Source organism: Mixophyes fleayi, chromosome 7 (genome assembly GCF_038048845.1).
Source record: "Mixophyes fleayi isolate aMixFle1 chromosome 7, aMixFle1.hap1, whole genome shotgun sequence".
NCBI classification, from domain to species: domain Eukaryota; kingdom Metazoa; phylum Chordata; class Amphibia; order Anura; family Limnodynastidae; genus Mixophyes; species Mixophyes fleayi.
The window spans coordinates 113,536,363-113,824,720 of record NC_134408.1 but is presented as its reverse complement, the minus strand read 5'-3'; the positions used below and the strand labels follow the sequence as shown (position 1 = coordinate 113,824,720).

The 288,358-nt window shown below is 41.3% G+C and overlaps 3 protein-coding genes across 6 annotated transcripts; all 3 read right to left on the bottom strand.

Moving 5' to 3' along the window:
- Positions 1 to 57,601: 57,601 nt before the first annotated feature.
- On the bottom strand, positions 57,602 to 61,604 carry GBX2 (gastrulation brain homeobox 2). Its single transcript, XM_075180396.1, has 2 exons — positions 60,341 to 61,604; positions 57,602 to 58,712 (listed from the first exon to the last, which is right to left on the bottom strand). The coding sequence occupies exons 1-2, from the start codon at positions 60,843 to 60,845 to the stop codon at positions 58,201 to 58,203; spliced, it is 1,017 nt and encodes a 338-aa protein (XP_075036497.1). The 5' UTR covers positions 60,846 to 61,604; the 3' UTR covers positions 57,602 to 58,200.
- Positions 61,605 to 108,571: 46,967 nt separating this feature from the next.
- ASB18 (ankyrin repeat and SOCS box containing 18) lies at positions 108,572 to 134,578 on the bottom strand. 3 transcript variants are annotated; one of them, XM_075180393.1, is made up of 5 exons: positions 134,173 to 134,578; positions 116,911 to 117,178; positions 114,184 to 114,688; positions 112,939 to 113,052; positions 108,572 to 110,387 (listed from the first exon to the last, which is right to left on the bottom strand). In XM_075180393.1, exons 1-5 carry the CDS (start codon positions 134,402 to 134,404, stop codon positions 110,196 to 110,198), a joined length of 1,311 nt encoding a protein of 436 aa, XP_075036494.1. In that variant the 5' UTR covers positions 134,405 to 134,578; the 3' UTR covers positions 108,572 to 110,195. The 3 variants fall into 3 exon arrangements, with proteins under 3 accessions (XP_075036494.1, XP_075036496.1, XP_075036495.1); XM_075180395.1 differs by lacking the exon at positions 134,173 to 134,578 and adding an exon at positions 121,924 to 122,095; XM_075180394.1 differs by lacking the exon at positions 134,173 to 134,578 and adding an exon at positions 119,691 to 119,977.
- Positions 134,579 to 142,145: 7,567 nt separating this feature from the next.
- On the bottom strand, positions 142,146 to 268,337 carry DRC11 (dynein regulatory complex subunit 11). 2 transcript variants are annotated; one of them, XM_075180392.1, is made up of 19 exons: positions 268,286 to 268,337; positions 249,341 to 249,668; positions 246,784 to 246,903; positions 240,920 to 241,111; positions 240,209 to 240,280; positions 208,122 to 208,327; positions 182,884 to 182,968; positions 179,390 to 179,521; positions 166,473 to 166,548; positions 166,248 to 166,354; positions 164,861 to 164,953; positions 161,811 to 161,878; positions 157,707 to 157,789; positions 157,378 to 157,485; positions 153,025 to 153,224; positions 148,916 to 149,002; positions 147,885 to 148,062; positions 147,487 to 147,722; positions 142,146 to 144,606 (listed from the first exon to the last, which is right to left on the bottom strand). In XM_075180392.1, the coding sequence occupies exons 2-19, from the start codon at positions 249,653 to 249,655 to the stop codon at positions 144,487 to 144,489; spliced, it is 2,478 nt and encodes an 825-aa protein (XP_075036493.1). In that variant the 5' UTR covers positions 249,656 to 249,668; positions 268,286 to 268,337; the 3' UTR covers positions 142,146 to 144,486. The 2 variants fall into 2 exon arrangements, with proteins under 2 accessions (XP_075036493.1, XP_075036492.1); XM_075180391.1 differs by lacking the exon at positions 268,286 to 268,337 and adding an exon at positions 264,507 to 265,416 and having other exon boundaries at positions 142,147 to 144,606.
- Between the last annotated feature and the right edge of the window lie 20,021 nt (positions 268,338 to 288,358).

Below are 288,358 nucleotides of genomic sequence, written 5' to 3'. Positions count from 1 at the left end.
GGAAAAACAAGAGGGATAAGAGAAAAGAAAGGACAGGTATGAGGGATAGGTCAAGTGACATGGGCAGATCAGGGAGGAAATGTTTTGAAGCACACAGAGCAAGCATGACTAAAATGTTTGTGGATGAGTCCAAGCTCGATTTAAGACTCCTGTGAGTCCCTAGGCAAGATACTGGATTGGGCCTTCTCCATCTAAAAAAAAAAAAAAAAAAAAAAAGTAAGTAATCTCTGCCCCTAGGTACCTCGGAGAAATAGGCAGGACCCTTGGCTGCCTAATGGATGATCAGGCTCTGGGATGAGTTCGTTGTGGTGTCTCTATGTGTAGTAGGTGTTATTAATATTGTGTTAATGCCAGGGGAACTGGATACAGATTTGCACTAGGTCCATGGGACCCAATACTCACGGCACTTGAGTCCAATGCTTGGGACCCCCACACTTTTGGAGATACTCACTACCGCTGGGAACTGTAGTGGATAATTTTCCGAGCATAATAGCCTGAAACAATTTGGATACAAACTGCACCCTGCCATATAAACAGAGGTTCTGACAACCCTGCAGTTCTGGATTCATAGTTTGTTTGAGCGAAATATAAGGAATGATATGTATTTCTCCACCCACAATACCTAAAGTGAGGATTAAAGGTTTTGTTTCTTGTTTTGAGCAGGAACCATGCAAATACTTTATATCTGTTTAGGACAGCTTTAAAGGCTATAAACTCACACTGGCAGGAGTCCTTAGATTTGTGTTCATATTATTTTCCAGGCCTGCTCTGCTGCTTATCCAAACATACACATCACTCGGAAAGAGAGCAAGTACACGCCGTGCTCTGAAAAAGCAGTCGTTCCCGACCAAGGCTGGGGATCACTGATCCTAGCAGCTTGCTCTCTAATCTTCTAGAAAAACCGGGGGCTGGCAGAACAATGCTCAGATAAAAGTGGAAAATGGAAATATTAGAGGACAAAATATAAAAGAGAAGAGCAAGGGAACAAGATGAAGATGTTGCGAGCGAAAGGGTTGGAAGGAGACAGCAGGACCATGAGGAAGGTGAAGGGAGAGATTATTTTAGGATGAATATACAGTGAGAAAAAAGAGAAGAGAGTATCAGCATTCTAGAAGATAGAGAGGAATCAAGAGTGATGTTAGAGAAATAATTTAAATCCTCTGACTTCACAAATGTTACTTTGCAAAATGAGAGCAAAAGACAAGTCCATTTATCTCCACTATTCCTCATTTAGGAAAGCCTTTTATCAATCCCAAATTAACAATTTTCTCTTTAAAATCTGCGGTGATTCTTCTTCCCCTGCGACTGCTCAACTGCAGCGTTATGAGTTATCGGAGGAATTGCAGCTGCTCGTCCTGTCCATTAAATGCACTATTGACGAGTGCATTAAAAACTAACAGCGGCTTAATAGTGGAAATGACGGATTCTCTCCAGACATCGATTCTACGGGTAAAATACAGAGCTCGGGGAAGGTGGGAACTGAGTCACTGCTCCCACATTCATCTGCTTGTCTTTGGGGCTGGGATAGTGAGCCTGTTACGTGGCGCAGGGCCCTGTGTTAAGTCAGCTTCACTCACTGAGTGTGTCTCTTACAGGAGTGAGGTCAGCATCAATAGATTTGTCTTGGATCCCTCCTATCTGAGTGCAGGTGACCGTAAGCCAGACTATAGTAAAGCAGAGTCGTATATAGGGTTCTATGTATTTAAAACATGCAGTGACAATTATCGTCCCCATTCCGGGGCTACTCTGCGGGCCACAGCGAAGTCCCCGCTATAGCACACACTTTTTTACTATTTACCGTCAGCCTAGCACGGTCAGAGAATGGAGTAAGTGCTCTGCGCATGCACGGGTGAGGGATCCAGCAAAGCCAGAGAGGCTTTAACTGTATCTCATAGGAAATGACAGGTAATACCATCCTGAGATATCATTACCCCGCCGAAAAAAGCAGCATTGCAGAACTTTGCAGTCCCTGTATTGATCTATAGAGACTGCGTTAAGAAATGTTTCACACTGTGCCCCTTATAACACTGTCCACCTCATTACACTGTGCCCCTTATTACACTGTCCACCTCATTACACTGTGCTCCTTATCACACTGTCCACCTCATTACACTGTGCCCCTTATCACACTGTCCACCTCATTACACTGTGCCCCTTATCACACCGTCCACCTCATTACAATGTGCCCCTTATCACACTGTGCCCATCATTACACTGTGCCCCTTATCACACAGTCCACCTCACGACACTGTGCCCCTTATCGCACTGTTCACCTCATTACACTGTGCCCCTTATCACACTGTCCACCTCATCACACTTTGCCCCTTATCACACTGTCCACCTCATCACACTCTGCCTCTCATTACACTGTGACCCTTATCACACTGTCCACCTCATTACACTATGCCCCTTAACACACTGTGCCCCTTATCACACTGTCCAGCTCATTACACTATGCCCCTTATCACACTATCCACCTCATCACACTGTGCCCCTCATTACACTGTGCCCCTTATCCCACTGTGCCCCTCATTACACAGTGCCCCCTATCACACTGTCCACTTCATTACACTGTGCCCCTTATCACACTGTCCACCTCATCACACTATGCCCCTCATTACATAGTGCCCCTTATCATACTGTCCACCTCATCACACTGTGCCCCTCATTACACAGTGTCTCTTATCATACTGTCCACCTCATTACACTTTGCCCCTTATCACACTGTGCCCCTTCATCACACCAGTCTATTCTACTTACCTTCCTATGAATGCCTGTTTTGAATGAAATGCATTTATGGTGATCATGCTGCTATATCATGTTTTATATGGGCAGATGGGTGCAAAAGCCATAGAGGACTGGCTAAAGCCCTCTTTTAGTATAGTGTGTTGGTGCCACAAATTGTATCTCTGTGTATTGCAGGAGAACAATTACACTGACAGTGATACATTATACAATTTGCTTTTAACGGCTGAATTGTAGCCAATTTTAGGAACAATTACATTGTTTAGTTTTGAATTCACATTTATTATTTTTTAAAAATAAGGCAGTGACAAATAATATGTAAATACAAACATGAACAGCAACAGCAATAAATAATAGGAAACCGCAGTATACAAAAACTAGAACGTATTGAGGGGAAAAATTCTCCATAGACAAAATAGAGTACCTGCAGCCAAGACACAGTCAGGGGCGGATCTAGACTTTACTTTTAGGGATGGGGGTAATCGATTTATCCTGACCCCTTCCCCCTCTCCACTTGTGACTCCTGTAGGCCCTGTGCCCTGCAACATTATGTGAACAACACAAATTAATATATTTTAGGATACAAGTCGGTCACGTTTGTTCTTTGCTTTTTTTTTTAATTAAATATTTTTATTTAAAGTTCTCATAACATACAATAAAAGGGAAAACATTGTACTAACTAAACTACAGCAATAGCTCTAGAGTAATGAAAAACTAATTTCTGTTAATATAAACCTAAAACCTAAGTACCAGATAGTGAGAGGTGATGCTTTATGACAATGCATAAACATCTGTAGTGCGCTGTAGGGAGTCTGCAGGTGGTATATCATCGGTGTCCCAGGAAGGATCACATAGCTAAATAGCAAGAGTCAATACAGGGCCGGCGGAATGCGGTAAGCAAGGCGGGGGCGCCAAGCATGAGGGGTGCTCACCACCGCTTGCCGTCCCAGCTTACCCGCCGGCACATAAAAAAAAAAAAAAAAATTAGAACCTCCCCCTCCCCTCCGCTCCCTTCACACTGACAGTGTCGGGCGTGATGTCATCAGACAACCCATTTGCTGGTTTTAAGAGGAGACGAGGACATAAAGTGGGGCCGACACCCAGTCAGTCAGGCATAACCCCATCCTTCAGGAGGCATACAGTCCTAGTCAGAGTCAATCTCCATTGCCGGTGATTGGATAGCATATTGAGCCAGAGCTCATCTGGACCAGACCTTGAAATTCCTGGCTCCCATCTGGCAAAGCCTCTGTGGCGAGTAGTATACTCTATGTAAAGCTGAACCTGCCTGTATCTAGTACAAAGAGTTGCCCCCCAGGCTACCCAACAGAGATGTCCAGTCCTCATTGTCCAAAGGTCCCAGGTCCACCTCCCACCCAGCCTCAATAATCCTAGGTCATCAATAGTGAGAAGGGGGAGGACATTAGCATAGAGCAGCATAATGGCCTTGAAGGAACCCACTTGCCTTAGAAGTAGATTAAGAGGTGCTGAGCTGAACTCGATAGTAAGAGCCCCTAAATTGGGAAACTAGTGCATAGCGCAACTGCAACTGGCTATAGACAGGTTGATGTGGAAAAGGGAAATCCAGCTGTAGCTGCACAACAGATTTGAGGGTGCCATTGAGATACAATTGGCTCAGGGAGCCAATCCCCAAGTCTCGACATAAAGGGATACATGCAGGGCCGGATTAACGGAATGGAGGCCCCTGGGCTAATGGGGCCCCCATGAGGCCCCCCTGCCCCATTAGCAGCCTGGCCCCCCTGTTTGGAGTATGGGTGGAAACCGGAGCACCCGGAGGAAACTCACGCAAACACAGGGAATAATACAAACTCCACACAGATAAGGCCATGGTTGGGAATTGAACTCATTACCTCAGTGCTGTGAGGCAGAAGTGCTAACCACTAAGCCACCGTGCTGCCCATATATATTATCATTATAATTTATAAGACTTGAGGGTTCTGCCCTGCTTTGCCCCATTGGTCAGGAAGTTGACAGGTATCTCCAGAGATCATCAATACTCTGCATAACATTACACTGCGGCCACACACCCATCACGCAGTGACCACACCCACAATGCTCCAAATTTGAGATGTTTGTATTATAAATGTATGTGAAATATATATGACACAAGTATCAAATCTCTTATATAATTGGTTTTGTTTGGTAATATTGTCACTCATACCGAAATTATCACTGAGCCTATGTTTCTATAGTGTGAAGAGAATTTCTAAAAATGTAGGGATTCATTTAGGATGAAATCTTGCTAAAGGGTTCAAAGTCGCAAACCATGTTGTGAAGCAAGGGGTGTAAATGATTTTTTTTGCATGCAGAGAAAACACTGCCTGCTTTTGTAGGTCACATATAAATATTGGTTAACTTTATTTTGGCACTGCAATTTCGAGTTGAATTAGACCCCTTCCCAAACTCTAACTCTGTCCACCTGCAGCTCAACATGGTTTGCCAGAGATCAAATTGAAATCAGATTTAGTCCTAAATTTAAAGTGTGCAGTTAATGAGGAAATGTCAAAAGCAGTTCGGGAAAAGACGGGGTAATTTGTAAATTCAATATAGTGTATTTTAGGAATGGTCCAAATCTCGGAAAAATCCTGAAGAAGGGGGTATGGTCACGTCCTGTTGGGGCTTCCCCAGCTTTTCAGAAATACTGCACCCCCCTACAACCTCTTCCCCTAGCACACACTTTATATCCCACTCGCTCCAGCTGCAGATGTGCAAGGCGCACCTCAACCAACTGTTGTGAAATTGTGCCAAAAGTCCTGGACAGCAAGACAGTCCTCTAAAATCAGGACTGTCCTGCTTAAATTGGGGCTGTTAGAGTCATAATATCCCTCATCAGTTTAATACCCCCTCTCCCTTCCCTAAAAACACCCTTTCAATATCATGTGTAGCAGTGGAAGATGTGCACAGCACCCATTAGCAGCATACATTTCCCAAATGTCTTGAATCACAATAAAATTCCACATCGGTGGGGCAGCAGTACAGTTCCCTCATATTGGGAGATTGTCGCGCCTAAACACTTGGGACATATGACATTGTCCTACTTAATGCTGTTTTTAGGATGTCACACCCAGAAGTTCCTACAGGATGAAATAGTAATTTCATTCACCAATGCGCAACAGTGTTGGAGAAAGAACTAAATGCTGGTTACCAGCAGGTCCATTGTGGCGTAGTAGGAATGAGGAAATGAGTACTCTGCGGAGTCTTTGGCTGCTGTGTAAACTTTATCGGGGTATAAAAGAAAATTTGCTAGCTGCTAACTTTTGGCTATGGGTTAAATAAAGTAACCTTTTTATGTTCACAATTATATAGTAAATAACTGCAGCTGATGTAAAATGTGAAGACAGTTGAGTAGAGTCGGACTAGCCCGCCGGGGAGCCAGGGTATTCCCCTGTAGGTCCTGACGCCTGAAGGCTCCCCTCTTCATTGGTGGGGGGGAGCAAGTACTTTAAAAAACAAAACAAAAAAAACAACTGATGTGATCACGGTGCCGGCGCCCCTCCTCCCTCCTCACTGCTCCATTCGCTCTGAATGTCGGGTGTGGCGTCATCACGTCATGCCCGACATTCAGTGAGGAGCGGCACAGGGAGGAGAAAGCAAGAAAGAAGACAAGAGGAGAAGAAAGAAGCTGATAGAAAAGGTAAGTGAGGGAACGGAAGCAAGGGGGAGCAAAGGCAGCATAGCAGAGTGTAAAACGGGCCAATAGTTGAATGTCAGAGTGTGAAGGGGGCAAAAGCAGCATGGCAGAGGGTGAAGAGGGGCAAAAGCAGCATGGCACAGAATAATGAAGAGGGGCCTGGAGAAGGAGGGAGCAAAAGCAGCATGAAGGGCGCAGTATGATTATAAGGAGGCACAGCATGGTGATAAAGGGGCACAGTAATGTGTGTGTGATGGCACAGCAGGCTTGTGGCAATGTAATGTGTGTGGTAGGTGGTGGCTTACTAATGGGTGTTATTTTGTTTGTGGGGTGATGGTCGGGCAATTTTATTTTATAGTGGGGACTATTAATTTAAGATGGGGTGGTTTGGGGGTATTATGCACGTTTTGTCGCTATCCAATAACGATTGTCGAATCTCGATTTGTGTTTCCAACGCAAAATATTTATTCTCAAAAAATAGCAGAATAATTCAAGAGAAATAATAAGTACAGCAGTTACTTATCGCAGTCGCTCTGGATCCAGTGAACAGTCATTCAGATCTGAAGTCTGTGGTCAAGATGACTGAACACTAGATGAAAAGCTCCTGCTTATATGCAAACAGAAATACAGTAAAACAATGCAGATGGTGTGGCTTGCTTCTATTGGTCCAGGCTTAAGGAAGGTCCAGGGGGTTGCAGATCCTAGGCTAGTTCAAACTAAAGAATCCAAAGGTGGGGGTCATCTCTCCAGGGGATGTGCTCCGTTCTTCCCGCCAAGACTCCAGTTTCAACTAGTCCATTAGCATTTTATAGTCAGCATCATATTAAAGGTTTATTCCCTAACATCAATAACTAGAGTATGCAATGTGCGATCTCTTCGCCGAATGAACCGGACAGCTGCTGATATAAAGGGGATTAATATGATACCAGACATGACACATTTCCTTTAACCTGTACCATATGTATTACTAATATGTATTTAACTTATAATATTACACATAAACACTACTATATTTTGACATAAATTACTGTGTTGCAACTACAATTAATGTGTACTATTTACAAATGTGTGTGTTTGTGCGAATGTATACAAAAGTGTAAAAACTTATTGCCACGTGTTGCGGCTGGACACGCCCTTCCACGCCGTAGCGTGCTCTACGCATATTTTCAGACAAAGACAACCAAGTTTGCTCGATATTAATTGAAATGACTTTATCCAATTTGCTGACTTCAACAGGGGCTATTAATTGAATGTGGAACTGAGTTTGAGGCGCATTAGATCTATTTATTAAATGTGAATATGAATTATTTATTGGCAGTGACGGTTGCGGGAAATAGGTATATTTATTATACGTAAATGCTATTAATCTATTGCTGGGGCTGTTTGGAGGGAGGCAAATAGGTTTATTTATTAAATGGGAACACTATTACTTTAATGTTGGGCTGGAGGAAGGCCTAATTATTAATCGTGGGTCCTATTGATTTAACGCCTGGGTTGGTTGGAACTTTCTAAATGTACCCATTTATTTTTCTAAATAGGGCCCACAACAATCCAGGATCAGACAAGCCGCAACTAAAGAAACCAGCAGCCACAAGTGGTGAAAGTGACAAGAACAGGTAGGACAGTCTGTCAAATGTTGAGATTCTAGTGGGACAATCCCGATTTTTGGTGACTGTTCTGCCCAATCTAAGGCGTAGGCCAAGTCTGTGTACTCTTTATATACACACTGCATGCCTTAGATACTACACTATGGTGCTAGATGTGCTTCATGGGCTTACCACACCCCCTCTAGTGGTTTGGTTGTGCCTCTCTAGTGACTGGCCACACCCCCTCTGGTGGGCCCCTACCATTGTATTCCCCCCTGTGGGCCCTTCATGTCCCAGTCTGACACTGGCTGCAGTCCAACAAGTTTTCATTGTTTGGAGTATGACAATAAGGATGGCCAGGTCTAAGTCATCTATACCAAGCCTACCAATCATATTACTACGGCCATTAGAGACTCCTCAGTAATGTCACTAGAGCCACCATCACTGTGTGCTGTGTGAGCAGTTAGGACAGTCACTGGGAGTATATTAATGGCTATATATGATGAGGACTCAAGAAAGGAGCAGCTGCATTTATTCACATATTTATTTTGTTTAACTTAAGTTTGTATTTACATTGTGGCTTATATTTTAGCACATTTAATTGGTTTGAATCGCTGGTATTTAGGTGGTTGGTGCTCTCAACAAGGACTCAGCATCTCTCTCTATATATTAATTAGCTGAATAATATACATGAATAACTGGAGTGTTTATACCTAACTAAACATGTCTACCATTCTCTGTTGCAGTTGGTTCTTCTATAACTAAATAAGCAGACAATGACTGACTGACAGGCAGACATGCCTGACAGACGTGCACACTGTAGATTGGCTGATTCATACACAGGGGCAGGGCCAGTGATGTCACAGAAGCTTAGCTTCAGTTTGTTTTACCTACATCAGAGTTTACATTTTAACAGAGCTGGGGTTGAATGTTAGGATAACACTGAACAATGTATTTTATCTTTCCAGTTCTTATCTGAAAATGCCAATTTTGGGGTTTATTTGTCCATTACGAGGTTTTCCAACTTTACTGTAGATTTAATTTTTTATAATTTTTTATTTTCGATGGTCAATCAAGAAAATACAAATGTAAAAACAATAATACCAGGTAACGAACATGGTAAAGCCAAAACAGTAAGTACAAAATATCGAATTCGAGGACAACATTGGGCAAAACATTAAAAATAAACAAAGAAAGAAAGTGACCAGTTTTTATATTTTTAGAGAGCGATATTAAATGTAGGATACAATAACAAAAGGGATTGTAAGGGATGGGTGGGGGTGGAGGGGCAGGGGGGGGACCACGAAGTTAAACATTACGAGTTTTCAGAGGGTAGTTAGGGTCTAACGAGCCAAGAGCTGAGAGGGAGGCATCCATTGAGCGGACTGCAGTCATCGCACATGGGTCAGGTCAGAGGAAGATCAAGTTAGGGGGTTTACTGTAGATTTTATACCCATTGACTTCCTATTTACTTGAATACCACTTTGGAACACAGTAATTTACCTGATGCACAGAGAATGCTGCAGGAGAGCGTTCTCCCATACACATCAGATCAGGAACCTCTTCTTATTACGATAGTTGTGTTAGAGCAAATTTGGTGCTGGTGCATCAGTGTTAATGGTAGTCGTCCTAAGTCACAAACATCTTCTGTGTACTAGTCTGAGGAAAGGATGGGGATGTGTAGAGCCTCCTCCCCAAAATGGAAAACCCCTTAAATTTGACAAACGTTATGACTATGACACGTGAAATCAAAACAGCACTGTTGTCTCCTTGCTTTCCAGATAATACCTCAATGTCGATCATATGAACAATTTAGAAGAAGCAGTCGGCAAAAGTGCAACTTAACTATCAAATTCCATTCACTCACTTTTTCCAATACCGTCATTTCTATATTTACACTTTGACCACTGGTGTAAAGCATACGGAGCTATCAGGACACATGTAAACACACTGGGCCCATGAACCAAGATTTACATTGTGCATTAAGTGTAATACCGCTACAAAGGATGCTTCACTTGGTCCAAAATGTAACTGTCTCTCCCTACTGCTATGTATGAACAGACACATAGGGGGTCAGTCTATTAATCTGCAAAACTTGCCTTTAAAACAAATTGCCGTTTTAAATTTGCCCTGCGAAGTCGCAGAATATCAGAGATTAGCTAGAATCACAGATTAATACATTTAGCCCATAGTGTGTATAATTACACACACACTGCTAGCTATCACAGAGATTGTGCTGATCTGCCCTACACTAATACTGCTCAGGCTATTTTACATACTCTTGTCTCACCTCTTGGATTTTATGAACATCCATTTAGTTTCCCGCAGCAGTTCAGCATCCTTATCCCATAGGTGGGAACTGTCCATAAATTCAGGGGACAACCCCAGGTTTTAAAGATTTATGTCTGGAAATGTCCCTATTTTTCTGGCCCCTTTACAGTCCAATTTGTCGTCTTCTGTATACTGGAAGCCACTATATATGCATATTATACTAACTTTTTAAGTTAATATTTATTAAAGTAGAGTACACATAGCATGCTAAGGATCAGCTGGAAATTGTTTTAAAATATTGCCTTTTCAATGTAATTTCCATGTCCTGGGAGCAAAAGGGTTAAGAGAAGCTAGCAGTGAAAATGACTATTGTACTATGTAAAGTGTTATTTATTTTGTCTTTCCCTCTTTACATGCACATGTTCAGTGGTCTCTGGAGATAAAGGGTGCACTGCTCACTGCTCCATCTCCGGGAGGAGGAGGTGTATCCTGGAAGTCTCACTGAAAAGAAAGAGAGAAGTCTAAGTGAGTTTGCAGATTGCTCAGTAGGGAGGGCAGTGTGTGAGGATTGGGTGAGTTTAATAGGATCAGCTCAGTGTAATCCTGTTTTATCCATTGTAATTCAGGCAGCCAAGGAGACGGAAAACCAGAGGAAAGAGACTTTTATCTGCTCAGGGGGCAGCAACAACAAAAGGCATCAAGTGGCAGAAAATCAATTAGAAAGAATTCTCTTCTGGGCCAAAATCCAGCAGGAAAAAGAGCATCTAGATAACATGAATTGGTCTCCCCCTCCTCCCAACTATGCCCCATCTAAGATCTTCTTCTTTCCTCCCTAGTTCCAGCCTCGTCCCAAATACTCTGTCAAACTAACACAAAAATTTTTAAAAAATATTTTTTTTTAAACATTTTAGAAATTCTTGATTACTGTTAACAACTTTCAGATTCAAAAAACCTGCAAAGTCCTGGAGTATTTTAGAATGAGGACTAAAGCCCACATTTGACATTATTCTTTTATACCAGATTCAAAGGCAAAACAGCCCATCAACTATAAATACTCCTAAATCAGAGTCATCATTCCCTTTACGACATAAAGTGTTTTATTGCCTAACAGAATATAATTTAAAACTTAACATATTTAATTTGCAGCTAACAAATAACATGTAAAAGGAAATATAGAATTACTTTTAAACTCAACAATCGGAAAGATTCCTGGACCTAACCTTGTTCCTGGCCAAAATGGTTGCAAATCCCTGATCTAAACTATAATGTACAAATGTGTATAAATATTTCTATATCCTATTTGGTATCTTTGGATGCTGAATGGACATAGAAAAATATGTCCCATGTAAGCTTGTGAGCAGGACCCTCTTGCCTCTCTGTCTGTCTGTATTACCCAGTATTGTTTTATTAATGTTTGTTCCCAATTGTAAAGCGCTATGGAATTTGCTGGCGCTATATAAATAAATGATGATGATGATGACAATAGGGCAGCATGCATTGAGGAAATGTGTGATTTTGTGATTAAACATTGATATTTTTAAACACAAGGACATTATAATACAGTTTATCCTCCACTATAACATATGCAACATTATTTTTTTTAATGTTTAGACTGATTCGTTTGCACTAATGCAGGCAAGTGGAGTTGCAGATTGGAAGGGACAGTGTAGTGAACGATAGGAACTGGTCCTTCTGGCAAATAAATTCATGAGCTGTTTTAGGGAATGTAACATACAATTGCTTAGTGCAGCTCTCCATGTGTACTATTTTACTATAATAAAGAACTTTATTTTCAATCTTATTTATGGGTTAAGTTGTGCAATTCTCGGAAATAGTAATACCAGTGGCTTGCTATATTACTTTCCCTTTGTGGTGTTGGAAGTGTGGCATCGAATACATCCGTCAAATATGTAACCCCTCCAGGGGCGCACAGAGGATTGTCGGGGGGGGGGTTCCCCCCCGACCCAAAAAAACCCAAAAAGCAAACAACCCGAGAGAGAGCGCTGCTCCATTTCGTCAGCTCTGTCCTATACAGCAGCCGCGGCGCTGTCTAAGAAGCGTCCGCGGCGGTGCTGTATACACTACAGCACCGCCGCGGACGCTTCTTTGACAGCGCCGCAGCTGCTGTATAGGACAGTGGCCACTTAGTTAGCGCAAGGGGGGTTTCTAGAGACTCAGAAACCCCCCCTGCGTGCGCCACTGCCCTCAGAACAAGAACTTGTACCAGCTTCAGACTATTATTATTATCTTTGACTTATAAGGCGCCACAAAGGGTCCGCAGCGCCGTACATTACATTTACAGAAAACAGAGAACCAAGACACAACATGATACAAAAATATATACAAACACAGGGTAAAGCAAATCAGATTATTTCTGGGACAGATAGTGAAAGGGATGGTAGAAATCAGCGAGAAGTAGTCCAAAGCTTAAGAAAACAGGGAAAACAGGGCTAGGGAAGCAGGCCAAGAGGTACAGAGGGTGAAGGAACAGTAGAAGGAGCACACAAGGAAAGAGGGCCCAGTTTACAAGAGCATACTTGCCAACTCTCCCGGAACGTCCGGGAGGCTCCCGCATTTTGCGAGAGTCTCCCGGACTCCCGAGAGAGTGTGGCAATCTCCCTGATCTGCCCAGAAGTGGGCAGAATACGGTTCAAACGCCGCGATTCACCGGGAATCGCGGCATTTGGTCCCGCCCCCACTGTAAAATGATGCGATTTGCATCATTACGTAACTGGGGCGGGGCTAAAATGACGCAATTTTCGGGGCCCCGCCCCCTACACGCTTACCTCCTACTAGCAGCTCCCGGGAAAAAAAAATGAAATGTTGGCAAGTATGCATAAGAGCTTACAGACTACTGTTCGTTAATGAGACATGTTATTATTGACTTAATACAAAACACAGATGCAAATGTTCTGATGTTTCATTGCAAAATGTGAAACTTCTGCAAAATCCTTTTAAATCATAAACTTTTGGTTTATCATGTGTTCTTCTTGTGGGTGACATTATACATGTACCTCAAAAGTTCAGTGGTGTGATCATCTCTCCCACTATGATGGGTCTTTTTCACACATACAGGAGTGCTGTAGATGCCCGTCTTTCATGACTTTTATTTGCATGAATGAAACATACACCAAGGAGGGCATCTACAACATTGCTGTCTATTTGATCTAGGTAGCGGTAGTAGTGGTGGGGAGCATAGACCTGCACTTGTATATCCATTAGTGGATGTGCTGGATAAGATTAATATCTGACCACAGCTAAGTCTAACAATTTCTTAATATTTTAATGAACTCCACTCAAAAAGGAAAATTTGATAATGAGTTTGAGGTAGTACCTCACGTTGACCCACTGCAAACGTTTATCTCTAATGGAACCCATGTTATGGGTCCTGACCTAAACGTTAAGAACCTCTGCCTTAAGTAATACATATGAGCTGGTTGCCAGAACTCATGTCCTAGCTTCAATAATTAGTCCTACATTTTTTTAGGCCAAACCATTTCCATCCTTTTATCCCGAGCCTTCTATCCTCCATTTGACCCCACAGCACTATTGTCCCCTCTGCCTTGTCATAATCCTGCCCAAATTCTGAGCTGCCACCTCTGCAGGGCAAATAGACAGCAAAAGGATTTGCACAATAAATTAGATTAAGATGGCCCTAACTCAGGACCTGTAGTTTTCTTTGCAATTAGGAATCAAAGTGACAATCGGAGAGATTTCAAAAGAAGATGTCAATTTGCATGTCCCCTGGAAAGCCTACAGAGGATCAGTTACTGCCCCTGGGGCATTCGATTTCTCTTTCTGCTGCCAGAGAAGGAGGGAAGTACAGACAACAGAATAACAGCCGTGAAATTCCATGAAGCCTAATAATAAGAGCAGCATTAACATTAATAGTTGTCTAAAACAACTATAGTTTTATTATAAAGAGGAAGATAAGGGGTTAATCTTCTAAAATGTCACTTGTAGATCAGTATTAACCTTGTGCAGCCAGAGTCAACTACACAGTAGCGTGTTTTTTTTTTTGCCCCTCTGGCAGTAAAAGAATTCAAATAAATTGCTTCCCACAGTCCTAATCCTTTCTGTCTGTCTGACAGATCCCATTGAAGCTCTGGGAATTAATATGAAGATGTTGGAACCAATCCCAGCTGTTTATTGACACTGTCTTCAGAGTGAAGACACCACTGTGTTCACCCTTCATACTTCCTGCCCCAGGATACACCATTGGAGAATAGTCATTTCAGGTACCCCGTTCAAAAGCCCCACACTCCCTTTGTGGCCACCCCAAAAAAAAAATCCCAAATCCCGTGGAGATGGAGGATGAGCTGGGGAACATGTACCAGTTGTTATGGAAACGGGAAAAATCTGCAATTCCTCCAGTGTGCACATTTCTACCACACACCCAAGAACTACATCCTCATTTCACTAATTACAAACAACCATAATAGCATTGCTTCTCTCAATTAAACTGATTTGCATCTGTCCCTGCAGTCTGATGAGGACTCCTCTGCAGCTGTCATTTGGCTGGAATGCCTGCAATTCAGGGGCACACACACAGCGCCTATCATATCAACCCGGGGTTCTCAAATTCCTAAGTATGATACATCTTTAGCTGGTATTAATAAAAAAGAAATCTATACAGTACATGATCAGATTATTTAAATTAACATACAGTTATTAATCTAGAGTCCCACTCATAGATGACTTTAATGATTTTAGAGGCTGAATATTGCGCAAGTCAGCGCTAGCTGTACATTGAAAAAGAAACATAGGGGACAGAATTAAGATAGTACATGTGGTGTTACATTTTTGTAGCTGCAATCTTTTGCAACAGTTTACAAGTAAAGATATGCGTGACTTGGAGTAGTACACAAAATGCGTACAATTATCAGTGGAGATCTTACACTATGGAGATGTGTAAGATGTACATGACCCCCGAAATCTCTTAACTAAAAGCTGCATTCTATTGAAATGACTGTATACTAAGCAGCATTTATGGTGGTAACTATTTTTCAAGAAATTGGTCTACCCTAAATTAATATGACGATCTCACATAAACCTTATATTGCAGTCAAAGGAACAATAATAGAGTTAGCGGGGAAAACAAAAAGCAAAACTATTTGGAGATGTATAGACTTTGTTTCATATATATGTGCAATTCATAGCTTTAGTTTGTTCCTGTTTCTATTGCAGATATATTTTTGTGCTCTTAATGCTTACACAGGTCACAGCTGGTCCAGCCTTATGAAAGTTATTATGAATTTTTACTTTTTTTTTTATTTTATTTTAAAGGTTCAGATTGGAAACTGACAAGTAAGTAGCCCTATCCCAATATCTATTTGTATAAATCAGTATATAGAGGTTCATCATAAAGACCAGCTATAATATAAAGGAAATGTACCTTAGCAAAGCTGTATTACATAGTAAAGGAGAAGGCTGGTATTTACTGTCTCACATCTATCTCTATAAAGTTCAGCAAATCGGTTTCAGTACAATGCCAAGTGATGGAAATATCATCAATGATGACTACTGTATACTACTATATACTGCAAACAGTATATAGTAGTAAAGCTGGGTACAAACTAATGCAATTTACTGCAGATGTGAGTTCTGTAATGATTTTGCCAACAACTGAAAGTCCCAATGAGCATGTTGATTAATGTGTACACATCTACACGATTTACCTTCACATCTCTGCTCTTCATCTCTCATATCCATCTGCTGAATAGATTGTGCCTCCATACACACTGTACAGAGATCTGCCTACACTGCTGTTGGTGAGTGCGTATACACTTCCACATTTGCCCGACATCGTTCCATCGTTGATCGTTATTTTTTTAGTAACTTTATAAAACAAATCAACAGATGTGATGTGTTTTGGTACGATAAAACATGATCGTAGGCGCGTACACAGTAATGTAATATCTGACCAAACGGTTGTTTATTGTGTGATCAGCACAATAATTGCATTAGTGCGTACCCAGCTTTAGAGAGAGACTTACTATGCAGCTGAACATCTCTACTCTGAACTTATGGAAAATGGAGTATGCTACATCCTATGTCTTATAAATCATAAGCTTTAATGAAAGTTTGAGATTGGTGACATGTAACTAAAGGTTACAGCAAGCAATATATTCTAGAAGCTGTTGATAGAGCTAGTACACTGGAGAAATCAACCTTAATGAGATACAAATCCAAAGTGGTTGGTTCAAGAATACCTGTTACAACTTATTCTCTAAATCCAAATAGGCTCAGCATATTATACAAACATTGGTCTATTTAGGTGGTCATGAGAGTGGTTACATTTTGCACAAATCCTCCCATAATTGTGTTTACAATATGCTAGAGCATCAGTAACCAATTATTACATAAGGGGAATCAGTTTTAATGGTACTTGACTTCAGCAAACACAGGTGCGGTGGTGGAGAAAGAGAGCAGTCAGTTAGACATCTGCCAGGCAAACCAGGATGCCCCAGCATTTACCATGGGACATCCACAAACGGGGGACAACCAACACACCCCGGGTGCACATATATGCCTTAAATGGGGCAGCCGCCTTAGGCACTACAGAACCCGCCACCCTTCTAGACTAACGGAAGCAACCACAAGCCAACCCGCCTGGGCTGTACTTGGACCGAGACTTTAGCCAATTCCATCGAAAAGAGGTGGGTTAAGTGCCCTTACCACTGGCCGTCAACTGTACTGCGATTTCCGACAACGCCCGAGTCCATCAGACACGAGGTCCGCCACCACACCTACAACACCTCTACTACACCCTTATAAACATCTCCTATGGACAACAACATGCCTTTGTCTCTTAAATGAACAGCATCTGGCCTGTAAAGACGTGGATTCTGAAAACGAATAAGCGTGTGTTCAATCCGCACACCACCTAACGATCGAGTGAACCGGGCTATCACTGAATCACTTCTTCCGTACCTCATCAGCCACCCGACCATCACAGAAAAAACGCCAATTCAGCCTAGGCACTATATCAGACCAGCATATAATAAGGTCAGACCAGGAGGCACGGACCCAAGCCAACTCAGACCGGATCGAGATAATAAGATCAACATATTTTCCTAAGCCCAAATCATTCCCCCCCAGATGAACTACCAATACATGGGGCAACCCTCGTTTTGCTACCTTATCTACCAGGGGTTTCTTAAAATCAGGCCACCGTAAACCCTTCTGACCTATCCACTGGACCACTACCGACCCTGGAAGAAAAGATGTGTCCCCTGCTGCCCTATGCAACGCAGCCCAATGAACATACAAGTGTCCAAACACCCAGATCAGCCGCGGGGTCTTGTGGTCTGTAAGTGGCAGCGAAAAACAATATAAATATTAGCATACATCACAAACAAGCACATTTCAAAGAAATGTGAATGGAAAAGAAAAAAGAAACAAAAGGGTCCCGCATGGCTTAGAGACTTAAGCATGCACATCCATATTCATCGTAAGCCACAGCCCACCGCACAAGAAGTGTACATTCCCACAAAGTGAAAGAAGGAAACAAAAGAGGGGAGCAGAAGCACAAGCGAAGGTAAAACCATAATTCCTTGTGGTGCCAAGTGCCAATCAGGCCCACTTTTTAGAGGAAAAAATGGAGAAATCCCTTCGCTCCCTGCCTTCGAAAGCACGAGCAACCAAAACCTTGTGCAGCAGAGAGAGCAAGTTTAGAAGAAAAGTCAAGGAAAAAGAGAGGGTCATATATAACATTTATACACATTAGTTTTCCACCTGCCTAACTCTTTTAAAGCGGGCCCTGAAGCCCCAGCAACCGCAGCCGATGTGGCGGCCCTGATACGGAAAGAATGCGTGCCAAACTGAGAACCGTCCATACCCGCGGCCGCCAAGGTACGTTTAAACACCACTGAAAATTGGTACCTAGTGAGGAAGGAACCATCGCCATGCACCAGCCACGGGAGAGCACCACTCGGCCGCAGAGCAGCAAATTCACTGATTATTCCAACCTGGCAAACAGAGCAACTTTCGGGACCATTGTAACCCAGCGGCCTTGCCCCAGCTGGTCCGATTTAGATTACCTCATTTTGCAGCACTCAGAATTGCCAGATTAAACCCTGTGTTGCCCACACATATATGAAAGGGGGCAGACCTGGAGGAAGCAATTAGCTCGCTCACCTGGAGAGCGCCAAAGTATAACATGACATAGGCCGCACAAAATAAAACCACCTCAAAGCTGTCTAGTGCCACCCTTAAATTCACGTCCAATAAGCTACATAACAGGGAGTCGCTAATGGGCCTCCTCTGATCCGGAGGTACCGGGCGTTCTCTCACTCAACCCCTGAGCGCCTTGGAAATCAAGAAGCTTCTGGTGAAATCTGTCTCCACCGCAGCCTAGCGAAGAATGATATAACTGCCAGTGACCCTGCCATAGCAGCTCTAGACCTGCAAGCTTGGAAACCTGCCCAGGCAAATGCAAGCATGCGCTTGTCCACACCTTCCTCACCGCCATGGCCCTAGCTCCGGAAAGTGCACCACTCGTTCCAAGCGACACAATACTTCTTCCGAGTTGTACCAGCCACATTATGACTATGAACATGATGCACAACATGAAACATCCCAAGCAATAAAAGAATAGAAAAATGATTTTATACCCAAGCTTATTACTGGAGACGTTATTGCTTCTCAAACTAGTTTTGTGTCTCCAAAGAGAGCACTGTAGGTGTATGGAGATTAGTAAGATGTACAGAGAGCACTGTAGGTGTATGGAGAGTGGTAAGATGTACAGAGAGCACTGTAGGTGTATGGAGAGTGGTAAGATGTACAGAGAGCACTGTAGGTGTATGGAGAGTGGTAAGATGTACAGAGAGCACTGTAGGTGTATGGAGAGTGGTAAGATGTACAGAGAGCACTGTAGGTGTATGGAGAGTTGCAAGATGTACAGAGAGCACTATAGGTGTATGGAGAGTGGTAAGATGTAAAGAGAGCACTGTAGGTGTATGGAGAGTGGTAAGATGTAAAGAGAGCACTGTAGGTGTATGGAGAGTGGTAAGATGTACAGAGAGCACTGTAGGTGTATGGAGATTGGTAAGATGTACAGAGAGCACTGTAGGTGTATGGAGAGTGGTAAGATGTACAGAGAGCACTGTAGGTGTATGGAGAGTTGTAAGATGTACAGAGAGCACTGTAGGTGTATGGAGAGTGGTAAGATGTAAAGAGAGCACTGTAGGTGTATGGAGAGTGGTAAGATGTAAAGAGAGCACTGTAGGTGTATGGAGAGTGGTAAGATGTAAAGAGAGCACTGTAGGTGTATGGAGAGTAGTAAGATGTACAGAGAGCACTGTAGGTGGATGGAGAGTGGTAAGATGTAAAGAGAGCACTGTAGGTGTATGGAGAGTGGTAAGATGTAAAGAGAGCACTGTAGGTGTATGGAGAGTGGTAAGATGTAAAGAGAGCACTGTAGGTGGATGGAGAGTTGTAAGATGTACAGAGAGCACTATAGGTGTATGGAGAGTGGTAAGATGTACAGAGAGCACTGTAGGTGGATGGAGAGTGGTAAGATGTACAGAGAGCACTATAGGTGTATGGAGAGTGGTAAGATGTACAGAGAGCACTGTATGGAGAGTGGTAAGATGTACAGAGAGCACTGTAGGTGGATGGAGAGTGGTAAGATGTACAGAGAGCACTGTAGGTGTATGGAGAGTGGTAAGATGTAAAGAGAGCACTGTAGGTGTATGAAGAGTAGTAAGATGTAAAGAGAGCACTGTAGGTGTATGGAGAGTGGTAAGATGTAAAGAGAGCACTGTAGGTGTATGGAGAGTGGTAAGATGTAAAGAGAGCACTGTAGGTGTATGGAGAGTGGTAAGATGTAAAGAGAGCACTGTAGGTGTATGGAGAGTTGTAAGATGTACAGAGAGCACTGTAGGTGTATGGAGAGTGGTAAGATGTACAGAGAGCACTGTAGGCGGAGGGAGAGTGGTAAGATGTAAAGAGAGCACTGTAGGTGTATGGAGAGTGGTAAGATGTAAAGAGAGCACTGTAGGTGTATGGAGAGTGGTAAGATGTACAGAGAGCACTGTAGGTGTATGGAGAGTGGTAAGATGTAAAGAGAGTACTGTAGGTGTATGGAGAGTGGTAAGATGTACAGAGAGCACTGTAGGTGGATGGAGAGTAGTAAGATGTAAAGAGAGCACTGTAGGTGTATGGAGAGTGGTAAGATGTAAAGAGAGCACTGTAGGTGTATGGAGAGTGGTAAGATGTAAAGAGAGCACTGTAGGTGGATGGAGAGTGGTAATATGTAAAGAGAGCACTGTAGGTGTATGGAGAGTGGTAAGATGTACAGAGAGCACTGTAGGTGTATGGAGAGTGGTAAGATGTACAGAGAGCACTGTAGGTGTATGGAGAGTGGTAAGATGTACAGAGAGCACTGTAGGTGTATGGAGAGTAGTAAGATGTACAGAGAGCACTGTAGGTGTATGGAGATTGGTAAGATGTAAAGAGAGCACTGTAGGTGGATGGAGAGTGGTAATATGTAAAGAGAGCACTGTAGGTGTATGGAGAGTGGTAAGATGTACAGAGAGCACTGTAGGTGTATGGAGAGTGGTAAGATGTACAGAGAGCACTGTAGGTGGATGGAGAGTGGTAATATGTAAAGAGAGCACTGTAGGTGTATGGAGAGTGGTAAGATGTACAGAGAGCACTGTAGGTGTATGGAGAGTGGTAAGATGTACAGAGAGCACTGTAGGTGTATGGAGAGTGGTAAGATGTACAGAGAGCACTGTAGGTGTATGGAGAGTGGTAAGATGTACAGAGAGCACTGTAGGTGTATGGAGATTGGTAAGATGTAAAGAGAGCACTGTAGGTGGATGGAGAGTGGTAATATGTAAAGAGAGCACTGTAGGTGTATGGAGAGTAGTAAGATGTACAGAGAGCACTGTAGGTGTATGGAGATTGGTAAGATGTAAAGAGAGCACTGTAGGTGGATGGAGAGTGGTAATATGTAAAGAGAGCACTGTAGGTGTATGGAGAGTGGTAAGATGTACAGAGAGCACTGTAGGTGTATGGAGAGTGGTAAGATGTACAGAGAGCACTGTAGGTGTATGGAGAGTGGTAAGATGTACAGAGAGCACTGTAGGTGTATGGAGAGTGGTAAGATGTACAGAGAGCACTGTAGGTGTATGGAGAGTGGTAAGATGTACAGAGAGCACTGTAGGTGTATGGAGAGTGGTAAGATGTAAAGAGAGCACTGTAGGTGTATGGAGAGTGGTAAGATGTACAGAGAGCACTGTAGGCGGAGGGAGAGTGGTAAGATGTACAGAGAGCACTGTAGGTGTATGGAGAGTGGTAAGATGTACAGAGAGCACTGTAGGTGTATGGAGAGTGGTAAGATGTACAGAGAGCACTGTAGGTGTATGGAGAGTGGTAAGATGTAAAGAGAGCACTGTAGGTGGATGGAGAGTGGTAAGATGTACAGAGAGCACTGTAGGTGTATGGAGAGTGGTAAGATGTACAGAGAGCACTGTAGGTGGATGGAGAGTGGTAAGATGTACAGAGAGCACTGTAGGTGTATGGAGAGTGGTAAGATGTACAGAGAGCACTGTAGGTGTATGGAGATTGGTAAGATGTAAAGAGAGCACTGTAGGTGTATGGAGAGTGGTAAGATGTACAGAGAGCACTGTAGGTGTATGGAGAGTGGTAAGATGTACAGAGAGCACTGTAGGTGTATGGAGAGTGGTAAGATGTACAGAGAGCACTATGGGTGTATGGAGAGTGGTAAGATGTACAGAGAGCACTGTAGGCGGAGGGAGAGTGGTAAGATGTACAGAGAGCACTGTAGGTGTATGGAGAGTGGTAAGATGTACAGAGAGCACTGTGGGTGTATGGAGAGTGGTAAGATGTACAGAGAGCACTATGGGTGTATGGAGAGTGGTAAGATGTACAGAGAGCACTGTAGGTGTATGGAGAGTGGTAAGATGTACAGAGAGCACTGTAGGTGTATGGAGAGTGGTAAGATGTAAAGAGAGCACTGTAGGTGTATGGAGATTGGTAAGATGTAAAGAGAGCACTGTAGGTGTATGGAGAGTGGTAAGATGTACAGAGAGCACTGTAGGTGTATGGAGAGTGGTAAGATGTACAGAGAGCACTGTAGGTGTATGGAGAGTGGTAAGATGTAAAGAGAGCACTAAAGGTGGATGGAGACTGGTAAGATGTACAGAGAGCACTGTAGGTGGATGGAGAGTGGTAAGATGTACAGAGAGCACTGTAGGTGTATGGAGAGTGGTAAGATGTACAGAGAGCACTGTAGGTCTATGGAGAGTGGTAAGATGTACAGAGAGCACTGTAGGTGTATGGAAAGTGGTAAGATGTACAGAGAGCACTGTAGGTGTATGGAGAGTGGTAAGATGTACAGAGAGCACTATGGGTGTATGGAGAGTGGTAAGATGTACAGAGAGCACTGTAGGTGTATGGAGAGTGGTAAGATGTACAGAGAGCACTGTAGGCGGAGGGAGAGTGGTAAGATGTACAGAGAGCACTGTAGGTGTATGGAGAGTGGTAAGATGTACAGAGAGCACTGTAGGTGTATGGAGAGTGGTAAGATGTACAGAGAGCACTGTAGGCGGAGGGAGAGTGGTAAGATGTACAGACAGCACTGTAGGTGTATGGAGAGTGGTAAGATGTACAGAGAGCACTGTAGGTGTATGGAGAGTGGTAAGATGTACAGAGAGCACTGTAGGTGTATGGAGAGTGGTAAGATGTAAAGAGAGCTATGTAGGTGGATGGAGAGTGGTAAGATGTACAGAGAGCACTGTAGGTGTATGGAGAGTGGTAAGATGTACAGAGAGCACTGTAGGTGTATGGAGAGTGGTAAGATGTACAGAGAGCACTGTAGGTGGATGGAGAGTGGTAAGATGTACAGAGAGCACTGTAGGCGGAGGGAGAGTGGTAAGATGTACAGAGAGCACTGTAGGTGTATGGAGAGTGGTAAGATGTACAGAGAGCACTGTGGGTGTATGGAGAGTGGTAAGATGTACAGAGAGCACTGTAGGTGTATGGAGAGTGGTAAGATGTACAGAGAGCACTGTAGGTGTATGGAGAGTGGTAAGATGTACAGAGAGCACTGTAGGCGGAGGGAGAGTGGTAAGATGTACAGAGAGCACTGTAGGTGTATGGAGAGTGGTAAGATGTACAGAGAGCACTGTGGGTGTATGGAGAGTGGTAAGATGTACAGAGAGCACTATGGGTGTATGGAGAGTGGTAAGATGTACAGAGAGCACTGTGGGTGTATGGAGAGTGGTAAGATGTACAGAGAGCACTGTAGGTGTATGGAGAGTGGTAAGATGTAAAGAGAGCACTGTAGGTGTATGGAGATTGGTAAGATGTAAAGAGAGCACTGTAGGTGTATGGAGAGTGGTAATATGTAAAGAGAGCACTGTAGGTGTATGGAGAGTGGTAAGATGTACAGAGAGCACTGTAGGTGTATGGAGAGTGGTAAGATGTACAGAGAGCACTGTAGGTGTATGGAGAGTGGTAAGATGTACAGAGAGCACTGTAGGTGTATGGAGAGTGGTAAGATGTAAAGAGAGCACTAAAGGTGGATGGAGACTGGTAAGATGTACAGAGAGCACTGTAGGTGGATGGAGAGTGGTAAGATGTACAGAGAGCACTGTAGGTGTATGGAGAGTGGTAAGATGTACAGAGAGCACTGTAGGTCTATGGAGAGTGGTAAGATGTACAGAGAGCACTGTAGGTGTATGGAAAGTGGTAAGATGTACAGAGAGCACTGTAGGTGTATGGAGAGTGGTAAGATGTACAGAGAGCACTAAGGGTGTATGGAGAGTGGTAAGATGTACAGAGAGCACTGTAGGTGTATGGAGAGTGGTAATATGTACAGAGAGCACTGTAGGTGTATGGAGAGTGGTAAGATGTACAGAGAGCACTGTAGGCGGAGGGAGAGTGGTAAGATGTACAGAGAGCACTGTAGGTGTATGGAGAGTGGTAAGATGTACAGAGAGCACTGTAGGTGTATGGAGAGTGGTAAGATGTACAGAGAGCACTGTAGGTGTATGGAGAGTGGTAAGATGTACAGAGAGCACTATGGGTGTATGGAGAGTGGTAAGATGTACAGAGAGCACTGTAGGTGTATGGAGAGTGGTAATATGTAAAGAGAGCACTGTAGGTGTATGGAGAGTGGTAAGATGTACAGAGAGCACTGTAGGTGTATGGAGAGTGGTAAGATGTACAGAGAGCACTGTAGGTGTATGGAGAGTGGTAAGATGTACAGAGAGCACTGTAGGTGTATGGAGAGTGGTAAGATGTACAGAGAGCACTATAGGTGTATGGAGAGTGGTAAGATGTACAGAGAGCACTATGGGTGTATGGAGAGTGGTAAGATGTACAGAGAGCACTGTAGGTGTATGGAGAGTGGTAATATGTAAAGAGAGTACTGTAGGTGGATGGAGAGTGGTAAGATGTACAGAGAGCACTGTAGGCGGAGGGAGAGTGGTAAGATGTACAGAGAGCACTGTAGGTGTATGGAGAGTGGTAAGATGTACAGAGAGCACTGTAGGTGTATGGAGACTGGTAAGATGTACAGAGAGCACTGTAGGTGGATGGAGAGTGGTAAGATGTACAGAGAGCACTGTAGGTGTATGGAGAGTGGTAAGATGTACAGAGAGCACTGTAGGTCTATGGAGAGTGGTAAGATGTACAGAGAGCACTGTAGGTGTATGGAAAGTGGTAAGATGTACAGAGAGCACTGTAGGTGTATGGAGAGTGGTAAGATGTACAGAGAGCACTATGGGTGTATGGAGAGTGGTAAGATGTACAGAGAGCACTGTAGGTGTATGGAGAGTGGTAATATGTACAGAGAGCACTGTAGGTGTATGGAGAGTGGTAAGATGTACAGAGAGCACTGTAGGCGGAGGGAGAGTGGTAAGATGTACAGAGAGCACTGTAGGTGTATGGAGAGTGGTAAGATGTACAGAGAGCACTGTAGGTGTATGGAGAGTGGTAAGATGTACAGAGAGCACTATGGGTGTATGGAGAGTGGTAAGATGTACAGAGAGCACTGTAGGTGTATGGAGAGTGGTAATATGTAAAGAGAGCACTGTAGGTGTATGGAGAGTGGTAAGATGTACAGAGAGCACTGTAGGTGTATGGAGAGTGGTAAGATGTACAGAGAGCACTGTAGGTGTATGGAGAGTGGTAAGATGTACAGAGAGCACTGTAGGTGTATGGAGAGTGGTAAGATGTAAAGAGAGCACTGTAGGTGGATGGAGAGTGGTAAGATGTACAGAGAGCACTATAGGTGTATGGAGAGTGGTAAGATGTACAGAGAGCACTATGGGTGTATGGAGAGTGGTAAGATGTACAGAGAGCACTGTAGGTGTATGGAGAGTGGTAATATGTAAAGAGAGTACTGTAGGTGGATGGAGAGTGGTAAGATGTACAGAGAGCACTGTAGGCGGAGGGAGAGTGGTAAGATGTACAGAGAGCACTGTAGGTGTATGGAGAGTGGTAAGATGTACAGAGAGCACTGTAGGTGTATGGAGAGTGGTAAGATGTAAAGAGAGCACTGTAGGTGGATGGAGAGTGGTAATATGTAAAGAGAGCACTGTAGGTGTATGGAGAGTGGTAAGATGTACAGAGAGCACTGTAGGTGTATGGAGAGTGGTAAGATGTACAGAGAGCACTGTAGGTGGATGGAGAGTGGTAAGATGTACAGAGAGCACTGTAGGCGGAGGGAGAGTGGTAAGATGTACAGAGAGCACTGTAGGTGTATGGAGAGTGGTAAGATGTAAAGAGAGCACTGTAGGTGTATGGAGAGTGGTAAGATGTAAAGAGAGCACTGTAGGTGTATGGCGAGTGGTAAGATGTACAGAGAGCACTATGGGTGTATGGAGAGTGGTAAGATGTACAGAGAGCACTGTAGGCAGATGGAGAGTGGTAAGATGTACAGAGAGCACTGTAGGTGTATGGAGAGTGGTAAGATGTACAGAGAGCACTATGGGTGTATGGAGAGTGGTAAGATGTACAGAGAGCACTGTAGGTGTATGGAGAGTGGTAATATGTACAGAGAGCACTGTAGGTGTATGGAGAGTGGTAAGATGTACAGAGAGCACTGTAGGTGTATGGAGAGTGGTAAGATGTACAGAGAGCACTGTAGGTGTATGGAGAGTAGTAAGATGTACAGAGAGCACTGTAGGTGTATGGAGAGTGGTAAGATGTACAGAGAGCACTGTAGGTGTATGGAGAGTGGTAAGATGTACAGAGAGCACTGTAGGTGTATGGAGAGTGGTAAGATGTACAGAGAGCACTGTAGGTGTATGGAGAGTGGTAAGATGTACAGAGAGCACTGTAGGTGTATGGAGAGTGGTAAGATGTAAAGAGAGCACTGTAGGTGTATGGAGAGTGGTAAGATGTAAAGAGAGCACTGTAGGTGTATGGAGAGTGGTAAGATGTACAGAGAGCACTGTAGGTGTATGGAGAGTGGTAAGATGTACAGAGAGCACTGTAGGTGTATGGAGAGTGGTAAGATGTACAGAGAGCACTGTAGGTGTATGGAGAGTGGTAAGATGTACAGAGAGCACTGTAGGTGTATGGAGAGTGGTAAGATGTACAGAGAGCACTGTAGGTGTATGGAGAGTGGTAAGATGTACAGAGAGCACTGTAGGTGTATGGAGAGTGTTAAGATGTAAAGAGGCGCACTGTGCAGAAGTCTTACCCCCTCCCATGTAGGACAACCCTTTTCATTACATGAAACATTCCAGTTTTTCTCCTAAAGCAATGCTTGGTTTAGTCTTATTTACAGCTTAAAATAACCACAAGAGTGAAGAGACATGAGGACCAGGGGCAAAATATATAATTGATGTCCCCTTGTCCTTAAATTTAACTAAATTAACCTAAAATATTAACTCCCTTGCCCCTTTTGCACCATCCTAGCTATGGCCTGATTACATGTCACATTTGTGTGTTTATAGCTTATTTTTTTAATGTTTTTTTTAACATTAGTCAACATGCGTCTAGAAATGACCTTCTCCGCTAAAGTGTCCCCCACAAATGTACAGGATGAGAGCCAACCTCCACCAGCTCAGAGCTAGTGTAAAAATCAAGTCCTTTTGCACAATGGAGATGACTGTGGGCACACCGCAATGAATGGGTGAACATGCTGCCTTATCCACCCTTTCTTAAAATTTTAATAAAATTGGTCTGCAAACAAAATCTTGTTGTTACACTTCATCCACACAACTAGGTGCAACGGTCTGCACACCCTTAGCAACATCCTCACTCCTCTCATCAGGTCATCAACCTATGCAAACATCAGCTTCTCTGCGGAGATCTATGAGAACCCACCATGCCATCATCAACGGGGACTTAGATGCTGTGCCGCGGCTGTTATGTTCATCCTAAGCCGACCTCATTGTATCTCCTGACTCCAGGGCCACAGAAGACTGGGAGAGTTGTTTGAATCTCAGGGTAGAATTAGAGTTGTACACATATGAGACCAAGTAAGTAACAGCATGTAATAATATAATATAATATATGTATTGCAAATGAACACATATAACGCTTGTGTTAGTATTATCATTGGATAATGCTGACTTTCTCATTGATGACAAAGAGAGAGCCATAAACTGAGTAGTATAGATTGTATCTGTGAGAGTACAAAAGCACTAGAATTATAAGTTTATTATAATTATTAAATAATTATAAGTAAAAACCCACCTTTTTCTTAAAGCCTTCCAGTCTCCCACTTAACTTCCTACCTTTTCTTCTGACTCTTCCCCTCCATTCCCCTTCCCCTATCCCTATCCTCCGTCTCTCCCCTGTGTTCTCTGTCAGTCCACCCCTCCCCTTAGATTGTACGCTCCTTTGAGCAGGGCTTTCTCTCCTCCTGTCTTCACCACTTTTAACTCTGCTCGCCAGCTACCCTGCCTTCCTCCTCGAGGACCCTCCTCCCGCGTCCCCTCTCGCTCCCTTCTCTTCCCCCTGAGGGTCTCCCTCTCATCTGTGCCCTCCCTCCTAAGTGCCGTTGCTGGCTGACCTTCCCCTCTCCCCTCCCCTCTAGCTGTGCCTTGAGCTCACTGAGTTACTGTGATTATTGTTTACTATTCTGTGCTGTCTCACCTCGTATTGTAATCTTGTCTGTCCCTGTACGGCGCCGCGGACACCTAGTGGCGCCCTATAAATAAAAATTAATAATAATAATAATATAATTATTAAATAGTTACTGTCATTAGTAACTATTATTCATACAGTGTAATCATATTATACAGAAAATGCCCCTGCCCCAATGGAGCTTACAGTCTAAATTCTATACCGCGCACACACTAGGATTAATTCCATTAAAGCTAATTAACCTGCCACAATTAAAACAGGGAAAAAATTCAAATGCCACACAGACAGTGCCTTGGTCAAAATAGAAATCATGGCCCCAGCTGTGTAGGGCAGCAATGCTAATCACTTTGCTTTGTGCCACCCAATACTGTCAACAGTAGCATAAAAGAACACATTTTCTGACCGGGAACTTTGTGGACTTTAAATATTTATATTTGAGACAATCTGCACTATTATTTCTCCATTTGTTTTTATTCCCATGAGTCTGATTCTCAGACTATAGGAACTCCATTTGAGGAGAGAAATAAGGGGCATCTATCCAGTGAAGGGAATACAGAAATCCCCTTGTTCCTGGGGTATGTGAGAAGGTGCGCGCTTAGTGTATGTTAACTGTATTTTATGTTTGTACTCAACTTGTGGAGAATAGTGGACACTCCTTTACATACATTAGGCTGCACACTGAGTGGAGCGCCACATCAGATCAATTACGTTTTAGTGGTAGTAGCATAAAAAGCAGCATAAATGACTGCTAACAAGGTAGTTTATGGTATAAATGTACAGTAGTCAAACTGTCATTTCTTAGTTATAATGTAACATTGAATCACTATGTGCAAAAACAAAAATCCCTATAGTCTGAGAAATCTGGAAATCAGAGTGTTAAAAACTTAATTTAATAAATCCCGAAATGAAAGTATGCTGTTCAGGGCAACCTTGCACACTGGATAGAGTTTATAAGTTTATAAACGTTTTGTTTAATTGAGCCTAGAGCGGATAGTACCCAGGAACTGTGGCGTGTCTTTATCAAGTAGCTCAAGTAAGCGCTACCACTTGAAGGCTGTATGACAGATATAGCACCATGATTGGTTTAAACCAGGCAATCAGTTTTTATGTATATCAATGTATAATTCATGTGGTTGTCTCCCTGCATATATTGTTGCTATTATGTGTCACAGTCTGCTGCTTTATCACTCTGACAATATGATTTGCATTCAGTTTTAGTTAAGATACTCATATGTCATTAATTTACAGCATTAGGCCAAGCTCTCTTGGACAAGATATTTCTGCTTGATCTTTCCTGTCTCTAGATGCTGGGCAGAGTGCTATTGTAGGCCAGGCCTATTACTGACGCTGCAACATTTCTGTGGCTACTTCCACTTGTAAGTGGCCTCTATACAAGGGCAGGCTGGGCTGGGGGGCATCTGCTCCCCGGGCCGGTCCCGTAGTGGGCTACCTTGGGCTGGGTCACTGGGCCACCTGCATTTTTTTTTTTTTATTTTAAATAGACTGCTGAGTCGAGTCTTGCACCATGTGCTAAAGTTTGCCAGCCCTCAACTGCCCCTATAGATAGGCTATAGGTGAGTATAGATGTTCAACTCTCTGTGCCAGTTCGAAATTTGATTCCCCAGTCTCAAATCTCAAAAACATTTTTTTGCACAAACTTTAGAACTGGTAATCTGTTAACTCAAATTTAAAAATTTGGGGCTAGATTTACTAAGCTGCGGGTTTCAAAAAGTGGGGATGTTGCCTATAGCAACCAGTCAGATTCTAGCTTTCATTTATTTAGTACATTCTACATAATGACAGCTAGAATCTGATTGGTTGCTATAGGCAACATCACCACTTTTTCAAACCCGCAGCTTAGTAAATCTAGCCCTTGAACTTTGCAGTTATAAAACTGTATCGTAAAGTTGAATATGTTGTTTAAGCATAAATAGCTACAAAATATAGATTTATTTATTTTTATTTGACATGCTAACAATACTGTCTTCAAGTTTGAAATTGTCCTTCGAAAAACATTAAAAGTACTATATAGTGTAGATCTTTAAGCTCAAACATGGTGGAACTTCTTTGCCTTGCTTGGATCTAGCACATTTTATTAGTCAAAAAAATTAAAATTAGAGAATGTAAAATGTAAGATGTAAAATGATAGAATTAATCATACATTTTCAAATTTTAGAACCAGTTCAAGAATCACTTTGAAGCAATTTTGAGCATCTACACCGGATATCAGACCAACGGGGCAACGTGAGCTGCTGTGCAGGATAGAAATCCATAAGTTTTTTAACAGGAAAACTAATTTGTCTTCAAACTTGTTGGTAGAATAGGATTACCCCTTCATTGCTTTTAATCAGCCTGGGCAGGTTCTATGGATGCCTTTTCAACTATTTAAACCATTTTTTGACGAGTTGATGGCAGACGATGAGCACAAAAATAGAAAATTAAGCGTTCATGGCCCATACGCATCAATAATCCCTATTACATTTCCATTAGTCCACAATGCTGTGAACATAGCATAGATGAAATAGATTGTACATATTCCATTACCTTTTAAATGAAAAGTTTAAGGGTACTTAATTGTGAATGTTTGGAACAGCTATTTATATATTGCAACACCCTTTTTATGTTTAACAGTACACTAAAGAGTCATTTATTCTAAAATTCAATGTGAGAAGGTTTTGTGTACCTGTTTTGGGGCAATTATTTGTTTTTACAATATGAAGAGAGCATGTAGGGCTGACATTCATAGTCATCACAAGGGGTGAATGTCACTCCAGCAACTGCTGCACTTATCACAATGTCCCTTTATTAGAGACATGTTCAACTGATGGACAAATTGCACTAACAACAAGATCTGTGCGATTTGTTCCTTTACGTGTTGCCAAATAGTCCTTCATCAGCTATTTATATAGTGCCACTTATTCTGCAGCGCTGTATAGAGAACTCATATCGGTCCTTGCCCCATTGGAGCTTACAGTCTAAATTTCCTGACAGACATACACATAGGCAGACCAAGGTCAATTTAATAGCAGCCAATTAACCTACTAGTATGTTTTTTGGAGTGTGGGAGGAAACCGGAGCATCCGGAGGAAACCCTCGCAAACACGGGGAGAACATACAAACTCCACACAGATAAGGCCATGGTCAGGAATTGAACTCATGACCCCAGCGCTGTGAGGCAGAAGTGCTAACCACTAAGCCCCCATGCTGTTACCTAATAAACTGGCGACTCTGTGTATATTGGATTTCATTGTTAAGCGATTGTACTGAAATTCCACATTATTTTTATTACAAAGGCCATTTTGGTAATTTTAGACCATAGTACCCAAAAATCATTGTAGGTGTGAGATCAAAACCATCCTATGGCCCAATAAATATGAAACAACCCGTGACCAAACCAACATACATGTAATGCTGACATTACACTGTGAACATTTTAATGTGATCCACCAGTCAGCAGATCCATTGGCTGATAGGTGATTTGACTATGTGTACCTACCTAGCTGTTATGTCTAATGTTATAAAATGTGATAGAATGTCAGCTCTCTATATAGAGTCCATTACAGCATCAGATGAAGCACTGTCCTCTGCACTGTAACTGACCCCTTGCTGATAACACACTCTTTGATCCTTAAAGGATTTAAATGGTAATCCAATGAAGGGAATCATTTACAAAATCCCTAATTTCATCTAATTACCTCTGGGACTGACTCTGAGATTTTATCATTGACCATTTTGGGATTTGGCTGTGGCAAAAAATAGTTGAAGCTTATCTCACTGAAAAGAGCGGATATATAGGGACAAACATTTAAACTATTCTACAACTTGTTCTCAGCTGCATTAAGTGGAACGCAAAAGGTTTTCTTTCTTAAAAAAATATCATCTTTTTTTATTTTTGCTTATACCATTATGGCAAGTAGATCATATAGGTCATGTTAGTAACAGCTTGTTATGTAAATTTTTTCTAAGCTATAGACTGTGCTTCACAAACAGTCCAAGGGTCGAGCAATAGGATCATCATTCAATTTAGCTGCACACAAGGGAGGCCAAAGCGGATAATGGTTGGCCGTGATGCATCTCCAGCCGACCAATCATATGTGTTTCAGCTCTATAGTGGTCAGAATCAGAAGATGACGACACACAGAGGCTGAAAGGGCTTTTGGAGTCCATCTTCCCACTGCATTTACTGCCAGACCTAATAATGATTCTCTTGATTTCAAGAGGCCCATTATTGATCACTAAGGTCGTTTTCATCGCCCCCCCCCCCCCACACACACACACATATATATAGTCAAATCTATCCATTTGTCTGATATTGACTGCTGAGTCGTGTATGGCACCTTAATTATGTCAAGGTCACCATTAAAGGAGCAGAGGATGTGACAAGCAAATGTAATGAAACTTGTCACAATTTTATAGATCTTGATTGAATTGTACAGAAATGTGTGTGTAGAAAATATGCAACCAAATGCCTATCAATATTGCACTATACATGTTCTGCCAAGAAGATGAGAACAATCTTTGTATGTGTAGTGTAATCATTTCTTTATTTGTTAATACAATTCATTTCTGATCATAGATAATAAAAACTCATGTATCATGTTTGGGTAAATTGCTCGGCAATTAATACAATCTGCGATCAATAACTGTAATAGTTTTATAAGAGACTGTAACTGATCACACACTATGTCACCTGTAGTTGCAGCTTCATCAAATCTATAGACAATTTGCCCTAGACATAAATTGGACAGATCTGATTTTCTGTTGGAGCATATTGTGATTGTTCAGAAAGATTGATTGGTTGGTTGGCCACACTGTCCAATGTTAGGAAAGTTAAGCAATGTAATGTTGGGCAGCACGGTGGCTCAGTGGTTAGCACTTCTGCCTCACAGCGCTGGGGTCATGAGTTCAATTCCCGACCATGGCCTTATCTGTGTGAAGTTTGTATCTTCTTCCCGTGTTTTTGTGGGTTTCCTCCTGGTGCTCCGGTTTCCTCCCACACTACAAAAACATACTAGTAGGTTAATTGGCTGCTATCAAAATTGACCCTAGTCTGTGTGTGTGTGTGTCTTAGGGAATTTAGACTGTAAGCTCCAATGGGGCAGGGACTGATGTGAATGAGTTCTCTGTACAGCGCTGCAGAATCAGTGGCGCTATATAAATAAATGGTGATGATGATGAATGTACAATAGTTGCACACATGTAGCATCCAAGGGCAGACAGTGCCTGGACTGTTTGAGAATAACAAAACCTTGCGGTCAGCCCTAAAACCTCATGTTACCCATTAGATATTTCTTAACACAAGAAGATATTCTACCTTTGTGTCACACGTCAGTATACTGGACCTTAATGATATGGGATCTGTGTGAGTGCAATCAAAATGCTAATTACCTTGTATATAAGGACCCTTCTCAATACATGTTCTGCAAGGACACATGACAGAATTTATTTCTCCAGCAGGCTGCACACCACTTACTCTGTTCCCTTCACCATAGATAGCAGACAAGATCTTGTTAAAAAGGAGAATACAAAAAAGATCTGGGGGTAAATGTATCAAGCTGAGAGTTTTCCAGTAGGTTTGAAAAGTGGAGATGTTGCCTATAGCAACCAATCAGATTCTAGCTGTCATTTTGTAGAATGTACTAAATAAATGATAGCTAGAATCTGATTGGTTTTCCATACCCGCCAGAAAACTCTCAGCTTGATGCATTTACCCCCTGAAGTCTGTTATGGTGCTAGGTTGGCAGAGACTGTGGTCTTGATTCAGAGTGTAACGTAAGCATAAACGTAACTTGCAACTAAAAAAGTTGCCCGCAAGTGTATGAATATGTACGACATAATCAGAGTTGAAGATGCGTTCGGTCTGGATGAGTAGCAGATGCATCCTCTTGACAACAGACACTGCCCTCAAACACTTACGACCAACTTTCGGACAAAAACCTTTTATTTTATATGTTGCGAATGCAATTGCCACGAAGCATCATTTAAAATTGAATAACATATCTAACACTGCAGGAACCACTCCCGCCACACGTACAAAAAGACAATATCATTTTTTATTTTTGCAACAACATGCTTGGCAAATCCTAATTTGCGGCCAAGCAACTACTAAAGTCTCAGTAAGACTCTGTGAATCATTCGCAAAATCTTTAATTACAAGTGGTTCACTAGATCAACATGTAATCAGACAGACAGAAATGTTATGGCCCTTTGTGACACTTTACTTCTAAACAGTGTCCTATAAACGTGTTTAGCAATCTGCAGTATATTTTAGCACGCAGGATTAAAAATGAATTTACCACTAGGGCAGAAATCTTTCACATCCACTAAGACAATAATTGGAATATGAATCCAAACAGCTCCCCTGGAAATCTCTCCCTCCCAACCTCCCACAATAAAACACTGCCCTTCATGACTGTAGAAAGTGACCAGTTTGTCTTTTGTCCCAGTTTTCCTGCACATAAGAATTGTTGTAATTGGAGGGAGAGAGACCATCAGCATATCCCTGACCGAGATCTGTGCAGCCTCCCTGAGGGCAGGTGGGGGGAGGCGGGGCCAGCGGTGGACACAGTCAGGTCCCCAACTAATTAAACTAATTTAGTCAACAAACACAAAACATAAAAAATGATAAGGTTGTTATCACAAGATTTCCAGTTCTGGGCAGTACAGGGACATTGGTGATCGTGCAAGAAAGCCCATATTCTAAGAGGTTAGCTTGGCTGCCATTAACAGTTATCATAATGGCGGAGGTCTGATGGGAATGCTACATTACTGCACTTGCTCCATTGTTCACAATTCTCATTCCATAAATACCATAAGTACATAGTGGGCAAGTTAGGACCAAATCATCTTTCAAGTAATGATAATGCACATAGATAGATTGCAAGCTCTTTGGGACCACTTTTATATCAATCACTTGTATTACTGTGAGTAAAGCTGCTCTGGAACGAAAAGTCCAAGCGGGATCTTCGTCATCGGCCCTCCCTCATCACCCCATGGGCTGGTCCGGTAATAGTTCTGCCTGAAGTAACAGCAGGTTATATGTCCTGTTACTGTCATGACGTATATAAGACATAACTGAGAGACAAACAAGCACAATTTTATGCAAGAAAAGGAAAATCTTACATTAATTAACCGGGAGGTTGAAAATGTGTTAGAAGACGGTACTTTGAGTTACAGTTTTTACTTTTCATTTTTTCATGAACCACAAATATTGTCCTGAACTTTTGTGCAGAGGAACAAGAAAGGGGGAGGCCATACTGTAGTGTAATTTCCTCGATACTATTCAAATACCCATCGGGTCTGATTCATCAAGGCACGCATACTGAGCACTTAGACTAGCCCTGTAGCTGGAACAAGAGACACGGTAGAAAAACAATTAACTTTGAAATGCCTGAAGTTTGAATTGAACGAGGCTGTGTGTGCCCCTAGTTTGGCATCCCCATTACTATACACTGACTACGGCAAAATGCCCCTTCCTTGCCCTATTCACTCCCCGAAGTTGTAGGCTGTAGTAAGTGTCACTTGCGGTGAATGTCCTGGGCAGGCGCATAGTGATATTACATACGATATGCTCAAAATCGGCAGATTAATACCTCGGTGGATCAGGTCCATAGTCTCTGTCCCAGGCAAGGTCTGGCAACATTCCACTTTCTAAACAATAAAATGCCCCAATCAGTTTTAATTGGCAATTACTTGTGAAATAACTCATTAATACTAGAAAGTCACCTCTGGTCTTATTTATGTTGTTATTAGCCTGTATCTGTACATCCGCTGAGATACATGCAGGTTTTTCCTGGGAAACAAGAATTGCAAATATATTTATATGTTTGTAGTTGAAGCACAAATCATTTGTCTTTGACCGTTTGACTGGTGTAATTTATACCATCACTTGTACACCGTACTTAGCACCTCAGCCACAAATGAACAATAACACTGGTCCTATATACTTATAAACAGAATGCAGTGGCAGTGAATGTGTTTCCCATTCGTGTCAGACATTATCTACAGGAAGATAGTGTCAGGGGCTGAGCAGAGAATCGCTCAGGAATCGCTCCTGCTTACACAACAATAAATTAATTATGGCACCCAATTATATGCTGCTGATTACTCAATTATGCACGTTTGTGTTGTAACATGCCTCTGTGTGACAGGACATCATGCGTGCTGGCACCTCCTTCTGTACAACCAGTTTTCCCTAGACAGAGCCGACACAGATCCTCCGAAAGTGGAGCGCAGACCAAAGACAGACACTTTATGATGTGCAAATGAGTGTGTTATAATACACTGTGCATGGTTTGTGTTTAAAGTATAACAGAGCAATTAATGGATGGTTATAAAAGACAAGGGGGGGTGTATTTTCCAGATCAGGCTGCAACCTCTGACCGCAGTTCCGCTAGACCCAGGCCTGGATTTGGGAAAAGGCCACATAGGACTAGTGCAGAAATACTGCAGAGGTGGAAGAGTACCCTTATTGCATCACTTTACCACATATTTATTCTTATATATGCTTACCACAATACAAAATCACTGATCATTGTAATGACTGATAGACTATGGTTTTCTATTATATTTGTGATAGACCTAGAAAGCTGCATCAAATACATCAGTCATGTGTTTCGCAAGACGCCGTTTACTGTAATGAAGGGCTGATAAACTGAACAACTAGTGTAAGGACGCATGCACACGCGTGTTCAGTCCATGTTGCCCATCTGTTCGAGCTGGATTCCATTCAACTGAACGTAAAAGAATGCACCTCACATTGAAGCTTGATCACTCACCCTGCCTTGCCCCAATCTTTCTGCATCAGACCTACAAAGGCCTCCCAAGCCATTACGTGCTGTTGATGGATCCTGCTCCTTCTATTATTAAACTCTCAGGGCTAGATTTACTAAACTGCAGGTTTGAAAAAGTGGAGATGTTGCCTATAGCAACCAATCAGATTCTAGCTTTCATTTATTTAGTGCACTCTACAAAATGACAGCTAGAATCTGATTGGTTGCTATAGGCAACATCTCCACTATTTCAAACCCGCAGTTTAGTAAATATACCTCTCAGTCTGTGGCTTCCTGCTACCCTTCTTGTCCCCAGGGCCGCCTAGAGGGGGAGGGGGGGGGTGGGTACTAATTACCCGGGCCCTGGCATGTCAGGGGGCCCAGCCCGGGCCCTAGCGCCGGCAATTTTTTTTTTATTTTTTTTTAATAAAACGAAAAAAAAAAATCCTTTTTTTTTGGGTGGGGGGGGGGGGGCTCGGTCGTTGGTGGGGGGAGCAGGATAGTTAAAATAAAAAAAAAACATACTCACGTGATCGCGGCGCCGGCATCCCTCCTCTCTGCTCCTCTGTGCTCCATTGCTCCAGACTGACTGAATGTCAGTCAGTCTGGAGCAATGGAGCACAGAGCAGCAGAGAAGACCAAGAAAGAAGAGAGAACAAAAGGTAAGTGCAGGGAGGAAAATGGGGAAGGGGGGCGGAGGGGTTAAAAAACGAGGGGGGGCTCAGAGGGGTTAAAAAACGAGGGGGGGCTCAGATGGGTTAAAAAACGAGGGGGGGCTCAGATGGGTTAAAAAACGAGGGGGGGCTCAGATGGGTTAAAAAATGAGAGGGGGCTCAGATGGGTTAAAAAAACGAGGGGGGCTCAGATGGGTTAAAAAACAAGGGGGGGGCTCAGATGGGTTAAAAAATGAGGGGGGCTCAGATGGGTTAAAAACGAGGGGGGGCTCAGAGGGGTTAAAAAACGAGAGGGGGCTCTGAGGGGTTAAAAAACGAGGGGGCTCTGATGGGTTAAAAAATGAGGGGGGCTCTGATGGGTTAAAAAACGAGGGGGGCTCTAATGGGTTAAAAAATGAGGGGGGCACAGAGGGGTTAAAAAATGAGGGGGGCTCAGATGGGTTAAAAAATGAGGGGGGCACAGAGGGGTTAAAAAACGAGCGACAAGCAGCATGGCACAGGGGGTTAAAGAAAAGAGGGACAAGCAGCATGGCACAGGGGGTTAAAGAAAAGAGGAACAAGCAGCATGGCACAGGGGGTTAAAGAGAGGAGGGACAAGCAGCATGGCACAGGGGGTTAAAGAAAGGAGGGACAAGCAGCATGGAGGGCACAGTGTGATCATAAGGGGGCATAGCGTGGTGATGATAAAGGGGCACAGTAATGTGTGTGTGATGGCACGCAGCTTTTGGCAATGTAGTGTGTGTGAGGTAGATGGTGGCTAATTAATGACTGCTATTTTGTTTGCGGGGTAATGGGAATACTATTTTAATGTTGGGGCTGAAGGAAGGCCTAATTATTAATCATGGATGCTATTGATTTAACGGTGGGACTGGCTGTAATTTTCTAAATGTAGCCATTTTTTTTTCCAAATAGGTCCTCCGACATTCCAGGATCCAGACAAGCCGCAACTAAAGAAACCAGCAGCCACATGTGGCAAAAGTGAGAAGAACAGGTAGGACAGAGCAGCATAGTGTGTGAAATGTTGTGATTCTAGCAGGGACAATGCCAATGTTTGGTGAGTGTTTGGTGAGCCCAGTGGGCGCAGGCCAAGACTAAACTCTTTCTGTACACACTGCATTCTTCCTATACTACACAAGGGTGCTAGATGTCCTGAAAGTCAGGAGTGCTTGGACAAATGTCACGCTCCGGGGGAATTCAGGACCTAGTGATTTTGTTGTGCTAGCTACGCCCCAATGGCGCATTGCCACGCGCCCAATTGTGTGACCACACCCCTGAATTTTTTTTTTTGCTTACTCAGCTATAAGGGGGGGGCCCCATCAATTTGTTGTACCGGGGCCCTGAATTCCTCTTGGCAGCCCTGCTTGTCCCTCCCCACATCATGACACTGCCCCATCCTCACTTACACAATTACATGAGTCGACAGGTCACTGGTCTTAATTATACTAAAAAATAAAAAATTCTGAGTTCTACATTTACGTTGGTAAATCAGACCCTCCTGAGAAGGAAATCCTTGTTAATTAGGTAGATTCAGCAAACAGAAGGCTTCAATACCATTTGTGCAATATTTGTACTTGATTGAAACGCATATGAATTAGCAATAAATGAATGTAATCTGTATAATAGGCTATAACAGATTTAAGGCGTATAGGAAAGTGCACAAAATTAGAGTTACCACATGGGCAATATAAGTCCAGTCACATGGGGGGTCATGTAGAGTTTTTTGCGTTTATAAAAGCGTTTACAGAAGTGGCCCTTATGGCTGTTTGTGGCCCCTTCTGATTGAAGAGACGGAATGGGGGAATGAGGGGCATGTAAGGGTGTGACGGAGCTAATGCGACTTATGTAGACTGAGTCTCTGGTGTAAGTTACAAACTGATAGTGATAACGATCAGCTCAGATGTGTCCGGCCAACATACCCACGAGATGTGTCTATTGTTTAATGCAAATTCCGTCTGCGTTTTAGAAGGAAATTGCGTCCAACTCTAGATGAGGCCCATGATGTACACATGTCACATAGCTATATTGTATTGCATTTATTTCACCCACATGATAAAAAAAACTGCAGGTATGTACCAGAAAATAGGCAGGAAAAAGACAGACGTAATAAAAAGCGTGTTTACGTGCATATGTTGAGTTGATTGTATCTCAAATTGTGTCCAGCTCAAAGACCATAGCATTTGTACGAGGTGTATGTCAGGTGTAACAAGTGTGTACTTAGCCCTACGATAGCCTAAGGAGAGCATAAAGAGAGCTCACAGATGGGGTACACGTGTGTCTTGACAGTCTTAGAAGTATGTATGTGTGAGCATTGTTTGTGTGCATGCAGCATGGAAGTGCTCATCTTATGTAACTAATAACAGATGTATGTCCAACACTCTAAATCAGAGGTGTCCAAACTCAGTCCTCTAGGGCTACCAACGGGTCATGTTTTCAGGATTTCTGTCTGTAGAAACAGGTGGGATAATTACTGACCTAGCCGAATAGATTAACACATCTGTTAAAGAAATCCTGAAAACATGAACTGTTGGTAGCCCTTGTAGACTGAGCTTGGACACCTCTGCTCTAAGCGATCACCTAAGTGAGGAGCACCTATGAAGCATGTATATTTCGCCTGTGTCTGCATTGGTATGACTGATCTGGTAACTTTATATATACTCATAGTTGCCAACATTGGCAGGTTAAGTTCCGGGAGGTCCGGGGGTCAGGTGGGTGTGTGGGGGCGGGGCTCGAAGAATCGTGCCATTAGCCCCGCCCCCAAAGCTGGCACAACCTGTTTCGTCCAATAAAACAAGGGGGCGGGCCACAATGACGCGACCGTGACACCGCTAAGCCCCGCCTCCTCCATTCACTTACCACCGCTGCCTGGGAATCGGGAGAATTGCCCTCTCTCCCAGGAGCCCGGGAGACTGACCCGGGAGACTGATACAATTTACAAACATACATAATTCATCAATGCAAATTCAGGGTTATGAATTTTCTTATGCTTAAATAACTCATTTAACTAGTGTATTTTTTATATAACATGCAATATAAATGATTGTATAGAGTTACAGGAATAATACAATATAAAACCCATAGTGAAAATAAAGTGCTCCTTTTAACACCTATAAATTTGTTTGATATTTTTATACAAGTCTATGTCTAGGTGCATTTTAAGATATCTGGGTAATTTTGGCTGGATTCATATTGTTTTTATGCCTAAACATTTTAAGTTTTTTATGCAAATCTTCGATAAAATGTTAAGACTCCATTTGTGTCATTCTGTGATCTTTGCTACCCCCTAAGCCTGCATCGCATGTCGTTTGCTAAATAGACACAATTACACTATATAGAGCCATTTATTCTCAAGTCTCTTTAAAAGAGCACCTGTCAGCTACAGTGGAGACTGGCATTTTGTTAGCTGCACGGATATTCATGAAACTGCAGCCTATCAATTCACTAGGAATTAGTGCCTCATGAATATTGCTCATGATTCATGTCTGTCGGTGATGATGTGTCACAGTGATGTCACTGGTTCTTAGCGATTTGATAGGCTAAATAATGAGGCAAATGGCTTTCACTATTGTGTATAGTCAACAGGTGTCCTTAATATATTAAAGAAGAACTCTATCCTATCCAAGTCAATGAGGGGCAACTGGCTTCCTTGTCAGATTTGTTTGTTATAGCTTGTAACACTTATTTAAAATGGCTGCTGATATGTTATTACAGACAGAAGCCGTGGTCGAAGTTTAGAAGTGCTGGTATAGAAATTCAAAGTGAATGGCTGGGGCTTGAGGGATACTGATAGTGTGAAATTAATTTTATATGCTTTTAAACACCATATAGTAAAATATAAAACATAGTAAATTATGCAAGGCTATCCTTACATTTTTTTTTGTACCATTCTTAAAAAATTGAAAATGCTTCAGGTTGCCAATCACTGGTTTACGTATTGACCATCTAGATTCAATGCTTTTTCAGATATTATTTGGACAAACCAAGAACGACACAAATAGTACCTACAAATTTTTGACATCTTGAAGTTATATTAAGTATTTGGAGTAATTTACTAACATAGGTTGAAAAACACACAGGTGAAGTAATAAATAGCAACCAGTCATTAATTAAATAATAACTCAACATTAAAAATGTAGTTTTAGGTGAAGATGAAGGAGTTTAAATGAAAAAACGAAAACATACTCACCTAGCAGCCATCGTTCAATGGATCTGCATGGGAGGCCCAATGGTTGTAAACTTCCCACAATGCACTTCTTTGATTACCGCTCAGCAAGTTTCAAACAGGTGGAATAGATGGTGATAAATTGAAAGTATATGGCGAAGGGCCACTCTATAGTTTATTGCACAAATTCACTTTGCTCATATGTAAGTAAGTAATCCACAGCTGGTATTATGTCATTGAGAAATAAGATTGTTTCTAATGTTATTATCAAAAGAATATATTCTTGCTGCATTTACTGAGCAAATGTGTAACAATTAAACTAACTGTACATATATTTAATGACAAACAAACGTAGCAAAGACATATAGCCTTGAACATAAATAATAGAGGAATTGATTTACATTGTTGACTAAAAGATAAACAAGAGAGCTATTTAGAAGCCAAGATAGTGATTTATGATTATGAATAAGGTTTCCTCTCAGCTTGGACCACAAAGCTCACGTTCCAGGTTCCTGAGCAGGATAGGGTTAACGAATCGGCCTGCCTCCCTGGTCCGGCAGAAAAATCCATAAAAACAAAAAAAAGTTCCCCTCCTTTCACCCTCCTTTCCTTCACCCCTAGCTCCTAACAATGAAGCTTCCCTCCTCTCACCCCCTTTCTCTTGGCCCATTATCATGTCTATTTGGGTAAAGTTCAGTCACTTCTCTCAGTTATAAACATGCATAATCTGGGTTAACTTGTCCTGGCATTAAAATGGTTAGTTCTTGAGTCATGGAATAGAGGAAGGACCCATTCAGATGAATGTTTAGTCACAATGTGCTCATGACGTGTCCCAGATGGAATGCGATGTGAGGAAGCTGCTCTAAGGAAGCATGTAGGTATCAATGGGGATCACTGATCCCGATTCCTGATGCAGCACAGAAGCACCGTTGTGTTTCCTGCAACATTTGTTCTTAGGTCTGCATGAGTCAGTGTTTATGGTTAAAAGACAGCTAAATCCAAAATTCAAATTCAAATTTCAACATTTTTATTTACAAAAAAGTGCTGATTAGTTACATCCTGACTTCCCAATGCAGCTTCTTAAAAGTGAAATTCAAATAAGTGTTCAATTTAACTCCATTAAAAGCAGATGTAGCTACTTCCACAGCATTAAGACAGAGGGGTGCTGCTGATTTTGGACAAAGCGCACAACTTATAAAGCAGAGTTTGTCAGTTCTGCTTGTTGCAATATCACTGGCATATGAAGAAATTGCCTCCCACCAGGCTCCACCCACTTTACACGCACCCTCCCCCTCTACTCAACCCAGCATTTGTTCTCCTGTCTCTTGGGACAAGAACTATGTTATTCTGTCCTATTCTCCACTTCCTCTCTCCCAACGCCTACCTGCATCTAGTCCACCGCTTCAACTTGTCTCTCTCCACTGCTCTCTTCCCCTCATTCTCTAAATATGTTCCTTTCTCACACATCTTCAAAAAACCTTTTCTAGGACCTGCCTCCCTCTAACTACCGCCCAAATTCTCTACTCTTATTCAATTTCAAATGACTGTAGCGTCTTGTCTATACCTGCCTCAGAAGGTTCCTCTCCTCTCACTCCCTCCTCAACCCGCTCCAATCTGGCTTCTGTCCCCTTCATAGGGCAAACGCAGGATTTCTAGAGGGTGGTTTCTGAATGCTTGTGTGTGTGTGTGTGTGGGGGGGGGGGGGGGGGGAATTCTGTTTAATAGGTAACAAAGTGGTACTTGTACCGCCACAATATCTGGTTTGTTGTCGCCATCTCAGGATGGTGAGAACCAAGACTAAGATAGCAATTTATATACACTAATCAGTTTGATAAATGAAAAAGTAACAAAACTTGAATCAACAATTAATGTGTCAATGATGTAACAGCTCAAGACCGCAAATCGGCATAAGACACTCACAGCTGCTAGAATAGACTGAGCTATAGTGGTTAGACTATGGGCCTGATTCATTGAGGAACTTAGGCAAGAAATTTCTTATTTAAGTCTCCTGGACAAAACCATGTTACAATGCAAGGGGTGAAAATTAGTTTTCTATTTTGCACATAAGTTAAATACTGGCAGTTTTTTCACTTAGCACACAAATATCAACTTTATATTTCAGTGTACAAATAAGCTATCAAGTATTTGTGTGCTACATGAAAAACCAGCACGAATGGTAACCAATATGATAAGTGATTACAACTTACAGTATTTTTAGGATACATACATGGGGGTGGAGTTGGGGGAAGAAGAATGAAGAAAGCAGGAAAGGAGGAAAATTGCTCAAGTGCCACTCTAAAGAAACAGGTAGCACGTGGCTCCCACTGCATGATGCTGCAGGTTAGAAGGGTCGTGCTCTATAATAATAGGCTGTACAGTCCCTGTCATTCAGTGAATGAAGGGGAGGATTAAAGGGGCCATACACCTCCTGATGGCATCAGCATACTGTGAAGTTGCCATTAGGACATGATAAATCCCACACAGAGGGGTTTCTGGGCAACTGGAAACTCCACCTAAGTGTGCTCCTGCTCCAATCCACAGAGACTGCCCTTACTAAAGTCATCGGTGATCTTCTCTCTGCCAAACCCAAGGTCACATCTCCTTGGTTATCCTACTGGACCTCTTTGCCACTTTCCACACTGTGGTCCAACATCTCCTCCTGCAGACCATTCAATCCATTGACCTTCATGACACTGTTTTCTACCTGTGCAACTGCTCCTTCTCTGTTTCTACCTCCAGCTCCTCCTCGTGTACATGTCATTCCTTGATAAACTAACCAACTTCTTCTGTCTCCTTTATTACCTCTATGCTAATGACATACAAATATACAACTCCAGAGGCAAACACAGGATTCATAGTGGGGTTTCTATTTATGTGCTCGCTAAGGAAACCTAACATTTCACTATAAAAAATAATATATATATATATATATATCACTGCCCTCTCTCATGCCTATGATTTCCACACTCTTTGCCCTCTCTCTCTGCCCCTCACTTTGATCCCTCTCTCATGCCTCTTATTGTGCCTCACACTGATCCCTCTCTAAGCATGTTTCATTAATGTACTAGAATGCCATTCCATGTGCACAAAATTCTGGGGCATCAATCTGATTCTCACTGTGGCAATCATAAGCAGCTTTCTGCTGCTGATCACACTGACACTGTGTGATGTCTCATAGGAGTACTCAGATATATAACTCAGGAAACTAAGCTACATTCAGATCAGTCTCATGCATGAGGCTAATGAGTGAAAGTGAGGTCTAGTGGAGAGGATTTCTGGGCAAAAAGAAGCCTGTCCTTCACCTCCAACTTCTCCTCCATTCTCATTTGTACAGTTGTCTCTCTGCTATTTGATATCTCCACGTTATCTAAAACTCAACATGTTTAAAACATATCTCACCATCTTCCCTCTTTCCCTCCAAACCTCCCCACATCTTTCTCTCTCTCTCTCTCTCTGGACAACACTATGCTCTCCTCTGCTCCTCATGTCCCCTGCATGGGTGTCATCCTTGGCTCCACCCTCTCCTTTACTCCCCACATCCAGTCCCTCTCCCAAGCATGTCACTTATTCCTTCTAAACTTTCCAGGATGAGATCGTTCCTCATCCATTATGCTATCAAAGCTCTTATACCTCTCTCTCATCTACATGTACTATTGCAACCTCCTTCTCTGTGACTTCCCTTTCACCTATCTCTCCCCACTTCAATTCATCCTCAACAGTGGGCAAGATTAATTTTCCTCTCCTGCCACTCTGTTATTACTGTGAAGCAGTACATATGTTCCTACTAAATGTGAAAAGTAAGCAAAAGTAGAAGAATATTTTTACCAGATTAAACCTGGCCATTACATCTATTCTACTGGTCCCCAAACCTTGCCATTACATCTATTCTACTGGTCCCCAAACCTTGCCATTACACCTATTCATTCTACTGGCCCCAAACCTGGCCATTACATCTATTCTACTGGTCCCCAAACCTGGCTATTACTCCTATTCTACTAGTCCCCAAATTTGGCAATTACATATATTCTACTTACTCCAAACCTGGCCATTACATCTAATCTACTGGTCCTCAAACCTGGCCATTACATCTATTCTACTGGCCCCAAACCTGGCCATTACATCTATTCTACTGGTCCCCAAACCTGGCAATTACACCTATTCTACTGGTCCCCAAACCAGGCCATTACATCTATTCTACTGGTCCCCAAACCTGGCAATTACATCTATTCTACTGGTCCCCAAATCTGGCTATTACATCTATTCTACTGGTCCCCAAACTTGGTCATTACATCTATTCTACTGACTCCAAATCTGGTCATTACATTTATTCTACTGGTCCCCAAACCTGGCCATTACATCTATTCTACTGGTCCCCAAAGCTGGCCATTACATCTATTCTACTGGTCCCCAAACCTGGCTATTACTCCTATTCTACTAGTCCCCAAATTTGGCAATTACATATATTCTACTTACTCCAAACCTGGCCATTACATCTAATCTACTGGTCCTCAAACCTGGCCATTACATCTATTCTACTGGCCCCAAACCTGGCCATTACATCTATTCTACTGGTCCCCAAACCTGGCAATTACATCTATTCTACTGGTCCCCAAACCTGGCCATTACATCTATTCTACTGGTCCCCAAACTTGGTCATTAAATCTATTCTACTGACTCCAAACCTGGCCATTACATCTAGTCTACTGGTCCCCAAACCTGACAATTACATCTATTCTACTGGTCCCCAAACCTGGCCATTACATCTATTCTACTGGTCCCCAAACTTGGTCATTACATCTATTCTACTGACTCCAAACCTGGCCATTACATCTAGTCTACTGGTCCCCAAACCTGACAATTACATCTATTCTACTGGTCCCCAAACCTGGCTATTACACCTATTCTACTAGTCCCCAAATTTGGCAATTACATATATTCTACTTACAACAAACCTGACCATTACATCTAATCTACTGGTCCTCAAACCTGGCCATTACATCTATTCTACTGGCCCCAAACCTGGCCATTACATCTATTCTACTGGTCCCCAAACCTGGCAATTACATATATTCTACTGGTCCCCAAACCTGGCAATTACATCTATTCTACTGGTCCCCAAACCTGGCCATTACATCTATTCTACTGGTCCCCAAACTTGGTCATTACATCTATTCTACTGACTCCAAACCTGGCCATTACATCTAGTCTACTGGTCCCCAAACTTGGCCATTACACCTATTAGACTAGTCCTCAAATTTGGCAATTACATATATTCTACTGGTCCCCAAACCTGGCCATTACATCTATTCTACTGGTCCCCAAACTTGGTCATTACATCTATTCTACTGACTCCAAACCTGGCCATTACATCTAGTCTACTGGTCCCCAAACCTGACAATTACATCTATTCTACTGGTCCCCAAACCTGGCTATTACACCTATTAGACTAGTCCCCAAATTTGGCAATTACATATATTCTACTTACTCCAAACCTGGCCATTACATCTATTCTACTGGTCCCCAAACCTGGCCATTACACCTATTCTACTGGTCCCCAAACTTGTCATTACATCTATTCTACTGACTCCAAACCTGGCCATTACATCTATTCTACTAGTCCCCAAACTTGGTCGTTACCTCTATTCTGCTTACTACAAACCTGGCCATCTACATGTACTATTGCAACCTCCTTCTCCGTGACTTCCCTTTCACCTATCTCTCCCCACTTCAATTCATCTTTAACAGTGGGCAAGATTAATTTTCCTCTCCTGCCACTCTGTTATTACTGTGAAGCAGTACATATGTTCCTACTAAATGTGAAAAGTAAGCAAAAGTAGAAGAATATTTTTACCAGATTAAACCTGGCCATTACATCTATTCTACTGGTCCCCAAACCTTGCCATTACATCTATTCTACTGGTCCCCAAACCTTGCCATTACACCTATTCATTCTACTGGCCCCAAACCTGGCCATTACACCTATTCTACTGGTCCCCAAACCAGGCCATTACACCTATTCTACTGGTCCCCAAACCAGGCCATTACATCTATTCTACTGGTCCCCAAACCAGGCCATTACATCTATTCTTCTGGTCCCCCAAACCTGGCCATTACACCTATTCTACTGGTCCCCAAACCTGACTATTACATCTATTCTACTGGTCCCCAAACCTGGCCATTACATCTATTCTACTGGTCTCCAAACTTGGCCATTACACCTATTCATTCTACTGGTCCCCAAACTTTGTCATTACATCTATTCTACTGACTCCAAGCCTGGCCATTACATCTATTCTACTAGTCCCCAAACTTGGTCATTACATCTATTCTACTGACTCCAAACTTGGCCATTACACCTATTCTACTGGTCCCCAAACTTGGTCATTACCTCTATTCTTCTGACTACAAACCTGGCCATTACATCTTTTCTACTGGTCCCCAAACCTGGCCATTACATCTATTCTACTGGCCCCAAACCTGGCCATTACACCTATTCATTCTACTGGTCCCCAAACCTGGCCATTACATCTATTCTACTGGTCCCCAAACCTGTCTATTACACCTATTCTACTAGTCCTCAAATTTGGCAATTACATCTATTCTACTTACTCCAAACCTGGCCAATATATCTATTCTACTGGCCCCAAACCTGGCCATTACATTTTCCAAAGGATCTATTCTACTGGTCCCCAAACCTAAAGATCAGGGGAGGGCTGGCAAATTTTAGCCTGAAGAGCAAGACTCCAGCAGCCTATTTTAAAGTAAAAAAATGCAGGTGGCCCAGTGACCTAGCCCAATATAGCCCACTATGGGACGTGCTCGGGTGGCAGATTCCCCCCCAGCCCAGCCTGCCCTTGCTAAAGGTACACGTGTAACTTCTGCTGTCATCATCTTCTTACTATAATTTCTGCAATACCCAACAAAGACTCTTAGGATCATTAGTCATTTTGGGGGCCACAGAAGCTGCAATATCATTCCATTTGCCCAATATTGTCCGCCATATTACAACATTTGTGACCAGGTATAGTTGGCATGCTTCCATAGCATGCATAAGGAAAATATGTAAAAGAGGGAATATAATGTTTGCATAAATCATTACATCACCATTACTTTACAGAATGATATGCAGCACTTTTCAGTATAAAACATTCCACATGTAATGTCAAAATCATAAATGACTACAACCCTAACCCTCTAGCTGTATTTCATGGGGGTGGGGGGGCTTACCTTTGTTCAGACAATGACAGTGGCTCACTATTTTTCATTGATAGGCCCTTTTAAAAACTTGTGGCTCTATTACTGAAGTAAGTAGCATCAGAATTGTAGTAGGAGGTGTTGGATGTTTAATATTTTCAATTCTATAGCAAAAACTTTTCTGTGTATAGAAATATATGTGGAATAAAATATATGAAACATATATAGCTGCAGTGAATACTCTATTCTTAATCTCATAGGGCCTGATTCGTTAAGGAGTACTCATTTTTTTAACTTAAGTTTTCTCCTGGACAAAACCATGTTATAATGCAAGGGGTGCATATTAGTTTATTATTTTGCACATAAGGTTAAATACTGGATGTTTTTCATGTAGCACACAAATATCAACTTTAAATGTCAGAGTACAAATAATGCTATCAAGTATTTGTGTGCTACATGAAAAAACAGCCAGTATTTAACTTATGTGTAAAATAATAAACTTATTTACACCCCTTGTAGTGTAACATGGTTCTGTCCAGAAAACTTACTCAAATTATTACCTAAGTTCCTTAATGAATCAGGCCCATAGTGATTAGAGTATTTATGAGATTGGACTACAAGGTAAAACTATGCAACTTCTACTGTAGACTTTCAAAACAGGTCATATTTTCAGGATTTCATAAAACAGGTGAATTCATCTAACAAGTTCAGTAATTATCTTTTCCCCACAGATATAAATTCCTAGAACATGACTTGCTAGGGGTAGATCAGAAGCAGATTTGAGAAGTTTGCGACATAAGCCACCATGGGTCCCAGCACCATAGTTACAGTAAGAGAAACATCTTATAGTCACAGGCAGCCCCCATCCACCCAACCCCAATGCATTTCCCTCCAGTGCCCCATTGCTTGTAAATATAGACATTAATAGTTACCGATAATTATCACTTTAACAATAAAAGAGTAGATAGACCTAATACAAAGCAGGCTGCATTTGTGGTCTATCTGATCTTTGCTACAAATACCATGAGTATTATTAAGCAGTTTATGATATGAATTGATTACAATTGTTATAAGCGGCCAAGTGGAACACACCATAGGTGGATGTACAATTCTGCATGATAATGTACCCAAAGAGTCTCAATTCTGTCAACCTCTCTATTTGTGACATGTCTAGCACAAGTTGTTGTTCTGCAGCTAGTAGCATTTTTCTTGTTCAATTTTCAATTCATTATGAAGTCAGAGATGGTTAAAAAACAAATTGTTACATGTCATCACTGTTTTCTTATTTGAACAACAAGACTAAGAGGTATATATACTAAGCGGTGGTTCCCGCCAAACAGCACTTTTCTGTAATTTTTAAAAATTATTAAAGACAAAGCCCACCAACGGGTAAATGTATCAAAGTCCGTTTTTTTCATCTCGCAGGAGATCGGCGTCTCTGCAGCTAAAATTTAAAGAGGCGATGGCTTGTAAAGGCAAGTTTGCCTTTACAAGGCAAAAACGGACTTTGATACATTTACCCCCAGGTTTTGTCTTTAATAAAATTGGAGCTTTTAAAAAAATATAGCAAAGCGCTGAGAAGCGGTAGTTTGTTAGAACCACCACATAGAAAAAATAAAGCGGATAAAAGTGGATGGAGGGCCACAGAGCCTAGCTTTTCTCTAGACTGATAGGTCAGGGCCCATAGCCAAAGGTGTGTAGTCAATATAACGCCAAGAACCAGAATAAAATCACAAGTACACGGACTATAATGACATTAATACATGACAAGGGATGACTCACACAGGGAGCTACACTTAAGACTGCGGGCCTGATTCATGAAGGATCTTAACTTGAGAAACTTCTTATTTCAGTCTTCTGGACAAAACCATGTTACAATGCAAGGGGTGCAAATTAGATTTTGTTTTGCACATAAGTTAAATACTGACTGTTTTTCATGTAGTGCACAAATATCAACTTTAAATTTCAGTGTACAAATAAGCTATCAAGTATTTGTGTGCTACATGAAAAAACAGTGAGTATTTAACTTATGTGCAAAACAAAATCTAATTTGCACCCCTTGCATTGTAACATGGTTTTGTCCAGGAGACTGAAATAAGAAGTTTCTCAAGTTAAGATCCTTAATGAATCAGGCCATGCATGTTTATGGTATGATTGCACCAATTTTTATTGATGTGTGGATCGTTATGGGATCCAGGGTGGCAAATCATGGCGTTTTTTGTGTGGATTGGAAGTGTTGGCAGGTATGTGTGTATATAAGTGTGGCCATCAAATACAATATGCCCAAACAAACAAAAAATGCAAAAATAAAGCAAAATGCAGCCGTGACAAGTGTTTGTGCTAGTGTTGGGCCTTTGAGCTGGGCTTCTTTATTTCCATAGAGCTTAACTTCAAAATTCAATTTGAATGTTTAATAACTTTTAGATATTTAAAAACATTAAACTGTTTACACCTGTGCAATGATCACATTGGCAGATCCCGTTATTTTGCAGTCATGTCAAAACATCAGATGGGGCCCATACAGTCGGCCGGCTGATGACTGCGCACAATCCTTGTCCAAAAGGACATACCCAACTTAATCTAATAGATTCTCAGCTGATTGTTTGCTAACTGAATTGCTTTTGCCTAAGGGTTCAAACATGGAATTTATCTGCCAAATTGGCCAACATAATCCCTACTGGACAGCTGCGTCAAACGCCTGTTCTAGCCACTCCTTAAACTCAGCAAAATGTAAACTTTTTCTTGTCTTTTCCAATTGGATTTCTGTATATCCACAGAAAAGTTTTGTAGTTTGTTGGTTTTTTTTTAAATCAGGGCAGAAAGAGCTGAATTTCGAAAACCTAAACCATACTCGTCTACTTTTTCAAGTGCCCCTCCGGGAGTTCCTGGAATAATCGCGTCATTGCGGCTCTAATTCTGTCCACTTCTAGGAAGTAGGCAGATGCGGGAGGTTGACCTAATCTCCCGGGATACCAGGAGACCTACCCAGAATTCAGGAGTCTCCCAGACATTCCGGGAGAGTATGACTTAAAATACCGTCAGTCACAACTGTACATTTTGAATTAAGTAAAGATCATACTGAAAATGCTTTCAGTTGTTGCATCTGGCTCCACCCAAGTTTAGATAAAATAGATGGATACGTCTGTCATTATTATTATTATTATTATTACCATTTATTTATATAGCGCCATTAATTCCGCAGCGCTGTACAGAGAACTCACTCACATCAGTCCCTGCCCCATTGGGGCTTACAGTCTAAATTCCCTAACACACACACAGACACACACACACAGACAGACACGGGTCAATTTGTTAGCAGCCAATTAACCTACCAGTATGTTTTTGGAGTGTGGGAGGAAACCGGAGCACCCAAAGGAACCCCACGCAAACACGAGGAGAACATACAAACTCCACACAGATAAGGCCATGGTCGGAAATTTAACTCATGACATGTTGCAATGCAAAGGGTGTAAATTAGTTTATTATCTTGCACTTAAGGAAAACACAGGCTGCTTTTTCATGTAGCACACACATACTTGATAACTTTGGGCCTGATTCATTAAGGATCTTAACTTGAGAAACTTCTAATTTCAGTCTCCTGGACAAAACCATGTTACAATGCAAGGGGTGCAAATTAGTATTCTGTTTTGCACACAAGTTAAATACTGACTGTTTTTTCATGTAGCACACAAATATCAACTTTAAATTTCAGTGTACAAATAAGCTATCAAGTATTTGTGTGCTACATGAAAAAACAGGCAGTATTTAATGTATGTGCAAAACAGAATACTAATTTGCACCCCTTGCATTGTAACATGGTTTTGTCCAGGAGACTGAAATAAGAAGTTTCTTAAGTTAAGATCCTTAATGAATCAGGCCCTTTATTTTTATGCTGACATTTAAAGTTGATCTAGGTTATGCCCTACCCCCAACTATAAACCTGTCCTCACATTTTAAATGTACTTCCCCCTCCAATGCAACATGGTTTTGCCAAGGTGCAAAATTACTCCTTTTTTTCCTTCCCTGTCCTGAATGAATCAGGCCCATCATGTTTTAGAATTCTAGAACATGCGCAAAGATAAATTTGACCATTTTAGACAAGCTCCACGTTCTAGCATGTGAGTCTGGCCTTGTTCTACATATATTTATATATTTTACATATATGTGAATGAACCTGTTTCATACCGCACATTCACATATATAATGTTTGCCTGTATGAACAAGGAAATTCATTACGTACGTGTACAAATATGAATTACTCAACTAATACAGTATGGGCATTTTTGTGGGTCATATAATGACACATAAAAGACCAAAATACATTTAAGAAGAAATGTGTGACCTTTTGATTGAAATTAGGTGTTGGTCATAAAAACCCTTGGGCTCTTGCGGGGGATCGGCAGCTGCCCCTGGCCCCCCCTCTATGATTTGATCTGCAGATGTAAATAATAATTTATGGGAGCAACAAATATGGTGCAGAGCAGCCCTGGCCCCGGGCTGGAGCAGCTAAAGGGATGGGAATTAATAGAAAGCAGCACCAGGGGCCAGGAGCTATTAGCAGGCGCTATTCTTCACAGCTCCCATCAGGATTAATCATTGAGAGTTAATTTGAAGCTCAGACAAGTTGCTGTTAATTTAGTGCGGGGAGGACGGGATGGGGAGAGCCCAAACCCCCCGAGTCCCATTAATCAGCAGCCTCAGACGGCCCTGCCTTGATTACAATTTGCAAAAAAATTCATTAGCGCCTGGGCCAGTGACAATTTTTCTCTTTGCCTGTGATGTGACTCATTAGGCAGCCAAATGAAAGCTGTGATGATGGCTGCAATCAAACCCCTCCACTTGTTTATCTTCTCTCTGCCTCTCCAGTGCAGGATCAAGGCCCTCTCCAGCACCCACTCCCCTCTCCCTGCCCCCTCTCCAGGCTGGCTCTCCCCTAACACCTCTCTCTGTAGACTGGATCTCCCCTATGTCTGGCTGTAACCCCTTAGGCGGCCTGACCACAGCTCACCATAGCACTCTCCCACATGTCACTCAGATAAATACTAGCTCTTTGCACATCTTGCTATCTCTCTGCAGGATGCTTTACTATTTTACCCTCTATAGACTGGCTGCTTATTCCCTACCTCTCCCAACATCACTATGCAGACTGGTTTGTCACTGCCCCTTATAACATGTCTTGAAATGTTTCACCTTTATTCATAGTTAACACTTTACCCACCGCCTTCCCCCAGATTTCTTTACCTCTTTTCGCTGCTCTTCTCTCTTGGTCAACAATCACCTCTGATATCATTGCCCAATTAACCCTTACTTCTTCCACTTATTGCGGGGCCTACTTCGTGGTGGCTGTCAAACTTTGGTTCCCTTGTCCACTCAATGTTCTGTGATTTCCGGCCTCTTCTGCTTGTTGCCTAACTCCGCACCAACAATGAGTGGAATTATTTCCTTTACAGTACCGTATCAAACCCTTTGATCACACTGTCACATGTGAGGGCTGCACTGTGTATGCTATGTACAAGTGGGTTGTGTTCTGTAACTCCGTGTGTTAGTTTGTGTGTATTTTGCCTGGATTGGTGAATGTTTCACACCACACAGTGAATCAGACGGGAGTTTTCTGTATTTAATTTTTTATCAATAGTTCGGTGTAATAGCGTTAACTACAGAATTTGACATTATAAAATAACCATTAGGCCTGTCTAATCAGTCCATTTGCATGTTTACTTTAGACCAAAGCATGGCCTCATTTCTCTCCCGTTTTATTCTATCATTATACTGTATTATTCTATACCACAGCCAGTGGAAGGTTTCATGGACTTATCGCTCTTTATGTACATTTGTAATAGCTCTGTTGCTTCTTCCTAGCTGGACATCAGATATAGTGGCGCTATATAAATAAATGATGATGATGAAGATGAGGGGAAGTTATTCCAAATTAATACATAAGAGATTAAAACATACACTAATTTGCACCTACTGATGTGTTTGATGCTTAGTAACAGAATGTATGGATTATATATATATATAGCGACTGTGATTTGTAATTATAAATGTGTAACCAGAAGTTTTCTTAACCTTTTCTTTGGTTGCTGATGTATCCGTAGTATTACATTTTGTGTGAATTGTGAGTCTTATATGTCTATGTGTTTGTATGTTTAGGACTGTTTTACTGCATGAATAACAAAATGTATATATGAGATAACAGTAACGTCTCCATAAATATAACAGTACAGGTACTTTTTTGTCATTTGACTGCAAAGGGACAATTTTAGTCTAGATTGTTCTGACTTTATAATTTCCTTTTCATAATGCCAAATAGTCAGGCTAACCTACAAGGTTGAAAGTTGCTGCCTAGCTCGATTTTCCCTACAATTTTAAACTAAATGTACCATATTTGTTCATTAAGGTGAGGGATAGGCAGACTACTCAATACTACTTTGCCACGGACAGAACTAGTCAGGGCACACATTATAGAATCATGCCCAAGCTGCCAGCAGCTAGTGGAAGCCTTTCTTAATAAATGTTAGAATTACATTTGCTACATTTAATAGCCCAAGCTGCAGTTTTTGCATAGAGTAGATTGCTATTTCAGATATTTGTTCACAAACAAACCCCCACCATTCCCGATTGCACCTGTTTACAAAACCATTGTAGCAATAAAATGATACTTTAACTGTAGTTTAACAGGGGATGTGAGAAACTTCTAAATGGATGTGTGAGCTAATTGTGTCAGGAGAACAAAGCTAACGGGAATGTAGTATGGATATTATTATTATTATTATTATCATTTATTTATATAGCACCAGCATAGTCTGTATCGCTTCACCATTGGCTACGTACATGTCTATAATGTGTGACATTATAAGTGTGCATATGTTTTTAATGGTCAAGTGTGCGTCTTAAGCGTGTTTTTCATTTCCACACTCTGCATGTGCTCCAAGCATACATTATGAAAGATAAATAAATATTTTCTGTGAAGCATTTGAGTTCTATTTCCATTATTTGATAATACAAAAATGCAAGTTCTAAAGTAACACAATGCTATTATCTATTTTTCTTGTGGTTATGTGTCCCTGACAAGTATATATTATTCTTTTATGTATTTGATTGTGGATAATGATAAAAAATAGATTATTTTTACATTATTCAAGTACACTTGGAAGAATGTGCAATAAGTCTAATTCAAATAGTTCAGTGCTGGTGATTTGTATCTCCAGTAAACTACTGCGGGTAAGAGTGTTTTAGTTGTGGCTAAACAGGGATTTTTTTATTTGGACCTCTTTGATTTGGAAAACAATGCTGGACAAAAAAATGAATGGGATAATAATGGTTTAAATTCTAACCCCTGCCCACATCCCCCAACATTAACACTCTTTTTTTTTACAGAAATGGGCAGGTTATTATTGCTTGGAAAAATGTCATGTGGATGTATTTATTTGACATTATCTACATGTACCAGGATAATCTACACATATGTGGATAATGTTGACATTGTCTAAATTTCAGACATTTGATGTACCACATGCTTTATAGATTCTCTTCATTTACATTGTAAATTGGATGTTCTAGACCCTCAGTAAATGCAGCAGAAGACTGCTTCTACAGAAATGAATAAATTCACATGTTTTAATAAAGCAATTTCAGTACTATCATTACATTTCCTGTATAAATCATTTGCTGTCCCATGTACATGCTTACTCACACATGTACTTATCTAGTATCTAATTATACAGTATTGTGTGTATGATTTCCCATGTGAATAATTTATATTAAGTGGGTGTTAACTGCCTTGATCCTCTCCATCTTTCTCACCTCCTCTCACCAACATATGTATGTGTATATAATATGTATCTGGACATCTATCTATCTACTGATCTACACAGGTATGTGTGTGCTTCTATAGATATATAATAGATATATGCCTAACTGGATTTCTTAGCTACAATAGATACAGCCCATTCACTCCTATGTTTTTGCTTTCATTCTGGTTATTTAATTACTATAATCAAACACGGTGGAGTGAGAAATCCCTGCAGAAACCACGTCTGGTGAGAAAAAAGCCCCCTTAGAACATGGTAATAAAACGGACTCCACACCAGAGCTGATTCCGTCCTCCCTTTATCTGCTATTCAGCTGGTTAGCAGCACATCCAAGCAATGGCATGAAGTGACATGGATAGAGATGACCCTGCCTGCTTCTTGCTGGGATCCCGACTCACTTTGTACAATTGCCACAAATAACCTGACAGATCCCAGGCCTCAACATCCAAACCACTGTTCTTGGTCTGATCTGCCGGTTACTTTGTAACAATTATGAATCTGCTCCTACCCGTGATAAAAAGCCTCATCCCCCCAGCCCACAAACCTGCGCCCTGGAAACATGCCCTAATTGTGGATTTAGCACCTCTCCCCTGGGCGACAGACACGTTTACTGCACAGATGACACTTCCAACCTTCCGCAATTAAATAATCTCTCAGAAAGAAAATGTACATTCATTTATTTCTTGTCCAACAGACCCCACATGTCCTGCGCTATTAAATCCCACACAGCCCTTCTCTCGCCAACCCCCCCTACACATCACACAGATCACATTTGACAAAATGAGTCTCAGAGGGGATGAAGGGAGATTAGCCAGGACCTGTCCACACACCCTCTCAAATGACCCCACATCTCCCAAACTGGCCGAGTGGGATTATTTATTAGTGACATTTTAGATTTCACAAGACTGGGATTTTTTTTGTCGAAATGTATAATTTAAGAGAAATATGCTACACTGAATAAATTAATCACAACATAACGGAAGCTCAAGTGAGCTAAACGAGGACATCAGTTCATCCAAAGTGGACTCTTGTCCCGCACAAAAAAATGCAGGGGCCGGAAAAGTTTTGTCCCAAATGGGCTGAACGTGTCCCGGAGAAGGAGACACGAGCCTGTGATAAGGTCCAGAGCAGCCACCGGGTCCTTCTGTCCAGGCAGCTCTCCTGCCGTAATAAATAGTTACCGGCTCCCATTTCAGTCTACATTGGAGATGGGAACCACAAACTTGCAGTCTGTTGCCAGTGGTCAGTCTGACATCAGTTCAGGGTCTAGCCTGCTCCAGCTGCTGGTGTTGGCTCCTGATGGCGAACCTGCTGACATGGACTGGGATGGGCACCACGATTTTGGGGTTTCTGGAGGGCTCCCCGGTTTTGGAGTTCGCATTGCCAGCCTTGACCCTCTTCCACTTGGCTCTGCGGTTCTGGAACCAGATTTTCACCTGGACCTCGCTGAGTTTGAGGGCGTGTGCGATCTGGGAGCGCTCGGTGAGCGACAGGTACTTCTTGCAGTGGAACTCTTTCTCCAGCTCCAGGAGCTGCTCACTGGTGAAGGCCGTCCTCCGCCGCCGGTTCTTGCCGGTAGAGGTGCTGTTACTGGAAGGGTTGGGGTTCTGGGGGCTCTCCTCCGGGGTGTCCTCTTCTTTGTGGGTTGTCTGGCAGGAAATGTTATCATCTGAGCTGTAGTCCAGGTCACTGTCCATCAGGTAGGAGTCCTCCTTCCCCTTCACATCCTCCTCTTTCCCTGGATCTTCCTTCCCCTGGCCCCGGACAGCACCTGAACAACATGCACAAGAGGATAAACATCATATATACAAACCATACACATCTATAGAACAATCACCCACATATCAAAGTGAATCAATATATAATATATTAGCAATAATATTCCACATTAACGATACACATTAAAAAAACGGTTTGATACTTTTCTGTATAATTCAGATTATACTTTCGCCATAAACTATTAAGTAAATAATGCGAACAGATCTTTTCATTCCACTCGTGACCAGAAACTCCTGAAAAATTATTGTGATGAAGGACTGACCTGACTCCGATATATATATATATATATATATATATATATATATATAGATAGATAGATAGATATGATATGATATATAGATATATATATATATATATATATATATATATATATATATATATATATATATATGGAATATACACTATGTATAAAATATATTCCTTTATTCCTTTGTGTAGATAGACTAGGTATTACTTATGTATTACTATATATATGGGAAATGAAAAATGCAGATTAATAACATGAATTTATGAACAAAACGTTGATTGCGCCAAATGTGTTTAAAATGTCAATCATATCTTAAATAAATGTATATTACTAAGAAATTCATTGTAAATATTTTATTACGATGATCTCGCCTTCATAAGGTCGCAGATACGATTACATACAAGTATTTCCATATATATATATATGTGTACATATATCCCCACAGGTTTTTAAATCCCGTAAGACGTGTACTACAAGCATATAGCCTTTGCCGCTTACGTTTGAATTAACAGGAATAAATTCAGAAGTGTGTTTAGCTGGCTTAATAAACAATTACATGAGTTAAAAACAAACATATTTTGATTCCTATTTTATCACATTCACATTTTTTATTGCGCGTGATGGCAAATTAGGATCGCTGTTGTGCATACAGACATATGCCACAAAAAGTGTTTATTGTTACATCTAGATCGCCAAAATCCTCCAAAAGAAAACTGAATAATAAAATCGAATACCTGACGCATTATTTGGTCCGGTAACCGATGAAAATAAGTGGATTGTAATTCATTTTGCATCTGGTTCGTTACAATTTCTTCGCTTAAATATTTGTAGCGAACATTAATATTAATTAACTAAATATAACTACAATTCTAGGACTGATACTAACATTAAAAAATGTCCTTTCTCCAGATATAATTAGCATAATCAAAACGAAAATACTTTGTTCATGACTTGTGGTCTTGTTGCTAAATTAGTAACAAGCTGAGCCTTCTGTACTAACCTATATGGCTACATTGTTTCTTTATTAAAATCATGGTTAATACTTTTGTCCCCATATTCTCTAATTTAACATGAACTAACACTGTGTATTTTCGAAATTTGCGATGCAATGTGTACAGTCTCTAGTTGAAATATTGTGTGTTTTACTGTGTATGACAGCGGGATAAATGAATCTAATTACCCTTTATATGGTTACTAATTAATTCACAGCCACATAAATCGTGCAACATGTGATTAGATATTCCATACAACATGCATACAACATTTAAATATATATATAAAATGCCTCATTATATTAGCACACGGGTGTTGTTGTGACATGCTATGTAAACAGAGAATTTCGTGGTTACAAATTGAAAAGTTTGGTCACTTACCTAAAGAAGCTTCTGAGGCAGCAAAAGGCAATAAGGTTCCCTCTTTGGTGACATAAGATTTGCCTGTGTCCTCTCCATCCGACTGACCTCCATCACTCTTCTCGAATCCACCTTGCAGACTTTGGGCTCCAAACTTCCTGGCCGCTTCTTGGTGCTGAGATGAAGCTGAGAAGCTGCCCGGTAGGGTGGCCATGAGTGTGGAAGTGAGTGCCATGCCCTGTGCCAGGCTGGAGCAGAATCCGCTGGGCAGACTAGGGATCTGGTGATGGGGATGTGTGGATTGAAGGGTTGGCTGCAGGGTGGCCTGGGACAGTGCCGGTGGTGGAGGGGGAGGAGGTGGCAAAACCACAGGCCTGTATGGCATGAACATAGGGTATCCTGTATACACGAAGTGTCCAGGACTGGGCTGAGGTGGGCTCCCTATCAGTGAGTCTATACTGAAAGCTGTACTGCTGCCCAAGGGACGCTGCATCATCATGAGAGGAGGCTGGAAAGCTGCACTCATATAAGCTACTTGATGGCAATAGGAGGCTAGAAAAGAATAGGTATATACCCTGAGAAGGGCACGGAGAATTGTGTGGTTTCTTGGCAGAAAAAGACCCTTAGCTGGTCATAGCGTCCATTGAATGAGTCCCAGTGATCTAGTATGAGCAGATGTCTATGTGAGTCCAGGGACCTGTGCACACTAACTGGAGTCTTCCAGACTACAGGGGAAACTGAAATTAGTCTGTGTTCATTAGATCAGGCGGGGTCACACACTGGTTCTCCTCTGGTGACACTAATTGATACTTAGTGTCTGTGGGTGGACGAGACGCTTTGTTATGTTGTGTACTAATGCCACTTGTCTGTATGGCTCTGACTATAGGGGTCCGGTGCTGTATGTATATCTTCGGGTCTTCCTGTCTCCTATGCTGGGTGCCCTCGTTGAATAACTTTACAATGTTCGTTCCTCTCTTTCTCCTGTATCTTCACCCCCTTCCCCTTCTGTATAGCGGCCCCCTGTCTGGGTGTGGAGTTCTCTCTTTGTATTCTGCTGCTGCTCGTTGTCTGTATGTCCGATGTCCACCTTTCCTGAGTGTCAGGTGTATAGCTGAGTCCTCACTTGTTCCCTGAGTGACTTGGTAGTGCAGATCCCTCTAGGTCCTGCTGTCTTCACAGTCAGTGTACAATGTCTGGTGACACCGTAGGTAGATATCTTCCTGTATCTTCTTCAAAGTGTCAGATCTCTGGGTGACCTAAATGTGCAGCCTCCTCTCTCCCGGGTTTCAGCAGCTACAAACTGTGCTCCTATTTCCCATTCACATTTTGGCAGGTTTTAGAACCTTCCCTCGGTCACGTGGGCCGAATCCTTGATCGTGATTGGCTGGTTGACCGAAGGAGGCGTGTGTCCACAGACCTAACCCATCTCACACCTCTCAGAGAGTGTCAGAATAAAGTGCTGATGGGGGGACTGTGATCAGATATGTCCCTCACTAATAAGTGGGAATATTCTGTCACCCTAACCCATGTCCATAGCTCCAACTCTCCTTACACATATATGTCCTATGTCTTCACCCCCAATGGTAGCAATAATGCCGCCAACAAAACCCTTTCCATAAACTACAGCTACGAGTTGTTTGTTTGTTTGTATTTGCTGATGAAGAAGTGACATAAGAAAAGTATATACTGTGTGCGGACTGTTCCGCGTATTCCGTATATACTACTCATATTCAAGATGCATGGGGTTCGCGTTTAATATGTCCTTATCTAAAACAAATAGACTAATTAGAGATTATGTAGATACTATAATTTGGCATTAATGCTAAAATAAAAGATATATCGTGTGCATATCACTAAATGTATAAAATTCGCTTTGTGTTCATGTATCCCACTTGATTTGCGTATCATCTATCTATCTATCTATCTATCTATCTATCTATCTATCTATCGCTTATAATGATGTATTCTGTACATGCTTTATATAAACACGATATATGTATGTGTATTAATTAATTTTAATGGGGCATATGTACCACAATTATATTCTGAGCTTTATATAATACTGGTCTGTCTAATCTGTCACGTCTCTGTTCTCCTAACAACATTTAAGACTGTCAGAATCAGCTAAATTAAATTACATAAAAATAAATTCGACTTGACCTGTATACATTACATTTTGGGGGAATTTATTCTTAATATTTGGAGCATAAACACAAGATCTTGGCTATGTTTTACATAAAAGACAATAGTTAATGGAGAGCTATTACAGATGAATTATACCTTATGGTCGTATAATGTAATTAAATATTTGTCTATATTGGTTCCACACATTATAGAATGTACCTGACTAGGGCGGATCATCAGTGATGTGATAAAAGGTAGATGTTAGCAGCTGCCGGCAGAACCACAACCATACATCAATACAATGCATTTTGTGTGTGTGTGTATATATATATATATATATATATATATATATATATAAAAAAAATTTGCGCATGATTGGGGTTATTCGTTCCGTATGTTCTTCGGTATCTAACTAATACCTATTTATTTCTTCTTTTCCTGTTTGTTACTTTTAAAACTTTTGTCTCTCCTTCCTTAAGTCTATTACAACACCACAAACTTTTCATTACCATGCTACTATACTTGTATATACTACTATATTTGTATCACTATATCTATAATTGTATCATATACTTATTTATGTAAACACAACTTTGTTACTATATTATTTGCGCTAGTGTATTTTCCCGTTTTTCATGATAGGTGTGTGTATAATATGTGCGTGCGGGCGTATATATATATATATATATATATATATATATATATATATATATATATATATATATATATATTATTTATGTTTGTGTTAAATTATATTACATTTCTCGCGCTTAGTAGAGCGTTAACATTTTATAAAGCCGTCGCTCAACATGAAATAAAATGATTTCTCCCTCTGACCGATCTATTGTAGAATGAAATGATGATATCAATAGATTTTCAGGCGTTAGCTCTGCCTGTCTGTAGCGCTGGCAGGTGATGCATCCACACAGCTCCACTCTGTTACAGTGAATTGTAAACTAGATCGCATTGCTTTTAAAACAAAAATATATATAGATATATTAGGTGGGGAGAGAGGTTTGGAATTTCACCGCAGTGAATAAAATGAAATAATTCAGCATCAGTGTATATTGTTTTGCATGCAACATACTATATATTTGTGCACATGTGAGTTGGGTTATTGTCCTGTCTACTAAACAGGTTACAGGCGACACTGACTGAAGTGTTGTTGCGGGATTCATGGCAGATGGATTGTGCACTGGAGACCATAGGACGTTATCACACGTTAGTGATCTGTGTCATTCTGTCAGGGGCTGATTCCTGCCTGTCTCTTCCTGTATGCCCATCTGATGGGGAAGGCTTCTGTGTGGGGGTTATGCTGTAGGTTTTTTTTGTATGGGGGTTTCCCAAGGGTAGTTGAATCTCCATTTAGATAATACAGTCCATTCCCAACTCATTACAAGCTGTCCCATTCCCCCAGCCCAGACCCTACAGATCAACCCGGACACTCAGTGCTTTTGTCCCCACTCCTTGTAGGGAGGTTCAGGGCTCCAAGTCCCCTCCTTCTTGTATTTATTTATGGCCACTTATTTTGTTTGCTCGCTCAGTCCTTCCAGTGCCAAACGTTGGGGAAGTGTCCTGAGTGGGGTGGGGTGAGAGCACTCCCCTCGGGGACAACAAAGGGGGTTTGTGTCCTCTCCCCCATCTGGACACAGCAATCTGCAACTTGCAAAACATGAAAGCTCCATCTTTCTGCCTGAGTGTATTCATCCCCCTTTATATGTGGCTGAAAGCCCCAATAGACTTCTGGATGAGAGGGGGGTCCTTGTGATTGTGGCTTTGAAACTCTCTCCTGCAATTATGTAAAGTAACTATTGACTCTCCCGCAGGAATCAAAAGACCCCAGCCCTCTCCTCTTTCATAGCCTGCCTCTCATGTTTGGCTTTTCAAAGCTTCCCCAACACGGATTCTTTCTGCGGGACAAAGGACAGGACAAAACAGACCCCAAACTTGTAAATTGGATGTCAAAGGACTAGGAACAATTTGAAGGCTAATAAATAATGAGGAGAATTGAGCAAGGGGGATAGATCAAGTGCTTGTAAATGATTCTCCACGGGATCAGTTACATAGAGACACCCCGAAACACGCGGGGATGGGTGACACTCAGAGACACCCAGGTTCCACACATTGCTGCAGGCCAGGGGACCTTTCATTAATGCAAAAACACAATTAGAAACTTTAGCATGTAAACGTGAAACACTAACACGCGTGGGCATTAGGTGGAACAGGTGACTGGTACAGAGTGAGGCAGGAGGCAATGAAACAGACATAGGAGAATTAAATGACATGGATTTAAATATACACTTGCAGCGTATTGGGTAAAGAACAGGAACACATCATAGATATCTGAAAGGTGTACACTGGTACTCCATAGCACACAGTCATACTACATAACAGTCAGTTATTTCAGTGGTGTACAGTGACACTACATAACAGTTATTTCAGTGGTGTACAGTGATACTACATAACAGTTATTTCAGTGGTGTACAGTTACACTACATAACAGTCAGTTATTTCAGTGGTGTACAGTGACACTACATAACAGTTATTTCAGTGGTGTACGGTGACACTACATAACAGTCAGTTATTTCAGTGGTGTACAGTGATACTACATAACAGTCAGTTATTTCAGTGGTGTACAGTGACACTACATAACAGTCAGTTATTTCAGTGGTGTACAGTGATACTACATAACAGTCAGTTATTTCAGTGGTGTACAGTGACACTACATAACAGTCAGTTATTTCAGTGATGTACAGTGATACTACATAACAGTCAGTTATTTCAGTGGTGTACAGTGACACTACATAACAGTCAGTTATTTCAGTGATGTACAGTCATACTACATAACAGTTATTTCAGTGATGTACAGTGATACTACATAACAGTTATTTCAGTGGTGTACAGTCATACTACATAACAGTTATTTCAGTGGTGTACGGTGACACTACATAACAGTTATTTCAGTGATGTACAGTGATACTACATAACAGTTATTTCAGTGATGTACAGTCATACTACATAACAGTTATTTCAGTGATGTACAGTCATACTACATAACAGTTATTTCAGTGATGTACAGTGATACTACATAACAGTTATTTCAGTGATGTACAGTCATACTACATAACAGTTATTTCAGTGGTATACAGTGATACTACATAACAGTTATTTCAGTGGTATACAGTGATACTACATAACAGTTATTTCAGTGGTATACAGTGATACTACATAACAGTTATTTCAGTGGTATACAGTGATACTACATAACAGTTATTTCAGTGATGTACAGTGATAGTCATTGAAATCAGTCTTGAGCTGTATACAGGTTTACTCAATGGCGCTGAATTATTTGACGGCACTGAGATAACAGGTGTCCAGTGGTTCTACATTATTGTATTTTGGTGTACTTAATTACACTTATTTACTGCGGCACAATCGCAATTCTATGAGTGGAGAATAGTTCTGCTCCAAGTTAAGTTTTTTTAGTTGAGGTATGTTTGGATCATATGTAGTCTCAATGAAAACACGTCTACATGGAAAAATAGTGATAATCGCCGCATGTACCTAGTTTATTAATCTCCAACTATTGGCATAGGTCTTTTCACACCTTGTGCCCCCTGCAGCCGTGCGATATCCGGCTGGTTGATGAATAGACCGGTGATAAACCGCTTCTGTGACACAGCCTTAGGTTAATCGATACGTTCCGGGCTCAGCTTCCCATGTCACTTGTCCCAGTGCTAATAGCAGGGGTGGGGACCTGGTGAATAATTGAGCTAGAGATGCCCACCTTACTGTCTATCTAAATACATGGAGTGAGATTCAGTCCACCCCGGTCCATTCATTTGAAAAAAAACACCATTAGTGTACAAATATTATTCCCAGGTTGGGAATCCATGCACAACTAAATATCACGTTCGATAAGATATGTGTAATAAATAATCGTAAATGAATTGTACATGGAGTATAAAAGCGACGCTATCTCTGTTGCGTAGTGTTTATGTGATGCAGAAGTAACACATCCAAACTGTCCTATACATTTATATTGCATTCTCTGTATGTTTAGATACATCAGCGCCTTATTATAATGGTTACACGGGATATTCTGGACTGCTATCCTAACACAAATACCCTAGACTGAAAATAAGGAGGGAACACAACACGAGCTAGTATATGCTAGTCTATTAGATCTATTATAACGATCGATTGTTAACACATTTTAATGAATGCACGAGTTACAGGTAGATTCTTTATAGTTTGTACACAGTTAAAATAAATTATGCAATATACATATTTTTATTATATGCACTATTTAGATATTGCATTATTAATGTATTCTAGTAAGAATGGTTCAATGTAAGTATTTAGGCATATAAAGTAAATATAACTTGCGATGGTTTAACATAACATGAGCTAGCGTTAAGTCACTTTAAAGGTTTTTGTCCAGTCCACTATGTTTATATTCAGGTACATAACTCTCTATATACTTGTACATGGGTAATGGCAATAGAACATGAATTATTTTATAGTGATGCACAGAGTGTATACACAGTTTATGTTGCATGTTTATGTTTTTATGTTTATAACCTGTAAAACTACTCACATAAACCACAAATACTTTTCATGTCATTTTAGTCATAGAACTGTAATCAGAGGAGCTATCCAAATATTTACATAGTTTTATACTGTGTGTGTCACTATGTGTTTGTAATTACAGACAGAAACACCGACCAGGGTGTAAGCCCCTAAAATCACCATTCCTGCTCTGCCAGTGGCAGTGTGGTCCCAGGCAGATTATCCAATACAGTAGGAGGTCTGAGGTGAGAAGGTGAATATTTGATCCCTATCATTTGATCTGCTCCTAATTAGGCCTTCAAAGGCCAGAGAAAATAAACTGTCTTTATTTTGGGCCAGGGAGGGGGTTGGATTGTTAGGGAGATTGGAGATATGGAAATCCCAGCTACCTGTAGGGATACAGGGTGAAAGGGTGAACACTGGCAACCTAATAGGGGGAAACATCCCCTCTTTTTAACTATTTGCTCCAGGCAACAATTAGGCAAACTGGAAAACTCTTTTACTTCTTCCGTGACTCATCAAAGTAACAACCAAGGCTCAGATCAGTAAATTAGAGTAGTTATCCGGGTGCTTAGAGCAATATCTTCTACAAATAACGGGCCTCATATAGAACTGGATGCAATTTCTGTCTAAAACGAGGATGGAAATTGCATATAAAAAAAAAGACACATCTTATACAGGTATCTAAGTTGATGGTCATCACTATTAGTTTGTAACTTCCACCAGTGATTGAGCACCCGCAAGTTTCAGGTCTCCTGACTGACGTGTCTAAAGCTAGGTACACACTACACTGTTTTCGTCCAATAATCGGCTCAAACAGCCGACATACGGCCGCTCGTTCAAAAGTCGGCTCAGTGTGTGCAGTGACACGATGGTCGAAAGTCTGCCCAAATGGAAGATTGTTGCCTCATTTGGTTGGTCATACCATTTAATATTTTCGTTCCAATCTCGTTTCCGCTGTGTAGTGTGTATAAACTTCCGACCGATCCACAACAGTGAGTACGAAATTACAGTCATTGCTCACGACAACATGGCTGTAAAAAGTTGCTAAAGGGACGTCCGCTCTTCCCTTTATTGTCCTAAACAAGGCTGGTGTGTATGCAGTCCATGGACCGAGCGATCGGACCATCAGTCACATGTAAAATCGCTCGGCATAATAAGTTGGGCGAAATTTCTGTAGTGTGTACCCAGCTTAAGACTCAGTCTATGTGAGTCACGTTTGCTCCAACATGCCCTTACATGACCCCTCCTTCCTCTGCCACCTCTTCAATTGTAAGGGGACACTCAGTCTACATATGGCCGCAACAGTAACTTGTGCTTTGTGGGCATGTGCAGAAGTAAAACAGCGTTTTATTGCTGAAAAAGCTGTTTGTGTCCAACTCTACATGAGCCTCAAAATGTGTAGCTATCAAGTACACGTGTTTATAATATACTCCTTGAAAATGTCCATGTTATTGAAATATACTCTTCTGTGAGTGTTGGCATTGGCAGGACTAAAAGGCTTATTCCAATTGTGGGCAACATGACAAGCTTTAGTAGCTTCACGTCTGGTGTTCTTTCACCTCCTGAAGCTGTAACACTCACTACATCTGGTGAAAACCAATGTGTTGTATTACGTTGCCCACGTATGGAATCAGATCACCAGCAAAGTACAGCCCTGTCCACTGCAAGCTCTTCTCAACATGATTTCTATCTTTATGCCGTACAAGGCCCACACTACCACTGACATATTGTCACTCGTTCTCTGTCATTATTTTCTCACTGGGTGTCAGCTGTCCGGGGACTTGAATTAAACACACATCCCTTCCTCATTGGCTGAAAATAGTGAAAATTGGGTGTGTTTAATAACGTAAAAACGTTTTGTCAGATCCTCCCCTCCTCTGCCATTTATTACCTTGCAGTGCAGGCGGGCAGAGCAGAGCCGTAACTTAAAATTCTTGCGCCTGGGGCGAGAAAGTCAAACGCTGCCCCCATAGCCCTCAATTTTAACCAAATGAACCTAAAATATTCCTAAACTGCGCCCCCCTTCAGCGTTGTGCCCTGGGCGGTCGCACCTATCGCACAGCCCTAGTTACGGCCCTGGGGCAGAGGATCGGGTTGTCAGGTTGTCTGGACATGTGATTATACACTATACACTGCTTATCATCTGTCACAGCGATAGGCTGGGATCATGGCACTATGTGGTGACGTTACAATTCAGAGCCACACTCCCGGTCTGACACAGAGGATCAAATCCCGGGAGCTCCACGGTACTGATGCCTCCCTACCCTGGCTACAAGGCAAAGCTGGGTACACACTACAGAAATGTTCTCCCAATGACTGATTAAAAAAAAAAAAAAAAAAAAAGTCCCGATCAGCATGTCGATTCATGTGTACACACTATACATGTTTTACACGATTTACCCTCAGATCTGTGCTCTACATCTGTCTTAACCCTCGGCTGAAAAGATCATGACTCTGTAAACTGTATGGAGAGCCTGATCATCAGTGCATACACACTGCAGGATTGGAAGGATGTCGTTCCATTGCTGAACAAGATTTTCAGTTCAGCTTAAAAATCTCGATCAACGATTTCATGCGCTTTGGAACAATAATCGTTCATCATTCCAGGGCACACACTAACGTGATATGAGGCCAATCAGTTTTTTATCAACTTATCTTCCTGATAATCAGCTGAAAACACTGTAGTGTGTACCTAGCCTAAGAAGTGGGGGGGGGGGGGGGAGAGAGGCACAGCCCTTGAAGGGGATGGGGAACATGTGATTATTAGGACATGTTACTCATACATTTGACTTTTCTTTTTTTTTATAGAAGCTGTTTATTGAGGTTTTTCAACAAGTGTGTTTGTGTGTGTGGGTGCTGGGAACAGAAAACAAAAATTGTGGAGGAGGTAGCTGAGTAAACACCTGCACAGCAATAGATTACAAAGCTTCAGGCTAGAGTCAACTCCAGTACACACCCATGATAGGCAGTAAGTAAAGCATTATTTTGCCATGTTAGGAGGGAGGTGCTTCTCTACCTAAACAAGCAGACAGTGACTGGCAGCCAGAGTTGCTTTGCAGAAACGTGCAGTGTGGAATGGTTGATACACACACAGGGCCTGGGTCATTAAGGCATACTGAGCGCATTGTGTGTTTGTTTTAAACCGGAGCATAAATCGTCTCTCCATACTCACGGAGTCAACAAGAAACGGATCTAAACATACGTGGGGAATTGACTATGGGTGTAGTTTTACTAGACCAGAAACTGCAGGATACGTACAATACCTATGTGGAATATAAAATCTCAAAAGAACGCACAGAAAGAGAAAATGAAGCAATTAATGTTACCTGTCAATAATAGTCATTTATGATTATAAATGGAGATTTAATAATAAAAAAAAAAATAAATTGCAATTTTTTTCCCCTTGAAAAACCATCTATTAGGCTGTCCTTAATGTCTACTGTACATACAAACATTTTTACACTCGCTCCAGACTGCAGACACATTATAGCATGCATACAATACTAACATTACTAGGACTCAGGACTTATACTAGCCCTATAGCTGGTGCACGAGATATGGCAGAAAAACAAGCTACTTTGACATTTCCAGCACTTGATTAGGACGTGGCTGCCCTTACTGTAAATTAACTATGGCCAAAGGCCCTTTCCCAGCCCTTTTCACTCCCCGAAATCGTAGACTGTAGTCAGTTTCCTTTTCATCCGCATACACTTGGCTTCGTTGACGGACGTATGTCCCAGTTCTGCCATGCGCAGAGGGATTTTACGTAAGTCACATTTCAAACAGCCAGATATGCCCCTAATGACTCAGGTCCCCAATGTCACACCTTTCTGACCTGTATCAGATCCCATCTGGTCAATGTCCTAAGATTTGGGAGGAGATGCAGCCATCTGCAATGGCGTAATATTTAACTTTTTAATAAGCTGCAGAGAAACTTTTTTAACAATGAACAATGTGCTTTACCTTCATGAATCATATTTGAACATTTTGTGCGGTTTAGTTTTCCTGTCTGCAGTCCTGTGTGATTGTGATTGAGAAAATTGGTTACTTCAACCAATCAACCAACCTAAGGGTATTGTGAGGACCCAAGTAATTTGTAAAGGCCCCTGTTCTCCCTGCATCCAATTCCTCTCCCCAAGTCATGAACCCCCCCCCGAGCCCCAATGTATCGCCTTCCCTTCCCCCCACCCCAATACATAAAAAAACAGCACTTACCTGGTCCTCTCGTCTTCGCTGCAGCCTCCAGGCAGCTCCTTTTCTTTCTTCTTGCCCCGCTGTCAGTGTGGGTGCGGTGGGCAGTGCGCTGCTTAGTGAGGTGTTTCACGAGACCTCCTCACCATGCTGCAGGCTACGCACAGTGCCCTCACTGACAGCAGGGCAGCTAATAGCATCAGATTTGCTCTTAGCTGCACCTGCCTAACTTGAATGAATGGGAGGCAATGGCAGTGAGTTGGGGGCTCTGGCATTATTAAGTAAAAATCTTTGTTAGGGCCCCTCAGCTCCCCGAGGCCCCTGGGCTCTAGCCCAGGAAGCCCATTACGTTAATGCAGCTCTGAGCAACCCTCAAGGATACATATGTAAGAATATCACTTAACCTGGAAGTGTGTCAGCCTTTAACGGCAATACAATCCAACTTAGTGGGATGGCTGTATATAAAGATTGGTGCTATGTTGGCAGCACTTGCTCAATTATATCATTATTCAGCTGTTACGCCAAACACCCAGATTGCAATGCAGTGTGTATACAGAGTTAGACTTCTAGTTCAAACTCTTGATTGTATGAGACCTTCAACCCACTTCTTGCCTAACAGTGACTTACACCATCATCACTGTCAATGAATTTGCTTCTAGCTTAGGATGGTTAAGGAAGACAAGACATACCATATTTCTATTTTGATTTGTTTTCTATAAATGTTCCTTTACATGCTCAGCAAAGCAGATTGAAAACAAACCAACCTGCGCAACATAAAAGTTGCTTCTCTGCATATTTGCATTTCTCATGGTGAGTAGGAGCTGGTGCTGCTTCGCTGTCTGAGTTACAGGCAGCACGGTGACATAGTGGTTAGCACTTATGCCTTACAGCACTGGGGTCATGAGTTCAATTCCCGACCATGGCCTTATCAGTGAGGAGTTTGTATGTCCTGTGTTTGCGTGGGGGTCTTCCGGTTTCCTCCCACACTCCAAAAACATACTAGTAGGTTAATTGGCTGCTAACAAAATTGACCCTAGTCGATCTGTGTTAGTCTGTCTGTGTCTGTGTCTGTGTGTGTATGTTAGGGAATTTAGACTGTAAGCCCATATGTGGCAGGGACTGATGTGAGTTCTCTGTACAGCGCTGCGTAATTAGTGGCGCTATATAAATAAATGATGATGATGGGTTAGACTGAGATAAGACATGAAATCCACTGCTACAGCGCCCCTAGAGGCCATATGGTCAAGAAAAAATACAAGAATGTATTTTACTGAAGAAAGTAATGGAAGCATGTGTTACTAAGCTAATCTGTATATCCTACACTTGTTGGAGGTGATCGGGGGTGTGCTGGCGAGTTCGCTCTTATAGTTCTCAGAGAGACATATCAATATATACTTATCTGGAGAGATTCTTTCTTAAAGCACATCCATGTGTATTCTTTTCCTCTACAGAGATAAATTATGATTTTTGGAATCAAGAATTACTGGGCATAAAATGGGCTTTCAGGGAATGGAAACATTGGCTAGAAGGTGATCCCATTTTTGCCTAAGATTAAAGTGCCTCCCTGAGTCATTAAGGAGAGCAAGGCAAAAAACAAAAAAGGGTGTAAATGTGGTCCTGGACAAACCATGTTACAATGCAAGAGGTGCAAATTAGATTGTTATTTTGTATGTAAAAAACTGGCTGTTTTTTCATGTACCACACAAATACATGATAGCTTTATTTGTACATTGAATTTAAAGTTGATCTAGGACATGCCCTAACCCAGTTATAAATCTGTCCCCACATTTTAAATTTACCTCCCCCGCCAATATAACATGGGTTTACACCGGTGCAAAGTTACTCCTTTTTTTTTTGCTTTGCGCTCCTTAATGACTGAGCCCCCTAGAGTTTAATCTTTAAGCAAAAATGGCACTTTTTTTACTCCAAGATTGGATTTTGTCATCATGTACAGACCAGCGTTTACGAATACTAAGGCTGATGTCTTGTCTTGGAAGTTTTTTCGAGGAACATGTCGAGGTTTATGAAAAAATACCCATTTTTCCTTTCCACAGATTGAGGCGGCCTTGTCTTAGGATCTTTCTGGTCAGATCCTACAAACTCAGGGCAGGATCTCAAGGAGACTCCATCCATTCTTATTTCTGTTCCTGTTATTTTAATGTCAAGCTGTCTCCGTGGGGCTCTAACACTAGCTATCTGGTCGTAGATCAATTCAATAAAATAGGTCATTTTGCCTCCCTTACTGGATCACCTTCTGCTAAAGTTGCGGCCTCACTTTTCGCTCAGCACATCGTCAAGTTACATCGTCAAGTTAAATGGCATCCCTATACATTTTTTTTCTGAGGGAGGATACCAATTTATTTTCCCACTTTGGAGAGCCTTTTGTTCTAGTTTAGGGATTCATTTCTTTTTCTAACCTGCATGTATATTATATATGTGTATGTGCAGCACAGTGACTTTCATAACATCTGTTAAATATGTGTAGACCAACAAGCCTTTGTCCCCAAGAAGTCTGCTCAAGACGAAACGCGTTGAGCTCTAACAGGTGTTCCCGTGTTTCTTCTGGATATAATCATGGACCTTTGGCTGACTTTCCTGGTGTCCCCAGAGGCATGTGGAACTCAATGATTTCTATTTTATTCAAGACTCAAACTATCCAGATAAGCTCAGATATTAATGCTTTATTGTACAGAATGTACAATATATTTTGTGATCTAAAAAATATTTTTGATAGTATTACACTATTTAATTGCATATGCTTTATTGGAGGAAATCTATGATGTATGATACGTACACACAAATATATAGTTGTGCCTAAAAATAGTGGCACCTTTGCATTTTCTTAAAATAACTAACAATATTCTCTAAACATAAGGTGACATTAACAACAGTACTAGCCCTCCACAATTATTTTGCTTTTAATGAACAGTAGCTTTGTTTTTTATTCTGAATTTAATACTGTATATATTTTTAAATCAATTTGGGTACTGCGATAGATATAGTACTTTCAAGTAACCGGAAATCAGGTTGTGGCCATAATAATGTCTTTATGTGGGAATAGGGCTTATTTAGATTACCAGAAATTTGACTTGCTCAGGAGTGTTTTGCCAAACTGCCAAATTTCTTAGGATTCTCTCTCAGCAGTTGGACCCTCTTACCATAAAACCCCCTTTCATTGATTTGGTGACGGATGGTACCTTGTTAGTGAATGTCTGCTTGAATCTGTTTGGCAGGTGATCAAAGTGCTTTCTCCACCCATCACACCATCCTCTGCTGCAATCTTCAATTAACTTTTTTCTTTCCAGGAAGGTGGACAACAGTGCCACGGATTCTGAAGTCTCTTGTTTCCCCATTTGCCAATTTGGAGGATTTTAAGTATTTGGAGGAGGAAATTATTAATAGATTGGATAAACAGGAGAGGCAGAATAAGGAAGATTTTGCCACAGGCAAGGTATGTGGTAAAACAGGATCTGTGGAAGAACGCAATATAGAGAACAATATTAATAGGAAAAGACCTACACAGGTAGAAGATAGAGGAAAGGGATATGATAACAGAAACAAAGATTATGACATGAATGGAATGGGAAACAGCAGGAGAAGGGAATGGTTTATTGATAAGCGTAGGGACATAGGAGAGAGGTATCCTGATAGAAAAGAAGATGTCAATCATTATAATAAATTTGACAACACCATAAGGTCCCTTTATCAGAAAAAAAGATATAGAAGGGACACTCATCATCATGCGGAGGAATCTAGATTTAGGAATGAATGGCATAGATTGTAAGCTTGTGAGCAGGGTTCTCTTACCTCTCTGTCTGTATGTATTACCCAGTATTGTCTTATCAATGTTTGTTCCCAATTGTAAAGCGCTACGGAATTTGCTGGCGCTATATAAATAAATGTTGATGATGATGATGAAGAGGTGGGAAAAGACAGATGCCCTGATCAGCAGAAATGGAAAGAAAGACAACGCACTCATCAATCTGTGTTGTGCTACCTGGTTACAACTAGGAATAGGTATGAGGCACTGGATCAACATTTTTTTTAGGAAAATAAGATATATCATTAAAAAAACCTAAGAGGAATAGGGGAAAGAGATGGGGAGAATTTTAAAAAGAAATTGTTACCATAGATTAAAGATAAGGAAATTCACTCTCCATCACATAAATATGAAGGAGTAAAGATTTATAATCTTGGTAAATATACATTATCTAGGACTGAAGAAAGTCTATTAGCTAAAGGGCTGAAATTTGCCCCAACAATTTCAACATCTATGTTGACCTTCAAAACTTTATTAGAAATGTTAGTTTGAAAAAGTTTTTTAACAAACAAAATGAGGAAAAGGATAGTGGAATTATAGGACACTCTTTTGGCAAAAAAAATCCACATTTTTCCAGCAACACTGCAAGGGGGCTATTGTGAAAATGTTTGAAACGTTAGTGAAAGATGATTTACGTAAACTAAGAGTTAAGAAGAAAAAGTTTATTCTCAATAGAGCAGAAAGATTGGCGTTGAAGTCACTTAAACAGAACAAACAAATAGTGATTAAGCCTGCAGACAAGGGTGGAAGTGTGGTCGTGCAGGATACAGACAAATATAATGAGGAGATTCTGAGACAGTTAAGTGATGGGGATATGTATACAAAATTGAGACCTGATCCGTCGAATTGTACCATAGAAAATTTGGACTATTGGATAAATATGAGAAGAAAGTGGCCATCTCTTTAAAAGAGATGGAGTATATGAAAATTCCGAATCCATCAATTACAGTTTTATACACCATCCCGAAGGTCCATAAAATTCTAACTACACCCCCAGGTAGACCCATAGTGGCTGGAATAGAAGAGATAACTTCCAAATTATCCCATTTATTAGATTACCATTTACAGCCCCTTGAAATATATTAGGTCTCATTTGAGGAAATACAATGGATGTGTTAAAGAGATGAGAATGTATACAGTGTCAGGAAGGGTATACCCTCATCACTTCAGATGTGAGTTCATTATATACCATTATTAACCATGATAAAGGGATGGAATCAGTAAGATACTTCTTAAAGATAGCAGGTATAGAAAATAATTTAAGCAAATTCATAATAGAGGGGATAAAATTTCTTCTGAAGAACAATTTCTTCTGTTATGGGGGACATTTTTACCTACAGAGTCAAGGGACAGCCATGGGGACCAGATTTGCCCCCAGCTATGCGAACATGTTTATGGGGTGGTGGGAGGACATCCACGTATGGAACGATCATGAAGCGGGGGCGAATCATGTCTCCTGGTTTAGATATATTGACGACGTCCTATTTATTTGGTGAGGAGACGATGCATCTTTAAGGGAATTTTGTGATAAGCTAAATTGCAATACTCTCAATATTAATTTGACTTTTGATATTAGCAAGGTAGACGTACATTTTTTAGATCTGTGTATTTATATCAAGGATAAACATTTATTTACCAGCAATTATAGCATGCCAACAGATTCTAACTCCTTTATTGCTACGAATAGTAATAATTTTCATAAATCGTTGGATAGTATTCCAATTAGTCAATTCCAACGCATTAAGTGTAATTGCACTGAGCCTGAAATGTTTCAGGAACAATCGTTCAACTTAAACAATTCTTGCAGCGAGGCTTTAAGGATGGACAGCTAAATCTGTTAAAAAGAGTAGAAGATATGGAGAGAAGCACACTTTTAGTCCCAAAAAATAGGGAGGAAGATCACAATAATTTCAAGTAGAATGTAGGGATTACATTTATTACGCAATATAATACACATTACAAAGAGGTGGGAAAAATTATTAGATAACATTGGTCAGTTTTAAGAAAGGATCCACTCCTACAAAGCACCCTTAGTCACCTAAGGAATTCTAAATGTCATATTAACACTAAGGGTTTCTATAGTGTGTGGTTCATGTGTTGTGTAGGAACAAAAAAGATCAGAAATTGGATGGAGATACAATCTTCATCCACAGGTCAAATGTACAATAGTAAGAATTTTATGACATGTAATTCTGTCAATTGCGTTTATATAGTTTAATGTACATGCAAAAAACAGTTCATTGGTAGAACCTCCAGGAAATTAAGAGAGAAGTGAGGTGAATATCTAAGGAATATTAAAAAGGGCTATTAATTACATTCCTTGTCAGCCCATTTTTAAAAATTTCAGAATTGTGACACAAAATATATTTCATTTTTTTGTGGTTTACAGAAGATAGAGGAGGATTGGAGAAGAAGAGCTTCAAACATTGAGTTGAAAAACGGAATTTTAAGTTCTCTGAATCTTATGGATTTACCCAGAGTGAATAATTAGTAGTTTGAAACGGAGAATATCCACTGTATCCTCTTGTTGATTTGATAAGATACATAGAGATGCCAATTTAACAACTAGAAAATGATTAGCCCATTCTGGTTAAAAAAAGAGGAAGTAATGATAGCCCCGTTAGCGTTGACAAAGATCATAGGATTAAAACGCGTTGGTGGGGGGTACACAACTGTTTGAGATTTCCCCTACCCGGAGGTACATGCAAGTGGAGGTGACGGCTATCCACAACATATGTACATGCTGTATACCATCTTTCTCGGGGTAAGAGGCCATCTATACTAGGATGTGTTATTGAAAGCATCGTGGCCAATTTACGATTTTTGTGATCATGTTTTTATATGGATGTTTTTATACTGATATTTTTGGGTGGAATAAAATTGTTTTATTAAGAGTTAATGTACTATCAGTGCTTTATTGTTTCACCTATACCCATATGAATACTGCCCGGCGGGTTCAGCAAATTGAGGTTAAACAAAGTGAAATACTCCAGAAAGTAGAAAATATACCACACTGAATGCTTCATATTACAAAGACTTCTTGTAAGTGTACACCCAATAGGGGACATCTGTGAGGACCTCACTGGAGAAGGTCTGGTGTTGCATGTTAAAGTCACAGAGATTCTATATATGTGTCTATACCAGTCTGCACTATTATTCCGAGAATGGGAGAAGATCCACTACAACCTAAGTAAGACGGACTAATAAAAAATCCCACATTCATTGTAAGAAGGAATCTGCACACTATGGACACTTTCTGAAATAAGGACATTATTTATTTACGAACATTTCATCTGACATATATATATTTGTACTGGATACCAGTCAACAGCGCCGTCTGGATCATAATATTTTTTGGGTTGTATTTAGCTTTTTTACTCTGGGTCAGAGTGTGATTATAGGTGACTGCTGCATGACTGTGGCTTGTGCTGGTGCACCACCAAACACTATTTTATGTGTTTTCCTAATAATATTACATAGGGTGGAAATGGGAATATCAAGATCTCTGTAGATTGAAGCCTTAAGATTGTCCATGCTTGGCTACAATCTTCTGTCTGACCTCCACAGACAATTCTCTGGCTTTCTTTCTTTTTATCCATGTTCATAGCTGTAAACACAGTGACACAAAACAGAAGATTGAGTCCTTTCCTCTATTCAAGCTCGTTTAATGAGTGATTTTTTATATTGCAGACATCTGCTGTTCACCACAGATGAACAGCAGAAAAAGAGAATCACCTGTTTGATATCTAATTATTTCGAATCAGTGGTAGAAGTGGAATGTAAAAGTGGCACTATGGAAATTCAGAGCAGCGGTAAGGAAAATACGAGTGAATAGAATTTGATAGTTTTACAATTAAATCAGTAGTAGTGGCGGTATGGCATAACTCCAGGGCCTTCTTTTCCATTGGGCACAATGGGCAGGTGCCCGGGGGCCCCACGGACAAGGGGGCTCCATAGACAGGGCTCTTAATTAGAATAAATAATCCTGAAAAAAAAAACCTGCAAAAAAAACCGTCACTGAGCAAGTACATCTATCTATCTCTATATATCTAGATCTGTATCTCTATACATCTATATATATATATATATATATATATATATATATGTAAGGGCCCCGGTGCACTGCTTTGCTTGGGGGCCCATAATGTTGTTAAGATGGCCCTGCATAACTCTGTATACCAGCCCACTTTGACCTGTTTCTAACTACTTCTAAAAGGTGAAAATAATTCTGTCCAGCGCATCTAAGGATTTCTGTGTGAAATAAGTTACGACCTAGTACATTTTTCTGCTTTTTGTTCCACTGCAAACCAATGAAATATATATATGTGGATGCCAAAATACTTTGCATGTTAATTCCTCTTAGTTATGTATCAGACCAATGAAATCAATGTCTATTTGTACATCTGGACTCCCTTCATTAATTTGAACTTTAGCCATTTGTTTCCATGTTACTGCTGGTTCAACCTACACAAAGGTATTAAATAACTTCTGATTATTATTTTGCGGTTTAACTTATGTTGGTTTCATTGAGTACAGCTACACCCTTTCTGTATTTTCTACGTCTAGAACAAACAAAACATATCACACTGCAAGTATTGAATACCTTCACCCTCACCATTAATTAACAACATTTTGGAAAGGAGATGAGTGTTGTTATTAAACTAATTAACTGTTGCAATCTAATTGTTTGTTTGGTATATCGTTATATTCTGTTAGGGGGGTCCATGCTTCTATATTCTGGTCTTGAGGATCAGATATTGGAATCTCTCTCTGTCACTGATTAACACATAAACCTGTTCTCACAGTTAAATGCCCAGTTCATATTGTAAGTGTACATCTGTTTATATTTTGCATTCATAAATGTTAAGGGCAGCACGGTGGCCTAGTGGTTAGCACTTCTGCCTCACAGCACTGGGTCATGAGTTTGATTCCCGACCATGGCCTTACCTGTGTGGAGTTTGTATGTTCTCCCTGTGTTTGCGTGGGTTTCCTACGGGGGCTCCGGTTTCCTCACACAATCCAAAAAACATGCTAATAGGTTAATTGGCTGCTATTAAATTGACCCTAGTCTTTTTGTGTGTGTTAGGGAATTTAGACTGTAAGCTCCAATGGGACAGGGACTGATGTGAGTGAGTTCTCTGTACAGCGCTATATAAATGATGATGATGATGATGATGTAGTAACTCCATAGATGTATACCTCTTCTAAAGAAATTCTCAAAATAAGACTAGTTAGGTATACTCGAGAAGAGGGTTGAAAAACTGAGACCTAGCCAGATAAAAACTGTCAGTTTACACATCTTCTTTTGCCCGGGGATCTGAAATAACCGGCAGAGCTATATATTTTAGGTCATCTAACTAATTAAAGGTTCACAGGCTCTTATCAGAAGTCTTTGCATAACAGGCTAATGATGGACTCTTTGATGGACAAACAAAACAATGTTACTTGTAATTTTCGAAAAACTGCCAGCAAATTTGGTCACTAGCAGACATCAAGTAAAGAATTAAAATCCATCCTTTCCCTAACGATTAGCTTGCTAATGAGATATGCAGATTTCAAGGTCATAACAGAGTCATAATGGTTTAACTCTGTAGCGATACCCAAAAATAAATACAGGCTGGGTCACCACTTCATTTCTATAATAAGACTTTTTTTTCTTTGCTATAGTTTGGAGATGTAGTATTGTCAAATTAGCGCACGATCCGGGAACTGGGATAGACTCCTACCATTCCTATGTTGACCACAGCAAGATAACATGCGCTGCTCACAGAAAGTTAAGACGTGAGCATGTATGAGAGAACAAGGACATGAGCATCAGTTGCATCATTAGGACAGTGATGGCCTCTATTGGCTCGAGGAGGAGGGGACGGAATTCTAATAGGTAGGTTAGAATTTGCACTAAGTTTCCCATGTCTTCCGATTATCTAAGGACAGTCATCTTTTATCTGCTAGAAATCTTTATCTTGCAATATTTATTTTTTCCTAATCCAGGCAACGAATGCAACAAAATTAGCAGGATAAGCTAAGATAGGTTCCTGCAATAGTGTTACCCTATTTGGTACACTTGGAGGTTCATGTTTTGTATTTAAAAATCTTAGGAATCCTAGTGAGAATAGATAAAATAATAGTTTGATAGGGGGAGCAATAGTTTATAAACTGGTATATAAAACTGATAGATACATTTTATATTTTATTATTATTGTATTGTATGTTTGTTACTTTTATTAAGTCATTTAAACAATTATTTATTTTACGTTTACACACTTATTCTACCTCTGATAGGAAAACTCTGGCAATCCCTATTTTGGGACAATCTAGATTCTATTGAATCTATTTCCCAAGCTCTGCTTCTCAGAGACTTCTGCAGAAAGTGCAATATGTGGCATTTATAAGATGAGGCCAATATGGAGCAGATAGTGATGCCGTGTGTTATTACATGTAGCCATCTAGCTGAAGAGTGTAGCCTAATGTCACACTTCAAGTGTCATCTAGCTCAGAGAATGCATTATAGACAGGGGGCGTCCTCTTAGGAATTGAGATATTTTCATATATTCCCTGAATTTTTTGGATGGAGGGTTTGTATACATATTTTGAGTGCTTGTTCACACTATCTGTTGATAATGCTCTTTTCAGCCGCTAAATATTGGCTGAATAGAATGTGTCACAACCTATTGCGTTACTGCACCCTACAAGTAGACTTTGGGCCTTATGTAGAGTCGGACGCAATTTTCACCGTAATTTACACTGTAAGTGTAAATTGCATCCCATAATTTACACAGTATTCCAAGTCAAACGGATTTTTAGAACCCTGCATCTCAGAATACTATGCAAATTGCCAGAACATAACTCTTTATCTGCCTTATGGGCCGGTGTGCATGATACACTTAAGTGTATCAGTCACTGCATCCCTGTAAAGCAGATTACTGAACTAATAAATGTAAAGGCAAAAAAAAATGTGCTTCTTTCCCCCAAACAGCACAAGGGTTGGTTAAGCTGTTTGGGAGGGGCGCACCTTATTTTTAAAAAATGTAATAATTTTTATAATTCTTTATTTAACACAGCAAGGTCTGTAGAACTAGCAGAAAGCACCCGCAAAAGATACATCTCCTAGAGACCTATCTGTGGCCAGGGCCCTCTTAAGAACCTCTTGGGCCCCGGGCACAGCAGTGCACCGGGGCCCTTATATATACAAAAATAAAAAATAATGATTATATATATGGGCCCTGCAGCAGGGGGGCCCGTCGGAGGCAGGAAAAAGAAAACCCTGAAAAAAAGAAGAAAATACTTACCGTGCTGTCAGCTGGCGATCCGGCTCCCTCCCTGGTCTCCTCCTCCGTCGCGTTCCGCAATGGATGTCGGGCGGGCGTGATGACGTCACGCCCGACATGCACTGCCAGCGCGACGGAGGAGGAGACCAGGGAGGGAGCCGGATTGCCAGCTGACAGCACGGTAAGTATTTTCTTCTTTTTTTCAGGGTTTTCTTTTTTTCCCTGCCTCCGGAGGGCCCCTCTGGGCTGAAGGGCCCCCGGGCAGCTGCCCAGTGTGCCCAATGGGAAAGACGGCCCTGTCTGTGGCTACTTGCAACTCAGCATGGTATGTAAAGTACGTGAACACACCTTTTCATTGCTAGGCTCACGCACTACCTTTCCCGTTCCGCCTCTCTAAGCGCAGAGCGGTTCAAGAGGGAGTCTCAGTTTGCATTCAGACTGATCCTTGGCAAAAAAGAGCTTTTTGCACTGTTCAGTTGGACTTGTGTCCGGCTCCACATCAGGTCCTGTACTGATAAAAGTGCAATTCATGGAACATTCATTTAAAAACACATTATATTCGTTCTATGAGTTTTTACCCATTTCTTTCTAACAAACACGTGTGAACCAGCCTTGAACCAAACGTGAATTTACGTGACATTCCTCCAAATGCCCAGTATACTGGTAGTGCAGAAAGATTGTATACGGTTATAACAATAACAGTCAATCAAATTGTGTAACCCCCATTGTTAATAGCCCCACTCTCTGTATTTATCTTTTTCTTTTGTACTATATGGTTTAATTTTAAACAGGAAACACAACAATAACAACCAAACAGAAAGAAACAGCTGGTGCACAGCAATTAGCACAACAGTAAGGTGGAACAATAATAAAATAAATAGGATTTTACAGTAAACCAGGAAACCTCCTTTCAGTACAACAGTATACCTCCTTTCACACAAGCTCTTATATCCTATTTACTGTTTACCCCAGTTACTAAGCCCAACATACTAATCCCTATTAGAGGGTTGGATAAGTTGACAGAGGTCAAACGGTCACAGATAACTGCCTGCAATTACACAGGGCCCTCTTCACCTAATGTCTCCGTGTGGTTTGTCTTGTTTGTCCGCCATCAGTGGATCATTACATCCAAGTGTGTGATGACTGATTATAGGGAGAAAAAGAACGGCAACAGTTTAGGTACTTAATTGTAATAAGAATGTATTATACGCATTTGTGTATGAATTGGATTCATCCTAGTACAATTTAAACTCAGTGAAAAATATATGTAACTATATATTTGAAAGTGATAGATAGGTAAAGCCCTCTATACAGGTAGCAATTCTCATGGGCAATTAGGGCATTATAAACTAAAAGGGCCACAAATCACTTAGGGCCTCATTTAGAGTCGGACGCAAGTCCTTCTGTTGAGCGCAAAAAGCACTTTTGGCCAAAGATCCATCTCAGTGTGCACTCAGACTGAGACGGATCTCCCTGATGCACCTCTCTGCGCTTAGAGAGGTGGAACAGGGAGGTAGTGGGTGAGCTTAGCAATGTAAAGGCGAGTTCAGGCACTTTACAAGCTATTTTGAGTTGAAAGCGTAGATGGGTCTCTAGAAGATGATGCTGAAAGCTGGTGCAAGAGACCATAATGTATTAAAAAACAAAGTAAAAAATAATTAAATAAAAAAAAAAAAGGTTTGCACCTCCTCCCAAACAGCATAACCAACTCTTGTGCTGTTTGAGGGTAAAATAACAATTTTTATATATTTTTTAAATTTTATTATCTGCTTAAGAGGGCGCTGTGAATGATTATCATCATTTTTATTTAGCGCCACTAATTCCGCAACGCTGTATAGAGAAGTCATTTATATCAGTCCCTGCCCCATTGGAGCTTACAGTCTAAATTCCCTAATATAGACACACACTCACACACACAGACAGACTGAGAGGGAGACAGACAGAGAGGGAGAGACTAGGGTCAATTTTGAAAGCAGCCAGGTAACCTACTAGTATGGTTTTTTTGGAGTGTGGGAGGAAACAGGAGCACACGGAGGAAACCCATGCAGACACAGGGAGAACATACAAACTCCACACAGATAAGGCCATGGTCGGAATCAAACTCATGACCCCAGTGCTGTGAGGCAGAAGTGCTAGATAGTGCAGTGATATAAGTCAGTATAAATTTAGCATGGCCCCAGCATCTGCTCCGTGTGTGGGCAAATTAGACACATCCAACTATCCGGTGTTCCGGCCACCAAAATGGATTCTATGGGCTCAATTAGTGGAAATCTGCTGATGGCCATATTCAGAAATCTACCCGTCCTGATCTATATTTCATCGACACCAATCAGATGTTAAATGGGATTGCTGGTCATTTTGGGCCAAGACATTAAGAGCCTCATTTAGAGTCGGACGCAATTTACACTGAATTCGTAAGTGTAAATTGCATCCCGTAATTTACACATTTAGAGTGGCGATTAGAATACTATGCAAATTGCACAAACACAACTCTTTATCTGCATTATTGGCGGGTGTGCAAGTTTATTGGGGCAGCACAGTGGCCTAGTGGCTTAGTGAATGCAATGTGCCAAGCTGTGTACAGAGAGGCAGCACCTCACTGCGCTTGCTTCCACTCAACAAACGTTAGTAAGGAAACAGGTGTCGGAAGGGAGGAGAGGTGCAGATGTTCAAAGGACCATAAGGGAGACAGCAAATAATTAATATTTAGTTTTAAGCGGACAGACCCTCTGCATGTCAATGTGGCAAGCTTAAATATCATTATAGCACCCACCTTATATTATTAGTAGAAATGGAAACAACAATAACTCTGAATACAGTATAAGTTTACAAAAAACGAAAACAAATCCAGCGTTCAAAGGGCGTTACATTTGGTACTGTGTAAAGAAAGACTAAACTCTAAACGTTGTCGTCAATTTGGCTTTCAAATGGTTTCACAATTTTCACAGGCCTGCAATTCAGAAGACATTAACTACTCATACATGGGCAGCACAGTTGGCATCATGGGGTCAATTCCAACCAGGACCCTATTTGTGCTGAGTTTGTATGGTTTTTCCGGTGTTTGCCGCAGATGTCTCCGGGTGTTTCGGTTTCCTCTCCCACTCAAAAAACAATTAGCATATTGGTAGTTTAATTAGACTCTAATGAAATTGACCCAAGTTCGTGTATCCATGTGGTAGGAATTGTAAGATCCTCTGGGGCGGGGTCTGAATGATTAACTATTCTCTGTAAGGTTCTGTGCTACATGTAGGCGCTATATAAGTAATGGTTAACAACATAATAAATATGATAATAAAACACCCCAATATTGCAGAAACATTTAGGTGTTGTATTTTCTGACAAAACTGATTATTGTGTGCGACCAAAACCCATGAAAGTACTTTGTAAAGTCACATTCAATAGTAATTCAGACCTTGTCCCTCCATTTGCCACAAACCCTGCACATTTTCACATAAGAAAGGTTGCTATCGCTATTTTGGACAGTTTGCTACTCAATAAAACATTTTTTTTTTATTTGCCCTGATACTTCAGTTGGGATTTGAGGAATTCCGTAGAAACGTATAGATTATATGGGGCATATTCAATTGTTGGTGAAAACGCCAAAAATCTTTGCGGCGCGTGCACTATTACCGTTATTACGGTAATAGTGCGCGTAATTACCATTATTACGGTAGTTTTCTCACTGGATTTCAGCTCGCAGCTCCCTGAGCCGCGAGCTGAAATCCAGCTCACTATTACCGTAATAACGGTAATAGTTTTAACGCCGCAGGGAAATGAAACAATTGAATACCCCCCTATGAGTGTTATATATGTTAAGGTGCACATTTTGCCTAGACTTTGTGAAGGTAACCATTTTGTGGGTTGAAGAGTGATCAAAGTAGACATTTATTGTTAGCGGTAACGCTAACAAACGAGCGCTCAAAAAATCTTACCGTTAATACGGTAATTACTCGCGGAATTTCAGCTCGCCGCTCGGCGAGCTGAAATTCCGCGAGTAAACTACCGTATTAACGCTTTTCGCGCGCAATATTACCGTATAAACGGTAAGATTTTTTGAGCGCTCGTTTTTCAGCGTTACCGCTAACAATTGAATACCCCCCTTAGAAGTGTCGATAATAAAAATGCAAGGGAATGGAATTTGACAGATTTACAATGATGACAGTGGGAGACGTGGCGGTATGGCGTACCACCGTATACCAGACCACTTTGACCACTGGCGCTGAACTAATAGGCATGAAAATGCTACCTATCACTAAAAGCCAGTGACACCACTGAGGCACAAACACTATTCTCAGGAAGATTGGTTCAGCGCTCAGAATGTCTGCTGCCTCCACTGTGCAGAATTGTTTTGGGGCACTTTAATGAGCTCTATCATGATCTTGACAGAATTGTTTTGTTTATTTACAGGTTTTCTCAAATTATGGAACAAAATGTCTGAAGCAAAACCTAGGCCTTGTCATTCATGCTTAAGTCACTTTGGCCTGATTTATGGATGAATGTAAAGCTGCATTGTTTGCATAGGAGCGAACATGTGCACGTCAGTTTTTACATTTGTATTTTTAGTTACACACCTTTCAATATATGTGAAACCATAAGTCTAGTATATAGATGCATTAGGAGCAAAGATGTGACAATAATAATCATCCTCTCCAAACTTAGTCCTGGGGGTATATTTACTAAACTGCAGTTTTGATAAAGTGGCGATGTTGTCATTTTTTAGACTGTACTAAATAAATGATAACTAGAATCTGATTGGTTGCTATAGGCAACATCTCCACTTTTTCAAACCTGCAGTTTAGTAAATATACCCCCTGCTTTATAAAGGTGCAAAAGTTTGTATGTTCTCCCTGTGTTTGCATGGGTTTCGTGCTATGGTTTCCTCCCACACTCCAGAAACAAACACTAGTAGGTTATGTGGCTACTATTTAATTGACCTTAGTCTATCTTGGTCTGTGTGTATGTATGTTAGGGAATTCAGACTGTAAGCTCCAATAGGGCAGAGACTGATGTGAGCGAGTGGCCTGTACAGCGCTGCGGAATTAGTGGCGCTATATAAATATCTGATTACGGTTATGGTGAAATGTCTCATAGCTAAGGTATTTTAAAATCAAATTGACCCTAGTCTGTCTGTGTGTGTATGTTAGGGAATTTAGACTGTAAGCTCTATTGGGGCAGGGACTGATGTGAGTGCGTTCTCTGTAGAGCGCTGCAGAATTAGTGGCGCTACATAAATAAATAAATGATGATGATCTGTGTCATAGACAGTACAGCACTTAAGTACACACGTTAAGGGACGTACTCAATGTGTGTACTAAAGTGCTCGTGCATCAATATTGCACCAATACGCATCTTTACATTGTACAAATGCACTTAGGTGCAACAGTAAATCAGGCCCTTTATGATTAAATCACTTTACAATTTTTTTTACAAGGAAATGTTTACAGTACTTCACATTTTAGAACATTGCTAAAAAACATATTCTCCTTGTTCAACATTCCAAGATAGAAACATTCCAGATTATTTATTACCAGTCACAATTCAGTATTTCACTGAGATTATGACAGAAATTATTACTGAATCTTCAATAAAACAAGTCTGAGCGATGGAGGAATCTGTTCTGAGTTTAATCATTTCATTCGTAAGAGAACAGAAATATGTTTTAAACCATAAAGAAATGTGAATAAAAAATGGCACTGGACGTTTATGTGTGACAGATTACAAGCAGGCACACTGGGGTACCTGCACTACAGGCTAATGCTATTTTAAACTTTTTTTTGACTACTTACCTACATAAAGTTGTATTAATGCAACTCTGGAATAGATCTCTTATGGTGACCTGTTATACCAGGGAGAGGCGGCTTCACAACTTGTAGAAAATGATCTTAAAAATGAGACAGTTAAGGTTAAAGCTATTATAAACTCAGAAATTTATATTACTTAACTGTACCTAACATAGAGAATGTATGGCCTGTGCTAGACATAGTTTTATCCTATCCATCTGTACAGGCTATGAGCTGTATTTGCCTCATCTTTGTTATATTTTCGGACCCTGCAGACCTCTCCATGTCCCAAATGATGTTATCCTCTGCCTTCAATGATGAGACACACATCTGCTGCCAAATATCCACCCCTCCAAGTGATTGCACTGTGAGGCAAATAATATGAATGATAGTAGACTCTGGGAAGAGATAAAGGAATTATGGGGCACAGAAGACATATGGGGAGCGGCAGTCCTGATTTAAAGGGATTGTTCTTCGTGATCATGCGTATTTTGTGACTTTATTCGAACACCTAATGTGATGTAGCATGCCCTCTTATCAGAGGATGTGTGGCTATATCCTGATCTTAACAAATGTAAATGTTGGGCGGTATACAGAATGCAGACAATGGCCACTCTTGAAAAATAATCTGCAATCAGACTAACGAGAAGAGGTAAGGCTAGGTACACACTGGCCCGATGATTGCATGAAAAACCTCCAATCAGCCAAATCCGACCATTTGGTCAGATACCGTGTGAGTGTGTATAGTGACACGATGATCTAAAGTCGTCCCACAGTGGCGATCATCATTTCATTTGGTTGGTCGTACTGCTTAATATTTTCCCATCAATCACTGACCAATCATGTAGTATGTATGCACTCATGCTCACCATCTCCATAGAGTTTACAGAGTCGGGCTCTTTTCAGACGATGCTAGTGATGAATTTCCCGATGAATAAATGTAGAGAGTGCTGTAGAAGGAATAATTAATTTGTTCATTCGCAGATAGAATATTTTGTTTCAGAGTCACAGAAGCTAACGAAATTCGTTAAGACATGTGGATACCTATAACAAGGCGGATTTAATCAATGTGACAATAATGAATGAATGAATTAATACTGTGCTGTCATTCTCTGAAGACTAGAGGACCAGATGAAGAGCACAGATCTGAAGGTAAATCGTGTCAGTGTGTATGCATGAAATCGCCAGACTGATCGGATCTTCAGTCGTAGGTACAATCGTTTTAGATAACACGTTGGTCGGAAAATTCTTCAGTCCGTACCTAGCCTAAAAACCCACTATTTTTCGGTACTATGTCGGCCCTGAGGCAGATCCATGTACCTGGGACCTGACAAGACATTTATGGATTGGTTGCTAAGAAAACATTTACTCATCCAATCAGCTCTGATGCCGCAAGGGCTGCTGGAAGATGGGATAAAAAGTCCATGCGGAGCCGCCATTCACCTCTTCTAAAAAGACCAGAGAAGTGAGAGGACAGCTGGGAAGCGTGCACTGCAGGTATAGTCATAGCAGGAAATACTGGGCAGTAATAGGCAATGCCAAACAGACATTGATGGCTTTTGAGTGTTCCAACTTTCTGAGACCCTATAGCTGATTACTGGTCCAATCGCAAGGGGACTGAAGTGTCAGAGAGAGCTCAAAGTCTACAACAACAGGAGAGGCCCCATGTGACACCCACAGGGCCCACCCACAGCTGAATGATGGTGCACAAAGAATCAATGTGAATATAGTAGAGGCCTGCAGTGATGCATATTGGTTGGCAGAGTATAATCTAATAGCATCACCCTGATGCGCCCACCCTGGCTGTGAAGATGTGCCCTTCTCATCTCCTGGGGACAAGTCTACAAGTTTGGCAATTATACTATTGTCTAATCTATTATCTATATTTCTCCTTTGGGGTCATTTACTGCCTCCTTGGTGGCAGTAGCGGCTGTGAAACATGGAGAACAAGTGTCCTGACTCTACGATTTAAGATTTCTGCAATAACTAGTTTTGCTTCATGTCTCCACCTTGCTTGTCTCTATTCGTTCCAACCAGACCACACCAAAGGTAGCTGCAAAGAACTGCCAGTCACCAATGGCTGCTGTATTAATGGTGGCTAAAAATCCTGCTGCCTTACAGTTGCCAAATGCACATTCCCCGCCAGCTGCTACAATTGTTATCTGCTACCTTATGTATCAACTGTTCCCCACATTGGGATGTATGCCCTTCTTGGCCAGCACCCTAAGGAGACATGTTACTAATTTTATGTGCACCTCCACAACCTTATTGACTGTGGGTTGATAGAAGCAGAGCTTGTAAGCACTTGATGGCTTGTTTGAAGTCATAATAATATTACTATTTACATTGTGTTTAGCGATGGTCTACAGTCAATTAGGTTGAAGTTCAGAAATGGAACCCCCCCGCCCCCCCCCCCCCCCCCCCTTCTGCTTTCTATCTGGATAACTAGGAAAACATCTCCCACACTAGGCCTCCACTATCCTTCCCATAGAGCCAAAACCATTCTTAAAATCCAGTTTTTTAGTTATAACATATAACAGTATCCACTTACATATAAGTAAACCCAACCAGATATGAAGGGTTTACAGCATTCAATAACTGAACCATATTTGTATTAACAAATTAACAAAAATGAAGCCTCTAAAGCACATATACAATAATATTAATAAAAATGTTTAATCAAATACATACATTTGATTTGTGGTATACAGACTTTGTTTTTTACATTATTTACATATTACTATTATATTTCAATAACTAAAAACCGGTTTTAAGACAGTTTATATTAGAACTATAGTCAATTAGGGCCTAGCAGTCTACATGGGTCAGATAGTCTTCACCCGGCAATCAGTATTTATCTGCTGTCACTATATTGATTGTACAAGGGTTTCATCAGTACTGTGACACAGGGACAGATTTATCCAAGGTTACAATGTAAGTAAGGGGTGACCATCGGTGTATCCTTTGTATAAAGAAGATTACTAACCAAGTAGTGGTACTTATACTGCCGCAATACCTGTTCTGTTAATGGAGGATAGTATTACCATAAAGAGAAAAATGAAAAATAATGTATTGATGAAATTGCTTTTAGTCTCAATCATTTGGAGCTATTGTCTCCCCCATAGAAAATTTTTTTGCGGGGGGGGGGGGGGGGGAAATAAACAAAACATTATATATAATCTCTGCTGTATATCTTACATAGCTCATATTTTACCAATTCACTTTCCAGAACATATGGTGCAGTCGCTGCAAAAAGCTATCAAGACCATTACCTGGACTGAATATGACCCCAGCATGAAACTATCATTTACGTCCAGACCAAATCAGATCTGGGAGGCTGAACATAATACAGCTACTATTTAACAAGTTCATTGGGGTCTATGGTATGAACCCACCCTCAGTGAGGCCCTGGCTGGGCGCTGATACCACCAGCTCTCCCTGCTTCCACTTAAATCATTTGGAACCTCCATTCCTCAAGGAAACCACCGCTGGATTCCCTACTTCTATACAGACCTTGTGCTTATGGGACTCCCAACAGGCATAAACTGAAACCATCTTCTTCACCAGAGACTCTGATGCTGACACTTTATCCATTACAGATCACCCTCTTCCAAAGACAAACAAAAAACCACCAAATGTCCTGGTGACATACGCTTCATCACAGGCAAACATATTATACTGTAACGTAGCGCTCCATTTATTTTATAGATTGTAAGCACTTGCAGTAAGGGACATCAACACTATTATATCTGTTAAAATGCACAGTGTGGAAGTACTTAGTGTTTACCATAATACCTTGATAAACCAATAAAAACACGGACACCAGAATAACGTTGGAATAAAATATATTTATTAAATGGCTAATATTAAACTAAAGGGGCTGAAAGGCGGACGAGAGCAGGGCAGTCAGCAAACACAAAACCAATAACGGTGGAAAGGTCAGACCATTGTACCACCAACCCAGGATCATAACTTATCTATTGGCCGGTGCGAAATATCTGTCCAACGGCAAGACTACACCCCCCTTATAACCGCCAGTAAAATATTTAACATACTGGCCCAGAGTCCCATTCACTGGACCCAACACACGTAATGACAACACAATCCAAAAGGGGGAGTAGTGACCTATGACGAGATAACCCAAGCCCCATATGCAAACTTACCGACTGCACTGCTCTCCCACCCAGAAAAACCATAATAAACAACCCAATAACTGCCGGGTGGGCGGGAGGAAATCCGGAAGCAGAGAGGGGCAAATGGAGGAGAGCATTCACCTATATAAAACTAAACCACTCCCCTCCTCTGCCTCATTGGTTACCAATTGAAGAAGCCCATAGGCTAAACACCTAATCACTCACCCACGTGATTTTAACTTCGTTTAGGCTGATGGCCACACTTCCCTTATGTAAGTCTCCTGCACAAAGCTCCTTAGGTCAGTATGTACAGTGCTAGAGATTATGCTAGAATATTTTGTACCCTACAGTGCATGTGAATAAGAACACAGGATAAAGTGGAGGGGAAACCACTGTAGCTGGTGTTCTGTCTAGACAAGCAACACTTTAAATAGTGGTACTGTCAGTGTATGTTTACCTTTACAAGTACAGGGACAGCATGCCCAGGTGTACACCCCAATCCTAGTACCATATTCCTACACAATGTCATGACATATTGTCTTGTTCTGACATATTCACAGGCTTGTCATGTGTCTTTTCATACTCTTACAGCTGAGGTAGCACCACTATGATCATCTAATCCTGTGTCACATCACAACATACCATTGTATCTATATTTGTTTTATACAGTCACCGGATATTCCCATAACATACCATGCCACTCTATATATGACAATGTCACTGAGTAACAATGAGTTACTGAGTGTGTCAGTGTCCCTGTTTATCTGTATGACAGTGTCTGCTTGTGTCAGTGTGTTCTTGTATAGATCTGCCAGTGTAAATGTGTCACATGTAGATCTGTGTTAGAGCAGACTGTCAGTATCTGCCTGCATGGGGACAGCTCTATATATGACAGCGGGTTGTCTGTATCTGCGGGTGAGTGACAGTAAGTCACTGTGTATCTCTGTATATGTAGCTGGGAGAGGTTTGTGTCTGTCTTCCAGCATTATTACACAAGTCGTGTCTTGTGACTATGCCGCAGTATGTGTCTGCAAGGAGCATGTATGTGATTTAAAAGTGATTTAGGTATATATATATATATATATATATATATATATATATATATATATATATATATATATATATATATGTATATATATATATATTACATCCTTCTGGTTATAGCAATATATTAAATAATATTTTTGAATGCATATTGTATGTGAGATTTAATCACAAGTAGAGATACTGCATGCTGTATATAATGTCACCTACAGTAAGATCTGCCACCGTAGCTAAGCTGACACACAATTTACAGGGAGAATTCAGACCAAGTAACAGGGACAAGAAAGTCACAAAATGTCCTTCTCTCAGGCGGGGAGGTGCAGCTCAGTCAGGTCACAGGGACAGAGTCTTATTACAGTCAGCAGGGCTCGTCCTGCAATTCAGACATTAAAGTGCAGTATTTTTCAATTAGAGCTGACGAATTCAATCAAAATTCCATAGATTAGGATGAAATGAGGCATGGGTCATTTACACAAGATTTAATTGCAGGGCTATTAGACAAATAGTATATCTGCCACTCTCACATGATCTATCATTTCAAACATCAATATCTGAGGCGCATCTTGCCTAATATCACCTCCCTCTGATCACCCCAGACCTCCCCCCTCCCTGCTCAGCTGAGCTGCTGCTCTTTTGATGAGGACCGAATTCATTTAAACCAGTGGGTGTCAAAGATTAATGCGAGTGTGTGAGGTGGGGTGTGCCACAGTGTGTAGCACTCTGTGTGTGTTGTGTCGGGGATGTGTGTGCGCATTGTGTTATCGACACTTTCCTAGCAGAGTTTTTGTTTCACAGTTAAAATTCCAAGACAAGAAATGACAGACCCCATCAGGAACCTTGCAGAAATCTCCAAAACCAAAATCGTTCTCACAATATGCTTACAAAGGGTTACCGAGGAGAACGGCAAAATTGTAAGTCAAAGGTGGGTTGTTTCCCAATAAAATGATAATGACTGTTCTACCTGAGAAGGGCTCCAAGGAGCGTTTCATAAGCGTTTCAGGACTGGTGTTAGGGGTACATTGTCTCATGTGGTCTTTTTAACAAGGAGATGAACTCTCTTAATAAGGGATTGTAGAGATTGTATTCTCATGTGTGTTGAGGGGGAGTCCTATACTTTGCATTGAGGATCTACTGATGTTGTGCTAGCATGATTGCTATACAATCTAATTGTATGAAGGGATAAGAGGCTAATGCATCTACTGATCGTACATGAGGGTCCACAATGTGAAATGAAGAATTGAGGGGTCTAATATCTGTTCTTATAATGAGGGGAGGGGGGTTAGCTTTAATGTTCTGATAAAACAAACCACACATCATTTCCCCATACCAGGGTCTCTCTATTCTGTGTACAAAACGTGAGTTTGAGACATTTCAGGGAGATTCATTATGGTGGAGGGGGGGGCTCTCTCCTCCCCAGTAACGTACTGGACGTGTTTTCATTGCTGCCTGTGCTGCCTCAGTAATTTAATTGGAAGTAAATGTGCAAGATAGTGGATGTCATTGAGGAGAGTCCATGCCTCACTTGCCAGGAATCTCATTGTGTTAACCAGGAACCCACTGTGCTCCTTTTAGAAGCTCTAATCACATTTTTATGTGGTTCTGTATTACCGGTTAATGGGTCTGCCCCCACCCCCCCTCACCGCTCGCTGATACACAGTAATTGTTTCAAGACAATCACAAAAGGCAGATTGCATTGGGGGGGAAAAAAAACAAGAAAAGAGCAATTATTCTTTTTAAATGTTGTTGGAACTCTAAAACTTCATCAGTGAAAGTAAGAAATATATTTTTCTCTAAGCACAGATATATATATTGTGTGTATACAGCGGTAATTTAGTGTAAGTGGTGGTATAGCAGGGGCGCACGCAGGATTTTTTTTTTTTAAAAAAAAACAGAAAACCGAGAGAGCTGCTGCGTATGCGCGGGCTCCGTTTTGGCAGCATTGTACTATATAGCAGCCGTGACGCTGTCAAAGAAGCGTCCCCGGTGGTACTGTATACAATACAGCACCGCTGCAGATGCTTATTTGACAGCGCTGCGGCTGCTATATAGTACAGTGCCGCTATGTAGGGGCACTTCTTTAGCGGAGGGGAGGGGTTTCTGGAGACACAGAAACCCCCCCTGCGTGCGCCCCTGTATAGCAAATGTAAGTGAATGTAATTTAAGAGTTTTACAACAAAAGCAGGTGAAGTGGCGGCATAGCATACCACTGTATAACGGCGGCCCGGTTCCACGGCCATATGTTCGCGCTACATATCTGTCGAATTGGGCCAGTATACAGTGGTACGCCACTTCACCTAATGCTTTGATTGTAAAACTATTATATATATATATATATATATATATATATATATATATATATATATATATATATTTTTATTTATTTTTTTTTATCTGGAATGTTTGGGGCGGAAATTTGGATTACGACACGTAGGATACAGAGAATTCAGGAACTCCGTTTAAAAATGATCCTTGCGTATCCTCACACTGCCCCGCACATTCACTTCCTCATTACAGTGTGTAGCAGAGCTCCTCACAGTGACTGCAGGGTAGAAGTATTTGATGATCATGTCTGTGTGAATTACATTTTCATTGAACAGGAGCAAATATTTCCTTTTTTTCCTATTCTGTTTTTTTCAAAACTTTCTGCCTAAAGAAATTCAGGATAGGAGAGCCTATACGTACATGTATGTGTATACTATATTTTACCAGCATGTCAGCACCAGGAATGTTAGTGTTTTATTTGTTTAAAGAAAATTACAATATATACAAATATGGTAACAGGGAATATATAATTGCACTGCTTAATGCCCATGCAGCACGGCTGGAGTGATAGTGGAGGGAGCTGAAAGTTTCAATCAATATCAAAAACTGATTTTTTTTTTTATGATTTAATCAAGTACAGGAGCCTGTGCAGAATATAACAGCTATTTAATTTCAGATAATTACAGTACACAGATTGTACACCAGTACTGGATAAATCACAGTGATCAGATCAATACAGATCATCAGCCTATCAATACACTGACTGATCAGTGCTGATGCTGAAAGGGCAAAGAGAGTGTATATTCATTAAGTAAGACACATATATACATACATACATATAAATATACACAACATACATATTTCTTATCCAGAAACCCATTATCCAGAATGGTCCAAAAAACAAAAAGGAAAACCGGAAACTTTGCAGCTGCTTGGTGACGATGAAGTGTAGGGGGCATATGTAAATGGCAGAACAAACCTCATCAAGAAAGCCAAAGTAAAAGACTCTCAAATAATCTGCACAATAGAGTGTGTGTGTGTGTGTGTGTACTGGCATTCATATACACTGAGGTCCCCACAAAGCTTCTCAAGGCTAATCAATGCAGGGGACCTTGCTGATATGCTCAGCATAAAAATCTGGTATGTCCCCACGAGCAGGGCCGGATTAAGGGAATGGAGGCCCCTGGGCTAAGGGCGCCTCCATTCCCCTGTGAGGCCCCCAATGTAAGCCACCCGCCCAAGCGCTTACCTGTCAGTTCAGTCCTCCGTCCCCGGCGCGCTGTAAGCTCCTTACTGAGGACTGAACTGACTGTGCTCAGCAGCATTCATCGGGCTGGGAGCGCCCCCGCCCCCGGACCGATCAATAATGCTGCTGAAAACTTTGAAGGGCCCCCTGGATGCCCGAGGCCCCTGGGCTATAGCCCAGTTAGACCTCAGGTTAATCCGGCCCTGCCCACGAGTCACCTTTGTCGGAACAAAAGTGTGCCTGTGTCCGATGGGGAGAAAGTGTGTGGGCATCCCACCACTACAGGCCAGTATTCCGTCCGAATGTATAGTAGGAGCAGGAAAAGTAAGTGACTGCATCCTGCCAGTGCTTTGTACACCAAGTGGGTAAAGACACAGTCGAATCCGTCTGTTGCTGAAGGTAAAGCGGGGACGCTGAAGCATGACAGAGCCCACCAGTAGCTCCGACTATAGCCCAGAGAGCAGTGGAGAATATACCCCTGACACTTCGGAGGAGAGTGGTTCAGACACAAGCGGTGATGCCCCGTTGCCCACCAGCGCAGTAGAGTGCAGGTACCCAGAGATGAGTTCTATGTACGACCATTCTCGACTTTCTGCTAGCCTTGTTTTAAACACAGAGGGTCGGAGAGACGACGCGATGTCTGTCCAAACGCTATCCAGAAACTGTGATGGCTTCAGGGCGTATAACAAAAAGCAGTACTGCCTGTACTGTGAGAAGCCCCTCTTAAAAATTGCCTGGCACATGGAACATGGAGCATGTTCACCACAATGAGACTGAAGTAGCCTTGGCCCTGATATTCCCTAAGCACTCAAAAGAAAGGTAAATGCAATTGGCACATGTTCGCAATAGGGGCAACTTTGCACACAATGCTGCGGCAATGATGGCAGACCATGGCGTTCTGGTCCCGTGCAAACTTCCAAAGAGATGGATGCTGAAGGCTTCATGCACTGTGTAGCCTGCCAGGGCTTGTTTGCAAGGAAATACCTGTGGCGACACATGACTAAACCGAAGGGTCAAGAAGCTCACACCTGGCAAGAACAGAGTCCAGTCACTGTGCGCCTTTCCTCAGCCTGTTCCACCTGACATCAGTGATGGCTTTTGTAAGCTCTTGAGTGACATGACCCAGGATGAAGTCTTACTCGCAGTCAAAAATGATCGATGCATCATGCAGATGGGACAGCATCTGTTCAATCGGGTCGGATCAGGTGTTGGCAGGCACGAGTACATCCGTCAGAAGCTTAGAGAAATGGGCAGGCTACTGGTACAGGCCAGAAGTGTTACCCCTTTGGAGAGAATGGAAGACTTTACCGCCCCATTGAACTTTCTGCACGTAGTAGATGCTGTGAAGCTGGTAGCTGGCTATGACAAGGAGACAGGTACATTTAAGATGCCCTCGCTGGCACTCAAGATTGGGCACGGCCTGCAAAAGATAGCAAGCATTGTGGAGTGCCGAGCTATGAAGGAGGGCAGCACTGCTACGGTTGAAAACACACAAAATTTGAGGGAGCTATATGAGGCGAAATGGAACGAGTTGATCTCATCGGCTGCCTTGAAAACTCTTAAGAAGTCCAAGTGGAACATGCCTTAGCCCTTACCTTTCACGGAAGATGTGAAAAAGATGCACTTGTACCTCAATGAGAAGCAGCAAGACCACCGAAGTGGGCAATCCATCGAGCATACGGTTAACCACTGGGCACTACTTGCAAAAGTCACATTGGCACAGGTCATCTTGTTCAATCAAAGAAAGGAAGGGGAATTTTCAAAAATGTTGCCGACTACCTTCTCCTCAAGAGATACCTCGGATCTCCACGAAGATGTGTCCCCAACGCTTTTAGAGGTTGAGAGGAAGCTCTGCTGGCCCTTCACTCACATGGAAATCCGAGGAAAACGAGGGAGAAAAGTCTCCATCCTGCTGACACCAGCCATGGAAGCTGCAATGGTACGTCTCACAGAAAAGCGTGACAAATATGGAGTGGATAGCCAAAATGTCTACATGTTGGCCAGACCAGCTGCCTTGTCACACTTCAGAGGATCCGATTGCATACGACTGTTTGCCCGAGAGTGTGGGGCCAAGCATCCGGACACGCTGTCTTCCACAAAACTTCAAAAGCACATTGCCACTCTCTCGAAGGGTCTCAACCTAAACGACACAGAACTGGATTAGCTGGCAGACTTCCTTGGGCATGACATCAGGGTGCATCTGCAGTATTACCACCTCCCAGAAGGTAGCCTCCAACTCTGGTGTCCGATGTATGTCTTTTACCTCGGTCATTTACATATCTGTTTCTTTTCAGAACCGGTCCAGCTACAAAGCGACAAGTCAGATGATTAGCAATCCCCCGTGACAGAGGGACAAGTGGCCAAGCCTTTAGTCGACACTTCCACGTTTGGCAACAAGGGACCAGTGCCCAGCCATGGCTTCTACAGGTAGGTGTAGAACACAGTTTTGCTAGGTAGAATGTGGATGTCCTCAGACAGTCAAAATACATGACACTTTTCCCATCTTGCAGTCCGTGTCAGTACCTTATGCAAAGTCAAAGTGCAAATCTCATGTGGTAACTTTGGTGACAAACCGCTCCTATACATACCCCTATGATTGTTCTGTTCACAGGGTATTAGGAAAGGGGTGTCCCCTATACGCCATATTCCAGACATGGGTCCTCATGATGCAATAAAAACAAGTGTGTGTGTCACAATAAATATTGTATGTTTTTAGGTCTTGCAAGCAATAATGCTATGTCCTGCACATTAAAGGGGCCATTAGTAAGCGTTAAACACTTTTCATGCTTTGCAACAATAAAATGCATATCCCTGCATCTATATATCAAGATTTTTGTATATCCCTGACTTGAGCCTCCTTGTGTCTGGAGAGAGAAGGGCTGTGTAAAGTGCAGTAGAGGCGTGTTCACGGAATAGCGATCTACTTAGAAGTCAAGACAGCCGCAGATACACCTGTTAGGAGGCGTATCTGTTATAGGAGCACAAGCCTGGGGCAAAATTATTATTATTGTCAGCATGGACCATGCCAGTTAAAAAACAAAAAAATAGAAGTGCGCCTTACAATATACAATTAAATGCCCTTTCTCTATGCAGCGTATTTTACACCTGCGCTTTGGTGCAAATGCGTCAAACGCTAAATAAGCCTTTGAAAGAGTATATTATGTTAGACGTTTACTATGCCCCACCCTCAGTACTTTGGTGGGAGTTCTCCTAGGACCCCCAGCACTCACTGGGGCATATTCAATTAGCTTTTGGATTCGCGGTAACGCGCCGGAACAGCCGCAAAACGTAATACACAGTACCGCAATAACATGGATTTTCGTTCGCAGCCCATAGGGTTGCGAACGAAAATCCGCGTTAATGCGGTACCGTAATACCCGCAAGAACGCGCACTTTTCGCGGCAACGCGCGTTACCGCGAATCCAAAAGCTAATTGAATATGCCCCACTGTGTTTAGCAGGGTTCTGGTCTTTGTACTGCACAGGAATCTATGTAAATGGGAGATTGGACACATTGGGCCTGATTTTAATTTAAGTGCAAAGCAAAGAAAAGGAGCAAGATTGCACTTTAGCAAAAGCATGTTGCATTAGAGGGGAGGTAAATTTAAAAAGTGGGGATAGATTTATAGTTGGGGTAGGGTATGTCCTAGACCAGTGTTGGCTAACCTGTGACACTCCAGGTGTGGGTGAAACTACAAGTCCCAGCATACCCTTCCAGCAATAAGCTGCTATATATTGGCAAAGTAAGCTGGGACTTGTAGTTTTACAACACCTGGAGTGTCACAGGTTAGTCAACACTGTCCTAGATCAACTTAATTTCAGTGTAAAAATAAAGCTATCAAGTATATGTGTGCTACATGAAAACAGCCAGTAGTTTCTTTGAGTGCAAAAAAATAACTCAATTTGTACCCCTCGCATTGCAATATGGTTTGTCCAGGTGCATAGTTGCTCTTTATCTTTGCTCCTAACTCAAAATCAGGCCCACTGACTCTAAATATTTACTAAACTGCGGCTTTGATAAAGTACAGATGCTGACTCTAGCAACCAGATTCTAGCTGTCATTTTGTAAAATGCACCGAATAAATGATAACTAGAATCTGATTGGTTGCTATAGGCAACATCTCCACTTTTTCAAACCCGCAATTTAGTAAATATACCCCAAGGACTTTTATTTAGCGCTGTCAAATCGGACCTCTCCTGCTATGAGAAAGAGCTGGGATGCGCTAAATGTGATCAACAGAAGTCTTGGCTACATGTGAGTGTCAGAACCTTGTTAAACACAACAAATGGCGGTGATCCCGAAAGTGGGTCCCCCACCAAAGTACTATTATTATGAACGGATAGGAATCAGTACAAGATTTATTTTTAGTACAAACCCCCTTCAAATGACAGGGAAATGACAATTAGGCATTCAACAAAATCCAAATCTTGCCAAGTATGGGGCCCAACAGCAGAGTGGGGCCCCACCAGCCCTGGGCCCAAACTAATTTATTAAGGGAAGGGGCCTCTGCAGTGAATTAAGGGAGGTAGCAGGATGCCATTTCTAGGCAGCAGCTGCTCCTGAGATGTGAGAGGTGGTGTGGAGACCTCTGTGCGTAATTAAGGATGCGGCAGCGGTCCCCCTTGTAGGCAGCATGTCTGTCTCTGCTCCCTAGATGTTGGGGCCCCACAGCTACCGCCATTTGCACCAGTCCCAGTCCCCCAGGTGCCCGGCTCCCGGACAGAGAGCGCAACAAGGCAGAGAGGCTCCCTGCAACATCACTGACGTCATGTAATTAATAACATCACATAGGTGTCAATAAAGAGGAGACAGCAAGAAGATGCAGAAAGCTAAGTAAACTACTGCAGGGGTTAGATGAAACCTGGGATGGGGGGGGACTGTAGAGAATGGTTGGGACGCAAATGCTGGGTAGAGAATTATTAAAAAATGAGGGTGGGGTGAAGTAAGGTGGGGGGGCCCTGCCTGTTACATCTGCACTGGGCCCCACAATTTCTGGTGGCAGCCCTGTATATAGACATTGTACTGCATGCTCACTGGGGGCTAATTCAGACTGAGTACTACATCAGCTTGTGTAGTGTATCTTGCTCAGAAAAGCTCTGCACATGCTCAGAGAAGTGGCTGCATACATATGTGCTATGCAGATGTGTGTGACTGACACTCACACTCTCTTGTAAAGTCGGGACAGGAGGTACAGAAAGAGCGTGTTCACATAATTGCGAACAGATGCAGACCAGGATGCTTATAACCTGTCCAATCAATATTATTTGAGGGTGTTCAGGTCAGGTGCAAATAGCCGATGGTGACAACAATAGGGAACAGATTGTGTGTTTTTAGCAAGTTCCGCTGACTACGCTTGGAGAAGTCTTCGTTGCATGTTAGGACCACCATAGCGGCTTTATTTAGTGAACGCAGTTTGCACCTGCGATATGGGGCCACCTCTGCACCCGGCAGGTATGTTCTTTGCAGGACACGGCTTACACTAGCAAAATGTATTTAAGCAATTTTAATGTACTTTCAACACATCTGTTAACTTTGGAAAAATACATAGCAATAGACCATGTTAATTTCCAATCGCATAGCACTGAGTTCAGGAGGTGAGTGAAGTAGTGACAATTTTTTTTAGCTTGTGCTGCGGTTGGTGTATAATAGGCGAGCAATACCCTTCATTTAGTAACCTGCATTACAATTGAAAAAACAAAAGAAAGAGTTGCTTGCATAGTCTTGTAGCCAATATATTTTAGATCTGGGCCTTTGTGCAAGAGTAATTTTCATCATCATCATCATCATTTATTTATATAGCGCCACTGAATCCACAGCGCTGTACAGAGAACTCATTAATTTTTGCCAACACCCGCCAAATAAGAAACCAAGAAAGTGACAAGTGGACCACAACAATGGTGATGTCATCCTGCTCTATCAATGATTGAGTGAGAGGAAGGAGGCAGAGACAGCACAGTGCGGTGGCCACATACACACATATATCTACTATTAGCTAGTGGGTTTAGGAAGGGGACGGGGTCAGATAAAAGACATGCTGGCATGATTAAAGTAATTTGGGGATTTCTTGGTGCAGCGGCCCACAAGTCACCTGAATGATGCAGGCCCCCCTTGGCTCATGGGCCGTGTGCACAGCCACCCTTACCAATTAATCTTACATATCTCTCCCTCGCCTTTCCTAGGGCAGGTCTGATGTGTTGTACAAAAGTGCAATGCAAAATCCTGGTATCATACCCCCCTTCCCCCTTTGTACTGGGGTGCAGAGAGGGAAATCTCACTACATAGTCTGCTCTGAAAAATAGTCCAAGGGTAAAAACGCAAGAACTGCAAATCATGTGCTGGCCAACTCCATAAATGTCCCTACAATGGTCATGCAAAGCAGTCAGGTCTCATCTCCTGCTCCATTCACTCAGTTTGCTGGGCTCAGGCCACCAAGGCAAAAATGTTCCACTGACTATTCATGATACAACAATTCATTCTTTGCAGCAGTGAAAAATACAGGATACTGGAAACAGAGAAGTTACAATATAAATAAAGAGTGATACAATGATACTGTCCCTTTAACGTCAAATTTACCCTGACAGACGTGGTTTAGGGCTCCTACTCGCAGACTCTCTGAATTCATGTACAGTGTGATGCTCTCCGATCATCGGATGAAGGCAGACTAAGCGGACTTCAAACTGGTCATCTATTGATCATTGTTATCTATACTCACAACACATCCTCCAAACGCTAGACGTATCCTGAATGTTGCTATTTTTGGTCTATCTAGGTCTGGTAAAAGGTAACGGATTGTTCATGGTGATCACTGTTTTGAGGTACAATGAATGCAGCACAACTACACCAGATATAAAACTAGCTGCCATAATATCCCCTTACTGCATTTGCTCATAACACATGAAGGTTTGTCCATGTTACCATACTTATCACCATTTCTGCATTTGAAGTGGAATAAGGTTAGTATGATTACTGCAAAGCAGGCACTATTTATAGACTATATAACATAAATATGTGCAAAGTTGCTGAACTTCATTGATGCTATGTAAACTTTTAAACCAATCTGTAATAAAATGCAAGAAAGATCCCAGATGTTATTGGAGGTGGTTTATCAGAACTGAGACCGTTAATGTGTCTGGTAGAGTTTAAGTTGCATGTAAAGAATTCAACCTGTGCAGAGCCAAAACATTTGCTATATATAGCAGAAAGGTGAGCGGCCTCTAAGCTCAGCCTAATCAATATTTTAATTAGTGCAATTCCTGTGTGTGATTAGAACAGTTCTCAGTGGAATTTCTACTGTGCATGCACTGCCACCTACTGGACACATTGGGAAATGCATAGACTACAGTGACACTAGAGATCCGTTTAGAAGTTGCAGTAAAATTTCTCACAAATTGAATTTGGTGGCAGAAAAAGGTTATCTCACAGAGGTGTGAAGTTCTGGTGATACAGGGCCTGATTCATTGAGGAAAGTTAAGCAAAAAATTGAGTAAGTTTTCTTACTCAAGTTTTATGGATAAAACCATGTTGCAATGCAAGGGGTGCAAATTAGTTTATTATTTTGCACATAAGGAAAATACTGTCTGTTTTTTCATGTAACACACAAATACTTGATAGTTTATTTGTACACTGAAATTTAAAGTTGATCTAACACATGCCCTACCCCAAATATAAATCTGCCATCACATTTTAAATTTACCTCCCCCACCAATGCAACATGGTTTTGCCTTACTTACTTACTTTTGCATTATCTTTCCTTAATGAATCAGGCCTACAATCTTTCACTTCCACTTTTAATGAATACCATTTATAGAACTGGAAAGGCAGCAGATAATTTATTCAGCTGTGTTGGATTGGCGACACCTATCGCCAAATTCTGCTGGTGCTACAAAACACGTCTCCTATAAAATTTGTCCATAAGTGCAGAATTAACCATAATATTTTTGTTCTGTCTAAAAGTCCAACCTCACCCCAGGACAAAGCAGACATCACTACCCCAATGCGAAATATGGAAATAAAGATACAATTCTGCCAAACTTTGCTCATCTTTAGTTGGCACATGTATCACATGACCGGATCAGAGAGCACCTGTCACCGATACACAGTTCATGCCTCGCTGATATTACTGGTTCCTAGTGAATCGATAGGTTGCATTCTTATGTATATTGGTTCAGCTCCACTGTGTAGGCAACAGGTGCATGAAGAGAGTACGGAATAAACTTTGACTGTCTGTCTGGGCAAATTAGGTAACGGATATCAGACAGGAAGTCTTGTGTTTAATTACAACCTGCACACACAGGGTTCTTGACAGTCAACTCTGTAAAGATCCTTTGAGAGGACTTATTGACTTTTCCCCAAATAAATGAAGTTTGTTTGAACCATGCTTAAATGACACCGAAAGCTAGAAATCAGATGGTCTTATGTAAAATCTCCACAGAAATTAATATAATCAGAACAAAATGTAATGAGATAAAGATGCGACCATCATGTCTTTTGTGTTCCCATCCCGGCAAGACGTGCACCCTTGTACATGCTTCTTGTATGTGACGTATTATGCTTTTTGTTTGACTGGTACTATTGTTATTCTGCTTGCTGCTCAGCTACATTTATGTATAATGCACAATTCCTCACTGTAAGGTGCTGCCGTATATTGGGACACCCTTTTTAAAACCAGTAATTAAAAAACAATAACAATTATAACTATTCCTTCCTGCGTATGTTTCTATTGGAGAACTCAGGCAATAGTCTATTCAGCATGAAAAGCTGTGAGAACTTGGAGAATAGCAGCTGGACTGCAAATATAAATCTAGTTAGGGGCAGCACGGTGGCGTAGAGGTTAACACTTCTGCCTCACAGCACTGGGGTCATGAGTTCAATTCCCGACCATAGCCTTATCTGTGTGCAGTTTGTGGGTGTCCTCCGGGTGCTCCGCTTTCCTCCCACACTGCAAAAACATACTAGTAGGTTAATTGGCTGCTAACAAATTGACCCTAGTCTGTGTGTATGTTAGGGAATTTAGACTGTAAGCTCCAAAGGGGCAGGGACTGATGTGAGTGAGTTCTCTGTACAGCGCTGTGGAATTAGTGGTGCTATATAAATTAATGGTGATGACGATGATGATGATAGTTATATCCAGGGATGAGAACTTTTCCATATCGAGTACGGCCTGCTTACACTTCTCTGCTTTTTAATATGCTTTCTATGTGTTAATGCATGAAAAGTGCATTAAAATTAATACAAATATGATTCACTCCACTTAATTTTAAAATGTAAATACTGTTTAATAATTCAGAATACAGCTTGCCCTATTTCACATGAGGTTTATGTGCGCTACCAATACAATCATTACCTTATAACAGTGGTTCCCAAACTTTTGCAGTTCGCGGCACCCTTAGAGTCTCCAAATTTTTTCAAGGCACCCCTCCAAAATAATTATTGAGCAGTCCTGTTTTAGACGTAGGTGGGTTAAAAAATTGTAATAAGTATTTAGGTCAGGACAGAAATACTTATTTAGTTATATGCAAAAATGTCCCCTCTACATCCAGACACTCTGCCCTCAGGCCCTCTGCATCCAGACACACTGCCCCCTCTGCATCCAGACACACTGCCCCCAGACACACTGCCCCCTCTGCATCCAGACACGCTGCCCTCTCTCACACTGCCCCCTCTGCCCTCTGTCATGATGTCCCCCCTCCTCTGCCCTCTCTCACGATGTCCCACTTCCTCTGCTCTCTCTCACGCTGTCCCCCTCCTCTGCCCTCTTTCACGCTGTCCCCCTCCTTTGCCCTCTCTCACGCTGTCCCCCTCCTCTGCCCTCTCTCACGCTGTCCTCCTCTTTTGCCCCTCTCACGCTGTGTCCCCCTCCACTGCCCCTCTCACGCTGTGTCCCCCTCCACTGTCCCTCTCACGCTGTGTCCTCCTCCACTGCCCCTCTCACGCTGTGTCCCCCTCCACTGCCCCTCTCACGCTGTGTCCCCCTCCTCTGCCCCTCTCACCTTGTGGCCCCCTCCTCTGCCCCTCTCACGCTGTGTCCCCCTCCTCTGCCTCTCTCACGCTGTGTCCCTCCTCTGCACCGCTGTCACCCTCCTCTGCCCCTCTGTCACACTCCTCTGTCCCTGTCTCCCTCCTCTGCCCCGCTGTTACCCTCCTCTGCCCCGCTGTCACACTCCTCTGTCCCTGTCACCCTCCTCTGCCCCGCTGTCACCCTCCTCTGCCCCGCTGTCACACTCCTCTGTCCCTGTCTCCCTCCTCTGCCCCGCTGTTACCCTCCTCTGTCCCTGTCACACTCCTCTGTCCCTGTCACCCTCCTCTGCCCCGCTGTCACACTCCTCTGTCCCTGTCACCCTCCTCTGCCCCGCTGTCACCCTCCTCTGCCCCGCTGTCACACTCCTCTGTCCCTGTCTCCCTCCTCTGCCCCGCTGTTACCCTCCTCTGCCCCGCTGTCACACTCCTCTGTCCCTGTCACCCTCCTCTGCCCCGCTGTCACCCTCCTCTGCCCCGCTGTCACACTCCTCTGTCCCTGTCTCCCTCCTCTGCCCCGCTGTCACACTCCTCTGTCCCTGTCTCCCTCCTCTGCCCCGCTGTCACCCTCCTCTGCCCCGCTGTCACCCTCCTCTGTCCCTGTCTCCCTCCTCTGCCCCGCTGTCACACTCCTCTGTCCCTGTCTCCCTCCTCTGCCCCGCTGTTACCCTCCTCTGCCCCGCTGTCACACTCCTCTGTCCCTGTCACCCTCCTCTGTCCCTGTCACCCTCCTCTGCCCCGCTGTCACACTCCTCTGTCCCTGTCTCCCTCCTCTGCCCCGCTGTTACCCTCCTCTGCCCCGCTGTCACACTCCTCTGTCCCTGTCACCCTCCTCTGCCCCGCTGTCACCCTCCTCTGCCCCGCTGTCACACTCCTCTGCCCCGCTGTCACACTCCTCTGTCCCTGTCTCCCTCCTCTGCCCCGCTGTTACCCTCCTCTGCCCCGCTGTCAAGCTCCTCTGCCCCGCTGTCACCCTCCTCTGCCCCGCTGTCAAGCTCCTCTGCCCCTGCTGTCACCCTCCTCTGCCCCGCTGTGCCTCTCCTCTGCCCCGCTGTGCCCCTCCTCTGCCCCGCTGTGCCTCTCCTCTGCCCCGCTGTGCCCCTCCTCTGCCCCGCTGTGCCTCTCCTCTGCCCCGCTGTGCCCCTCCTCTGCCCCGCTGTGCCCCTCCTCTGCCCCTGCTGTCTCCCTTCTCTGCCCTGCTGTGCCTCTCCTCTGCCCCTGCTGTCACCCTCCTCTGCCCCGCTGTGCCTCTCCTCTGCCCCGCTGTGCCTCTCCTCTGCCCCTGCTGTCTCCCTTCTCTGCCCTGCTGTGCCTCTCCTCTGCCCCGCTGTCGCGATCCCTCACACTCCTCTGCCGCGCACCAGCCATAGAAAAAAAGAGAGCACACAAACTTACAAATCCGCCGGGCGCCGGGACCCAGCAGCCTCCTCTTTCCTGCAGCTGTCACTGACGTCGATATTCAGTGACAGCTGCGGGAGAGAGGAGGCTGCTGGGTCCTGGCGCCCGGCGGATTGATAAGTTTCTGTGTTCTCTCTTTTTTTTTCTATGGCTGGCCCGCGACACCCCAGTGACAGCGCCGTGGCACCCCTGGGAGCCTCGGCGCACACTTTGGGAACCGCCGCCTTATATTTATACAGTACTGACATACTATGTAATGTACACTGACCTAAGTAAAGTACATACAATGACATAAAACAAAAGGTAAATATGCTTAAATGAGGTTACAATCTAAGAAAATTGTAGATCGTCTTTGCATTGTTATAAATTCTCCAAACACAAATGTGTGAATGAGCGGTTTTTTTTATTTTGGGGCAATTTATAATTTGGGGTTAAGAGTGTAGTCTTGGTATATAAAAGTGTGCCACTAAATTGGATAAAACGTTTGCTCGAACACATATTTTGTTACACCTACTTTCTGAAACATATCCATATATACAATATCCAGCATCATGTTACACTTAGTGAAAAACATGGAATTGGGCGAGTACACATCATCATTTATTTATATAGCACCAACATATTCCGTAGCGCTTTACACATTAGGGCCTCATGTGGAGATGGGCACATGTCTACAACAGGAGTGCGAAATGCGTTTTACGCATTGCTCTGTCCACACCCCTGGTGCGGTGGGTTAGATGTAATAAAGTAAATAAAGAGTTAATAATCCATTTTGTCTGTGGTGCACTACAGGTCCTAGCATGCCCAGGTCGCCTTTATGTGTTTGGGCATGCTGGTGTTTGTAGTACTACAAGCTCCAGCATACCCATGTCTGACAGGGCATGCTGGTACTCCAGGAACCACTGGCACCTGTTGTGCACATACGCTGGTAACACCCGCACAGGCTCACTCACCCTCTTTATTTTCTCACCTAATCATGTTGGCACTGGGATTTCATATGTAAATAATCCGTGTACTGTTTGGCTTTTTGAAAATGTATATTTATTCTATTACACATTTAATGTATGATATGCTTTGTATCTCACTGAAATATACACATTTTTTGCTTACTATGCAGTGCCGGACGTATTTTAAGAAACGTGGCTCTGAATAGCAAATATACTGCGTCTTTTAAACAGATGCAATTTACACTTACGTTTTTAACATAAAAAATGTCCAATTCTACATAAGAGTGTTTAAAGGTCCTCTAATTTCCACATTTCTATTTGCTCATTAAATTGTGCCTAGTACAGGGGATGTATGTGCTATGTTTAGGTTAGGCTGGGTACAAAAAAATTCTCCCGTTGCGATATCACTAAGATTTTACCAACGAATGAAAATCCTGATCAGCATGTCGATTCATTTTACAAGATTTACCTTCAGATCTGTGCTCTTCATCTGTCATAACCATCTGCTGAATAGATCATGACTCTGTAAACTCTATGGACACTGCCGGTGCTGAGTGCATACACACTGCAGAATTGGACCAAAATTGTTCCATCACTGAACGAGATTTTTGTTGCGTTTATGAAATCAGATGATACGAGGGGCTTTTGAACGATAACCGTTCATCGTTGGAGCATACACACTAATGCAATATAGGGCTAAATGGTCGTTTATCGTGTGATTGGCCTGATAATTGGGTGAATAACCTGTAGTGTGTACCAGGTCTTACATTTCTGTGCCAACTATGAGAGGATTATCACATGAGTAAGAATAACAGGAGGGTTATGGGAAAATATAAGGGAATGATATAAAAAAAAACAAAAAGCAATGATAGGCAAGATAAACACTGTAAGCATACTTATTAACACCATTATAGAAGCTAGAAAGAATCCTGCAACAGCAAAATTATTAAACAGTACACATTTCACAAAACAAAGTAAGCTATAGGAAAAACAATTAGAAGCCAGTATATGTAGAAATAGTCCTCAAGTTCTGTAAATTCACCCTAAATGCTACAATGATGACAGTGCGGAAATTCAGAGCAGGCCGACACTCTGTTCAGTGGTGAGCAGCAAATAGTCTTTTATGGCTGTAGGGACTGGCAGTAAAGGGATGAGATGGCAACACTGACTGTTAAAATGTTTACGGAGAGTAAATCTGCACAAGTGCTGAAGGGACCGGACAGTTCCAGACAGACTGAAGAATGTTGTGTAAAAGGATTGGTGAGCCTAGAAAAAGTGAAAAGAGAGTGTAAGAAAATGTGTGCTATGGAAATAGTAAGAAATCGGAAGACAGAACAAGTAACAAACAGAGAGACTGAGAGGCCTATTTATCAACCCTTAAATCGTGCGGAAATGTCTGCGGTTTAAGCAAAAGTTAATAGGCTATTTAAAAAAGTCTAATGCAATAGTTATCTCTTCCCCTCCCTCTTATCACGAATTGTATTCTGAGCATGCACGGCCTAATGGCACATTTACTATTGATTATAAGGTCCTATCTGATGTCACTGCTGAGACCAAGTCAGAACCTGGAACTAAAGTGATTGAGATCACTTTACTATAGATTATTCACAAGCATAAGGTCCTATCTGATCCGCTGTCCTGGCTGAACAATTTTAATAAATAGGCACGTTAAATGATTTCTAATTATTGCAATAAGATGATATTTAATGAGCAGAAAACGCAAAGGGTCAAAAATTCCTGAGAGATGAGCAGAAGAGCCTCATACTTATAGCAAGCTTGTCTTCTACATAGATTCTGGGAGATGTGAAGGAGAGGTGGGAAGTGAAGAGGATGCAATTAGTATTCACATCATATCCCCGTCTACCTTGTGTCAGGTAAGTGCTCTCTCAGTGTTCCAGGAGGTCTCCCAGAAATTCCGGGAGAACTATGGTGTATGGGCACCAGCAATACAAGTCCCCATCACAGTGGCCTAGTGGTTAGCACTTCTGCCTCACAGCACTGGGGTCATGAGTTCGATTCCCGACCATGGCCTTCTCTGTGTGGAGTTTGTATGTTCTCCCTGTGCTCTGGTTTCCTCCCACACTCCAAAAACATACTAGTAGGTTAATTGACCCTAGTTTGTGTGTGTGTGTGTGTGTGTGTGTGTGTGTGTGTGTGTGTGTGTATATTAGGGAATTTAGACTGTAAGCTCCAATGGGACAGGAAATGATGTGAGTTCTCTGTACAGCGCTGCGGAATTAGTGGCGCTATATAAATAACTGATGATGATAATGATCACTTTACAGCATTGCTCTTTACAGCTTTATCTGAAATTTTGTTCACTGAAAGATTTGTCACCTTCACCCATTGGAGGCAGCTATTTTATGGGATGAACCAATATTCATTATATTGTAGCGAGAGATAACCAAACTTTCCAAAACTCTACCTTGAAATATTTGCTATGTTCTGCATTTATCTGACGTACAGTTCAAAATCCTCCTGTAACTTTTTTTGCCACGTTGAATTTCACCATTTTTGTTCCATCTGATCTTCTTCCTTGTTACACCTCAATCACACCACAGAGCAGAGTGAACTGACTTTGTTGTTGCACCAGCTCTAATTATAGTGTGTAAATCTTGCGAAGCGGTGGGTGAACATTATATTACCGGAACTGCGCACTTTTGCAAAATTACCTGTGTTAGTGATGTCCCTGGTTCCAAGTCAATGGATATTCTGCACTCAAATGAACACTGGCTTAGTCTACAAAATGGTTGCCTCTTATATGACTTTGCTAAGAGAAAAGTCTGCCCCTCATAAAATATACAGGCATGAGAAACCACACATTTCTTTTTTTTAATTACCCCTTTAGCAGAACAACATATATGATGATGAAAATAAAAGTAAACAAAGTCTGGTTTCTGCAGTGTGTCGCCTGCAGGGGACACTGTGGGCCTGAGTCATTAAGGAGAGCAAAGCATAAAAAAAGAGTAACATTGGGCAAAACCATGTTGCACTCAAGGGGGAGGTAAATCTAAAATGTGGGGACAGATTTATAGTTAGGGTAGGACATGTCCTAGATCAATCGGGAATGTCTGGGAGGCTCATGAATTTTGGGGAGTCCTACTAGACTCCCAGAAGAGCAGACACTCTCCTGCATCCTGAGCAGAATTACACCTGTTGTGCAATTGAAAGGCAGGGTACGGGCTATGGTGACATCACCACGCTTCCTCTCCACTTGTCTTCCCATCTCGATCTCTGGATTTTCAATGGGAGATGCGGAAATATTTTTTTCGGTGGACTTTGAATGTTGTGTAATCTTATTGGGTGGGTGCACAGTTTGGTTTGTAATAGGCTGGTGCTTAATTTTGCCGGGGACACAGGTCTGTATAATCAGGCTAGTGCAGTGGTTCCCAAACTGTGCGCCTAGGCTCCCTGGGGTGCCTCGGAGATCTCACAGGGGTGCCTCGGCCAGGGCCAGTGGTAAGCAAGGCGGGGGACTACTTGGTAATTATTTTGGCTTAGGGGTGTCTTGAAGAAATTTTGGAGACCCTAAGGATGCCTTGAACTGAAAAAGTTTGGAATCCACTGGGTTAGTATAATCAATTTGTGGGGGAACAGGTAGGTAAATTAATGTTTTGGGGCCATCCATTGTGTAGTATAAGTTGTTTGGCACAGGATGTATAATATGCTGGTCCATTGGGCAGCACTTCTGAGCTACAGCGAACAATATGATTGTAAACAGATATAGGAGAGAGAGAGACACAGAGACTGACACATAGATAAGGGATATTCTGTAGGTCACAGCATGATCAGCACAGATGACCCAAATGATCCTGACCTGGAACACATTTTCTGGGATATCCTGTTTCCATTTGCTGTAGACTTGAAGGCTTAAGTATGAATTGTACAGCAAAGCGATGACATCAGGGAGTTCGGAACAGCAACGCAGCACCTGCACAGCACAAAGCAATATCATTGCATAAGTACAGCTAACAATCACCCAAACTATAAGATAGTGTACAAAGTGAGGGAATACATACAGAACAACTAACAGGATATACAATAAGAAAAAAGACAAACTAGGTCTAGACCCAAGCAATAGGGATGATCATTAAGAACACATTGATACATACAATACATTGATGTACTTTCTGTACGCTATTTCTGTAAACAGTTTAAGCTATAAAATCACATTGTCACTGTTTAAAGTAACCAACTGCTCTAGTAAGTCAACAAATCTATTCTCCCCCAAAACTGTTCTTACGCCTCCTGAATTTATTTTTCCGCTGCTGCACAGGGCTTTGTGCGGCGAGATGGCGTCTTTTACAAAGGAGCAACTTTCTTTGTCCAGGATAATGGGGGGGGGGGGGGGGGGGTTAGGATGGGGAGAACACATCATTTGATGCATACAAAGTAATGTATCAACCTCATTAGGACAGCCTCAATGTGTATGTTCTTAATTTGTATACTAGCTAAACAAATCAGAACACTGGGAAAGAGAAGAACATTTCAAAAGTTCCAAATGTGATAGAATAAGGTGCATTGACCTGCATTGGTCACTTTATAAATGGATGTATGTTTGACTCTAAGCAATGGCCGTGCAAGGCAGCTGAGCATATGGACCTAGGAACTTCTGTTCGGGGTGTAAAACTATTTATACTCAATTGATGAGTGCAGGCCCTACAGCACTATGTAGTTATACTATTTTGTGATGCACTGTCTGTTGCTAAATGACCCTAATGTCTGCAAAGAAAAACGAGTTCAGCATTCCTAGACATCAAGCCTTATAGATGTGAGCCTACCTAGAATTCCGATGTTTCTCTAGTTTTCATGGTTCAATATATATATAATATATATATATATATATATATATATATATATATATATATATATATATATATATATATAAAATATTCTTAGAAAAACTCATGTGTGAAGTCAGTAAATCAGTATCACATTAGGGCTGTTCTGCTCAAGCTTGTCAAACCTCATTTGTTCTTGTTGAAAGTTGCAGGCTACAAAGACGACCATTGGAAGAAGTATATATAAAAAAGTAAAATAAATTATGACTAGTATAAATTACCTTCCCAAAAGCCTCTGGATATACACAGCGGGCTCCATGGTTAAGTAAAGCACATACAGTGAGATAAGGTCTCTTTTCTTGGTACAGCTCAGCACTCTGCAGAACACAGCTAAGGGGTGATCCTCCATTATAATCGGCAGCATTCACATCCACTCCAGCAGCCAGCAGGAACTCCACCAGACGGTGTTCAGCTCTGCGGCAGGCATGGTGTAGCGGCCTCCTGTCTTGCTGATCTTGAACCTCTGGGTCAGCACCTTTCTCTAAGAGAAGATGGCAGAGCTGCAGGCGAATATCCTCATCACATCCATTCCCTCCACAGGCTGCAATCAAGGGGGTCTCACCCTCTAAATTCTTGCAGTTGATGAAACTGATGGCACCATGGCGAAGGTACAAGTCTACATGACCCAGAAGTCCTAACCGCGCTGCAATGTGGAGTGAGGTGTCCTGCATGACCTCTGTGGTCTGGTTCACAAGAGCCCCATGTTGTAAGAGCAACTCTGCACATCTAGAGCAAAATAGAGATAACAACACTTAGGGCTAGATTTACTAAACTGCGGGTTTGAAAAAGTGGAGATGTTGCCTATAGCAACCAACCAGATTTTAGCTGTCATTTATTTAGTGCATTCTACAAAATGATAGCTAGAATCTGATTGGTTGCCATAGGCAACATCTCCACTTTTTCAAACCCACAGCTTAGTAAATATACCCCTTAAAGTCATCTGTAACCCTATGTGCATCTTGTCCTTTAGGACTTGTCATTTTATACCCGACACAGGCAAATGTACGTATTAAAAAAACTGCCACAGGACTAAAACGCTGGTAAACCAACTGATGCACGCTCGTGCAGACTATTCACAGAGGAATTTCCAACAGTCTTTTCAGGTTTGTGACTAAATCACCACTTTTCAGAGGACACAGAGCTTAGAATTTGGAACGGTGGCAACATTGTGAGTTTCTTAATGGTCACATCCACTTTTGTATAGTTACCCCCAAATAGATTCCCTCTGACTGTGCTAGAAAGAAGAATGTATTCCTCCTCACATAGCTCGGTAAGTGTTACTTGCAGCACCTGTGTGAGTGTGTGTGAGTGCTGGTAAAATGTAATAACAGGGGAGTTACAGGATAGTGGACCTGCTGTTAGAAATTGCCTCAGTAAATTCACTACTATATTATTGGTTGACGCTAATATGAAGTTACTCTAATAATATAAATTACAATTTGTCCTCCAAATTGCAATCTTTTCTAGTGGGACAAAGTGGATCCCTGAACATGGATACCAGACTAGAAGTGGTGGATAAAAAAATGTTTGGTTTATTAATTTTTCAAAAGGAACAGGCAAAACAAGAGCTGCTCAATCACAAGGGTCTGGAAGACAGTTTTACTGTGATTCTCTTTATTCTTCAGACATGATCATTTCCTATTTATTTATTTTTTAAAGGCAAAAAAATTTAAATATCCAATTCCGTCTTTTATACAATATGCCTTTAGTTATATGACTTTATAGTATATAGATATAGCATAGTTAGTTACTAGTTTAAAGCACAGGATGGATGCCATAAGCCAGGGTCACTGGATCGTTCTCTCAAATCCAGTGTGCGCTATTTACTAGACCATTCACAGGTAACAAAGGGGTATCAAAATTGCAATGTTTAAAGCCACGGAGTCAGTGAGCCTCTGACACAATATAGGCTGAAGGCTATATTTGAGATGACTTTTACATTAAAAAGCTTAGATTGTCAGCTCTTGACACTAGACTGTTCAATTTTGGTTGGCATAGTTACTGTCAGGGACTGGCTGGACTGGCGACATAGGGCATCTGCCTCCTCAGGTGCCATATTGGGCTACCTTGCGTTGGGTCAGTGGAACACCTACATTTTTTTTCTAGAAAATGTTCCTAATAGGCTGCTGGGATGAGTTTTGCCCACCTCCCTGGCTAAAATTTGCCAACCAGCCCCTGGTAACTGTGTGCGCTCCTCCTTGACATCCGAGAGTGAACATCATTTAGTTAAAATGCATTGAACGCCATCTTGATTGTACTTCTCTTGTAAAGGCAGCAAAGCAGACATTTTATTTACATTCACACATTTCTGCCAGATACACATTTTTAACAATCCAGGTTGTAACTCAAGAGTGGTTAGAATTCAGACAGTTTGTAATCCATATTTCAGCTATTTCATATTATCCCATTTTATATTTACTGGGACAATTCCAAACAATATTTCCAAAGACTACAAGTAAAGAGAGCATAGCATAAAAGGTCCAAATAGATTTAAAGATAGGAATGCAACTAATTTTGTACAGAAAGCACAACAGTCTTTTAAATTTGTCACACAGGTGGAATTCCTTCTGTCTGCACTACACACACACACACATATATATATATATATATATATATATATATATATACACAGTGGACTAAGTTCGCTACTGCACTCATTATTTATATATATATATATATATATATATATATATATATATATATATATATATATATATAGATATAGATAAGAGAGAGAGAGATGGTTTTGAACAGATCAGAGTGGTAGAGCACTATATACCACTATATAGCACATATGTGAAGAACACATTGCCTATAGCTGGTTTCCAAGTGCACATACGTACTTGCAGGTCACCTGGTTTATTATTAATCTACTTCGTAGGCCTGTCCATTGCATAGGTATAAAACGACCTTTGCCATCAGGAGAACATGAACAGCTCCGCACCTACCTTACAGAGTCACTCCTCTCACATAGGTGCAGCGGGGAGAGGCCGTCTTCGCTGCGCCGGTTGGGATTGGCTCCATATTCCAGCAGTAGTTGAACGCAGCCCTCATGCCCCATAGAGCAGGCTTCGTGCAAGGGAGAGCGCCCTCCAGGGGCAGCATTGGGATCTGCGCGGCGATGCAGTAAGTAACGCACACATTCTGTATAACCGCGGGATGAAGTGATGCACAGGGGTGTTGTTAGCTCCTGGGTATACTCCAGCGTCCACAACCCTGGGATACACAATCACACGAAATATAATGTAGGAGTAGAGAATGGGACAAAAGAAATGAGCAGACAAAGTAAAACTACCACTGTGTATATATGATGAGTAAAACATAGTTTGATCCCACCATTTGAGCCATGATAAACACACATACATTATATGAAGTTGTCTTAAGTAAGTTAATTATATGTCTTTTTCCTATAAGAAACAGTTACACCCATTTGGATCAGTATTACAATTCCTTGGTGTTTGTCATCCTGAAAACACACACAGGGCCGCCAAGAGGAATTTCGGGCACAGGTACAGTAATTTTATGGGGCCACCTTCCATAGATGCTGAAAGGGGGTGTGGCTCCTTCCATAGATGCTGAAAGGGGGTGTGGCTCCTTCCATAGATGCTGAAAGGGGGTGTGGCTCCTTCCATAGATGCTGAAAGGGGGTGTGGCTCCTTCCATAGATGCTGAAAGGGGGTGTGGCTCCTTCCATAGATGCTGAAAGGGGGTGTGGCTCCTTCCATAGATGCTGAAAGGGGGTGTGGCCACACCAGGCTGGTGGCTTCTCGCATTACACAGGCATGGGGGGAATTTAATTCCCCCCGAATTTCCGCGGCGTTAAAACTATTACCGTTATTACGGTAGTTTTAACCCGGCTCTCTGCTTTGAGCAAAAAGCCAGTGTTGAAACTACCGTAATAACGGTAATAAAGCGTATTATTACCGTAATAATGCGCAGGTCGCGTTACTTTTACTCGTAATGTGGCCAATTGAATTCCCTCCCCATAGAGTCTGTAGCTAGGGCTGTGCGAAAGGGGTGACCGCCCAAGGTGCAAAGCTTAATGGGTGTACAGTTTATGAATATTTTAGGATTATGTAATTAACATTGAGGGGTGGCAATTTTATTTCTCGACCCGTGCACTAAAATTTTAATTTACAACTTTGCACAGGCAGGCTAGGGCCCCCAGGCAGGCCTGGGCCCCAGTATTTTGTACCTGCTCCATCCCACCCCCTCTCAGCGCCTTTGAACACACACAATTCACCACCACAAAATGTCTGCGCTCTTATGTTGCATATAGCACACACTTGCATGCAGAACTGGAGTACCCATAGGTTTGTTGTTATTGGAATTGAATTTACCAATGTAAATACCTCAAGAGCAATTGCAGGATTTCAGCAAAATGTTATGAAGCAGAAACTTTTTGGTAGCTAGTTATACCTCACAAAATAGGTATTTTTGTTTAGGGGCGTGTGGTTAGCATACAATACAGAGGCCTGCTGACCAGAGCTAGTTTACTTACTCTCTGTGCTTTTGTAAGTTCTGATCTCCAAGCTGCTATCAGACTGTTATATTGGCATATAATACATCTGGGACATTTATTAAAGGGCGAAAAGCCCTATGGTCCTCAAAAACAGTTTTTTTGGCATCAAGGTATTACCGTTGAGGAACAAGGGTTTATTGCCTGCAATAAGATTGTTTGCATGGGAAACCCTATTTAACAAGTCTGGGCTTTCAGTTCAACTCTGCATGTGCGTGCCGGCATTTCGGCAGAGACTGGCCCGGCAAATTAGTAAGTTAACCCTTACTGTGTCAGTATCGCTGAGGCAGCTAAGTGTTGGAAGAGTTTGGTTATAAATTACGATAAGATAGAAAAATAATATTTATCGTTGCTTGTTCATAAATGGGCCGCTCTGTCTCCATTCCTTTACGGAACTCTGTCAGCCAATTGGAGTTCAGGCAAGTCAGTAACCTGAACGCTATCAGCAAATAATAGAACAAGCTCATAGCATCACACTTCCTATCCTTTACTTCATTCTGCTGTCAGAGGGTAGGAGAGGTCTGTGACACAATGCTAGCACTTACAGTCACTGGGCGCTTCTTCTGGGTTGGCAATATCTGTGATGTCTAAAATGTCAAGGGATGGATTGTCTGTATTTCCTGTATATAACATATACAAATCTTGCATTAATACAGATGTGCGAGGAAATACCAATGCCAGAAATGATAGTGCAGATGTTTCCCTTCATATTTAAACAGTGTTTCTGGCCCATTGGGGGATTTCTGAAGCCTGCAGTCCTTCACTCTGTTTGCCTTTGAAATTCAGATCTCTGATCTACTTTTTGGAGATTATTATTTTACTAACCTTTATAAAAATGTGAAGTATGCTTGGCCCTGTCAGCTATTGTTAAAAAGAAAGAAAACATATGGAGTACTTTACCTAAACTTCCTGCCTATACCTCTGAAGAGCTCGGACACAGGTGCTTACAGCCTAGCCAGATCTACTGAATGCATACTGACAGTTCATGCACACACATATAATGCAGTACATGGATGAAAAATGAATGTTGTATGTATGAACTGTCATCTATTTTATTACAATGCAAACTACATGGTCTATTGGTTTTAGTGTAGGGAATTAGTGATCCCTATGTTAAGTACAATAAGCCAGTCAAGGCTAAAACTGCTTGTTTGCTCAAGGCCAAATTTCTACCACTTGGATAAATGGGAAGAGCTAGAACATCATTACCTGCCAGGCCGAACCTCGCAGGGGTCTGCGCCTGATACCCCATTTCCTCCCCTCTGATATTCAGCACGTGGTTTGCGTGCCTGGCTCCCAAATGCTGGACTAGACTCAGATTTCCTGTCTCTAGTGCCGCAAGGAAAATATTCTCTGGACTCAGATGCTGCTGATGACCCATCTCGGTTATAACCTGCAGCTTGTGCAGGACTCTGCTCCTCACACTGTCCATCCCTGTCCTACAAACAGCCTGCTGAGTATTTATAGGACTCCGTCTGTGTGTGTGTGTGTGTGTGTGTGTGACATGGGGGTGATAACCGTGACAAAGGAACACAGGTCACATGCAGACTACAAAGGCTGTTAGTGATTATATTATCGGCCTTATGCCCGGCCCTGCATTCTTTAGCTGCTTCATTATAAATATACATACAAATATACTGCATGCAAACAGTGTGAACAGAGGCATAACAACAACATGATGTAGTCTAGGACACATGCCTTCCTATCTAAGCTGCTGGGTCAGGTGCTGCTTGGCATCAGTGCAGAAAAACAACATAGTTCCATTGTTTAATTGAGATATCACATATTATTTGAGAACGGTTTTTACTATTACATACTGTCAGAGGCGTAACATAACATTTTAGCGCCTGGGGCGAGAAGGAAAACTGGCGCCCCCTTTGCCCTCAATTTTAACCAAATTGACCTAGAATATTCATAAACTGCGCCCACCTTCAGCATTGCGCCCTGGGCGGTCACCCCTCTCACACAGCCCTAGTTGCGGTCCTGCATGCTGTATAGGCCCTCTGAAGGGCTAGCATTTCCACTTGACTATACTGCAACCTGGTTTACGATCGGTAGATGGAGTAAATATCTCCCAACTCGGCAACTCCGTTCTGCACAAGATCTGCGTCTCTCATCCACACTCATTACATCCTCCCATTCCCGGTTACAGGACTTTTTTTGGGCTGCACCCACTCTATGGAATTCTCTCCTTCGCACATTAAGACTCTCCTCTGGTCTACAAGCTTTCAAGAGTTCTCTGAAAACCTACCTCTTCAGACAAGCTTATAATATTCCTCAGCCACCCTCTTAACCTCACTACATTACCCTATTACCAACCATTATACCTCTTGACCAACATTGCTGTGTGATGGGATCATTTAGCTTATGAGTCACTTTTACCTTTGCAGTCTGGCTGGGCTGACTGCAAATGTAGACTTAACCTTATGTGTCAAACTCCTATTGTCCCATAGATTGTAAACTTGCGAGCAGGGCCTTTTCATCTCTTTGTCTGTTTTACCCAGTTTGTTTATTAGTTTACTATGTTTGTCCCCAATTGTAAAGCGCTACGGAATAGGTTGGTGCTATATAAATAAATGATGATGGAGTAGAAATGCCTTGTGTGATGCTGGTGCACTACCGATCAGTGATTCGTTGGAGAAGGATTGCTTCCTGTGCACACAGGTGTCTTCACATAACACTCGTGTGTGTGGAAATAAGTAATTTTGTTCCTTTCCGCATCCATGTTCACCTCTGTTCTCAGCGTGTATGCAGGTTGCTGCAGTAGCCGCAGCGCACTGCACCACTATTATAACACTATTGTGTTATTCTCTGAAACATTTAAGGTATCACAAACTTAGTAATCAAACTACTTTTTATGATTGTAAGTAAAAAGCACCTTCAGATCTAAAGTTACTTTCACTTTACCATTATTATTTAGCAGCAACTAATTTCATTTTATAGTAACCTAGATCTATAGTCACTTGTGGAGGTGAAATAAACAATCTATGGGAAGTATTCCATTAGCCGAGGAGTGTTTCCAGAACAGTCGCGAAGGCACTCTGCTGCAATGTAATATCGCAGATTTCTGGGGTGCAAGGAGAAATCCGCGATGTTAAGTTACCGTACTAACTGAAAATGTGCACAGCTGAGATGGTTGGCGGAACATCAGGGCTAATTGAATATATTCCAAAAAGTAGCAACAGAGTAATGCCATCTAGTGACTTATTATGAAGAAATATAAAGGAATTCGTAGTTTGCATTAATGTAGTTAACCAAAATGAGTATTGAATTTTTTGTTGACTTACCCCCATTCTTTGACAAGCTTAGTCTGTGCAATTTGGTAATATTAGTATGAAATCTCTACCAGTACAAATTTGTTAGTTGTCTACTAGCAATCATATAAAACAAGTCTTGTTTTTTTTTTTAAGTAATGAAATAGACAGTCAGACATAGTACATACCACGGTTTCTGCAGCTCCATCTCATCTCTTCACCTCCAATCACCAATGTGCGGTTTACAATCTCCAGACTCTCTCTGAACAGCATGATGATCCCATTCATATCGCCTTCACAGAAGAAGCGCAGAACATACCCATCATCCCAAGAGTAGTCCCCCCACATTCTGTATTGTGCTTGTCCTCTGCCCTATACCAAGGCAGCTACTAGTGAGCATAGAGTAATGCCGGAGGTCAGAGTATGGCTGGATAGAACAACTCTGCTTTGTGTCCCAGGGGTATTCCGCCCAGCTCGACATCTTTTGAATTCTAATCCATACAGGTTTTAATTTTCTTTTTGTATGATTAAAGGACATGCATGATACAATAAGGGAGGCATGGCGCATTAGGATGAAGATTAGTCTAATAGCTAGCAGCTTGAAATAGCGACAGAAAGAATGGTATACCACAGGGATTTAACTAAAATAGTGCTGGAAAGCACTGAGTAATATGGTTTCACTTTATAAAACAAAGGATAATAATATTAGGGCACCAGGGCAACAATTTACAGGCTCTCCGATTCCTCAAGCTGTATCCTAAAATCACTATTGATCCAAGTAATTCTGCTCCATCCCAATAAAATATCTAATTTTCTCATTTAAATAATCCTGTCCTGTAAAACGAAAACGTGTTCTGCACTTTGCAAGTGATGCCCTTCACATTCTGAGCTCCTCCTATTAGCCTGGCACAATTCTGCGCCCTGCGCCCACTGCCCTCTTTGCCCCCTTAACCCCGGAAAACTAAGACTAGAATGTTGGGACATTTCAGTTTCAAACAATGTATTGTTCACCCATACAGGTCTAAAAACACAGAGCAGACCAGACAACCATAAATCACAGTTACTTTATATCAACAGGGGTATATTTATCCAGCGTTGGATATGAAATACCACCGATTCTTGGTGGTTTGCAGTAATTTTTTAAAGCTGAAATTTTATTAAAGGCAAAACTCATCAGCTTTTTCATAAACACTGATTGATAAATTTACCCCCAGAAGTCCTTGAAATATGTCATAGAGCGTGGTTATGACATACCACCCAACTGTTCCTCTTTCGCCCCCAAAATCCCCTAATCTCTTTCCTTCCAAATTGTCCCTTTTTTGGGAATAACATTCACCCTTTATAAAGTATTATCTGCTTTGTGGGGTTTAAATGTCTCTGTATAAATTAAACTATTATTTATGTTATTTTTTATCTGTAATTTGTATGTGTCTATGCAAGAAAAAAGTATCTTTTTAGGTGTGTTACATTTATGTAGTGTAACGGTTTTTAGGCAAGTGATGAGTCAGTTGGTAGTTATGATGATGCACAAAGTACATGCTGTTTTTGAGAATTTGGGTTCTATTTATGAACAAGCAGCAATTGGCCTAATTTTCTATTGCTGCTTATGAAGGCACTACAATTTGCCATCAAAATTGAGCTGAGCGATGCTCTGTTTGTCTGCGATACTGGCTGGCAGTGGTAAGAAAACTCTTACCATCTTTGCCAGTTAGTCTGGTTCCCTCTGTGCACGCGTGATATGGCACTGCTGGTTCACACATACACAGCAAAACTAGGAGCCTGGACTTGGGTTTCCAGTTCCATTTTGTATTAACAAAGGATAAAAAGTGTAAAAGAAAATAAATTAATAAAAAAGATTCAAAATAAAAATAAAACTAAAAGTAATTTAAAATAAAATAATTGCAAATATAAAAAAAGCTTTCTTAAAAAAAATAAAGCATTTTTTTCTGACTCGGAGAGGCTGCAGCACCACTGCGTCATTTTGTCCCGCCCCTTGCTGAAAAATGGCACGATTGCGTCATTACATCGCGGAGGCATGGCTAAAATACCTCAATTTAACAAACCACGCCCCCAAATCTCTCAGAGGCCAACTTGGAAATGTTGGCAAGTATGAGTATGAAACCATTGTAAAACAAAAATCCAGCGTTGGAATGCGATTTGGGTGTTAATAAAAGCTTACCAAATGGAGACTGGAATTGTGCAAAAATACTATCATTGAGGAAGATTTGAAAAAAGGCATAAATACAACTTCAGGTCTAATATTTAATAATCTTTTAAAAATATTTCTGTTACTTTTTAATATTGACAATCTGCAGAGCATCTCCCTGATTCTATGTGCAGTTCTCAGTACCTGTTCTTATACTATATGGATGGATATCTGCACAGTACTGCTTATCTTCTGCATTATACTAAATGCAATTGACATTATGTTTGCATTGACCGCAGCAGAGGGCCATTTTCTATGGTTAGTAAGCTTCATGCAATTATCTGTATCTTATTCTATATTATATATTATATTCTGTGCGGTACTACGTTTCTGTTCTTTACACAAGTTGCATCTTTGAGTATGTACCATTACCATGTTCTGTATGCTTAGTGCCATTCTCAGTATCTGTGCTGATATCACCTGTATCGGTGGTCAAAGTCGAAATTTAGAAGTGGTGGTATGAAGAATGTAATGGGAATGTGAGTGAATGGAATGTAATAGTTCTACAATGATGGCAGTAGGAGAAGTGGCGGTATGACATACCACCGTATACACCCCCACTTCCACCACTAATCTGTATGGATAAACCACTGCATTGATACACTTTTTTCTTATGGTGTATACAACATTTGTCATAGTCTGTAGTTTTATTTTGTATAAGGGAAGTATTCAGAATGCAATATAAATGTATGGATGAATGTCCACCAATGTGCTTTACATTCTAATTAGCTTTTATTTTTTTATGAACGTCGTTAAATACTGAACTACACAAAATGCTTTTCACTCCGATAAGCAAAACCATGTCATCCAGACTAAAAGGAGCTCTAGATCACCATACTGCTCCATGGCACCAGCTCAATATGCCTGGATTAAATTGATGTATTCATAAGTCTTAATTCTGTATTACAGTGGTGCTGCAATAGAACTTCATTCTATAGTTCTGACAATGTTAAGCTGGAGTGTCTGGCACAGTATTATAATGGGGTGTAGAGTATTACCAGGAATTATGTGATATTTGTAATCAGTAGCTGGAAACGGTGACCTCATGTCAGACTGTCGCCAGATGCTGTAGTACAGTATGGGATATTAATAACTCAGAGGTGCCTTAATGTTGATCCAGGCATAAATCCTCTCTGTACTTAGAAAGTATTTCTACCTTTTTAGAAACATTTTTTTATATATATATGTTTTTTAAAAAATTTTGTAGCCTTCTGCATTAATAATTAGGACATATGTATAATGTTTGGTTGATATAATATGTCTTTTTTTAAACCTCATAACTACAATGGAATAGCCACAGGACCCAGAGACATTGTTTGAATATTTACTAAAGTCTACCAGCTGTCAGACAGACAAGGATATTGTACATTTATATAGTTGTTTCATGCCAGACTTTCTGTCTTTATTTCAGCATTCAAATGTGGTTAAGGATTTTAAAAAAAACCAAAAAAACCCCAAAAACCTTACATATTTATTCAGGAAACAACAATGCTGCCATTGGGGTTGAACCAATTGTAATGACAATGCAGAATATTAATGAGAAGTCACAAGGAACCAGCAGAAAGAACAAAGCGTAAATTGAAAATGGCTTTGGACTCTCCGTGTACCTTGACTTGTGCTCCTCGATTCTGCTGAAGAAGTATAAGTGTGCACAGCCAGAGAGGAGGCGTTGGACAAGGTGAAGGTGTTCATATTTTCGGAGCAAGATTGTTTTTGTGCAATGGGGCAGAAAGGGTGTATTTTTAGGGGGGGGTTCATTGATGTGCAGCAAGGTACATGGCCATTTCCACTCAACAAAACTACTTAGCACTGTTCCTATTATCATAGATTTGTAAGGCGCCACAGTGCTCTGCAGCACCATACAGTAGGGAAAACAGTACATACATAAAACAGGGACATACAAGGTAGACAAAATAAAGGGTATGAAGGACCCTGCTCATTAGAGAGCTTACATTCTAAGTGGAATAGGGCACAGCTGAAACAAGAGGAGCGAGTGTGTTTCAGAGTGGAGATTGGGACAGGTGTTATGGTGTATTAGTGTAAATAGTGTTATCAGGGATAAGGTCACCTCTAAAAAAGAAATTGGTTTTCAAAGAAAATCTCGTCTATTCTCGTCTAGTACTCGGTCCTCCCAGAACCTCCAGACTTACCTGCCGTTCACTCAAGCCTCTGCACTTACCTTCTGGTAGTCCTTCACCGCTCCACGGTTCCATCTCAGCCTGCTCAATCCCCCATAGAGGACTGTGGCCTGTTGCTAGAGAGCAGCTAAGCCCATATTCCCTTTCGGGGATCCCTGGTGAATACCTCTCTACCGTTAGCCTCCGCACCTCTCTGGGTGTAAGCCTATCCTGAGCAGGCTTCGAGGTCTATTTTAAAACCAGACTCCATGACAGGAATAAAGCAGATGGTGAAGTCAAGTGTGACACCAGGGCAGCAGACTTGGGAGACTGAGCAAATTGTTGTGTTATTGACAGTAAGGGAGATTTGAGGGCAGGAGGGAAGATAAGCAGCTCTGTTTTGGATAAGCTGAGCTTTAGGTAGCGTTGGGACCTGCATGACGAAATAGCAGAAAGACGGTTACACAAGGTAGTATAGAAGGAGAAAGGTCAGATGAAGAGATATAGATTTGGGTGTTATTAGCGTAGAGGTGGTATTGGAGGCCGAATGAGCGAATTAGTGTCCCAAAAGAAGAGGTGTACAATGAAAAAAGTAATGAACCAAGAACAGAGCCTTGTTGGACCCCAACAGATAGTGGAAGTGGAGGGGAGGATATGCCAGAGATAGAAACACTAAAGGAGCTGTTCGATAGGTAGGAAGTGAATCAAGTAGTTTGGAGGCAAAGGGGAGGAGAGAAATAAGGCGGTAGTTGGAGAGCGAGGCTGGATCAAGAGATGGTTTCTTTAGAATTGGTGAGATGAGCACATGTTTAAAGGAGGATGGAAATGTACCAGTGTAGAGAGACAGGTTGAAGAAGTGAGCTACAGGTGGGCATGCAATGGAGGATAGGGAGCGGAGAAGTTGGGAGGGAATACGGTGGTGGGGAAAGGTTGTAGGGTGAGATGATGAGATGAGTGCAGAGACTTCGGGCCTGATTCATTAAAGAAAGTAAAGCAAAAAAATAATTAGTAACTTTTCACCTTGGCAAAACCATATTACATTAGAGGGGGATGTAAATTTAAAATGTGGGGACAGATTTATATTTGGGGTAGGGCATAGTCAAGATCAACTTTAAATTTCAGTGTACAAATAAGCTATCAAGTATTTGTTTGCTACATGAAAAAACAGACAGTATTTAACTTATGTGTAAAATGAAAAACTAATTTGCACCCCTTGCATTGTAACATGGTTTTGTCCAGAAGAAAACTTACTATTTTTTTTGCCTTACTCAATGAATCCAGTCCTTCATCTTCAGTTACTGGATTAGATTACTTTTTAACGAGCCTTTTTGGAGCCTCTAACTTTCACTTCAGGGGGAATTTGCATTTTCAGGCACAGTCAGAGCAATGTCATAATAAATTCAGCATCCAAACAATTGTGACATGTAATACAGACAGTTTCGGCTCATTCTCATGATCAAGCTAATCCATAAGTAAGGAGCAGTATCGTAGGTGTTAACCATGCAGGAGTATTTTGTTAAAAATGGTTGGTACTAACAGCAATAATAAGAGGTTGGACATTTACTCTTTTGTACAGTGCGCCTCTGGAGGTTATCCGCCTCTCCACACCACTAGGTCCAGTACTTGGATGCCGAGTGACTGGAGAGAGATCTTCAGTGACGTCACGGAGGCACAGGCACTGATCTTATGAATATTTATTTAGTCCACAAAATACAGCTTCCAGTGTAAGAGATGGAACTACATTCCTTCAATATTAACCTTTTTTCGACATATAAATATGTCCCCAAATACATGTGTGTTTGGGCTTATATGTATGCATATATTACATATGGATGGGAATTGCCCTTGCATGCCTCCATCCATGACAGTCTGGGCGACTTATGTTGGGTCAGGTTCCTATCACATTGTTGCTGTCAGGATAGGGAATTGGAGAAGAAATCGATTGACATGATATAGTAAGGTCACAAGGGATTTTCATGTGTGAAAACAAGATTACAGAGGAATAAGGGAGACCTAAAGCAGATTAATTTTACAGTGACATGTAATATAGTATATCTTCTATGAGTACTTGATCTTTTGATACAGGTATAATGGCCAGAAATAAGGATATGTGAATATACCCACCCCTTAAATGTTATCCTTCTATGTTGTCTGAATTAATATGAAATGCAGTAAAACAATCAGGGAGTCTTCCTTGTTGATGATGGTCATGAGAGTAGGATAAGGTCAGGGACGGATTGGTCGCATGTGCCTTACAGGGAAGATTCCTGGTAGGCTGGTGGCCTAACCAGGCCACCTCACTTATCAGAAGTCTCATTTGGAACAATGAGCTGGGGGCAGGGGTGCTCAGTTGGGCTGATGAGCAGATGGGGGGGCACTCAATTGGGATGATATGAGCGGAGGGTGAGTTGCGATCAAAGAAGTTGATCCGCTCTCGGCTTCCTTGGTTGCCAGGGGGTGGTCCCCTTAGGAGAGAGCACCAGGAAGTGAATCATGAGGCTGTCTGTTCCTGAATGGGGTGGGGGGGCTGCAGAGACTCTCAAGAGGCTTCATGCAGTGCACTTTCTCTGCCCTGGACATCTTATGGTAAGTCATCATTTTTTAGAAACTACAGGTACACATACTAGACACTCATACTCTGGGCAAACCTATACTGGTATAGACACTTGGCACATATACACTGGTACAGATATTGGGCACACATATACAGGGAGAGAAACACGGCACACATACACTGGTACAGATATTGGGCATACATATAAAGGGACAGACACTCTGAGTACACATACACAGGGAGAGACATAGAGTGAGAGACACGGTGGGCCAACACTTACAGGGGCAGACACTCTGGACACACATTACAGTCTATTGATGAAACTGATGGAGGTAATGATGGGGTTAATGAAAATGAATGTAAGTAATTGAGGACTTGGGGATTAATAATTAAATCGGATGAGGGAGTTAATGATTATAAAGGGGCTAATGATGAAGGGTGTCACGGATTCAGAGTCAGGATGGGCTTCAAAGTCTGCTCAGGTGGATGGTCTGCAGGGAGACAGCAGCGTGAAGATGAATCAGGTGTACACAAAAGAGCAAGGCTGCAGGATGATGAAGCACTGAGGTCCTGATGAGCTGGAAGCCCTGGAGCAGGATCAGAGGTGATGCGCAACGATCTGCAGCGTGGTTGCTGAATCCAACGAATAATGAGGTGGAAGCAATAAACAGGAGCCAGAGGAGGAGACGTCCTAACAGGTAAGGAGACCTGAATATCTGGCACCTTAGTAGGGAGGTAGGTGCTTTAAGTAGACAGGGCTGACAGATAATCAACTGAATGCAGGAAGTTTTGAAAAGACCAGGTGTGCGCATGCTCAGTTCAGACCAGCAAGTGAATGCAGAGAGTGAAACTAAGGGAAACGGGTATGAACAGAGACCAGAATGAATGGTTAACTGGTGCGATGTGTGACAAGGGTTTTTTATGGGGGTATTGTGTGGCAGTCACAAAAATGCTCTTTGTATTATATGGGGGGTCACTAGAATGCTCTGTATTGCGATCACAATAATGCTTTCTGTATTGTATGGCGGTCATAGGAATGCTCTCTGTATTGCATGATAGATATAAAAATCCTCTCTGCATTGTATGGCATTCACTAGGATGCAGGGGAGGGCTGGCAAATTTTAGCCTGGTGGGCAAGACTCGACTCGGCAGCCTATTTTAAAGGAAAAAAAAATGCAGGTTCATCAGAGACCCAGCACAAGGTAGCCCACTATGGCCCGGGAGGCAAATGCTCCCCAGCACATCCAGCACTCTTTATATTGTATGGCGGTCATAGGAATGCTCTCTGTATTGTATGGAGGACACAAGAAAGCTCTCTGTATTGTATGACATCACTAGGTTGCTCCGTGTATCGTATGGAGGTCACTAGGATGCTCTTTGTATTGTATATATATCTCTAATAATGGATAAATTATCATGAAGAACAGTATAAAGTTTGTAATATTTTGTATGGCACATCCATGGGTGTATTTTCGTGTAATTCAGAAAAAAACCATATTTTTTTAATTGTTCATGCTAGTGTGTTTACAAGTACTGTTGTTAGGAACCCCTCCAGCCGGCACAACACAACCCGGAATCTACTCTGCCAGTCAGGTGTTCACTGGAGCCCCTGATGGTGGGGACAGACTGGGCCGCAGACTGACAGAGGGTCGTGAAGTGCGTACCAGCTGGGGAGAACCCAGGCAAGAGGAGTCAGGTCCACGCAGAGGTCAAGGGCCGGCAGCAGACAACAGTATCGATGAACAAGCTGAGGTCAGGGGTCACAGGCAAATAGCAGAACGGGTAAACAGGCCAAAGATCAGGGTCACAGGAAACACGAGCAAGGTCCAAATCAAAGCCAAGGGTCATACACGGGGAGTCAAATAGATATCAGGATACAGGACAGGAACTAGCAGGTTAGCAGACTGGAACACAGGAGCTATAACCGGCAATGAGGCAGCAGACCTCATTGCCTTAAATACCAGTGGCCACCAATCAGAGCCTAGCTCTGAATTAGACACAGCCCCCAGCATAATTAATAGGCTGCATTAATTAGCCCACAGGCTAGAACATGGTGAGCGCTGCGCCCGGCTTCCTCTCATTGCCGGGACACAGCGCTGAAGCGTCTTCTCGTTGCCCCGGCAACGGCCGGGTCAGGACCGGAAGTGACGTCCTGGTCGCCATAGCGACGGCCGGGACGCAGGTGAGTGAGTCGCGGCGGCTGGGCACCGCCGCGGCTCGTAACAACTGTTTTATATAAAAGTATGTGTTTTAATCTTTGAAATCCCACCTCTAACCCCAAGAAGAGGTGTAGAGGACATTGGGAGGAATAGAGGGCATTGGGAGGGTGCAACCGCTTCTTGTTTTTTTTAAATTTATAATGTTAGGGGGACTTTTGAACTGGTGGGAGACCAAACTACTATTAAATTACTGCTAACCCTGGGAACTCCCTGCTGCTGGATTAAGCTGCTTCACTCACATAATCAATGTGTACTCCACTCACTGGTGTGCTGATTCTGCCTACCTGTGTGTTCGGACCGCCAGTTGTGACAAGCGGGCTCTGCCTTCCATTGCGTATTGCATTTGCCTTGCCTAAAACCGATGTGGCTAGGGCTACTGGTATACTAATTGGTCCCGCCTACCATTTATTGAGTCCCGCCTACATGAGGCCACTTTCAGAATTTTTTCCAAGGCACTTTAAGTTTCCAATCCACCCTGGATAAAGGCATTGGTTTGAATAAGCCCACAGTAAAAGCATAAGGTAAATAAATAAGTTCACCATGGAAGAGATATAGTAGATAATGATTGAACAACCATATAAATATGCATGCCAAGGGTTCTAAATAAACAACCATAAACATATGAAAATATGTTATGCCAGACTATACATATGGTGAAGGGGCTTATGAATCAATGTTTTCATTAAGTCTCATCACTATTGTAAGTATACATTTATAGTGCTCTGATTTATCTGTAATAAGGGCACTATTGCTATTTTTTCACTAGGAACTCGCTTCACATTCTGCCTAACTAACCCCAGTTGCCCTGCAAGACGTTTGCCAGTGCTGATTGCACACTTTTTATCATTGAGACTGTAATATATTAGGGGTTCAAATTCATTTGCAATATAGAATAGTGGTGTGCACCAGGCACTTTTAGTGTTTTGGGTTCTGATTAGCTTGAGGTTTTGGGTTCTGATTTGTTTTGCCAAAACACCTGACGAAAGGTTTTGGTTCTGATTTAGGGTTTTGGATTCTGATTTATTTTTAAAAAAGCATAAAAAGCGCTAAAATCCATTTTTTTGTTTTTTTTTACACTCCTACGCTATTATTAAACTCAATAACATTCAATAACAATCATTTCCACTAATTTCCAGTCTATTCTGAACACCTCACACCTCACAATATTCTTTTTAGTCCAAAACATTGCACCGAGGTAGCTTTCTGGACTGCGTAATGGAGTGGCCCCGGTACCCAATTTTGGTACCGGGGCCACAATATATCATCAAAGCGTACGAAGGGCTTCATCCACAAGAGCTACATGCTTGGTGGAATCGCAATGGTTTACCAGCTCCTCCCTCACTTTCTCTTTTAATATAGATTGCAGTACCTATTCTCTTGCACTGCTTAAAAATTGAACGTATTAAATGTAATATAGATTGCAGTACCTATTCTCTTGCACTGCTTAAAAATTGAACGTATTAAATGTAATATAGATTGCAGTACCTATTCTCTGGAACTGCTTAAAAATTGAACGTATTAAATGTAATATAGATTGCAGTACCTATTCTCTTGCACTGCTTAAAAATTGAACGTATTAAATGTAATATAGATTGCAGTACCTATTCTCTGGAACTGCTTAAAGAATGAACGTAGTAAATTTAATATAGATTGCAGTACCTATTCTCTTGCACTTTTTAAAAATTGAACGTATTAAATGTAATATAGATTGCAGTACCTATTCTCTGGAACTGCTTAAAGAATGAACGTAGTAAATGTAATATAGATTGCAGTTCCTATTTTTTGGACTGCTGAAACTGTGAACGTAGTAATATAGATTGCAGTTCCTATTTTTTGGACTGCTTAAACAGTGAACGTAGAAATATAGATTGCAGTTCCTATTTTTTGGACTGCTGAAACAGTGAACGTAGTAATATAGATTGCAGTTCCTATTTTTTGGACTGCAGAAACAGTGAATGTAGGTATTGCAGTACTAATATTTCAGGACTGCAATAATATATTGCTCTAGAATTTTTTTATACTTTTTAAATTATTTTGTAAAATTTTTTTTTTTACTTTTTTTTGGGAGTTTTTAATAATTAGACAATTACTATGGACTTAGCACAAAAATGCACAGGACTAAAGCACCACTGGACTCAGCAGGACAGAGCACTGGACACAAGCATAAAGCACCACTGGACTCAGCAAAGACAGAGCACTGGACACAAGCATAAAGCACAACTGGACTGATCACGCAGGAGTACCACTACCCTACAACATCCCTCTACCTTGATCACAGCACAAATGAAAATGGCGGCCGCTAGCGGGCAATCCGAATCTCGCGAGATCCGACGCGAGACTTGGACGTCAGAGCCTCAGTTTCATTTTTTTTGGCGCCGGAAATACCTGAACAGTGCTCGGATCCCGTCGGATCCGCACTGTTCGGGTGGGCTCGGATTAGCGGAATCCGAGCCCGCTGATCCTTAATATAGAAGCACCACTGTTATGCACCGTAACACTATTTATGACACCGCAAAACACCATAACTTACAAAAATTTGCAGAATGCATAAAAAAAGTTTCCTTTTTTGCTTACATCAGGGAATCAAAATGGATTATTTGAAAATTCTTACAATGAATCAACACAAAATTATATGTGATGTCAAATGAAAAAAGCAACTGAAGCTTTTAAAAAATAAATCACTTGCCTACTCTCACTGATTGTCCGGGAGACTCACAAGTTTTAGGTCTCCCTGAAGAGTAGGCACCCTCCCGAATGCAGACTTGATACGCGTCATCATGCCCCCCCACCCCCCTGCTGCTCAATTCTGGAAATCATTGCATTGCAAAGTAAGGGACGGGGCCCCCTCCCCACTTGCCCCCCAACCTCCCTTCCAGGATCTCCTGGAGATAAGTGAATACATGTTGGCAAATATGATGACCAATAAATTGTTTCAAATGTGGTCACTTTCATGTCCACTAGTATATAAAAAAAATACAATATTTAGGTTTTTTTTTATAACTTAATGAATAAACTTTATTTTCTGCTTTTTCATAAATAACGAAAAATAAATGAAATACAACATCATTTAAATAACAAAAGAAGCATTGTTAATGATTCTGTTCTAGCAACGTCACCCTCAGATGGTGCTACCAGAACAGGCAGAGCTGGGGTATAAGCATCACTGCAATACTTTATAGCAAAACATCACACCAGTGGCATTACAGCCAGCAGTGACCAAGTTAGTATATAGGGCAAAGCGTGTGAGGTGTCAGATCTATACAGTGAAACACATTGATGCAGCATTTTACACTGAAAACAACAGCCTTTAAAGCATAATTTAGAGAGACCTAGCTAATTACCCAGTAACACTTGTGGAGGGATTGGTGCAGTCGGCTCCTTCATCCAGTCATCATTGGAGAGCTCGATGATGGCATCAACATGTTTGACTTGATTTTTAAGCAGTGTAGTTATAGCTTCTTCATCCCCAGTGGCCAGTAATGACTTCAGACGCACAACAAATAGAGATCCTGCAGGATAGTCAGGCCTGCAAATCTGGGATGACCGTTTACAGCAGTAAGACCTGGAAGACATTATTTGCTTCTGTGTTTGTTCTGTGTGACATTAATGTAAAAAAGCATATTATTTGTATGGCATTTAGTGTCCTCATGTGTACTATATTATTATGCCATATTTTGGTACGCTGTTGTTTAAGTCTGTGCAGGCGGCAGTGTGTGTTCCTGAGATATTTGGTGTCAATGGCACGCGCTGTCATTTCTATAGATAGAACTAATCACATGATCCTACAGTGCTAATCTGTTGCGAGCGACAAAGAGCAGAGGCTGCTGGGGTCAGTGACAGTACATGCTCTGCCGTCCTTCTTGTAATTAATTCACATGAACCTCAGACAAAACCATGGGAAAAGGTCAAACATATAAAAACATAATACACCACAAGCAAAACAGACAGCGTGGATACTATGACACTGAGGTTAAGAGTCAGGGTGACACTTGTAGTAGTTTATCAATGGAGGAATTTATAAATGAAAACTGTATACATCGGTTTCAAAAGAGAGACGATTTTGTAGGAGAGAGCATCTCTGAGGGAGTATTATATATGATAAATTACATAGAAATAAGAATTCTAAAATCAATTTTGCATTGAATAAATCAAGCTGATGACAGCTTGAGCCCTCCGCACTAGAGTATGGGCGTAACAATAAATTATTTGGCATCAAAGTGAAATCTTTAAGGTGTGTTCCACTCGTCCAAGCACAATTACATCCACAATGAACCACTGAAGGCTGATTCATTCCAAAACAGCGCCAAACACCATCCCTCTCAGCATTCCAGGAAATATCATTAGGACAGAAGTTAGCCATGGCCACCAACCACTTCTGATGCGCCCAATCACTGACATATTTTACCAATGTCATGATTTTAAGCAGGTAAGAAGACATGGCTATTTTGGTCACCAAAAATTGTGCAGTCCTTTGAAGATAGCAACTGATGCAACAATCTAACACCTGGGGGTAAATGTATCAATATGTGGGTTCTTCAACACCCGTGTGTTCAGCCTCTTCTGCGATTAAATTTCAAGCGGCGCTGCATTGTAAAGGGTTAACTTCCCTTTACAATGCAGCGCCGCTTGAAATTTAATCGCGGAAGAGGCTGAACACGCGGGTGTTGAAGTACCCGCATATTGATACATTTACCCCCTGAGCTTTGACATATACATTTATTTTGTCTTATATAGCTATCAAATGATTAAGCCCATATACAGCCCAATTAATAGGACAGGTTTTTAAACATGTCTGTTCCTGTGGATCTTGGGCACCCTATACTACCGGGCCCTATAGTAGTAATGTGCAGTGGGCCAAATGCTACTTGAAGTTTCATTAGACGGGAGACAGTAATAGTTAACTGTTCATCCTTGCAGGTCAATGCACTGCTGCCAGTTAGCAATAATTAAGCATTCCTATCATTCTGTGATGACAGCAGCAACAAGGCTCCGTCAGATTGTGCTTGCGGTCACTGAATTGATGTAGCTTATTTCTTCAAGCACCTGGCTTCTTGTCCTTGTTGTTACCTATTTCCCACTCCTCTCTCATTAGTATGGCTGACAGAGAAGGAGGGGAGGGTCCTCCCATCTCTTGCCAAATTACAGAGCGAAGGACACTGAACAATGAGCACACATCTGTATCCATACATCACTGTGTCATCCCTTCCTGTGCCCATGGCAGGGGGAGGAAAGGTGCAGCACCCTGTAATCATAATGATCCCGGACTGCTCACCACCTATCAATCAGGTGTAATGCTGCTACTGCACCTCTGTCCGTCCCTCACCATCTACCGGTAGCCAGATATTGACATTGACAGGCTGTTATTTCTTGAGCATCATAAACGTGTTGCTCTGATACTGTGGACACAGCAAATAACAGACTTTTCCCTTATGTAAAGTGAATTTCAAAGAGGGGAATATCATAATTTATTTATATAGCGCCACTAATGCCGCAGCGCTGTACAGACAACTTACCCACATCAGTCCCTGCCCCATTGGAGCTTACAGTCTAAATTGTAGTCAAGTGATGTGCACCGTTCAATAGCAACCTTTATCAGATCAGTGTACCCTACACCCATTGTATTATATTTAGTAACAATATATTCCAGAGTGCTGTACCTAAGGGGATAGACACAAAACAGACGATAGGTGTTGAGGGCCGTAAGAGCTAACAATCACACATATTGTCTTCTATCCCAGTGAAGTACAGCTTCTGATAGCACATGTTCTTCCAATAATCCCTTCATTCAATGCACCAAGACATGAGTAATGAATGTGTGGTGGTCGAGTACTGATGGTAAATCCTTCCCTTACCTTGTCCTCCAGACACGAGTCAGGTTCTTTTCTGTTCGGATATCTGGTGGTCAGGAGATAAATACTTCAATGAAAGGGACAAGGATTGGTCAAACAACTTGGGTTTATTGAGAATGCGGTAAGGATAGTTTCGGTAAGACACCGCGCCACTGACCCCTTCAGCTCAATAGTAATGACAAAATAATGCGTCTGATCAGCATAGAGCACAATAGCATTTAACATATAACATACACCTGGTGAGTATAAGGCACAATAGCGATCACATCTTCAATGCACATTGTCTAATAAGGCACATTTGTAATCACAGTTACTACTTTCAAGTTAACAATATCTGACTGGTGATGATGCAAGAACCATCAATAATAACCCATCAAGACTCTTACGGTCACTACCGCGCCCACTAGAGGGCTCCTTCTTATTCAGGTGTTTGGGGTACTGTGCTTTTCCCCCTGGGTTAACTTGAATCGCAGCGGTACCGCTAACACTGAATGTCACACCTTCAATATCAATAAATCAACTCTTAGGTAAATCACATAACATTAACATCATCTAAAACATTTGGTGCACCAATATTATCCCCGGTAACGTTACCATATTTTACACTCAGTCCTGCGCTGACCTGTGCACAGGAATTTGGTAGTGTTCCAATGTCCTGCAGAGGTTTCCATCAAGGGTTAAGTATTATAGTAGAAAGCAGGGCTGTTGCTCAGTTCAGCCACAAGATGGCGCTGTTCTGTCAACAGTCAATTAATCTCTATCAGCACACACAGGATATAGCTGAAACGACAGTCTTAATTGTTCCCTGCAGCCTGTGTAAGGTATGATCTGGGGGAAAAGCTCCCAAGAAGGGAACAGTAGCTTTCCTTGTACAAGAATGCAATGTTAGTTTTGGATAGATTCATCACTCTTCCCTCTGACACTGGGGTGTGTGCAGTACACTGCAGGCTAGGGTTTTACCTTGTGAGGGTTCTGTTAGTGGAGACTGTCTTTGGCGCCCCGTGTGTCCCCAGCTGTTCTCTGTCCGCTTTGCTGGCAATGTCACCAGTTCTGGCAGCAGCTTATCTTCTCTCTGTTCGGCTGCACCTCAGCCCCCCTTGTTCCTTCTACCATGCTGCTCTCTCTTCCTCCTCCTTCCTGCACATCCTCTTCCTGTTACTCCCCCAGCCAATCAGGGCCTTCATCCTCCTCCTGTCAATCACTCCTGGGCACAAGTTTTTAGGAGCACAATTAACCCCTTGTAGCCCTGCATTTTAACAGCACTGATGCACTCCTCTGTGCTGTTCAACTGGGCTTTGGGGCACCAGAAATGCAGAGTAGCAAGACCCTTGTAGATGTCACTTTTTAAAATATTTGCCAGCATCAGGTATGTAGCAGAATCCTCTATATTACTGTTTGTGAGGCTTGTGCTGAACGCAAATAAAAGTGAGCAAGAGCCAACCAAAAACAGGTTCAGGCAGAAATGTACATATGTGTGTGTGGCGACAGAATGTACAGTATGGGCCTCATTCATTAAGCCACATGAAACTTATGTAAATTGCAGCACGTAAATGGCGCATATGCACATTCATATTCAGGAGCTGCTCTGTAGGTAAGTCTTTGTTTTGAATACAGGTCTAGGTACGCTCCGCATTGACGGACAATATACTGCAGGATACGTCATATATATGTGAAATAAAAAGTCCCAAAAGGACGTACAGAGAAAAACAGTATTCAATGATTGTTACCTGTTAATAATACTGTAGTTATTAATGAAAAAATAAATAAATAATTTTTTTCTTCACTCCAATATATTTATCATGATGTTATTAATGTCTACTGTACATAAAATTCATTTTTACAATTGCTCCTGATTGGAAACACATGTTTTAGCATGCAGACGCAATTGTCATCACTATCAGCACTTACACCAGACCTGTAGCTGGCACAAGCGATACAACAGAAACACATGTATCTTTCAGATGGTGAAAGCTTGAATCGGACGCTGCTGTGTGCGTTCGAGCTTGGCACACCCTTACTGTATATTGACTACGTGCATACGCCCAGTCCCCTCCCCGTACCGCCCCTGAAATCGTAGGCTGCCATAAGGGTACTTTGCACTCAAAGATGAATTTGATTTTGCTGTGTAAACTGGTGTATAATCCAGCTCTGGGCATGCGCAGAGCGATATTACGTCAATTACAGCAGATATCGGCATTTATGTTCCTTATCGAATCAAGCCCTATATGTGTATGTATGATAGTCACAATATATATGTGTATGTATGGAGGTCAAAACGTGTGTGTGTGTTAATCAGAATGCATGCACATGTCTGTATGTGGGTGACAATGCATAGGCTTGCATATGTCAGTTAGAAAACATGTATGTGCGTGTGTGTATATGGATAAGAATGCATTTCTGTGTACGTCCATACAAATGCATGTGTGTATTGGAATTCCGACGTGTGTATGTAGTTCAGAATGTCTGCATACAGGGATTAGAATGCGTATGTATTTATGAGGTTCGGAATAAGTATGTATGGGGATTGGCATGCGTGTACATGTATGTGTATGCATCAGAATGCAGGCATGTATGTATGTATGTATGTATGTATGTATGTATGTGTATCAGAGTGTGTGTGTGTGTGTGTGTGTGTGTGTGTGTGTGTACAACTATTGGAATGTGTGTATATGTGGATCATAATGCATTTAAGGGAAATTGAATAATATCCAGATTGCTGTAAATACCCACTGCAAAGTTATATGTAATTATCTATCCACAGATCGTTATCTGTGTAAAATAGTTTATCTTCATGTATCAAGCTGGTTAATTTTTACTGCGCAACAAACATAGAATTACATGAAAACACATTATAATATTCTAGTAACTGCTTAAGCACTTTGTACATTTCAACTCTTTAAACTTCAGCTTACTTGCTAGTACATATATACAGCGGGTGAAATAAGCATTGAACACATCAACATTTTTCTCAGTAATTATATATTTAATGTGGCTATTGTAATGAAATTTACACTAAATGTCAGCAACAACCCTTGCAATCCACACATGCAAAGAAATCAAACCATAGATGTCCATAAATTAAGTTTTGTGTAATAGTGTGAAATGACACATGGAAAAGGTATTGAACACCTGAAGAAAGGGAGGTGCAAAAAGGCATGGAAAGCCAAGACACCAGCTGAAATCTATCAGTAATTATAAAATAATCATGCCAGCTGGTTCAGCCACAACTGATGGCCTATAAAAAGGTGTCTCATTCCGAAGGTGTCACACAAAAAACATCTCATGATGGGCAAAAACAAAGAGCTCTCTCAAGACCTTCGCTACCTTATTGTTGCAAAACATACAGATGGCATTGGTTACATAAGGATCTCTAAACTGCTGAATGTTCCAGTGAGCACTGTTGGGGCCATAGTCTGGAAGTGGAAAGAACATCATTTCACCATAAACCGGCCAGGACCAGGTGCACCACGCAAAATTTCTGACAGAGGAGTGAAGAAAATTATCAGAAGAGTTGTCCAAGAACCAAGGACCACTTGTAAACAACTTCAGAAAGACCTGGAATTAGCAGGTACAATTGTTTCAAAGAAAACTATAAGTAATGGACTCAACCGCTATGGCTTGTATGCACACTCACCACGCAAGACTCCTTTGCTGAAGAAAAAATGTTGAAGCTTGTTTAAAGTTCGGACAAGCCTGTGAAATACTGGGAGAATATAGTGTGGTCAGATGAGAGCAAAATTGAACCCTTTGGATGCCATAATACACACCATGTTTGGAGGATGGGCAACATGCCTACAATGGGCATGTGAGCGCCACATGTGCTCACATGCCCATAGTATGCGCTTTCGGCGGTGGACAAGGGTCAGCATGAGCACTGTGACCAGTCTGCAGCTATGTAGACCCATATGCAGCAAGCTGCAATGCACTGTGTGTTCTGACACCTATCACAGCCAGCATTAACTTTTTCAGCAATTTGTGCTACAGTAGCTCTTCTGTGGGATTGGACCAGATGGGCTAGCTTTCGCTCCCCACATGCTTCAATGAGCCTTGGGCACCCATGACCCTGTCAACGGCTCACTGGTTGTCCTTCCTTGGACCATTTTTGGTAGGTCCTAACCACTGCATATCGAGAACACCCCACAAGACCTGACGTTTTGGAGATGCTCTGACCCAGTTGTCTAGCCATCACAATTTAGCCTTTGACAAAGTCACTGAGATCCTTACGCTTGCCCATTTTCTTGCTTCCAACACATCAACTTCAAGAACTGAGTGATCACTTGCTGCTTAGTATACCCCACCTATTGACAGGTGATAATGTAATGAGATTCAATGTTATTCACTTTACTTGTCAGTGGTTTTAATGTTGTCACTGGTGTGTGTGTGTGTGTGTGTGTATAATCAGAACATATACATGTATGAGCATGGAGTCAAGAAGTGTGTACATGTATGGAGCATGCATGTGTCTGTATGTGGGTTACAATGCCTGGGTTTGTCTATGTGGGACACAATGCATGACTGTTTCTGAGTCCACATGTGTGTGTATGTTGTGCAATGCTGATAGTTGTGGCATCACACAAGGAGGGGGGGGTGGCAAATCACTTCTATAAGCCCCACCTTTGTCTCTCTCTCTCTCTCTCTCTCTCTATATATGTGTGTGTGTAATGGGGTCAAAATATGTGGATCAGTATACATGTCTGTGCACGTGGGTCACAATGTATACCTTAATGGGTAAAAGTATGTGGACACTCTTTCTAATTAGTGCTTTGGCCATTTTAGTCACACCCATTGCTAACAGGTACATACAATCAGACACACAGCCCTGCAGTCTCCATTGCGAAACAGCAGTAGCTCAGTTACTTCCGTCCACTAACGTACTAACATCCCCTGTCATAGGATGTTACCTTTCCAACAAGTCAATTTGTCAAATTTCTACCCTGCAAGAATTGTTCCAGTCAACTCTAAGTGTTGCTATTGTGATGTGGAAACGTCTAGGAGCAACAACAGTTCAGTTGAAAAGTGAAAGGCCACACAAGAACGGGACCAATCTCGGTTGCAACACTCACTACCGAGTTCCAAACTGTCTCTGGAGGCACAAGAACTGTTCGTCGGGTGCTTCACTGACTGGGTTTCTGAGCAGCCACACACAAGCCTCAGGTCACATACACAATGGCAAATCTTGACTGGTGCAGTGTAATGCACACCACCCTTGGACTATGGAGCAGTGGAAAAGCATTCTCTGGAATAACTAGCCATCTTTCACCGTCTGGACAGTCCGATGGATTAAACTGGGTTTGGAGGATGCTAGAAGAACGCTTCCTACCCGAATGAGTACTGACAACAATATAATTTGGTGGAGTAGGAGTAATAGTCTGGGGCTGCTTTTCATGGTTTGGCCTGGGCCCCTTAGTTCCAGTGGAAAATCTTAATGTTAACGCATTATGGTAACGTTTTGGGGAACGCCTTTTTATGGTTCAGCATGACAATGCCCCAGTGCACAAAAAAAGATCCATCAAAAAATGGTTTCTAGAGTTTGGTGTGGAAGAACCTTACTGGCCTGCACAAAAGCCCTGACCTCAACCCCATCGAACACCTTTGGGATTAATTGGAACGCCAACGGCAAGCCAGGGCTTATTGCCCAACCTCACTAATGCTCTTGTGGTTACATTGATGCAAATTCCCACAGCAATGTTCCAAATCTAGTGGAAACCAATCAGAGAAGAGTGAGGGCTGTTACAGCAGCAAAGGAGGGACCAACCCCATATTAATGTCTATGGTTTTGGAATGAGATGTTCAACAAGAACACATGGATGTGATGCTTGGGTATCCACATACTATTGCTCATGTAGTGTATGTTGGACACGTGTGTAAGGTTTACTTACATAGCACCATCAGTGTACAAAGCTCCTTATGCATGTGTGAGTATGTGGCTCAGAATTCCTATGTGTGTGTTTATGGGTGACAATTCATGATCATAATTAATTGGTATTTATGAAATATATGAAAATGTTTGCGTGTAAATACCCACCATATAGCTATATGTAACTAGCACAGCTATGTAATTACCACAGTTACCTGCCTAACACAGTTTATGCTCATGTGCCAAGCTGGTCCATTATCACTGTGCAAGAAATATGGAATTACATAAAAACACATCATTATATTCTAGTAACTACATAAGCACTTTGTACATTTCAACACTTTAAAGTTCAATTTATCAATGGGCAACTCCTGGGTCACTTATGCTAGAACTCAATCAATATGGTATAAATAGGTGAAAATTATACAGTTTACTTAATGGGAACATATTAAAACTGTAATATATTTGCTTTATCGCCATCTTGTCATGCTATAATAATGCTGACCACCCACCCACTTTACTCATCTTTAGTATTATTTTTTTATTGATTTATATTTTAAACACGTTTACACAGTCTAATTTTACCAGCTTTATGTAAGCCTCTATGAAGTGGTAAGTAACAGAAAGTGGTGGTGTTAGGTACCTGACCATGTTATATAAGTTATTCCTGGGTAACAGATTGGCTGTTGATGAGGGTTGAGCTTAGTTGTCACTTAATTAGGGGTGTACTATCCGTTTAACATTTAAGAAATCCCATCCAAGAAGTGGAATAGAAAAGAGCATCAAAACAAAACCATAAAAGTACAGTATTAAATGCTATTCTATTTTTTCAACTGAAATATGTTTAATCACACAAAATAAGTACAGGTGTACAGTTTTGTACCAGTGTACTTTAAAGTCCAACTAAAGCAAAAATGAACATAAAAAGCATACACATAAGTGTGCAAAAGTTCCCATACGCTAAGATCCTATATGTAGTTACAAATTAGCTTTACTCAATTCTGGAACTTATATATACATGTTTTTCGATGGTATCATTATTATATATAAAACAACTTACATTTTAGAATATGATAATCTGACTGTATATGTATTGTCTATATCCATAGATGGTAAGCTGAGAGTAGGGCCCTCTTACCTCTCTGTCTGTCTGTATTACCCACTATTGTTTTATTACTGTTTTTGTTCCCAATTGTAAAGCGCTACGGAATTAGCTAGCGCTATATAAATCAATGTTGACAACGATGATGATCTATAAATGCCAATGGACAGAAATGATGAAAGATACAATTTACTAGAGAGCACATAACTAGTGAGTGTGAGCTATTCATGGTTAGGAAGAATCAATGTTAGAGAGAACCAGCATTTCTATTTGTTATCTCCATGATATAATGTCATGCAATGGCGGTTCCGGTTTTTCTTAAGGTCACAATAAGGACACATCGTGACTGTCTGGTACTCAGTTGAACAGCACTGTACTGTACCATTGGTACACTGTACGGACATCATCATGATTGATTGCCTGATTTATACCAAATAAGTACAATAGAACAGGTTTGGGTGTATAATGCAGCACTCCTCAGAAAATGTGTCGGCAGAATACTTCTACAATAACAATATTACACAACCCAGTGTACTCCGCTGTGAACATATATACATTTAATCTTCCAGCTTGTACCAGAAGAAAGATGAACCCAGACTGCAGAGCATTCCACACTTAGGCACATGAGTGAAGGTTGGACAGAGGCATTTTACTCCTTGATCTTGACATGTCATGGGTTTGCCAAGGGATTTAAATATGTCAACTCAGAGATGGAATTGAAACTAAATTTCAGAAAAAAACAGTGAACTATTGCCCACAACATCGTACTGGTTATAAATCCTCTAGTGAACCCCACGCTACCATGATAAAATATTTATTCTTGGATAACAGGCAGCAAATACAGATTCTATTTCATCTTTCCTTTCTTTGCTCCTTTCTTTTTCCCTTTCTCCTTCCCAGTCTGCTCCTCTCCACCAGTCATTGCTTTGCTCCTCTTCTTTCCAAGCGGTGTCTTGGAGTACCAGGTCTGTTATGGGGCACAAAAGGAAAGTTATGTTATACAGTCATTGAAACGTATTGTAATCAATACATTATCTCACTTACTAATATGGGGAGATGAGAATGAGTTTGTATGGGGCAATGACACAATTGTAAAGATAAATAAGAAGGATATAGAGAACACGTGACCTTTATGAGAAGTTATGATATGCTTCTAGACCCTCTGTAATGACAGCATAGTTTAGAAGACCAGAGTAGTTAGTTAGTTATTGCTTTGTATCTTTATTTTAATGCTGGATACACATGGCCATCTTTCTTCTCGAGTGACAGGATCACTTTCCAATTTGGCTATACATATAGATGACTTAATCTGCCAATATCCACCTGTGTGGCAATCAGGCCTCTGTGTGGTCTGTAGAAGATTGGCTGCACAGCCTGTTTGTCCAACTACGCCCTGACCTATTATTATTTCCCCTTCCTCGCTAGTTTTACAGACCATTTTGTTCCCTGCATACACCACATGCAGCGGCCCACATAAGCATAATTAAATCTTACACCCACAAATTACCCTGCATGTCCTCTTTCTCACCCTTCTCCTTTCTCATGGCTGCTGGCAATATCCCTTCTAAACCTGGTCACCGTGCTATCCTCAATATCTGCCCACACCAAAACTTTCCATCCACTTTATACTTCTAATGCCTCCAACCTTATCCACATATCTCTATTACCCTCCCTCCCCTTCTCATGTGCACTTTGGAACAAGATATCTCTTTGTAACAAACTCACATCCATCTGCAGCCTACTCATTTCAAAATCCCTCAATCTCCTTGCCAATACTTAGCTTACCTCCTCTGACACTACATCCCCTGCTGCTTTCTCTTACGGGGAACTCCCCCTCAGTTACATTCACAGACCTGGAAACAGACAAGGTGGTGGAGAAAGCATTCTGCTTTCTCCATACTGCACTTTCCAAGTCATATCCACAGATCCCTCCCGCTCTTTCTCTTCCTTTGCAATCTATATTAGTCTATTCTCTCCTCTCCACCTTCGTGCTGCTGTCATTTATTGCCCCCAGGTCCAGCTTCACAATTTCTTGACAACTTTGCTGCCTGGCTCACTTATTTCCTATCCTTTAACCTGCCTACTCTCGTACTAGGTGATTTGCACCTTCCCATTGACAAGCCCACTGTCTTTTCTTTCACTCACTTCCTCCTTTGGTCTCTCCCAGTAGACTTCACCTCTCACTGTCATGGACATTCACTTGGCCTTGTCTTCTCCCATTAATGCTCTACATCTAATTTCTCCAACTTGGCCTTCCCGCTTTCCAACTACAACCTCCTCTTCTTCAGCCTCACTTTACGTTATATCCACTCCTGATCAGGATGTCTCTTTCTACAACAAAACACTTATTTCAGTTGACAATGCAGCTCCAGCCACCACATATAGTCTCCAATGATTCAAACTTCAACTATGGCACACCATACTGACCCATTATCTGCAAAAGTTCTCCCACACTGCTAAGCACCATTGGAGTAAATCTTGCTCCTTTGCTTGCTTGCTTCCTCTACAATAAATTAATCTTGCAACTCTGCCCTTTCATTTGCCGAGCAAACATTCTTCGCTTCTGTAATATACACCCAGTCTTCTAATCCCTATCACCTCTTTGCCACCTTCAACTCACTTCTCTGCCCACCTGCACCTCCTCTCCCTTCCTCCCTCCCATTTTGCCACCAACATCAAAGACTAAATCAACACAATTCAACAAGATATTTCCTTGTATCAAACCCCACCCACCTTCTCCTACACTCCTCAATCCACACTCAGTTCATGCCCTCCAGTAACTGAAGATTAAGTCTGTGCACTCATCCCATCATCTCACCCAACAGCCTGTCTACTCTGTCCATTTTCCTTCCTCCTTTAAACATGTGTTCATCTCACCAATCCTAAAGACATAATTTCTTGACCTAATGCTCAGCATATCCAAAGCAGAGCTTATCATCTCTTCTCCTCCCAGAGTCACCACCTCCCCATAAATCTCCCTTTCTGTCAATAACCCCTCATTTTCATCTCTCCCAAGCCTGCTGCCTCAGTGTCACACTTGACTCGCCTTCTGATTTACTAACATGCCTGATAATGAACCAATTTTGATTTGATTATTATTGGACATCATGCTCTCTTTGGGTGTACACACGAGGATATATTAGGCTGCATGTTTGATCTTAATATGAACCAACTGGTCAATATTGCTGTGTACGTGGCCAGCTTAAGTTGCATAGTCTGTCTAATGTTATGATGTAAATACATTAAAGGGTTGTCCCATCCAGTTATCAGTTCCTGATGAATATGAAGTGGAGATGGTATCGGAGTGTGATGCTGGTGTTGCCATTATGCAAGATGTTCAGACCCTTTAAAATTGTTCCAGGAGACAATGACTGGATGATAAAATTTTCCAGGTGAACCTCACCTTTAATGACTGTATGTGCATTGAAACGTTCAGTGACGCATGCTATTGGATAGGGTTCAAAGTGTAAATTTAACTGCAGCTACAGGTATTTTAAAATTCTGGTATTAAATTAATTTACACATCAGTTAGGCTTATAGCACAAAAGTATGGCACACAACAAAGAAATAGGACTATGACCTATAATACACTGAGCACTGCTATTAGGTGTCCCTGTGGTATATTAAGTTGGTCCTGGATACTGCATTCAATATCATGACATGGGTAATCCTACTATATATTTTATTTTGTTATGTTTTTGTGTGGTGTTTCATATTCTGCTGAAAAAACCTTCTGAAGGCCCCATAAAACTGTGCACCATAGCAACATACTACAGAATCATGTATAAAGGAGAGCATATGAGTAATATATTAAATAGTAACCACATAGGAGTTCCAAGATGCTGACCTTGAAAGCCTCCTCCTCTTCTTTGTACACTGGCTCTTGCCTCGAGAGTGAACCTAGAAATTCTGAGGCAGCCAATGGTTTACGAGAAAGCTGCCTTATTCTCCTTTCATTCAGTACCATGTCCACTGCCTGTACCATGTGACCAGGGGTGAAGCCATCTGTGATCTTAGCCAAGGCACTAAAGTTCAGTGATATAGCATTATCGACGTGCTGCGAGATCAGCTTCTTCCACAAGACTGGAGAGACAAGATATAAGACAAATAGTATAAATTCAATGACACATTGAAGGAGTGGAGTCACTTTGGAAGGTGAACTCATGGGTTACATTAACGCATTACTCTGTATATATAAATCTCTCTATTATACACAGTTACACATAATTTGGGGCCACGTCTCACCTAGGCGGGCTGCGTAGTCTGGTCTAGGGACTAAAATGATCTTCTTGTATATTTTACAGAACGGTTTGACCTCTGCATCAAATGGCCGCTGACTGGTGCCCACAACAAGGATACGATCCTCTGGCTTTATGGATTTCAGGAGCTTCGGTAAATCCTTTTTCAGACGTTTGGGATCTAACTGTTAAAAACAAAGGGAAGGGAGACTGAGAATAAAATAAAGAAATAAAAACATGACTGACATGTTAGGTTATGCTGTACATGTAACAATGGCCTCATTATAGTATCGGTCCCTCATATGCATCTGAGGGTTTTAGGATCATTCCTTATAACGTTATTTCATCTGTATGGATATTTTAGTTGTGGTATTATATAAATGTTAGACACCAGGGGGCAGTAAATCAATGAAGCAGAACCAGCATTGTGCATTCAGTGGAAATGTATTCGGTAAACAGCTAGCTGGTCACTAGATAGATGGAATCAGCAGTATTGGTAATAGAATCTGAATTTATATAATGAATGCTAGTAATACAACGCAGTATATAGAATGAATATAAGTTGAAAACTACCACAGGCAGACCACATGTCAAATACTGGAACAAAAGCAAAAAATATCAGGCAGGGAGTATGATGATTATAATAGCTAACCTGTCACTACAAAACAATGTAAAGTTATAGACTTGGCAAAAAAAAACACCTCTACCCCTAAATAAATGGCAATTAATTCAGTGTCTGGTGCACATGGGCCTGATTCATTAAGGAATGTAAAGCATAAAAATAAGTAACTTTGAACCTTGGCAAAACCATGTTACAATACAAGGGATGCAAATGAGTTTATTACTTTGCACATAAGGAAAATATTGACTGTTTTTCATGTATGATGCAAAAACCTGATAGTTTTATTTTTACACTGACATTAAAAGTTGATCTAAATTTACCTTCCCCTCCAATACAACATGGTTTTGCCAATGTGGAAAGTTAGTCATATTTTTTTGCTTTACTTTCCTTAATGAATCAGGCCCAATGACTTTTACCTGTTTCTCTGTCTTTGGCACCTTCTTACAAAAAGTCTTCTCTGCGTCTTCGATCCAGATGACTGATGGCTGCACCTGACGAGCCACCTGCAAAAGTGTAACAATAATTGAAATTCTATCCCCCAGATTTTTAACACTGAAACAAGTACTTAATCAAGACTGCTCTTTACATGTTTATCTCTTTTGCTTAATCTGTTGTGTATGTCCTTCATTATCCACTTAAATATTTTTTGTTTCTATTGAATTGTAATGTTTGTACTTGTTGTTATTACTGCTTTGTTGGATATACATACTAGAAGGCATTGGTGTACATTGTACATAAATAGACGTACATATATATGAACATCTTCTGAAACTGCTATTCTCTACAGTCACCACTAGAGGACGGTCTTCCATCACTGCTACACAAAGCCACGTGTCTTATCTGTAGCACCTGCACGCTAATGCACATTCCAGAACAGCCTATATATCGTGCCATGTGTCACATGATTTTTTATTTGTTTCAGATGATCCACACAGCAGTGTGCAAAATAAAGCTGCCTTAACACTAGACATGGGCTAAAACACAAAGGATGAAAGCGAGCTCTCTCATCTTCATTGCCCATCAACAATCCAGTTTTTAAAGTTTACACACTGCCTGCTTAGACTGGCGGTAGCCAATCTCTTCGTGTTATGGGTGCCTCAATTATGTCACTAGCTTCCAGTGTGTTCATAAGGTCCATGCTTATTAATATTGGTTCCTTGGTAGGCAACAAGCACACATTAATGGCTTAACGGAGCAGAATGCAACAGTTGGAGAGGGATTGGAAGTAGCGTAAGATATACTAAATTATTTTCTGACATGTGGCAGCTGCTCCTTTTTTGCAATAGTCATGAAGCCAAACAGCTAACATATGTCTATTTTCAAGGGAGATTCATTGCTTTTTATGTAATGTACATACTTTATGTGGTCAAATAAATATTAAAAAGGTGGAATCGTTCATTTTTCTTGGCTTGGCCAACATTTCTGCAACATCCAGAGGCAGATTTCATAAGTGAAGAGGAACAACTGTACTGAAATGTAATGCTGAAGGAATTTTAATTCAATATAAATGAATGCACGTTATTGACATCATTGTGCCTAGATGTGCCTGCTTTACTCTCCATTTAAGCCATAAGGCAGCATAGAAAGTTCAGGATAAAAACCAACAATGAACCAAGGACCACAGATATCTGATCCGACCGAGTGTAGAGGTGCTGCCCCATGATGCACCTGTCATTTTTAATTGGGAATAAAATTTCATCTCGAGTTATGTCGTTCAAAAGCTTCCAAAACCCACCGTTGATGGCTGACTGCACTGGACACTGTTATTGTCAAGTTTGAGGCTGTTGCACTTTTATTTTAGCTTACATGTCTACATGTGATGCCACAGGTATTTTCTTGTAAACACAGTGCATGAAACCTTCAGGACCTGTGTCTTTTTCTGGTTGTTTGAATGGAATCAGAACACAATGTCCTTATTACCTCGGAGTGATGTGCAGAGTTGCCTCTATTCTGGCGATGTTTAAATTGCATGCGCCTTTCCTTAGAGTGCTTGGGAAATTCAGGTGCCCGGCAGGGCCGGATTAAGGGAATGGAGGCCCCTGGGCTAAGGGGGCCTCCATTCCCTCGTGAGGGCCCCCCCTCCCGTGATCCGAGCCGCCCCCGTGAGCCGAGCCGCCCCCAAGGCACTTACCTCCTTCCCCTGGCATTGCAGTCCTTCCCCGGTGTGCTGTACGCTCTTTACTGAGGAGATCTCGTGAGAGTGAGACTCACAAGATAACCTCAGTAAGGACCGCAGTGAAAGTGCTCAGGAGCAATGATCGTGCCAGGGGCGCCCCCGCCCCTGACTGATTAATACTGCTGCTGAGCACTTTCAAGGGCCCCCTGGATGCCCGAGGCCCCTGGGCTGTAGCCCAGTTTGCCCTAGGGTTAATCCGGCCTTGGTGCCCGGGCAACTTCAGTCTCATTACAGTGAACATGCTCGATATACTGGGCTATTTTTGAAACTGGTTTCTCTCTCTCTGGTTCCGGTTATGTGTAAAAAGGAGGGAAAGGTGCAATGCCCTTTTCTTCCAGCGCACTGAGGACCCTGCCTATTCTATGATGTGGCAGAGGATACGGAATGGAATGTGTGCATGAGACTGCAGTTCCACTGACAGCTGCTGGTGGAGTGCACACACGTTCTGCTCCCCGGCATAAACACACTATGACTTTTGTCCGTCAAACGTGACTCGTTGGGACGTGCCAGATTTTAATGCTGGTTATATTAGTAAGGTCCCCTGCATTAACTAGTATAGTCAGTTTTGTGGGGTCTTCATTTTGTGTCCCCACAATGGCTGAGATCCCCACAGTGTTGGTGTGTAAACATGGTCAACGTCCTCACAAGTATAGGAACACACACACACGTGTTGTCAGAAACCTGCAAGCATGTCTTTGAGTGTGGGAGGAAACCGGAGCACCCGGAGGAAATCCATGCAAACATGGGGAAAACATGCAAACTCCACACAGATTGGCCCTGGTTAGAATCAAACAAAGTGTTGTGAAACAGCAATGCTAACCACTGTGCCACCTATTACTCTTTTAAATGTAATAAAAGGTGTTTCTTTTCACTGCCTGGTCTGCGGATGGAAGTAAGCAATTTTTTTGTGGTCATGTATGTAAAAACCAACAAACGATTAATTAAACATGTATTTCCTTACATCCAAAAGTTGTTTAATATTAACATTTTATGAGCAGTGTAACCTTCACACACTGGTGACACTCATGAATGGCCATCTCATAAAGGCGGTGGGCAAATGAGGTGCAGGAATGCAGTGATTGGCATGATTTCTGTATGTGCTGTATACCTTGTCTAACCAGCATCTTTGTAGGGTTTATTGTGACAGAACTTAAAATGAAAATTATATTTTTGTTAGATGGATGTATACTTTAATAATGATTCAAAGCTTGCAAAAATGTTGGTCAAGGTTTTTTTTATTTCGACTGATATCGTTTATTTCATCTAACACCCTAGGTTATCACTGAATCCTGTAGCAAACATGTATATTTCCTGCTAGGTTTGACAAGTCTAACATTCCTCTGCCTTTGTCTTTTTCTTTGTTTACATTCCACTTTTACCTGCAGTGAATATTTTTTTCTGTCAGATAATGTGGTTTCCCTCCACCACCCTTTGATGTCACTGTGCCCCCTAACTCTTGCTCTGAAATCACGCTCCATAGTGGCAGATGATAAATCAAGAGCAGTATTTGCTGATGCTGAAGCACACAGCTGTTCTGGGTCTACGTTTGGCTAATTAATTATCCAAAACTGTTACAGTTGGCAAAACCGGGCCTTGGATAAACAACTCCCTCACACTCCGGAATCTTCCCTGAGATTACTTCATGATGTCCCCGCGTCTTCTGCCTGTCCCAGGTGCATCCACACACACATTTATGGTGTAAATCACGCCTCATGGGTAACAGTTGCTGAATGTAACATATACAATGATCTAATGTGTGAGAAGTGTGATTCTTGTTACCCTGTAAATATTTGTATGTTTGTCAGCTAGTTTACTTAGGATGTTTAGTTTCTACAGTATTACTATGCAATAAGTGAGGTTAACCACAAAGGTCTAAGTAACAGGGTACACCATATATGCCAACTGTTACAATTTCTCCCCTGGGAGATTTGGGGGAGAAGTCATGTGTCATAGGGTGTCACCATAACCCCGACCCCCACTATAAAAAGCCGAAATCCACGGCATTGAATGGAGGGGGCAGAGCTTAATGACATGATTAAGCCCCACCCCCTCCATTCACTGTTGTGAATTTCAGCAAATGCGGGAGCTTTGCCTACTCTTCGGGGAGCCTCTCTGGAATTCCGGCAGAGTAGGCAAGTATGGGGTACACTAATAAAAAATGTTTCATGCCCAGCACAAAAACCAGCACTATAAAACGTAAAAGTCACTGATTCAGCGGTCCTGGGCACCGTATGCTGCCGGACCACAAATAAATCACATTGGCTACTGTAGCTTTTGTTATACCCTTGAACCTGCCTTTTGCTAGGCAAAATACAATACAAGTCACCGTCTCCGTCTTTGCAGCCTCACCTTTAGCACCATATGCAGCATCATCTGCAGTCCACTCTTGCCCGGGTACTTGCCAGCGATGTTAGATGGAGACAGGTTAAACAGGTTTGCTCCAGTTTCATTGCAGACGGCGTTCACCAACATCTTTTTCCCTACACCAGCTGGTCCTGCCAGAAGGAGAGCTTTCACCAGCGGGGCCTTCTCATATACTGACTCACAACCTGTTATAGTGTCAGTACAAACAGTTACACCTCATGGAGTACAAGCCTGGCAAACAACAGGACAAACATTGTTTCCATCATTTCAAAAAAACAACAACATGTTCTTTCCAAATTCTTTAGGAATTAAACACAAAAGTGTAATACTGCAGTTAACAATATGTCATCGTGCAGCGTTGGACCAACGGGTCAAGTGAAGTATATTCACATGGTGAAATATCTCTAATCCTATCAATTGCCTTTGACACTAAGTAGTACCTTGATTTCATGGTGACCATATGACAATATCATATGACTTGTACCACCTAACATTGATTTCATGCCATCTGATGGTCTTAAAAGATTAAGAAAACCTAAGTAGCCAAGTCAGAGGATGAGCTACACTTTAGTGGTTAAGACAACGTTTGAGAAGCACTGATCGAACTTCAGAATACATTAACTTTGACCTTTGCTATCTAATCAGTGAAACGCTGTTCTTAAGACATTGGTAGCTGAGGTTGCACAGACACTGTTCTCCTTCAGATAATGGTTGTGGTTTATGTGAAACTACTTTCCCTCCTTAGTACATTAATAACAGGGATAATCAAGTCCCAAGTACTTCAGTCCTTATTTGCTTCATTACCTCTACTAATCATTAATGAGGCATGTTATGCAGCTAGGAACGGTCCAGCACCTCTGGTACAGAATGTTATATGATGATCTTCTAGCACACTTCACATGTCTCCTGTTATCTGCGCTATATGACAGCTGAGTTACATCTGCCTCTCGTTATCCTGCAGGATCCCTTCTCCTACAACTGTCTAACAACACACTGAGATCACAGCAACTCCCAATCCATGATAAAACATAATATCCACCAAGACCTCTTCTGGCCTTCACCATAGCCCCATTATAGGTTACCAGGCAGTTTGAGCAGCCATGCGTACACCCTAAACTGGCTTCAATATGCTTAAGTTATACTATGGAACCTTCTCCAGCCACCAAGCTTTATAATTCAATTTTGCATATTATCTTTGGGCTACTCAGTATTACTACTACAATACAATTTCGGGAAGAAGGTGGGCTGTGCATCCAGAACACGTACAGTGCTCTCTGCTTGGTCCACCTTGCACTGGTTATGATGGTGTCTGGTAAATGAAATACTGCAGTTACCCATCTACTTGGCTGCTTTAGTGCAGTTATTGTACTTGGTTTACTGTACTGTTTAAATGCCCGTGATGCAAATTTATAAAGCTCAGTGATAATTACAGAATACTTCTGTGCAGTGGCGGAACTACCCGTGGTGTGGCTGCTACTAGACCCCGAGCTGAGGAGGACCCAGCAATGCCAAGTGGCCCTAACCTCTGGGGCCCCCACACACCACCCTTAAATCTAAAGACATGTGCGACTCAGCATACAATGTTAAATATGCCTGCTACATGAAGATATATTTATAGCATATCTTGGTGCGGTAGAGACGCAGTAAACATCATGTTGATGATGACTGCCGTCTTAATGTTGAATAAAAAAAGTAAATACATATTTAAAAAAAAAAACAATAAAAAAAGTACTCCCCCTTCCCCAAAGTTATACCCCCCTTGTCATAGCCTGGGCAGGTAGCTGCAAGTGTGGGGGATGAACAGCGCGGGGTCCGCCAGCACTAAGCTATGACTGGCTGTGGGGTCCCCCTGTCAGAAAGTCACAGCCGTAGCCTGTTCGATAAAAGATTTTATCACAGAGCGAGTGTTTAATTTAACAGTATTTTTTTCCTGATGCTTTGAAATAATCCTTTTTTTTTTTTTTTTTTTTTTTTAAATGACTGGTCTATGGTTTCTGTGCTATTGTTGGCTACTAGACTTCCAGAGGAACTTAATGCTCCACCCTCTTGGCATTATACATTTTTTATAAGACTGTTTGTATATCTTAACTATTGGTTTATTTGAATGTAATCAGCAATAAATGGACAGAAGGATTACAGGTGTTATCCAGATATGCTCAGCTGGATATAAACAGAGTCAAAGTTGAGGAATAACATAACTCTCTGTGCTTACATAGTACTCTGTGATTGTGCTCCATAAAGCCAAGGCAGAAAATTTAATCTGTGCAGAGAACAATTAGGAAAATCTGAGTTTAACCCGTTGAGTACTTGAAGTGTTACTACATCCCCAACACCCAAGCAGTACACTTAAATGACTAGTTTACTTAAATGTATATTCAGCTATATAACAATGACAGTGGTGACTATAAACACCTGTATAGTGCCAGCATTTGAGGAAGGAAATGGTAGTGATGTTTCAAAAGGTTCAGTGATCTACCCTTTCCAATGACCTTGCAGAGAGTTTTGCTTCCAGCCATTGTTTTATCCTTGCGCACATCTGTATACCAGGTATATTATATAAAATCTGTATAATAAAATATGACAGAACAGTTACGCACACGAGCTGGGAACCAGGAAACTCTGTGAGGTAGAATAATAAAACCATTACTCAGCACATGAATAAAAATAAATAAATAAAATTATACTTTGTATAATCAAACTTACCCTGACTGGAATCATTTTATTAGTATTTGTTGTTGATTTTATGGCAGAAACATACTTTTATATTTTTCTGTTGTCAACATCTATTTGAGATAAACAGATCATTCCTATTTTGCAGTACACTTGGTCCCTGCACACAATGTGGGTAGCCATTTTGTTGGCTGTATCCATGGGAATGCAGCCAATTAAGTCACTAGAAGCTGCACCCCATGAATATTGGTCACGATGGTCACCAGTACTTTTAATAGGTTGCTATAAGTTTTGTAACCATTAAGTACATTTTCACCTCAGGTATACTCAAATCTTATTAACAAAACTTCTACCAATTCACTAGGATCCAGTACCTCATGAATTTTGCTCATGATGTTTTTTAGCGATGTTACTTGTTCCTGATGAATTGATACTATTTATTCCCATAACTATTGGTTCAGCCACAAAACCTGAGTGTGGGTACATGACTAAGTTATATGTTCTTATAGGGCCTGACAGAGCCGTAACTTAGAATTCTAGTGCCTGGGGCGAGAAAGACTAATGCCGCCCCCCTAGCCCTCAATTTTAACCAAATGAACCTAAAATATTCCTAAACTGCACCTCCCTTCAGCATTGCGCCCTGGGCGGTCGCCCCCTATCGCACAGCCCTAGTTACGGCCCTGGGGCCTGAGTGATTAAGGAGCATATCTGCAGGCAGTAGCAAAACCACACAGAATCAGACTCTGCCTACAGCCGTAGTCAACAAGGAACGGATCTGAAGATATGGGTATATTTTGAATCTGCTCTGCCCTACTACACAGGACACTGCAGGATACGTATCTGTCAGCTCCTGCCGCAGCCGGCGGGTCCGGTTGCATTACATCCGCCGACACAATACAGTGATTAAATAAGTAATTAAAAAAAATAAATATAAAAAAAAACAACTTGGCCCCCCTCCCTCCCAATCAGATTAACCCTTGTGCTGCCAGGCTAGTGCTAGTAGTGGCAAAATCGGGGGTACAAAACAGCATGCCCCCCCCCCTTCCCGATTTTACTACAACCATCACTAAGTTTAGCCAGCAGGGACTGGTGGCACAATAGCAGGGAAACCCGCAGTGTGGGGTCCCCCTGCCATAATAGCAAATCAGCACCAGGCTGGTCTGCACGAGGCTGGATTTCCTGGGGAGTTGTGCCCACCTAATGGTACCCAGCCCCATGCTGAAAGAGCAAGGGTTCTTTCCACACCCATGGGCAGTGGGTGTGTCGTAATAAAAGTGATTGTAATAAAAAATACACATCTTGTAAGCTTTAACAATCTATATATTGTAAGCTTTTAATCCACATAGCGTTTTAAAAAAATAAAATATATATATATATAAAAATTATTCCAAGCGTGTCGAAAAAAATCGTCTTGCAGCTTGAAACAACCCAATTGATCCTCTGGAACGTGCTTGGCAACAAAGAAAACCATCTAAGATGACACAAACTTGCAGAAGCAGCCACAGCATAATGAAAAAATGAAAGACATGATGTCTATTTATAATTTGGGACTTTCTCATTGACAGCCCTAACTGTACATTCCAGATGTGTTATACATGCATTATTATTTTACATACACTGTAATATAACTAGTCTAAGAACACATTCATATAGGCCAGTTGCACTTACCTAAAGGCAGGACGCCATACAGGACAAGAAGTTGTTTGACATCACTAAGAGATGGCATCGGTTCTATGTCAGCCTGGCGCAAGGTGGTCCCCAAATAACTGTATTCACCTGGAGAAAAAATACAAAGGGACTTATTTAATAATACACTGCAGTATGTAAAGCCTATAGCAACTAATCACATTATATCATTTTCAAGTACATGGTAGAAGGAAGTATGTGAATAGTTGCCATGGGTTACAGAAGCTTTGCGCATATAGTACCAAGTTATTAAAAATCCCCTACAGTGCGCAGTTATGACACAAAATGTTGGCTGGACCTCTCCATTGTACCTATAAAATTTGACATCGTCACAGGCTTTGGTTTGATGAGAAGACCTTCTGTGACCAGCTCCTCATACAGAGAATCAATAGTCCTGCAGATAAAACAAAACAGATTTATACAATATATATTATAGCTAAAGTAACGAGTTCACATGATATCTGTTGTTGTAATAACATAACACATCTTATATTTTACTTTAGTCTAAACCAAGGCTGAAGGCAACTAAAGGCACATGGGCAGGAACTGGCTTTCCAAGGCTTTTTGATGTCCCCCCACGTTGCCCAACAACCTCAACACATTATGTTGTATTACATAATTGTTTTTTAAGTATACTGCCTGATTGGATCCTTGAACAACAGTAGTCTAAATTATAAACATCACAGTGTTTGTGCAAAGTGGAAGCCATTATTTACATATGTAGTCTTAGCAGCTGTCTATCAGGCCTATATGAGGCCTTTTGAGTGTGGCTCACAGGCCAGCCCTTACCAGATGTAAGCTCTTATACCTGGGAGGTTAGTGCATGTGATTTTAACTGCATTTGAATGGTGTTTGAAGCATACATTTCAGTGTAGGCCCTGCATACAATAAGTTGCCCTTGACACTGGGATGCATGCTTAAATGTTTTGAACAAAATATGAACCAATACATCATGTTTTCATTTTGCTAGATACACACAGATATGCAGTGTTACTGACAAGCGCTAACAACAACTGTCTTTTTGTTTTAATCAGTATTACTTTATTTTTAAATTTACATTTGCATCCAACAATTGCATTGGTGAAATGTGAGTTTGTTAATTTTCGAGTATCTCTAGTTTTTATATTGTCTTATTGACATTCGCAAGAGAACAAACACACAGAAAGACAGTGCTGTATAATGAAATCAATAAAAGCCTAATTATATAGTAAAACATCTATATAAATGGTGGAATCTAATGACTTTTGGAAACGGCTTAAACCTATTAAATTTATTACATATCAAAGTAAATATAACACACAATTGCTAAAATAGCAACATAAAGTCTAACAGCAGGATTTACTGCATAGACAAATATACCATACTCCACTGCCAATGTATTAACCCAAAGATTATTAATTAAGAACTAAAGAGACACAAAATATCACATTCAAATTTTTGGGATTAATACGATTTGCAATACAAATGTCTGGAGCTCTTTGTGTCCTCTCATGTGTTTCCTCCTCTATTTTGTGCATCCAGTACCAGACATCACTTTGCATTCTCCTTTCTGCCTGGTTCCACAATGATCTTAGGGGTATATTTACTAAACTGCAGGTCTGAAAAAGTGGAGATGTTGCCTATAGCAACCAATCAGATTCTAGCTGTCATTTTGTAGAATGTACTAAATAAAAGATAACTAGAATCTGATTGGTTGCTATAGGCAACAACTCCACCTTTTTCAAACCTGCAGTTTAGTAAATATACCCCTTAGTCTTTTGCAGCTGTTAGTAATCACCAGAAGCCAGGGTATAATATCTTCAGTTTTTTGGACAGACCTTGCTACTGCCTCCAACTGTCCCAAAACATTAATGTCCTAAACAATTTCTATAAAAGTTGAATTGCCTTCCTAAAGTGCTTCAGGAAGTGCACTTTTACAACCTATTCAGCTCCTGCCAATACAACAACTTAGGGGACAGCAAGCTTCATACACAAAATTCTAATTAAAAGATAAACTTGTGACTGCAAAAGTCAAGTACATGATTGTTACATTTCTTTTTTTTCAAGGCCAAGAATCGACTATGGCCACAAACTCCAAAAAGGTTCCCAGTTTACCAAGTTTTATAGCAAATTGCCATAAGTGTGTGTGGCAGCTTCATTTTTTGGACCAATTTCAATACTGTCACTAATAACAATCTGTTCACATCTCAGGACATACTTAACCTCAGACATCCACCTCAGCTTGCTGTATGTCCATGATCTGGTATTTGTAGATGTGTGTCGGAGACTGTGTCCACTACTGCACTTGCACATGTATTAAACAGTATGAGGTACTGGTCTCCCATTAACTGAACGAGGAAGCCAGTGAGAGCAGATGAAGCTATGAGCTTGCACTACAGAAAGAGGGAGTATGCTGCAAGCTCAGACTGCCATTGGTTTCCAGCTTCAGGTACCTGGGGGAAGGAGGGTTACTCCCCTGAGATCTCTTCCCCTTCTTATTTGCTACATGGCGGAGGGTAGTAGCGGGGTGTTGTCAAAAACTGTATTTAATGACTCCCTGTTTTTAAACTCTTTAGCATCCCAGGAGGCAGACTCCACTATATCAAGTTACTTCACAAATAATCCCCTTCTCACACGTGTCCGACTAGGATGTGCATTCATACTTTATTAGGGCAATTTTAATCTTCCACGTTTCAGTTCTCCCGCTTACATGTCTAATCCTTTCCATCCCTAAGGGCCGTAGCAGTCGGGTGTGGCCACCCAGGGCACAAGGCCAAGGAGGCGCCAGGACCACCCACTATTTACCCTATGCACAGGCCCCAGGTAATCATGCTGTGCTGCCCACAGTTAGGCTGGTGGTACGCAGTATGCACATCAGGGTGTGCCATGCTGCAGAGATGCTCTGCCCACCATACCGTTTATCGCCTGGCCATCTTTGAATGTAGGTGGGCTAAGGATTGGCTTTGCAGTGCAGTACAGTGCAGAGAGCAGCACATGGTTGGATAATGGTTTAGCGCTTGTAAAGTGCTAGTCATGCCCTCACAGTGAGATGCCTATGTCTCCTCCAGCAGTGTGCCACCGTTGGCATCTACTCCCACCAAGATATGGGCGTCAGCGGTCTTTCTACAAACTAACTTACTGCACTCTCCTGTTTCCATTGGAAAAATCCAGCAGATCATCAAGGACGTGCAAAATCCCTGGTCTGAATAGGTTCACCACTTGGTCGTTCAAACCTTTTCAGAAAGATTCTGCTATCTGCTATGTTATCTAGCACATTAATTTCTTTTTTCCATAAGGGTACATTCTTACATGCAGTTTTACAGCCACCAGTGGTACATTGCACTGTGCTCAGTACACAGTGACCGTAGTATAAGCAGACCTCAAAATTGTGGTTTGTTGATCACTAAACTCACTGCACTTTAGCCAAACTCCAGGTGGACTGCGTTTGATGGACTGTGAACACAATTTGATCTTTGATCCTGAAGGTATTTAGCTAAAGTACAGTAAGTACAGACAATTTCACTTTGGAGAAAGTCCCTTCAAAAAGACCCCTAAAATACACAAATCTTATGATTCAGTCCGCTAATCTAATAACATTTGAATGTCTCGGCATTAATTTCTACCATGCTGGGACTTTCAAATGGTATGAAGTTGTTGTCCACTGTGCTGCATATGCTACTTGGTAAACACAGGGTGTCATACTATAGGCAGATGTATAGCCTGTGAGCACATACTCTAAGGAAGGTAAACATACTTTAAGTTGTGATAGTTATGCCTCTACCTCAGTGACCAGTAATAATCTGAATATATTTGCTAAGTTGCTTGTCAGCCACCTCTCATCACTGATTCTCCTCTTAACCCAACCAGTCCAGGTGGGATTCATCTCAGATGTTAGGTTTCTGACTTCTGCAAAATAATCACGTTCACTTCCCTGTGCAAGTCCTTAGCAAACCCTCTCTATGCTTTTAGCATTTGCTGCCCAGAAAGTTTTCAACAGAGTAGACTGACAGTACAAGCTCAGAACTCTGTGACGTACTCCCTCATTCTTCACTGGGAATTCACCCTAGTGCCCAGATTTCCATTCTGGGAGTTTGATATACTGTTTTTACAGTCCAAGGGGGGTACCCATCAAGGATGCGATTTATCTTCCCTGCTCTTTGCCCTCTTTCTCAGACCAGTTACAGATTTTGTTAGACAACATCTGGATGCTCCAGGTGGTGGTAATATCCCAGGGTGTAGGAGAGGATTTATACACCTATTTGTTTTGGGGATTTAAAAAACAGTTTGTGCTCCTGTTGTTCTGCACAGTTCTGATTAAAGTCTTAAGTGTGTAAGGGGAGTCTGAAGTACATCCATCCCATTTGGATTGCAGTGGATTGTAATATACATTGTACTGTAATCTTAGGACTGTGTTACAACTAAATTTAGACCCATACCTGTCCGGGGTTAGATCTTTTTCCTTCTTTTTCTTCTTTTTGCCACTTTTCTTCCCTTTCTTTTTTTTCTAAAATTAGACACATTACAAGATACTGCTGAGATTTTACACGTACAAAATAACCAGTTTGTGAAATTAGCTTTTAAAGCAACTTTCTAGATACAGTAATATGCAGGGTTCTTCATACTAATTGAAGTGTTATGTCATATAGACCAGAAAGGGGAGGTTGGGGACATTATAATAGCAGCCAGATGCTTTCCAGCAGGAGGCCTATGTGCCTGCCCACCTGATAGTCAGGGGAGGGGGTTTGTAAAAGCTCCCACCAGAGTGATCATCACCTTTAACTTTACTCATATAAAAAGTGCACAGAAAAATTTCAGCAAATGAACTGGTTTTGACATACTCTGGTTAAAGTGTATATTTTATACTTGTTTGTGTTACAATTTTCCCTACTACATAGCATCATGGAACATGTGGGCACTTTATAAAGACTTGGTAATACATTCTGTGAGAAAGTAATCTGTAAGTTAGGAGCCAGCAATTTTTTTAAGAACTTTATTTATAATATCCTTCACACAATATACACAATCAAAAAAAATAGGAGCCTTGAAGGCCAAAGTAAGTGACAACGTACAAGTCAAACAGTGCAAGTGTAACAAACATAAATGGCACAAATATACATTTTTAAGAAGTGAGCAGACTATACATTCAGTTAACTGCCCAAATTAAGGCATAGAGTGAACCAATACTGCTATGAGATGTGCTCGAGTGTGACGCTCTTATAGTTTAAAAGGGATGGGGTGGGAGGGAGGGGGGGGATAACTGAGACATAGCATGGGACTCCCAGAGGCCATTGGGCTATTTGTGAGGGGGGCAAAATTATTAGCCAATGGTCAGATCAATCTACTGGGTGAATTTATAAGAAGAGGGTCGAGACATCCTGGAAATGAGCATGGGAAGTATTGGAAACAGAGGGACTATTACAGATAAAACAATCACACCAAATTTGGGAACATTTATAGAAATTATTATTCAGATATGCAGAAATTTTTCCATGGATGCCAAGAACCAAATCTATTTAGAAGTTGTTGTCTAGAAGGGGTGTCTGGATTTTTCCAGTTCTTAGCCATGAAGCATCTGTCCGCATTAAGGATCTGTACGGATAATTTCTCAGAATGCTGGTGAAGAACCTCTAATGGGGAACCAGGGACATTTAGAGATCTGAACTTGAGTAACATCACTGATTAATGAGGCAACCATATCCCAAAACCGAGCTTTTTGACCAGGATCACCAGATATGAAGGAAAGAACCCTGCTCCCAACAGCCCGTCCAACACAAGCCGGATGTGATTCCGTATATACTTTTTAGTCTGGTAGGAAACAAATACGCTTGGTAATATATTTTCTTTCACCAGGGAGGAAATAGAATTCTTGGCCTTTCTCTAACTGTTGTCTAAGCAGGTGACAGGAGACCTGTCACCCGCTGGGATGCCCAACACAGAACTTATAAATGACGCCCTGCAACAGGAGTACACAAAGTCTATTCATCGCGGACCATGTCCTTTTGAAAACCATGCCGCGGCATGGCTCAGGTGGGTAGCAATATAATAGAGCCTAATATTTGGAAAGCCCCATTAAATGTGACTCTACATAAAGTGGTAAAGTTTGTACGTAAGGGTTTATATTGCCAAATTGGGAAAACCAATGGTGTAATTGTATTAAAAAAGCTCTGGGTACCTTCACTGGGAGCGTCTGGAAGAGATAAAGCAGACTAGGCAGGACATTCATTTTAAGATTGACGATTCTGCCTAACCAGGAGATAATTAATTTTTGCCATCTGAGCAGATCCAACTTGATTAGTTTTATGATTTGGCCAAAATTGATATTAGCCAATGGTCAGATCAATCTACTGGGTGAATTTATAAGATTTATAAGAAGAGGTTTGAGACATCCTGGAAATGAGCATGGAAAGTACTGGAAACAGAGGGTCCACGACACCCACCATGGCCGGGCCATGGTCAGATCAAGTGCTGGGAAATATGCTAACATTAAGGATATGTTGGGCTAGATCAACACACAGGAAGGCCATGTGCAGACGCGTGTGCACATCGTGAACTGAATAGGTGTAATTCATAGCGGTGGGTTCTTTCACCCTCTATGCGTTGAACAAGAGGTGCTGGGAGAGAAGCATGGAGTTGGTAGCCATATTCTTGAGAGTTGATTGAGGGGGAGATTTGGATCTGTCCACGGTTATTTTAGGTGGTACTGAAATCTCCCGCCAGGACTACTTTACCCTTCCGGTGCAGAGCCAGCAATTTTTTAACAAGCTTCTCAAAATCTTTTTTGTAGCTTGTTACAAATGATAGCAGTCTGTGCCTCTACATTTGTCCACTGCACTAGTGTGTGCCTTATTCAGAGGTCTGTAGCAATCTTTGTCCCCTAACTGATCTCTCCAGCCACTAGCTCCTTGTCAGTGAACCAGCCAGGAACCATTAGAACTGGTTCCTAGCGATGAGAGCTTGCATACACAGTATTATAGTATCAGGCTAGGCTACTGCAGCTGTTAGAGTTGCCCTCCCTGATTCTGTGAAATCCCAGTTCTGATGTCAGCAGGGTTTACAGGACAGGGGAGAACATCTCTGACATAACAACAACACAGCGTAGTGTAATGTTGTACATGAGAGGTCTGATCACCAGAAATCTGTAATAGTACCCATCATATGCATCGTAGAGGAGTCTCTCATTCACAACCCAACTCTTCATGATTGAGAGTAGAAAATGAGACATGCTCTGGTCATGAAGTTGTGTTTTTTAGTCATCTTGGTGAACTATGTTTGTCCAGCCCTGGGATAATAATCTATCATAAAATGTGCCATTGACTAACACTGCACCATTAGTCAAAAAATGTCATCAACGTCTCACTGATCACACATTATCTATGTTCAATCTCCATGATACCTTATGGGATTGCATCAAGCTCTCTTCTCTAACATTCAAAGCTTATCTTTCCACCTGTTGCTGAACCACAGTAACCATAATTCTCTTACTGACCTTCCCTCCTTTCTTTCCTTTTTTCTTCTTGCTTTTGTCTCTGTCTACGGCCAGCTTCAGGTTCTGGAGCTCTTGTCTCATCAGCTCATCCACCTTCAGGGGAGAACAAAGCCTGTTGTAAACTAGTCATAAAAGTTAGGAACATATCCTGGTATACACTTTGTACATACAAGCATATGGAAATATGTTACACATAGGTGTAGACTAAACTAGACAGACAATATGCCTGCAAAGCTTGAGTTACATCTTCATCTGTACAGAATGATGTAAACCTATACATAAAGTTTTCTCTGATTTGGGGTCCATGGCTAAATCTTTTTGGCTCTCCAGAGTCCTCAATTTTAAATTTGACTGATTGAGTGGTTTTGTTTCCATTTTTACACCCAAGGGCTGGTTTGGATGGATGGACCATTTGAGCTCGTCGTGTGCCCGGCAGATACATAACCTACTAGGTTGACAGAGCTTTAAACTAAACTGAAGTTTTGAATGAGGAATTTTACTAGACACCCCCCCAATGTGGTTCCCCCTTCCCTTCCCTCCTTTCCCTTTGTCTTTGTCTGTATGTTATTGGTTATATGGTTATTAGCAGGTATGTGTATGGTTTGGCATAGCTCTTTTACAGGTTTCTGAGTACATTGTGGACTGGTGCCAGGATGTCATTTTCTCAGTGTCAATAACATACCATGTCAATTTGTTGGTTGTGCATTTATAACCTGTATATGTGAGTAAAACCCAATAAAAATTAAATTTAAAAAAAAAAAGTTTCCTCTGAACCACCTGCGTTGTGGATTACCATATGTATAGAATGAAAGTCTGCATTACATATTCTTTAGCAACAGCAAAACATTGTTACATCATTTCTATTGTGCAAACTTGTATTTCAGATACTGGAAAAGTACATTATTGTTTGCCCTTAAATGACAACCATTCCTAGGCGTTGCTACGAGTATCATAAGTTTAAAGAAATAGTAATTTGATTCTAGAGAGGCTGTGATATAAAAAATATTAGCTTTTTTTTGTGTTCTATGCTCTAAAATACAGGGCGGTGTCCTGTAAGCAACACATGTTGAGAAAAAAGCAATACTATTCCTACAATTGATGAAGCTAAAGTATAAGGTTAGGTTACTTGACCAAGTTAGAATTAATACTAAAAAAATACAGGTTCGAGGGGGCTTGTCACATCACAGGCATTGTAATAAAAAACAACTTGGAAACTGTAGGTGTACAACGCATACAATATAAAAACTGCAAACAGTGTTTTTCAGTCTCAGTTATTGGATGCCAAGATTGATGGTTCAGATCAGTGAGATAATGTCACAGTTCAGGTAACAGAGAACATCAAGTGACAAGTATATACGCTTATTTATAAAGTGTGCTTCAGCCAAACCTGTATCCTAATCTCTTCCTCAACTTCCTTCCTCTTATCCTCTTTGATGAGCTCAGAATCATGTGTCTGGTGTAAATTCCAGGACTCATCCCGATTTTGCCAAACTCCTGCAAGGAAAGTAGACATTTTATCCATTTATCTATGGGAGCCTCATTTTGAATTGCAGATCCTTTTCCTCCCTTTCCTCAGCCACATGTAGAGAATAAATAGTTTATAGACATTTACCTTCATATGTGTGGTTTGCAGATGTTATGCCAGGCAGGAATTGGCTTGGGCTCATTTTCCAGCCGGGTTCTTCCTCCTGAAAAAGTTGGGGAATAAAACAAAACAGTTAAACATAAAACTTTCATCATTTTTATTAGGACCTACAACCAAATAAAATATACCCTGCAACAAAACAGAATAGTATAGCTTTAATACATATAACATTTTTCATTCTGAGACCCAGTTTATGAATGGTATACAGCTTTGGCACCCAGGATTCAATTTAGAATTAGTTTGCTTATTTAGTTTACTTTTTGCTGACTCTAAATTAGGCGTGATATCTGGTTTATGTGGGTGCACTAGGCATAAGATGCCTACTTTAGGCAGGACCAGGAGAAACAATAAGCATAATGGTTTGGAAATGAGGCACTTGTACAAATTAGTCTTAATATATGAATTATTTGTTTGTTTGTTAATTAGTACACAATAGTTTTGCAGAAGCAAATCATGAAAACTCACCATAAGTAGCATAATGACCCGTTTTATACATCCCTCCACCAACAGCTTAGGAACCCTTTGGATAAAAGAAAAAAGCCCACCCATCCAAGGGTTAAAAAGACAGCAACAGAATGTGAATGGTAACAGAACCCATTAAAACGCGCAATGTTAGGAGAAAGCAAATGGGTCGATATTATAAAAGTCAGATGTGGATATTTTTAGCTGCAAGTGCCAAAAATTCTCTAAGTAGTTGCAACAGATTTTTTTGATTGAGGATAACTATCATGTTTGTTGTTATTAAATACATTTTTCAAGACAGCTAGCACAAACCATGCTCTTCTCTGTGGACAAAGTCCGTGATCTTCTTTCCTCCACCAGCCCTCACCACCCTATCCCCTACTTCCTCTGTTTCCACTCTCTTGTTGCCTGGTCCCACATCACACACCACCTCAACCTATCCCTATCTTCTGGTACCTTCCCATCCTCATTCAAACATGTCCTGATTTCTCCCGTCCTTAAACCCCCCCCCCACTGCCTCTCTCTCTAACTACCGGACCATCTCCTGACTTACTTTTGCTTCCAAATTTCTTGAGCAGGTTGTCTAGAACAGCCTCACAACCTTCCTCTCCACCCACTCCTTCTTAGGCCCACTTCAATCTGGCATTCAAACCCTTCACTCCACAGAAGCTGCCCCTCACCAAGGTCACTAATGACCTCCTTACTGCCAAATATAAGGATCTTTTCTCCCTACTCATCCTTCTAGGCATTCAACACCATTGACCACCCTCTTCTTAATCCGCAACACTGCCCTTTCATGGTGCATTTCCTACCTTGCCAACTGCTCCTTCTCTTTCTGTACACCCGCCTCCACCTCTCCCCCTACTTGTTGGCATCCCCCATGGGTCTGTTCATGCCCCCCTGGTCTTCTCCATCTGTACTTTTTCCCTCTGTGAGCTCATCTGCTCTCTTGGCCTCCATTATCACGTCTATGTCAACCACACCCAGGTCTACCTCTCCACTCCCGATCTCTTCCTATCCCTCTTCTTTTGTGTCTCCAGTTGTCAATCAATCATTTCCTCTTGGATATCCCGGCACTTTCTTAAGCTGAACATTTAATTTCATCTCCATAAATGTAACACTGCTTCCTATTTAGCATAGCACAACAGTTAGATGTTAATTGGTGATATACTTTTCTCAGTCAACTATTGTTGTCTCACTAACACAAATCTCAGCCTTTTGGCTATGATCAAGTGTAGTACCTGCCCTAGTAGAGGGTACTTGACACTCTTTGAAGGGACAAGCTGCCTTGGTTTGATGCCAGAAGGCCGGTGGTGGTTGGAGCCTGAGGTGACTGTGCCCCGGTAGAGAGGGCCCAAAGTAGACCTGAAAATGCACGGGTGGTGGGACCGGGAACCCTCACCTAGCACAGAATAAAGCACTAGCACAATCATCATTATCATCATTTATTAATAGAGCGCCAGCAAATTCCTTAGCGCTTTACAATTGAGAACAAACATTAATAAAACAATACTGGGTAATACATACAGACAGAGAGGTAAGAGAACCCTGCTCGCAAGCTTACAATCTACGGGAATGCATGTGTTAATCCTGCATCACTTTTTATTCTTGGTCCTGGCCTTTTGGCTGGACCAATTTTTTTTTTAACCTTAATGGCCATTAGGCCCAGGGCCTAAAGTCACAGTTTTTATTTTCTATGTATTCATTGACACTAGCACTTCTTGCACTTTATCCAGGGCTCTGGGGCCTATTGGCTGCTTGAGGATGGGTCCAAAGTCCCAAGCCCCAGCACAGTCTTTGCACTGCACTCAGCGATTTGGAGCACACACCTTGGGCTTAAAAAAAACACCCGTGGTAAGGTTGAGTCTACTCACGTGTATAGTAACTCGAGTTAAGACCACACAGGTTATTGATTGAGTTAGTTGAAAAAGACATTTTACTTAAAGAGTCACATAATGTTAGGGTTGCGTGACCCTTGGAAAATGGCTTTTTTCAGTAAAACCTGTCAGGGTGAAAACCCTTTGTGATGAATTTCACTGAATACAAATAATTGTAATAATTTTTAACTTACTGCCATGACACCACGATACCAATGACCATCCACAGACTTATCCAATTGGTTGAAATGTTAAGTTCAGCATCTCTCCAAGGCACAAGTGTTTGACACTACGTAGATACCTGCTCTTAAAATTGTAATTTTCTTTAAATGTTTTCCAAATACGTTGATTCAAATGTCCTCCCTATAACAGAAGTGTGACAGGATGGACCGCCTATGCCACCTTGTCTGTTGTTGCTGGGAACGGGCTGAGCTTACTTTGCCACTGTTCCATTTCGTTATCCAAAAAGCGCCCTCTTGCCGAAGTTGGAGGGGCTTACATGAGTTGCTACCACTGGACTCCTATACCGGCATCCAGAACCGGGTTTCTTCTGAGTAATTGACGCTGCTAGCGTATCTCGTTGCTGGTGTACCTGGCCTGGTAACTCCGGACCTCTTACTATGGATCCGGGTTGCTGTGAATGGATCCCCCCTGGCCTATCACACTGACCAGAGCTGCTGGGTAGCAGGCAGAGCGGTGGTACTGGAAATGCTTGGGTCCAAACCACAGAGACAGCCGGAGAACGGATTAGATTTAGGGCCTAATCTGTAGATCACAGGAATACAGCAATATCGAAGATGTTTCCAAGCAGGTCTTTGAAGCAAGATGTTTATTTGCTCTCACACACTGGTGGAAGATACCAGTGTGATCAGGTCAGATGAAAAATCAGAAGAACACATTTCAGTGTACAAGTCAGTGCATTTATACCTTTCAGACACATGCTATTTTAAGCATCAGGATATACTCTATTTACACAAACATGGATTTACATGCATTTCAAGGCTAACAAGATTTACGCTTATCTATGAAATTCACTCTGGGCAAAAGGCCACACAGTAACGACCCCCTGCTGGGCCTTTGGCCAGAGCAGGCATGACACTTCATCACAAAACTTCGTTAGGACTTTCTTGCTATCAGACTCCCTTGCCCATATGCCTAATTGGAGGTTTCCAATAGCAACCTTACAAATCCTAAACAATGACACTTCCATACTAAATACATCCCAATACACACAAGAGTTCCATCCACAAAGGCCTATTGTATCAGATATATGCATCAGAAATAAGGCATATACTTTAGTAAGGTGAAAACAGGAAAAAACAGTTTCTACCCTGGTCTCAGAAATAACGATTTCCTATCTCAGAATATATACAATATTAAAAATAAGTGCATTGGCAATTATATAAATATGCACCCTGCGCTATTTCCCTTAAATAAATTGATACCATAAGTTATTTATGAGTGATCCAGTCACAAGAAGCTACTCTATTTTTGGGTTCTGTTGCTCACATAGCCTTGAATTCTCAGAAAGCGAGAAATAGATTGATTGGAAGCCCTCAGAGATCATTAACAGGCTTTATTCCATAACATGGCTTTATTGAAGCTATAGCTTGGTTTGACAAAGGGGCATATCTTATTAACTTGTCCACTATGTTATGGACTAAAAACTTTCTTGTAACTGAAAATTGAATACTGTTCATTTATCCATCCAGCCAGCCCTTCAGCCGTATTGTGTACTTTCTCAGTATGAACAACACGTAACAATAATACAATGGAGTTACAGAATTTTCTATAGAAGCATTGTTACAAACAGATGTTTCCATGACACTTGTACGTGACTGCAGTTTTTGTATGTGTTACAGTCAGGCATTTTTTTAATGAAGTTGTTAACATTGAATCACTATAGAGGTTTCATATTATCTCTATTCTTATAGAGACAAATAGCAGTCACACGTCTAAGATTTACTAAACCCCAAACAATATCCTGGAATTATTTTCACTTGTTCGTTATATCATTGAGAATAACAATCCTGACGGGGTGACAACTCTTGTTCTCTCAAGTCAATAAGTGGGAAGTTATAAGGGTTCATAAGTTCAGGCATGGAAAGCACTGATGACTGGCAAGATAGATACCATGTGTAATCACATAGATATATGGTTCATGTGCAGTATTGTGTACATTTCATTAGAACGCTGCTTATATTAGTGTAGCACATTTTGCAATTACCTGTATCTGCAGGGAATTATCTAATAAATTATGGGTTAATAATCTGGATTTCACATAGGGGAAAACATCTGGTGATTTCATTCTTTATTATGGCTATTTTACTTCTCCAAGTTTAGAATATTGAGATGTAATTTTTATTATATATCACCTGGTTTATACTTTTAGGGCATCTAAAATATATTTCTGAATCTAAAGCATGGCTTTACTGCTGTATTAAAACATTTTAGCTACATATTACATACAAGTTAACCCGTGCATGATACTCATGCATTCTAGTCAAATCAAGCTACTTAAGGTGTTAAAAAGGTTCTTGTCATGCATTTGGGCCTAGCCCAGGCCTCCTCAGGAGAAGAGCGTTACTTCCCGACGCAAGCGCCCTTTTTTAACGTGGTTTTGTCCACATGTCACCACCTCATCATTTTTCTCCATCACCTTATCCTTCATCTTCATCGCCACATCCTTCATCAAGCTACTTAAGGTGGTAAAAACTCCCCACTGTCACCCCCGGCAACCACCAACCACTCCCAACTGTCACTTCTCCTTCAAGAAATATATAGGTCAGTGTATAACTCTGCCCAGCAGGTGGCGCTGCAGCTTGTTTTTTTTTTCCACACACGCCACTAGGCATTTATATAGTAGATTGTAACTGGTAATATAATTATAATCCTTTATTAAAGGGTCAACATATTCAACAATACTATAGAAAAGGGTGGTAAGGTAGGCAATCACCGATCACTATAAAGGAACATTACAATGAAACAGAAGGTGAGAGGGTTATGCTTATTAGAGTTTATAATCTACAAGATTTGTGGCATGTATAATAAAACAAGAAAGTGAATGCTTTGTCCTATAAAATAGGACGGCCATGTAGGAAACAATAACACGTATGTTTGCAGTTTCCAGTGCTGTTTGTACACCCTATATTAATAATTGTGCAATCCATGTGTGCATCTAACATCTCCTCTGTTTCTTTCAAAAACATAGTTACTTGGTCAAATAATAAGTAGCAAAAAAGGAGCAAAGTAAATAAAATAAAAAAATATATATATGTCTAGGCTATCCCCTGAACAGTGCTGGTCTAGGTATGTACTTACTGGTAGTTTGCTATAGAAGACAAATAAACTTATAAATGCTGAATGGAGCTACTGTTTATTTAGTTTCTCTGCATCCAAACAAAATGTGCAAGTTGAGATTTCTCTGTGACTTCATTATTGAAACAATATTAAAAGACCCATTAGATTAGATTAGACCCATTATGCTAATGTCTGTTTATTCAAACTGTAGTACCTGCACCACATGGATATAGAAGACAGATGTAAGGGGTATTTTACTGGCACACAACTTAAGTCCAAAATAACAGATTATATATTCAATTTATAAATAAAAGATTATAAAATAACAGGATTTTTTTATCCAATGCAAGTACATGAAGGGCTACTTGTCAACATCTACACACTGTTGGGGATATTTTGCATAAAGTGATACACAATAGGCAGTACACATTACAGAAAAGGGTTGAGAAACCCTGGGCTATGACATGCTAAGAGGATAAAACAAAGTAAAATAATTTTTGTTCTGAAAACTTTACAAACACACATACACACACACATATGGTCTCAAGTTGCGGTGGTGCCTCAAGCCTGTACCCGCAGGACGCGTCCCGGTCGTCATGAAGACGGCATTAGGCGCATCTGGGCGTGTGCGCAATTAGTTAATTTAAGTATATTAATTAATCGGCCCCTGAAGCTGATTTCTCCCTGCTGGGCTCCTCTGCTGCCATTGGCCACTCTCTGTATATAAGGCAGGGAGGGCTTAGCCTTCCTGCCAGTTATAGTTCTCAGTTGCTGTTTGTTAACCCGCTCCTGTGCCTTGAACGTGTTTGCTGTTTTGGATTGCTCGTGTATGACCCTTGGCCTTGTTTATTGGACTTTGATTCTTTGCCTGTTGCCCTGACCTTTGCTTCGTTTCTGGACCCTCCTAGCTTGCTGCCAGCCCTGACATCTTGCCTGTTTCTGACCGTGGAACCTGCTTCGGACCTAAGACATCGGCCTGTTTCCTGACCACGCTTGATTCACTATTCCTCCGCTACTCTGCGCTAGGCTACATTCATAAACCAGTACTACTCTGCGTTTAAGATCTGGGGGCATCCGAGTACCTCTCAGTATAGTAAGCTCTACAGGAAAGACGGCTGCTATAGGTGAAGACCTCTTCATCTTGTTCTACAAGTTTATGATAATACCGTTAGCCGTAACACATATATCTATATTCACATATATTAAAACCACTGACAAGTGAAATTAATAACATTGATTGATTATCTCATTACAATGGTAGCTGTCAAGGGGTGGGATATATTAGGTAGCAAGTGAAGAGTCAGTTCTTGAAATTGATGTGTTGGAAGCAAAAAAAATGGGCAAGCGTAAGGATTTGAGGGACTTGTCAAGGGCTAAATTGTGATGGCTAGATGACAAAGCATCTCCAAAACGGCAGGTCTTGTGGGGTGTTCCGTTATGCAGTGGTTAGTACCTACCAAAAGTGGTCCAAAGAAGGACAACCAGTGAACTGGCAACAGGGTCATTGGCACTCAAGGCTCACTGAAGCACATTGGGAGTAAAGGCTAGCCCATCTGGTCCAATCCCACAGAAGAGCTACTGTGCCCATGCTTACCCCTCTCCACCAAAAGTGACTACAATGGGCACGTGAGCATCAGAAATGACCATGGAGCAATGAAAGAAGGTGGCATGGTCTGATGAATCACGGTTTCTTTTACATCATGTAGATGGCCAGTGTGTGTGCATTGTTTACCTGGATAAGAGATGGCACCAGGATGCACTAGGGGAAGAAGGCACGCTGGAGGTGGCAGTGTGATGCTCTGGGCAATGTTCTGCTGGGAAACCTTGCATTCATGAGGATGTTACTTTGACACGTACCAACTACTTAAAGATTGTTGCAGACCAATGACACCCCTTCATGTCAACGGTATTCCCTGATGGCAGTGGCTTCTTTCAGTAGGATAATGTGCTCTGGCAAACTGCAAAAATTGTTCAGAAATGGTTTGAGGAACATGACAAAAAGGTCAAAGTGTTGACTTGGCCTCCAAATTCCACAGATCTCAATCCAATAGAGCATCTGTGGGATGTGCTGGAAAAACAAATCAGAACCATGGAGGCCCCACCTCGCAACTTACAGGACATAAAGGATCTGCTGCTAACGTTTTGGTGCCACAGGACACCTTCAGAGGTCTTGTGGAGTCCATGTCTCGATGAGTCAGATCTGCTTTGGCGGCACAAGGGGGACTACACACACACACACACACACACACACACACACAATTATATATATATATATATATTTATTTATTTATTTTTTATGTGTGCCTTAACAATAATATGTCATTTAGAACAAAAAATATCCATATCTTTCAATGGAAAGGGAAAGAGAGGGACCGTCAAAATATAGCGCCAGTAAATAGAGCTGGAGATTACTGGCTGTAGAACATTGTGTATGGTGCAATTATATGGAAATAGGGCAATGTGCCAGCTGCCAATTTGTTTCATGTCTCTACCATTGTTACACAACACATTTATGTGTAAGGAAAGGTGCATGGCAACAAAATCGTAATAATAATCCTTTAATAACCCCCATCCTTTCAGGGGGACGTGTGGAGCCGATATTCTGTTATTTCTGGGGCCGAGGATGGGGAGAGAACTACGGTTACTCGTTGATTAAATGCATATTTTCAGAGATTGCCATCAAATTGTAACCACATCTTTCCTTTCTGACCTGTAGGGTCCACTAGCATTTCTCAGCACTTGGCTGCATTTCCCTCAACCCCCCTGAGCCAACAATCCCTCTGTAGCCAGCTTGTGTCATTCAACAAAGAAATACATTCTATTTACTTTCCCTTCAGCATAGTCAAGTGTCACCTTTACAAGCTAATGGCATCCCATCAACATAGAAGAAATAATATAAATCAATCTGCAAGATAATTAAAATGAATAGGTTGCTATTATTTTTTCTTAATATTTTACATAAAGATTTTTGAACAGGGGTAAGTGATCTTGCTTTGGAAAAATAAACAAACACCGCAGGCAGTCTCGGCAGTTCAGATCTAGATAGGAATATACTACAAGCAGGCCTCTTCATGGAAAGTTAGAGAGGTAGTCCGACTTCTGGTGGAGAGAAACCGCATGGTCATTTAAATACGTGAATGAATTTATTCATGCATAATCCTACCAGTAAGAATATGCTTAGTCTGATTCTTCGTAGGTTATTTACTGTAAATAGGGTTATATACTAAGATTTCTCATCGGTTCAAAGTTGTGCTAAAACCACAACAATTAGTCAGCAACTATATTTTACCTAACCAGCGCTAGAAGGTAAGTAAGTAAAAAGTAAGTGTCTGGTTGATTGCCAAGGTTTTAATTCAGATTTGTACCTTTACAAGTGGAAAGAACTAGTTTATTGATATGGAAAATTCTCTCCGATTGGATTCTTTGGGCAACAGGTAAAAAACCCAAAATGGAAATAAAACTTGATAAATACTCCAGTAAGCCCAGACAGGACAGAATACAGGTAGGTTCTCCCGCTAAACATAATGTATTTATACACCCCCTTCCCCACCATAATGATAAATAAGCGATCCCATTCCAGTTGTTACACACAGCTCAGCTACCTTCATAGAAGTGGTTTGGGGTGTTCTGCAAAATTCATGCAATTATCATCACATGACAAACGACCATTTGGTCAGATATTGCAATAGTGTGTATGCTCTCAAGCTCATCACATCTGCTGATATGGTTTTAGAAACTTCCTAAAAATCATAATCAACAATGGAACAATGTCAGGCAAAAGTGGAAGTGTGTACGCACTCACGACCAGCAGCGTAGGCAGATATCTGTAGAGTGTGCAGAGTCACGAACTTTTCAGCAGATGGTTATGACAGATGAAGATCACAAATCACAAATCTGAAGGTAAATCGTGTAGGTACACACGAATGGGCATGATCATCGGGATTTTCAGTCGTTGAAAAAATCGTTACAGAAATTGCATCTGCAGTAATATTTGGTAGTGTGTACCCAGCTTTAATTATTCAGCTCCCCCATTTCTCTGACACACGATAAGAAAAGTGGAACCAAGAACTGTAATGTAATATCACATTACAGTGTAGCAGGAAAGCAGCAGAGCTCTATATAAAGTCATACTTTATATATGGAATACAATACAAGTAACCTATTTTCTCCTCCACTCTTTCTTCAATCTATAGATATTTCTAGTGTCATTTGAAATACTGTATTTGCCTTTGAGACTTTTGCAGCACTGTTTAGTTTCTTGCATTAACATGTGCAGTGCAAACTTATCACATTGAAACACAAACAAGAGCAAATGTTGGCTTTTTATAAATTAAGTGCAAATATAATAACAGACAGGACCAGACATAATAGTGGCTGGCTACATGTAATTGGAAAAGTAGTGCGGCAACAGCTGCAGTTATTAAAACTGCCAAACCCAGGTTTAGAGCTGGATAATGTATACACAATGCTAAGTGCAATAGGTATCCTCATCTAATACAATAACACAAACTATGCACTTTTCTGCCACTAAAGTATTTACTATGAGCTAAAACACTCTACTCATGCATGGATCTGGTTTGCTTGATGCAAAACACCAGTGCCACATGGAATTAAGCTTTAATAGGACTAATTTGAAGTTTTTGACACATACCATGTGGACTAGATTATACTTTGTTACTTGTTAATACATTTTGATAGTGTAAAGTAATGATCTTGTCCCCTATGGCAGTGCTTCTAAAATTGTTGCTGACACTGAATCGTTCTCAGTAAAAGAATAGAAACTTATGTGAGAACCACCTACCTCACCCACTTTTAAGAAAAGAAACAAACCACCAGTATTAGAGTGTGAAATGGAACCGATAATGGACCTCCCTGAATTCAATTTATGGTTTACATATATAATCTGCATAACCCGTGAAATAAAACCTTGGGGGACTAAATCTAAATACGTCAGTAATTCAGTTGCAAAAGCTGGTTCTGTACTTTGCAAATGAGCCATATTCTAAAAACTAGATTTTGGTAACAAATATTGTGAATAGAAAAAAGCATTATAGAAAAATGAAAAAGAAAGACAAAAGAATTATTGTAAAAACTGTTGAAGAAATGTGAAATTTAACTTAAGAAACCAAACCACAAAAATCAAAGGTTCTTTTTACCTTGGAGTTATAACTAAATTAAATGCAGACCTAGCCTTCTACAATGTTCTTAATCATCTGTTTTAGGAGATCTTGTAAAGTGAGTTAGATAGAAGAACTGATAAAGTTTTCTGGTGGTTTGTGTAAAAGAAGGTTGGACATGAGCTAATCTAAGTTACATATGCAGTGTATTTTAAACTGTACATTTAGACAAGAGGGAAATCCAGTAATAAGTACATATAGTTGAGATAACCTCTAAAACAATATATAACCTTTATTAAAATAGAGCTTATGTGACCTACTGAAGAACTCAAATGCATCATACATAGGGGTGACCTCCCCACAATGACCCTTTGCTGGGCCAGCACTACCACTAAGCAAATTTAGGCAGTGGCCTAGGGCGCAAGGGTCATTCTTTCATTGTCTATATTTTCACAATGATGCACTCTTATGACAACCGCTGGCTGCTGATATGGAGGGTCAGCAGCTTTTTACCTGTGAAATCTCCGGCTGCTGCTCCTCTATGATTGTAATAGGCTGAGAGTGTGGCACTATGCTGTGTGGGCAGCATGGTAGCTAAGTGGTTAGCACTTTGCCTTACAGCACTGGGGCCGTGAGTTCAATTCCCGACCATGGCCTTATCTGTGAGGAGTTTGCATGTTCTCCCTGTGTTTGCGTGGGTTTCCTCTGGGTGCTCTGGTTTCCTCCCACACTCCAAAAATATACTGGTAGGATAATTGGCTGCCATCAAAAATTCACCCTAGTCTCTGTGTGTGTGTGTGTGTGTGTGTGTTAGTGAATTTAGACTGTAAGCTCCAATGGGGCAGTGACCGATGTGTATGAGTTCTCTGTACAGCGCTGCGCAATCAGTGGCGCTATATAAATAAATGGTCATGATTATGTCACAGCCCAGCACCAGACTCCCAGAGATGAAGATGCCGTCTTAATTACAGATTGTGAATGGTCCTCTTGCCCTTCTCCTCCTGGCTTTTGGCTGTAATAGGAGTGGAGGAGCCGCAGGAAAACAGCTGTATTGAGCTCCTCTGGGGCTCCGGCTGGATGAGATAGGGTGGTAATGCATCTTTAAGTTAAACATAAAAAAGAGTTTTCACTGTTTTATTTCAATGGTTGAAGTGCGCCTAGAAATGCACTTTACTGTAAAACTGCATCTGGAAGGTGCAAAATACGTCTACTTATAAGTATAGGGAGAAAGTTGGGTTTCTGGTGCCTCTCCTGCTAGAGAATTAAAGTCTGTTTGCGTGGGAAGAAAAAGCTGTGTGCCTACCCGTAAAACAGGTAACACCTCCTAAAATAAGCTTCTCTACCCCGCCAGCTCATTTAAACAATCTTACTCTGCAAAACTAAATCTAATTTTTCCACTTGTACACCTAGTCCACGCAAGGAGCGTCCCACTCCCCATTAGACAGTTTGGGCCTTTTGCACTTTCATAATTGACCCTTGCAGTATTTGGCTTTAAGCATTTCATTCTATAAACATAAGAGTTTTATTGTCTATGTTCTAAAGTTACTTTAAAAAAAAAAACCCAAAAAAAACCATAACATATTATCAACTGTTAGTAGAATCTTATCTACATGTAAAGATAACTTGAAGCAACATAGCATAGCTCTCTGTTAGTCTTTAATTGTTATAGTTATGTGTAATTGTTGTTTTATTATTAGGACATCCATCTCAGTGCTTTGTACTTGTTATCTGCCCAGGAAGTCTCAATAAATCTCAATGTATCTTTATTTTTATGAGTGCAGTGATACTAAAATACATTATCTGCTAGTGATAAGAATGCCATTGGCTATCTGAAAGTGTCAGAAGACGGCACAGATTAGGCAGAATAAAGGTGCCAAAGGAATGTGTTCATGCATAAGAGTTGTGTGCATATGAGACTGCATGTAGTGTACTGGCTACTGTCTGTGTTGCTATTTCATTTCTAACTCATATTGAGAGCAGTAATAGTAGTAAGCCGATTGTAAAACGTTGCTACATACTTCTGCTGCCATCCGATACAGTTTACTGCACTATGTTGCGTGTATGGATCTAATGTGGTCATAAAATTTGATACAGACCAAAAGGGCGCAGAACACAGCTGTCTTCTTACCTGTTCTTTTCCTTTTCCTTTTTTTCCTTTGGCTTTATCTTTCTCCTTCTTCCCTTTCTTTTTCCCTTTCTCTTTCTTTCCCTTTTTCTTTTTATCTTTAGCTTCTTCTTTAGCAGCGAGCTCAGCAGCAACCTGGAACAAGCACAGTATGAGGGAGAGAAGGGCAGAGAGGAGTAATATTGTATGTATCATGTATGTATCATGTATGTATCATGTAAATACTGTTCTGCTTTGGCTAATGCTACCTTAAGGTAAACTGGTGTTTGTAATGCATTTTATATGCACATTAAAAATGTGTGTCTTAGTGGTTAGCACTTCTGCCTTACATCACTGGGGTCATGAGGTCAATTCCTGTCCATGACCTTATCTGTGTGGAGTTTGTATGTTCTCCCCGTGTTTGCGTGGGTTTTCCTCCGGGTGCTCCGGTTTCCTCCAAAAACATACTGGTAGGTTAATTGACTGCTAACAAATTCACCCTAGTCTGTGTGTGTGTATGTTAGGGAAGTTAGACTGTAAGCTCCAATGGGGCAGGGACTGATGTGAGTGAGTTCTCTGTACAGCGCTGCGGAATTAGTGGCGCTATATAAATAAATGGTGATGATGATGATAATCCACATTGCATTTTATGTATTTAATGCATACTTGCCAACTTTGGCAGTATTATCTCTGGGAGGGGGCTCTGTCATGGAGGCGTGGCCATGCGGATCTCATCGTTAGGCCCACTTTATCAATATCGGCCTATCACAACAGGGACTGGGGCCAGGATGACACCTTTAGCCCCGCCCCCATATATTTCCCCAACGAAGAGAGCACAACGCGGGAGGTTTGCCTGCTCTCCTGGGAGTCCGGGAGAACTCCCAAAAATGCAGGAGTCTTCCAGACAATGTAGGAGAGTAGGCAACTATGATTTAATGTGATAAGATTTAGTATACAAATGTGCTTTTAAGATATGTCTGTGACCAAACAGGAAGTTGCTGTGTTGTTTAAACCCAACGCATGTGTAAACATTGCATCTATGTGCTCCCACTGAGAAGAATGTCATGAGAATCAGATGGACTGAAATGGAACAAGAAGCGCTCACAAAAACACACTGCAGCGTTCCGCAAGTTAAACACATGTAAAAATGTACTGTCTCATTTGGTACAATGATATTTATTTTCACATCTGTTTATATGCGCATAAATTGCATTAGAAACTGATCTTCAGCAAAGAATCGTAAGGCCATTGTGTACGTAGTCAAGGCAATCTTGTGATACACATTTCTATAATCCATGAAGATTGTTTCTGGAAGTAGGGTCAATATAAATGCAGTGTTAGGTCAGCTGCTGGTTCAGAAAAATATATGACTATGCACCTGTCAAGGTGTAGTTGTAATAGAAATGTGTATTGTAGATTTCTGCATAGGTCAGTAATATATACAATATATATACAATATTACTACAGAAATAAAGGGAATAAAGATGATGGTCAGAAAATGAGAAATTTTGAAATGGATTAGAGTCTTTCACAATGCAATAGTCCAGGCCTGGCCAACCAGTGGCTCCCCAGGTGTTGAGATACTACAAGCCCAGCATAGTTCATCATCATCATTTATTTATATAGCGCCAACATATTCCGTAGCGCTTTACAATTGGGGACAAACACAGTAAACTAATAAACAAACTGGGTAAAACAGACAAAGAGGTGAGAAGTTCCCTGCTCGCAAGCTTACAATCTTCTGGTTTCACAACACCTAGAGAGCTACAGTTGGCCAGGTCTGCGATAGTTTGTTTATCAGAGATAATCAATTAAACCCCTTATATCAAACATGTAAAATTAGATTGATAATCTGCAAGAAGCACAGTCTACAATTGCCCATACATGCAAAAAACTGGGATGGAAAAACCGCACTAGGTAAAATAATGCGAGCATATGGTTTGATAATCACTGGTTAACCCGAAAAGAAAACTCAAACCGGGGGGTGCACCCAGACACTGGTTTGTACTGAATATAGTAACCCGAAAAGAAAACTCAAACCGGGGAGTGCACCCAGACACTGGTTTGTACTGAATATAGTGAATTGCCCATACATGGACAGATAGCATTAAGCGGTGATTTAGGGCCAATCTGGTCTGAAACAACAAACCTGGACATACCATTTCCTATGTGTATCTGAAACTTAGAGGTTCTCATTTTTATAATATATATTTTTAAATGCCCTTCCACCCCCTAAATAGTGCTTTGGTGGGCTTCCTAGGGGAGGGCCATCTCCCTCCAATCAGTGGCTGGATTTAATATACAGCCACGACGTGGGATCTGTCCTGCCACAGAGAGACCAGAGCAGCACAGGAGGAGAGTAGCAGTCGTCTTTGTTATAGGAAAGCTGCTTAACACAAGACATTTGAGAGAAGGGAGGGTAATTAAAACGTAGGTATTTTAAAGGTAAAAGAATAAAGGGAGTTATCAACACCTCAGTCACTCATATATATGCATATATACACTGTCTTCCTGGCTCAAGGCAATGCCTAGGTTCTAGCTAATGTAAAACAGCCCCTCCTTTAGTTCCAGTACTAAGCTACACATATGTATTTAATTTGCTTACATGGGTTATGCACTGTATTATTATCTTATTTATATCATTAAAGGTTACATTTTATTCTTATCCTCTGTGTTTTGCTGGAAGATTCTCCTTGATTACTGCCGTCTGCACACAATATGTATGTTATAAATTCTATATTACTTAAATCATCTTATTTCATTTTCCCTGTACCCCATTCTACTTGTACAATTTATACAATGTCCACTATTATTTTAAGATCCTTTAGACTGTTAAGAGAGGCTGTTTTGACAGCAGGATACAGGCAGGTTATGATTAATGTGCTGTTTTGGAATATGATAGTTCTTTTTATTGGTCTGGAGAGCTGACATAGAACAATTGCCGAATCTTTATAATTTCTGAAATAAAGATATCAAAAGCTGGGAAGAATCCATCTCCTATATAAAAACTCTTGGCTATAAGGGAGCAGAAATCTCAGATCAGGAGTCTGACCTAGTAGCAAACTCCAGACTGGACCTGGTAGAACCAGACACCTCTCTCCAGGGGTATTCTGTATCATGTGCTAACATTTAATACTTATTATCGCTTCAGGGATCAAAGGCAGGAGCCGGAGTACAAAGCTCCAGCAGAAGCAGGGCAGTAACATGCACAGGGGGGATTACAATCCTTTTCCATGAGGCAGCAGATCCAATGTCAGGGATAAATCCACAAAGAAAAAGACTGCAGGAGCCAGAGATGGAAATGTTACATTGTATCTGCCTTCACTTTCAATCTTGTATTGTGTGGAGACACAAAGTGACAGCTGGGACAAGGTAGAAAAAAATCAGTCTCCTAGGAACACAGACCTTTCCCCCAACCCTCTGTCTTTTCTGGTCTAACTGGTGACTTGACAAGTTCTGGGAATAATATACATCTCTGCCCTGTCTCATAAAGGAGGATTTGTATGGGTTTATGGTACCTCCTCTGGAGTCTTCTGAGCAAAGATAACCTTGGATCCACCATCCTCTTCTTCTGGTAAATCAGGGAATTTTCCTGTTGCATGTCTAATAGAGATGAATCAACGTTATTAGTATAGATACATAAGAGAGCATTCTAGTAAAATATTACAGTCCAAAACCATCACAAACCTCTCCCAATCATCTCATTGTACAACAAACCTATCTGAATATTTCAAAACAAACTGCATTCTTACTATCTTAAAGACATTGCAAGTCAGTGCCGTTCTGGGGTAAGTCAGCTCACAGGGCCAACCAGTATCCAGTTGCAACGGTACAAGATGACAATAGTGTATTTTATGTAGCACACATACTTATTTATAAATATACAATAATCTACAATATGTTAGAGAGAACAATAACTCGTCTTATGTTTTCCTAGTACCAAACTTACTATAGGGGCCCACTTAGCTTCGAGATTATAGAAAGCCCATATGTCAATATGTGTACCAGCAGGTAAGGCAAAGAGTCATATTGGAGGTCACTTAGAAGGGCAAAACAGCCACCATGAGGCTGAATAGCAGCTTTGGATCCTAAGCCTCACAATGAGTCTCCACATACACCAGTGTGCCTAGGATTGTGCTGAGAAATCCAGGTTTGCAGATGAAGATGGTGCATGTGAGGAGGAGCAGCACCGTGCACAGGCAGAAGGGACGGGTTGGATGGAGTGAATGAGTCCTAGGGAAGTACAGAGTAGGCGCACCGGAAAACGAGATTTCAGTTTATACAGTGAGATTGCTGAAAAGAAATGAAAGGGCCATCTCCACTCTGTACCAGCTCATAGCTGCTGGAGAGCAGGCGTTGTCCTATATCAATGTTGGCTAACGTGTGACACTCCAGGTGTTGTGAAACTACAAGTCCCAGCATACCCTCCGAGCAATAAGCTGCTGCATATTGGCAAAGTATGCTGGGACTTGTAGTTTGACAACATCTGGGGGTAAATGTATCATAGTGCGGGTTGTACAAGTCGCCGGAAATTGGCAAGATGACAGCTTAAATTTAAAGCGGTGCTGCCTTGTAAAGGGATCTTTCCCTTTACAAGGCAGCGCCGCTTTAAATTTAAGCTGTCATCTCGCCAATTTCCGGCGACTTGTACAACCCGCACTATGATACATTTACCCCCTGGAGTGTCACAGGTTAGCCAATACTGTACAATACTTTTAATGGAACCTGCTTTGTACTTGCATGTTGCACTGAAGTGGAAAAGTGCACTTTCAACCGCCACCACCACACCCCAACCAATTTACACACACACTCACAATGACACTAAATTGCCAACTCACACTCATAATTAATATTACCAATATATGAGACTAAACCAAGCAATATTCTAGGTGAAAAAGGTTAAAAAAGTTGTTTAATTTGAAGGAGTGAAAATAAGGGGAAAATTAAGTGGGGGAATACACAACTTAATGAATTGAGCTACTAGACATCGTAATAAGGTTTTTTTTAAACTATCAATAAAAATAAGAAATACCACCTACTTAAACAAAGATTTGCAATAAAGACACTTTATTAAAGTATCATACAAATTTAAGATGTACTCAAGGCCTACACACAGTGGAGTCAGCCATTTGTGTGTTAAACCATTACTAAGCCTATACATTTACTAGAAACTAGTGACATGAGTGATGCATGAAGCACAAAGTGATGTCACTAGATTCCAGGGACCTGATAGGCTGCATTATCATACATATCAGAGCCGCCCACAAAATGGCTGCCGTCACTGTGTGTAGGCCATGGCTACACTGATTTAATTTTTCCATGAAAATTGTTTAGGGACCATTTTAATAAAATAATCCACACCGAGGAACAGAATGAATATTCTAGTCTGCAAGGATCTCTGCTGCCGTACGTACTAAGAAGAAATATGTGTTGGCAAACCACACTGTAATAGAACTTGTTTTATGGATGATTTACGTAAAAGAACATTAAAGTATAATCGTAATAACAGGCAATAATTGTAACATGTATTCAAGAGGGAAAACCTGTTTTAGAGAAAAATGAATCTGTAAATCCTGATAAGAGAGGCTTAGTTTGAAAGAATAATAGGTTAAGTTTGAAAACACTGAAATATTATGTAATAAACGCCTTTTTATGTATGTTTAAAAAAGATGTTCACAATATAATAGAGATCTTTATTCCTGGAAGCTATGTTGCTCTATTTACATAGTAAGTATTGCAAAAAGTCTTTGTTATTGTGGACAAAGTAATAACAACAAAGCCCATAAGAGCAACATACACAACATAAAAGTGATTAATCAAACTAATGGGTAATGTGGTTCTGCAGGAGATAAGGTTATTCGGTATCACATTGATCATACATTGCAATATTAGTCTTTATTGAAGAGGATCTTTCACACAAAAAATCCCAAATACAAAATATAAGAAAACGAGCAACAGGGAAAGAAACAACTAAAGCATAAAAGTAAAGGGACGAGTGGGGGTAGAGAAAAGAAGAATCACACCTGGATCCAGCCCACAAGGCCACAACACCTAGGCCTGCCACGGAGGGAACTATTAATGTACATCAGACAAGTGGGCACTGGTTACAATGACTATACCTTTCTCTGCAGATTGTTCTACCCTTAATATCGTTATGCTGCACAAAAAGCTCAGTAGCAAAGTTAAGACATAGTTCAATAAGAGCTACTGGCATACTTATATACTAGAGAATGGGAAATTCAAGTAAAACAATGCACAGCTTCAAAACCACTGTATACCACTTACACTACCCTATGTGAAAGGCCCTTCTAGCATGGCAATGTATAAAGGCAGACAATTTATTTTAAACTGGTTATAAAAATGCGGCACTGTATATTTGTCATATGTCATATATTTTGTTTGGTATTTATACTGTTGTTATGATATATTATAAGAGTTTGGGAGTTCTACAACTGGTCATTTTGTTTAATGATACTTGGGTCAGGGGTGGTGCTGTCTGTGGGGCAATAGTTGTTTGAAAGATCATTGTACAACGGACAGTTGTGCAGTGACTGAAGTAATAGTGTATTGATTGTTGTACTATACATATGACATAACTAAATGATTGAGATGTCTCAATGGAGAACACTTGTGGGTGCTAATGGGTGGGATTTTGGGCTTGATTTTGTAATCGAGAGGTAAGGCTTTGACATCCAGTTCTCCAATGATGGATCTCTATGTTGTAACTGCTAAGTCGTTTTTGGCAGGCATTTTTATTAATGGTGGGAAGTGACCTAACATGAGCATAGAGGCAACAGGGAATGAGAGGGTATGAAGACCTTCATTCACCAGCATCCTCTTACTTTATATCATGGTGTGACACAACATGACCCACTGATCTGCTGCAGCCCATCTGCTTTCCAAGGGAAGCAAAACCTAAAAGCACAAAGGCAGAATCATTATTTATCGCCTGTCCCATCAACACCTTCTGTATAGAGCCAGCACCAAAATTCCTCTCCCACAGATTTCTTATCAACGAGTTGTTTCCAGTGCACTGTATAGTGATACTGCCTAAAAACAGACCCACAATAGTAGACAATGGCTTACACCATATGGAAAGCTCAGTGTGATGAAAAAAAAAAAAAATGTTTATCTTCCACAATGCAAGCATGCTATTAGAAAACATATTTTCCCAATACACAGAACATCCATAGACAGTGTTTAGACAGGTGAAGCTATGAATACAAAAGTGGGCGCGTGTCTACTACAATAAGACAAAGTCAATACAATTATTCTTTCACAGCAGCTGTGGAACTAGCCAAATAACAGGAATGCAGGTGTGGGGGAGGTGTTATAAAGTCTTACACCTGCACCTAGGTCATTTACAAATATAGAACAGTAAAGACGTGTTTGCGCAACTGAGAACAGAGGTAGACTGGGACACAGACGCATATATGCCTGTTTAAGCCGTATTATTTGCGGGTGGTCAAAGACAGGTAGAAATAGTGGATGATGATGATGACAATCGCCAGCAATAGTGAACCGCTCGTGATTTGACGGTTTGCCAAAGTTCCGCTGACGCTCATAGGCGCTTTCCTACTTGCATGTGCATATATATATATATATATATATATATATATATATATATATATATATATATGAGTATATATATATATATATATATATATATATAATGCTTTTGTGCTCGTGTTTAAGCAAACTTATTTTTTCACAATGCAGAAGAACAGCCTTGGGTTAATTATTAAGGCTAAGTGCATGCAGGCAGAAGGAGGCTGCAGCTAACATGTAAAATAGATACAGATTATTTGAGTCATAATTGAAGCTGAAATACAACTTGTATTCCTCAAGATTCAGTACATACTGTCACAACTCTGTCACTGTTCTTATCTGACCTTCTGTTGATGAGTATAACAATGTAAGGGTTAAGCTGGGTACACACTACAGAAATTTCAACCAACTTTTCATGCCGAGCGATTTTACATGCGATCGATGGTCCGATCGCTCGGTCCATGGACTGCATACACACTAGCCTTGTTTAGGACGATAAAGGGAAGAGCGGATGTCCCTTTAGCGACTTTTTAGAGCCATGTTGTCGTGAACAATGACTGTAATTTCGTACTCACTGTTGTGGATCGGTCGGAAACTTATACACACTACACAATGGAAACGAAATTGGAACGAAAATATTTAACGGTTGACCAACCAAATGAGGCGACAATCATCCATTTGGGCAGACTTTCGACCATCGTGTCACTACACACACTGACCCGACTTTTGAACGAGCAATCGTATGTCGGCTGATTGAGCCAATTATTGGACGAAAACCGTGTAGTGTGTACCCAGCTTTACCTGTTGCTTTTGTTTCTATACAATCAGAAATTGACAACTTTGCTAATGAGTAGATATAGATCCCTCCTCCATGAAATCCCTTACAAGTCAAATTATAATCCAAGTGCTAGGTGAATGTCACATCAATCACACAAAGAAAGTGACACATTTTAGCCATTGTAGAATTGTCGTAAGAAAAACTGTTCACACACACTGCCATATTGGGCAACTTAGCCTGCAAATGTGTACCATAAAAAAGTATTATACCAGATAGATTTGATTAGAATAAATTGTATTATTATTGGCAAAGATGGAAAATGTGGTCGGAAGATGACAGTATACCTGTGTGGTAAAATTGATCTGTGGCAGGATCTATGTTCGATCAATTGATGAAACTATGATTAACATCTATAATTTCTAACCATAGTTTAAAAAGAAAGTTCATATTTAGACCTTATTCAGTTTTTCCATTAAAAAAGATAGATTGTAAACTTGCGAGCAGGGCCCTCTTACCTCTCTGTATGTATATATGTATTACCCAGTATTGTTTTATTACTGTTTGCTCCCAATTGTAAAGCGCTATGGAATCTGCTGGCGCTATATAAATAAATGATGATGATGATGATGAAAAGATCCAAAAGGCATATATGTAAAGTGAAAAAAACCATAGAAATATATTAAACCACAAAAAAGTGCCCTCATACAGTTATGATTTCTCTTCCCTACCAGATGTCAGATTTAGTAATTGACATACATATATCTAGCCAAATCTGAAAGATACAGCCATTTGGCACTATAGCTGAACAGCTTGATTCTACAGGGCACCAGGACCACATTCTGCGTTCCAATGAATATTGCACAGTCAGATGCATTTACAATCCATCCATCTCCAATGGAGACCAGTGGTCTTTCTGGTCCCAAGCACTACTGTAATCTACATCCATTTAGGTCTAAAACGGCATGCAAGAATCACAGAGTGTATAGGCAGCTTTACTATAGCCAAGGAGAGAAACCGCAAGACTCAATACTTCACGTACCTAGCAATCTGTCTCTCTGTTGTACTATAATGCCCTCCATGCTCTTCCTACATGTGACTGCATCATGTGTCTGAACCAATCTACAAACAGAGATCGTGTGTGTGTGCAAAAGTTATCACACTGAAACATTCAAACTTAAATTAATCAGCAGCCTGAAGCATTGTGATGTAGTGACAAGCGCATGAGCCGACCCACCGCTCTTCTGTGACCTACTCGCAAATCAAATTGCTCTTGTGAAAGCCCAATTTGAATAGATCTCTATAGACTTCTCACTTGGCTCAGAAGGTAATGTTCAGTATTGCTCAAACGTTACTGTCTATCCCTTTTCCCACTGAGCCACAGCAGGCAGGGAGTTGCTCATCAGCTTCATCCAATCTGTGGGTCTCTCTGATGAATTCAACAAGGCCTCTCCCACAAACCAGACACTGGGTCATTGCTTTAGCTTTGCTGACCTGTGCTGGTCCCATGTTTTTTAGTTCCAGAACCTATGTTGCAGTTGTCTTATTCTCAGGTACTGACCTTGGCTTGCTCTGATCCCCAACCTTTGCTTGTGATCCTGACCTGCGTCTGCTTTTGCTATTTTTAATTCAAACCTGTGTCTTTGGCCCCTGATCTCGTGGCGTGCTTGACGTGATTCCCCAGTGCTGTGATCCACTGCAGCTAATGTAACCTGGGGATTTTATATGCATCAGCATATTAACTCTTATGTATTTCCAGCAACTGGACTTTATACCAGCTCTGTTATAACCACACAACAGTTACTGGCTTCTAAATGTATAATAGAAACAGCCCTGTGTATTGGTAGATACATTGGGAGTTTTTATAGTTGTCCTGTGTTATAGTTTGTGTCCAAAAATCTGATGAAGTGTGTGTACGTATCTGTGACACAAAATAGTATGCATATTTTTCATGGAAAGTCTTAAGTGCTCCTCTTTGGTCATCTGAAATGCTGGGAAATAACATTAATAAGTGGAGAGTAACGAAAAGCCTAACTGAGCAGAACAGTCAAATAGAATCGAAATGGAAGATGTTTAATTTCATACTTAAGAGATTACTGGTCTTTGTTGAGAAGACAAAATAAAGAAGGAGGCAGAAAGTAGCACATTAATCAAGTAGGACTAGATAATAAAGTAGATAATAATGCACTCAAAAGACAAATTATTAGCTGGGCCTACTTTATGTGAAAAACATTATTTCAAATATGATTGGACCAAAGTGTGGGTGCAATATGCTGCTTCAAAGAACTGACTTTCAATGTTCCAGCGCCAACAGTTATCATAATACTTTGACTTTCAGACTTAAATTCAGCAGGAGCCTCAGGTGGCATGATAATGCAACAAGAACATTGGCCAGATACAGCGCTTCTCTGTGACCTACTTGCAAATCAACTTCTTTGTGAAGGGCCAATATAAGCATGGACCTGAACAGAGCAAAGGAAGGGAGCCTAAGGAGAGGGACAATCACAATTCAAGGTTAGTAAGTGGGCTGGGGGGTTACTTTTTACAAATATTTTTTAAAAAGTGTATCATACCCCCCCTGGACTGAGAGAGTGAAGCTATGCCCCATGTGATGTGAGTGCAAGGGTTTTCCCACGAGACGCATGTGAGTGACAGGACCCGAGTAAGAAAGGAGCATGTGAGAGGGACGCTCGGGCATTAGTCTGAGTGTGACAGCCTACAACTCCTACAGAGGACCTGTTGTGAAGCACTTGGTACAGGAGAGGACATGAGGCGGGGTGTCAGCTCAGAGAGGTACTCAGATATTAAGCTCTAGGAACATGTAAGCATGGGGCCAGAAGAGAGGAGGCTTCACTGAAGCATAGTGGGAATGAAAAAGAGAAATAACCCCCAGAAAGTCAGTCAGCTCTTGAGGCATGTAATGCATCCCAGGGTCGTAACTAGGGCTGTGCGATAGGGGCAACTGCCCAGGGCGCTGCGCTGAAGGGGGGCGCAATTTATGAATATTTTAGGTTCATTTTGTTAAAATTGAGCACTTGAGCACTGTTTCTTGCCACAGGCGCTAAAAATTTAAAGTCACAGCTCTGATGCCCCCATATTGTAAAACAGGTGAACACAACTGTTGAGAATTACATGTTAATTCACTGCAACTAACTGGAGAAGTGTAAGGAAAAGGATTGTGATTTGCTGCATCTAAGGACTGTGCTACATTGTAAAGTTTGGACATGTACGTAAAACTACCTCAATTATTTTCATCCAAACAGAGATGGTGTGGCACCCATTATTTGAAGAACTGTTACCCTTGCTGCGTTTGCACTACACAAGCTTCGTTGTTTTTAAACCTGCATGGCAGGGGTCCCTGTTTACTGAGTCACCCATGAGATGAGCTAGGACCTTGGTGTCAAACCCAAGTCGATACTAAAGACGATTGCACCAATACCACCCACCAGAAAAGCCGGGGGCTAGAAATGGAACTGGCTTTTAAGATGAGAACTAAAAAATGGCAGGTATGTGGTTATATAAAGGAAATACACCCTGTTTATAAGACGGGTTTGCTTTCCTTTTTGCAAATGCTCAATAAAACATACTGTATAGGCAAGAATTATCAGTACAAAGGACCCTAATTTTCTGTTTATCTGTATTCTAACTTACACTGAAGGCTTTGGCAATGTAAATTATCATTCGTGGATATCAATAAACAATGCCACCCAAAGACTAAAGGTATTCGTGTGTTAGTATCTTACTCAAAATATACAGCTTTCAAAGTAAATTCTTTTTTATAATTCCCTTTAAAGTCATAGCTATTTTACAAGTGCCTGTAGACAACCATTGTGTATGACAGCGTGTAGTAGATGCTTTAGTAGATACTATTCACACAGCACCTGTGGCATGCTAGAGTGCAAAAGGGTAATATAACTGGAGTGGGTGATAAAAACAGATGGATGCCACAACTTCTAAATATGGACAGAAAGACGGTGTCAAACTACTGCACTGCCAGGATCTGCGGGTGTAACATATATGGAAGTAACCGTTGCTGGTAATACAGCTCCCACATTACCCTCATCTTTTAACGTTGTTTTGAATTTTTTAGGCTTATCATGAATACGACTCAACTGGATTTTTTCAACTACCAACCAGTCTCCTTAAAATATGTTGTCAACTCCCAAATGATGAACTTTGTATACTCCCGCACCTACAGGATTTTCTGCATTGTGGCCTCTCAAAAGAGACTCTACTAATTAGACAACACAGCTATGTCTACACTCTAAAACACAAAGGTCACTTCTCTGAACGATAATAGTCATTTTTATTTTGAAAGCCTATAATAGAATACTAGAAACTTGTTTCATAGCCAAAGTCAATGGCATCATAAGTGAGAAAGAGAGAAGGCTTTTTTTCTGAATGCACGTAATGCTTGGGGAATAACAGGAGGATTAAGGCATATATTATAATCATGGTTCTCAAGAGGATTCCACCCTGCTGATTGCATGCAGGAAACTAGAGGCTCCTGATAGAGGCCCTTGTGCCACCTCCCACTTGCACTAATGGTGACTTGATTTATGGGAGGTTGTGATTTCTACATCTCTGTCTTGCACTGAGATTTATCCCCTGTCTGGCTCGGAGGCCTGCCTTTCTTTTCTTAGGATTAAAAAGCCTGCTCCAGGGTAAATCAAGCATGTGAGGAGCGTGAGACATTTAAACACAGAAACATAGAATTTGATGGCAGATAAGAAGCTGTTGGCCCACTGGGGTTAAACAGATTCCACTAGTGTTTTATACTAATCCCCATCATCAACTGTAGCCGTTACACCCTTTCTGTGCCAGAGACAACTCTAGAGGGAGCAAAAAAATACGCTCTGTTAGAGAACGCAAAGATGGGAGAGAGGTTTACTGAACGTTGTTTACTAAATGACTGGGGGTGTAGTTGGACATGATAAAAAACAAAAGTGTACTAAGAACATCCTACGACTGCCGGGTAAACAGTAAAAGTGGCATGTGGGGTGGGCTGTGTGCTCTTTTTGTTGAGCTGAACTTTCCATGTTTTTGCCTCTCCTCACACTGAGGGGATTAACGCACTTGTTCCACTTCACATCATCTACTGAAAACGCAATACAGTGAGAGCACTCACCCAGATAACTGTTTTGTGGGGAGTTTCAATTGGAGACAGCAAACTTGAGAAAGCAAAAAGAACAAAACTCCAGATATTTCTCCAACCACAGGTGCTGTTATTTGCAAAACCCAACACTTCTCTGAATAGGTCTGATAATGCCCTCTCTTTCCTATGGTTAACTGAAAGGAAAACATCCTCTTGGATTAATGGGACTTCATGCCATGTCTGGGAGATTTCCTTCCCTCTGACCACAGCTTCATGTTTTACTTCACTGTTCATTAAACTCACACCTGCAACAGCCGCTTTCCTGCCCTCCTGGAGCTCTGCAGAGGCCGGGCAGAGCGCGTGGAATTCCAATAAGTAACTAGTGCCAGCATGTGCCAGCTCTGTCTTGTTGATATCCGGGGTCACTAATAACATATCATCACAATTATTTTTTATATTGGAATATTAAATCCATGCCAAACCTGCATCTATTTCTCCAGTTGCCTCTTAACTATATATCATACGCTTATTAAAGAATCCTGTTGCTCCTGTTTCTAAATGCAACATGACAGATCTCTCTGGTTTACATTTTCTTTGTTTGGATTGTACGAGTGCTAAGATTCTGCTGTCTCCTCTCTATATACAAAAACTTTACAGTTTGAAATAAATAAACCATTCTACAAATGAAAACAGGCAGATTACATCGTTTGTGACCTAATTTTGTATAGAAAAAAAACAGCTACACATCTGCATCTCACCTAAGGATTAGCAGTCACACATTAATTTGCAGGAATGTATAAGCTTAAAAATGCTGAGAAAAAGCTGCTTACGTGGGAAAGCAGTGTAAAGAGTTTGCACGTTTCATTAATGCGCTCAGTAGGATTTCAGCTGAAATGGCAATCTCAAATATATTTGCATCAGCACATAAGGAAAAGCAACACTTGGGGCTAGATTTACTAAGCTGCGGGTTTGAAAAAGTGGGGATGTTGCCTATAGCAACCAATCAGATTCTAGCTGTCATTTTGTAGAAGGTACTAAATAAATGAAATCTAGCCCTTGATCACATACACTGCTGTATGCACTGTTGTAACTGTTAGAAATAATGATAACAGTTATAAAATGCCATATTAATTACATTTATTGGGAAAAAAAGTTTTGTTATTATTTTATGTAGTCTACGCATAACACATATTATTATTATTACCATTTATTTATATAGCGCCACCAATTCTGCAGCGCTGTACAGAGAACTCACTCACATCAGTCCCTGCCCCATTGGGGCTTACAGTCTAAATTCCCTAACATACACACACATACAGACAGACAAACTAAGGTCAATTTGTTAGCAGCCAATTAACCTACCAGTATGGTTTTGGAGTGTGAGAGGAAACCGGAGCACCCGGAGGAAACCCACGCAAACACAGGGAGAACATACAAACTCCTCACAGATAAGGTCATGATTGGGAATTGAACTCATGACCCCAGTGCTGTAAGGCAGAAGTGCTAACCACTTAGCCACCATGCTGCCCAAACACATATTTTAGTTATATTAGGTGCTACCTCATCAGAGAAAGCCCTTTACAACAATAATAATGATATGTTTCTGGCTAAAACAACTATGAAACATATCTTATCATATTGGAATTAGGCTCCTCCCCAGTAATACCACTGATTTAGCAAGATAATAGTGGCACAGTGGTCAGCATTGCTGCATTGAGGTCAGGGGTTCTATGCCAACCAGGACACTGCATGTGGGTTTGCATGGTAGAGAATTTAGACCGTAGGTTGCACTGGAGCAAATTGGTGTAAATTTTCTGTAAAGTGTGGCATAATATGTTGCTGCTATATAATTAAAGAATAATAAATAAAATGGTATTTAGTATTCTCTTTTTCTCATCTTAATTACCATAGTTGTCTTGTCCTGGGCTATTAACATCGACGATTCGCAGGAAATAAAGTAGAATGGAAGATTCAGACGCTGCTCCAGTTGCTACAAAAATAGGTCGCCTCAATAAGTATCTTAACTTAGACACATCCACATGATGCACTGATACTTTGGATAACCGGGTGCAGTTGAACCCAAAATAATGTACCGTTCAAAAAGGCTATAAAAAAACTAAATAGTGTATCTGCCTTAATGCACTCATCTACATTAGGTGGTCAGTTTAGATGTAGATATTTATTTATTTATTTTAGAATTTAAGAAATTTCTTTTCCTGTGTAGAATACCATTTTAAGTATATCACCATAGAAGACAAACATAATAGTAGTTTTCGGATGTGACATTCACTTTTAGGTGCATCTACAACTTTTTGTGTTTCTACTTCGGTGACTTATTCCAGATGTCAAATGATAGTGCTTAAAAGAAAAGAAAAAGGACCATAGTGTACGCCGTGATATAAGTGAGCTGCGAGTACATAATATACCAATATTAAAAGGATCTTTGTACTGCATAAATCCGAGATCCACAGCTGCCAAGATGCTCTAAAAAATGTTATTCTAAAATAAGTAATATAAAATCATGGTGCTGTACTTCTTAGCACCAATATATTCAGAGAAGAAAGTACTAACATGCACTTTCCTGATGAAGCAGAGAGCAGCCCTGTGAAACGCGTAGAAGTGGTGTCTTCATGCAAGAGAATCCTCAAAAGTCGTCCTAGAACTAAAATGACTTCTGCATCTAGTGACTAAGAAACAATCCTACCACCAGGGCTGGTGTTATAACATGAAGTAAGCTCTTAATAAAAGTGAGTGGCAATTATCCAAAGTATCAAGTACATATCTAAGAAGGATCTGGGAGCTCCCATCTTATCCTGGCAGTGAATGAAGGAATAATCTAAAGCATTAATTTTCACAGGACCACCAGGCCCATTAGGCAGCTGCCTAGGGAGCTGGGATCTTAGCTTCCTAGGGCCACTGAAGTGGCTGCTGGGCATTAAACTGAAGATTTTATTTAATTCCTTGCTGGTGGCAGCCTCTGAGATGAATGAAAATACCTTTAAAAGCTGTTGGCCTCCGCACAGCCTGTGGTTATCTCTTTGTCCTGACTTTCTTTCTCCTAGAACAGGCAGAGGTGTGGTGCCACTTCCACTAACACAAGTGCCACCCAAGGAGGAGGAGATGATGCCCTCTATGAGTTATGGTAGCCTGCAGGACCAGTCAGGCACGCATTCTCCCCTGCTGACATCTGTATGGAAGAAGGTAACTGTGGGGGAGAAGGAGGGCTCCTAATGTAATTAGGATGATGGTCTGGACTATAAATGGAATGGTGGGGTGAAATTTCACTGCTCAAAACAATTAAATATAAAATATATGTTTTCTATTCCTGTCATATTTAATGCCTTGCTGGATGTTTCAAAGTTCAAACTCTATGAAATCAAAAGAGTAAAACAACATATTTTCTCCACTTTTGAACTAGTTTTGCAAGGTGATAATCTTTTCATGGTGGATGAGAACTATTAATTTATTAGTGGGGGCTATTTAATAAAATAGTGGCATCGTAGCAGTGCCTATTAATTTAAGGTGGGCTGATGGAACTCTAAATTTAATTCTGGTATGATCTGAAGACTACTAATTGAATGTGAGGCTGAATTGGGGAAAGGGAAGGCTATTCATTAAATGGTAATATTATTCACATGTAATAAATAAACCTATTACCTTAATGTCGGGCTGGTTGGGAGTAAATATGTCTAGTTATTAAATGTGAGTACTATTCATTTAATGTCGGGTCTGGTTGGAGGGAACTATGTCTATTTATTAAAAGTGAATACTATTAATTTAAATGTCAGGGCAGGATGGGGGGATAGGTCTATTTATTGTATGTTAAAGCTATTAATTTAAGGTTGGGATTGGTTGCAGGGAGGGTGGCCTAATTATTAAATGTGGGTGCTATTGCTTATAGGCTTTCCCTAATTCATGGATCTATTATTTTTTCAAACAGGGCCCTAACATTCCAGGATCCAAACAAGCAGCAACTGAGCTTAGGACACCAGCGGCCGCAGGTAGTGAACGCTTCAAGAACAGGTAGGAGAAAACAAGACAACCTGTCCTGGTTTTGGTGGGGCAGTCCAGATCTTGGGTGACTGCAGGGACAGTTGGGAAGTATGTCCGGGTTCACATCACTCTGCTCGTAAGGGCAGTGCAGGCGGCATTGTCCGTGTATTTGAAGGAAAGGGGCTAGACAGTCTTCCACTGTCTAAAATGATTTAGCTGACCTTTTCCTACTGACCGCACCCTCCCCTCTAAGCCAATAACAATCATGGCACGGAAAAAGTGAACACTGACTTGCAATGTCGACAGAAGACCATGACTTTTATATTTATGGATTTACCAGACAAGCAGTAAAACAATTTTAATTCATATGAACTACCAAATGCAACTGTATCTCAATAACAGTCTGCCAAAAACTGTCAGCTGCTATTAAAATATATATATACACATTTCCCTAATGCACAACATGAGGCTGATGGAATTGGTGAGCAGCACTGTCCTATAATATTATTAGTGCTCTGTGGATGTCCATGATAGTTAAGCAAATACCATCAGCACATGATGGCTAAAGATTTAGGTTAAAAGTCTACAGAGCTCTCAAAAGAGCAATCAGAAGTAAGAACGTGTACAGATGTCACATCGATTACATCCAAATGTTCACCAGAGCTACACTGAAACGCTGATAAATGACCCACGAGTCATTTACCCATCTGACTTTCAATACTTCTAATTTATCCATATCCAACTGAGCATGAAAAACAAAGCACTCAGGAGTTCCTACTGAACCCCATGTTGACTGCCCCGACCTGTTCATTAGTGTCAGCAAACCTATAAATCTTTATGTACAGAAGCTCCATAAAGGACCCTTTTCACCTACAAATCCAGCATCACCCCATAAAGAACATTGACTCCAGATGTTGAGAAACCATCATGGACCTTTTTTTGCAACATAATGGGTCCTCATATGCAACCCGCCAAAACTGTTATCACTCAGAGACTTAAAATTTCTTCCCAATGTGATGCTCTCCAAAATATCATTATTGCAATATGAAGTCTTGCATGTTTTGGCAAAATCAAGGCGACCAAAGGGAATTTTGGAAGACACAAATCCTGCCGCACACCTCCATTCTAAGGAGTTGAGGTAAGCCACAAAAATAAATTGCCTAATAAAAGCAGCACACTTCCTGTTTTGGCATTACTTCCATCACAAGGAATGCACTGGGTTTATCATAAAACACAATTTTAAAAGGTCAAAATGTAACAAAATAGCTCTCACTTCAATGAGCCTAAGACCACGAACACTGAGAATCGACAGAACTGACTTCACAAAGTGGGACAGATTCCAAACAAGTGAGGACTTGTTTCAAACAACAATAACATCTAATATTACATTATGTTGGTTTATAAAGTGCTCCTGGATTTCTTCAGCTTGAATCTTTTAAACACCAAGGAACCCCAATCTTCTTTCCCACTTGAATATACGGATAAATAAAATAAATAGGACAGTTGCCTAGATAGGTCTGTTTCCTGAAAAATCAAAGAGCCAGTCGCAGGGCAGGTGGTTGGCACTTTCATCAAATAAGGATTCACCAGTGTAAAGAATTCTGTACAAATGTAAAATGCCTTTCAATTGGCAAGAACAACTTCAATGAGCAAGGCCGCTTTTTAGCAAGTGAAAAGGCCTTTTAATATGCAAGATCCTTTTCTAGAGAATTTCAATGACCTTTAATTAGTGAAGCTGCATTTACACCGTTTCTGCCAAAGAGGTAAGTATAAGTGAAAGCTTCCATTCCTGTAGATCTCTAGCAGTGGTTATCCAGCTTGTGTCAACTGTTCATGTGTTGGAGGGGTATGGAGAGAACTTGTACAACTGTACTTGGCTCACAAAGGTTGGGATGGCTCGTTTAGATCTTGGTGTGCAACAGTGCCTTCCGTGTGTAAAATACTTTGGTTCATTGAGAAACATTATCTATCAATGAGACTATTTCTCAACAAAGATAAGTGTGACTTTACTAAGTGACAAATAGCATGTCCACAAGATATTGAGGGATGCCTTGATGATGATATCCTAGACATGCTTTAATTAACCTTAGTAACTGGGGCAGGACCAGACATTAATTACATCTTTGGCTGATTTTCTCCATAGACATAAAGCACTTAATCTTGAATTCCTCGTGGTAAATATTCCTGTACGAGAATTAAGTAAACATATTTGAGTGGCATGTCATTATATGGAGCAGGCTGTGTGTTCACCGAGCTCACTCATTAGAAGGGCAGGCTGGTTCACTCATTAGCGTACTTTTCCCCGGTTGGGACATGCATTATTCATTCATTAGCCTTTTCTGCTTATAGAAACATGTGAGGAATTCTGCTTCTTTTGTCCCATGCCTCGTGTTTTCTTTTGCATCAGTACCTATGTAGAAAACTCTCTGCTGACTTATAAGGGTCTATAGAATTCTCTTCATGCACTAACTTCCAAATCTCTCCAGTTCCGGGAATGTAGAAACACATTGATAGAGTCCGCAGCTGGGGCATGTAACTGTATCCCACACAAAAGAACGTTGATGTTACATTGAGATCATTGTGTCGTTTTTATTTTGTCTTGTTAATGAGTACATACAGAGCAGTATGGTTGTCAAATATGAACAGCAGCGAGTTACTGTAACAACAACTGATGTAAACCACTAAACCGTGAATAATGTACATTTGCGATGTGCGTAGTAGTGCATAGCTTTATTGTGCATTGTCATGGATTGTGTAATGGTTGAAACAGCCACGCATAGCTGCTGACGTCCAAGGATTACATATTTTTCTAAACCTTCTATTAGTTTCCTGAGCGCTATACGCGGATATTCCACTTGCCATATTTTTAGAAACCTACTTTACCATCATCATCATCAACAATTTATATATAGCGCCAACATATTCCGTTCCGTAGCGCTTTACAATTAGGGACAAACACAGTAAACTAATAAATAAACTGGGTAAAACAGACAAAGAGGTGAGAAGGCCCTGCTCGCAAGCTCACTATCTATACTTGTCTATAACAAATAAGTACACCAGAAAAAGTTTGATGGTGAAGCACCCCAGAAAATGTTTGGTGCTGAGATGCAGACAACGCATCAAAAGGACGTATGCCTCATTTATCTCTGCTGAACCTGCACCCTACACACACACACACACGGTACCTTCTTACTCTGAAAAAGAACAGATGGTGTTGCTCCTTATGCATTGTGTTTCCCTCTGCACAGGGAGCAAAGGGGAAAAAAAGTCAAAACTTTACCTAATTACTGTTTGGCCCAAACAATCGTTAAATTAAACTTTTCCTGATTTTTTTTCTGTTACAAATGAAAAGTTTGACCCTTAGTAAACATATTACCTTTGGAATAAAAGTGGGCATTGAGACTACAACTGTCATATTTGTGATGTTTGAAATATTGCATCCATTGGTATATTAGTGCTGTACAGTAGGATAGGTGCATCCTATGTACCTATAAAGAACCAGAACACTAGTGAAAGTAGTATTTAGCGCTATCTCCGAGCCGATGTTAAACACAACACCTTTTGTCTGGTGAAAAGCTGTGCATCAGCATCCAATGCTTGAACGGTCCTCACCTCTTACAGCTCATATTATTAATAGGTGTGTAGAGACGTTTACACTCAGCTTGTGAAGGTTATTATGCACAGGGTATCTGTGTGCCTCAGTAACAGCCGTCATATCTTCTCACCAAGCCATACAAGGGGTTACATTGGGATGAACAGTTACAAAGGTGATGCCCGGGGAAAAATGTTTTTTGCGTTCTGTTGCCCTGCACTGAGTGATTAACATGGCACAATACCATAAGCTTTCACTCTGATTGCTTTATATATTAAGAAGCTGCAGTTTTGTTAGTGCACAGGAGGAAAACATTTTTTTATCATCATCATTTATATATAAAGCACCAGAAAAATCACCAGTGTCAGAAAGTCAGTATAACAAATTATACATAAGAACAGAACAAGTACATACAAGGCTGACGAAGGAGGTGCAGACTCGAGGATAGTGACAGCCTTGCTCATGAGAGCTTACAGTCTATTTATGTCCTACAACTTCTACTGATTTAGGATATTGCCATGAAGAGCAGTTCTCATACGCAATTCCACATAACCTCTAGACCTTGTCAGCACTTTAAAAATAAAAGCTTATTCAGACACTTATCATCATCATCATCAAAATTTATTTATATAGCACCAGCAGATTCAGTGGCGCTTTACATTTGGGAACAAACAGCAATAAAACAATACTGGGAAATACATACATACAGAGAGGTAAGAGGGCCCTACTCGCAAGCTTGCAATCTATGGAACACTGGTTTGATACACAAGGGTAAGTGCTACATTATATTGAATATTTGTCCAGCTAGAATGCAAATGTTACAAAGTATTAGTAGGCTGTATGCTCAGTCACACAACTATGTTGGTCAGAGGGTTGTTGTCTTGTGTTGGCTGTGTAGAGGGTGGTAATAGGGTAACCTAGGGAGATTAAGAGGGTGGTAGAGGAATATCATAAGCGTCTGAAGAGGTGGGATTTCAGAGAACGCTTGAAGGTTACTCTCATCATCATCATCATCTATTTATATAGCGCCACTAATTCCGCAGCTCTGTACACAGAACTCACTCACATCAGTCCCTGTCCCATTGGAGCTTACAGTCTAAATTCCCTAACATACACATACAGACTAGGGAGATATTTTTGGTTAGCAGCCAATTGACCTACCAGTATGCCAATATGTATACAGTCTATTTTCTATAACTCAACTAACTTTCTTTTTTCTTCCCATTTAATGTATTTAACGGTTTAACTATGACCTGTGTTATAACTCTGTTGTTACAAATAAAATGTTTAAAAAATACTAGAACAATCTTTATGACAGTATTGACTTTATTATAAATAAATAAAAAAATACTTGAAAAATAAAAAGCTTAAAAACAATACAGATACAAAAAAATACATGCCAGTGCTAGCGCTGTGAGATAAATGTAAGAGTCAGTTTTAATCAGTTTCATGGACTTGTGGAGATAGAAGAGCAGGCTGAGTTTTGCTGATGTGTTCGTACAATTCTGCAAGCAGTGAGCCAAACTGACTTGTATGTACACAAGATCAAATTGCCATAAACATATAGCAGGGATGCCTTCGGCTTCAATAACAACTCAACAATTGCTTTTCACGTTGTACAACTTTACTGATGTTGAGCCGATGACACAGCGGTGGAGGCAGGTACCATACCCATGTGCCAATATAGCACCCACTCCCAGAACTAATAAGGGAGGGGATCATTGTACAGTGCAGACCATAGTAGAGACCCTCTATTAGAAAGTGTATCTAATCCATATTTGCATACATTGAATTTTTGTCCTCTGGGGAGGGACGTGGTGGAAGGGTGAGAGTGGGTGGGTCGCGGAAAATAATGTTATTTTGTGTGAGGCCTTTCACGTCAAATCGCATCATTGAGGCTCCTATCCTGCTCACTTCACTAGGAAGAATTGCCTGCTCTCCCGGAAATCAGGAGTCCCCCGGACATTCTGGGAGAGTGGGCAAATATGACCTAACCAACTTATTGAGATACTTAGTTTGGTTTACATTCAAATATTTTAAAAAACACATCAACATATCCGTAAATTATGCAATGAGGCCAGAAGAAAATATCCGAATGATGCAATAAGATACCTGGAACACTGCGGAGCAATCTTATGTGCTCCTGAAAAAGACCTTAGGACTCGGAACTGTAAATCAGAATAACAACATGTGCCAAGAATGCCAAACAGAGTAATGAAAAATGGGAACATATTTTCCTAAAACCTCCACCTAACAGCCACAGAAACTCAACCCATTATCTGCTGAAACAGTTTGGGAAATTCAGTAATAAGCACACAAACTTTTAAGTCAATAAATGCCGGTGAGCAATGTTTAGCAGTGTATAGAACACCAGGATTTTACACTTTCAATCAGAGAATAATTCACATAGATCATTGATGATGCTCGAGAGATATATATATATATATATATATATATATATATATAAAGGCCTCATACAGAGTTGGATACAATTTATACCAAAAATATAGAAATTGTGTCCATGAAAAGTATGCAATTTGCATAGTTTGCAGTCACAGGCATCTTAAGATAACTGTGAGCCTGCATATCGCGCAAATTGCGTCCATTTGCATTTCATTCACTTAAACCGTAGGATACATTAAAAATGTATGATAGGCATTTCATTCAGAAGAGATGGCAGAGATCATCATCAATGTGATGATGATTTTTATCATCTATACAGGCTTGTTTGTCATACGTCAAAATGATAAAAAATGTGAGCCCCGCCCCTATCTTCCCAAAGTCAGACCAGCTCTAGCGCTGTCTACCTAGCCTGGTATCGGTGACACTATAGCAGGAAAACACGGATACATGTGGTCACTCTGCAAAAGTGCAAACCAGCACGGGGCTGAATACCTTAGGGGGGGTAGGCCTGCATAAAAGAAACAAACACTTTACTAGACAAGGAAGGACTTGCTTTGACAAGAGCCACAACACTAATAACAGTTACAGTGCAGTCATTTATATAAACTAGAAAATTACTATTGTCTGAACTCATGCTCTGAAGTTAGGGTTTGGGAAATTAGCATTGCGGCTCTTGACAGGGCAAGTCCTTTGTCGTCTGGCGCTGGGGCTGGTAGAGGGTTGCAGAGTGCCCGATTTTCAAATAATTTATCTATTTAGCAGCAATTTGACACTAATTTGATTGGCCCATTCATTTCAATGGGGTTTCCAGCATGTAGAAAAACAATTTAAATAAATGGGTGTTAATTAGCTTTTCCCCATATAAATATATATCCAGTTAGTCTCTAATGATGTGGGATCAAAGCAGGTTTTTCCTGGGTTTCCCCTCATCACTGGTCAATCATAAGCGGCTAGTGTGGGAAACCACATATGGTAGGGAAGGAGAGTCTCTACTTTGATCATATAGTAGTGGGCAGCAGAAATTTTAGGAAATGTTTTTTTTTTTTCTGTTTTTTCCTTCCGTTTGTCAGTGCTGTTTGCACTGAAGCTATAGAACGATAGAAGACAGCAGAGTGCTCTGTGCGCATTCCAAGGCTTTTGTTTGGCGCATGTGCACAGGGATTGAAATCAGGATCGTAAGAGGAGAAGAGGCAGTGTAGAGTAAGTGAAGTTGTACTTCACTTGAACAGTCGTTTTTCGGAACGGCAGTTCCTATCAGGGGCGGTCAGGGGGCATCTGCCCCCTGGGCCACTCGGTTTGGTACCATTTCGGGCCGCCTCCCCCCCTGGGCCGTGGATGAATGCGGTGCCGTCCGCATACACTGAATACAACCCAGGGCACGGCCGCATCACATGACACTCGATGCGGCTGCGTCATCTAGTGTCATGTGATGCGGCCGCCTGCGCGCTGGGTTGTATTCAGTGTATGCAGGTCGGCACCGCATTTATCCACGGCCCGGGGTTTGGCTTGGGGGCGGCATACAGTATTCTGTATATGCGGACGGCACCGCATATACAGGAGAACAAATAGCCAGCCTAAAAGTGCTACAGGGCTCCTCCCATAGCCTGCAGGAGCATAATAAGTATAATCTATTGCTAAACCCCCCTCCCACCTTCAAGGACGAACAGGCAAAAGCATGTAAACATGCTAAACCCATTGTACAGCACTGCGCGACAGCTGTATAGACTATCACTGGAGAAATGGAGCTGCTGTGCATGCGCAGCAGCTCCTCCCAGGCATAGCCAGACAGTGGAAATCGTCACTGCCGTCCTGCAGCCGAACAATGAGTCCCAGTGACACTGGGCGTTAAGCGAATTATATATAAAAATATAGGATACATATTCTTTATTTAAATATACTATATTTTTTACTTTAAATGTATTTTACAGTTACTGGGTACTATATAAACTGAAAGTCAGGTAGCAAAAATGTTATAGGATCCGCTATTTATATTTTATTAACCATTACTAAAGTAAGTACTGAAGCCTGCTTTAACCAGATTTCACACACACACACACACACACACACACACACACACACACACACACACACACACACACACACACACACACACACGTATATGTATGTATGTATATATGTATATATATATATATATATATATATATATACATGCATAACATCTAATTCAAGCTTTAATATAAGAGGCAGGCTTCAGTAGATACTTTAATTACTGATAAATAAAATAGAGAATCCTATAACACATTTGCTGCATTATATATATTGCATATATGTATGTAATATAATCAAAAACGGGTGTCATAGTATCAATGTTTTTTGTTGTTTATTTTTTTATTGATCATATTTTTAATGTGCGTTATCAAAATAATTTTTACTGTTGGCTATCAATTGTATTTTTAATGTGCGTTATCAGTGCTATTTTAATGTGCAGTATTAATGCTAGTTTTAATGTGCGGTATCAATGGTATTTGGAAAAACAATTTGACTAGACTAAAAAAGTGTATGATGAAGGCTTATTGTGGATTTTTCTTTTTTTGGTTTAGTGCTGAATTCAAACATTTGGAACACCCTGGACACACTGGACTTTCCCTCTGGGCCCCTGTGCAAAGTGTTTGTGTATGTGTATATATATATATATATATATATATATATATATATAGATATAGATATAAAATGTGGGCCGCTACTTATGGGCCAGTGCTATGTGCCTGCCCCCCAGGCTAAAATTTGCCAGCCAGCCCTCCCCTGGTTTCTATGGAAGTATTTTGATAAATATGAAAGATAGTGCAATCCTTATCTATGCGATGAGGATTGAAAACTACCTTTCATATTATGCGATGCTACAAAAATATGCCCCTCAGTCTCTCCCAAAACACATCACTCTCTTGTAGAATGTACTTTAGCACTTGTATTGTGAGGGCATCACTACTTATGGTCAGCGTTTTCTTTTGACTACATTATTTTTTGCACAGATAAATGACCAATTAAAAGTTATTGCACTTGAAACATTATTTTTATGCTGCAGTCCCATTCCCAGCATGTGTTAATGTGGTGCTAAAGAAATGACTGCTATTCAGGGAGCTGGATGTCAGATGGAAGCACACGAGAGGTCATTCTGTAGGAAAAAATATGTATAAACCGGGATACTTGCTGAATAAAGAACCTCTTCAAATTTCAGGAAAAACCTAGTAAAAAATCTGATATATTTTCATACCAATGTGTTAATTCCTACTCAAATGAATCCACATATCTTATTCCCTGTAAACCAGTATTATAATACTTTTACTGACTTTTATATGGACCTCTGTATAGATTGTTTGACTTATAATTTTATGGCCTCACTAAATCACCCGGCATTTCGGTTGTTGAGAGCTTAAGTCATTCTCATCTTTACAGTTTAATGTCAAGTGAGCCAGTAAGATTACGCAATAGGCTGTAATAATGAAGAGACTATCCTCACACTGGTAGGAGATGTTTTGATTACCAACTGCTGTGTGTTGAGAAGGGCAACTTCTGACCTGGCCTTTGGTGAAAAAAAGAAAATATTGATGCCGAGTTCCTTGACTTGGTGCTGGGAATAACAAGTCATTCTAAAGAGATGCATTCACAGTAATATAGTATGTAATGAAACACTAATAGCACTAGAGATAGAAAGATGTAGGGAAAAGATAGACAACGCTAAGGGTCAAATGTCAATAAGCTCTTCTGATAGTCTTCATTATTCCACCTGGCACCTCACAAACGTCCTTTACACTACCTCAGAGAATTGATAGTTGGCAAATATACCGAATGGCTAATGGTATGCAAATACAGCTTTGACATGTCAACTGCATGTAGACCATATTACACACAAACAAGACAAATGTACAGAATAGAGTAGCATAGCATTAGACTATCAGTGAATGCCGAGAAAACTGCCATTGGAAGTAGAATCTACATAAGTTGAACAGGTTTACTTATGGTATTAATGGAGACGATTTGTGAAAGTTGGGGGGGGGGGGGGACACAAACTTTTTCACAATAAAGGATCAATTCATGTTGAAATGCAAATTACACTTCTAGCTTGCCCACCATTTGAAGGGCGGAACGGGGGAGTGAAGGGGGTGGATGCATGTAGGCAATGTACAGCAAGGACGTGCAGAGGTCGAGCACACGCACGTTCGTTCGATTCAAGCTCTGGGCATCTTCGAGGTAGGTGATTTTTACCATATATCTTGCACCAGCTAAAGGGCAGGTGTAGGTACTGATTGATGGTGATGACTGCCGCGTATGCATGCCAGAACATGTGTTTGCAAGTAAGAGAAACTGTAAAAATACATTTTATTTACAGTCCACATTAATAACATCCTGATGTATGTATTGTATGTATTAATTTTTTTAAAATGTATTTTTGTTATTAATGATTATATTAAGAATTGCTAATGTGTTTATTTATATTTTTGCATGCGCTCCTATAGGACTTTATTGTGCGTCTCTTGCAGTCTGTTCCATCTGTTTGCATACGGCAACTACTCGCAACGGATTGCTCTGTAGTTCCGTCCTGGCTGGTTGCTAGGCAGCTTGGATGCTGTTTTCTGTAGAAAGCGTCACTTTCATTGTAATTCAGTCCTAATTTGACCTATTGTCTGCGGGGTTCTACTTGGGAGCTTTCTGATTGGACCTCATGAGTTTATATTGCAGGGAGGACTTAGCCTTCCTGTCGGTTATTGTGTTGTGCCTGCACTTCTTACCTGCTTCTTATGTTTGCTGTTTTGATTACCTGTTGCCGACCTCCGGCTTGTTCCTGGATATTCTCTGCTCGCTGCCCGTCTTGACCCTTTGTTTGTCTACGTATATTCTTGCTGGCTGCCTGCCCTCGACCATTTGCATTGTTAATGGTTTACCTTCTGTATACCGCATGGTGTGCTTTACTCCCAGTCTCCATACATCTTCACTACCTGGTACCTTTGATAAACTTTTACTACTTTGAGCCTACGTCCCTGGGGCATCTAAGTACCTGCGGGTACTTATCTCTTTATACTGGAAAGGTGGCTTGCTATAGGTGAAGATTTCTCTCTCTCACCTTGTTCTAAAACTTTATCAAGGTATCAGTGGGAGCCGTAACAGTACTGTACAGCCAGAGCATGCAATATACGTTTGATTTAAAGCAAACGCGAATTGTGTTCCAAGATAAATCAGACCCGATGTGTTCTAGTGTGTCTGTGTAGATTCATTCAGGTCAATGAGTTTTGACCAATAAACCATACATTGCTACATTTGTTACATTAGCTATAGGATCATGTGACATGGAAAATAATGAAGACTATATTATACACAACAGAGTCATTGTTACCTGCACTCGATGAACCATTGCCGGATCTGGTCTTTAAGTGTTTCCTTTATGTCTAATCCCTCTGACTCTCTTATAGTGTCCTTTATCTGCACCAGAGCATGCTGGTAGTCCGCTTCATACTGCTCCTGTAGTTCGGATCGCAGGGATTCTGTTTTCTTAGTAATCATCTCTGCCATGCTCACGCTGTTGAAGTGTGCTGGTGGCACCTGTAAATATATGGTAGTAATATATCTATGCAGATTGTTTGTAAGCAGATTTGTCTTTGCCCATTGAACTGTATGTATGCCAAAAACATGGAGATATGTAAGTAAAAGTATTTTTGTTAAAATAGTATACTAAAAAGAGCCAGAAACAACTCAGGTGTTATTATAAAAGAGACTGCTTTCCTAAATCAACAAACTTAGAACTGCAATGTATTCAACTAACAAAAATACACCATCATTAAATTGTTAATTAGAATGTATGTTTAATCATAACTGAAGCATTGAATTAATAGCTGTTTAGTGCGGGTAACATTTTGTTAAAAAAAATTAATACAATGTTTTACTGTTTATTGTTGGAACTGTAGCAGCATTTTAGTGTGGTTGTAGACCTCTGTCTCAATGACATGTGCCTATTCACAATGCTGCAAAGATTCAATAACATGCCTCTTTTCACTATTCTACTAACAATAGACACTTAATTATCGCTAATTGACTGATTGTTATAGGAAGAAAAGCATTTTCCCTGTTTTTGGCATATTTAAGGCCTCTCTCTATTTATCAAACCTTTGGGCCAGTGTTAATTATCTCAGACGATAGTGTTTGCCGTGGCTCCATGCAAAGCATAGGGAAGCCTTTTAAACAATCACAGTGGTGGTACAAATGTCGCGCCTGTCCTCCTATCAATATTGCCATATCAAATTGCCTAGATGGATCTGCAGCAAGTAGGTCTCTGTCCTGGGTGTAAGTTTAGTGTGTGGGTCTCCATCATGAGTGGATGTGTAGCATGTAGGTCTCTGTCCTGTATGGATGTGTAAAGTGTGGGACTCCATCGGGGTGGATCTAGAAAATAATTTTACCGGGGGCAATTTAGTCCCTCCTCCCGTTTTTGACAGCTAAGACTGACTATGGCTGCACACTATGTGCAGGTCCGTTCGCAGAGACAGGCAGGAAGAGTGTGCTGCCAGGCCGCTCTGACTGTTTTTAAAACACAATCAGAACAGCCGGGCAGCGCACTCTCCCTGCTTGTTTCTGCGAACGGACCTGCACATAGTGTGTAGCCGCCGGCAGCAAGCCCCTGCTAGAGGGGACGATTGCCCCGACCGCCCCCCTGGTTCCGTCACTGGTCTCCATCCTGGGTATATGTGTACCATGTAGATCTCCATCCTGGGTATATGGGTACCAAGTGGGTCTCCATCTTAGATGGATGTGCAGTGTGCAGGTCCCTGGCCTACCATCACAAATAATTTAGAAAGCACTAGCCTAGGTAGCCTAAGCCATGCTACATATATGAATGGAATGCGAGATATAATAAAATGAGATCTAGTTCCCAGATACACAGTAGACCAGCAGGAATTTACGATATTTGCGGAGGAGTAGAAATTTGCACAGGCAGAGGAGTTGGGAGAAATGAAGATGTTCCTACAAGGTAACAAGTAGGTGCTCCAGTACTCCTAATTTTGTGGTTCCGAGCGCAAACAAGATTTTCTTTCAATGACTTCCATTGTGCACCAGCTCAGAGCTGGCGGATGGCCCACTAAACCATTTTGTGATCCCATGTTGAGCTGTGGCAGAGAAGCTAATTTGTAGACACACACCAAGCAATGTAATAAAAAGTTTCACACAAAAGTGAAACACGTAGCAAAGATAGCCACCTCCTTTCCTTCACTCTGTCCTCCTCCCCCTAAAACTATCCTCACTAGGCGCAATCTTGACACTTTTGAACCATCTTCATTCTCCTCCTCTCTTGAAGCTCTCCTCTGTCCCCTCTTTCCATCCTAGCAAGCCCTGACCAGGCGATCTTCATCTACAACCACTCTCTCACCACTGCCCTGGATGCTGTTGCCCCCGCCTCTTCTATTCAACCTTAGCACTCTAAATTCTGGCCAACTTCCTTAATTTCAAATTCATCCTCTCCTCCTACAGTTCCGCCCTCTCCCTTGCCAAACAATCCTTCTTCAAGTCCATTATTTCTTCTCAGTCCTCCAATTCCCGCTGCCTCTCTGCTACATTCAACTCCCTCCCTCCCCCATCGATCTCCCTCTCTGCCAATGACTTTGCCTCCTTTTTCTCCTCCAAAATTGAGGCTATAAGGTTTGATATCTCCTCCTTGGTTCATTCTCCTGCTACCCCAATTGCATGGCCTTCCTTTATAAACTAACTCTGGTGCTCCTTTCAACCTACCTCGGGTGAACAAATCTACTCCTTCATTCTTTCCTCTCCCCCTCTACCTGCCACCTGGATCCTATCCCCTCTCACCTCCTCCACTCCTACTACTGCCTGCTCCTTCCTTGCTCACCTATTCAATCTGTCACTCTCCACTGGCATCGACCCCTCGTTTTAAACATGCCCTTATCACTCCCATTTTCAAAAAACCCAAGCTTGACCCCACCTTACTCGCTAACTACCGCCCCATCTCGATTGTCCCCATTGCCTCTAAAATACTTGATAGTATAATCTGCAACCGCCTCACTAGGCACCTCTTGGACAACTCCCTCCTTGACCCTCTTCAATCTGGCTTCCACCCCCTCCACTGAAACCGCCCTGGCCAAAGTTACTAATGACCTTATCTCGTCTAAATCTAAGGGCTACTTCTCCCTGCTCATCCTTCTGGACCTCTCCTCTGCCTTCGAAACAGTCAACCACCTCCTCTTGTTGCAGACCCTTCTTTCTCTGGGCCTCTCTGGCTCTGTCCTCGCTTGGTTCACCGCTTATCTTGCCAGCCGCTCCTTCTCCGTATCCATTTCTGGTTCATACCCACCCCCCTCTGCCCTCCCTGTAGGAGTTCCTCAGGGCTTGGTTCTTGGACCTCTTCTCTTTTCATTCTACACTACCTCTTTGGGTGATCTCATCATCACTTTTGGTTTCCAATATCACATTTCCGCTGTTGACATTCAACTCTACATCTTCCCCACCCCCCCCTCCCCACACTCCTCTCTCGTATACCTGAATAGCTTTCCGCCATCCCCTTTTGGATGTCTTCACAATTTCTCGAAATTAACATCGCCAAAACTGAGCTCATTTTCTTCCCTCCCTCCAGATGTTTTTCCCATCTTGATCTCTCTATCACTGTTAACAATATCACCATCCCATCTGTTCCCCAACTCCGCTGCCTGGGCGTCACCCTTGACTCCTCATTCTCTTCCCCCCCCCCCCCCACATACATTCTCTTGCCCAATCCTGTCGCTTTCAACTCCACAATATCGTATGCATCCGGCCCGTCCTATCTCGGGATGACACCAAAACCATTATCCATGCACTCATTTCCTGTCTTGATTACTGTAACCTTCTCCTCACAGGCCTCCCCTTCTCCCACCATACCTCCCTCAGGTCTATGTTTTTAAAGATTTGAAGTCCTGGTATTTTTTATTTATTGTTCTGTATGGCTCTACCCTGTATGGTTCACTGTCTGTATTCTGTACGGCGCTGCAGAAACTTTGTGGCACCCTATAAATAAAAATTAAATATAATAATAATAATAATATTAACAACAATAATAATAATAATAATAACAGCCCAGAAATTCTCTTGCTCTCATGATAACGATATAAATGAGGCTAAAACAAATAGCCCTTTTTTATTTTATTGAAAGAGGTAGCAGGGGGTTGGACTTTTACACAGTAAGCTTCTTCAGAATTTCTTCTCCACACATCAGGTCATCTAGTTAATCTACTTTCAATTTTAGCCTCCTTATCTCAAGTGGGCATCACCTAAAAGGAAGGTAATTCTCATCAGCAAGTATGAAAACTACAGGTGTAAATGTTACACTTAGACAGGGGAGCCCCTTTGGTCTAAAATTAAGAGCATAATGCCATAATTCATGGAGATAATACCTTACTAACCCAATTTTGAGTCACATGGTTCTGAATATACTACACTACTAGGCCCCTTGATGATCTAAATTAATAATAGTGCACCTTGATTACCTAAAGATATACATTAAAATCTCTATTCTCATTTTTGCTCCCCCATTGTATGCAGAGAGACTCCCATAAGTGTTATAGACATGATGTAATGACGCTGCGATGCTTAAGGGAGCCAGGGATCTCAACATACAGTCGCATCCAGGAACAGGTGCTGCCAGGGCTGTTAAAGCAAAAGTAGACCCCTGCCTCTCCCCCATTCATCTGGCTCTGTATGTCAATACATAATGCGGTTCCAGAATAGACAGTAGCTGCAGTTGATCCATTCAGGAACCATTTTGAAATACTCGGGTACAGCCATGGCTGACAGCTGTGTGTTTTTCCAGTTGTCAGCCCTGCAAGACCTGCAGCTTCAGCCCAATAGGGTCCGGGGGAGTTATGTCTCTATTTGCTATCTGGATACAACAAATGCATATTTAATATTCATTTCAAACCAAACTGCACTGGATCTTCCTTTAAAACTTTATGATTTGGCTGAACCTTGACCTAAAACCTGGATTTGGTGCACCTATAATGGGTAATTGATGTTGATATACATTGTTGTTTGGGTTTTGTGGCTGCATCCTATGGGTGCTGCTGAATGTCAAAGCAAAGAGAAAAAGGCAATTCTGTTTTAAGAAATTATACACTATCAGAGCCTGTGCAATCAGTGGACATTCTTCCTGCCATACAACCAATTTTGATACCTAGAACACTGTGTGATGTGTATTTGTAGCATGGAACTTAAGAACATTCTGATGTAGGGGCTTCTACAGTTCAACAAACAGGAAAGTTCTGATATTGGTGACAATGGATAACTCAGAGCGATAAAGTTTGTGAGACAGAACAACAAAGCTTTGTATTGTATGAGTCTAAAGAGCTCTGGCGAGGGAATGAAATTGTGATCTTTAGCAATACAGCTCAGAGGAGTTTACAAACTTACTAAAATGGGCTCATGGGACAAATTTGACTGTGGCTTCTGTTGTTCTAATGAAACAATGAGCGACTTTTCTAAAAACTGGAACACAGCAGAAATAAGGCAAGGAAATCTTTAGAAAGGTGGAGGGCTGGTTGAGAAATTGGGGATTGGGTGTACAAACTGCAGAATTTAACTTATTTTTAATGAATGGAGTTTATCCCATTAATGTCAATAGCATATTCACATTTACATTCATATTCTGGATTTATACATGCAGTGAACACATTGGGCACCACTGGGGCATAGTGGTTAGCATTGCTGCCTCACAGCTCTCGGGTCATGGGTTCAGTTCCAACAAGGGCTCTATCTGTGTGGAGTTTGTAATTTATCCTTGTGGTTGGGTGGGTTTCTTCCAGGTGTTTCGGTTTCCTTTGGGGAGGGGGGGGGGTGTATGGTAGGGACTATAGATTGTTATCTCTATTGGGACAGAGATTGATGTGAATAGTTAAACATACTTTGTAAAGCACTGTGTAATATGTAATAACTGTATAATTTTTAATAACAATGACAATGATAATTGAAACTAATGGACAACTGATATGAATGGGAAGCTCTGTGCCACTTGCATTCTGGATGCATTTGCAAAAGAATGCCAAAATGTCCAGCGCTGAAATACTGCATGTGAGCTGTGTAGCGCTTATATGCATTTTCACACCCTGTTTGCACTTGTATTTTTTGACATAAATGGAATGCCAGGGGGAAAACTGGTCTTTTAGGCATATGAAAAGATACAAATATAATAAATAATAGCCCACCACCCCAAGTTAGAGAAAAAAGACCAGTAAGTGATGATGAGTTTGAACACACTTGCGTCCAACTTTGCAGACTTAAAATAGACCTAAAAAACGCCCACAATTTCAAGCATATGCAAAGTTGGACAAATCGCAAGATGCATGCAGATCTGCACCAGATAACATTTACGCATACATCAGATACACTTATACCCAATTGTTTTTATAGTGAAATGCGCTCTCGCTATTAGGTTAGAAAGAGATAGGAAAAAACCTTCTGGAGTAATACAATAACATAGTTGATGAAGTTGAAAAAATGAAAAAAAGACACCAGTCCATCAAGTTCAACCTATTTTGGATCTCCTGCCATCCCTCTCTTAGATTTGAAATTGATCCACATTAAGCAACCGCCAATATGTTTCAAATTGGGAAGAATCCCTCCAGACCCAATATTGCAGTCCTATTTTTTGCCTATATTCACTACTATACTTAATTTTAATTAACGGTCGCATCCCTGGATACACTTTTCCGCTAAAAATTTGTCTAACCCTTTCTTAAACATATCTATTGAATCTGCCATAACAACCTTACCTGACAGTGAATTCCATATCTTGACTGCCCTTACTGTAAAGAACCCCTTCCTTGCTGGTTGTGAAAATTCCTATTCTCTAACCTTAGGGGGTGACCGCGTGTCCTGTGTATAGTCTTTGGTATAAAAAGTTCCCATTAAAGCTCTCTGTATTGACCCTTAATGTATTTGTACATAGTAATCATATCTCCTCTTAGACTCCTCTTTTCTAAAGTAAACATGCCTAAACTGTCTAACCTTTCCATATAACTTAATGACTCCATACCGTTTATCAATTTTGTCGCCCTTCTCTGAACCCTTTCAGAACTGAACTCCATATTCAAAATGAGGTCTTCCCAATTTATACAGTGGCAAAATTACACTGGATTCCCTTGCATCTATGCCCCTTTGTATGCATGCCAATACTTTATTTGCCCTTGCAGCTGCTGCTTGACATTGAGCACTAATTCTAAATCTACTGTCTACGAGCACTGCCAGATCCTTTTCCATAATAGATTCCCCTAAATTAATCCCATTTAATTTATAGATTGCGTGCTTGTTTTTGATCCCTAAATGCATAACCTTACATTTATCTGTGTTAAACCTTATGTTCCATTTGGCCGCCCAATCCTCCAGTTTATTTAAGTCCCTCTGTAGAGAAGCTACATCTTGCTCTGATTTTATTACCTTACAGAGGTAATAAATACTTACAGAGTACAATAGGTAACACTCTCCCTCTTGTGTACGAACCAAAAAACTTTGCTAAAATACGCTTCCAAAATCATAATATATGCAAAGGCAATAAAAAATGCACCTATCAGTTTCAGAGGTGAATCCACAAGCAGCCAATCATAAGCACTTATCTAGTGCTGGCGACAGTCATCATCATCAGCAAGTATTTACACCTGCACTTATGCACCCGCAATTGATATGACTTTGACGGGTGTAGAGGCCTCTCTTTAACCCATAAAATAACACTCAGTAATTCCATAGCTGGCTATAACTCCCCAATACATTGCTCTTTTAGCGTTCAGACTTTTTTTCTTTCATTGTAAATCTCCATTTTTTGCCCTCATGCACTTATACTGTTTCACTATTGCTGATTATGGGACTGTGCCAGAGACACCTGCTTGGTATTCACAATGCTTCATTGTCTGGGAGGAAAGCTAATTAGCAGGCAGCAGTAGCAGGTTCATATCCCTTGGACAAGAGTTAATTCCGCCAGCCTCCTCCTGTTCCGAAACTAGACAAGAAATTTGTAGCTCCCCTGTATGCCCTTCCCATGATTCAGCTTCAGATCCACATGTTATTTGTTAGGATCCCACAACACATTCATTGCCATAGCTTTGTCACTGGCTTCCTGACTTGCAGCTGGTTAAGTGGTTGCACTAAAATGACTGTGCTGCCCCCTCTTTCCTCCTCAAGAGCAGCAGGGGAAAAAACACTAAATAACAAAACAAACAACCACTGTACTAAAAAAAACATGCTCCTCTAACCTAATGAATGAAACATTAAACAATAGAACTAGGGAATGCCTCTCTCGTCACATGTCATTCAACGCGGGTCCTTTGATTCTAAACAAATCTATATCATTTACATGTATTAAAAGGAAAAGACACCAAAACATTCTTATTCTAAAAGCCATGCTTTTTTGTATGGTTGAGTAAAAAGAGTACTGCCGTGTATTTTTTTTTTAGCAGTTGTTGCTTAATAAACACATATAATTATTCCTATGCTGGCAATCTGGTCATTTGGTGAAATCTATACATGTGATGGAGGGCCAAACTCTACAGATTCGGTTGTTTGTGCATCAGGCTAAGTGACTGGTTAGCTGACCTCAAATGTCCCTAGCACTTCCAGGTACACTCTTCTAACATTTAATAGGAAAACTCTTCTACCACTTCCAGGTACACACTTCTACAACTACCAGCTACACTGCTCTTCCACTTCCAGCTATACTGCACTACCACTTCCACGTACATGCTTCTACAACTAGCAGCTACACTGCTCTTCCACTTCCAGCTATACTGCACTACCACTTCCACGTACATGCTTCTACCACTTCCAGGTACACTGCTCTGCCACTTCCAGCTACACTTCACTACCACTTCCAGCTACACTCCTCCGCCACTTTCACGTACACTCCTCCGCCACTTTCACGTACACTCCTCCACCACTTCCAGGTACACCATTCTACCACTTACACGTATACACTCCTCTACCACTTCCAGCTACACCCTTCTACCATTTCCAACTACACTTCTCTACCATTTTCAACTACATGCCTCTACCATTTTCAACTACACTCCTCTACCACTTCCACCTCTTCCAGCTACACTCCTCTACCACTTCCAGCTACACTCCTCTACCACATCCAGCTACACTCCTCTACCACTTCCAGCTACACTCCTCTACCACTTCCAGCTACACTCCTCTACCACTTCCAGCTACATTGCTCTACCACTTCCAGCTACACCCCGCTACCACTTCCAGCTACAATGCTCTACCACTTGCAGCTACACTCCTCTACCACTTCCAGCTACACTCCTCTACCACTTCCAGCTACACTCCTCTACCACATCCAGCTACACTCCTCTACCACATCCAGCTACACTCCTCTACCACTTCCAGCTACACTCCTCTACCACTTCCAGCTACACTCCTCTACCACTTCCAGCTACACTCCTCTACCACTTCCAGCTACACTCCTCTACCACTTCCAGCTACACTCCTCTACCACTTCCAGCTACAATGCTCTACCACTTGCAGCTACACTCCTCCACCACTTCCAGCTACACTCCTCTACCACTTCCAGCTACACTCCTCTACCACTTCCAGCTACATTGCTCTACCACTTCCAGCTACACCCCGCTACCACTTCCAGCTACAATGCTCTACCACTTGCAGCTACACTCCTCCACCACTTCCAGCTACAATGCTCTACCACTTACAGGTATACACTTCTACCACTACCAGCTACACTGCTCTGCCACTTCCAGCTACATTCTTCTACCACATCCAGGTACACTTTTCTTCCACTTCCAGCTACACTCTTCTACCACTTCCAGCTACACTTCTACCACTTCCAGCTACACACATCTACTTTCAGCTACACTCTTCTATCATTTGCAGGTACACATTTATACCACTTTCAGGTACACTTTCTATCACTTCCAGCTTGGCATAAGTCCTGCTAGATCACATCCGATTAAGTTGAATCTTAATATATAATAGTTTATGATTGGCCCTACTGTGTTATGGCAGCCAAATCTGCACACATATAGCCAGCATATAGTTTCCATGTTAAATAAGCTACTCAGGGCATTGATCGAGTGACGGCTAAAAGAGTCATTTACTAACTGCAAACTATACAGATGTGCAGCAAATTTAAGGCTCTATTTACTATTATGCAGTGATAACTAAGATTTTCTATCAGCATTTAATGCAGCAATGTAAAATCTTGTATGACTGCAATATACTTAGCTGCCTGCAAAATTTACAGAGTGATTCTGACCTGGGCTTTGCTGATTCACACATAGTGGAGCAGGAAACACTGACATGTGGTTCCAGTTCCACCTTCAACAACAAAAGGAAACCATAAGAAATGGATAAATGTTTAAAAAATAATAATGATGCTGCCATTCTGCATTCAAAAAATGCTTTATTTAAATAAATAAATAAATAAATAAATAAATAAATAAATAAAGCATTGTCTCATGAAATATCTTCATTGTCACTATCCTGGGATGGTATAAGAAATTGGTGGAATGTGCCGGTACATGAATGACACAGTAATAAAGACAGTCATGATCATACTTGCCAACTCTCCCGGAATGTCTAGGAGACTCCCGAAATTCGGGTTAGTCTCACGGACTCCCGGGAGAGTTGGCAAATATCCCGCATCCTGCTACTGCCGTCCCAAAATGACGCGATTCGAGTCATTTAGGCCCCGCCCCCACTGAAAAAAATTGAATTTCTGTTGCGGGGACGGGGCTTAAATGAGCCGTTTGGCGGCGCCACGCCCTCCCGCCACACCCCTCTCCCGGAAAGAACTTGCCTAAAGTAGGTAAGTATGGTCATGATATCCTCTTACTCTCATGATTAATTTAAGACATACATTAACCTAAGCTGGTCAGTATTGTAGGAGAAAATGGAGATGTTGAAATTAATGATTGGGGTGTTCCTAAGGTGGCAGATGGTTGGACTTTGTAGTAACATTGTATACTGTTTCCACCAGGGTGATCTGCAAACCTGTAAATGTACACATGGCCCTGTTTCATGGCGGTGTTTCCAAGGACCAGGAAGTGGGTGTGCACCTTGAAATGCACTTGGTGGACAATAATGCACTCTATAAAAAAACAGTGGAAATCCATATTTCTTGCGGTTTGTCAATTACCTGTAATGTAGGCAGAAATTGCTAAATCCCTAACAATAACACCAGCACATATGGAAACTTAAATTAAAATGTAGTTTAGTTTTGTTTATTTGCTTTTAACAGATAATATAAAAGTTTTATAATGAGGATTTGTTTTCATTTAATTTTTCAAGAATGAAACATATGAACATAACATCATACAAAGGCAGCCTTAATACAATATTTGTGTTAATAAGACTGTGAGTTGCCATACTCAGCCATAGACAACAACAAAACACTGCCCCAAGAGGCTACATTATTATAAAAAATAGATTGCCTCTATATTTATATGTGGCTTTTAGGCAATAACCACCCTGGTGTTAAAATGCTGCCTTTAAGATGTATTTGTAATATAATTTTAAACACATGTAAAAGGATGGGAAAATAAAAAATCATTGTACAGAATGCATTTGAAAAGTTACATTCATCTCAATGAGAGCGCATTATAAGTGTAATGAATGTGGCTAAGAAGAACTTCATGGGTGGCATAGTGGCCACCTCCAAACCACAGGCCTTCCTCAATCAGAGTGAGGAATTCTATGGGCCTTCAGTGGACAGCATCACATTGTCATCAGGGAGACTACCTGCCTAATTTCAACTGTCAAGTGGGTACTCGCCCAGCCCCTCCATCAGCAGAGGCCTGCCACCAGACAGTCAATCACAAGCAGGCTCTCACTCATATATCACTGACACACACAACACTGCCCACTGCACATCCCAAGAGTGGCTAGTTAATAAAGAGGACTGGCTAATTCATTATTGCTCTGCAGGATCCCCATTGCTTAACAATATCTGACACCTGGCACAACCCCAATTCGCCCAGAAATTGCAGTCTGTGGTTTGGGCCTATTTCACCGGCCACCACCCAAATAAGACTCCTGTTAACTCACCCAGCAAAGGCTTTCATACTAAATAAACAGCTCCAGAGCTGCCAGAGTATTCCTCTTGTTCTCTCATGCCTACAGACCACCTGTTATGATGCCTATACTGCTCTCTGAACACTTTAAGGTGCCGCAAAGAACCAGTCTGGCTGGACAAGCATAAGTGTATGCCTATAAATCACTCAAAGGCTACATATCTAATACTGATCCTGAGCAATCTACCTTATTATAGTGTCATATAATCATAATATGTCATCAGACGTCCTATGGTCTCTTGTACCTAACCTTTTGACAGGTAGCTAAAATAAGTACACTGTACTAGACCATCCTCAATACCTGAGCTCAACCTCGACCTCCCATACAGTGGGTTCAAACACCTTCAAATTTTTTTGAGTCATTACCCTGTAAATGATGACCTGGGGGGACTTGAACATCTATATCCAGACAGGGAAGTTTAACCCAAATAAATTAAGAGTATATCACTGAAGCTAAATTTCAGCATAAACCAGATCTTCATGAAGACTACCACCCTTCCGATATGACCCAGAGAAATCGGAATGTGCTTCTGACAGGTTTTGTAAGAGAAAGAAGAAAACAGGCCGGAGCCCTCAACAAGCCTCAGACTCCCTTTGATATTCCCCAGACCCAGAGAGTGATACAGAGGATCTGAAACCTACTGACTGATCACCGACCTCATGAGAGAGGTCAAAGAAACATTCCAAACCGAGCTTTAAGTAGCATTCAGTGAACTAATAGCGGAAGTGGCTTAGATTGGCACATCTACAGATTACCTCGAACATAAGTTCAACAAGATTTGCATTTTAGACTTGACATTCTAAACAGAGCTTAAAGCAGCAGTCAGTGGATAAAAGCGGGCTTTGATTGGCACACGTACATATCACCTCTAACATAAGTTTAACAAGATTTGTATTTTACTGACAGATACATGACCAGAAACAAACCAAATAAGTTATTTGTTACTTTTTATTATTCAAACTTTGTTTTATATATTGTATTTTATTGTGTGTGTTCGCCAGAACAGTTACTAATAAATGCTCTTATTGCTGCCTGAGGAGAACAGATTTATTTTTCGCTGTAACTCTCTGGTGCCATTCAATAGTAAAATCCTTAGTCACATCACATATGATATCACCAATAGCTAGTGTCTGGGGCAGAGAGTAGCAGCCAACTTGAATGGACCTTTGTAAAGTATGTGCTTCATACTGTGAACATAAACATCCTATTGGCTGATGGATTTAAAACAGGATTTTATTATAGGAATTCCTCCCTAAAAGACCTTACACTCTTATCCAAAAGGGTTCCCACATTAGGACTCAATTTCTTTTTTTGTGCTGAATAGATGAACATGCTCCACCATAAATGAGGGTGGTCTGACCATAACACAACACAGGTCCTCCAAGTACGGGTTACTGTTTGTGTTCAAAGCTTGTTCTTTGTGTGTGGTTTGCAATTTTTAAGCAATGTGTGAGTTCCTACAGATCTGTGTGAAATCATTTCATATACTGACTCCTCACCAGTTTGCCATTTATCACTGAGAATACTTTGGTAACTCCCATTTGGTGGCTTGGAGTGCTCCTATTTTGGATGATGGAGTCTGCCTGATTTTTGATTTTCATTTCAATACTACTGACGATGTGGTTTATGGAACTCAAGATATATATATCAATTTTTATCTAGAAAAAAAATGCATTGTAGCATCTGGGGAAATCTGGAGACAAAAAAAACAAAACTTAAAACATTTTATTTTTGCATGCCAAATATTTCAGAACTTGGTAAAATGCTCCACCCAATGTCCTCCTGAGGGCAAAATGCACTTTTAGAACCGACTAGCAATCTTTAGCCAATGTTTTATGTAGCGTTAAATCTTTTCGCTGGCTCAGACATTCTTCAGTAAGATCTACCTCGTTTAGTTGGCCATTTTTCAATGTTGTCATCAGTATGTGTTGACTTAAGTGAAATAAAATCAGATTAAAGACTCTGCTTGATGTTTTTTGGTAACAAGATATGCCCCATCCTGTACATTTATCCAACTACTTATAGCACTTCCTATACATCACGAATTTTAGCACATCATATTGCTTCGAGCAGTAAAGTAAAAATGACCTCTTCAGTACATACATTGTTAGGATTACAGGCTTTACCATACTAGGGTGGCAATGATGCTCGTTATCATAAATAGGATTACACTGTCTACAGGTCACATAAAACTAATGGAACAATTCTATGAGGATACCTGCTATGAAAGGGAAGGGACGTACAATGGCTGCCAGGAGTGTCTTGAGTTTATGGTTATGGATAACAATATTATTATAAACATACTGAACAAGTTAGTTTTATGACCTGTTCCTTATATCAAGGTTTGTTTTCATTTCATTACTTTTACTCCACTCCACATTTTAAAATATAATGCAAAGGGACAAAGACTGTTTAAATACAATCAGCCACACACAAGAAGCTATGTACATTAGCATTCACAAACGATCAAAAGAGATTTGTGGGGCAGCAGGGAGGCTTAGTGGTTAGCACTTCTGCCTCACAGCGCTGGGGTCATGAGTTCAATTCCCGAACATGGCCTTATCTGTGTGGAGTTTTTATGGGTTTCCTCCGAGTGCTCCGGTTTCCTCCCACACTCCAAAAACATACTGGTAGGTTAATTGGCTGCTATCAAAATTTACCCTAGTCTGTGTCTGTCTGTGTGTGTATGTTAGGGAATTTAGACTGTATGCTCCAATGGGGCAGGGACTGATGTGAATGAGTTCTCTGTACAGCGCTGCGGAATTAGTAGCGCTATATAAATAAATGGTGATGATGATGATGATGATAATTTGTAGGTCTTGGAATACATTGATTCAAGGCAATTACTGAAAACAAGGTTGGCATGTTCTTTCAGTTGCTATGTCTTTTACTAAATTAAATAATTGTACAACATTTCTCCCAGGTTGTGCTCTTCCACTGCTCAAGAATGAGGAGGTTGTTGCATATGTGCTACAAAGAATATGTCAAAAGTTACTGAGCATATGTGCCCGCCATTTGGAACTAAGGTTATTGACTTCTCCTCACCTACAGTAGAGACTGCCATATTGTGTCTAAAACCTTACAAGAATGCATCCTATCAATTCATTAGCACACAGTGACATCACTGCAACACTTTGTGAGCTGATCCAATATTATAAGGATGCAGCCTATTATTTCACTAGGAGCTATTGACATCTTTTGAGACACTTCACACCTTGGAAATGTCGCTGGTCCCTAATGAATTGATAGGCTGCATTCTCACATTTGTTGGCTCAGCTTAGAAAATGTCTGCCTCCACTGTGTAGTTAACAAGGGAAGGTTAGGTTTAAACAAACAGCTTTAATTATTTATCAGACACAAAGGTGACACAAGGCAGAAAACATTAATGAACATTACAAAATCTGCAAAGGGAGACAGATGGCTGAGAGTAGACCCAATCCCCATCTGCAGTTGACTCCTACACACCGTTAACAATATATACTAGTAACTATACATCATACATGTTCTTAGATAAATATATTTGCAAATATTTAAAAGATGTTTATCATCATTTAATCACTGCTATCTATACTCATAATGTTTATAATTAATAACTACATTAACAGAAGTCATCTATGGTAATTATCCAAGCTAATCAATACAGCATATTTATTTTAATTATTAATTCTTTATAGATTTTACTCTCTCTATGATTGGTAACTTTAATTAGAATTCTATATTACATGAATTAATTTTGCATTAACATTGGAAAGTGCATGTATTTCACAGAAAACAGATGTTAATTACATTTCATTATGTCTTTGATGAGATATTATAGTTCAATAAACACCTACTATAATCAGTAATGCTCTTAAAGAATGTTCAAATAATACATTATTTATCTTATTTGTTAAGTTTTTCTGACCTCTTTCTAATGTAACACTGACTTTTGCCATGAAAGTGTTTTCTTTTTTATTATGAACCACTGTGAAATGTAATCAAGTTATAGGAACATGCTGTAATCACAGGGTGAATGACCCAGTACACAGCCCCAATGACACCTTGGAGATCCAGGAGACTGGTGAGAACCCATCTGATTCAGGTTTTCATCTTCACTAGAGATTTCATATCAAATTTCAGTTTTGACTTAATTGGTAAATCTATCTAAAAAGAGTGCTGAGGAACGCTTACAGGCGCCACAACTGTGCTTCCATTACAATATTACTAATGTAATTAGATATACACTGATCAGCCACAATATTAAACACATGTGCCTAATATTGTGTAGGTCCCGCTCGTGCCTCCCAAACAACGCTGAACCATTGAGGCACGGATTCCACAAGACCACTGAAGGTGTCCTGTGGTATTTGGCAACAAGACATTAGCAGAGGATACTTTAAGACTTAAAGTAATCTCTGCTAATGTATTGTTGCCAAATACCACAGGACACCTTCAGTGGTCTTGGAATCCTTACAGGACTTAAAGTTTAAGTCCTGTAAGTTGCAAGGTGGGGCTTCCATGCCTCAGACTTGTTTTTCCAGCACATCCCACAGATGCTCAAATCGGATTGATATCTGGGGAATTTGGAGGCCCAGTGAACAACTTGAACTCTTTGTCAAGTTCCTCAGAACATTCCAGAACAATTTTTGCAGTGTGACAGGGAGCATTATCCTGCTGAACGAGGCCACTGCCATCAGGGAATACCGTTGCCATGAAGGGGTGTACTTCGTCTGCAACAATGTTTAGGTAGGTGGAACATGTCAAAGTAACCTCCACATGAATGCCAGGACTCAAGGTTTCACAGCAGAACATTGCTCAGAGCATCACACTGCCTTTGCCAGCTTACCTTCTTCCCACAGTCCATCCTGGCACCATCTCTTCCCCAGCTAAATGACGCACACACACCCGGCCATCCACATGATGCAAAATAAAATGTGCAGGCCACCTTCTTCCATTGCTTCATGGTCCAGTTTTGGCACTCATAGGTGTGTTTGGCAGAGGACAGAGGCCAGCGGGGGCATTCGGACCTGTCTGTGGCTCTGCAGCCCCATACTCATCAAGCTGCCATGCACTGTGTGTTCTGACATCTTTTTATCATTGTCAGCATTAACTTTTTCAGCAATTTGTGTTACATTTGTGACTTCGTTCACCATGTGCATCAATGTGCCTTAGGCGCCCATGGCCTTGTCGCCGGTTCACCGATTGTCTTTCCTTGAACCACTTTTAGTAACTACTAAACAATGGATACAGGGAACGCCCCACAAGACCTGCTGTTTTGAAGCTGCTCTGACCCAGTCATCAAGCCATCACAATTTGGCTCTTGTCAAAGTCGCTCAGAGCCTTACTCTTGTCCATTTTTCCTGCTTCCAACACATGAACTTCAAGAGCTGAGTGTTCACCTGCTGCCTTATATATCCCAACCCTTGACAGGTGCAATTATAATGAGATAATCAATTTTATTCACGTCACTTGTCAGTGGTATTAATGTTGTGGCTGATCAGTTAATGCATTACTACCTATTGGATAGAGCAAAGGTGCGTAACCTGCACCTCCAGCTTCTGAGCTAAACCTGGTATGTCCTGTTATCAATATCAAGTGTGTACCCTTTGTATCCGGTCTCCAGCTTCCAAGCTAATCCTGGTAATACTGTTGTCCTGTGTCTTCACTTCAACCATTGTACCTAGAAACCTGCATCTCCAGCTTCTGAGCTAAACTTGGTATATCCTGTTATCAGTATCTGCAGTTTATTCCCTGTACCTGGTGTCCAGCCTCTCCTGCTTCCGAGCAATCCTTGTAATCCTGCACCTGCGGTTCATCCGCTATACGCAGTATCAAGTCTCAACTGCTTCCGAGCAAATCTGGTAATCCTGCACCTGCGGTTCATCCGCTATATGCAGTATCAAGTCTCAACTGCTTCCGAGCAAATCTGGTAATCCTGCTATTCTGCACCTGAAGTTCATCCATTGTATCTACTACGCTAGCTGTTTAACCATTGACTGCGTTTAGTTTATACATGTGTGATCTATGTTTGTAATAAAGACTCTGTTATCATCTCACAACTAATCTCCATATTATTCATTTTGGGATCCCTGACATATACATTCTAATCGCAACCATCTTTATTCGGGTCTCAGAATTATAGTACATTTGCGCTTGGGGTACTAAAAGAATGGCACACTGAACTTTTGGGTCTCAGCTAAAAAAAAAAAAGGTCTAAGTGCCACGGGATAAATTAAAGAGAGTCTTTAATCAGGGTTACCCCAAATTCATTAAAAAAAAATCAGAAACACTGGCTATATTCAACTTGGTTCCACCCCAATTACATGTTTTACATTAAGACGTTTCAAAAATAAAAATAAAAGTGTACAATAACAGCCCTGACATATGTATGTGGTGTGTGTGTATTTATGTGTGTGTGGGGGTTTCCGTTTTCCTATTATTTTACATAATTTGCCCACAATTTACAACAGAAATTGTGCAAAATGCAAAACACATGCACATTACTACATTAGGTATTTATAAGCAGACAAAATTCAGATATAGTACCTATACTACGTCCTGGGCATTCATCTACAGGACTTAAGTGTCACATATTACTTTAAAATAGATCACGACATGTATCATCTAATGGGTAATAGAGATTGAACTATAAATGCAGCAATCGATTAAAGAATAACTACAGAAAGAAAGTTTGATTGGCTTACTGAATGAAATGTCACAACGAGGATCGGACAGGAACACTGATGTGGCATAAGTTACACACTGCACATTAGTATATGATTTATCTGTTTCTGCATGAGACTGTTCCCTTACATCCATCAACTGTACTGTAGATAGGAAGCTCTCTGTATTTCATTTCTCCTCTATAAGAGACATCTGTGTTTAGTCTTGTCTATTACATATGCATGGGGATTGATTCATCCCATATTTCTGCCTAGTAAAGGCGGATGTCGATGTCTGATAAATATGTTAACCATATTTTAAAACATTTCTACAAATATTTATCCCCTTGTATGCCTCCAGTCATTCATTTTAGATGTTGCTCCAGACATGCGGTGTGTAAATTCTAATAGTGAACACATTATCTTTCCTGGCTACAATCACAATGAGGTGGTAGATAAACATTATGTTCCCCTGGACTCAGATGGTGAAGTATTGATGCTCTGCCTGACATTCTTTTGCAGGCGGTTAACCCATGATTTAGTAGTAAGGATTTACTTTCTTGGTAGTGACATTCACTAAGATGTCCCTATCTTATTCAACATATAATATTTTTCCTAATGCAATGCCTTTCAAATCCTCTATCCATCTATATCATTTATCTATCAAGTTAGAGTTACCGACCTTTATCTTTCACATGCGTATGTAATTTACATTATTTTCCTTTCTATATTATGTCCACCTCTGGCAGGGTCTACCCCTCTGACTTGGCGATTATTTGTCCATTTGCCACTCAAAGCCATTTTGATATACCGTATATACTCGTGTATAAGCCAACTTTTTCAGCACATTTTTTATGCTGAAAAAGCCCCCCTCGGCTTATACTCGAGTGAGGGTTGTCCCGCCCCTTTAAAAAATGATTTTCGGTCTGAGAAAGCCGCCGTACAACTGTGATTGCTGCCAATGTAAGTGTTGGGCTACTCCGAAGAGCTGTTAGCTCTTATGCCTCTCGGGGATTCCCTATGCTCACCTAACTTTTAGAGCTTATTATCTAAATCGGGCTGTACTACATACAAGGTTCCAGCTCGTTCTAATCAGTTCTATCCGGCAGGGTGTCGCAGGCAAGCGGAACTTGGAACTCCATCAAAGGCTGTACTGAGGAGCAAAGCATTTAGTGGCAGCGGTCAGCGCTGGAACACAGTATAGCTAAAATAATCTAGTTTAATAATGGAGGTTAAGAAAGATAAAACATTAAATGAAACGCTCCTTTAATAACCAGGTAAATACCTGTATAATGTATGGTATTAACAAGGACACAATGTATTTTATCAGCTTAATCTCGCTTCTATCATTTCACATGACAACCTCTCAAGTAACAGGGGAGAACAATTTCACAATGAACTCAATAAAATCCCGCAAACTCAAAGTGGCAGCTGAAAGACACTTCCTGCAGACAGCCTATTATTTATAGTACAAGATCTGTTCAGCACATGGAAATAGCTGCTGCATTTCCCACCCTAGGCTTATAATCGAGTCAATAAGTTTTCCCAGTTTTTTTTTGTAAAATTAGGTGCCTCTGCTTATATTCGGGTCGGCTTATACTTGAGTATATACGGTAATAATCAGTGTACAACTCCATAAAAAGAGGTGACATGGGGTCTATTCATCAAGACCCCTCTTTAATGCAGATTTATGAAAATATTCATTCGCCAAAACTTATAAAAAATAAATGTCACCGAAGCAGCTGAACGATGCTCAGATCCCCGGCAACTTGGGCCAGCGGTGGCAAGAGTAGTCTTTCCACTCGCCAGGCCAGTCTGCTATCAATCAGTGCATGCGCGAGCCAGCTTCCAGTTCCAGATTCATTAATGTAAAAATAAAAACGTTAAAAAAGAAAAAAATAACTTAATTTAACAAAGCGCAAAAATGCTTTATTTTAATAATAAAGTATTTTTTCCTGTGGGCACTCCCGGCTAACACCATCCTGTACCATGGCTTTGCATGGAAAGCACTGCAGGAGGCCCCCGCGTGATGGCTACCAATGGCGATGGTCTTCACCGGCTGCAGGCTTTGGTAAATAAGGATAAAGCTTAAATCCTGTGAAAACTCTTGTTTTCTCAGGATTTAGGTCTTATCTTTCTTTGATAAATAGGGCCCTTGATGAGAATAAATCACATCACACCACAAGCAGCCAGGGGCAGCTTTGTATTGCAAACTGTCATTTGTATGTGTTTCTTTTGCAGAAGAATGACTGCTGCCTATGTTTCTGTATGAGTGAGGGACTATGGATATGTGACCGAAGGGCTGGCTCGGTACATGTGCATGTTGCCTATACGCCTCACCTCTATATCTCTCCCTGCATCTCTCTCAGTATCTGTCTCTACCAGTACCATTTGCATTTACAGTAACATCATATTTCAAACCCAGTACAATAACGCAGTCATTTTTACCATAATAATCTTTTAAGAAACTCTGAAATATTTATACAGACTTTTGTAACTACAACTTCACACACGGCAAAAGCCAGGTCACTCAGTTCTTATAGACTCTATCACTGTCATCAGATCTGTAACATAGATTGTATTAAGAATACTACGATTGAAGACTGCACTAACCTCTGGGCCCCAGTATAACTGTAAAGGACATACAGTTGCCTATTATCTCCCTAACCTCTATTATAGTTCAGGGACTTCTAATCTACAACATAACAGCGAGAGCCTCACACATTTTTCACTCCCAGTCATCTTAAATTAGAGCAGTCTCCGCAGGTATGGGAACGTCTTGTTGTATGTGGGCCAGCAGCTGGGGGATAATAAAGAATGACGTAATTCTAGGTTTGTACGCTGGAATAGTTAAATCGAGGAGGACTCTAGAGAGGTTCTTTAAAAGAATGATAAAGTGACCAGGAAGGCAATTTGTAAAGAAAAATATTTGTGCACTGAAAGGAATTGGCCTGGTGCATTAAATAAACGTACGTGGAAGTGCCTTGCCATACATCATACCTTCCCTCTGTCGTGTGTGATGGCTGGTGTGGTGGGGAGTGTTATGCTGATGCTGGGTGCATGTTAATGGACATTTTCCAAAGTGCAGGACCACTTCAGTTCTTGCATCCTCGGGCTAATGACCCAGAACAGCTGCTCAATGTGCGTGCTGGGCGCTGGCAGAGAACATTAAACAGGGGAAGGCAGTTATGGAAGGACATATCAGCACAAGCAGCGAGTGGGGTGAGGGGAATGTCGGGGCGAGAGCGAGCCCATTAGCTGTGAAAGCCAAGCGATTAATGCACCCGCAGAGACTTCATTAATAAAGAAACTTCAGCAGAGATGAGCCATCATTAAAACCTTCAGGGCTGTGTCATAATGGAGCAGTGTGTGGGACTAGCATAACCAGAGGAAGAATATGGACCTGGAGTCTGCACTGAAAAAAAATAGACTATACGGTTTATAAGAGATTCAATCATAGGTCTGTCCTCATTTCTGCTCCAATATGCACATTACAATGTGGCCAATCTTCAAATCACTTAGATTTAAATATAGAAGAAAACAGCCAAAAGGTAATAAACTGTCGGTCAGCTGAGTAGTAAATATTCCTCCTAACAGTGAGACAGAATACTGCTGTTTCTCACCACCATTAAGTCACATAGCTCCATTCACTCCATCAGTGTGTTCCTGGCATGGTGCACATACATACGTGAAATATAGGGGAAGGAGGTGATAAAAACAGCAGGTGGCTGAACTATATGATCAGTATAAGAACGGATGCTTGTAGCTCAGGTAACACTAAGGAAGCCTAAGGGCCTTTGTGCTTGGTAGAAAAATCTGCATCTTGCAGTGCCAATTAATGCAACTTGGGGTTGTAAGCACTAATAGCTAATTTAATTTCCACGAAATCCCAACTGACTAGAAGTGTTATTTAATTTATGCGCATAAATGTGCATGGCACTGTGTTGCTATTTGGCCCATCAGCACTCGGTTCCGTATGAATGGACGGCACATCTCCAATACATGCAATAGGGATTCATGATGGCATGGCGGCAGAGTGAACATTGCTGTGTATTTATGTGTGTTCATCTAAGGAGAATTCTGATTGTACATGTTGGCATCACATAAATAACAGGATAATAATATTGATGGTTTATGGTATCTCAGACTCCCCTCTGTATCTCATTTCACATGGCAAGGAAGTAAAACGCATATGGAAATAATCACTTACTTTTACTCTTAAATAGACCGTAGGATATATGGCCTCAGCTAACTAAGAAAATTATACATTATGGTGCTCCAGTAGAGTTGAATGTACATCTGTATTTGCTGCGTAAAATACGCATTTCAATACTGCGCTTGCTGTGTAACACACGTCTGTATGCAGATTTAGTCCCATCTTACAATTATAACTCCTTATATTTGGAGAAGCGGAACAGGGGAGGGAAGGGAATGGGCGGGTGATTAAAGGCATGTTCACGTAACTGCGACTTTAGTGGGCCTGGGTCTTGACATCTCCCACTGACAGTACTTCATTCATTAGTGCTGTTGTTATATTATATGAAGTCGCATTCACATTACTTAATTGCTATTTCCATGTGGACTGCGTCAGGAAATTACATTCCCATTTGATCTTTAAATGGACAAACAACAGATGTTTGTTATACTTTATATGGTAAATGTGCTTTTTACAGTTATTAATAAGACTGTCCAGACACTCTCTTGTGTATTACACTTCATACCTTTATTATATTCTGTACAAATAGGGTAATGTGACTCACATTTAGAAATGTAAAGCCCCATTTCTACGCTATCCCTATGCTAACCCTACACTTCCACTTCACTGGCAGTGCACACTGGATACACACTTGTTACTCCTGATGTAAACCTAGCACATATACTAGTGTTGAAGAGCTGGAGGCATCTTCAAATGTATCTGACTGACCAGTGGTCACAGCATACCTCCCAACATTTGGCTAGGCAGCATCAGGACGGGGGTATGACTATGTCCCAATGGGAGTGTTTCCACACCCCAGGGGCGTGTCTAGTGCTTTTGAAGTGCTAGGCTGCCCTATTCTCTCCGAATGCCCATGTTGACCCTTATTCACCGCCTAAAGTGTATACAATGGGCACATGTGCACGTCATTTATCTGGGGAAAAGATGGCACCAGGATGCACTGTGGGAAGAAGGCAAGCCAGCAGAGGTAGCTCTTGGCAATTTTCTGCTGTGTAGCCTCAAACCGGTCAGGGTGCCCATGCTGACATCTGGCCACCCCAAAAGCGTCTACAATGGGCAATGTGATGGCCCAGAACTGGACCATCAAGCAAAGGAAGAAGGTGGCCTGGTCTGAGGAATCATGTTTTCTTTTATATCATGTGAATGGCCAGATGCGTTTGCATCTTTTACCTGGGGAAGAGATGGCACCAGGATGCACTATGTGAAGAAGGTAAGTGTGATGCTCTGGACAATGTTCTGCTGGGAAACTTTGGGTCCTGGCAGTCATGTGGATGTTACTTTGACACGTACCACCTACCTAAACATTGTTGCGGACCAAGTACACCCCTTCATGGCCATGGTATTCCAGTGGCCTTAATCAGCAGTATAATGCTCCCTGTCACACTGCAAAAGTAGCTCAAGAATGGTTTGAGGAATGTGACAAAGAGTTCAAGGTGTTGAATTGGCCTCTAAATTGGGATGTGCTGGAAAAATAAGTCCGAGCCATGGAGGCCCCATCTCGCAACTTACAGGACTTAAAGGATCTGCTGCTAACGTCTTGGTGCCAGATGCCACAGGACACCATCAGGGTCTATGCCTCGACAGATCAGAGCTATTTTGGCAACATGACGGGGACCTACACAATAATAGGCAGGTGGTTTTAATGTTGTGGCTGATTGGTGTATATGTACACTATCAGTTGCACAAATGCAAGGTACTCTAGAAAAAAATGGGCAGACAGTAGTAAAAATTACAGACCTCTGGCTCAGAAAATAGGAAGCGCAATGGTAAAGTGTATCTACTGTGTGATACAACCTATTAAACTAAAGCACCACTTTCTTTTATATGAGTAAGTGAGGCATTATATGGGTTTTAAATAAATGTGTGGTAGCCACAGCTAATTAAAACTAATTAAGTTGGAGATTTTTCAGAAAACTTAAGAGCCACAAAACAGCTTTATAGGGACACATATCCCATTATGACCAGCTGAACATGGTCATAATACATTTACATTTATAACTGTTAATAATATAATTGGGTACATCATGCACACTTTGTAACTCACCTATACTTTATTATACTATTTCTCTGAAAAAGTACATTAAATGGATGGTAAAAAGAAACTTTTCTCCTAACAGGACAGATATTGCTGGCTCTACTGCAAGTCTAAGAAAACATATGTGAGCAGAGAACACTTAACTTATATCTGCAGTTTTCTCAGACAATCAGATGGTTATTGGAGTGTAGCTCTGCACACATCCCTGAGCCCTGAAGTATGCGCTGAGATTGCTAAGGTGTTCCTGTGCATTAGACAGAGGAAATAGCAGTAGCATGCAATACATCCTAGCCCCAGACATGCCTTTTATCATGGGACTGCTTCTGAACTGAACAATAATGTGTTTTCCGCTGTTGTAGATACTGTATCTGCTACATTTTTGGAGTTCAGCTAATGAGGCCAATAAACTTTAAACTCCATCAATTAACTGTCTGCCATTTACAGAGATTACCTTAAAACCTTTATAAAATTGTTTAATGCAAGATATCTCACAGCACTGGGGTCATGAGTCTGATTCTTGAGCAGGGCCTTATCTGTGTGAAGATTGTATGTTCTCCCCGTGTTTGCGTGGGTATCCGCCAGGTGCTCCAGTTTCCTCCCACACTCCAAAAATATAAATTCCAATTTAATTGGCCGCAGGCTAAAATGGACCCAGGAATGTGTATGTGCTAGGGCGGCGGTTCCCAAAGTGTGTTCCGCGGCTCCCAGGGGTGCCGCCACGCTGTCACAGGGGTGCCGCAGTCGGGGGAAGAGAAAAAAAAACAAACCCACAAACTTATCAATCCAGCGGCGAGGAAGAAGAAAAAAAACAAACCAGCAAACAAAACTTACCAATCCAGCAGCGCCCGGGACCTAGCATGTCATCACGCTCGACATTCAGGGGAGATGCAGAAGGGGCACAATGTGAGGGGAAATGTAGAGGGGGGCACAGTGTGAGGGGAGATGCAGAGGGGGGCACAGTGTGAGGGGAGATGCAGAGGGGGGCACAGTGTGAGGGGAGATGCAGAGGGGGCACAGCGTGGGGGGGAGATGCAGAGGGGGCACAGTGTGAGGGGAGATGCAGAGGGGGCACAGCGTGAAGGGAGATGCAGAGGGGGCACAGCGTGAGGGGAGATGCAGAGGGGGCACAATGTGAGGGGAGATGCAGAGGGGGCACAATGTGAGGGGAGATGCAGAGGGGGCACAGTGTGAGGGGAGATGCAGAGGGGGCACAATGTGAGGGGAGATGCAGAGGGGGCACAATGTGAGGGGAGATGCAGAGGGGGCACAGTGTGAGGGGAGATGCAGAGGGGGCACAGTGTGAGGGGAGATGTAGAGGGGGCACAATGTGAGGGGAGATGCAGAGAGGGCAGAGTGTGAGGGGAGATGCAGAGGGGGCAGAGTGTGAGGGGAGATGCAGAGAGGGCAGAGTGTGAGGGGAGATGCAGAGGGGGCACAGTGTGAGGGGAGATGCAGAGGGGGCACAGTGTGAGGGGAGATGCAGAGGGGGCACAGTGTGAGGGGAGATGTAGAGGGGGCACAATGTGAGGGGAGATGCAGAGAGGGCAGAGTGTGAGGGGAGATGCAGAGGGGGCAGAGTGTGAGGGGAGATGCAGAGGGGGCACAGTGTGAGGGGAGATGCAGAGGGGGCACAATGTGAGGGGAGATGCAGAGGGGGCACAATGTGAGGGGAGATGCAGAGGGGGCACAATGTGAGGGGAGATGCAGAGGGGGCACAATGTGAGGGGAGATGCAGAGGGGGCACAGTGTGAGTTAGCTGTAAATTATTCTTTGACAGAAATATAATTGAAAAAAATATATAAAAATATTCTTTTTGCATACAACTAAAAATGTATTTCTGTCCTGAACTACATACGCATTACGTTTTTCTGCTTATAAAACGGGACTGCTCGGTTATTATTTTGGAGGGGTGCCTTGAAAAAATTATGGAAACTCTACAGGTGCCGCGAACTGCAAAAGTTTGGGAACCACTGTGCTAGGGAATTTAGGTTGTAAGCTTCAATGGGGCATGGATCAAGGGAGGGCTGGCAGATTTTAACCTGGAGGAGCAGGACTCGACTCAGCAGCCTATTAGGAACATTTTAAAGTAAAAAAAAATGCAGGTGGCCCAGTGAACATGCCCAAGGTAGCCCCCTATGGGACCAGCCCCTTGATGGACCGATGTGAATCCAAATATTCTCTGTACAACATTGTGTAATTTGATGGCAATATATAAATACACAATAATAATAATATCAATTATTTAAATAATGGCAAAATGATTAACATAATACTCAAACATACAAACGCTTTCACTTATAAGAACAGAAACAGTGTAGAGTTTCCAGCATACGGAGAATTTCTGCATGTACAGTCACCTGATATTACAGGATATTGCCATTTTTTATATTTCCTGACACACCATAAATTGTTGACATAACAGTGTTAATATTCTGCCATATGTAATGGTAATTATTTTCTCCTATGCTCCAGTACAGCGTTCTCTGGAAAATAAAGAGTAAAGAGGGCCCAGCGGTGCAGACTCTGCATGTTATCTTTAAACTTGCTATATTTTTGATATGTGGCTTTGGCTCTGCAGTGAGGGGAGAGTGGGTCATTAAACAAAACATTACCCTGTAAATCAAACTGTTCTGCCCCCACGCAAATACAGGCATAAATATTTATGCAAAGTGTCCATAACAGCTAATTTGTCAGGCAGATTGTGCAGATATAAATAGAATGGAGAATGGCTGCACAACTGCAAAGAAGCTCCCTGCATGTGTACAAAGCTATTATACACAATAGTGCTGTGACTCTGTCATTTTATACTGTAAAGACTATGTATCACGCTATATTAATGCCACACAGTCAGTGCCTTTCTATTACATCCTGAGATGCTGCATTAAGTGCAAGACATTAGTTTTCAGCATATGCTCATCATTTTTTCTTTTCGGTTTATGTCACACACATATCAGACAGTGAAAAATGATACTGAAAGACTCAGAGATACAGAAAATCTATTATTAAAGAGTTTATGTGCCAAAAACAGCTTATTCCAGCAGCCCCCGCTGCCAAACACAACTGCAACTTTTACCTAATCTAACTCTTCGTCACTCCAACTCCTATTACACAGTATAGACTCTTCTTATGTTAAGCATATGTTATTATGAATAATCCTATTTTCTGCCGTCATTAACACGACTACCACAATGCCGACAACAGGTTACCCGACTTCAGAAGTGCGAAGCTGTCAATCACAAGGGAATAATGCAAGGAGGTGGCAGATGTACAAAGTACATCTTGCTGTACAGTCTTGCTGTAAAATATTGTACATCCGCCACTTCATCATCATCATTTATTTATATAGCGCCACTAATTCCGCAGTGCTGCACAGAGAACTCATTCACATCAGTCCCTGCCCCATTGGAGCTTACAGTCTAAATTCCCTAACACACACACACACACACAGACAGACAGACTAGGGTCAATTTTGATAGTAGCCAATTAACCTACCAGTATGTCTTTGGAGTGTGAGAGGAAACCGGAGCACCTGGAGGAAACCCACACAAACACGGGGAGAACATACAAAGTCCTCACAGATAAGGCCATGGTCGGGAATTGAACTCATGACCCCAGTGCTGTAAGGCAGAAGTGTGAACCACTACACCACCTCCTTGCAATACTCCCTTAACACTCCTAGTAATAGTATCATCCTGGAAAGTCACGCGACTTTCTGCTGTCAGCATCTTCATTCCTCGCGACTGCGGCTGGTGGTGATTTCAAACCTTCGGGATTAGCAGTTTTTTGTGATTGACAGCTTTGCACTTCTAAAGTTGGCATAGCCTGTTGCCGGCGTTGTGATAGTCGGGGACGTAACCAACCCATTTTTTGCTTCAAATATTTTTTTTCTACATCTCCATAGATATTCGTTTTACATTTCTATATATCATACTTGTCGTTTATTGCAGAAAACATTTCTCTGTCCTAACGCCAGTGCCAATCTGCCATCCTGGTAAAGAGGGAGGTTATATTCGGCAGGCATGATACAGATTAAAATTAATAACTATCCCTTGTTGCTTTCAAATGTTCTTGTTTTTGTAGCAGTTTATTAGTCATTATTACGTACTTGCAGAATTCAGTGGGCCTGACCATAACAAGTGATTTCTTACCTTCACTTTTCTATCTTACTATATGATAAGTATGTTCTTTTTTCTACATTCACAATTTATCCATTTAAATATTTCCATTTATCCGGACCTACAGGCCTATTTATAAAACTCTGGCAATAAGAATAATTCATTAATAAACTATCACCAGACGACGCTCGGCTGGCCCAATGATACTGGCTGGGCTAGTCTCTGCGGATAGGCGCATACGTGAAACGGGACAGCTGAAAGTCCAGTTTAATCGTATAACAAAAAAAAAAAAGGTAAAAAAGTTTGGTGCTATTTAATCTCTTTCTGTGCTGTGTGCATGTGTGGATATAAAACATGTACCCACCCTACTGAAAATGCAGGTGTTTGTGGTGTAAAGCCTGAAATCAGGATAAATCATGCCAGACATTTTTACACCTTTAATGTGATCTTGCGGCCAACAAAACTAAAGTGAAAAATAAATAAAGCTCATCACGCAAACAACACCATAGTACAGCGCTGCGGAATTAGTGGCGCTCTACAGATGATGATGATGGGTACTGTGAATCATGGTAATGGGAACATCATGGTAAAGGGCTGCTTATCTTCAGCTGGGGCAGGGGCTCTAGTCAGGATAGAGGGCGTAATGACTAGGTCTAAATATCAATATATATTGGCACGAAACCTGCTGGCCTCTGTCAGAAAACTGAGGATAAAGAGGGATTTCACCTTCCAACATGATAATGATCCAAACCACACAACCAAGTCAAGCAAGGGATAGCTTCAGAAAAGGAATATCAAGGTCTTAGAATGGTCCATTCAGAGCACAGACCTCAATCCCATTGACAGCCTGTGGAATGACCTACTCAGGGCTGTGCACAGGAGATTCCCTCGCAGTGTGATGGACCGTGACCATTTTACAAGGCAGAGGCAGAATTGCAAAGTTCAGGTGTGTGAAGGCGATAGAGACTTATTCAAAAATACCTATTGCAGTATACTATACTATGTACTATGTCCCCAGAATGTTTTTTTCTGCCTCACCCAGCTGCTGGAGGAATTGTGGCCACGGGACCGCCCTAGTCCATGTCTGGTGTATTGTCCCATAATACCTCCTTCTCCTTCTCAGATAAAACACTCTTGAAATGCCTAGTTAAGGCCCCATTAGCAAGGAAGCCATGGTTATTTCTTTCAATGACTCCATTCCCAGGTCCGTAATACATTTTCGAAGAAACTAGCCTCACAAATCTTAGCTTATTAGCCAAAAAGCAGAAACCCCATCCTACCGTCTTTTCCTCCCTCAGATGCAAATCTGGCACATAGTAAACTTGGGTAAATGCATGGCCCCTATCATGGAGGTAATAAGTAATTTCCCCCAAGTATGGGTCCCCTGGATCTTTGCAGAGAACTGGTCCTGGCTCTCCCCCTCTTATAACCCTAAGTTTCCTCCTCAGCCCATGTGCGGTAAGAGGACCCTCTTACCCTAGCAACAAGAAGGTTCACCACTCCTAGACCTGACAACACAAGGTACCTCACCAATTCCCCTAATGTAGGATGATAAGGATATCGCTCCCTCTCTACTAGTCCTGTACTTCCCTCCCTTCAACCCACCCGTCTCTTAAAAGTGGTCACCTTCATCTGTATGTTGGATATTTATTGTTCTTATTTTGTCCTGCCACCTCTGACTTTGATATATATTGGTCTACACCTACAGTTCTGGACCCATTGTTCTGTTGCATCAATGCAGGTACTTTTAACTTATGACTATACAAAATAATTATTTAAAAAAAGTAAACATAATTTTATCACAAACACACAAAGCCCTACACAAATGACCCTCAATGTGTCTTACAGGAGAAGCATCGCTACCTAAACCTGGTTGATGGGGGTCACAGTTTATTGTTTAAATATTTAGCTTCTAATTTCAGTGAAACACTGAATAGGTTAATTGGCAGATGACAAAATTAACACTATTCTGTGTGTTAGGGAATTTAGACTGTACGCTCCAATGGGACAGGGCTGATGTGAATGACAAATATTCTCTGTACGGCGCTGTGGAAAGGGTGGCGCTATATAAATAAATAGTGGTGATGATGATGATAATGATAAACTCGGGAACATACAAATATTCTGATAACTGTGCCTAGGCAGGTTGTACCCATCACTCACCTAAGAGATTTATGATAGGAGAAACTGTCAAAGCTGTGCAGATGCCTCTCAATACATCACACACATGAAGTCAGTTGCAGGCAGCAAACATCTGCATAACGAAGGTTCCTAAACAAGATTTATCTAGCAGGATTCTTAAAAACTTTGGAATCTCTTACAGCTTTTGAGGATACTTCACCCTCTCATGTAGAAGAAATCATAGGAACAACTACAACCTTTATGGCTTCCACACACTATGAGATCCAGCCATCTGGCACAATTGCTGGATAAAACCAGATCAGAGAGTAACTTGGTTATTCACGTTGAAAAATTACACTGATTTGCTTGTTCCAGTGCCAAGTCAATCAAATGGATTGCAATACACCGAAATATTGGAATCAAATAATGACTTCACACACGTGGTGGTAATAGGGCTTACAAACTGTTGCTATCCAATTAGGCACGGCATTCACTGCAAACCTTTTCCAAAGCAGTTTAAACATTTGCCTTCTGCACCACAACCTTCTACAGCTAATGTCAATGTATTGGTGGGGGAGGGACTTCTATCTGACCTCAGCAAAGGATTTTCTAAAACTAATAATAGATAAGTAAAATATGCCATTAAATTACCCCTTACAAGTGAGGCTTAATTATGTAATGACATATAATTATTTATAACCAATATGCATGACACTGTAGCCTCTTAATCCATTGGGAATCAGTAATTTGTGAACATTGCTTATGAATAGAGATGTTCACTGACGCCCATGTTTTGGTTTTGGATCTGGATTAACTTCGTGTTTTGGTAAAACCGCCCTCGCGTGTTTTGGTTTCGGATCCCAATTTTTTTCTAAAATCCCTATTTTTTTTGCTAAAATCAGATAATTTGGCTCTTTTTTTTCCCCCTACATTGTTATTAACTTCAATAATATTTATTTACAGCCAATTTTCATGTTAAGATCATCAAGTACATTATGTTTTTACAAAGACAAACGTTAAAGTTTATAACTTCATATATTTGCTGTATATTTAATAGATCCAAAATCTCTCTCTTTTTCCAAGCATTTCTCAGTGTGGAGTTTGCTAGAGACAAAAACGCTTTTCCTTAGCCAGAAATAAGAACAGAAGGGAAAGTGAATGGCGTTTTGCGTGGCGTGAAAGGTTTGAGTGTTGTGCTCTAAACAGCACAATGTTGCCCTAGAGAAGTCTGTCCTCTGAACAACCTACCATGCCCAGGAAGATCATTTCCTCTTCTCTTTGCTGCTTGGTTCTCTTCCTTTGAATGTAGCCTCGCCAGACCTGTGGTGTGAACGGAAAATCAGTAAGGATATGCTTCCTGAACTGCCATGCAATTGGGAAGTAGGAAAGCGCAAAGGAAGGGAGTGTGGAGTGGAATGGGTAGTAAAGAAGGGGGACATTGGCTATAAGACTTTGTAAACATGAAAGTCTATGAAAATTTCCATGTACTAACCATGTTTCTGCTATGGGAAAAAAGGAAATAAAATATTAAATTAAATCCCCTTTTTGGAAACAGTTTTATTTTTTCAGTATTGAATGAATGTTTAATGAGGTATTGTCTTTTTCCCTTTGTTGTCAATGTTTAACTTTTCTGTACTGGCTTTTGTGCTGCTGCGTATTGGCCAATGAACATAATAGGTGAGATGTATTATGCTCTGCAGGGTTCTAGTATTTCTGTTTGCATATTGAAAGCTCACACATCTTGGGGATGGCAATGGAGCATCAGTAGCATAAGAGCATCATGCTTGTATTTCATTTTCAATGAAGGTAGATTTAATTACGTACAATATTTTGTGTCCTTTTATATAAACTCCAAAACGTACAGCAACGTTGGGACAAGAGACTAGTAGGCACAGATACATAGCATTCCCGATAGCTACAAACCTGTAGCATAAGATTATAAGTACAGCAACTTCATACCTTCTGGATACGCTGTGCAGCTAATTCAGGATCCAGTGTATTCTCTCCTTGGAGTTTGGCCATTCTCTCTCTCTTCTCTTCTAGGTGAATCTCCCTCATGAACTTGGCCCTCAAGCGCCCCTGTCGGGCCCTCTCAGACACCTGGATCACACGTACCGCTTCATCAAGGGGCATCAGTTTCAGAGGCTTTACCTGACAGGTGACAGAAGAGATCAGGCCGCTGATATAGAGGGGTTTTTTACATTTTTTTTTTTAGTTGACATAGAGAATAAAAATGGCAAATTACATATTAGGAAGCAAAAATAAAATATTCATCTACAGCAGGCCTGGTCAACCTGTGGTGTTGTGAAACTACAAGTCCCAGCATGCCCTGTCAGCTATCAGGAGGGGGGCAGCACCTGGGCTGCCCCAATGCTGTGTATTATATACCGCTTTTATTGCATTAATAATAAGTCATTGTTAGGAGAAGAATGTACTTGGGACATGTGCTACAAATATCCTCTTTCTGTTTATGCATGAACGTATTAGCAGAGATAAGATTGTGGATCCTAAACAGATGCAAGTATTTAATTAGATTGACAGTATCAGTTCCCATATGTTTATGAACGCCTAACATTAATAGTGTGAAATGACTTGTAGCATGCAGGTAAATTAATGTGACCAGTGGCTACACACCCCTATGATATACTCTTGTGTACGTTATGGAGGAATTGAATTAATGCTCCTTTATTAATCTTTCCTGCTTTTGTCTCCTATCATACCTCTCCTCCCAAAATAAAACAGCTTAACTGTTTAAACAAACTGACACTAAATTATGACTAGGAACTAAAAGATCAGGGATCAAACTGATATTTCCTGCAATGTGCCAAGGGAGTACTTGGTATGAGGTATTCCTGAAAGAGGAGAGAGGATTGATGAGCAGCCTGTTATATTACTTTACAAATATTCACAAGGAGGATCCCTGACCTGGGATGCCGTCCTCCATTACTCCACTTAACCCCCTAACTGCCTGAGAAATTACCTAAGAACTTGGAAAGTAATGACATATATAACAATGCCCCCCCCCCCCCCCCTGTCCTGCAATGATTAGCAGCAGGAAATATGTAATTATATATACATTTTCCAAACTAAATTTCATTACCTATGGAATTCCTGCATGGAAATGGTTTAGCTCAATTATAAAAGCATCTTTGATGTACTCATTTGACATCTTGCTCCTCGTGTACATTGTTCCATGATGCCATTGCACACACACACTCAGGGTCAGCCTAAAGCTACAACTAACAATAGGGATTAAGTGGTTCCTTCCATTTCAGCTCTCTACAACAGAACAGAGGTTGTGCTGCTGTCAAATGAGAGTTTAAAAATAAAAATAATGTAGCACTTTTTCATTTAGCCAATACAATGCCACAATCGTTGACCTAAATTTATTCTGCTGTTTAATATTAGCACCAAATATGTCTATGTCACTGTTTTTCACTGCATTCTTTTTTTAATTCTACCCCCAAATAAGTGAACAACTGTTTTTTTTAATTATATACGTTGCAAAAACTGCATATTTTTGTGCCTATTTATCTGCCAAGCACATAACAATGTGCAAGAAATGCTCAGATCTGCTAAGATTCTGCCTCCCACAAGTCGCTGCCATCCTTTTTTGTACTTTCTATCATGTGCATTTATGTGGACCCACAATACCATCAAAGTCAAAACGTGTGCATTCACCTATATATCATACTTGCCTACTTTCAGTAGGCGACGTCCGGGAGAGGGGCGTGACTAGAGGGCGGGGTGCCCAACCCCTCCTGCCCTCTAGTCAATCGCGTCAATTTAACAAGGGAATTGCGGGATGCAGGAGAAATGGCAGCTCTCCCGGGAGTCCGACCCGAATTTCGGGAGTCTCCCGGACTTTCCAGGAGAGTTGGCAAGTATGCTATATATATGCTTGGTGGATAACCAATCATATTTCATTCACAAAGCATATATCAATCTTTGTGACCCGGAATGAGCCATGCACAACCAATCATATTCAGCGCGTAATGATTACTGATTGATGCCTTCTCCTTTCAAACCTCTCTTATCGATAACTATCAGAGGCAGTGATAACCATTTCAAGTAATAGGAGGTGTATAATCTCTTTAAATTGTTCCACCCAGGGCAATTTAGGGGGGGGGGGGGTTAGGCCCTCCCTCCTTTTTGATATCTAAGGCTGCCGGCGGCTGCATACTGTGTGCAGGTCTGCTCTGACTGGCAGGGACAGTGTGCTGCCCGGTTTAAAACACAGTCAGAGCAGCCAGGTAGCACATTGTCCCTGCCTGTCACTGCCGAACGGACCTGCACATAGTGTGCACCCCCAGCAGCAAGCCCCTGCTAGAGGGGGGGCGATTGCCCCGATCGCACCCCCCCCCCCCCCCGGATCCGCCACTGTCCTTAAGTCTGGAGTAGACATACCAATGTACCTAGTTTGCAGAGCAGTGCAAAGATACTAATTGATAAGATTAGATAAATGCACAGCAATGGTCTATTTCTAGAGGTGCTCCTTACTTTTCAGAAGGGTACACAGTCATTTTCACTCTGCAAAAATAGTAGATTTTTGCACCAGCTGTGGGTACTAACATCCTATACTTTTAATGGTATGCATTTTCAACCATAGGAGTAATTTAGGAGGAAAACTGAAACATTTAATTCAATGAAATTGATGGTACTTAAGTGGTGCGATTTTGGACTTGTGTAGTTTACACTTTTTCACAACGCGCCTCTTCAGATCTTTCTAGGCGCACTTCTAGCTTGCGGAAGCGTGCACCCTGAAGGTGGAGTGTATAGCCCCATCAGTCCAAAAGCAGTGACTTGCTGTGGGCATTAAGTGTACTTCATAAATGAGGTTCTGTGTGCTTTTAAACAATAATGTTTTATTTATACAGCATTATTCTCCCAAAGAGGAGCAAGAAGATCCACTCAAATTTCAGTAAAGTAAAACACTGACATTACTCCTCTGGGGTCACAACCTTTTCGGTTTACAGTGACCCCTCTCATGTTCTAACATGTATTCTGTAGTATATCTGCTTTAACATCCTCAACCCCCCCATCCTCTGTTCTAAACATTAAGTCTCTCTTGTTTATATTTAGACTTAATGATTTATGGTAAGGATTGAATATTTTATGACATATCCATTTGTGTGAGCTATTAAGCAGTAATATTTATAGTTCATAGGGTGCGGTAGCAGCTTCATTCAACCACATTTGTTTCTGGTGTGACATATTGTTGTATTGGGCTATTGTTGCTCTTGTTTGGCTTCATGTCTATATTTTTGTAAGTATAAAGTGTAGCCTCCCTTGTGTTTAAACTATTTTAGCTAGCAAGAGAGTCCAACTATCCAGATGACTGCAATTAATATGGAATTCATGATTTGCCCTAAACGACACTAATACCGCAGAATATACTCATAATGAATTTAATAAATCTCAGAAACAGAGGTCCACAATTCTAAAACAATGCGGTTAAAGTAAATAGTGTGTACGTCTTTTGTTAATTCCAACTGGTTGTGTAATGAAAATAGCATTAGTTGCAGAGAGGCAGAGGCTAGTAAGCGGCTTTGTAGTTCACCAAGAACTGGAAGGTCACTGGGGCATATTCAATTGTCTGCGGTTTCCGCCGCGGAAAAACTATAACCGGTATTACGGTAATAGTAAGCCAGATTTCAGCTCGCAGCTCCCTGAGCCGCGAGCTGAAATCCAGCGAGAAAAGTACCGTGATACCAGTATTTACGCGCACTATTACCGTAATGATGGTAATAGTGCGCGGGGCGCGTTACTTTTGGCTGTAACGCCAACAATTGAATATGCCCCAGAAAGTGGGATTCCTATTCATAACATGGAAATAGCAAACGCTGATATTGTATAGAGGCTGCCTAACATTGTGGGTGATGTAGTCCTACAACAATTATTGTGATGTAGTGCTGGGGGTTGTCCAGGAATTGCTGTCAATTTAAACCAAATCTTGTGTGAAATCGCTCTGTGTATATCCAGAAAGTGAGCACGCATATGTGCTTATGCAAAATGCCTGAATCTGGCACTTATGCCCACCTGTGCCTGGAGAGGCAGGATGTGGGAGGGAAGGGGCATTCTGACATTGGCCGAGTACAGTATAGGCGTGTTTTTATGCAATGGCGGCTCATACAGACCTGCAAAAACATACATATACGCTTGTTAGGAGGTGTATCTTTTGTACCTGAAAAAAGTAAGCGGGGCAGCATGGTGGCTAAGTGGTTAGCACTTCTGCCTTACAGACCATGGCCTTATCTGTGTGGAGTTTGTATGTTCTCCCCGTGTTTGCGTGGGTTTCCTCCAGGTGCTCCGGTTTCCTCCCACACTCCAAAAAACAGACTAGTAGGTTAATTGGCTGCTATCAAATTGACCCTAGTCTGTATTTCTGTCTGTCTGTGTGTGTGTGTGAGGGAATTTAGACTGTAAGCTCCAATGGGACAGGGACTGATGTGAGTGAGTTCTCTGTACAGCGCTGCAGAATAAGTGGCAATATATAAATGAATGATGATGATGATGAAATACTTGCTAATGATGATGGCTGAAATACGCTATTTTTTTAGCTCTTTTTTGAGCATACTTGCCTATCCTACTGGAATGTCAAGGAGACTCCTGAATCTCAGGTAGATCTCCCGGACCCCCAGGAGAGCTGGTCTTTCTACCGGACCCAGAGCCGGATTTAGACCTCATGGGGCCCTAGGCAAGATACTGGTTTGGGGCCCCCTCCCTTAAAAAAATCCATAGCACTATAGTTTTTTAGCATAACATATACCCCTCAGGGGCTGGCTGGCCCATTTTTAAAGGGTGGTCTCACCGCCGGCCCTGGGAGGGCCCTCTGGGGACCGCTGGGCCCTAGGCAATTGCCTAGGTTGCATAGTGGTAAATCCGGCCCTGACCGGACCCCACCCACTTCCTATTAACAGCGAATTCCGTCACTTTGGTCACGACCCCGTGGCCAAATTCCGCAAACACGGGGCCAAAGTGATGCAATGTGATGTGTTACACCCCCTCTGCTCTTGACCTCAGAGGGGATAATAAAAAAAAAGGTAAGTATATTTTAGAGCAATTTACGCTCATTTTGCAGCCACTCGGCATCAGCCCCACAATGTTTATTTTTCAATGATTCAGATTTCTGATACAACCATATTATGATCTGAGCAAAGTTAATGTTACGTGGCAGTCTCGGTTTTTAGTTTCAAAATGATAGGAGCAATAGATATACAAATAATAGTTTTACTAATGGAATGTGGGGAGAGCACTGCAAATGATTCTGCCCTGCATAACAACGTCTCACTAGGTCACTTTACTATTCTAAGGCAGCCACCAAAATCCCATCTATGCATCTGTTAGTGTTTGCAATATCTGATTTTTACAGCCAGTGGATTTATAGAACTGAGGACTCAGCAGGGAATAGTTTTTTTTTAAATTCATCCCTGTGTTCTCATGGGATTGTGTAACACTTTGTACCGGCAAGCTCCAAAGGAGGATCCCACGCATCTCTCTCACGCCTGCTTAATCCAATGTATTACTATGAAAGATGGGTTCAACAGGCAGTGCCTGGTGGCTGGGAGAGACCAAGCTGAAGATACAGCTAAATTGGCTCTGTACACCATTGTTTTTGCCCCGGATAAAATCACGTCGTAAGACACCTATTATAACCATATTAAACCTTCTCCTGCATAATAAACAAGAGCAGGTTTTTATTTCTTTCCCAGTAGGAATCATGACCCTTTATGAAGAAAACAAAAGCCACCACCAAATTAGAAGATCTGTCAGTGTAGAGATGGGGGACATGTGATTAACCCATTCACTCCCCTCCACCCTACCATTCCAGCATCTTTAGCTCCATTGCGCTCCAAAATCTGGGACAGGATTCGTTCACGATCCTTTAGCACTTTCATTTTTTCCTTGATGAAGTATCTTGGAATTGGAATCTCCAAACTTTCCTGGGGGAAAAAAAAGCACAATTTACTGTAACATAAAATGAAAAATGTAGAGATCGCAATAGAAGTAAACAATTGTTATTCTACTTTATAATATGAGTGACACTCAATCAAGGTTTTAGGCACGTAGCAAACTCACACCTTGGACAGCATCGGTTCGCTAAGTGGTAGTGCAGGTCATGCACCTTATGACCTACTCTCCTGGAATGACCGGAAGACTCCTGAATTTTGGGTAGATTTCCTAAACCATAGGAGAGCAGGCCTTTCTCCCGGATCCCGCAACTAAGCAACCCATCCTCTCCACCCAAACTATTGTATTGTTAGAGGCTTCTTCAATAGATTTGACAGGTGAGCTATCAGAGACCAGAGAGATTTTGGAAAGTGGAAGAGAACAATGGCAGCATTACTGAATCGTAAACCTTGCAAGCAGACTTACTAGCCCGTCACAGAAACTAGATGAGACCTTATAAGTAAACTTTTACACATTCATACAAAGGGAATATAAAAATGTTAACATAAAGTATTATACTATTCCCTTAATTTTAGCATAATTACATAGGGATGTTATACTATTTTTTTTAACAATTATACTATGATATATAGAGATACAGTTTTATAATATTATATATAGTATTATAAATGTATACTGCTATAATATTGTAGGAACGTATATCTGTATTATTATAACTGTGCACTACTATAATAATAGATGAATGCAGTAACCTAATAGCATATCACTACAATACTGTAATAAATATAGGTATGCAATAATAAACTATTATTATCTTAAATTGTAATACTAATATTAGGATGCTATCTTATTCTACTTTAACTATACACTTACAATTACATAGGGATGTAGCACTGTACTAAAGCTGCTGAAAGCATTAATACAGAAATGTAGACATTGTTGGCAGCGGATTATAACAATTTTTCCAGCCAGGTCTGGGAAATTTTCAGCTTTCCGTCATTTTATTATTCCTTTGTGTATACCCAGGTAGCTTTTAAATCATACACTTTATTACATCTGTTTCACAAATACGGAAGAAAGTGCATTAAAAACCTGCCACCTCCACCCAGCCACATATGTTAAAATTGTGTATTCTGCTTTCTAAAAAAAAAAATATAGATGAGGCTGAATACTTTGGTGCTCTGCTAACCTCCGCTGGCCATCTGTTAATTAGAATCATAATATGGAAATTCCTCTTCTGGGTGAATTTGTCCTAAATGTGCAATTGAAAGATTGAAGAGGTAGGCAACGTTTGTCTCTTCAGCTTCAATGGAGTTAAATGCAGGTATTATTGTTGGACTGCTAGTCATATCTAAATCACAGATATTTTAGAACAATTTTAAAGCCAAGTGGATTTTTTTTCTAAGTTAATAAGGAAAACAATGCTGACATATTGCAGACTGAATTCTGCGTGAATGGAGTTTAGCATGCAAGGCTTATGATTCATCAATCATATGATAGTACATTTAGTACTTTGTAGAAGTAACACTTAGTTAAAAGAAAATGTCACTTTCACATTGCAGCCCCGGTAATATCCTGGGTTTATGACCCCGGGATGACTGAGCCTCACACCCCGACAAATTCCCGGGTCTGGCCTGGTCTCCCTGGCAACATCACAAGAGGAGCTTTGATTGGCTCCTCTTGTGATGTTAAAAAGTTAAAAAAAAAATTAATAGGTTTTGGTGAGACCCGGTTTTTCAACCCGGGTCTCACTGTTCAGACTGGCATCTATCCGGGTAGGGCCCGAAAATAATCCTGCAAAAGTCCCGGGTTCAATTCCAGGATCATCCGACCCGGGTAGATGCAGGGGACCCTTACACACTCAGGGCTAGATTTACTAAGCTGCGGGTTTGAAAAAGTGGGGATGTTGCCTACAGCAACCAATCGGATTCTAGCTGTCATTTTGTAGGAGGTACTAAATAAATGAAAACTAGAATCTGATTGGTTGCTATAGGCAACATCCCCACTTTTTCAAACCCGCAGCTTAGTAAATCTAGCCCTCAGTCTCAACCCGGGTTGCCGGGGCTTCCCCTGGGCAAAAACCTGGGATTTTGAGGCAGTGTGAACGGGGTACTAATGTAATCTTACTTTCTTTATCGCTACAACTTTCAATACAATTGTTTCCTATGTTAATGATCCCCTTATTGATACATATGTTAAAGCTTATCTAACTATTGACTTAAATGAAATATTAAAGCATAGCCTTACAAATAATAAGCATAATTTAAATGGTAGGAAAGTATAAGTATGCATACTTGAAATTTACTCAGATTTATGCTGCCAGCTATCTGGATTAGAGAACAGTGGCAGTAAACAAAACAGATGTATAGCAGTAAAAAGACATGGTTAGATTCCAAAGCAGTAAAAAGTTATGGGTAGCCCACATTGACCTACATTTGACCTCAGTGAAAGCATGTCAGTAATACTCACAGGTCCCATCTTCAGATCTTGCAATATGTCATCAAAGTATTGAAATTCGGAGATCTCCAGCTCCACCAGCTCGTTCTTCAACTCTAAAATCCGTCCCATGACTCCATCCAGAACCAGCCTGATCACACGTCTCTTTTGTGGATGTGTTATCTGATCATAGGCTAACTCCAGGTTGTGAAAGATCTGCAGGTATCGGATATAAAATGTCCCAAGCTGCTGCGCAGCTGCCATGCGATCCTTCTCAGGTTTGGGTGGCACAACTGGCATCTCCTGCTGGAGTAGTTGGTGCAGTCCTTGTTGAGCTTCCACCCACATCTTGTTGTAGAATCTATAGAAGGAAGATGTGTGATGTAAGTAAGAATGTGCACTGACAATACCACCAGCTTCACAGAACACCTACAGGATTGAAGAACCAGTACTGTACCCCACCATTCTGCTGGCGATTGTATACCAGGACTGCACGGTATGCAAAAGAGTAGGTAAGATAAGGGCTGGAATGAAAGGATGGAAGTCTCAGAGTTATCAACATTTTCTTGCATTTGGGGTATACTCATTCTGCAAGATAAATAAAATAAAAAGTAAGAGGACTGCCCTAAAGAATTGTGAATAAGTATTAAAAAAGCAATAGTCGCAACTCATTTACAATGATAAAATACATATTTATAAATACACCTTAAAATATATATATTGTTTGTAACAACACACATATAACATGTGATATATAATAATTTCTTTAGAAATGATCTCTATAAGACCGAGGGGTATATTTACTAAGTGCAGGTTTAAAAAAGTAGAGATGTTGCCTATGGCAACCAATCAGATTCTCGTTATCATTTTGTAGAATGCACTAAATAAATCACTATAATCTGATTGGTTGCTATAGGCAACATCTCCACTTTTTCACATCCGCAGTTTAGTAAATATACCCCTGAGTCTTAAAACACTGGAAACCGCCATTGCATGACATTATGACATATGTGGTAAGTTGGAGACATTACATCTTTATTTATTGCATTATGCTTTCTCCGTGGAAAGCCTAATTTACAAAACAAAAGTGAATTTTTATACAATATTTATCTCAGTCTTTTAAGACTGTCTTATAGAGATAATTTCTAAACAGATTATTGTATATCACATGTTATTTGTTTGTTATTACAAACAATAAATATATTTTAAGGAGTATTAATAAATGTGTATTTTACTGTAAAGGAGCTGTGACAACTGCTTTTGTTCAGAGTATCAATACTTATTAATAGCTCTATAGCGCAGTCCTCATACATTTTATTTTATTTATCTTCACATTTTCTCATGTGTGAGGTTTAGCACAAACCTCTGAGGACAGCATCTTAAGATCTGTTAGTACTGACTCATAATTATATTGAATAACTAGCGCCTAAGGGAATTTTCTGCCACACACTTGTTGGTGTTGCAGTTAATCTGATTTTTGTTACAGTATAGAATATGCTGGGTAGTTGTTTTCTATCATTCTGCATGATATTTATACATTTTACTTTATTACATGTTTGCTCATGTAAAATTTGTTGGTTAGCAAAAAAAAAACAAAAAAAAAACATGGCACGGTCTCTTTATTTATTTAATTTTTCACATTCATGACATTTTTGGGTCAATATTGGATCACACCTTATCTGGAGCTAATGCTTGATGACATGTAAAAATCTATGGGGCATATTCAATTAGTTTCCGGGATCGCGGCTTCGCGCGGCCACGCACATAAAGTGCAATTACGGTACCGCCACATCGCAAATTTCCCTTCACAGCTCTATGGGATGCGAAGGGAAAGCTGCGTGTAGCGGTATCGGGAAGGAGGCGGCCATGCGTAGCCACGATCACTGAAGTGCAAAATTCCTTGGTTTTGCACCTCTGAGCCTAGATGGTCTGCCCAGGTCACAGCAAAGTGCACGTCCACTCTCTATTCTCCGGAGTTGCCTCCGCAAACTAAAAGTGCGCCCAGGTTTGCGAAGAGAGGAAACAATTCTTAATCAGTGTACTGTGCATAAGTGTTAACATACATCAATTTCAAGCTCCCACCGCTTTAGAAAAACCCCACCTAAAATACTGCTCGGTTTAGTCTCATCCATTTCTTAAATTAATCATGAGAGTCAGGGGATATCGGGACATTGGGACTACCTTTATTGCATTTACATGTGGCAAGTTTGCTTATATTGGGCAAAGTTCAAGATAGGTGCAAAGGAAAGGATTTACGTCTCCAAAATGTAGTGTGTAACCTTACATTTCCTCAATAAATGGTTTACACGAAGACCAGTGTACAGTTCCTGAATTTTACTGTTGAGTCACAATCTTGGTCAGCTCACAGCTGGTGCAAACATCAAGTCCTTGTGCGGAGTGGAACTGCCTGTGCACTGTCATCTTGCTGCACAAACCAATGTGCTTTGGCTGAAATCTAGGAGCATTTGCAAAAACTAAGGCGCACAGCACCACCAAAGAGGATTTTGCACTGCAACTTGGTTATTTTGTTGTAAAGGAGGCCCCCAGTCTACTAAACTATTCAAGGATATAGGAGGATGGCAGGTCCACTTTAAGCTCTAAAATTCATTATATTACTATACAGTTCACTATAGTAAAACCACTATTAACATAGGCTCTAAATCTTATAGTAAACTGAGTAATAATAGTTTTTAATAGCTTTATTCAATGTCTACAATGTGTTATACGACAGTAACAAATGGCTCCTCTGTACTGTACGTTTTTGAAACTTGAGCAGGTTAATAGTGAGGTTACTGTTGATGGCAATGGGACTATGTGATATCATACAACCCAAAAGTTAATCTCTGCATCAAAATCCAAACCCAGTTCTAGGGGCTGCTCATGTTTTACCAGAAGTCTTCTCCTATCTACCAGTGAGGTGTCCTGGCATTCATACAGCATGAGTCATTATATACATATGTATCATCTCTCATGGCAGATTAAATGTTGTTATGGAAGCCATAAAAACTATCACCATCAACACCCATACAACCTAGAATTTACATTTTTGCTTTTGTACTCAGATTATAAGCAAATACTAATCTGTGCAGCGTAGGCACTTTTTCGCACAATATATCCACTTATCCTGGATAAGTGAATGCTGTATTCTGTTTCTAAAGACTGGGTATACAGAAGAATAGGGTAATATTATGGCATTGTCTTATTGAGTTCACTGGGTGCACATGGCAGCTGCAAATCTCTGAACTCAATAGAGGGGGTGGATGAAAGGGTTAGGGGTGCCAGGCGTCCTATGTTGAGGTGGGGCTCAGAATGCATATATGTAATGGGCTCCTAATCACCATGGTGCCCGCTTTGTTCAGGGATAATAGTGATGTTGGCACAAATTCAGCTTAGAAGGTCTTTGGGCAGCTTTAATAGGCAGACTGCTCACCCTGCCAAATTCCTTCGTATTTATGCTGGTAAGACTCACGTTCGTTTCACCTTAACATTTCCTGGCAGATGCAGCCTCCTCATGTGCTTCTGGGTAATTTTTTAAATGTGTGGTTGCCTGGCAAGACATACAAGACTCTGCCTACAAGGCTAATACCACAGTACTATTTACTGATAGCCACAACAGTTTCATCTTGCTTAATGTATAAGTTACAAATACCTTAATTCAATGTAATCAAGTATTTTACAAGTGTAACGAATGTGCAAAAAGACACAGGCTGCAGTAATAAAAAACATCTGTGACCACAAACCCCAGCAGGTGTTTTATTACTGATTTATTTAAAGACACACTGGGGGGAAGTCAGCTCTGCGCAAAGTGCTGCCGGAATATCCGCCAAGAGACTCCGACTCGATGTCCGTCATGTAATCTTTGTTCAGTTTTACTCATCTCATAGAAGTGCAAGGGAAAATGAGTGAAGATTTAGTAATCGGTACGCATAGGAGCACATCACTCAAGGCTCCTGTATCTCTTCGCAGTTAAGTGTCAAAATGCAAAAGTTGGAAACCTAATATAAATGCTCTTTCTTGATGGCATGCTCCAACTTTTGATTGCGCCCGGTTTTACATGAAGTACGTGAATTTGTAGGCCAAGATAGTGGCATCTATGTGCGGAGGAGGCTAGGTGCGCAAACGTTTCCACCGGATGAGAGAAGAAGTTGGGGATCTAAGGCATTCTTTGTTTTTGCACTGGAGTACAGAAACAAGATTATACTTTTTGGGTTAGTATTACTTACATGAGTTAAAGGGGTGGTGGGGTCATTAACCTGAGGAACGGAGGTAAGTAGACCAGCAGGTGGTGGGATACTTGTTTCATTCGGAAGAACAGTTAATCATGAAGTTACAGCTGGCTGTAAACTGCACCATACCAAACATCAGGATTGGCCTGTGTGTAGCCAGTTTAATATAGACACAATGATGAAAAACTAAAAAATAATTCAGAAGTCCAGATTAAGATTCTCGGGGACATCCAGCCTTATCCACTCGACAAAAAGATTTGCATTTTGCACCAGTTCCGAGCTGGTGGTCTTTTGGTTCCATTATGTGCTTTTAATGGGACCTCTTTAGCGCCTGCATGCTGCACTTCAGTGGACAATTACATTTCCAAGTTCACTTCAAGCAATGTTAAAAGAATCCTCACATTCAGAAAATTACCACATATAATGAAGACAGTTCTGATGTCTCCTCTATCTCTTATAACTAAGCCATAAATGGTGCTAAACCAGGTAGTATTTTAGGAGACAAATAGAACAGTTTATTTTATTGATATAAGTGGCACTAAAGAGGTAGAAGTTTGAAGTTTCATGTGAGTTACCCTTTTGCACCATGTGCACATGGATGTAGGCTGGGCTTGCACCTGACCTCCGGTATAATCACTGGCATATCTCAGTGAACATTCTGCACCAATACTGACCTTAGAATCTAAGAACAGACCATTCTATTGGCTAAACCATCACATCTCTAGGAATTGGTGACATTGTGAATCCTGCCTCAGTGATGGTGCCACCAGTGTAGTGAATTCATAGGTTTCATTCTGAGGAATATTGGTTAAATGAATGCTTCACTGGTAAAATACAGTGGGTGCACTTTAACAGATCCTTATACAAGAGTTTAGCCATGGCTCTGGCCATTTTGCTATGCATGGTCAGAGCTGCTTAGCACTTATAAATGCGTGACCAAAGTCACTTCAGGACTTTTTCCCACTGTGGGTGCATTGGCCTTCACATAAAACCACATTACCGACACCTCAAACCAGGTTGTAACAATGGCCCAGCACCAAAACTAGCACTGCAGACTCTTGCAAACTAAGCTACAGTTACAATTTTAGACCAATGACCTGTCTCCATTACCTGAAGGGATTCTACAATGCAGTTCCATAGTAGAATGTCACCTTGTTCAGTAAATGGCACAGTGCAAGCAATACCATTGTCACAGCAACACTCCAATACTGCATACACCCTCCAAAGTAGCACATCTACGTCACTACACTGGTGTGGCACATAGTTCATAATCCTAATGGCCGTTAATACAAATACTTACATTTGACCAGTCACCTACGCACAGATAAGTTGCCATTTTAAAGCCTGAACCAATATTCAGCCCATCAATTCACTAGAAACTAATACTTATTGATGTAACTAGATCCCAGTGAATTAATTGGCTGAATATTGCCTCATACCAGAAAATGGGAGCCTCTACTGTGTGTAGGTGACAGCAACAGGAAAAAATGGTTAAAACAAACCTAGTGAATACAACAGATTAAATAAAAAGCTAATGAAAAAGTACAATATGGGAACACTAGTTTATTTGCAAAATGTCCTATTGCATCTCAACAAATCTACTTTGTTCACTTGCTGCACATATTAAGGCTCACTAACAACTGTTCAAAACTGGAAATCTGCTGCGCAAATGCTATTTTGTGATGTCACACATTAACTTTTGCACAAGTGCGCCCGAGTTTCAAATGGACATGCAGGCCCAAATGATGGAATTTGCAAGGGAGCAAAATGTTGAACATATCGATGGCTGGAGATGGCCATATCTTGATAAATATGAATTTCGGAGGCAGGATGGGATTATTCAACTGAGCTGGCAAGTCACATTTAGGGAGTGGATTCATGTTATATGGATGGGAGCACAGCATTTTTTCCATCTAAAGGAACTGACTTTTCCGCCTGCTCAAAACGACAAGCAATGCAAATTGATACAAAAACACACAAAATTGATACATGTAATGAAGACAGTTCACATGACCCTTACTCACATAATTAATTTAAGACATAAAAGCAGCTAAACTGAGCAATATTTTAAAAAGAGAAGTGTGTAAGGCAGTGGTTCCCAAACTTTTGCCGTTCGCGGCACCCTTTAGAGTCTCCAAATTTTTTCAAGGCACCCCTCCAATATAATTATTGAGCAGTCCTGTTTTAGAAGTAGTTGGGTCAAATAATTGTAATAAGTATTTAGGTCAGGACAGAAATACTTATTTAGTTGTATGCAAAAATGCCCCCTCTGCATCCAGACACACTGCCCCCTCTGCATCCAGACACACTGCCCCCTCTGCATCCAGACACACTGCCCTCTCTCACGCTGTCCCCCTCCTCTGCCCTCTCTCACGCTGTCCCCTCCTCTGCCCTCTGTCACGCTGTCACTCTCCTGCTGTCACCCTCCTCTGCCTTGCTGTCACTCTCCTGCTGTCACCCTCCTCTGCCTCTTCTCTGCCCCGCTGTCACCCTCCTCTGCCTCTCCTCTGCCCCGCTGTCACCCTCCTCTGCCTCTTCTCTGCCCCGCTGTCACTCTCCTGCTGTCACCCTCCTCTGCCTCTTCTCTGCCCCGCTGTCACTCTCCTGTTGTCACCCTCCTCTGCCTCTTCTCTGCCCCGCTGTCACTCTCCTGCTGTCACCCTCCTCTGCCTCTTCTCTGCCCCGCTGTCACGATCCCTCTAACTCCTCTGCCGCGGGCCAGCCATATAAAAAAAAAAAGAAAGAACACAGTAACTTACCAATCCGCCGGGCGCCGGGACCCAGCAGCCTCCTCTCTCCCGCAGCAGCTGTCACTGAATATCGACGTCAGTGGCAGCTGCTGCGGGAGAGAGGAGTCTACTGGGTCCCGGCGCCCGGCGGATTGGTAAGTTACTGTGTTCTTTCTTTTTTTTTTTTATATGGCTGGCCCGCGGCACCCCAGTGACAGCGCCGCGGCACCCCTGGGAGCCGCGGCGCACAGTTTGGGAACCGACGGTGTAATGAATAAAGGTGATGGTTCTAAAGTGGAAGTAGGTTGGGCTTGAGTTGACATCTTTGCTGTTTTCATCATCCGTATTTTCCGTAGCACTCACAAATCCACAAATACAAGTCTATTCCCCTGTACAGGGGGTTTCCAAAGATAGTAAGTGAACATTCTCCATGAAATATGCTGGGTGGAAAATTAGGTGCAAGTCTGCATTTTGGGCAATTCAGAAATGAGTCTTATTAATGGTGAGACAACCTGGCACAGCCGCTTTTACTGAACTGAGATGGATTTTATGAGCATAACTAAGCACTAGCAGATTACGGATTTTCCCTGTCTCTGATTTCTGACGGAAGAACACAAAGGCATTTAGAAAAACTTGACTTAAAAAGAAGTAACGAAAAACCACAGGGTGGGGAGGAAAGAGCCTCAGATGTGGGATTCCCAGCCAGGCCGGGAATGTTCAGCTCAGCGCGTTCTCCTAATTCTTTTATGAATGCACCTGCTCTCACATAGACTTGTGAAGTAGACACAGTGATCTATACTCTGCTGATGCTCCAGACACCATTTGATCCTGTCATAGGGTGATATTTAAACACTTAACACTTATTAAAGGGGAAGCATTATCCCCACCCACTGAATAGAAATCAAAAAAATATTAATGCACTGTTAGTTCTCTAAATGTCAAGAGTAACATTATTTCTATCTCATATTTATTATCCATTCTATACCATTAGAAGTTACACTTTGGGGGGAATTCAACTCCCCCCGAATTAGCGCAGCATTAAATCTATTACGGCTATTACGGTAAATTTAACCCGGCTTTCTGCTTGCAGATCCCTGAGCTGAGAGCAAAAAGCCAGCGTTGAATCTAACGTAATAACGGTAATAGTGCGCAGGCCATGTTACTTTTTACAGTAACGCAACCACCTTAATTCCCCCTTTGTATGTGATACTGCACACTGTGCTGGCCATACTGGTAGCAGATCTGCTTCTATAAAGAGAGTTGATGTGATTTGCACCTGGATCGGTGCAATCTGCAACCTCCTCCTATCTGTCGTTCCCCTCACCCATCTATCCCCACTTCAATACATCTTAAAAGTGTCGATAAGACAGATCTTCCACATCCACTGCGATACTCTGCAAATCCACGCATTGGCTCCAAATATCCTCCAGAATACAATTCAAATTACTACCTGTCCCCTACAAAGCCCACAGCAACAACACCCCTTCATACAACTCAAACCTTATTTCAAATTATTATCGTTCGCGCCTTCTTACGTCTTCCAGTAGCCGGCACCTCGCCTTCTATCCGATAACCAACTCTCACTCCTCACTGATCAGACTCCCCGTCAGCCTTCATATCATCTTTAAGTGCCTACCATACTCCCTATGCTACCTATACCACACACACTGGTACACCCTCGCTACTGTCACAATTTCCTTTCTGAGCCACACTCGCCCTTCATGTCTCAGCTGTGCATCTATCCCACTAGACTGTAAGTTGCTGGCAGCACGGTGGCTCAGTGGTCAGCACTTCTGCCTCACATCACTGGGGTCATGAGTTCAATTCCTGATCGTGGCCTTATCTGTGAGGAGTTTATATGCTCTCTCCATGCTTGCATGGGTTTCCTGCGGGTGCTCCGGTTTGCTCCCACACTCCAAAAACATACTGGTAGGTTAATTGTCTGCTAACAAATTGATTCTAGTGTGTGTGTGTGTGTGTGTGTGTGTGTGTGTGTGTGTGTGTGTGTGTGTGTGTGTGTGTGTGTGTGTGTTAGGGAATTTAGACTATAAGCCGACTATAAGCCCCAATGGGGCAGGGACTTATGCGAAATCAGTGGCGCTATATAAATAAATGGTGATGATGATGATGAGCAGGGCCCTTCCTACCTTTGTTAACACATCTGCATTTATTTTATCTACCTTGTATGTTCCTGTTTTATGTATGCCTCTTCTATGCTGTCTGTCAAGGTGGAGCAGTGTGATGCTTTACAAATCAGTAACAGTAATACTGGTAATGATAAAAGTGTGCCTAGACTTCCACCAGGATGCATTTATTTTACTGTATGGAGTAAGACACTGGTACACTTCATTTTCTAAGCAGTGAAGTAACCAGATTTGAGATTGAAATGATTAGAAATAGGATAAAGGGGTGGAGAAGGTGCATTTACAAGGGTGTCCTCTCCATGCGGAGGGCCGCATGGCAATTCCCACTCTGTGAAAGGACTTGAATTTTGGACATGGTCAGAGCTGGCAGCGATCTGGTCCCATTCTATACTTTTAATGGGACATCATTTTGCATCCACTTGTTTTAGTTTGGCAGAAACATTTTTCCAAAGGTGAGCCCTCCCCCAACAGCGCATTGGTGACTACTCCATGCCGGTGATTTTCCTAAGGCTCGCTGTTTCTTTAACAGCCCTATATAAAAACCAGGGAAAAGGGGAGGACTGAGCAGGAGGACCAATCACAAGAGAATGCGCCTAGTGATAAATGGTCCCCATCACACAAACCCTTTACCGCCATTTAAAGATAGTGATCTTTATTTGCCAGTTCTGGATTATAGGGAGGGGAGGGGGGGGGCAGCTTAGCAGAAATAATAATTAAATATAAATATAGAAATAATATATATAGCAATAATTAAAAAAAATGGGTATCTTCCCTCTCTCCCCAAATCCACAACTGCCCCATTTCTAGACATTTTTTGGAACTGGCAAAATCAATTTATCCATCTCTAATTAATGTAAAGCCTGTTTGGCATGTCCATGTTGCACTACTACAAAGAAATGCATTTCCAAGCGCAGCCCGAGCAATGAAATCTAAAGCTTGATACACAAATCCCGACCACTTACTTAGTGAAGCGTTTCACAGTGAATCACATCATCATGTCCCCCCATCCCCAATGCGTGATACTGCAGATTGCTGCAATGCACTGCTGGGGCAGGTCCACACTGCGACCACGCACCTTCATCCGTCACCACGGTCTCACCCCAGCGGGGAGTCCTAATAAGTTGACAGGTATCGTTAAAGGGCCAAGCATGTGTCTCCTGAAATGTATCCGGTTGCATATCACTGCTATACGTGGTCACTCGAGGTTCCTAAAGCTCCCTCCACTTTTCTTCTCCCTTCTACTCTGCTCCCCATGAAACAGATGTCTGAGCAGAAAGTAAAGTAGTCCAGTCTGCAGTTGGAAAGGAGATGGGTATAGACCAGTGTTGGCTAACATGTGACACTCCAGGCGTTGTGAAACTACAAGTCCCAGCATTCCCGTCCAGCAATAAGCTGCTATATATCGGCAAAGCATGCTGGGACTTGTCGTTTCACAACACCTGGAGTGTCACAGGTTAGCCAACACTGGTATAGACAGAGGTGGGGTAGAATTTTTTTAGCATAGGTTGTTTCACTGCTGTTTGTAGCTGGCCCTGTAACAGAATGTACTGAAAGCCTTTCAGTACACATTTTCTATTTCAATATATTTATTTATAAGTTAACTACATTAGATAAATCAAATGAGAAAGCTTTAAAAATGCGGTTAGTGTGCCTTTAATCTGACATGTGAAAAGATTGTGCGAAATATTTCAAGACTAATAGTGACAATGCTGTGTCTACTGTCCACTATGCGAGAATACTACCATAGACATCTATTAACATTTAATTCACTCAGCATTAAAATATTACAATAAGCCAATTGAATTACCATGTACTTAGTGTGAACACAGAGTGTGTGTGTATATATATATATATATATATATATATATATATATATATATCTTATGTATTCATCTCTGGCCCCTACAGCAATAAAGGAATAATAAGTACCTCTGCATCGCTGCCTGTTATAACCCACAGAAAGAAGCTGTTTAACAGTGAGTGCCCTAACGATCCATAATTTATCCAGGTTAGACATAATACAAGGCTTATATCCAGGGAAGATTAGTCATAAATGCTTAATCTACTGATTCTCACCTATTAAACAAATCTGGCGTATCGAGGAATGGCTGCGATATAATGAGGCAGAACGCTCCTTATCGCTACACACATTTCACCTTTAAAAATAACTCTGGCAAATCTCTCTCGGTCTTCACTGAATTAATGGGTGCAGCATGCGTCCCGTGTTCAAATCTCCTCATTCCCGTGAAAGATGGGAGAAGTGGCAAGTCTTACGGAGAAATAACCAGCATGAAGGGCAATGAACTTATTAAAAGCCCCATTGAGGAGCCTGGCTGCAGCACATTAGATCCTCAAATGCCCAGAGAGTCTACTGGACGATTTTGCTCACTGGAACATAATGTTTTTAGATGGTCTGATAAAGTGGATCCGATAAGAGAACTGAGAATTTGTCAGTGTGACTCTATAAATCACACCTGCAACGCACACTAGACTGGGAAATCTGTGCTATGAAAGTGAATACACTCACCACTTGCAGTCATGTGGAGAATATAATGTGATAAATTATATGCTATTTTATTTCCTGACATGAATGTAACCAACCTGTTAAACGGAGGTCTTGCGTTTGATGCAATCTGCTCATATACAAAGTGAAATATCTGTTATTTGGCATTTCACTCAGCCAGCAAGGTCTAGTGACTGGGTTTATAGTGGTCACCCTGCGCATTCAGTTATATATATCTGAGTGACAGTGTGAATTACTACTGCCAGAATAATAACAATGTAAAATGTATCACCTGCTTATTTGTAACGATAATTATAAGATCATGCACCTTTGAATTTGTCAATCTGTTTGCTGATTGGTTACATTTATAACATAGTGAATAATTGCATTTTAGGCTAGCCATACTCAGATCCAGTCATTTCCCTGTAACTGAAGTGATTGGTTTTCCATTGCTTAAGCCACCAAAGTAGTCTCATTCTTTAATATAAAGATTCCAAACGTGCGAGATAAATAATTGTTACTTAAGGGACCGATTTTAAATACCACACATCAATTTGATCTGATTGTTTCACTGATGACTAACAGAAATTTTGAGTGTTGTACGAGCAATCTGGTCCTCCAAGTAGTGCATAGTTGCCTAGTCTCCCGGAATATCCGGGAGACTCCCGAATTTTTAGGAGTTCTCCCGGACTCCCGAGAGAGCAGGCAAAAATCCCGGATCCAGCTTTCGGCGTTGTCGAAGATGGGGGGGGCGTGGCTAAACGTGCCATTGCGGCCCCGCCCCCTGCTGCGATTGACTAAAACTGCCTGAGATTGTTAGGGAGCGGAGCACCGTGCATGGCCACGCCCCCCTCGACGGACCCCCTCCCGGAAAGCTGCCTGCAAAAGTAGGCAAGTATGAAGTAGTGTGCAAAGTAGCTGATTGATTTTGAGAGCTATCTGTTCCCAATGCAAAAGTGTTACTAAAGCGGACGGGTTGCTATGGAACAGTTGTGACATAATCATGGTTTTCTCCATAAAGAGGTGACCCAACTTAGGTTTGCCAGCAAATAGAGATAACTTGTAACAGTGATCTAATGGTACCTGGTATGCCAGCTAGCTTTAAATCACTATTATAAGTGCTGTGGTGAAGGGGACATCTGGAAAGGCCCCTTGTTCAACAAAAAGAAAAAAAAAATCAATGATTTGATTGTATTCAGTGAAAAATTGTCATCAAATAGCAATTGGACATAAGCTGACTGTATGGTGTGTATTTTAGCAGTGCAATTAGAGTTCAATGATCCTACAAGTGCCCTAAATGGTGCATGCACTTAAATGTTTGTCTCCTCTGTTAGATCAATACTGTAAATGTATACAAAGTAATTACTCATATTTGACAATCTGATTAAGACATTAGAGGATTGTTAAAAATGCAGTTGTAATAGGAATATCTCAGTTTTGATGTGGTTGTACACAAATGTAATTGTAAAATTGGAAACAAAAAATACAGCCAAAAGCAGGAAATATTTTCCTGCATCCAGAAAAATGTATACGCTTTGGGCCTCAATTAGAGTTGGACATACGCCAGTTTTAGGGCATCCATCACTAAATGAAGCCTATCGCGATTTTGCTGGTCGAATTATTGTTTTGACAAAAAATGCTGTCATCACTCTGTGATTCTAAAAAAAAAACCAATGATCCCTATTACATTCCAATCAAGAATTTCAGTCAGCCAAGGGCTACAATTATGTGTGTGTTAATTGGCTAACTGCTCTAATTGGACATCATGATAACGTTAAAATATACTGTACATGAAATTATAACAAACAAATCTGTCAAAAAAACAGGGAGGAGCTGGGGGCCGCAGGGGAAGGCTCGGAAAGCCACATGTGGACCTAGGGTCGCCTGCTGCCCATCACTAGTATAAATGCACCATAGTGCTATAGCTATAAATGTGAAAATATAAAAAATATAAAATTTAAATGACAAAAATAATACTAATTTTAAATCTGTCCAGCTGTCAGACCATGGAATTTTTTGGACAGCCATATCCCAGAAAAACATCTCTAGACATTATAATATATTTTAAATAGCATTTGGCTTCCTGAACATATATTAAAAACTTGGACAGCATTTATAAATATATATAATCTCAGTTTTCCCAAAAAGTAATTATTTGCCATGGCTGCTGCATTATGTCAAGTTTCAAAATTGCACCATCCATGGGGTAGATTTATCAAATCTTCTAAAATGGAAAAATGGAGGTATTGCCAATTGCAAACATCATCATTAGCTAATTATATAGCGCCACTAATTCTGCAGCGCTGTACAGAGAACACACTCACATCAGCCCCTGCCCCATTGGGGATTACAGTCTAAATTCCCTAACACACACACACACAGACAGACAGACAGAGACAAGGGTCAATTTGATAGCAGTCAATTAACCTACCAGTTTGTTTTTGGCGTGTGGGAGGAAACCAGAGCACCCGGAGGATACCCATACAAATATGGCGAGAACATACAAGCTGCACACAGCTATGGCCATGGTCAGAAATCGAACTCATGACCCCAGTGCTGTAAGGCATACTTGCCAACTCTCCCTGAATGTCAGGGAGACTCCCTGAAATAGGGGTGGTCTCTCTCACTTCCTGAAGAGTCTGGCATTCTCCCTGATGCTGAGCCAGTACAAGACGTGGTTGGCTTCGCCATCTGTGGCATGATGACACAGTAAAATTGTGTCCTATGTCCATGTATTGATGCCTATGGAGGTGGCCATTTTCATGGAGACGAAGATTTAATCAAAGACTGACAGGTAAGACAACATGACTTCAGTAATGGAGACAGAAATGTAAAAGACACTTCAGTCTCTAGAGAATCATTAGCTGCTTTTCTTTAACACATAGTTGCCTACTCTCACGGAATGTCCAGGAGACTCCCGCATTTCTGGGAAGGCTCCCGGGAGAGCAGGGCAACCTCCTGGTCCTCACCCCCACAAAAGATAATTGGTGGGGGCGGGGCTTAATAACGCAAAAATTGTGTCATCTTAGCCCCCTGCTGTAGTTGGCCAAAATTGTGACAATCGTTCAGGGGGCGCGCCAAAATGATGCAATTCGTCAAGCCCTGCCCCTGCACACCCACCTCCCCAAGGATCTCCCTTAAGCCAACGAGGAAAAGTTGGCAAGTACGCTGTAAGGCTGAAGTGCTAACCAATAAGCCACTGTGCTGTTTATTCTAGAAAATGAAAGCTATGATCTGATTGGTTGCTATGGGCAACACCTCTATTTTTTTAGAAGGTTTGATATATCTACCCCATCATATATAATTATATAATCTGCTACAAATTTTGCGTTCTATATTAATGTCTCCTACAAATCCTTGGTTTACATAAAAAAAAAGTATCTAAATTAGTCTCATAACTGGAAGCCTTGCAACAAAAACATGTTTACTGGAAAGCTATGAAATATTACACAACTAGTTTTTCAGCAAAACAGGTGATAATCAGAACAACTAATTACTATTAAATACTCCATATAGTTTTCTTTCAAGTTTGCATATATTAAAAAAAAGACTTTAAGTTACTGTTAGAATATAGGGATAGTCAAAACTTGTACTTACATGTTAGACATTACTTCTGCGAAAAAATGTTTTTTGTTTCCAGCAATAAAACTCCCTCTAATATCTGGTAGTGGACAAAACAAAAGCAGTAAATTAAACAGGGGTGTGTACCCCTATTCCCTGGTGAGGGTTGCATCCATTCCTTCATTGATTAATACCAATACAGCAGCAGAGAAGTGGGTCTGTCATGTCTGTGCTTCTGAAGTCTGTTTGTTTGGTTGCTAAGGTGAGACATTAACCACTAGCATCTGCAGGTACACAGGACATAGCATAGAGCAGATCAAACCTCTGTCCTTTGCAATTAGAAAGGTAGTTTAACACATTGGTGTAGATGGCAGCCAGGAGTGTTTTCTACAGCTGATATTGCTGAGTGATATTAATAATTTGAGGGATTTTAGGTTGGAAGTGCCCAGGAACGTGCCATTATTAAGGCCTGTACATTAGGGTCATCATTACATTTTCTAGGTTTGGAGGATTTTCTTTTAATTTCTATGTGTAGATGTGTTGTAGAATGAAAGTCACAAATGTGTCACCAGTAGATAACGATAAACCGGTTTAGTATCATGTATAAAGTGTGGATTAGGGTGATGTAATGACTAGGAGGGGGCCATAATGGTATGCAGTTGATAAGGGATATACATGTGATAGAGGAATGTTTATGTGGATGATGCAGGGTGTGATGCTGATAAAGACTAATCATGCATTCTGCACGCACATACAAAGAGGCTACAGGCTATGTGCAATAAATAAGCAGAGTGTGAGATCATGTAGAAGGCGGTAGGTGTTGCATGAGGAGCAGTCTACCCTGCACAGACCTGTCCCCGAGGTCAGCCGCCCCTTGGATACGGTTTATTTACACTACCGTATACTTGCATGTACAGCCTACAGCAACAAGATGCTGCGCATGCGCTATTGCCCGACAGTCGTTGCCAAGGAGATCTGGCCACAACGAGGTTTAAAGCGTCTTAGGGAGCGAGCACTGATGAGACTGACTGGGTCCTAAAGTCTGTTCTCACCATTCGCCAGAGCGATGTTGCTACTTGCTACTCAATCTAGCAGTGCATATTTATTATACCCGCCGATGTAGGTGCACATATACTATACGTTCTTATTACTATGCCAGCAGTGGTGGGTGCACATATACCAGACGTTATTATTACTATGCCAGCAGTGGTGGGTGCACATATACCAGGCATTCTTATTACTATGCCAGCAAGGTGGGTGCACATATACCAGGCATTCTTATTACTATGCCAGCAAGGTGGGTGCACATATACCAGACGTTCTTATTACTATGCCAGCAGTGGTGGGTGCACATATACCAGACGTTATTATTACTATGCCAGCAAGGTGGGTGTCCATATACCAGGCATTCTTATTACTATGCCAGCAAGGTGGGTGTCCATATACCAGGCATTCTTATTACTATGCCAGCAAGGTGGGTGCACATATACCAGACGTTCTTATTACTATGCCAGCAGTGGTGGGTGCACATATACCAGACGTTATTATTACTATGCCAGCAAGGTGGGTGCACATATACCAGGCATTCTTATTACTATGCCAGCAAGGTGGGTGTCCACATATACCAGGCATTCTTATTACTATGCCAGCAAGGTGGGTGTCCATATACCAGGCATTCTTATTACTATGCCAGCAGAGGTTGGTGTCCATATACCAGGCAATCTTATTACTATGCCAGCAGAGGTTGGTGTTCATATATCAGGCAATCTTATTACTATGCCAGCAAAGGTGGGTGCACATATACCAGATGTTCTTATTACAATGCCAGCAGAGGTTGGTGTCCGTATACCAAACATTCTTATTACTATGCCAGCAGAGGGTGTTCATATACCAGGCATTCTTATTACTAGTGCGGCAATGAGGGGGGGCTCTTGTCAGTGTCAATATGCCTCACACCCTACACAAACTGATGATTGATGTTGGACAGCACAGTGGCTAAGTTGTTAGCACTTCTGCCTTACAGCACTGGGGTCATATGTTCAATTCCCTACCATGGCCTTATTTGTGAGGTGTTTGTATGTTCTCCCCGTGTTTGCGTGGGTTTCCTCCGGGTGCTCCGGTTTCCTCCCACACTCCCATAAACGTACTGGTAGGTTAATTGGCTGCTAATAAATTGACCCTAGTCTGTACGTCTCTGTCTGTGTGTGTGTGTGTGTTAAAGAATTTAGACTGTAAGCCCCAATGGGGCAGGGACTGACAGGAGTGAGTACTCTGTACAGCGCTGCGGAATTAGTGCCGCTATATAAATAAATGGTGATGATGATGATAATGATTGATGCAGGCCAATACTGTGGTCCACAGGGGACTGAGGTCCAAGGATGCAATGGGATCACTGCGGGTGCCCATAGCATGTACACGGTGTTCTCTGAGCTTGTCCTTGAGGTGATGCTTAAAGTCCTGCCACCTGTGTGAAATGTTCAAAGTGAAGAATGTTGCAATGTATACTATCAAAAACAAGTTTAAAATACTTGTACAGTCATTCATATAGATAAAAATGTATAAGGCCTGAATGTCACACAATAATCATTTTAAAGACTTAAAACAGGTTGTATTGAAAGCTTGATAATTTAAAAATTTCTATATTTATGAAAGGTTTTGCACATAGTCTTCCCATGCTCAACTTTTTTATTACAGTATTAGAAGAAGTCTACTATGTATGCAGAGCACAATATAATCAATAATAACAAAAAATTACGTTTGATTACCGTTTCTTGACCTCAGTTACAGACCTCCTAATTGGAGTCACAGCATTGACCTGCACAGTGATGTCTTCCCAAATGCGATGTTTAGCTGGGGCATATAGCTGCCGGTTGGTATTATGCAACCTCTCCACCATCAGCTCCACAAGTACCTCCACCTCACGTTGGGCTGCCTACGCTTTATGGAGGAGGAGGACAATTGGTTCTGGCCAGTCGTCTCCTCTTCAGAAGGCTTGTTGTCCAAGTCAAGATCACAAAATGACAAGGCACAATGCTTGCCTTCTCCAGCTTTATATAGTGTCCTCAGAGGCATTCTGCTATTGGTTGTGTTTAGCCTAGACATTTAAACCGTAATTGCTTGATTATGGCTCATTATTGTAATTAAATGGACAGGTGAGAGGAAATCAGACATTTTAGATATGGTATAGGAGGGATCCACGACTGATATACCTACACCCACATGTGAGAGCAAATCAGTGAGGAGAATGTTGAAAAGTTTCTTTCACTTTCAAACATGCGGGCTGCTATCTTCTCGCGTATGGATCTGCGGCCCTAACTAGAGTTATGGACGACTTTCTAGGTCCAGCTGCTCGTTACCTAGTAACTAGCAGAAATATGCTTCTTACAGTGCAGCAAGCCAGAAGATTAGGCATAGGCTGGGACCAGACCCCATCGTCCAGTTACAGTGGAAATGGAATGACATGCGAAGGCCACAGCCCCAGCTACTAGCTAATCTGAGGGATGAAATTGTAAGGTGTAAGTTCTCAATTGGGAAAAAAAACATTACCATATTACAATTTGATCTATACCAGTGTAGAAGAAAAAGTATTGTATTTAGTAATGTGGCGTGTAATAACCTCCATTGTTAGACTCACATATAGCACTCATGGACACCCTTTGATTTTTCTCAGGAGTCTGTGAATGCCTAAGTTCATGGATATCCACAGGAACAGAAAAGGCAGGGCAATGATCCAAGGTACAAACATAAACAGGCTCAGAAACATTAATGACCAGCAAGGAAAGCTGGAAGAGCAGGTATATGTGTTAGAGACTTACCTGACCCTTGCTCCTTTTCTCGATCGCAGCCGCTGCTCTGTTCTACCGGGTGGGCAGCGCACGGCTGCGATCATGTGACACAGAGTCTGGGATTTTGAATTCCCTTCTCCTATATCCTGCATGCTCTGACACACAGTCTGTGTCAGAGCAACAAGTTACAACTTGGCGTCTGGCTCTATGTATCCTATGCTGCTTTCTGGTGTTCCTCCGTGTATGACCTCTGGCTTGTTGGACCGCTGCTTCTGTACTACTCTACCACCTGTGGTCCCGTGAATCCGACCTGGCTATCCATATTGACTATACTGCTGCCTGCGCTCCTGTGTATCCGACCCGGCTATCCATATTGACTACTCTGCTACCTGTGCTCCTGGGTATCCAAACCGGCTATTCATACTGATTACTGTGCTCCCGTGTATCCGACCCGATTATTATTACTCTCCATTCCACTGTCTGAGTATCAGTGTAACCGACCCATCGACTCTCCTGAATGTGGTATCTCTTCAGTGTATTTGACCCGGTATTCCACTGGGACGTGATAGGATTCTCGTGTATGTGCTGTACTACATCAGCTAAATAATCCTGCTGTTCTGTACTATTATACCGCCACAGAGTCTGCTCTCCGGATCCCTCATCTTTAGCCTCTCATCTATTACGTCAGGGGGCTAACCTAAGGGCCGCGACCTGCGGGCCTCCAGCAGCAAAACCCATCCCACCTTGCAGCGGTTCTTGGTGAAGACTGGAGGATCCGTTAGACTCCATGCCTTGGGAAGGCCTGCGATAACACTGACTATTAGGAGTCTCCCTTGAGATGTAACACTATGAGACCCTCAGGTGTGGGTGATTAACTAGCTGTGCTAGTTAACCCCTGATAGTGGGAAAAGACAGAACAGCAGCACCTCTGGTGTTCCACAGGTACTGCAGGGTAACATAACAACAGAGTCCAAAATAGTCCCAGAGGCAGATCATAACATTTGCACTGTATTTTGAGTAAAATCGCTCTGCGCATGCCCAGAACTGGACCCTAAGCCAGTGAACACAGCAACATACAACTCATCTTTGAGCACCAAGTGCCCTTACTACAGCCTATGATTTCATGGCTGGAACGGGGAGTGCATCTAGTCATTGTACAGTAAAGGTATGCCAAGCTCGATCGCACGCAGCAACGTCCAAGTCAAGCTTTGGGCATCTCAAAGGTGTGTGTTTTTCTGTCATGCCACTTGCACCGTCAACAGGTCGGGTGTAAGTGCCGAACATGTGTTTGCAATCAGGAGGAACTATAAATATGCATTTTATGTACAGTAGATATTAAGACCATTTTAATAAATGTATTTTATGGCAGAATAATTTTTTTTTGTCATTAATAACTATGTTATTAACAGGTGATATTAAATGATTTTATTGTTTTTCTGTGCGTCCTTTTGGAACTTTATATGCCACATATGAATTGAACGTATCCTGCAGTGTATTTTCTGTTGGAACAGAGCAGACCTAGGGGTATATTTACTAAGCTGTGGGATTGAAAAAGTGGGGATGTTGCCTATAGCAACCAATCAGATTCTAGCTTTCATTTCTTTAGTACCTTTTACAAAATGATAGCTAGAATCTGATTGATTGCTATAGGCAACATCCCCACTTTTTCAAACCCGCAGCTTAGTAAATCTAGCCCCTAGACTTGTATTCAACAACAGATGTAGCCTTACATCCGCTCCTTGTTGAATACGGATGAGCGAACGACCGATTTATGTTCGGTTTTCCAAAAAAAAAAAAGCACAATACATTTCTTTTGCTTGCCTTAATTAATCAGTCCCCATATGTTTATATCTAAAGTTTGGTAGTCTCTAAATTTGGAAATGACCAATTAGCATGCTTCCCTGGATAGACCTTAAAGGACCAAATCATTTAATTTGGAGGACCTAATTTGGATAAGAAAGACAGACTAAATAAGGACATTACTTTAAAAAGCATTATTGATACCCTAGTAGCCTGAGATAAAACTATTAGCCTCGCCCAAGAATCTGTTTATCTATCTATCTATCTATCTATCTATCTATCTATCTATCTATCTATCTATCTATCTTAATCAGTGTCTTAGTTTAAAGACTTTGGGCTAGATTTACTAAGCTGCGGGTTTGAAAAAGTGGGGATGTTGCCTATAGCAACCAATCAGATTCTAGCTTTCATTTATTTAGTACATTCTACAAAATGACAGCTAGAATCTGATTGGTTGCTATAGGTAACATCCCCACTTTTTCAAACCCGCAGCTTAGTAAATCTAGCCCTTTGACCACTATTACCCCTGTCCCATCTCATTTCCTTTGTGTTTGTTCACATTATTATACCATGTATTACTATCCTTATTCACGTCACTACAGAGTAATGAAAGTTCAATTCAAGAGGGGTATTTTATTTTAAATGTTTGTACTGCTAACTACCATGTCACAAGGTTTTTAATATTGTTCCTAATTTCTGGCTGCTAACACCATCCTGCATAGACAATGAAGGATTTATAAACAAAGATATAGAGAGAGAACTTTTGCCAGAAGGCTGGATGGAATTTATATCTGCAAGTGATACTTCTCGCGGGGACAGTTACTTTTCGCTTGCGTTGTCCAAGCATGATACCTTTCATAAAATGCAGGGGGTAATAATATTTTTTATCACTGCGATAAGCAGCGATAGAAAAAATTAGTTATCACCAGAATCGAGCATATAATGATAAATAGAACCCAATTTGCCTGCCACAATCATGGGATACAGAAGTTAACAGGTTTCGCAAATTTGAACCGTCTAGATACACACACAGATAAAGATCCACTAATTTTTTTAAATTAGCCCAGCTAGAAGAGCCACCTCTACACTAGCTCCACTAAAACAAACCAAACATCACAGTTCAATGACAATAAAAAAGAAAAGAAAACACGGTCAGAAGAGGAAATAGAGGAGGAACAAAAAAAAAAAGATAAGAGAGTAAAACCAGGGAGTATTTACAATTTATGTACTCACAATCTTACCAATACACAGATAAAACTACTTAATAGTGGACTTAAATGAGGTGCAAGCAAAATGGAGCAAAGATTATTACCTAGAACATTGTGTGATAACATAGCCACGAGGTTACTACGGAATCTTGCGGCTAAGAATGATACGTTATTGCATAAAAGACCATTTGTTTAATTCATTAATTTTTGCCTGGTAAAGCTAAGAAAGCATTCTGTCATTTTCCATAATGTGACCATCGGGGGTACTCTTCCAATAGTGTCTATGGGTGATATAATTTTTTTCCAGAATAGAAAAAGCAATGCAGCAACCCGGGATATTGCTGGGGCGGCAGTATGAAAGTGGTATAAGTGAGACAGTCACCCAAATTGGGGACTGTCCCACCAGATTCAGGACAGTTGGTAGAATGGTGATCTCTCCTACCTGTTCTTGTCACTTTCACCACTTGTGGCTGCTGGTGTCTTTAGCTCAGTTGCTGCTTGTCTGGATCTTGGGATGCTGGGAGCCCTATTTGGAAAAAAAATGGGTACATGAGATTTACAAAACTCCAACCAGCCCTAGAGTTAAATCAGTAGCACTCACGTTTTATAATTATGCCTCCCTTCATCCCCCAATTAAAATAATAATATTCACATTTGCTAAATAGATCTATTGTCCCCCAACCAGTCCCAACATTAAATTAATAGTATTCCCATTTAATATATAAACCTATTTCTCTCCCTCCAAACAGCCCCAGCAATAAATTAAATAGCATTTACCTTTAACAAGTATAGCCATTTCCCAAAAACATCCCTGGCATTAAATAATTCATATTCAAATGTAATAAATAGCCCTCCTCCCAAAAATCAGCCCTATAGTCAATTAATAGCCTCAAACCACCCAGCATTAAAGTAAAGGTCTCGTCACCTTACCTTAAATTAATAGGCCCCACCATTAAATTAAATATCCCCACCAATAAATTAAATTGCCCCATCATCACCCCACAAATAAAATAGCACCCATTACATAATTATCCCCTATCTGCACTTCACCATTAAATAGCCTACCTACCACTCTATATTAAGACCCACCCTTCCCTCATATATTATATTAACATACTGCCCCTTTCACACACACTATATTAACATAGCACACATAGGGGGGAATTCAATTCGGCCGCGGTCAATGTGGCGTTAATTATATTACCGTTATTACGATAATTTTAACCCTGATATCTGCTTGCGGCTCCCTGAGCTGCGAGCAAAAAACAGCGTTAAAGATTACCATATTAACGGTAATAGTGCGCACTATTACCCTAATAAGGGTAATAGTGCGCAGGCCGCGTTACTTTTGGTAGTAATGCAACCAATTGAATTCCCCCCATACACTATAGTAACATGCTGCCCCCACACACACACATACACTATATTAACATACTGCCCACACACACATTATATTAACATAACACACACTATATTAACATACTACACACACACTATATTAACATAATACACACACTGGGGCATATTCAATTAGGTCTCTGGTCCGCAGGTAACGCACCCGAACGGGACGCGAAGGCAATCCACGGTACCGCAATAACGTGGATTTTCGTGCACACCCTTCCCTTACCTTGTTAAATCCTCAGCGATTCACACATGGGATGGCACCTGTCACATGGTGCAAGTCCCATGTGACCCCGGGGCTCTCACTGACAGGGCACACAAAGAGAGGGGGGGCGATTATTATTAGGAAATTATGGAAGGTAGCTGGTCCCCCCCCCCTCCTCCTCATTTTCTTTTACATTTTGTTTTAACTATGGAGCTCCAGAGGGCGCCGGGGCACCTCAAGCAGGTCCGGGCCTGGTAAATTGTACCCCCCTCCTCCGCGTCCTTCGGTACAGTGTTGCAAGGTACCAGTGCCTGGAGGTTGTTTTGAATTATGAGGAGATGTACATGTTTGGATGGAACACTGTGGCCCTCCAGTCAGGTACTGTCTTTCATAATATAACAATATACCAATACCAGGACAAGGCTCTAGGTAAGCTCCAAACACCAGTGCCAGGTTAGTCTGTTCAGGAGGGAGCCGGGTCTCACTAAAGGCAGGGTCCTAAGTGATGGACCCCCACTGATCTGACTATTAATGGGAGATGGAAAATGTTTTGTAAACAAGATTATAAGACTTCACATCCACTTTTGGATACTTATTTTTTATCATATTTAAGTTATAACATATATAGAAAAGGACATATTATAAAACTGCATCCACCAACTAATCAGAAGTACTACTTGGCATAGACAATTAGCTAATATAAAAAAAAAACTATGGACGACTCTTTAAAGCTTGGCTCTGCCCTTGAAAATCAGAGACATTTGGCAGCTATGAAGTACCTGTGGCTCTTACTGACAAGTGTAATGCTATGTACTAACTCTACATAAAGTCATGTCTTCATGCTTCAGTTGTAATAGTATAAACTGTACATGCATCTCACTTTCTGTCTCTTGTGTGCCCAGCACAGCATCTTATCAGGTATACTAGTTCCAGTATATGCTTGGTGAAGAGAGCTACAGTGTTAGATCACTTGGCTACAGCATCTCTCACCCTAACATCATGTTGTCGGACTGCAGAAAGCAGTTTGATTTCCTCCCAGCCTGATCTAGATTCCAGCGGGAGCCATAATGTCTACATGTTCAGAAGGTCGACAGTTAAAATGTCAACATGTAAAATGTGGACAGGGTTGGAAATTTAACAGTCAAAATGTCGACATAAATCACTAAATTTAAAACGGCAATACATGAAAAAAAAAGTAAGAAATATAAAAAACAAAAAAAAGTGTGCCTCCCCTCCAAACAGCTTAACCAACCCTAGTGCTGCCAGCCTAGGCTGGTACTAGTAAAATCAGGGGAAACAAAAAGCGTGGGGTCCCTCCGATTTTACTACTACCAGCACTAGGTTTTGCCAGCCTGGGCTGGTGGCACTATAGCAAGGAAAGCCACAGCATAGGGTCCCTCTGCCATAATGTCAGACCAGCCCCAGGCTGATCCACAAAAGAAAGTGGCCCTCCTTCCACCAATGTTTAACCAGTCCTGTGCTGATAGCACTAGGGCTCATCCTACACCCCTGGGGTGGTAGATGTGTGTGTGGGGGGTAATAATACTTGTTTAATTGTAAAAAGTAATTTGTCCATGGTGCACTACAGGTCTCAGCATGTCATTAAATGTTTGGTCAATTTAAATTATTAGTGTGTAGTTTGGATCAACACAATAATTTTTAGAAAACAAATATTATATTATATATATTACAATATAATATATTATATTAAATAAACAATTTATTGCCCAGGGCAATAGCTGAAAACCCCCTACATATCCTTTATAAGATAAGTTTGAATTTTAAACTAACACTTGTGAAATCCAAAATTTCTTACATTGGAGGTTTCCAAAACCTGTTGGATCAGATCTGTTTCCACCTTTGGAATGTGCTGTTATCTCAGACCTGAAGAAAAAAGATCTTCTGCAGCTGCATCATACCCTAGACATCTGGAATGTGGAGATTGGTTAATTTGAAGGAGAAAATAAGATCGCTTGCCAAGCTGTATGTGGTTTTTAAATCGAACTCACCAGTTTAGCACTTGTACTCCCTCTGACTATTTAAAAACTTCATCACATTATAAGATGTTCTTAATAACTTGTATTATAAGATATTTTAAATAGTTTCTCAAATCCTAGTCTGGAAATGTGCCAGTTGGGCAAACAGTGAAGAACTTCACAATGTGTGCTGCTTTACAGGGGTAAATATCCAGAATAGTGCAGGTAAACTGAATTTTCAAACACAGTGGAGCCTATTAGAATCTAATTCTGCTTTCTATGCAAATGGAGCAACAATACCAATATTGTATAACTGAATTAAAAGCAGCTTTGCTGCTAATAGAGATATTGATAAAAATTGTAATCGCAGAAATACCCAGTTTAAGACAGTTTGGGTTTGGTGGATGCCTGATATCAAAAAAACAAATGTGAAGGATGCACTTTCTAACAACTTCATATGTCAGAAACTCAGTCACGTGGACATCAGTGTCTAGCCCCCATTCTAACACTGTAAACTTCAAGAGTTTATATATAAAATGAGTAGCTGCATGCCTAACCTGCTATTCCTCACACCAGTGGTGAATTTAGTAGTTCTCTTCTGCTCTCTGGAGTTAAGGCCTACGGCTAGTTGTAGTCTGCTGCCCATGTGGTGCTGTGGACCATCAGAGCGTCACTCCGCATACTAGTTCCAGTATATGCTTGGGGAAGATACTGTGACCTGATTTCTACCCAGTATTGGGCTATCACAGCTCCCTTCAGGCAGCAAGCATACCTGAAGCTCCACCTGAGCATTAGTTTCTTTCCATGACTCAGAGGCCACAAACACTGTGGCTACGGACACCCGTCCAACACCAGGCATGGCCTCTAATCAGCCCAGACAACTGGGATAACTCAAGAGCCCTTCCTTGTGTCTATAACAGAGAACCCCTTTGCTCCTACAAGGCTTTAAACTGCCCAGGCAAGTTCCCAACAATGATTCTCTTCTCTTGTCAAGCCCTGAAGCCAATTCCTTGACTTGCAATCCACTCTACTGTGCCATCGAGCTTCTGCAGAAAGCATCGTCTGACTTACAACTCCTCCGCCCTACCACCACCTTGAATGTGATTGGTCACATCAGAGCAGACCAAAGGCCGCAATAAATTTCCAGGGCTGTCAGCTGCATGGCATACAAGCTGAATCAAGCAGAGATGCTCTGTTATAGCTCTAACACCATTTGGCGCTACCTGAGGGAAATTAAGCCTTCCTACAGCAAATTTGCGATGACTATCAACCATAAAACAGGCTCCACCACTGTGCCCCTGAGTGGGTAATATCTTGGGTTGACTACAGCAGGCAAAGTCCCAGCCCTGATCTGCAGACACCTTGTTGCCAAGGAGGCGTCCTGCCTAAACATACCTGTGCGCCTGCCGCTGTGTGGAACCCTTCTGAGCACACACAAGAATCACTTTTTTCTAAAGAAATAACACATTGTCTGGCTAAGTCCAGTAGTGCAGCTCCAGTTTGAAGAACAGTAGCCCAGCATTAGCCAGACTTACTTTCCCACATCCTGAGAGTTTTGTGAAGTCAAAGTTTTGAAGAGCTGGCCATAACTGTTCTGTCCCTTCCTGATACAATTGGAGTTTGGCAGTTGTGGGGAGCCGTAAATCCAGCTGGATACTCTTATTTTTCGACTCCCCACTTGTCATCTGATTGTGAGACAGCCCTGTCATGTCTCAAGGAAATTCAGAACCTATGCAAACACTGGGACAGGTAACTACTCTCTTCCTCCAAACTGTAGGTCCCTCTGTGGAAAAAGGTTTAAATTCATCCTGGCCTTATTCCATTCTTAATCTCCTAGCCAAGTACCACGTGCTCAGGTTCTCTAAATCTCCCTCCAGGCAAGCGATTATTCTTATAGCGCCAGACATGTATCCTCCTCACAGTGGCACTGTATGCTCTGACCTCTCCGTCCCCTTCAAGAGAACCAATAAGAGACTTTGTCCCTACTTCTAAGGAGTTGGGTACTAATACCCGATGCTGGCAACCCCCGACAGGAGTCACCACAACACGTTCAGTCCGAATTTTGAGGAGTGCGACCTATTGTTTTGATCGACTGTTTAGTATAGTGTTTTGGAGTAAATGTGATTAATGAAGAAGGCGGCACCACAGAATGACGTCCATGTGGACGCCGACAGTAATCTTTCTACACTTAAGGGGGCAGTTAGAGAATACCTTAAGACTACATTATGTGAACCTTACTTAATAACAGTGAAGAGGCGGCGCCTCTTCCAACTGCCCCCTTAAGTGTAGAAAGATTACTGTCGGCGTCCACATGGACGTCATTCTGTGGTGCCCCCCTTTTCCTTAATCACATTTACTCCAAGTCACTATACTAAACAGTCGATCAGAACAATAGGTCACGCTGACTCCTGTCAAGGTTTCCTGCATTGGGTTTTAGATTACCACCGACTTCTAAGGTGTACCTCATCAGCTGTTTGTACTCAAGGGTTTTGCTCTCACAATACTATGGTATTTGCATGATTTTGCCTGTTTTATGTATTGAAACATTCATTATATTTCCATCTGTATATTCTAGCAACATTGCTAACAGGTCAACAAAAAGTAAATTCGCCATGCGCTTGTTGTACCACGAATTAAGGTAACTACCCTCCATTGCCATTAATTACTGGCCCTATAAATTAGCCTGAATTAATGCTTTCTAAATAAACCTCCTTGTACCCTCTACCTCCACGCCTCCTCTCACAGCTCGGCTTTCTCCCTCACTCTTTCTTCCCCTCTTCAGACTTACCTGGTTTGCAGCAAGAAGCATCGCCAAAAGAAGTCATCAGTGGCAGTTCCCTCCCAATTTTTCCAAAAAAATATTGGCAAGAAATCCAGTGCCCTTTCTCGAGTTTACGCTCTAGCTTTCTCAAGTCCAAAGCTGAGTCCAGAGGCTGAAGTCCCACAAGGGATGAAGATGATACTCTGCAACTGGGTGGAGGATATTAAGACATTCCAGTCTGAAATAAAGGCAGCAATCGTAGAAGTAAAGTCTGTAATCATCTCACTGGGCAGTAGTACTTACTTGCTAAAGACCAAAGTTGTTGAAGCCTCCCAATTCAATTATGTGGTAGAGCACGATCTCCCAGCCCTGAACGCCAATATGGAATGGGTGAAGGGGAAGCTGGAAGTTCTTGACAAACTAGTCCGTCAAAACAACCTAAGAATTAAATATGTTCCTGAATAATTGACACAGAGGCACTACCACAATATCTGATGACCTTGTTTCAGCAGATTTTGCCTAATACCATGCTACAGAGCCTTGACCTAGATCGCTCCGTATGCCTAAAAAAGGCCCAGTGGAACAACTACTACAGAATGTAATTGCAAGTCTCCTCTACTACACAATGAAGGAACAAATCATATCAACAATTAATTTTATGCGTGTATCTGCTAATCTTTGCAGATGATTCCCTCAACACTTCATAAAAGATGAGAGATGATATCACAAAGCAACTGAGAAATCACAAGATTAAGTTTAGATGGGACTTATAGTTCCAGCTACAAGTACACCATGAAAGAAGAATCATCTTGGCCAAAACCGCTGGTAATCGCTTCAACGATGACAAGAAATCCGACACAGAGAAGACCTACAAAGCGAAAATGATTTCAGGAAAAAGCGACTGCAATATACACAGACTTACCTGAAAACCGACTCTGCAGATATCCAATGGCAGCAGAAGGCTGACAGGACCTCCTTCCGAATGGACAGCTCTCTGGCAGTACTGTCTGACGTCAGTGCGACCTGAATGAAATTTAAGTTAAAGCGGCAATGCCGGGTCCCGACATTGCAGCTTTAAAGTAAAATTCATTCAGGTCGCACTGACGTCAGACACTACTGCAGTCGTTTCTTTCCTGAAATCGTTTTTTCTTTGTAGGCCTTCTGTGTGTCGGATTTCTCGTCTTGAAGCGTACCCATCCCACCTAAATATATGATTGAGAATTTGAGTTGTTGAAATGATTGGGCCTGCACAACTTGCTATCTGTTGAACTCTCCTCTCCCCAAAATTCATCCTCCCCAATATGTCCTCTCTAACCTGAAAAAGAGCCCAATAAGAACTTTATGGAAGTAACTTGTACACAATTGCCATGTACCCATGATATATCTAATATTACTGAATCTTTGCTGAAAGATTTTTACAAACTGGACTCAGCTAGGTTACCGCAAGTTTGCAGTTTGAGAACATACTAGTGTCATATTATAGCTATTTTGTCCTGGCCAACTTGCAGGGTATATACCCGGGGTAAGCGGTAAAGACTCCCACACCAAATTAATGCTTACTATGCTACCTTCAGCCACTTGCCTGCCCTCAGTGCGGAGCAAATACCCAGTAATATACTATGTTAATTAATAAAAGGAATACCAACAGTGAATTAGGCACTATTAGAGCTAGAGGTAAATACAAACAGCCTTCCCTGGAGCAGACTCTGACCTCTTTCATTTTGAAGGCACATTTTTTCAGGGATACTAGCACTTTATTTCAATCCCCCTGCTGTAGTCTCTGTCAATGGCTTATTAACTCCTCCATTCCAGATACATAATGACACATCTCCCCACTGATATTGCCCTTGTCTTAGCACCTATAGCAGTTAGGATTAGGCTCAGTAGGAACATTTCTGGGATTGATGTTGGATGTTGTTGTCACAAAATTGTGCTATATGCCACTGACGTTCTCTTAACCCTATTATACCCTCTTACATACCTCCAAAATATAATTTCCAAAATTAATGCATACAGCCTGCTCTTAGGCTATAAAATGAATTGAGGTCCAGGGAATTCCTGGACCTCAATCTTTGCTGTCACAAGAGAAAACTGTAACAACTCAATTTTAACTTCAAATTAAGCCCAGAATTAAATACTTGGAAGTACACATTACAAAATGTTATACAGACCTCTTTGCTGTGAACTTCTCCTCCATCTTATCTACTGTGAAAGCTGAGCTATCTAAATGGAACATACTTCTGATTTCATGGATTGGGCGTATCTGAGCCATAAAAATGAATATCCTTAGATGGCCAATGTATTTATTTCAAACCTTCAGAGTACTTCAAACTTCTCGCAGTGCATTCATATCACAATTTGTCTGGGCTGGCAAAAACCTTGGTTTAGAATGTGCCATAGCATGAGGGAATCATAGTTCCAGATATAAAGAAAAACTTGCTTGTGCCTCACCTGATAGAATGTGTCTGGCTGTGAGAAGATATTGAGTCAGCCCTCCTCAGACTCATTGGCAGGAACATCCAATATCAGCATTCACATGCCACATTTGGGACAGCCCTTGCAAGGCATTCAACCATTTATCCAATCTGCCTGTCTTGGCCCCAGTGTGGAACAAGCCACAAATTCTTCCTGGTGTTACTCCCTCAGCTTTTTCCAAGTGAACCGCTAATAATATTCAGTTCCGCAACAACATCGCCATCCTCCGTCCTATGCCTAATTTCTCAAACATACAATCTTGATAGCAAATCCCAAACTCCCTTTTATTACCAGTACATTCAAATTTGCCATTTCCACCAGGTGTATTAACACCACACTGGGGACACTGTGCTTATTCCCCCATTCCGCTAATGGACTCATTTCTACTATATACTCCAACGTCTATAACAAAGAAAGACAGTGTCATCTTATAAGTGTGCACTTAGGAACCAGCAACAATTGATTTAAATTTTGAAAAATGTATTTCTTACATGTTAAAAACACAGGGTAAGTATCATTTTTAAAAAGGTGAAATATTGTTAAAACAGAAAAAGAAGGAATTGTGTTAAAGTCGTGTATTAAAACTAATGTGGGTGTGTTACACATGTTCTTTTATTGATAACCTGGAATGTCTATGCATGTCTCAATCACATTCATCACATAGTAGTATATATTTCCATTCTTTTGAGAACTAGAGTGAGATCTGATACGTGTGAGAATATTTCAATATATTGTTTTCTTCTGGTTTTCTGGTTTTGGAATATCCCACTCGGTATAATTATGTGAGTGTTTCCACAGGGTGCTGTTAGTTCATACATAGTTCATCTCAAATTTATTTCATACCTTTCCTTTCATCGACTTTCCAAGGCAGTAAAGTGCTTATATACTTAGATTTACAATGGTTTTCTTCTTTAAAATCTATCACCCAGCTTTTCTTCACAGTCTGTGTGCACTTTGATGTTAACTGATCTGAATCTGTGTCCTATTATAACAATGTTTCAGCCTATTATATGTTACCAAATATTCTTCAAGTGTTAAGTTGATTGCAAGCAGGATACTCCTATTAGTTCATATATAGTATCTCTCCTTTCATCTAGTCCTTTCTTCCATGTGGTATTTCAGGTAACATTTGAAGCTGTTATAATAATAATAATAATAATGATATATACTGCTACATTACCTCCCAATATCACTGTGTCATTTCATACCACATTCACTGTGATTCCCTAAATTGAGTTGATATAGTATTTCCTATTAGTTATCATGTTATTAGTAATAGTCTATATTAATAAGTACTGATTTTAATATTAATAATTTCCTATGTCAGTAAGGAGTATTATTGACTACTAGATAATATTGAAATACAACCGCCTAAACATGGATTTCTTCCAAATTAAAGGAATCATTATAATTGTCATCACGATAAGTTAAAAGAAGCAGTCAAATTACAGCTTTCATTTGGTCCATTCGCAGATATACCTCCCATGATAAATATCAAGCATGTTTCCTTCTTTGGTAATACTTGGGTGAGGTCCCCTCCTCCTGAACCTTGTCCATCCCGAATGCTTTTAATACTTACGGATTCCTACAGAATCCTCTTCAAATTCCTCAACCTCAGGTACAAAGCCCTCTCTAACTCCACTGCTCCCTACATCTCCATCCACATCTCCATACATACTCCCTCCCGCCCTCTCCGCTTGGCCAATGACCATGGCCTTTCCTCCTCTCTGGTAACCACATATCACTCCCTTAGCCAAGATTTCTCCTGTGTTGCCCCCCACCACCTACATTATCTACCTCATTCTATAGACTATCTTCTAGCCTGTATAACGTCAAATGATCATTGAAAACCCACCTGTTTAGAAAAGCCTACCAGTCCTCCACATAACCATTTCACCAAGTAATATACCTCACCCTTTTTCATCCTCAATCTCTTCCTCTCTTGCTTCTTGCCCTTAGATCCCCTTACATTGGCTCACCTTACATGTCAATCCTTTGTCTGCCCCTTTCCCTTTAGATTGTAAGGTCTAATGAGCAGGGCCCTCTTCCCTCCTGTTCTCATTACCTATAACTTTTTTACCTGATTATTAGTAGCTGTGTTGTGAGTTGTAGTGTTATTTGTTTACTGTATTGTACTGTTATGCCATGTACTGTCTCGTTGTTTGCCCTCTGTACGATGCCGCGGACCTCATGAGGCGCCCTATAAATAAAGATTAATATCAATAATAATAATTTCCATCATGTGCCTTACTAGAGTGGTTAGTTTTGTGAATTTGGTCATGTTCTCTTTTGCATTGAGGTTTGATCCTAGATGTTCTAACACTCTTTGTTTCAAATAGTGACTAGTCATTCCTACATATTTTAAATTACATGGACAATATAAGTGGTATATTGTCCCCATGGTGTGACAATCTATTACATTTTTCCAGGTATTTCTTCTTCTGTATCTTGTATTCACATCCTTTGCACCTTCTGCATTTATTGCAACTAGTTGTTTACTGTTTATTCTTTTTTGTGGGTGTGTAATGACCATTAGATATCTCAAATTCTTTTGCAACTCATTGCTATTCTATCTCCCAATGCTTCCTTTAGGTCTCCCTCTTGGAGATGTTTTTGTTGAATTTTCTTATGTCAAACTACTCTTCACAGTATGTTGCCACGAGCAGGGCTGCCGAGAGGGAGGGGAGCGGGCACATTTTACCTGGGCCCGGGCTTGCGTGCTAATTTTTAATTTTAATTTTTTTTATTTTTTTTTCTATTTGGTGGGAGGGGGTGAGAGAGCTGGAACGAAAAAAAAAAAGAATCATACTCACGTGATGGGAGCCGCGTCCCTCCTTCCTCTCTTCTCCATTCACACACATTGCCGGGCGTGACGTCGTCAAGTCACGCCCGTCAGTCAGTGAGGAGCGCCAGACAAGACCAGAAGAAAGAAGAGAAGACAGAAGAAAGAAGAGAAGAGAAGAAAAGAAAAGATAGAAGCTAACAGAAGGTAAGTAAAGAAACGGAGAGGCAAGGGGAGGGAAACAGAAAGGGACAGTGCTATAAAGCAGAGGGAGTAAAAATACAGGGGAGAGAGGCTGAGAATAAAAAAAAAAGGGGAGAGAAGCACTAATTAAAAAAAAGGGGAGAGAAGCACTAATTTAAAAAAAAAAGGTGAGCGAAGCACTAATTAAAAAAAAGGGGAGAGAAGCACTAATTGAAAAAAAAAGGGGGAGAGAAGCACTAATTTAAAAAAAGGGGAGAGAAGCACTAATTTTAAAAAAAAGGGGGAGGGGCACAGAGTGAAAAAGAAGGGGGGAAAGCAGCATGGAGTGCGCAGTGTGAGCATAAGGGGGCACAGTGTAGTTGTGATGAAGGGGCACAGTATTGTGTGTGATGGCACAGGGGGCTTGTTGCAATGTAGTGTGTGTGAGGTAGGTGGTGGCTAATTAATGGGCGCTATTTTGTTTGTAGGGTGATGGTGGGGCAATTTAATAGTGGGGGCTATTAATTTAAGATGGGGTGGTTTGGGGGCTATTGAATATGGGGGTGAGTTTAGGGAGAATGAGGTCTATTTATTAAATGTGACTATGAGTTATTTAATGGCAGTGATGATTGCGGGAAATAGGTATTGCTGTTTGCAGAAAGGGAATAGGTTTATTTATTAAATGTCTATACTATTATTTTAATGTTGGGGCTGGAGGAAGGCCTAATTATTAATTGTGGGTGCTATTGATTTAACGCCGGGACTGGCTGTAATTTTCTAAATGTAGCCATTTTTTTTTCAAAATAGGTCCTTCAACATTCCAGGATCCGGACAAGCCACAACTAAAGAAAGCCACAGGTGGAGAAAGCCACAGGTGGAGAAAGTGAGAAGAACAGGTAGGAGAGAGCACCACAGTGTGTGAAATGTTGTGATTCTAGTAGGGACAATACCAATTTTTGGTGAGTGTTGTGCCCAATGTAAGGTGCAGGCCAAGACTTAACTCTCTGTGCACACACTGCATTGTTTCTATACTACACTGTGGTGCTAGATGTCCTGAAAGTAAGGAGTGCTTGGACATATGTGACGCTCTGGCGAATTGAGAGCCTAGTGATTTTGATGTTAGCCACACCCCAATGGCGCATTTGCCACGCCCCCAAATGCATGACCACACCCCCTAAAAATTTTGCGGCTCAATTTTTTTTTGCATGCTCGACTATAAGGGGGGCCCCATGAATTTGTTGTACCGGGGCCCTGAATTCCTCTTGGCAGCCCTGGCCATGAGTCTAATCTGTTGATTCAATTAGTTTTATGTTTGCTAAGAATAGTAATGATTCTCTACTATGCTTTTTATCAATGTTATATTCTCAATTGATTGATCATAATCTGTATTATGCTGTAGCCTCATGCTCTTAATCTCTCTTTGAGTTCCTTATATCTTCCTTAAATTTGAACACATTGAAGCAGTTCCATCTCATTCTTAGGAATACCCCTTTTAGGTCTCCTTTCAATATAGCAGGTAAATGTGAATTGGTAAGATGCAAAATACTATTCATGGCTGTCGTTTTTCGGAAAGACATCTATTGTTAGACTACAATGATTCTTTTTAGAGTTATTTGGTCCAAGACATTTACCGATTCTTGGCTCATTTCATGTGAAATATGCCTCTTTGAGATCTGTTCTGTACAGTCATGGCCAAAACTTTTGAGAATGACACAAATATTATTTTTCACAAAGTCTGCTGCCTCAGTTTTTATGATGATAATTTGCATATACTCCAGAATGTCATGAAGAGTGATCAGATGAATAGCAATTAATTTCAAAGTTACTCTTTGCCATGACAATGAACTTTATCCCAAAAACAACATTTCCACTGCATTTCAGCCCTGACACAAAAGGACCAGCTGACATCAGGTTACTGATTCTCTCGTTAACACAGGTGAGTGTGTGTTGACGAAGACAAGGCTGAAGATCACTCTGTCATGCTGATTGAGTTTGAATAACAGACTGGAAGCTTTAGGAGGGAGGTTTGTGCTTGAAATCATTGTTCTTCCTCTGTTAACCATGGTTGCCAGCAAGGAAACACATCCAGTCATCATTGCTTTGCACAAAAGGGGCTTCACAGGCAAGGATATTGCTGCTAGTGAGATTGCAGCTAAATCAACCATTTATCAGATGATCAAGAACTTCAAGGAGAGAGGTACAATATTTGTGAAGAAGGCTTCAGGGCACCCAAGAACGCCCAGCAAGTGCCAGGACCATCTCCTAAAGTTGATTTAGCAGCAGGATCATGGCACCACTAGTGCAGAGCTTGCTCAGTAATGGCAGCAGGCAGGTGTGAGTGCATCTGCACGCACATTGAGGCAAAGACTTTTGGAGGATGGCCTGGTGTCAAGAAGGCCAGTAAAGAAGCCACTTCTTTCCAGTAAAAACATCAGGGACAGACTGATATTCTGCAAAAGGTACAGGGATTGGACTGCTGAGGTCTTTGGTAAAGTCATTTTCTCTGCTGAATCCCCTTTCTGATTGTTTGGGGCATCTGGAAAAAATGAATTTCCAGAGAAGGAAAGATGAGCCTACCATCAGTCCTGTGTCATGCCAGCAGTAAAGCATCCTGAGACCATTCATGTGTGGGGTTGCTTCTCACAATTTTGCCTATGAACACTGCAATGAATAGAGAATGGTACTAAAACATCTTTCAAGAGCAACTTCTCCCAATCATCCAAGAACAATTTAGCGATGAACCATGCCTTTTCCAGCATGATGGAGCACCTTGCAATAAGGCAAAAGTGATAACTAAGTGGCTCGGGATCAAAACATCAAAATTTTGAGTCCATGGCCAGGAAACTCCCCAGACCTTAATCCCATTGAGAACTTGTGGTCAATCCTCAAAAGGTGGATGGAAAAACAAAACTCACAAATTCTGACTTGACTAGGCAAGAATGGGCGACCATCAGTCCGTATGGGGCCCAGAAGTCGATTAACAGCATGCCAGGGCGAATTGCAGAGGTCTTCAAAAAAAAGAAGCAGCACTGCAAATATTGACTCTATGCATAAACTTCATGTAATTGTTAATAAAAGCCTTTCACACTTATGAAATGCTTGTAATTTTACTTCAGTATACCATAGCAGCATGTATGCTCATCCATAGTCCCTCCATGTTGCAAGTTATAAGCCAAGTCTATGGGTTATAGTCTGGAATTTTTTAATCATGTCTGCTAACATATGATGGGAAACTCTGGAGGAATTTTAGTAGATAAAGGCCAAAAAATGTACTGGCATTTGCAGTCTTTCTATGCCAAACATTATTGATCTACCAGGTTATTGTTTCTCATTTTTGTGTATCTTTGACAGGGTGTATAGAGTGGGTATCTTGGGATTCTGTATACAAAATAATTCATAGTGTATTTTGGTTATAATTTCATTTTTGTATGTATCCATGATCATATTGTGATACATGTTTAATAAATTGCTTATTGGATTGACTATTAAGAGTTTGTAAGAAGACATACTCTTTAAGTTGTCTTTGTACCTCTTTTAAATAATCTTACTTCTGTCAAAGAACAACTTTTTCTCCTTTGTCAGATGGTTTTATTATTATGTCCTCCTAAATTTGGATCTCTGTTTTTGCTTTTAAATCTTCTGTATTTTGGTTGTGGCTAATGCAAGGCCTCCCCCTATTTTTGTCTGAAGTTTATCTAAATCAGTAGACACCAGTTCAACATAAATTTTCACCTGTAGACGATGGGAAATCTAGAAAACGGTTTACTTCATTTTAATGGTTTTACTAGTTATTCTCTTTCTTGTGTTGTATTGTATCTTCAGTAAATGTTTTCTTGCAAATAGTTGTAAATCCCACTTGAATCTCTAAATTTTTGTGAGGTTGAGAATGTTAGTCCTCTACTGAGTACCTGTTCTTGTTTGGACTTTTTTTAGAGTTCTGCTAAATGTATTACTTTCAAAGAAGGTTCTTTGTTTTTTACCATATTATAAGTTTTCTGTTGCAGTTTTGGACCTTCACTCCACCACCATTTGTCTCTGTTTCATGGTCTTTGTCTCTCCCCTTCATGTTCTTTTAAATGTAATGGTTTGTCTTCTCTGGATCTCCTGCCTATTCCTAAAATAGTTTTTCTATATGTGGACAAATCTCTTGAATTAGCTGTTTTTTTTATACTTTCTCCTTTTGAGAATTCTGGGCCGGAATAGTATAGTTTAAGCAATTGTTTATTATTTTTTCCAATTCTGTCTTCTTTTTTCAATTAAAGACTTGGTGCTATAGTTGTTTTTGGCCTGCAGGAACTTTTGTATTTTATTCTCATTAAGTATTTCCTCAACCTCATCTATTTCCCTCTCTATAATTATTATCATTTAATTCTAAGGCACCACAAGCGGTCCGCAGCGCCGTACGTTGGAGTTTGAACAGACAACAAAATTATAAAGTTACATTAACACAGACAAAAAAATACATAATTACTTAATTACAGCCCGCAAAATTGCATAATTAGTTAAGGAAAACACTAGGAAAGAGGGCCCTACTTGTAAGTGCTTACATTCTAGGGGGGATGGGTGGACACACTGAGGGAGATATTGAGTAGGGGAGATGTGTAGGCAGATGTTTCAGAATCGGAAGAGTTAGAAGGAGGGCTGGTAGGCCTGAATGATGAGGTGAGTTTTTAGGGAATGTTTGAAATCTTGGAGACTATTGGATAGTCTGATTGAGCATGAGAGTGCATTCCAGATGTTGAGAGCAGCTCGGGAGAAATGCTGCAGACGGGAATAGGAAGAGGTAATCAGTGGGGAGGTGAGGAGCACAGTGGAGTGGGCAGGTGGGGAGTATGTGTGGAAGTGAGGTTGGAGATGTAGGGAAGAACGGAGTGGTGTACCGCCTTGTGAGGTTGAGGTGTTTGAACTGGATTCTGGAGGGGATAGGGAACCAGTGTAGAGACTGACATAGAACGGTGAAAGAAGAAGAGCATTGAGAGAGGAAAATGAGTCAGTCAGCAACATTAAAGATGGACCGAAGTGGGAAGATAAGACTATTTTTAGTTCTTCTGTAGCCAGCTTAAAAGATGGGCACATTTTAGATCTCAGGGGGTAAATGTATCATACTCCGGTTTCTTCAATTCGCGGGAGTTCAGCGTTTTCGCAGCTTAAATTTAAAGCGGCGCTGCCTTGTAAAGGGAAACTTCCCTTTACAAGGCAGCGCCGCTTTAAATTTAAGCTGCGAAGACTCCGAACTCCCGCGAGTTGAAGAAACCGGGGTATGATACATTTACCCCTAGGTCTCTATGAGACATATTCTCGTCTATATATTT

Bases quoted from the DNA above. Each gene is read 5' to 3' on its own strand.
- GBX2 (XM_075180396.1), bottom strand. From the start codon at position 60,845: ATGAGTGCAGCTTTCCAGCCTCCTCTCATGATGATGCAGCGTCCCTTG. The intron at 58,713-60,340 runs GTAAGTGACCAA...CATGTTGTTCAG, and splicing joins TGCCTCAGAAGCTTCTTTAG to GTGCTGTCCGGGGCCAGGGG.
- ASB18 (XM_075180393.1), bottom strand. From the start codon at position 134,404: ATGTCTTCCAGGTCTTACTGCTGTAAACGGTCATCCCAGATTTGCAGG. The intron at 113,053-114,183 runs GTAATTTATACT...TGTGCTGTGCAG, and splicing joins ATCCAGAGGCTTTTGGGAAG to GTGCTGCGTTGCTGTTCCGA. The intron at 110,388-112,938 runs GTCAGGATCATT...CACTTTTTCTAG, and splicing joins TCCCAGAAAATGTGTTCCAG to GCTCACCAATCCTTTTACAC.
- DRC11 (XM_075180391.1), bottom strand. The intron at 166,549-179,389 runs GTAAGAAGACAG...CAACTTTTTCAG, and splicing joins AAGGAAAAGGAAAAGAACAG to GAGGAAGAACCCGGCTGGAA. The intron at 161,879-164,860 runs GTCAGTAAGAGA...GTCTAATTTTAG, and splicing joins AAGGAAAGAAAGGAGGGAAG to AAAAAAAAGAAAGGGAAGAA.